We start from the raw sequence: 288,358 nt of genomic DNA on the forward strand, positions 1-288,358 counted from the left end.
AAAAGCAAGTCGTTATTAGTAGCATTTGCAAAAATGTCAGGCGTGGATGAGCGGCAGCGACAGTAGACTGGGTTCCTGCAAACACTGGTGCATCCTTCAAATCAGGCTGCATGGGTAGCCTTGGATTCCGTCAATGCCTAAAACTGGTCCTGGCAGCGAATACAGCAAAGAAATTGTCACTTCAGCCCCAGCAGGTGGCTGGAAAATTGACAGAGGAAAGAGGGAGGGAGGTCAAATCTGAGGAGCGTCACTGGGGCGGGGGGGAGGGGATACTGTGTATGATGATAAATTGGACAGAGAGGAGAAGGGGGAGGGAAACTCTGGAGAAGACCCCCAGGTCCTAGCTCGGAGGGGTGGGCAGTCAACTGTTACAGGGCACAGTATGTGGGTTTGGAAAGGGAAACTGTTTGTGTAGGCTCCAGCTTGTGGCTGGCCCAGTAGGCTGCCTGTATAGGTTTACAGCTGAACATTACCATCATGGCACTGTCTGCTCTGGAGGAACCAAAGGAGGGAACGGCCAGGGACATTTCCGCCAGCCCAGAGGTTCTGATGCTGCCCTTGAGTGTTTCTGAATTGGCAAGACTGGTCTGGTGATTTTCCACGGGCCAACTCAATCTTCCATGCTGATGGACCCAACATTTAGCATCTGTACTGGGTCCAAAATTCCTCTCATGGGCTCTGATAAGCCCTTTCAAATCAGCTGAAGACTTAGCACCAAATCCACTTTCAAGTGTGAACTAGGCCTTGAGTCGTCCAGCCCCTAAACTTGAAGTATACTGTCTGTTTTTAGTTGACTCTTCTTCAAGCACCTAACCTAGTCTTGGCTCACCCTGAAAAGAAGACATTCTTGAGCCAAGGCCCAAGGCTGTGGAATTCTGCCCTTGGCACTAAAGCGGAAGCCTTAAATGAAGCATTCAGAACAACCTTAGCTGCATTAATTCTGCCACGCTGGAGCCACCTACGATTCAAGGCCACCCAAGAACATAATGGGCGAGGTCTTTTCATGAATATTAGCTGCAAGACAAATATTCTCTTTTTAAAAATTTAATCAATTTTCTTAAACAAAAGGAAAGCCACCTTGAACATTTCCTTTAAAAATGGATGTTTCAAAGACTTTCTGAAAATATTAAGATTAGCCTATGACGTGATTGATGCCAATATTAGTGTCTGTTATACTCACATTAGTGTCTATCCTAAATGTGTGAAGCAAAGTTGAATGTTTAGTTTTCCTAAAAGAACAGAAAGTCTGTCATTTTTCCTGGAAATATTTGTTTTCTAGCTCGGTATTGGAAAAGAGAGGCCTGGCCCTATGTGGAATTGGTTGAAGTTTAATAATTTGGGTGTTTTCTGCGACCATAAGAATGAGAATTCCCTGAAGGCTCTGGGTGCAAGTGACAGAAATACAATTTAAACCAGCTTGAGAAAAAAAGGAAATTTATTGGCTCTACTGGGAAGTTTAAGGACTGGGTATCTCTGAGCTTTTCTGGATTGGAGAGTGCAAACAGTGCTTTCAAGGCTCAAGCTCTCTCGCTCCCTCTCTGAAATCTGTTTTCTTCTGTGTTAGATTTTTCTTAGGTGGTGTCTCTCCACATTTTGGCGAGGGTAGGTTCCAACTACTGCAGGCCTCCATCACTCTTAATGCTTAGTTATTGGTTCAGGCTAGTTTAGTCGCTGAGGAAATGGGGAGGAATGTTCAGATGGGGATGCCGTTTGGATGTCCAGGGGCAGAGGCAGGGGATCACAGAAGGAGATTTGACTCAAGAAGGCCAATGTGAGCCCTTTCCAGTGACTGATACCAAACTTTCTTCCCCGATCCATCGTTAAAACCATTCTCTTATTGGAATCCTCCTATACTGTTGGAGGGAATGTAAATTGGTGCAGCCACTATGCAAAACAGTATGGATGTTCCTTAAAAAACCAAAAATAGAGCTACCATATGATCCAGCAATCCCACTCCTGGACATATATCTGGAGAAAACTCTAATTTGAAAAGATACATGCACCCCAATGTTCACAGCAGCACTATTACAGTAGCCAAGACATGGAAGCAACCCAAGTGCCCATCAAAGATGATTGGTTTAAGAAGATGTGGTATATATATACAATGGAATATTACTCAGGCAAAAAAGAAGAAAAGAATTAAACAACATCGGTGGACCTAGAAAGTATCATACTAGATGAAGTCAGACAGAAAAAGGCAAATATTATATAATATGACTTATATGTGGAATCTAAAAAATAATACAAATGAATCTATATACGGAACAGAGACTCAAAGACATAGAAGGCAAACTTATGGTTACCAAAGGGGAAAGAGAGGGGGAGGGATAAATTAGGAGTATGGGATTAACAGATACACATTACTATACATAAAATAGATAAGTGACAGGGATTTACTGTATACCACAGGGAACTATATTCAATATCTTATAATAACCTATAATGGAAAATAATCTGAAAAAAATGTATATAACTGAATTATTTTGCTGTATACCTGAAACAACACAATATTGTAAATCAACTATACTTCAGTTAAAAAAAAAAACTATTCCCTGATCAACACTCTTAACCCCTTTGCCCCTCACGCTCTCTCTCGTATCCCTTTTATTATTATTTTTATTTTTATTTTTATTTTTTTGCGGTACGCGGGCCTCTCACTGTTGTGGCCTTTCCCGTTGTGGAGCACAGGCTCCGGACGCGCAGGCTCAGCGACCATGGCTTATGGGCCCAGCTGCTCCGCGGCATGTGGGATCTTCCCGGACCGGGGCACGAACCCGTGTCCCCTGCATCGGCAGGCGGACTCCCAACCACTGCACCACCAGGGGAGCCCATCTTGTATCCCTTTTAAATGAAGACGTCCTCATACTCTTGGGTCGTTGTCCATCCCTGTATTGTGAGGGGCATGGACTTGTGCTTAAGACGTAAGAAACCATGCAGAGCAAGAAAGCGGCAAATCCCGGGAGGAAACAAGCGTTCTGTTTCCAAAAGGGGCGGCTGGGATCCTAAACAAGAGAAGTCCACTGCGAGTGTAGAAGCTGACCAGTGCATTAGTACATTCTTGCCAGCACCTGCCCACGAGAATGGCAACCTGATTTGGCACATTGAATGTGAGTCCTGGATAATCATATCTTTTTCAAATGCTTTGATTCTTCAGCAAGCTTAGGTTCAGCCCATGTAAAGTGGGAAAATCAGGTGACTCTGTTTAGGGTCACCATCCCAATACCTTATCCCATTCCTATATACATTTTGATATAAACCGGGAATATGATAGTAGGTAGCTATCTTTGAACGTGATGTCAAATTTTGACGTTTTCACCTTGGAGGCAGTAACAGAAGCTGCATCCTTTGTTACCTAGTAAGAGTTTGCTTTTCTGTTTGATTTTTTTTTTGCTGGGTGCATGGACATATAAAATTAAGACCATATTTTCAAGTCTTCTTGACAGCTAAGTGCGACCATGTAGGTTTTTGTGTCTGGGATTTGAATGGAACTTGGGTGGACACCTTCTGGGTCATACCCTTAGGAAGAGGTGTGCTTGCTCTCTCTCTCCCCTTCCCATATTCTGCAGGCTGGGATGTAGACAAAGTGATGCCCCATCTTGAGGGATTCAGATGAGGGCAGAGTCTTAATGATGACCAAACAGCAGGAAGGAAGGAACCTGGGGCCCCAACTCCATGAAGCCCCATAGCAGCTGTTGGTCCTCCCAGCCGAGAGCCACCCCTTCACAGGGATAGGAGAGAGATAAATGTGAAAGAAAAATAGTATTTTATCTTGCTCAAGCCACTGTTATTTTGGGTTCCTGTCACATGTGCTAAGCCTGTATCCTAACTAAAACAGTGAACCAAAAGCTTTTATAGGAACATTTGGATCAAGCAATCCAGAAGGTGCAACAGTGAGAACTGGGCTAAAGTCTAAGAGAACTTAGATTATCTTAAATAATTACTGTCTTGACATTCAGGGGGAAAAAAACGTAGCTTTAAAAAATAGAAAGTGATAAAAATAATTAATTGAACAGCCTGAGAGCATGGCATTTATGATGCATTATGGAAATCAGAGACTTAGGAAATTTTTGAGCTGGAAGGAGTGGGAAAATTCACCTGGTCTCATCACCTGGCCCAGTCGCTTCATTTTAGAGCTGGGTTTCTCAGTCTTGGCGCCATATTGATATTTTGGGCTGGATAATTCTTGGCTGTTGGGAGGTGTCCCGTGTATTATCAGATGATTAGCAGCAACCCTGGCCTCATCCACTGGATACCAGTAGTAAATATCCATCCCCACCCCACCCCCTGAAATCATGACAATAAAAAGCCAAATGTCCCCTGTGGGGAGGGGAGTTGTCAAATTTGCTCCCAGTTTATTGAAAGCACTGTTTCAGAGATCAAGAAGTTGTGGCCCAGCCAGCTAGAGTCAGATTCCTCCTATATGCTGCAAACTTGAAGCATGCAACTTATTTATAATACTGATTTAGAACTTGGGAAAACACTAAAAGTACTTTAAAATAAATACAGATGAAATGATAGCAATAACCGATATTTATGAAAGTCAGGCTTCATAAGCATGTCTTACTTATCTTCACGAAAACTCTAGGATTCTCCCATTTTAAAGTTGAGGAAACTGAACATCTTAGAGGCCAGGTAAGCTTACACAAAGTGGTACATCTAAGAAGCAGAGGAACTAGTGTTTGGACCTGGCTTCAAACCCACACTCTTACTCAGCACTTTGCATATAAAGGGAATAATAAGTAAAGCATCTTGCCACTTTGAATCAAATTATCAAGTCCACAAAAATAAGCTAAATATATACGTCCAGATAAATTCACATTTTCCTTAATAAACTTATATATTTCCTTCATTCAATAAAAATGTGTTGAACACCAACTATATGCATAACATTGAAGGATAAAAAATGAAAAGTTTAAAAAAAAATAGTTTACATTTATTGCCAGACCCCAGCGTAGATTTTACATGTATTAAGTCTTTGAATTAATTCCTTGATTCCTTGCAATAGTGCTAGGATATTGGTTTTATGATTCCCATCAAACCATAGATGAGGAAATGGAGGCCTCAGACGCTTAAGTAAATTGCTGACCAGTACGCAGCAGAAGATTTCAAATCCAGGCCATTTGACTCTCTAATCGTTCCCAAGGGCCACCATAACAAAGAACCAAAAATAGTGTGGCTTCAAACAAAAAGAAATGGATGTCTCACTGCCTTGGAGACCGGAAGTCAAAGTGTCAGCAGAGGCATGTTCCCTCTGAAACCAGTGGCAGAGTCCCTCCTTACCTCTTTGCAGCTCCTAGTGGCTTCTGGCAATCCTTGGCATTCCTTGGCTTGCAACTGCTGTACTCCAATCTCTGCCTTCTTCATCACATGGCATTTTCCCTGTGTGCTCCTGTCTTACAAGGCTGTTTTCTTGTAGCAACACTAGTTATATTGGATTATGAGCCCACCCTATTCCTCATCTTAACTGATTACATCTGCAGTGACCCTGTTGACAAATAAGGTCATATTGCAAGGTACTGGGCATTAGGACTTCAAATACATCTCTTTGGAAGACTCACTTCAACCCATAACAACTCTTTTTTTTTTTTTTTAGAAGATGTTGGGGGTAGGAGTTAATTAATTAATTAATTTATGGCTGTGTTGGGTCTTCGTTTCTGTGCGAGGGCTTTCTCTAGTTGTGGCAAGCGGGGGCCACTCTTCATCATGGTGCGCGGGCCTCTCACTATCGCGGCCTCTCTTGTTGCGGAGCACAGGCTCCAGACGCGCAGGCTCAGTAGTTGTGGATCACGGGCCCAGTTGCTCCGCGGCATGTGGGATCCTCCCAGACCAGGGCTCAAACCTGTGTCCCCTGCATTAGCAGGCAGATTCTCAACCACTGCGCCACCAGGGACGCCCCCATAACAACTCTTAACCATCATACCATAGTGCCTTCTTGTAAGGGAGATGCAGTCCTTGTCTCTGGAAGCTCACAGGAGCACAGGAAATAAGGCATTGCATGAACAAGAGCAATCGTACAAACTAGAATGATCTGATCAGTGTCACAAGAGAGGTAAAAAACAGCCATGGGAATTCAGAGAAAGTGAACAGATTTAACTGAGGCTGTGGAAGGGGACATAATGGGTAGGCCTTCGCCAGGAGGGGTCCTGGGACAGATGAGGGAAGGTATAAGGACAGGCAGAAGTGCATACAAAAAATGCACTCAGCTGGGAAAACTCAGGGCTTGTTCCTAAAATGCGGAGCTTACCCAACATCAAGTCTACAAGCCAAGATAGAGCGGCTCATAAAATCACAAATTTTCAAAATCAGAACTGGACGAGATCAGCTAGACTAGCTTTCTCCTTTAAGAAGGTGACGATATTGCACAGCTGGGGTGACTGAAGCCGAGAGGGGTTAAGTGGCTTGCCTTTATTAGCATAGCTGGCCAGTGATGGAGAGTGGTGAACTGGGACCCAATTTTTCTATCTTCTCCTTGAAGCTTTCTGTTTTTTCTGTATTATAAAGCTAGACAAGTAGATTTGGGGAGGTATCATGAGGTGTTGAATGCCAGGCTGAGTCACTAAACTGAGTCACATGGTTTCAATGTCGTGATGTTACTTCTGGAGATTGTGGGTGCACCAGGTGCTGAATGAGAAATGGGACCAACCGGAAGAGGGAGAGGCTGGTGGAGATTCAGGATGGAGATGAAGGGCAGTGAAAAGGAGAAGGTAGAGGAAAGAGCGTCTTCAGACGTAAGAGACAGAAACTCTTGAGTGTTTGGATTTGGGGACAGGAGGCCAAGATGACTTTGAGATTTGACTTTGAGGTTTGTGCCATTAATAGAAGTGGAAAATTCAGGGGGTGATACAGGGTAATCAACCATCCTGGTTTGCCTGGGTTAGAGGGGTTCCCTAGAAGCCAGGACTTTCATTACTAAAACCAAGAAGTTCCCAGTCAAAAGTCCTGGGATGAGTTGGTCACCCTAGAGGAGAAACAGGTTTTGCTTTAATTTTACTGTTATAAAAATAAAATAGTTCATATTTTATCTAAATATACTAGTGGGACTTCCCTGGCGGTCCAGTGGATAAGACCTTGCTTTCCAATGCAGGGAGTGTGGGTTTGATCCCCGATCAGCGAGCTAAGATCCCACGTGCCTCGGGGCCAAAAACACAAAACATAAAACAGAAGCAATATTGTAACAAATTCAATAAATAGTTTAAAAATGGCCCACATCAAAAAAATTTTTTTGAAAAAAATATACTAGTAAATTAATTAATAAATTTGAATGACTACTAAAGCTAGCATTAAAGCTAGTTAACACTAGATTTAGACTTATAAAACCTAAAAGTGGGACAATTAGCTCAAGAACGTCTTTCAGCTCTAAAATTCTATGAATCTATGAGTACAGCCGAGATTACCTAACTAGTCATATTTACCATGTGGAAGAATGGTGGAAGCCCCGAGGAAAGAGTTCATTTTGGAGACCAGCATATTGGAAGGCTCCTGCCTTGTGTATTTCACAATCAGAAGTTTCTGTAAAACCAGTGTTCCCTTTGCTTGGACGTAAAAAAAAAGAAAATGCAAGGTTTTTTTTGTTTGTTTGTTTTACTTGAAATATAGTTGATTTACAATGTTATGTTTCAGGTGTGAAAAGTGATTCAGAATATATATACATATATTCTTTTTCAGATTCTTTTCCATTATAGGGTATTACAAGATATTGAATGTAGTTCCCTGTAGTCCCTACTGTAGCTCTACAGTAGGTCCTTGTTGTTTATCTATTTTATGTACAGGAGTGTGTATCTGTTAATCCCAAACTCTTAATTTATCTACCCTGCCCCCCAACACACACCTTTCCCCTTTGGTAACTTAAGTTTGTTTTCTATGTCTGTGAGTCTGTTTCTGTTTGGTAAATAAGTTCATTTGTATTATTTTTGGACAACACTTCTGTTTGTTGGGGGAAGGTCTTTGATGTCTGGGTTGTTCCCATCAATTCTGCCCTGAGGATATCACTAAAGATGATCTCAGCATTTGTCTGCTAAATGACTTGACTCACCAGCTCCCTGTTCACATAGGGACTGTGAAGGTATGTTGGAAAAACTCCTGATTTCCCAGGCTCTTCTTGAATCTTATTTTAGACAGTAAGAAGTAATTTTTCAGTGCAGTGCACGTGAAATTAAGCATACAACTGCTGTTATTAATGGGACTTACGCATCTCATTTCCCCCCTTACACGGTAACATATACACATGTGGGAGGCTGAAGCTGTGCTGTAGTTGTTCCATCAGAATTTTATAATCTGTTATCTATCTGTCCCTTGAGATAAATGCATAGTTCATTTTCTCATTGAAGGAAAACTGAGCCTTGTTCTCCGACATCTCAAAGGGCTTGCTCCAAAGCATCTCTTTCTGGTGCTAAGTATTTGAGTAGTATGTTTTATTTTTTTTTAAATATATCTCCTTTTCATTGGAACATGCTGAAAAATACATACAGCCCTTTCTTTGTGATGTTGTGAATTCAATATTGAACAAATTCTGCACATCACCTCAGCACCTGAGGAATAAATATCCTCTGTTTATTTATAAATTGCTGTGTTTTTATGACAAGAAAAGGTCTTCCATGTTGCTTTCGTTAGGTGCCTCAGGGGTGCGTGGAGATACCTGTTCTCCTAGGGTGTAACAGTTTTGGTCTTTGATGCCTAAATTTTGTCTAGAAAAAATTTTTTGACTTAAAAAAAAGTCTTAAACCAGGACTGGAAACCATTAGTGCCCAGTAAATATTTCTGGTGACCTCATCTGTTCTCACCCTATCTTGGTTGGTCTAGTTTGGGGCAGTTTACAGTTTTAGTGGAAAATCTGGATCAGTTATAGTGGACAAATGACATGGGATAAAGAAGAGAAGAGTTAAGAGATGGCAGCTCTTAAGAGCAAGAAGCCAGTGAAATTATCTGGTATGAAAGAACAGCAATGACCAGGCATGATGGTACCACCTGTGATTTAGAAAGGAGGCTTACTTCTATCCCGTTGAGCACTTTGTGGGTTTCTCTTGGCAAAATTATTGATTGTGGCTGGAAGCCTACAGGTGAAAGCTATTACTTAAACTATGAACTTCAGGAACTCTTTCAGCTTAGTCATCTGGGCAGGCTTAGCTACCAGATCTTTCTGCTGGGAGCAGATCCCCCATCCAGAAGGCCAATGCTGTTATTAACGCTGCTCACAGCAAAGTTCTTTTGTTTTGTCTTCTCCGTGTTCCAAACTGACAATAAGTATAACTGACATCAGCTTAGGAAATAGAAAAAAGATGTAGAGCCGAAACACATATTTCTTTCCAATCCAAACGGGCTCTAAAAACCCTTAAGTTATTTGGTCGTCACGATTTTTTACCCCCCAAAAGGATTTTTTTCCCCCTATCTTCTAAGTTTCCTTTTTCCCCCAATAATTTAAACTTGGAAATATGCTCGACCATGGAGTAAAAGCCACCGAGCAGGTCTCTCCAGCCCTTCAGTTAAGTCTCTTCCAGCCTTGAAAAGCTGCCTGATTTGGGGTTGGGTTTCTGTGCCACCCCATTTTGTATTTTCATTGTCACTTTTAGCAGACGTGAGGATCATGGCATAGAGCTGTACAATGGATGTCCCATGTTATGCAGGTACGCTGTATGCACAAAACCCTTATCTTCTGTGGCATAAACTGCATCAGCACCTGTGCCAGAGATGAGCGGGCAAGAACCAAGGCTAAGAGGGAGCAAATCCACCTGTCACACTGTTCCTGCAGCTCTTCCAGCATGTTGACAACATCACGGTCATTTTGAGAGCCCTTCATACAGAAAGCCCTTCATACAGAAAGTTTCTTAGAAATGCATATTTAGATGTTGGAGAGAGTAACATCTATGTTCAAAAACAAATCACGGAGCAGAATATCCTGTGTCGTCCTACCATGCAGGCGACAGCTGCGGGGAAAATAGAATATTTTAAATAAGTTAGCAAAACAGCAGTCCCCTGGGGACTCTGGCTTCGCCTTAATATGTGAAACAAAGCACCTTAAAAGGCTTAGTTTTATATACATATACATTACTTAATTCCCAAGGACACTGTTCTCCACAACGAGAATGTGTGCATGTGTGTTTTTTTCTCGGAGAACTTTCTTTATTGAAGGTTTGTGCGACGGTTCAGCGGAAATTATGCAGCATCTTTCCTCAACAGAACTGCATTAATGTGCCAATGCCCTTTATTTAATGCACTTTAAAATTCTGACGCGCCTTTTAAAAAGTATGAGTTGTGTTGGGAAAGTCTAATCACCGTTCTGCATGAACGGAAATGTGCTATTTTTTGTAAGGGGAGTGCTGGAGTCGGGTTTTTAGCATAAGGGTGTCTCTATAGTACAGATGTCCGAAGACATTGGTGCGTTTTGATGCCCAAATCAACCAGCTAGAAATGTTACTTCTGCCAAAATTAGTCAGAGGAACTTCAACTAATCATCATTTAAGCAATTTGGGACTGAAAACTCTGAAGACTGCAGGGAATATTTAGAATTAATTCTTCAGAAACTCAGCTTGGAGGGCAAACTTTCTCTGCATTCTAGAGCGTGCATTTACCCTGCAGGATTATGCTGTGTGCCTGTAATGACTTCATACAGATTTTTTAAGAAGTCTCTTGGGATCCTATCGTTTTGGTTTGCTGATCTAATCCATTTCCCTTTCTTCTCTATCACGCACTCACCCTTCTCTCTGTGGCTGCCTCTCTTTGGATCTTTTCCCATTCCAATCAGCGTGTCCTTTTGAAAAATGTTTCGTTAAGGTTGAAGTTCCAAGGACATCACTTTCCCTCTTTGAATAAAACGTGCCCTCTTGTTTGAATGCAAACTGCCCATGCCCTGACTGTAACATCAAAACAACGGGAAATACACCGGGTGCACTCAGGCAAAATTGGTGTGTGAGTCTCTTGGAAATATCTAGTAACAGGTGCAGTCAGATAAGCTGGCAAAGTATTCTGGTTTCATAATAATTACTAATAAGAAAATAAACATTAGGTATGCATTATTTAAAATATTTTTGTGATTTTTTTTCTACTAAAAAAACCCCCCAAAACCTATCCAGTAACCAATTCTATAGCGTTAAAAGCTTAATAAAAAAAAAAAAATCTGAGTCCCTCTCTCCCAGTTTAAGCAGTCTTCTTTCTACTTTAGTGAAATTTACATGAGATGTTTGTTCTTGTAAGAAGAAAATATATGCAATTTTTACCCAAATCTTTGAAAATCTGTGTTATCCATCAAGTCAGTAGGAGATTCCTCTAACTGTGGCTTTTGGTGATTATACAATCATATTTATTACATGCATTCCATATCCTCAAGGAATGTCAATTGTAATAAACCAATAGGCATGCATATGTATTTCCCTTTTTAGTAAAATGAAATGTTTGCCAGTTGTTTGGAGGTCTTTTGGTATGAATAAGCGTTCTAGACAGTCTTAGGACTGGCTCAAATGCATTTTGGTAAGAAAAGCTGCTTTGCAATTCTTGGAGATTTCAAAAGCATCAATTAGGAAACTCTGACTTTCAATGTGCCTGCATGCAGTCGGAAACATACCTACATACGTGGAAATTTGATCATTTAACGTAGTTTGCCATCTTTGTGCTATTTTGTATAGAACCTGCAGGGAAAGGAAATAGTTTCCTTTTATAACCAACAGAAGAGCATACTGTATATCAGTATCTAGTAACTTTTTTTTTAGACTTTGGATTTCTACATATGGATTTAGTGTCCAGATTTTGCTGCCTCCAAAGCCACAATGTCAGGTTTTGTAGAAAAGAGGGGATGGCTATATTATAGAGACCTTTTATAAGTTGAAACCAATAGAATTTGCGGGGGGGATGTAGAGTATAAGTATTAATATTTGAAATATAGCAGGAGAGTGGGGTGGGAAGGAAGAAGCAGGGGCAAGCACAGAAGCAGTGAGCGAGGAGGAAATCTATACACTTCAGCAAAAATGTTTAAGAGCCTCAAATTCTAAGAAATGTATTGAATTAATTGCACAGCAATGTGAAGATGTATTTGCGGGAAGGAAGTTCTAATTTGACATGCTCTGCGGGATTTCTAGGGATTAAGGTTGAGAAAACTTGAAAACAACATGGGTCTAGATATTATCAATGCACTAAAATAAGAAAATGACTACAGGTGAGAGGAAACAATCAATTCTGATCCTACTTTGAGAGAGAGAGGAGGAAGATGAAACAGTGGCTTCAATTCTTTCCGTTCATGAAAGCTCTCATCACTCCCAAATGTTCATATGTGATTTAAATTCCGAGACGCTCGGGCTGTGGTGAGCCAGCCACACTGAACAGGGGATGGGGGAACAAACTCCCTTTAGGCCAGTCACCTGTTAGGTTTGGGATAAAACAGAAATTGAAAAATTACTTTCCTCTCAAAACATGTTGGTAATTCCAAAGCATCAAAGACTAAAACTTTTGCAGAGTCCGTTTGTGTGTATGTATGTGTGTGAGTCGTTTTGTGTGTGTGTGTGTGTGTGTGTGTGTGTGTGTGTGTGTGTGTGTGTGAGACAGAGAGAGAGGGAGAGAGACCAATGAAACAGAGGACTGGGGGAGAGAAGAGAGAGAAGAAACTTGTTAACATGAATGAAATTGAAGAAAGATTCTCCTTAGGAGCATCTATATTCACATATTAAAGAACATATGTGAAACTATGGAACGTGTTTCCAGCCATGTAATTAAAAACACACACATATTGTGTATACATGTGTATGTATGTGTGTATGTGTATTTTATTTTTTGTGTTATAGTTTTTTGGAAAAAAAAAGGAAACAAGTTCTGTTTCACCAGTTATATCATCATAGGCACAACCACTGGCCCCCAAGTCTCCTGACTCCGCCAATTAGCCTTGTTTAGCTTTTCATTACCCCCATTGCTTGACCTGCCTCTATGCATAATAGGGTTAATCATAGTGAAATGAAATCTTTTGATTTTATTAATTTCTTATGCAGTATGTCTTCCAGATTTCTTACTGATGCTAGGACATCGGGGAATACTGTTCATCTGCTAAACTTTGCTGCCTCTACTGGTTGTCTCTGAGGGAATGGTAAAACCGCTGGCTCATGCGTAAACAAAGACTATTGTTTGGGAAAACACACACACACACACAGACACACACACAGACACACACACACGCACATACCCTTAGAAAAACAGTACCATTGAACTGAGAGTTAGTTCTGTACTCTTCCAGGATTGACAACAGCAGCACCATCAATGCAACATTTTCTACCCAGAATGCCATGGTCACTGAAGGAATAAGAAGCCAGGGCTGGAGTGGGAGATGGCAGTTGTGGGAGAGCCAAGGCTTCGATAAGCATACGGCTCCCACCTCATGAATTTATTTCATCTTGTTTGCTTGCTGATATCTGTTAGTTCCTAGAGGGGAGTGGGGAGAGCTTTATCCTGTGAGCGTTCCCCAGCGTGAAAGCAATTTGGTACAAATAAATTTGTCACATTTGGTTCCACATGTGGAACTGAGCATGAGACAGGGTCATGGAGTTAATTAAAAGGCATGTCCTCATATTAGAATCCCTAGATTCATGGGAATATAAGGTTATTTACACAAAATATGTTAAGTTAAAAACATTGAGTTAATTTTTCAAAATGAGTTAGAAAATTTGAAAGAAAAAATTTAGGGAGAAATTTGGAAATATATAAATTTTTATTTAAAAAGGCATTCTGTTTAGTAACAAAACGGGTTCAATAGCTACTTAAAGTTCTAAGTATATTTTATCTCCAAATCCAGACATTAGGAAAAATCAAGCAACTGTGGAGAGGTTTCAATAAATGGATAGATTAGGTTAACCTAACATAAAATATGTTTTTTGTCTTGAAGTTAGGAAAAACTGCCTTTCTCTCTGAGGTACACAAAATGATTTCTTGCCCTTTGTGAAAAGATTAACGAAGTTAAATCTTAGCTTCAGACTAGGAACCATTAGGAGATTAAAAAAAGAGAAGAAGAAACGAAGGAAGGAAAGAAGAGCATGGAAGAGAAACATACTATCTCCTGTATAAATCAGTCTAAATCTTTAACGAAGTTTCTTAATATACTTGATCGTATGACAGAAAATTTCACGCACACCCCCTTACTCAACGCCTTTCTTAGGAAAAAAGCCACAACCAAAAAAGATAATAAAGGAAATGAGTCTATAAAAATCTGAATAAATAGGAATTTTTACTTTGTTTAATGTCAATCTGCTCTAAATTTTGTTTGTTATGTGTACTCGCATACACGGCTGGCATCGGCATTTAATGAATTGTTTTGGTATTGAAATATACTCTCTTGCCTTTCAAATTCATGCAGACTCTACTTGTCCTTCAAAAAGGAAAACATCCTGTTTTGGTTAATGGGCTTTAAAAAAAAAAACAACAAAAGTAAATTGTGATAGCAATTAGGCTTCTCAGTGAGCATGCTCAGTGGGTCTCTCCTGGTTGCTAGGCAACCAGCTGAAGGTGTTTGGCAAGAGAGGGCCCCAAACGTAAAGGCATAAGCACCTTTGGCACAGGTCTCACCTGGTGTAGAAGCCCATGCTCATTTATTTAATTAATGGCTGGATATCCCTGGGTGACTTTGGTGGATTCCCTTTCCACGTTTTGGAGGAGCTGGTTGGGAGTAAGGAAGGGATACCGGCTGGGGGGGATCCAGCAGGATGGGCTCAAGAACCATAGCGAATATTTCTCGAAAAAGCCCTGTGCTTGACTTGGGTTGCACTTTTGGACTGTGTGCGTGTGACAATTTATTTTCCATCACGGGAGTCGCAGTTAGCTCTAAACCACTTGGGCTGCCTGGTACATCCCAGGCGCAATTCGAATCCCACCTCGCATCAGCGTAACGGTGTACATCAGACCTTTCGGTCTTTCAAGTAAATCCATGTTCACATCCTCGGGTCATAGAACAGAAAATTCCCAGTTAAACCACATTGTTCAATTAAAAGTTGCAGCCCATATTCGAAAGCCCATTCGCACACCCCGGGATTCTGCTGAAGAAGCACTTACAGTAGTTCAGAGACCAGTGCCGTGAAGTAAAAATGAATCAACTTTTAGAAACCACACAAAATGCTCCGTCTTTGCTGAGTACAGCGCCATCTCCATCAGCACCTCTAAGTAGCAACCCGACCAAACACCTGGTTCGGTCCACAGTGACAGCTCACTGTCTCTCCAGTGGTAACAATTTAGAGGCATGATGCTAAACAAGATATATACATGATGTCAAATATTGGCTGCACACATCTAAGCCAATCACTTCTAAATAAATTAACCATGGCAAAGCCTAATACGATCCACCTGCTTTCTTCCCTCCGTTGTTCCAGACCCTACCTGAACCCCCCTTTGATTAAATGTCAAAAGCTTGCCTTGTGCCTACAGATTTCACTGAAGGCGGATAACAGAAAGGTTCCTCCTGTGACTCCATAAAACTGAAATAAATTCCACTGGCATCTTGTAAATTTTTATTTTCTACAATGACTGCAGGCCCCATCTGCGGCCCAGCTGTTATTAGAACGGAAAGCGTTGGCCCTTCTGCATTACAAAACAGCATAGAACAGTAATTGCCAGTGGAAGAGATTAAGTGTAGACACTAAAAATGTTTACTCGCAATGAATATGCATAACGATGGGTAGGAAACAGCCCTGGAAGATTAAAAAGAGAGAAGGGTTTGTTTACAAGGCTGGGAAAAAAAAAAGAGAGTGGAATGTCATTTGGCCCCGAGCCTGAAATAGGAACGAAAAACCTTTGGGCAAGGCATTAGGGAGAAAAACAGATGGTTTGTGAACCTTTTATTAGATAGAAAAATCATTAATCAAGCCCAGGCTGGAAATGGCAGGGTTTTTGGTAGTTCATATTTTAGTTTATTTTTTCTTAAAGTGACAGTATACTTTTTTTTTTTTGTCTTTCTGGGACAGTCATCTACGGATCTTATGTCAGTAGGCGCTGCTTCTGTACAACATTCCACGTTAAAGCCAGCTTCACGTTAGGTTAGTGTGAGCCCTGAGTGGTTATATGGAGAAAATTCCTCCAAAGGGTTTCACATTTCAGCACCTGTTTTGCCTGAATAGCAATTAAAAAAAAAATTGCAGCATGGAATATCTTTTTTCATTCATGTTCCATTCCTTTGGTTTAAACTTGGGAAGAAAATAGAGAAGAGGAACCTTTTGCATGTAAGGCCTTGCTGAGTAGGTTGATTTATAGCAGTCTGAGCAAAATACGTAGTAACAATAATTACAAATTGATTCATCTCCTGAGAGGGAATTCACACCATTTCCCTGGAAAAAGCCATCAAGAGAGTAGAAGGGTCCCCTTTGAAACTGTACTTGCCATACAATTAATCTGTGCCCTTTGAGGTTGAAGAGGTTGCATTTTACTTTTTCTTTTTTTTTTAAATAATGGTAGTGGAAATCTCAGAGAAGGACATGTAGAGATTAACAAAATCATGGAATTAATGGTGCAAAGTCCATTATCTGCTACTAGCCAATCATCAAACCCTAGGAAGTACCCTATGCTGGGGCATTATTGTTTAAATGAAATGCATATAACATTCAAACGCCCTCATAAACATACATCGTGTGTGTTCATAAACACATACATATCTATGCATATACACCTATACACACATGGGTGTGTATGCGTGTTCAAGGCTTGAAATATTATTTCTATGTCATCTTCAGGAGTGGGATGCCAGGGTTGGGCAATATCCGAATAAAGGTGCCTATTGTCAGACCCAGAATTAATGTTGATATCACAGTCCTGTAGTTTTGCCATGGTCTGCCAGGTACTTGGAGCTGGTAGCTCATTTCTACTTTGGGAAGCTACTCGTAAGCTTAACTATAAAATGTACCTGCTCCTCTGTTGATACTATGTATAAAATAGATAACTAATGAGAACCTACTGTATAGCACAGGGGACTCTACTCAATGCTCCTTGGTGACCTAAATAGCAACGAAATCCAAAAAAGAGGGGATATATGTATACGTATAGCTAATTCACTTTGCTGTACAGTAGAAACTAACACAACGTTGTAAAGCAACTATACTCCAATGAAAGTTAATTTAAAAAAATGTACATGTTCCTGCTTTGTGTGTTTCCTGTTGGATGGGGGACTGGCTTCGTCTGGATTGTCACTTAGAGCTAAGCATTGTTGATGCAGGATTCCATGAATGTGCAGTGGGGCAGTTTCTTCTTAAGGAATTAGAAGGTACTTCAAAAGTATCTCACTCATGGTTTCACTCTTCTAGTGGAAAATATTTTTTCAATAACTTTATTCACCAGTGAGTATCAGCAACACATAGGGCAAGTCATTCTTTGGCAAAAAGTGACCCGAGAGAATCCATTGGTTTCCTTTCCTTATTTTTCATGAGAGGAATTGTGGAAATCAAGGCCAGAAAACAGCTGCTACATCATCTAATTTTTCCTCTGATCCTTACCGATCTTTCATATTAAGGAAAAGAGACCCGACAAAATGGTCACATGAAAAGAAGAAGAATCAGGAGGTTTTTCAGACTATAGGTCTCTGTTCTGATGTCATCACTGTCTGCCTCTGATGATCATTCTCCTGACAATCTGAGCTTCATTTCTTCCCTTTCCTTTTCCTCTAGTTTCCTTCATGGACCTATTTATCTTCGTGCAGTTTGTTTGGCACTAATGTCATTGTCAATAAAGAACGCCAGTGAGAAGCGACATCAGCGGTGACCTTCTGCACAGATTTTAAATCGTTGCCAACCTACCTCCGTGTCCTGGGCTGACTTATTACAGAAACAGAAGTTCAAAGACATGGCTGACATCCTCCTTTAAAAACACTTTTACAGAGCAGTCAACGTTTTCTGTTTTCTGACACTCTTTTTCAAAAGAGATGCTTAAAGCAAGAAAGGTTTCCTGCCACGAAAATGACATTAATATTTCGTAAATCAAGAACGAAGATAATGTTTTGGCTGCCTCAGAGACGTTTACCTTATGTCGTTTATCTAAATGCTTTTCGATTCAAACATGACACAATTTTTGGACTGGCTTTAACCGGAAAAAACAATTCCAAGAACTTTCTTACTTCAGAGCCTGAAATTCTTTAGTATATTCTTCACCAGAATTCACTGTGGAGGATACAGCCTTTCAGCTCATTGAAAAAGACTTCCCAAATAATAAATCTTTTCCAACGATCATTTGTATGCACTAAATCAAAGAATTTACTAAAGTCAAGATGAGACCTTCAAATGAAAACCATATAAACATGTTTGTTAACTTTTGAGTTAACCGCAATGTTCCCAAAAATAAAGTATTTTCTGTATTGACCTATTAAAGAACTGATCTGTTTAAAGAACAGATATTTTGTATGAAAAAGTACAAAAAAAAAAAACCTTTATAGGTCATAAATCCCTCTCAAATGAACATCTGCTGGAGGAAGTATTAAAATCGCAAAAATGATCATGCATTTCAAAGCTCCTTACCTATCTGAAAAATATGAGGAGGAATGAGGTGTTGGAGGCTGAGCCATATAGGGTAAAAATAGGATTTTCTGGTATTATACATAAACACTGTCGATTTTTTTTCATACAGAGTTGCTTAAAACAAGCATTTTATCTCTGACTCTTTATCATATTTTATCTATGGTTAATGAAAATTTTTTCCTTCTAAAACCTTAAGGGTTTTACCAATTGATTTTGACACATTTAGATTTGGGGAAGGAAAACACACTTACAGAGCAGCAATTTCAAAACATCGAGGAGAATAACAGTTGCAAAAAAAAAAAAAGCATGAAGATTCTGCCATAAACCATTCAACGGCAAACGGAAGACCACAATTAAGGCCAAGCTGCTTCTCCAGGGAACACTGAAGAACAATTTCTTTTCCGACAGTGTATACCACAGAGGAACTGCCCACATAGTTCCTAAGTCCTGGACTAATAACTTCCTGCAGGAGATGAGCCCCATCGAAGTTGTGAGGGACTGGCTGTGGCCACCAGGATGAGGGAGAGGGGCAGGATCTGGAAAAAGAATGCACAATGGCTGTCTAAGGAAGAGTAGCTAGGATCGCTAGGCTTGCATATGCTATAGCACATCATTAATAACAATATCAAAAGAAAGAAGATATCTTAGCATCTGCATTAAATTATTATGGAAATCGGCATTTTAAAATGGATTCAGGGTGAAACAATAACAAAAGAGTACCTACGTATGGGACGGGTCACGTTGGAAGGCCAGAGAATAATTCTCAAAGGTAGAGTATCTGTGATCAAGCAGATTCTTCTTTCTTTTTTTTTTTTCCTTACATGTATAGAATTTGCAGAAAGATGGTCTTCCCCACAGCACCTGAATGAAGTAAGCTGCTTTAACAAGACTGTGTTCTCTGGAAGGTATAGGAAATATTCAATACTATAAAAATATGTAAATATCCTTATAAGAAGATCTGGGTGAAAGACGGCAGTAGTCTATAACTTTCAGTTTAACAATGATTAAATATTATTAAACTACAGTTTTGAAATTAAGGATTTTTTAGTGGAAGCAAAAGATTTTGAGACAATCTGACTTTGATGTAAACGTTTTGTATTAATAAAAAAATAAAGTACACATAAGGAGCTGCTCTATCCTTTAATGGAAAAAAGGAAAAGATTAAAAAAAGTAATTTGGAGTTGCATAACATTGGAATCTTTGATTTTCAAGGTGTCTTCTAAGTCCTGTACTTTTTCTCTTTAATAGTTATTAATCCACTAATCCTTTTTCTGTAGGTTAAAAAAGTCATGATTCAGTGATTTTACTGAAGTTATAAAATTCTCAGAGTATCTGACGAAAAGGTGAACAAGGACGTGGATGTTTGTGTCTGCAAACCTGATATCCAAAGGCTGGCTGAATGTTTTCCTTGCTGAATGGAAGTTTTGGTCCCTGGTGTAGATCTAATGTGGATTTCTGTACTACAAAGGAGATATGAAAGGTCTCTTCCTCAAAAGTTAGAATGAGGAACAAATGCTTCATAATTGGTTACTAGTACCACAAGCAAAACAAAATCCTCCATGAAACACTTGAAACTTATACCTCAAGCAAGAAGAGTGCTATGAAGGTAAGTTAAACTTTTACTCTTGAAGTCAGTATGATAACGTGGGGTTTCTTTTAGTCCTTGATACAGACTTGAAATGAACATCACTTGACTGATGTAAGGAATATTTTTAATTTGGATGGTCTTGATTTTGTGATTATTTGGGAAGAAGAAGCCTCATCCAGTTGAGAACTTACCATCATAGTCTTTGTGACTTTTGGCTATCACAGTGTTGTCTGTGGGACAGGAAGAGAGCCACCCTAAATTGCCTAATATGGTCTCTGCTCTTGGTTGTTCCCCAGTTCTTGCGCATTTTAAACCTACAAGCCAGTAAGGACTGACATAGCTGCAATGAGCTCAAGAATCCTGCATTTTCACGGGCCTGTAAGCTTCAGTTTGCAAGCGTGCATGAGCAGAGTTTTGATAAACACTTAGCTCTTCATCAGTGTTTTTCAGTCCCGGTCACATATTGAAAATTATCAACATATTTACATTTTAGAAAATGTATCATACGTTGGGGCCTCCAACCAACTGAATGAAAATCTGGAGTTGAAGCCCATACTTCTGCATTTTAATAAAGCTTTAATGGTCATTCCAATGCACTGCCTGGCTTGAGAACTATTACCCTATATGTGCTCATGAACCAGAACATATACACAACCTTAAACTATGGGAAGGCTAAATGTTTTTGGTTCTGTCACTCACCAGTTGACTGTGGAACCCTCATGCAGTAAATGGTATACCATTAGTCTGAAAGAATTCATACACTTCTAGGGGTGCTCAGTTTATGCTCTGAGAATAATTTAAAGACGCAGTAATTTCAAGCTCCTGGAACAAGGGCCTAGTTGTCAGGGTACAGATGAATGTTTAACAGATATAATGGGAATATCCAAAGTGGCTTCGTAATATGCAAACAGCTTTGCCCTGTTGAATCTGTTTTCTGGTTTTGCCCCAGTCTGAAGACTTAGCAGGTGCTTTCTGCACCTCAACTTCCTCATCATCAATGGCACTTTACTCTCTGAGGAATGATCTGAGTCCTGAGAACTGCTGGGCTGCAGAATGAACAGCCATACAGCCCTTTAAAAGTACTATATGCACCTTCAGGTCCAAATGTCTTTCTTTCACATTCTGCAAGAGGCTGCATTTCCATTCCAAGAAAGACTTCTGATTTTTTTAAAAATATGTTTTCAGAGTGGAAAAAATGTGGAAAGATAAGGTCTTCTGGGGGAGTAGATCATCCCTGGGAATGACTTGGAATGAGTTTTCCTGATGAGTTATGGGAGCATGAACACATATCCTGTTTTCCTTCTCAATTCAGAGAGGTTCTCACAGAGATGCCTGTTTGCTCCAGCTCATTCATTCTGTTTGCACTCCTTTTTCTAAGACATCTGAGAAGAACCATTGGCTCAAAGGTTCCATCCCAGGTGTGATGAGGATTTCTGGAAGGACAGCTCTTGTTGAATGTTATTATTGTCCACATTTCATTTTTCCTTTCTAAGGAATTCCAAAATGAGCGAGCCACTCTGCATATCCCAGATGTTGTTGTAAACCAGAATTTTGGAACATTTGAACGAAAATTCAATCCCCTAAAGTTCAGCCGAGTCCCAGCTCTCCAACTAAACACTGACAAAAATGTATTTGTGCAACGGTTCACATGACTTCCTCAGCGCGCTGCGTCCCTGGCCGCGTGACTTAGTCCCAGATGAGCTGACATACCGTATTGTAAATTTTATAACCACCAAACTCCAGGATGCTAGAATCTAGGCCCTGGTTCGTGGGGGTTTTTTTTGTTTTTTTTTTTTGCGGTACGCGGGCCTCTCAGTGCTGTGGCCTCTCCCTTTGCGGAGCACAGGCTCCGGACGCGCAGGCTCAGCGGCCATGGCTCACGGGCCCAGCCGCTCCGCGGCATGTGGGATCTTCCCGGACCGGGGCACGAACCCGCGTCCCCCGCATCGGCAGGCGGACCCTCAACCACTGCGCCACCAGGGAAGCCCTGGTTCGTGTTTTTTGAGAGACTAAAGTTCTGGAAATATCCTTTAATGTTGATTTTTATAAGACCTTTAAGCAATGTTGTTTAAAAAAAAACACCTCCAAAAAAAAAAAAAAAACCCTAAAAAGTGCAAGTTTGTTAAAAAGCTTCCTACATAGTGTTGGCAATCATTTCAGTAAGACTAGTATTTTGAAGAACACGTCTTAGGGGATGAGTATTAGTCGTTATTATCTTGTCCAGATTTAAGCAGATCATTTTGGGAAATGTCAATATCCATGATTTAAAAGCAGTCAAGAGACAGGCCAATATATATATCATGGAAAATGCTTTCAAAGGTTTACATGCCATCTCGAATGTTCGATTTTAACGTGTACAAATCTCAATTTTCCATTCTTCCTTCTGCCCACCATTCACCTGTGTTTGTCTAATAGAAATCAGTTACTACAGCTCTGGTTACACATCTGTTTCATGCATGTGTGATTACAAGCCGTTTTAGCAACTAGTAAAACTACAGGTGTCTGGGTTTTAATGTAACCATTTTAAAAGAGCAGTGCATGGACTCTGATTATTATTTTTTATAGCTGGCAATGTTCCTACTATAGACTGCCAGCTCAAGGGTTAAATGTAACTCTTTTCTCATTCTGGTAGAATCTCTGAAATCATCCATAAACTAATTTCTTAAACTTGGAATCCGTACTGCCAAATACAGCTATTGTATCCTGTACAGACAGCCTGTACTTCTGTTTCTATATGTCTCCAGCGACAAATAATTAACTGGATTTTGAATGCTGGATGCTAAAGTCATTAAGGAGGTGCATTTATTTGGCTTGCTTACTTCTATACCATAATAAAGACCACAATTACCATCACATCACTTGGAGAAATAATGTGGACACATGGCTTCGTAACAGCTGTAGAAAGTCCATCAGTGCCCTCACAATCAGTTCCGTTCTGTGTAAATGAAAACTTTGACTTGGAAATTTCTTCATTTTTACCTCTCATCATCTGAGTGTAACTGGAAGATGCGAGAGTTCCAAGAACTATTCTAACAACTACTGAAATCCATTATTTCTGCTAAAATACTCCAAGAACACATTCATTGTCTCTTAGAAGAAAAGATGGGTGTGGAAAAATTATAAGTGGAGAAAACTTATTTTCAGATTAATCTAATTAGACTAAAATTAAGATTTAAAACTTCAAAAAAATCCTGTCCAGTGCCTCCAAACTCAGCACACATTGAAGGAGGGACAAGTCTAAATCAATTACAAATATGACTTTGCTTCACAGTAATAGAGACAGGTCGCACTGCTATATTTAAGGCTCTGGTGACATTTCTATTACAAACATAAGCATCATTTTCCAGGGATTTATTGCTCAGCCATAACAATTTTTAGACAGGATCATTTATGAAATTCTAGTGCTTGGCTCCCAAACCAGAGAGTTTTATTTACTTCTTTTAAAATAATAAACAGAGTTTAAAAGTTCTGGATGAACGAAAAAAAATTAGTAGTTATAATTGTGAAAATTTCCTTTGTTCAATAAAGTTTGGCTAATTTCTCAGTAATACACTTTCATTTGGCCTTTAACCATAACAGCATGATGATGTTTCTGTGGCACAGATAGACCTGGGATTGATGACACCCCAGACATTTTAATCCTCTGTATGCTAATTAGCTACTCAAATTACAGAGAGAAAAATTGCCTTCTATTGTATGATAGCTTTAAAACACAAAATAAATGAAGGCAAACTTTCTAGAATATGTGAGAATTTGACTCTAGCATTAGTTTGAATAATATTTTAAACATGTTAAAATACTTTAACATATTTAGGTATTTTAAAAGTCAAAATCCTTGATTAATCCTCAGTAGTGACTGTTGTCTTCTAGAAAAAGTCGTCATGTTTAAGGTACTCCAAAAATTTGTTCCCAGCTTACCTTTTCCACCTCAGCTTTCACTGCTTCTGTTTGTGAACCCTAGTCTGCTGCTAACCTTGACTTCCAGCCATTTCCAGACACATCTGACCTACCTGTACTTTTGCCTTTTCTCATAACCCATCTTTATCCAAATCATTCTCACTCTCCCAGGCCCAGTTCAAATACCACCACCTCCAAAAATATTTTACTCATCCACCATACAGAAGTAATTCTTCTCCATGAACTATGAAATTATTTGGTTTGTCTATCAACAAATGAATGGATAAAGAAGATAAAGAAGATGTGATACATACGTACATACACATACACACAATGGAATATTACTCAGCCATAAAAAAAATGAAATTTTGCCATTTGCAACATGGTTGGACCTGGAGGGTATTATGCTTAGTGAACTAAGTCAGACAGAGAAAGACACTTATATGTAGAATCTAAAACATAAAACAAATGAATATAACAAAATAGAAACAGACTCATAGAACAAACTAGTGGTTACCAGTGGGGAGAGGGTAAGGGGAGGAGGGAAGATAGGGGGAGGGGATTAAGAGGTACAAAGTACTAGTTATAAAATAAATAAGGTACAAGTATGTAAAGCACAGCACAAGGAATATAGCACAGTACAGCACAGGAAATAGGACCAATATTTTATAATAATTTAAAATGGAATAAAGCTATAAAACTTATTGAATCACTATGTTGTACACCTGAAACTAATATAATATTGTAAATTAACTATACTTCAATTAAAAATATTTGGTTTTTACAATCATTATGTATGTATATATTATCGATGTCCTATATACTAAAGAGGGGCTCAGTGAAGGTTTGCAGATCACATAAATAGCTGAATGAATAAATATCTACTTTGTTTGGACTATGCTTTCTATTAGGGTCAGGCAATAGGTAATAGAGTATGACATAGAAATATGTTAATGTAGATACATAATGTATATGTTAACACGATATTTTTAGGAAATCCTAGCCCATCCAAAAGTAAATAACACTTTGAAAAAGAGGAAAATGGAAGCAAATTGGATGTGCTGTAGTAGGCCAGACTCTTCTTATTCATGAAGGCTAAAAATACTAACCTTGCCCTTTCCATTGTGGTATATATGAAATGTCATGCTTATCTGCCCCCTGCTCTTCCTGCCCTGTATCAAGCCTGCACCATCTCTTGACAGCAAAACATTTCCTAACAGGTTTCTTTTTTTCCAACTTCATCCGTCTTTCATGGGCTGTCGGAATGAACTTCCTGATATAAAGACAAGAGGATGTCAATCCCCTGCTTAGAAATCTTTGATGACTCACAAAACAAACTTCTGACGGTCTACATATGAAGTTCAAATCCCTTAAGCTGTCATTCAGTGCTCTCAGTCATCTGCTCTCAGAGTGCCTCGCCTAATCCATTTCCTCTCACCTCCCACTTCGTGGCCTATGCTCAGTCTCCTGAAAAACCTCACCTCACCTTGAAAATGCCGATATACATCCTTCCTATGGACAGGAGCATCCTTCCTCCCATTTTGCCTATCAAACGCTTCCTATTGTTCTAGGCTTAGCTCCAGTGCGCCCATCTCTGCTAAGCCTTCTCTGATCCTTCCGGTCAGGATGGATTGCATTGCATTTGTTATTCACCTATATTTCACAGTGCCTAAACCTAAGATGAGCAGCTTGCATTTTCAGCCCTACCAGATTGCATGGATACTTCTAGAAAACAGGAACCATGTCACCGTCATGTTTGTACCTCTTCCATCAAGTCCCTTCTCACTTTGCTTTTCCAACAGTACTTGACTGCCTCATGATGAATTCAGTCACACCTTTTAGATGTATAATATACTTTAATAAGAATTGTATTCCTAGGATAAATAACTTCAGAAAATTCTGATTAACAGTCATAAGTTAATAATGGGTTTAATTGCTGAAGCATTTAATGGTTGGCGGATTTGAGTGAATTATCTCTGTGTCAGTTATTTTTCTCCGTCAAATCCATTGATGAATAAGAAAAAAAGTTTGATATTTAACCTCTAAATTACTTTTTGGAATCCAGGACACTTTGGAATTGAATGATCTCTGCATATATAAGTATTAATATAATAATAATGCCTTTAGTGTTGGTACTTTTATTTAAGTTTGGAAAGTTAGGTGGAGTATAATATTACCCGTGGAGTGAGTGATGACCTCATTCTCCATGGCAATAATCTACCTCTCAGAAAAGGTCAAACAAACTCCTTTATTTATTTTTCATTAACCTTTTTATTTTGAAACAAGCTCCTTTTGTAAAGAACAAAAGTAGGCTTGAGTTTAACTTTGCTGGTTGTCTGGACTATAAAAATGAAAGTATAAGCCAAGCCACCAAATGAAAAGAAACAGGGGGTCTCTTTCATTTGGAAAAGAAATTGTAAAACACAGCTCACACCAGGCATTTATTCATTTTTATATTTCATGCATTTTAAGAGTTGCTATTGCAACTATAATATTTTAAATACTTAATTTTGGGAGGGGTGTGTGTTTGCGTGTGTGTGTGTGTGTGTGTGTGTGTGTGTGTGTGTGCATGTGTGTCTAAGGCTAAGATTCTGAATTGTAGGATAGGTGCCTTCTTCTCAAGATGCAAGAGCCCCAGACACTTTTACATATAGAGTCTTACTCTGTATGTAAACGTTGATAATTCCTTAAGGAGATATTCTAGCACATGTCTGGTATCAGATTTCTACAAAGGGCAAGTGAACATTGTCCATTGGCTATAGATGGAACAGAGCTCTCTGATGACCTTGGAGGTGAGGGTGGCAGATTATTTTAACCTGATAATCTTGGAAATTCTGCATTATGGCATTTGTCAGTATGAAACCACGCTCAACTTACCTTACAGATAAGAATACAAAATCCAGAGAATGAAAATAACGTCTCTAGACAGGGGCCAATCTGGACTGAGTTGTAATTTTCTCAATGCCCAGTTTTTATCACCAGCTCATTCTTCTCACCATTATAAATTCGGGGGTTTTCCTCCTTGGTAAACATTGTGATCTATCCCTTTAATTTATTTTGTTCCCTTCTGAGCTTGGCAGTTAGTTGGAGGTAAGCACAGCTGCACGACTGCTGAGCCTGCTTCCAGATGCTTTCAGATGAAGACAGAAATTCTTTTATCCTGTAAGCTCCAGCTGAATCAGGAGGCCAGAGGCCAGGACTACCTGCACACATTTTCTTTAACATCTCCAGCCAGCTTTGCTGACAGAATTGTATGGTTCCACATGTCTTAATTCAAGAGAGACTTATTTAGCCAGGGATTCCTGGTGAAGTGCAGCATTTTGAAAGTTTTAAAAAACCTCTATAAATGAGTCAACTAGAATTAATTGAAAGGAAGATGTTACTTTGTTATATTCCCTATAACAGTGCTGTCCAGTAAAACTTACTGTAATGATGGAAACATGCTATACCAGGGCTGTTCAATATACTAGCCATTAAACTTCCCTGGTGGTGCAGTGGTTAAGAATCCGCCTGCCAATGCAGGGGACACGGGTTCGAGCCCTGGTCTGGGAAGATTCCACATGCCGTGGAGCAACTAAGCCCATGCATCACAACTACTGAGCCTGCGCTCTAGAGCACGCAAGCCACAAATACTGAGCCCACATGCCACAACTACTGAAGCCCACCCACCTAGAGCCCGTGCTCCACAACAAGAGAAGCCACCGCAATAAGAAGCCCGCACACTACAACGAAGAGTAGCCCCCGCTCACCGCAACTAGAGAAAGCACGTGCACAGCAACAAAGACCCAACGCAGCCAAAAATAAATAAATTTTTAAAAAATGTGGTAGCCATTAGCAACATGTGGCCACTGAGCCCTTGAAATGTGGCTTGTGTGACTGAGGAATTAAATTTTCAATTAACTTTAGTTTAATTTAAATATTCACATGTGATTAGCAGTTTCCATGTTGGATTGAGCAGCTCTACAATAATCTGTGGTTGAAATATAGGAAGAAACATTTTTTAAATGGATTATAGTTAATTATTGCCTATTTTTTCTTGTAGTCTGTAGGCGCCATACCTTTTTATTGATTAATCGATATAGTGGCGCGATTAATACAGATCCATGTGATAATACGGCTTCATTACTCATTGAAACTACAGTGCTTCAGTGAAATAATGGACCTGCTTGCAACATTTCTGTTACAGAGAGTCAAAGCATGCCTTCGAGCACTAAAGGATCTGGAAGCAGAGGACTTACATTTGGCTTTGCCATTTTCTGAGTGACCTTGGGCAAGTAAAAATATTTCATTATTTTTTTCTTTCTTATTGCCAGCTTGATTCCATTTTCTCTTCCTCCCTGTATCAGTTAGCTATTACATCATTGATGCTGCATAAAAAAACACCCCCAATTCAGTGATTTAATATGATAGTTGTTCTTATCTATGTACCTGAGTTTGGTACTGCAGGTGTTTAGTAGGTCTAGGCTAACTTCAGTTGGTGTTGGCACCAAGCTGCAAGTTAGTCCAGGTCTGCTTCATGTCTCTTTCATACTCCTGGTCCCTGTGGACCTGCTTGGGCATGTTGCTTTCATGGTGATGGTAGAAGTGCAGAACAGCAAAAGCCAGATTGAGGGAGTACACTTCAAAACTCTGTTCATTTCATGTCTGCTAATATCTCATTGGGTAAATCAAGTCACGTGACCAAGCCCAGCCTCCATGGAGCAGGATATTATACTCCACCCATGGAGGTGCAAGGAGAGAGCAAATAATTGCTAAACAATCATCTAACTGGTTGGCCACACTCTACTCTAACCCTGTTTCCCCCAAATAGTGCCATTTACTATTTGATAAGCTCAGTGTTCACTTGTAAAATGAGAACAGTAGCAATGATGCCTGCCTCACAGGATTTTTTTTAAGATTGCTTGAGAACTTAGAAAAGGAGCTGTTTAATGAATAAACTATATCAAATGACTAAAATATACTTTTAATTATTTTAATGAATCTCTCCACCATCAGAGTTACCACTTTATAAACAGCAAACTTTTAAAAACACATTGCTTTATCCTACACTGGATAGTGCAATTTAACTTAAGCATGTAATCTTCCATACTCAATCAAATAGCTTACCCACTGACGTTAAAGGAGACAAATCAATTACCTGTTAGAGTGGATATTGTTGACTCTTCAGTATCTATTCTGTACCTGCTCAGTAAGAGGCAGCAGTATGGTTAGAGGAATTGCTGTATGGTTAGAGAACTGCTTAAAGGATGAGCCAAGCTGATATAATGATAATCCCATTCTTTCTGTTAGTCCTTCATTTGGGAATGTGTGTTTAATATGGTTTTATCTAATGAGACCCAGCTAGAGGTTATTGGAGGTTTCTAAGGATGTTTCTCTACTCTTGAGAGAGTTATGGGAAATCATTCCTTTTCTCTCACTAGATGTGAATGAAGTAGCAAGGTATCTTAGCTGCTGCTGGTAGGTATTCTGCAACTCTGGCTCAAAGAAAGGCCGAGCAAAGAGAATGACAGAAAAAGTCCTGATAGGGCCCTACCCCAAACCTACCCTACCTATTAACTTTCAATTATGTGACTTATTAATTGTTCTAATCATTTAAGCCTCTTTGAGTTAGCTTGTATTTCTTCATTCTCTTTTAATTATTCATGCTATTTAAATCCCTCCTTTCTTATTCATTCATTCATTCCCTTGTTCACCTTATATGATCACATGAAGGTCAATGAAGTGCATAGTTCTCACTAGGCTTTAGGAAAGATGCAAAATGAATTTAAGAAACAAACTTCCATCAATTTTGGGTAAAATTGCTAAGGAAAATTATGCTTTAATAAACTCCTCTATTTCAAACACTTGCCAGCTACAGATAGAGTTAAAAAACAGATAATCAAAATGATATAGCTAGGTACAAAAATGAGTAAACGTATCTGTGGATCACAAATAAAACAGAAACACAAAGTGTGAGCAGGGATGAAAGTGCAGATCTGACAGATTCCAACTCTGGGAGCAGGCAGTGGCAGCTTGGAGTAGTGTGCACCAAGACGGATAGCAGACCTAGCCAAGCTTACAGCTTGAAGCCAGGAACTGAGGTGGGCCAACCACCTCCTGAAATGAGGTTGAAAAAAGGTTATTGCTGACTCACTGCCTGAAGTCGTAGTTTTATAGGACTCAGTGGGCCCAGGCAGACAAACAGACAAAGACAGTCTCAAAACAGGGAATTGAGCCAACGCTGATGACCGGTTTTGTGATATCTCTCAAATCAAGATGAAGCAGGAGAAAAATCCAATCTTGTATAACCTGGGTGTTGACTGGGTGTCAGTCTCAACAATTACAGACTGGAAGGGAGAATCCAGGAAGATAGATAAAAAGAGAAAAGGAGATGAAAACAGAGAGAGAACAGAAAAATTATGCAGAAAAAAGAAATCCCAAACGAGAAGTCTAATACTAAACAAAATAATAAAATCAACAAACAGAATAGGAATTAATTTAGTGATATAGTCAGAAAAAGACTAAAATGAGAATGTTTAGAATGTTTAAAGGGATAAATAAAAAGATTTTACTCATTAAAAAGAAAAATACTATGAAACAAAGGCAGCCAGAACTAAATCAGGGACAGAAAGATATTAAAAAAAACTGGGATCATAGAAATAAAAATATAGCTATTGAAGTAAAAGTTCAATAAATGTGATACTATCTAGAAATTGACAATTGGTGTCTTAGATGATATTACTAAGTAATGACCTTTGTCTCAGCACCAAAGCTTTAAGAGACAAATGTAGCATGTCTTTATTTCAGAGCATAGAGAAGGAAAAGATTACTATACCTTTGGTAAAAACTTTAAAAGGAGAGTAAAAGAAGGAAATATAGATTAATAATACATAATTGCATGCATCCTAAATAAAATAACAAATTATCTCTACTAATATATTTTAGAAAACGTGAACAAGTAGAGTTTACTTCAAGAATGTAAGAATAATTTAACTTTAGAAAATATACTAATGTAATTCAAATTAGCTGATGAACAGAGAAAAAATGTGGTTATTCATTCATCTGTCAATGGACACTTAGGTTGTTTCCATATTTTGCCTATTGTAAATAATACTGCAGTGAACTTGGAGGTGCAGATATCTTTTCAAGCCAGTGATCTTGTTTCCTTTGAATAGATACCCAGAAGTGGAATTGTTGGGTCATATGGTAGTTCTATTTTTAAGTTTTTGAGGAACCTCCATGTTATTTTCTGTTATGGTTTCACCAATTTACATTCCTACCAACAGTATACAAGAGTTTACTTTTCTGCATAGCCTCTGCATAACCAACCCTTGTTATTTCTTGACTTTTCGATAATAGCCATTCTAACAGGAGTGAAGTGATATCTCACTGTGCTTTGAATTGCATTTGCCTGATGATTAGTGATATTGAGCACTTTTTTCATGTACCTGTTATCCATGTGTATGTCTTCTTTGAAGAAATATCTATCTAAGTCCTCTGCCCAATTTTTTATTGAATTAAATTTTTTTCTATTGAGTTGTTTGAGTTCTTTACATATTTTTGATATTAAATCCTTTGTTGTAAACCTAACTCTAATGCAATATTTTATATCAGTTATATCTCAATTTAAAAAATGTAATTATCTTAATAGATTCAGATAAAATTGGTAAAAATCTGTGTTCACTCACAATGAAAAAACAAGAACAAAATACAAAACTCAGAGCAAGTTAGAAATAGAAGGGAAATGTTCAAACCTGAAAAACGAACTATGAAAAACTTTGAAGAAACATCATATATCTGTGAACTGTTAATGAGAAGCACTCCATTTTGGTCAGAAAAAAAGACAAGAGTGAATCCCTACTATCAGTACTCTTCAGTATTTTACTTGCAGCCTTACCAGTGCAATAAGACGAGAAAAAAATAAATAAATGTGCAAACTAGAAAGGAAGAGAGAGACCTGTTTTTATTTCTGGTAATAGTGGTTCTACATAGAAAAACCAAGAATCTCTATAGACAAATTATTAGAACTAATAGGAGAATTCAGAAAGACTGATGATCCAGAGACATCAATATGCAAAAATTGAACAGTTTCTTTTCAATGAAATAACCAATTAAAATATAATTAAAATAAGATGTTTCAAATAGTAAAATGATTCTATAAGGTATCTAGAAGTTAATTTAACAAAACATGAGCAAGATTTTTGTGGAGTACTTTAAAAACATTATTGAAAGACAAAAAAGTATGCCAGAATGAAAAAGATAAACCAAGATCCAGGATGAGAAAATTTTAAATTGTAAAGATATTAATTCCTATTTCCATGGTTAATCTATGACAACGCAATTTCAATAAAAACAATCATTATGTGACTCTAAAACTATTACTAAAACACCAAGAATCAAGAAAAATTAGTGTAATTCTGAAGAATAATAAATAGTGGAATAAGATGTTTTAGCTCAACAACTTAGGCTGGAATAATTTGTTTTCTATGAAATTGAATGCCTAATCATACCAATGCTTAAAAACAAACTACAGGGATATTAAGTATCCAAAAATTAGGCAAAAATTAATGCTTTCAGAAGAAAATATAAGAAAATATCTTTATGAGTGAAGATATCTTTCTTAAATAAGATGCAAAAAGTATCAATCATAAAGGAAAAGGCTTATGACTTTCACTGTACTAAAATTTGAAATTATTATAAACAACAACAGAAAAAAAGAAAGTTAAAAACAACAACAAAAAACAAACAACCAGGGCTTCCCTGGTGGCGCAGTGGTTGAGAGTCCACCTGCCGATGCAGGGGACACGGGTTCGTGACCTGGTCCGGGAAGATCCCACATGCCACGGAGCCGCTGGGCCCGTGAGCCATGGCTGCTGAGCCTGCGCGTCCGGAGCCTGTGCTCCGCAACGGGAGAGGCCACAACAGTGAGTGGCCTGCGTACTGCAAACAAACAAACAAAAAACAAACACTGGGAGAATATATTTATAGCTCAACAACTAACAAGGGACTACTAGCCAGGAAATACAACAAAGTCTTATAAATCATTAAAAAGAGACAATCTAATATAAAAACAGGCAAAAGATGTGAACCCAAATGGCCAATATATACATGGAAACATACTGGTCACACCAGGAATAACTGATATAAAATTTAAACCAATTGGATCAGTAAAAAAGGGTTTAGCATGTAAGTGAAGTCACATGAATTTTCAGAACATGTCCAAACCACTTTTGAGAGAAATTTGTCAATATCTAGTAAAGGTGAAGAGAAGGCCATATCTGACCCATTTCTACATTTGTGTATCACAGAAACCCTCATCCTTGTGCACAAGGAGACATGTACAAGAACGTTAATGCAACATGTCACAATCTGCCACAGGGAGGATGAGTTTTAAAATTTGGTGTATTTATGCAAAAGAAGGCTTTATAGCTCTTACAATGAATGTACCTTTAATAATTAAGTTTCAAAAATATTTTAAACAACAAAAGAAAGACGTGTAGGATCATATATACAGCATGATACCGTTTACATAAGGTTCAACATTATGCAAAAAAAAAGAATATATACTATGAACATTTGTGTGTGAAAAAAACACTAGACTTGGGATATTCAGGTTTTTCAGGTTCATATTAGTGGTTCCCTCTGGGGAAGGAAATAGGAAAGTGGAATAGAAAAACAGTATCTAGGCAGGTTTCAGTATTTTGAAGATTATTTACATTATCTCTTAAAACATCAGAAATAAGTGTTTAAAAATGTCAAGATTTGACAAAGCTAGTAGAGGGAAAGGGGATACATGGGAGTTCCTTTTGTTAATTCTCTGCATTTTTCTCTCTGATATATTTCATGGAGAAGATAAAGAGAGGATGAGAGTGAGATTTTCAAGATGGAGTGATGATTATGGATTTATGAATGATGAAGAAAACATTGTGGTTGAAACACTAGTACAGACAACTCTTCTGATGGAGTTGTTGCTTCCTTTCCTGAGTGAGCTTTTCAATATCCTCTCTCTATCCATCACCTCCAGCCACTTTCAGCTCAATATACACTTCTGGATTCAGACGAGTGGAGAAGGAGAAAACCAGTGTTTCTGGCACACGCTCATTACAGGGGGAGTGTGTGTGACCGGAATTCCTTGTCAAGATTACAGAAACAAAAGGCATTTTCAGGTGTTCTGGGGCTTTGGGAGGTCATGGAGTCTGTGATTCCCAACTGGTCCAGAGAGGTAGTTAATAGGGGCGGGCAGTTTTTTTCCCAGTATTTCCAATAGCCTAACAGAAATTGAGCAATTATCCAAGCTGACTACCAAGGCTATTAATGTTTCCTTTTTTTAAAAACTGTTGCATGACATATATCAATGACATGGTTTTACTAGCTACCTCTTACTGTTAAGGGGCTCTCATAAACTCTAACAACATTATAGGCATGTTTGAGCATCTTAGGGAAAAATAATAGGGGAGTCCAGAAGCTTAAGTAGGATAGACTGGGAAATACAGGTTTGCATCAATGTCTCTGAAAAAACAAAAAAGAGACAGATTTCATGATTTATTCAGGCCCATTCAATCAGATACGGCAGAGGCAGGGCTTAAGCCTGGATCTTTTCATGGTCAGTTCAAGCATTCTTCCCATTGATAACAATCCTCTCTCTAGTACTTCCCGTTAGGTGCAGGCTCTAACTCACTCAAAAGCTATGAGGCAGGCTGAACCAGTTCTGGAAGCAGAGTTAACGTGTTGTGGTAGCAAAAACACTGGATTTAGTCATACGTCTATTTTGAGTTCTGGAGATTCTACTAACTGGCGTGTAGCATTGCCTTTCTCTTCTGTAGAATAGAGTTGCACTAAAACTCATCTGCCCAGGCAGGGATTGTTTCTCAGCCCCATCCTCTTGTGTCCTGGTGGGGTTCGTGTCACTTGTTCTACCCATAGAATATCAGCAGAAGCTGTGTGTATCACTTCTGAACCAAGGACCTTAATGCATGAATGCTTATTTCACTTCCCCTTTCCCCATCTGCTTACAGGTGGCAGAAGCTTTGAAGACTAGAGGAAGGTGAAGTCACAGATTCAAGGAGGCTGGATCTCTGAATCACCACATGGATGACTCTCTACCCCACCTTTATGGGGCTGCAAGATAATAAAAGAAGTAAGATCTATTATATTAGGTTTCTGAAATTTTGGCATTTGTTTGTTACAGTTGCTAGCCTTCCCCTAACTAATATACAAGTTTTAGGCCTTTTAATGTGTCATTCACTCTTCTGTGCTTCAGTTTCCTTATCTGAAAAGTGGATGCTAGTCCCGAGAGTCATACAGGATTATTGTAGGTCTCCAGTGAGATATAAGAAGGAAGTGCTGGATAAACTGAAGCAAATTGAGGGCAGCCACTTAGAGCTTCACAACTTAAATATCCTCCTAGCAATTAAAGGAAGCAAATGGGAATCATTCTGCAGCTGCCACCAAAATTGAATCAACTTTAGCGTTTAACCACACCATTCTCCCTCTGTAATTCCTTAAGCTTTATGTCCGCTTCCCACTAGTGACACCTCTTCAGTCAATCAATTAGTCAATCAGTCAAACCAACGAATAATTAATCTAAAGCTATTTGGTAACTGCCATGCTCAGGGCATGCAGTTAAGCCATTCCTGAGTTTTATGCATTTAATTCCAATGATTAATATTGACCTTGATGTCTATTACCCTGTTTATGGAGAAAGGAAAGGCATACAAAAAAACAAAATAAAATTTGCCATAATCCCACTTCGGTGATAATCACATACAGATAAATATTTTTCAAGCCTTTTGTTTTCTATATGTATGTAAATTTTTAATTAAAAAAATGGGAACCATGGTCTACATACAGCTTTGTAAAATTTTTTTTCACTCAAAATATGGAAAAAATTTTCAAGTCAATAAATAAAGAACTATGTAATCATTTTTAGTAGTTATGAGGATTTTGCTGTATAGATATTTGATTATTTATTCAACCAATTGTGACAAACATTTAGGTCACTTAATATTTTTCAAGATTATAAATAACATTGCAACATTATTTTTTGTATACATATACAGATCTTTGGCATATTTGTTTGTTTATTTTCCTAGGAGAAATATCTTAACATTTGCATTTCTGTATCAAAATACAGGCACCTTTTTAAGGTTTTTCATTCAGAGTGCCCCATTACTTCAGAGACATTTTTATCCTATTTTCCAATAAGGCTATTTACATTTTTATTTTAAAATCCTTTGTATATAAAAAAATGAAATGGCTATTATTACCCTGTGCAGGGTTATTTGTTCCGGCCCTAACATCTTAAAAATGTCCCAAGGTGTCCTCATTTTCCTGTTATTATTCTTCACTTCCCTGTCAATGTCTGCTCCTCCTTCAAGAACTGAGCCCTCGTGCTGCTACCTAGCTGCTGATAGGTGTCAACAAAACCTGTGCACACAGGCCCTACCCCATACTCCATACAAACTTACTCTTTGGCTCTTTATTTATTTCTATCTTCTTCTCCATCAAAGCTGTAATGCCTGTGGTGAAGATTTATCTCATCTAATCTTTAGAGGGATATTCTTTAATTTAGGTAATTCACATGAAATGAATGTCAGATAATTGTCTTCATGGGCTACCCACCAGACTATAACCCTGGTAAAGGATCATTTCACTACAGACTCTTTTCGGTGGAAGACTTCTAACTCTTAGTTCTGGATACCAAGTGCTAGCTGTACAACAAGGTCTTCTTTTAACTATTTTGGAACTTATATTCATGCCATTGGTTGCCTTCCAAGCTACAAAAAAAAAAAAAAGGAAAAGGAAGAAAGAAAGGAAGGAAGGAAGGAGGCAGGGAGGGAGGGAGGGAAGGAAGGAAGAAAAAAATCCCAGCAGTTTCCTTTCTGAGTGGCTACTTATTCAGTTTTATAGGTTAGGACAGCCCTAATCAATAAATATTGCATTGATCACTTGAAGCAATTTTTGTGATGTAGAGGTTATGATCAAGATGATCATTAATACTGAGCTTCCATTACATATGTGACAGTTACTTCTCTTCCAACAAACAAAGAAAATACAGTCTAGCACTCATGAATTTTATAATTCAAATGAAACAACATGGATAATAAATACAGAAAATGGTATAGGAAAAAGGTTAAGTATATTCAAAACTAACATGCATAAAACATCTCGACTGCCATATTTCACTGGCTGAACTGCATATCGACTGTTTCTTGGTGTGAAAATGCACTCTAGTGCAACTTACTGAGTTATATCATGCTTGCTACCTGGAAAGTAAAAATGAATTAAAGATGTCTTAGTATTTCTTTCCATCAGTCTCTAGGTAAATATAATTAAATGAGAGTATAGGAGTGGACTGTAGTCTTATTTATATTCTGAGTATAAATATGATTCGAAGTAGACATGACTGTGGACATCTGTCAAACTGACATGACTTGGCAGAAAAATGTAAACAGCTCTGTTCTTTATTTCCCCCAGCTTTATTGACATATCAATATAATGGACATATAACATTGTGTAGGTTTAAGGTGTACAAAGAGATGATTTGATACATGTGTATATTGCAGAATGATTATCACAATAAGGTTAGTTAACACATCTATCACCTCACGTAATTTCCCTTTTTTGTGGTGAAAACATTTAAGATCTACTCTCTTAGCTATAGTAACAATGCTGTGCACTAGATCCCCAGAACTTATTAATCTTATAACTGGAAGTTTGTACCATTTGACCAATACCTCCCCATTTCTCCCCACCCACCAGCCCTTGGCAATGAGCAATCTACCCTCTGTTTCTATGAGTTCAGCTTTTTTAGATTCCACATATAGATGAGATCATACAATATTTGTCTTTCTCTGTCTGACTTAGTTGACTTAGCTTAATGCCCTCAAGTTTCATTCATGTTGTTGCAAATGGTAGGATTTGCTTCTTTTTTATGACTGAATAATATTTCGTTGTGTTTTTGTGTACGTACACGTATGACTGAATAATATTCCGTTGTGTGTATTTGTGTACGTATGTGTATGTACATACGTATGTGTGTACGTATGTATGTATGTATGTATCTATCAAGCATTTTCTTTATCCATTCATCTGTCAGTAGACACTTATGTTGTTTCTTTGTTTCTATGTCTTTACTGTTGTGAATAATGCTGGAGTGAACATGAAGGTGCAGATGTCTCTTCGAGATGGTGATTTCACTTCCATCAGATGTATACCCAGAAGTAGGATTGCTCAATCATAAGACAGTTCTATTTTTAATTTTTTTAAGAACCTCCATACTGTTCTCCACAGTGGCTGCACCAATTTACATTCCCACCAAGAGTGCACGAGGCTTCCCTTTTCTCCACACCCTCACCAACACCTGTTTTCTCTTGTCTTTTTGATAATAGGCATTCTAACAGGTGTGAGGTGATATCTCACTGGAGTTTTTTATTTGCATTTCCCTGATAATTAGTGGTGTTTAGCACCTTTTTCATGTACCTATTTACTGTGTGTCTTCTTTGGAAAAATGTCTGTTCAGGTCCTTTGCCCATTTTCTTGATTATTTGCTTTTTTCCTATTGAGTTGTATGTGTTCCTTATATATTTTGAATATTAACACCCTATCAAATGTGTGGTATGCAAATATTTTCTCCCATTCCAAAGGTTGCTTTTTCATTTGGTTGATTGTTTCTTTTGCTGTACAGAAGCTTTTTAGTTTGATGTAGTCCTACTTGTTGATATTTTCTTTTGTTCTTTGTGCTTTTGGAATCATTTCCAAAAACTCATTGCCAAGACCCACATCAACAAGTTTTTCCCTATGTTTTCTTTTAGAAGTTTTATGGTTTCAGGTCTTAAATTTACATCTTTAATTCATTTTGAGTTGTTATGAGTAGCATAAGACAGGGATCCAATTTCATTCTTTTGCATGTGAATATCCAGTTTTCCTGAAACCACTTATTGAACAGACTGTGCTTTCCCCATTGAGTGTTCTTGGCTCCCTCATCAATTATTAGTTGATCGCCCATGCATGAGTTTATTTCTGGGCTTTTGATAATGTTTCACTGGGTCTATCTGTCTGTTTTTATGCCATACCATTTTGGTTACTATTGCTTGGTAATTATAGTTTGAAATCAGGAAGTGTGATTTCTCCAGTTTTGTTCTTTTATCTCAAGATTGCTTTGGCTGTTCGGGGCCTTTTGTGGTTCTGTATGAATTTTGGCATTATTTTTATATTTTTGTAAAAAATGCCATTGACATTTTGACAGGGTTTAAATTGAATCTGTACATGGCTTTGAGTAGTATGGACATTTTAACAATATTAATTCTTCCAATCTATAAACACAGGATATCTTTCCATTTATTTGTGTCTTCCTCAATTTTTTTCAACAATGTCTTAAACATTTCTGTTCTTAATTGTCAAGGAATCCCTTAGGGTACTTAACCTGTTTGCAATATTTGTAGGTTATTTTACAGGGTATTTATTACTAAACATTATTACTAAGAAATCAACCTAATTCATAGCTTTTAGCTTTGTGAGTTCTGCTGTGTCTAGCCTGGGTGAGAGATAATTGGAAATTTGGATATTAAAATATAAAATAATTCATTTGACATTATAATAATGAAAGTAATCAGATGGGCACATTTGGCTCTCAAATATATCATAAGAGCTTTTATATCATGTAGGATATTAGCATCATTATTAATACCATTTTTAATAATGGAAAAAGCAAGTCAGAGATTGTGGTAGCAGCCATAGAATACTAATACAGATTTTAGTACCTACCTTAAAGTGGCATGCTGACGTATCAAATACCTAAAAATGAGGAAGTGGCTTTGGAATTGAGCCATGGGCAGAGGCTGGATGAATTTTGCGAAGCATGATAGAAAAAGCCTAAATTGCTTTTAACAGAGTGTTAGTAGAAATATGGATGTTAATGATGCTGCAGTTGAGGTCTCAGAAGAAAGTGAGTAGTAGAGAAAGCATATTTCCCCTTAGAGAATTTGTAAATTGTCATGAACAGACTGTTGGTAGAATTATGGATATTAAAGGCACTGTTGGTATGGGCTCAGAAGGAATAGGAACATGTTATTGGAAATTGGAGGAAAGGAAATTCTTTTTTATATAGTGGCAGAAAGCTTAGGAGAATTGTGTCCTGCAGTTATGTGGAAAGCAGAACTTGTAAATGATTAACCTAGATGTTTAGCTGAGATTTCCAAGCGAAGTGTTGAAGGTGCAGTCTGGTTTCTTCTTACTGCTGATAGTAAAATGTGAGAGGAAGGAGATAAATTGAGGGAAGACTGATAAACAAAAAGTAACCATGACTTGAGAAACATTCAGCCTACCCAGATTTGCAAAAGGTGCTAAAATTAATAGATTCACTGTCAGGAAACTGCAGTAGGAAAAAAAACTGAGATGTGATAGGAAAACCTTTTGCTAAAATCAGAAAGATCAGAAGGTCAGAGTATTCATTCACACAAAAGGCTCTTTGAAAAAATTAAATATGTGATCCCTAGATTCCCTCAGTCAGCTCAGCAGAAACCAAAATAGAGATGAGATTATCTAAGACAAACCTGTGTAAAAGCTTCTTGTCTAATTGAATGACATACACAGGAGACCCACAAAGTTCTTGATAATTTTATATCAGTAGAAACAATGTCAGCTTGAACTGAAAGGGACAGATAAAATACAAAATGAAAAAAGGTTACTGAATCCTCAAAATTCTATAGGCAGGAAATGGGTTGCTAGAACTACTCAGCTACAAAACCTGTGCTACTTTTCATAAAAACTCAAAGCTTGTACCTGGTTTTCCTACATCAGTCAGTTTAATTTTGATCACTTGGGGTGTGCCACTCCTTAGCTTCAAAATTGATCACAACTTCCAGACATGTCCTCATGCCATTTACCACACAAGGTTATTTATTTACCAAATAAACTCCTCTCTTCCCCACTCCAAAGTCACACTTAATAAATTCTTTCTTGAGATAGTAATAAAGCTCTTTAAAATTCTAACATTCTTGTCACTCTAAGGAAGTATACACCCTGAGGCCAGGAATAATACCTTACTTATTTTTTCTTTAACAGTACTTGATTGAGGTATAATTTACAAACAGTAAAATGTTAAATGCACCTCAGTAATTTTTTACTTACAGCCATCTCCTAGATCAAGATAAAGAAAATTTCTGTAAGCTCCAGAGTTTCCTTGTGGACTCATAGGCAACCATCATTTTGATTTCTATCCCATATAATCGGTCTGTTCTTAATAGGAAAATGAAATCGTACAATAGGTGCTCTTTTGTGTCTGCCTTCTTTTGCTGAGTATCAGCCGCAGTTGGGCCTCATTCAGCAGAGCTCTCTCATCTGACCTCCCGTACAGGTACTATGGCTTTCTCATTACTGTTGTGTTTTTTTCCCCCTAATTGTCAAGATCCCATTAAATTTTCCAGGCTAAAGAAACTGTAAGACAAATCCCTTAGATTACCTTGGGGTTTGTAAAAATGAAAAGTTGAAAACATGTTTGCATTAATTCTATTTTTTTTTTTACTGCCCTAGAGCTGCTTCCTCACTTTATAGTTGAAGAGAAATCTAAAGTTACAGAAAGCATATAAGATGATAATTGACATAGATGATTTATTGTCTTTTTGTCCCTTTAACATACACTGTATTTTATTTTAAATAGCATGTCATAATTAATTTCTTTATATTTTCCTAGTAAATACTAACAACTTTATCTTAAACCCATCAACAAAATTTGTTTTTGAGAGGTATCTCTATATCTCCCTCTGTATTTATAGCAAATCCATGCAATATGCAACAACTGGGTCCCTCAAAGTGCCTGGATAAATGTTTGTTTTTCTGAAATGGGAAATGACTTTTTCCCCCCAAAGGACCTTATGCTTTTTTCTTTTTTTTTTTAAGTAGCTGACTTAAAACTGGAGAGCCTATAAGGCTCAACAGAGTGTGAAAAGACTCTGTGAAGAAGAAGGGAATAAAGAACAATGTTCAAGTGGTTATTTATTATTTTTTAAAGTAGAATATTCCACAGACTTTAAAAAATTTTTATCGGAGTATAGTTTATTTACAATGTTGTGTTAGTTTCAGGTATACAGCAAAGTGAATCAGTTATACATATATCCATTCTTTTTCAGATTCTTTTCCCATATAGGTTATTACAGAGTATTGAGTAGAGTTCCCTGTGCTATACAGTAGGCCCTTATTAGTTATCTATTTTATATATCATAGTGTATATATGTTAACCCCAATCTCCTAATTTATCACTCTCCCCCATGTTTCCCCTTTGGTGTCCATAAGTTTGATTTTGAGATCTGTGAGTCTGTTTCTGTTTTGTAAATAAGTTCATTTGTATCATGTTTTACTAGATTCCACATGTAAGTGATATATGATATTTGTCTTTCTCCATCTGACTTACTTCACTTAGTATGATAATCTCTAGGTCCATCCATGTCGCTGTAAATGGCATTATTTCATTCTTTTTTTATGGGAGTAATATTCCATTGTATATATGTACCACATCTTCTTTATCCATTCCTCTGGTGATTACATTCCTAGGTTGCTTCCATATCTTGGCTCTTGTAAATAGCGCTGCAATGAACATTGGTGTGCATGTATCTTTTTGAATTACGATTTTCTCTGAATGTATGCCCAGGAGTGGGATTGTTGGATTATATAGTAGTTCTATATTTAGTTGTTTAAGGAACCTCCATACTGTTCTCCATAATGGTTGTACCAGTTTACGTTCCACGGACTTTGGATGCTCAAAAGGAGTCTGTCAGTTTTTCCTTTGTACGCCTACCAAAAACATAAGAGACATGTTAAAAAGAAGTTAGATGTAAGAAGCCAGGGATATATTACTATGTATGGACACTGAGAAAAATTAGAATAAAGGAAAGAATAATCTGTCTTACTTTTCTCCTGCAATATCTCTGTTATTATGAATTTATTTACTTCTTGACCATTTATTAGACATTGCCATGTGATAAAGAAAGATATGCTGATAGTTAGGTCCATTTTCATCGATTTGTAAGAGGAGAACAGAAGTATTAGAAAGGCCCAAAGTATTAGAAGGCAGATCACTTTATGAATTATCACATCTAATATAAACTGACTTTTTGGTAACTCTTGACCTGAGACAAGCCTTCTCCATTCCAGCTGCTGTGTCATGTGGGCAGGTGAGGGTAATGTATTTTTACAACATGATAGGTCCTGTGACTACAATTCCTTGATGTTACCATAAATAAAAGTATGTTTAAGTGAGGAAGGACAGAGAGAAGCAGAGGCCTCTGGAGAAGACAGGGTGACTGTATAGAGATCGTGAAGGAGGTGAGGGAGGGTTCTGTGAGCTTGGAGTGGTATTCCTCACGGAGGGGAGGCATCTCAGGCCAGGAATCATGAAGACAAGTCTGCAGGCATGATGAGAGTGTCTGGAGAAGTGGAGAGGACTGTCTTCTCTGTGATACAGTATGGAAGAGGGTACTTCAGTCAGGCATTGCTGCTGCTGTCCTTAAAGTCATGTTTTATTCTGGCTCTCAAGGTAATACACACTGTCACAGGAAACAGAGAGAGGTAAATTTGCTAAGAGCAGATATCAAGTGTTCTCACCACACACACACACACACACACACACACACACACACACACACACAAATGGTAACTATGTGAAGTGATGTATATTCATTATCCTGATTGTGTTAATCATGTCACAATGTAATACATATGTGAAAACATCCTCTTGTACATCTTACATATATACAATATTTATTTGTCAGTCATTCCTCAATAAAACTGGAAAGAAAAGGATATACAGATAAGTATAGACTAATATAAAACAATTCTTAGGAATATTCAAGAATGTATAGGAGAAGATCCCGTGTTCCAAAGAAATGAGTTACATAATCAATAGCCCAGCATATGCCCACTGTTCCTTTTTGCTCTGCCCTTTGGGATGGAGATCACATAAATGTGCATCTTTTCTCACTGTTGTGGCCTCTCCCGTTGCGGAGCACAGGCTCCGGACGCACAGGCTCAGCGGCCATGGCTCACGGGCCTAGCCGCTCTGCGGCATGTGGGATCTTCCCAGACCGGGGCACCGAACCCGTGTCCCCTGCATCGGCAGGCAGACTCTCAACCACTGCGCCACCAGGGAAGCCCAATGTGCATCATTTTAGTATCTTTTTCTCAGATTCTGTGTAGTCCCAATCCCATTGAGAATAATGAAGCAGCCTTCTACATTCATTACAGCAAGTGGCCATTCCAAAGAATAGGGCTTACTGAGAAGCTTCAGGACCTCTGATTTGGGGGCCAGCCTTTCAAGTCTTTACTCAAGTTGCTTTATTGTAGTCTTTCTTGAGGCATTCACCAAATTAAAAGAAAACAAAACAGAACAAACCTAGCTATTGTCTTCCAGAGGAAATCTTCTCACAGATTTTGAATATGTTCTCTTTCTATCCAAGAGCAAATGAAGAGGGGGTTAAGCAGTCTATAAGGCCTTATAAAAACTAGTTTCCCTTTTGAAAAAATGTTATATTCCTCTGATAGAGTAAGTGGAGCTGCAGTTAAGGGTTTAGTATTGTCTAGCCAGGCTGAAAAATATAAATCCATTTCACTTTCTAACATATTTTCTATGTCCCAAAGTTTTGAGTTTAGAGCAGGAGGTGGAAAATCACAGCCTGTTAAAGAATCCTTCATTACCAGAGGATTATTTTATATATATATATATGATATTATATCTATGAATTTATATATATATATATATGTATATATATATATAACTTGTTATATATTTTAACAGGGTAGGAGATATTATTTTCTTAGAAAATGAAAGTCCTTTTTTTTAAAACACTGTCTGGCTTGAATCTAAATTTTTAAATAGCTTACATTTGAACTTCTACTGATAGATTTCATTTCACTGGGACTTTTCAGTAAATACTCATTCTTTGTTTTCTGAGAACTTTTATAACTTGGTATTCCTGTAGTTTCTGTAAAGCTCTGAAATAAAGTTCTGAGATTTGGAGACTCAATTGAATCAACAGCCTAGAGCTCTGGTGATATACTCCAGGGAGCACTTTTATTTTATTGGAAGGCATGACTTTTCTACAGACAGTTTCTCTGTCTGCATATGTATCTATTCGTGTGGCATGTGGCACCTTGAATATATAGGGCTACCTCATTACCATGGGTTACCAGTGAGAACATTACATTGAGCTGAATCTTTCTTTTTTAATATTCTGTCTGTAAGTCGTATCCTGGGAGATCACAAGAGAATAGAAATGGACTAGTCTGGCACAGATTGTCTCATGTTTTTAATGGTCATTTTATATGTATATGTAACCAGTGGGACAAATAGCAAAATGTCAAAAAACACCATATGTCTCAATTGAAGAAAAAATAGGTTAGTGGGCTCAGCTTCTCCCTGTGACCTACTTCCCATAGGACGTGTCTTTGGGTTCTCTTTGTGACAATACACTGGACACGGTTCTTCCAGGATTCTGCAGTTAGGAACATAGCAGATGGTAATTAAAGACTGTGGGTGGACATTGGTCTTCTCTCTGTAATAAGAATTTTAACGTAGAAAAGGTATGCTATTTAGGTTGATTGTTCCACTTAATGAGAGAGAATTTAGCCGTTTTTTATTCTCATGAGTGTTTGTATGGAATAGAAATACTCTCATGGCCTGGGAGTAGAACCTTTCTGAATAAAGTAGAGAGGACTAAGGACCATATCATAGAAAAGCAGAAATTACTTCTTTGGCAATTTGTATGCATGTAGCTCTCCATTATTCGTGAGCTGCTTCTTTAGTTTTGAATGATCAGTGTCTTTGCTGTTCCTTCTTCTCCCTTCTGCTTCCACCATGTTGGCATTTCACTGCTCATTAATAATTGTGGGAAGAAAAAAGGGAATACATTAACTGATGATTGCATCAATCAATACATAACTTTCCACTGGTATAAAAGTCCTGGTGGCATTTTTAAAAGGCTAAACTACCAGTGGCAGGTGGGGTGGGTTTGTGGTTATTCTTGCCCATCAGCAGAGCATGTGATGGTCCTCTGGCTTTCATGTGGCAAAATTCACACCCCAAATGAATAGGAAATAGATATTATAGATCTTTGAAATTTCTGTTTTGGAGAGAGACGTGAGAAACAATTTTAGGAGAGCAAAGACAGACTTGAGAGTTTTTCGTTATGTGTTTTATGCCTAGCTCCAGTGTCAGTATTGTGTACACACAGGTGGATAATGGCTGTGTGATGGCAGAATAGAATTAGACTTAGACAAGGGTCACCTCACCAACATATTTGTTATGAACTGTTGTGTTCTATCAGAGCCCAAGAAGCCTTCTCAGACAACCACGATGTAGGTCTAGCACATGGATTAATAGAACAGTCAGTGTGCTCAGGCCAGCCTCCTGGCCTTGTCCATTTAAATGGATGACTTGGGGTGAACTGGCTAGCCTGATTTAAGATTCTCAAATTCTTTGAGCACCATGTGTTTCTGCCCTTGCATGGGATCAAGAATCTCTACAAACCTGTTATGTTGTAGGTTACAGTTTATGCTAGAAACATAAAGATGTATAAAATACCTGGACAGGCAGATTATCGATTGGAGTAAAAAAACATATAATTCTAAGAAAGCTAAATAACAAATCAAGTGCCAAGACGGTGACACAGACATCACAGGCTGGCGGAATGCCTTGAGAGGAAGAGAGAGAACTTGAGTTAGGCCTGAAAGGAGGACTAATGGGAAAGAGGAGGGAGCATTCCAGGCAAGAGCAGCAGGCACAGTAGCCCATACGTGGGAAGGGACATGTCAGTTTTGGGAAGGAAAGGGATCCCCTAGGCTGAGTAGAGTAGAGAGCTCACAGAGGTGATAGGTCAGGAGTGGTAAGAAGGCAGAAGATCTTGACTGCCTACGGTGTTGGGCTTTGCTCAATAGACAGTGAGTATCATTTTTTTTTTTGTTTTTGCAGTACGTGGGCCTCTCACTGTCGTGACCTCTCCCGCTGCAGAGCACAGGCTCCTGACGCGCATGCTCAGCAGCCATGGCCCACGGGCCCAGCCGCTCCGCGGCATGTGGGATCTTCCCGGACCGGGGCACGAACCCATGTCCGCTGCATAGGCAGGCGGACTCTCAGCCACTGCGCCACCAGGGAAACCCGACAGTGAGTATCTTGAAGAGAGTTTACAATTGATTCTAATGTTGGAATCTTTTTTTCTTTCTCTTTCAAAATAAGATATATATATATATATATATCCTTTAGGTCAAAGAATGTGGCAGTGGTTATGAGAAATGAGTCAACTGACTGTTCCCAGTACTAGAGCTTAAAACAGATCGTCCAGCATCATCAGTCAGTCTGTCATGCCCAAAGAGGTGGAGCCAGCAGGCACACCTTTGGTCTATTACTTCCAGAGCTCAAGCTTAACCACTGCCTTGTACCACAAAGCTATGCCAGCTAGAGAAGCTGGGATGGAAGGAACTATCCAGAGGGGATTAGGTTATGGGACAAATTGCATTTCATCTTCTTCATTATTACTAATAAGCATGATGTTTGTCTTGCTACCTTCCTTGTGGGCTTTATAGTCTTCAACACGCTTTCAAGTATGTTATATCTCTTGATCCCTGAAACAGCTCTGTTAAGTAGGCAAGAATTTTAAATTATAAAGTTATTTCTGGGCTCCCAATTATCTGTGCAATTAATCCTGGTTGCATATGCAGTACTCTCATTTGTGTTGTCGTAAAAATTATAATGAACAGTTTTCCCTTCCTTTTTCCCAAAATAGTTTAAAATTCAGGACAGGTTGTTGAAATTCTCTTCAAAAGAGTGGGCTTATTTTAGCATTGCTTTTTTCCCTCAGATTTAGATCCCTCATTCCACATCAAAATAAAAGCTTGGATGCCACAAAAAATCATTTAGAACAAGGCACTGTGTCTTTAACACTCCTTAATTACAGCTGGATAAGGTGATGCACTTGGAAATCCTTGGAGAGTAGGCAGGTGATCTGCTACATGTGTTTATTTATCTAAAACAATTTAGCAATTTACAACCGTATCAACTCTAGTTCGCCTGTTGTGGGGCATTTTCCAGAACTCTTTGATTTGGTTGGTCTGCATCAGATTTTCTTTTCACATCAACTTATCCTCCAAGCAGTATAACTTTTGTTGTTCTTGTTCCCGAGCCCAAAGTTGCCCACACCCCTTGAGTGGATTAAAGATAATGCTGTAAAACACACATTTAAAATTTCAGTCTGCTGCAGACTAACTTCATTGGTATGAAACTTGGACCTCTTCTTTTTAAACACTATTAAATATTCTCTTCATTTTCAAGACAAATATGAATAGAAACACAACCAAACATGTACTGTATTAAAATCATTGATTCACAATATTTAAATTTTCAGCTAGCCTCCAATTAGCAGGCTTTCCAATATTTGAACAGAAGACCATTTTAATGTAATTACAAACACATTTTAGGCATCTAAATTTTTTGCATAATTAGTTCCCTATTAAACTATTTATGTAGCCCTTTTTCCATCAGAAACAGAGAAAGCAGAACAATTTTATTCCTTACTGTTACAATAATTAACTATGCAAGTAGAACAGCATATTAATAGAGTATAATTTGTTTACATTTAAAAGAAAATTGTGTTAGATTAGCATAGCAAAAGACTATTTCCATATCCAGGCAGTAATATGCAGGCCTAATAGCAATTTACAGTGTAGTTAAAGAATATTATTAATAAAGTAATACAGTGTAATTCTGTTTGCCCCACCATATTTCACAATGTCCTTAATTACAGCTAATTCCGTGGAGACTAATTTGGGGGTTATTAAGCAGTAGACACAGGAATCTTAAATACAACCTTTGCTAATAATGAATCTAGAAGTTACCATAGAACTTGTTCTTTTAAAACATAGGTACAAGATGAGTATTTGTATTTTCTCCCCAGGGTGGAATCTATAAACATACACGTATGTAATTGATATCTAAAAACAAGCTTTTCTGGATCCAGTGTTTTGTTAACTACTCAATGAGAGGCTTACTGTAAATAAATATAGTTCAGGTAAGATGGGATAGAGATTAGCAATTAGGTAACAATTTAGATTGGTAATTCTTTTAGGTGAAAATTTTCATTTATTAATGGCTTGATTTTTTTCAACCAAAGGAATGATGGAAGTGACTATACTATGTGGTGTGCTCGTGTTTTTCCCTGAATGGAAGTTAGTAATACCTCCTGCATTTCACCCGTCACTGTGCTCAATGCTTTATATGTACATAATCTTCAGTCCCCAAGGTAACCCTGTAATGTTGGTCATGTTTAATCCATTTTCCAGATGAGGAAACTGAGTCTTATTCCAAGGGGTTCACTAGAGACCACACAATTAGGAAGCAGTCAGAGAAGAGTCTACCCAAGACGTAGTATATCCTCAAAGCTCACACTCTCCAGATGTCACGCTGTTTCCCTTTTAGGATATACACGCTTGATCTTTCACAAGTGGGTTGAAAACCAATACCCTAAGTTTTGTTGCCCTTTTGGTAGCACTTCAATATATGCCCCTAGTTTTGAACTGGATGTGTATAGATGTCAAAGTGGATAATAACAAGTCTAAAAACTGTGTAAAATTCAATACAGGCAAAAGTATGATTATGTTCAGATTTCTCCTTTAATACATCTATTTATTGATACTTGTTTCTTTTTTTAAAGAAAACATGGGTGATGCATGTGCATAAAATTGCTCTATTAACTCCAAGGGGTGGGATTCCAGTTTTGCTTTTGCCTATTACAAAAGTGTCATTGTACTCCCTACTTTGTTTCAACAGAAAGAACAGGTATCTGATAGTGCTTTGGATCGGGTTGGCGGCAGCCTCTCTGGTACTGGGTTATCTACTGAGCTCCTGGGGCTGCGGCCCCTACCAAATCCAACCTTCTAGTTCAAGCCAAAATGTGGAGGCCTTGCAAGACTCTTGGGAGCACAGATGCTTGTATTTCCCTCCCTCTCTTAGACTGATAAGATATTCCATCACTTTGATAGTGAAAGTGTTGTCCCAAATAAAGGCAGGGTCTATTCTCTGACTGCAGCTATTAAGCTGGAATCTTATCAGTCACAACGGGGGCAGGAGACCCACCAGCTCTCATCCTGAGTTAATCAAATTAGAAGGTATTTGTCATTCTCTCCCTAGCTAGCAGGAAAGTAAGTTTCACTGAAGCATTTGGGTCACACCCTTGGTATCTAAGAATGACCTCCCTGTAAGATAAATTTACAGTATTCAGTTGCTTTGGAGCATTACCTTTTGAATACGTTTCTGCGTAGAGTGAACCTGTTTAAGGCAGCTTTAATATTTTGTAAACGGCTTTTCCACTTTCAGGATCAGCATCCGCGTTGTCACATGGGAACCCTGGCAAAGTCGCCCCTCATGTCAGAGGAGAACCTGGAAAAAAACTGGATGAATGTTTTCTCAAAAGCAATCACTTTGATTTTTTTCAAGTGGGTCTTGTTTTCACTGTAAAATAGTGTCCAGTTCTGACAGGCGTTAAGCAGTAGTGGCAGCCTTATCTTGAACGGAAACAACAAGATTAATCAGCCTCCAAAATGACTGGTTTCTACAAAGGTGTTTTTCCCATTCACTTTTTTTCTGTCCTTTTTACCAATGACTTTGCAGCTGTTTCTCAGGTCCGGCCAAGTTCTTGCTTGTTTTTCTTTTTATGCAGTTGACTATCTGGGACTCACATCTTCCTGTAGCAATACTCCTGAAACAAGCTCGACGCCCTTGGTATGCTCTCAGACATTCAACCCATGAAGAAAAGCCTCCTACAATTTCCATGTGGTACAGACTTGGAGCATTTCATTCTCAAGTTCTGCTGTCTGTACTTAGGTGCAGGGTTTCAGAGGATTTGAATGTGGGAGAGATTCACAGGTTAATTGAAGAACCAGCAAATCGTATGACGGGCTCTTTCCAAGTTGATATTCTCCATCTCACACCTGGACTACACATGATTTTCATGGCCATTTGATAACGTTTGGAAAATTGCTCCCCTCCAAAGAAAAAATCAAAAAACAAAACAAACAAACCTACCAGAAGAGAAATTCAGTGGCCCTCTCTACCATTGATCCCTTTATTTCCTCTTTTGTTGATTCTATAAGAAAGAAGCTACATGAGTGCTTCGTTTTCATTTTAGAATTAAAATTCAGAATATGATGAAATTATCTCTGTGTTACATTAGTGCACATGTCTGAGGCTTTTCAGGTTACAGACGGCCCAAATTTGACAATTCTAAAAATATTCATACTGATCATTTCCGTTTTTCCCATATTTCTGACTTCCTGAAAAAGAAACCATCATTATAATGGCGGACCCAGATGAGCCTGAGAAGTTCCTGAGCTTATGGAACTCTACTACCCTGAGGGTTGTTGGGAAGTCTGTACTTTCGTTTTTATTCATTTTATTTTTTTACATTTTTCCGCCCTTCTGTCCAAAGTTGCCTAGTCAAATATAATCTTTGTGCTCACAAATAAATTCAAATGGCTTGCTACTGTTTGTCCCAATTTTCATTTGGGCCCTTCGAATCTAGCTTTCTTTTTGTAAAAGCCACATTTTACATTCATAACCATTGCATGTTTTGCTCATTTAACCCTGTTCCCACACTCCACTCCAAATGCATTATGGACTGACCCCACATGTCAGCACTATAGCATTGTACAGTAAATAGAGTGTTTTGCTTCATAAATCAAGCATAGAACTTATAAGCCAACTTCAGCATAAAAAAAGTCACTGAAATAATATGGCCCAGCTGCTGGAGATAGACGTTGTATTCATAAAGCTAGCCTTAAATTACTGACATTGAAATCCATATCTGACAAAGCTCACACTATTTTGGAGGATTCTGAGTAATCCTCATGAAATTCCAAATTTCTCTTTTGTTGTTTTGAAGGAGATTCATTTTTAAAAGGAAAGAGGGTTAGATTTTGTTCTCTCTGCAGTATCTTTGATGGTATCAGAAAGGTGTACTGAAGTGGCTGGTTCATCTCATTATGGAAGTCACTTTGCAAATCATCTATTTTTTCTTTGGGAACCTGCTCTCTAGGGCTTAGTACTCTTATTTTTATTGTGTCCATCAGCAGTAAAATGCAAAGGTGATTTGGAAAACTCAGGTTTGGATTTCTCTCCCATCTAAATCAGATCCAACACTAACATCTCATCGAGGGCACCCAAAGATAGGAGCTAGTCTTATTTCAAGCAGCAATTTGTATTTCTGTGTTGGAAAAAAAAAAAAAGAAAGTCTAAAAGCCCCACAATTGGCAGGACTTCCTGCTTTCCCTGTTCTCTGTTCATCTCTCCTTATAGATAGAAATTTTAGCATTCAAAATTTAAAAATATGCCACCTCCCCCCCCCAAAAAAACAGACATTTACAGTGCTCTCTCCAAAAACATGCTTTGAAAATCACCTATAATGGGAACACCTTGTCCATGGTGAATTTTCAGCGTATCAGCTAGTGTAGGCCATAATCTCTTTAGCCAACATGATTTACTGAAATAAATTAAAATCATTTTATTTTCCCATTAAATTTTACTATCCCCACCTCACACACACAAAAAAAATCTGTTTTTTTAAAGCACAAAACCAAATGCTTATAACAAACGTAATTACAATAGTATAAGAATTAACGAGAGATGGGAAAAGCTAATGTCTATATCTTTCGCGCAAGTGGATTAAAACCCATCACCGCTTGTTAAAAGCATTTATCTGCTACCTGTAAAATGAGTTAGACTAGTTTCTTTTTTTTGTTGTTTGTTTGTTTTTAATTTTAATGCCCTTACTACAGGTACTTTCTTTGTTCACCCAAGATAGAAAGTCCAACTTGAATTACGTTCCGGCGTAAATTGTCTTCTGGAATTCAACTACTTCTTTTTGGAAAGTAGCAGTATCTTCAGATTAACCTCAGTTAACACGAATGGACTAAAAAAAATTGTTCAAAAAATTATGTAGTTCAAAAATTGTCAGATTTGTTGAAATGAATAATGTGTTTGGATTTTTGGAAGACCTTTATAAATTTTGAACCTCCTGCAGTTCCATTTGGTGTAAAGAATTATACTATAAACAAGGGACTCCATCTGTACTTTTGAAATAACTATTCGGTTTTCCATTTCAGACAAATTGACATGACAAACTGAAAAGCAGAAGTTGGTGTTCAAAGAAGTTCAAGAGTAAACATTTAGTCAATTCATCTGCTCGGACTGAGAGAGCCTCAGTGGACAGGGGTCCAGGATTCTGAAGGTAGGTTCTCGATTGGTGGTGAAGATTCTCTGTATTCTCTTCCCAGCTGCCTCAGGTCACATGCAGAATGTGAGTCTATTCATAGGGTCCTCACTATTTCTGGGTATTGTGTACACGTCTTGCTACATTTATGAATGAGGAAATAATTTATATTAAAATTTCATATACTACCTTTAGTTTTTTTTTTTTTTTTCTGGTCCTTTTCACTGATGATCTAGACCACTGTTCGGTCTCCGTATTTGACAGAGGGGCTAAGAAATTGCATTTCTGAGAAAAGGAATAAGATACTAATGGCTGTTGGAAACTTCTTTGATAGGGCTCAGCAAGACAAGTTCTAGAAGGCTCTTTTAGTTATATTACTTTCCAGTTCAGCTTGACGGGAAGTTACAGAGCTCCAATACACAGGTTTTGTCATAGGTGCTCTGTGATCTGCTCATAGCACTATCAGCACTTTTTTTCATGTGGGGTGCTGTGCCATTGCTACAGATTTGGGAGGGTGGGGGGATTCTGCTTTGAGCAACTCTGGTTTGAGTCATCCAGTAGGATGAGCCGTTTAAGCAAGAGCTCTTATAGCCTTCTCCAGTTACGGTTTTCAGTGACGTGGTTGCTTACATTTAAATTAATTACAATTAAATAAAAGGAAAAATATAGCCTGCTGCTCTTGTTTGAAGAAGCTGAGAGGTTTCCAGAGGTTTTCTGTTTGAGGGACCCTGAGGTCTGGAGGAGTGAGACATTGAGGCAAGCATCCTGGAGGAGGTTAGGAAGATCACTAATAAGGGGCTTGCATGAGGAACTTCATCAGGCAAAGCTAGACCAGAGATACAATTTTGTGGATATTTTATTATGTACCTATTGACGAATGTCCATAGCTATGTACCTTTGGTTTGGCTGGCAGTCATCCTCATGGTTTCTGGTTGGTCTGATAATGTTTTGCTTTCATAGGTCTCCTGATACTTGACTCTCTTCTCCACTCCCCTCTCTTTTCTCCTTTTTATGATCCTTACAAAGCCATTTTTGTTTGTGTTCTAGGTTGCTTTTCATTTTTTTATTTGTCAGCTCTCTTCGTGGCCAGTCAACTCTACTAGACTTGTTGTGGCAGTCTCTAGAGATGGCTGCCACAAATCCTCCTCTCCCTATATGCACATGACACACCTCTCATTGCAAGCTAAGGTCTAGTTCCCTTCTTCTTGAATCGGGGCTGGCCTTGTGACTTACTTGGCTGATAGAATGTGGAAGAAAAGATATTGTGCTAGCTCTAAGCCCAGCCTTTAAGAGGTCTAAAAGCTTCCTCTTTCCTTTTTGGATCCCAGTCCCATGTAAAAAGTCACACTACCCTGAGACTACCATGTTTTAAGAAAGCCTAGACTTGAGGGAAGAGAGGGAGATACTCAGCCAGCCCCTAGCTGTTTCAGCTGCCATAGCTGACGCATGAGATGGGAGAGTGAAGGAGCCATCTTGGATCTTCCGGTCCCAGCAAACACCATGTGGAGGAGAACAGCTACACAGCTTACCCAGCCTAGACTACGAAATTGTGAGAAAATTTGTCGTTGCAGTTTTAAGCTGCTAAGTGTTGGGGTGTTTTGTTAGGCAGCAATAAATAATTAAAACACCTGCTTAAAACTTGTATCCATAATCCACTGTGATATTTTAGAGCTGTGTGATCCAATATGGTATCGGCCAAATATGGTTGCCTAAATTTAAATTAATTAAAATGAAAGAAAGGAAAAATGCAGTGTCTTGGTTTCACTAGCCACATATGAGCTCAGCAGCTCATATGTGTATCTAATCTGTTCATGGCACGGCTATGGGGCTATGAATGAAAAGATGACCCAGGAGTGTCCTTTCTCAAAGAGTGTTGGCTGAAGAGAGGAGAAGACCTTGTCCTGGAAGGAAAGGGACCCCAGAACTGCCCTTCAGAGGCTGTCTCTCAACTCAGTGAAGTAATGTCAAGAGGCAGATTAGTTCTCTGCTTGACCGTGCTTGACTCATTGTACCTTGTCCTTATTTCCGTGGGCGTTAGCATCATGGTTTTTTTCTGTTTTTGCCACTTTTCCCTTTATCCTGCCTCATCTGTGGCTATCAGAGAAACAGCCATCCTTCATTGTTTTCAGATGAAGGTGTATATTCAGCAGTATGCCCAGTGCATGATGTAAGAAATATCTTTGTTGAAAATAGTATGCACATAGATTTACGGAAGTGAGTAAATATGCTATATTAGAATATTTTTGCAGTATTTTGTAATCACCATGACCTCAAATCACCAGTAAAGATATCAATTAATCTGATAGAACAGTTTGAATGTAGGAATCTCTTTTCTAGGAAATCAAATTAAGCACTATCGTTATTAACAGATAAAGTTTACTGAGCGTTTACTACATGCCGGCTATTGGGCTACAAGCCTCATAGGCACTATCTTACTTAATCCTCTCTAGGAAGTAGGTGTCAATTATCATTTACAAGTTTCAAATGGGAAGATTGCTACTTAATAACATACCTAAATTCATCCAGCTAAAAGGAGACTGGGCTAGGACTGAAATGTAGGCAGTGTGGCCCCAGGGTTTCTCTCTTAGCCATCCTGTTTCCTTGGTCTATGATTGAAAACAAAAACCAAAAAACAAATCTAAAGATGTGAGAGTCTTCTTCTCTCTCCACCCACAAGAGGCAATGTTAAGACTCAGGTTCTCCAAGGGATAAGCCCAGTAACCATATCCATGACCAAAACAATGGTCATGCCTGACAGCACAGGATCCTTCCATTCTGACTAAATGCTGATGCGACACGTCTTCTGTGGGCCGAGACCCTGTTTCCCAAAGAGGCTCCATCACCTACAAGCCCTGTGACTCTCTGAGCTAATGGACCAGAGGCTGCTTTTGTTTCTCCTGTCTCCATCAGTCTGTGCAGCTCTTTATTCCTCATGTTTTCAGCTCCCTCTTTTAAAAAGCTGTGACTTGATATCTGCAGCCTCTTCATTCTCCCAGACTCTCCCTGTCTACTGCGACCCTTAAGCTCCTTTTGGCAGGAACGACCTCTCATGAGATCTGCCTTAGCACCTAGTGTTGGATAATTGGATTGAACTAAATTATCTCAAGATTGCTGTTACCTCTCATTTTATCGCTAAACAAACTCTTGAAAGTACATCTCCCTCTCCACGAAGAAAGCATTTCGGTGCTAAATAATAGTAATTAATAGATCTTCATCAAGAGGTAGAGAGCAAATCCAGAAAGTAAGAGAAAGAGAGAGTGGTCAGGAAAGTGCCAGGAAGGGAGCCAGGGGAAAGCAACCAGGTAGCGCTTTGAGGCTGGACAGAAGCTGGGGGTGTCCTGGGTGGTTGGGAGCAAGACAAGTATTACCCTAGAAATGGACACATGGGGACAGATGTTCATGCTTTTATTTAAAAACATTTATTTACCACACCTTATATGTCAATTACTGAGCTACGAGGATAAACAAGACACAACCCTCTTTGCTGAGGACTTATATCTGGTAGGGGAGAGAATGATCTAACAAATAAGTTCAATAATGCTAAAGAGTGTACAGATTACCCTGAGGATACAAAAAGAGGGGTCAGTTTGATGGAGCAGATTAAGACAGCCTTCAGCGAGGAGGTGTCACCTAGGTATGGGGCAGGAGGACATTCCAGGTAGAACATGGAAACAGGAAGCAGGCAAGGCACAGATACTCCAAAGCAAGGATGGCAGGGCTGGTTTCGGCTGCAGAACAGAGCACCACTGGGGTGTGAGTCACAAAGATTGGGCTGGAGGGATTGAAGGGCAGAGCTGTTTGTGAAGGGCCAAAAGCCAAGGCAGAGCCCTGGAGTCCCACACGGCAGTCCAGAGGCCAGGAAGCGGGGGGAGAAAAGGAGAGCTCTGTCCAGATGACCCAGACGCTCTCTAACATCAAAGCATCAAGCATCCCATCAAAGCTTGTTGCTTTTTTCCCCAGTAATTTCAATTGCAATAAACGTTTATGGAGCATTTACTGCGTGTCTGACACTATGCTTAGCTCTTCACATGTAAGAAGGGTTGTGTTTAAACCAGCTGTATGGTTGGAAGCTGAAGAGGATTCAAAGGAGACATTACTTTTTAAACTCAAGTACCTGAAAAATCTGTGACTTATTTCACTTAGCATAATGCCTTCCAAGTCCACCCATGTTGTGGCAAAAGGCAAAATTCCATTCTTTTTTATGGCTGAGTAGTATTCCTATATATATATATATATATATATATATATATATATATACACACCATGTACAAAAAAGAAGCAGACTCACAGATATAGAGAACAAACTAGTTGTTACCAGTGTTGGGGGTGCAGAGGGTGGGGTGGGCAATAGATAGATGGGGGAGTGGGAGGTGCAAACTATTGGGTGTAAGATAGGCTACAAGGATGTATTGTACAGCACGGGGAATAGAGCCAGTATTTTGTAATAACTGTAAATGGAGTGTAACCTTTAAAAATTGTATAAAAAATAAAATTTTAAAAAAGGACCTGAAAATGTATATGGGAAGATAAGAAAATGTGTAAGAAATAACCACATGATGATATAAAAAATATAGGGTTAATTGCTGGTATATATCCTGAAAGTCACAAGGAGGATGGGGGTCCTTTTCCTCTGCAAGAAGTCTTTGCAACTTAACATCTTGTTACTCTTTAAAACACAGGGCAGGGCTTCCCTGATGGCGCAGTGGTTAAGAATCCGTCTGCCAATGCAGGGGACATGGGTTTGAGCCCTGGCCCGGGAAGATCCCACACGCCGCGGAGCAACTAAGCCCATGTGCCACAACTACTGAGCCTGCGCTCTAGAGCCCGCGAGCCACAACTACTGAGCCCATGTGCTGCAACTACTGAATCTCGCATGCCTAGAGCCCATGCTCCACAACAAGAGAAGCCACCGCAATGAGAAGCCCAAACATAGCAATGAAGAGTAGCCCCCGCTCGCCACAATTTGAGAAAGCCCGCGCGCAACAACGAAGACCCAGTGCAGCCAAAAAAATCAATCAATCAATCAATTTATTTATAAAAAAAAAAACAAAACACCGGGCAGCTTGATGCTCTAGGGGGCCCAAAGTGACATGGAGATTTGCTTAATGAACACATTGCAGAGACAGGAGCTAAATACTGTTTGACTTCATGCTGTTGTGTTTACTCATCTCTCCTCTATAAACCAGAGGGTTCAAAGATGATTGAAGTCTAGAAACTGACAGGATGTAAATAGTTAATAGTCAAACCTAGTGCCCACTCTGAATCTTTCGAGGCAGCCAGTAAATTGAACGCAGTAGCAAGAAAACAGCCACTTCTGCTCACCCATGGAAACAGTCAAGCTGCCATAATTTGCACAAGGTGCAAGTAACAGATCAGCCTTTCAGAGGACCCTGCACACACTGCACATTGCTGCAGTCTCACCTCGGTCACAGAGCCTCTGCCTCACAGCTGGGCTGAAGGAGTTAGCTGGCACCCCAGAATATTAATGTCAGCATCTTTTATCACATGGGCTGGGGATTTGCAACCATTTGAAAAAACCACCAACTCTGCTCAGGATTATCTGTGATTTAGAGAAAGGGGCAAAGTTATTTAAAAAAAAAAACCACAACTGTCTGTCATCAAACGCATGGATGAGAGTCTCTGTGTAAGAAAATATAAGTCGAAATATTTGGGATGCTTTCGTATTTCTAAGCAGTCGTGACAACGGAAAAGCAAAACAGAAGAGCAAAAAACTCCAGAAGGTGCTTTGGCCAAAGAATGAAAGGAATGCTTCCCCACTTCTACCCATCCCCCCAAACCCACCTTGCTATGAATTGCATCACCTAGGCAGAGAAATAACATAAAATGCTTTTGGATTGTGTGCTGCTATTTCTTATATCTTACCAAGCTTGGTAGGACCGGATAATAGTTTAAACAGGAAGATTCAGGGAAAGGTGGAGAACTCGGGGATAGGAATAAACTGGAGGTGTTAGAAGCCCCTACTTAGTCAAGGAGGTGGAGCCATGCCAGTAGCCAGGAAAGGACTCAGGGCAGCAGAAGCCAACAAAATACAACAGAGAGAAGCCGACTTTGGCATTGAGACAAGGCCATCGGGCACAAAACATCTCAGACTTTTCAGACTAGGAACCAGCAAGAACCCAGCCTCAGGTCTGGCAGGTTCTTACTTGTCACCAAATTCCAGAGTTAAAGCCATGTCTCTCCAAGCTTGGCACATGCCATCAGGAGCTGCCTTAAAATCAACTGGATTGCTTTATCAAGCTATCAAAAGTCAGTCAAGTGTGCTCTCTGCCCTCCAGCAGTGACCATTCTAAGACAACAGGATATTCACATCAGATACTCAACGGCAGTAATAATCCATCCCAATGAAACTCATCACAGCACAAATTTTATATACTTATATTTTTTAAAAAGGGCTTCAAAATGAAATTCCAGTACAACTTGTCTCATATGAATAATGTTCTTACCAAGGTCTTAATCTAGATAAATCATTTTCTTAAATGTTTCGAATATGCAATATTTGGTGCTTATCATGATATGTCTTAATTGTATCCTGTCATAACACCTGCTAATCCTGCCCTTTGACTTTTTAGGAATCTTTATAGGCTCCTTCCTTATTCATTATCCTTGTTTTATAATCTCTTGAATACTCCCAGCTTTGTGCTCATAGGTACATAATTTTTTAAAGAAGAGGTGAATTAATGAATTCTGTAAGCTACCAGCAGTTCCATAATTGTTATCTAGCAGTGATGTAGTAAATAGCATAAAATTTGAGGTTCAATACTGGACTTTCCACTTATCAGCTGAATTACCATAGGAAGTTTACTTAAATTTCCTCTGCCTCAGTTTTCTCATCTGTACAATAGGGATAATGACAATTATCTCAAAAGTAGGTCATGAGGATCAATGGAGATAATAGACATAAATGACTTGATATCATCTCTTTCACAGAGTGAGTTTCCAATAAATGTCAGTTCTTGCCCTTGGATTTCAGGAAATAATGGTTGATAAAGATGAAATTAAGGGGCTGTTCTGGCCAAAGTTTCATATTTATGATATTTTCTGGATTAAGACAAGATTGGTAGAAAGTTAAGTGCCCAGCTTACACATAGACGTATCATTCTAGTATATATTTAATCAATTAATATATTTTGTAGTGTCCTTTTCTTGTCTGAGGAGGAAGCTTTTGTAGAAGGCGGCAGAGTGAATGGTTGGAGCATATTATTGTTTGGTTGAAAACACCTTACTCAAAACTGCAGGTACAAGCTACGTATGGCAGCTTAAATCACTAGCTTCAAACTCTGTTAATTCCAGGCCAGGGGAGTCATTCGGGGACAATGGATGCTCTGAACATCTGGATGATGAGGAGATGTCTACTCCTACTTCCAGGGACAATGACAATATTTCTAAAAGACTGCATGAGCTCTCATTTGCAAAGTCTCATCAGTTTGGGACTTGATCTGTGACACGAAAGTAAACCTTTGTCCTTTCTGCTAACATACCAAGCAGAGGAACAGCAGGCCCACATGAAAAGGTGGCATATTTACCATCGTAACAAAACACACGATTTTTCAGGAAGGGGAGTTGCATATATTTTTCATAAAACAACATACTTGCCATGCCAGCATGGGCAGGTATTCTTCAGGCTGAACCTCAATTTCCTTAATCCCCTTTCATTATTGCCTTAATCCCCTCTGGGCAGTACACGGTTAAGCCCATCCCAGTTACTGCAGGATTTTGAAATTTAAGAGCAAGAAAACAAACAAGTAGACAGGCATATAAAGAAACAGTCTATAAATCCATCTTTCTTCTTTTTATACAGCATCTCTCCCACCCAAGCATCAAAATTATTTGGAAGTCAGTCAGGGATGGACAACAAAGTTTAATGAGTCCTCTTGTGAATTTGAGACGTGCACAGTACTTTACTGTATTGAATCTCAGGGCTTTTGAGATTGGTCCATAACCAGCCAAAGAGAAATTATTGACACTAGCACCAAGGTAGTTCCTGTAAAATAGAACTTCTTAAAAACATATTGAATCTTAACAATATAATTGACAAGCCACCACTAAAGTTGTAAAACTAATGAGCCATGATGTTTGTAAGAATGTGCTTTAAAAATTGAAGAGTGCCTTATCATTTGGTCTATATTTCATGATCAAATGCCTACAACCAGAGAGACAAATGACCTCTCCATTCTCATGTCTTGCTATTCCCAGTAAAGCCCCAGTGATGTTTTCCTTGTGCAAAGATCTTAGACTGTACACTTCAATTGGCAAATGTTACACCAACCAAGGGCTTTATTATATTATGTTTCTTGCCTCTTTTGTTTCTTTTCATTTTTTTAATAGAAACCCTCTCTTCCTTTATGCGTGTATGCTTATCTTCCCAACTAGATTAGGAACTCTTCAGAAGATCACAGACAATGTCTAAACTCTTATTGACCTTCATCTGTGGCAATGGCATACTCTGCAAAAAGCACGCAGTTTATAAAATTGATTTTGTTTCCTGTCTGCACCACCTACATTGGAAACACCTACATTTCACTCCCCATTTCTGGAGCCAGATGGAATATCGTCTTGATGTGGGTCTCTACAAGAATGGGACGAAGGTATTTCTGATAATGGTGGAAGAAGCTGTCCTCTCCTGTCCCCTCCTGTCCCCACCTGGCCTCCAGTACTACCTACCCGATATGATACCATGTGACACCCCAATACCATTGAGGAAAAGTCAAAAGATGGAAAGAGCAGATACGTGATAGAGCACAAAACATCGTGATACACAAAATGAGCTACACAAACTGAAATTTAAATCACAGTCTGTTGTCCCATGAAAGTGCAAAAATTGCTAATTCTTCTTCAATATGGGAACTTCAAATAAAGAAAAACTAGTTATACCATTTTGTGGCGCATCCATCAGACTATGTTTCGTGGCCGACTCCCAGCCATTTTAACCATGCTATGCCTCTATTTGGGTAGATATTATTATAGTTAGTAAGATCTTTTGAAAGTTTGCTAGTAAAAAGGGCCTCTTCTTTCCATTTCTTGATTGGACAGGCAGTGAATAATCTGTGGAAATATTATTTCACTGATAGGTGACCATACTGTAGCAAGAAAATTTTTTTAAGTTTTTTCTCTTAGTGAGTGATTGGGTCTCACTGAATTCATCCACTGGAACCGAGTGTCAGGTGTGCTTGCTCCTTACTTTATTCTTTATTATTTAATACAGTTCATAGAATTATAGAATCGGAATAGAATTCAAGAAGTCCAGTAGAGCCTTCTGGTCTCAGGGAAGACACTCTGAAACAATGTCAAACAGAATTGTTTATTGAGTCCATATGGCCTAAAATGGCAAGAGCAGAATATACTCTAGCCCAGGGTATATCCTAGATATCTCTTCTTCCCTCCCTTATCTATGTATATTTCAACTTGGTTTAGAAGGAATTCATTTCATTCAGCATGCATTCCTCCTTACCAAGCTTTTTTGGATGTTTCAATACATTGTTGTCTTCCAGATAAAACAGTTTTATCTCTTTATAAACTATAGGACCTATTTAAATGCCTTTCTGATATCTTTCCCTTAAATATAAATGCTATGTATGTCTTGTTAGTTTATAGTTTTGTGGGATTTTTCTCCTGATCTTTCAATGACTTACTTAAAAAGATACTGATTTTAAAATATTAGCTCTATTCCTTAAAAAATTGTATTAATAAAGGTAATGCAATCACATTAAGGATGGCATGGCAAACGCAGAAAAAAAATATAATCAGCACGAGTCCCACCATAGGACAATCCCTGCTATTATTTTAGTATATTTCTTTTCAGCCTTTTTTTTCTGATGGAAAATTTTGTTTGTCCATAGTTATTATCGTATATTTTTTTTCTTGCTCTTTTTCAGTCAATATGATAACAAAAGCATTTCCCAAGTATTTAGTCTTCATAATAATCACTTTTCCAATCATTTCATCGAATGGATCTGCCTTTCATTTCAGGACATTTTGGGGTTTGTTTCTGTATTTTGATTATAAATAATGCTTCAATGAATATCTTTGTATGTATACTTAAGATTTCCTTAGAGTCAATTTCTAAAGGGGCTAAAATATATAAATATTTGAGGATTTTGCTATGCATTGCTAAATTTCTTTGTAAAAGATTTACACTAATTCAGAGTACCATCAGCAATGTTCAAAAGTGTTTATTTCCTTTGATCTTCACCTTCAATGGGAATTATGCACTTTAAAAAATATGAATTTATCAGATCAGAAAAATGCATCATTTAAAAAAACATTTATTTCTAGTGAAAAGGGATATTTTTCTTTATATTTATTCCCCTTTGTAAATTATCTATTCTCTTTATTTGTCCATTTATCTATTAACTACTCATACTAGGCTTTTGAAAATATTTGCTTCCAATTTTTTTTTTTTTTTTTTTTTTTTTTTTCGGTGCGCTGGCCTCTCACTATTGCGGCCTCTCCCGTTGCGGAGCAACAGGCTCCGGACGCGCAGGCTCAGCGGCCATGGCTCACGGGCCCAGCCGCTCCGCGGCATGTGGGATCTTCCCGGACCGCGGCACGAACCCGTGTCCCCTGCATCAGCAGGCGGAATCTCAACCACTGCGCCACCAGGGAAGCCCACTTCCAATTTTTTAAAGCCACCTAAAATGTATGTATTAGTATTTTATAGCTGAATGTGTCTGTTTTTTCCATCTCTTCTACCATTTCCCCCAATCTATTTTTAACTTAATTCAAATTACTCACTCTGATTGTCAAGCCAGCAAATTTTTCTCGTCTCTTTTTGAAGGAGCTGTACCTCTTTCGTGATTTCACTTTGCTGATTTGTTCTCATGTAGTGATTTGGGGTTTTGGCATCATTCTCCACGATCTTGGCCTGCTGCAGACTGTCTGTGGTTCTCATTCACAGGACAGCACCTGCTCGAGTCTGCCATAGCCTCCTAATTATTTTACCATGTGCTGCCAATCTCATATAACCCATCAGCCTAGTTAGTGACCCCGGGCATTAATGGAGAGTCCTCTAAGGCTGCAGTGAATAAAGAAAAACTTGTTTAGCAGGTTTTCTCTTTATTCCAGGACACATCGCACTGACCGAGGAGACGAGATTGTAATAGGAAGAGCACGACGATGGTGAGTGTGATTTTGTTTTTCTGGCCACAGACTTTTCATTCCCAAGGTAGAGAACACTCATGTCTGTTCAGTAAGCTCAAGAAAGAAATAATGAGAAACAGGTGACAGACTTGAAAGCATCATGGAATCAGTTCCCTGAGCAATTGACTGCTCTCCAAAATGATGCCCTGAGCATGTGCAAAGGAAATTTAAAAGAGTATAAATGCAGCAAACCGATCCAAGTCATGTCTGGAGTGAAAGATGTATCACGTTGGGGCATAGAATAGCCATTAGGGTGGGCAACAGAACAGGATCTGTGATTTCAAGAACTACAAACCATACCGATGTGAGAGGCTGCTAACCTCTTAAGACAGGATTATATTACTCTTGTCCCTCCTGGGGTCCCTCTCTTCAGTCTCCTAAGACACCGTCACTGTTTTCTTTTATTTGCCTTAAATATATAAGAGGCAACAGAGTTGAGGGGAGGGTATGGGCTTTGTGACCAAACAGGTCTGTCTACCTATTCATGGGCAAGTGACTTAATCTTTTTGATAATCCTCAACAAGGATTAATCCTCAATGCTAAAATGGAAACTATGGAAATCTCCCTGTCCAGGTTGTTGTGAGCTTTAAAGCTAATGTCTTAAAATGTCTGACTCTAATCTTAGCAAATGATGGGCTCCAATAAATGGTATTCTGGTTGCTATTGCTGTTTTTATTAATGCACAGGGTTAGCTCTTGAGACGTGACCTTGCTATGCGTCATAAATTACCATGTGGAGAACAGAACTTGGATTCAAGTGTGTAGAAACTGTTAGTTCATACTGCAGTGTCTGAGAGTAGAAAAATGTGTACATCGTTCCCGTATCAGTGCTGCTTTCATTGGGAAAAAATACTTTCTCTTTATTTATATTTTCATTGCATTATATTTTTGCAGGATATTCTGTGTTGTCTATATTGGAAAGGAGAAAGGAATTTGCAATATTGCTGATTAGCTGTTTGGGGGGAGGGTCAAGAAAGCACAGCCATGGCTTCATTAACTTTTGTACCCTCTTGGAAATCATGACAGTGCTCTCAATAATTATTTTCGTCACCCAAAATGTAATGCATAGTATTGCTTAGCCAAAGGAAACATCTGTTTATTTATATATCTGTAAACTAGATACTCCCAAAAGATGAAAATCTTACTTATTAAATTAGAAAGTAGATTTGGAAAAGTACTGAAATCCATGATCAAATTGACCTCCCCACTAGTTGGGCTAATTTTTAAAATAAGTAGAATTCACTAGGAAAATGATAAGAAAGAAACGATATGGATGCATTATTTCAGCCCCCATAGAAAGAGAACCTTCAGGAGTCCCTTGCCATCACCTCTAAAGATGTAAAGCACTGACAAGAAATTCTAGTCAACAATGACAGAAAACAGGTTGGCAATCATAAATTAAAATTAAGGAGTTTAAATATGATATGAAATCATTTAATCTTGATGATTTATGCTGGTTCTCAGAGGCAATTATTTACTAACGCTTATGTTTCTTGCTCTTTTGACTTTTTTAATTACAGTAAACCCCCAATTCAATTATCCACTCTAGTATATATTTCAAGCAATAGTATTGTAAATAAAAGGAGAACCAATTAATAATGTGCTTAGTCTAGCAAAGCTAAATCAGAGATAATACAAAACATGGGGCAACTTGATTAAGGTTTGAAAGCTGTGGAAAAGATCCCATCTGGTTAAGTTGGAAAATCTGAAGGTTGGAAATGATGATTCCTTTTTTCTTTTTTTTTAAGAAATAGAAGAGCTCTTTACTAAGTGACTTCTAACAGGGTCTATACGTTGTAATTTTCTAAATTTAGAGGCAGTTAAAATATATATATTTGAAAGCCACAACTTTCTTATCAATAATCCGGAATGTGGTTTTTAGGCCCAAACTACAGTTTTGTGGGTTTATCTTCCTTATCATCTCCCACTGGTGTATGCTTTTGGAATGATATAGGCTGATCCAGCTGTGTTTTGTGTTCCTTAAACATCTCACACTATTCCTCAAATGTTTGGGGTTTGACAAAACCCCAAATGCATTTGGCCAAGCACATTTTCCCTTGATTTTTAAACACATGTGGGTTTTATGGGAAATTTAATCCATGTGTTTTTGATTCCTTTACACTTAACTCATCAAAATGTTGTTGTGTAAGGTCCCTTTGATGTCCAAGAAGCTTTTGGAGCTTTTCTTTTCTTTTTTTTTTTATGGGACACTTTAATCCTTTTTTCTTAGAAACAGGAAGTTACATGATGCCAAGAAAAAACAAACTCGCACACTAGGATGGTGGTATTTGATTGAACATTTTAAAACCCTAGGGTTCAACTTGGTTCAGAATTTGATTGAAATGGTTCTCCTGGTCATTAATTTCTCATTAAATTTGTTGCTTCTTGGTGGTTTTGAAACAGTAAAACGTTATCTTTTTCTTCAGGAGAAAAATACAAAGGTAGCAGAAAATCACAGTTTTTAAATTGATGGTGACGTCTTATAAATGAGGTTGGTATTTTTAACACATACGTATATAGACCAAAAGAAGCTCTGTAAATTGAGGATCAAGTCTGTCCTTCTCTATATGCCACAAAGGGTTCTGGAGAAAGCGTATTTGACGGGAAGTTACAGTGAAAGGGAAAACCCACTCAAAACATTTTGAGAAACATGTGCATGGATTTTATTAGCATTTTGTGTTTAAATGTGTCATAGAGACATTAGGAAAATGTCATACATGCACATATAAATGAGGGGGTTACATGATGAGAAATATATCTACAGGATTGATTTTATAGTCTGGGAAGTAAGGATCATGGTAGTACTTACCTCCTACAATTTCTGTGAAGTTTAAATCAGTTAATACCTAGAGGGTGCTGTACTGGCTTCTTGCAGGAGCTCAGCAGGTGTAGCTAATTTCATTGTTTAGGGTCAGACAAGATCTGGGTTTGACCTCCAGCTCTAGCAATTACTGCGACCTTGAGCAAGCCCCTGTCTCCTCAACCTTGGTGTCCTCATCTCTCAGGAGTCCTCTGAAAATTGCTGGGAGGCGTATGTAAACATCATGTCACGTAATCATAGCACCTAGTGGTCTTCTATGCATTAACATGTGAAATGTCAACTGTTTGATAGTTGAAACAGTAACTTGGCCAAAGTCACGAAAGTGTGAGTAATAGACCAAGCAAGGATTTGAGCTCACTTCCTCTAACTAAATAGCTCATGTTCTTTCTACTGCTTTTTAAAAAGACAGTTAATGAATGTTAAAAAATAAAAACAAAGAACAAGAAAGCAATGTGGATGGTTTTGTCAAGATTGTCAGGGGCCAATACCTTAATATAAAAACTGGTCCTATACTTGATCCCTGAACAATGTGGGGTGAGGGGCACTGACCCTCTGTGACATCAAAAATCCAAGTATAACTTACAGTCAGCCGTCCGTGTCCACAGGTCCTGCATATCCACGCTTCCTCTGTATCCTCGGATTCAACCAGCCGAAGAGAGGGTCATGCAGCACTGTGGTATTTACTGTTGAAAAAAATCCATGTGTAAGTGGACCCATGCAGTTCAAACCTAGATTGTTCAAGGGTCAGCTTTACTTCTTTCTTTGAGAATTTTCCCTCTACAATGTGGAAGTCTTTCCATGAAATTAGTCATGTTAAGCAAGAAAAAGGTTGTGTTTACAAGACAATGTTCTGGGGACGTGATCTCTGCTTTCCCAGTTCTGAGGCCAGGCAAGCCTGTATGGAAAGCCCTTTAAACTTTCCTCTCTGTTCTCTTCCTTTGTTCTCTCCTTAAAGCCCACCTTTGAGTTTAGGTGGCAGAATGTAATGCTGGGGGTAGGACAGACAGATAGACCTTACTACTGGGGAGATCTCGTTCTCTCTGTCTAATAGCACAGTGATGTCGAGGGATTCTGTCTCATATGAAATCATCAACTCATTCCATTTTATCATCAACATCATCAGAATTAACCTACCAGTTAAAATGGCAGAAGTTTTATCTTACAATGCCTGAAGATTATTACAATTCATCAGTGCCGTTTCATTGATCCAGGAGACTGAAATGGTAGTGATAGTAGACAAATGCCTTATAAAATTATATATATCATTAGCTACCTGATAGGAAAACTAAACCGAGCAGGAAATACCAAAATTTCACATCTCAAGAATGATGACCAATTTAAGATCAATCGGATCAGAAACCAATAATGTAGGTTAATGAGAATTTTTTCTCTAACTACAAAATTATTATTTTGCACTCTATTTTGAGAAGCATCTTTTGGGCAAAGTGAGGGGCCTGTATTGTATTCTATTGGAAAGGAATATATGTGTATATTACTTTTTTGATCGTATTTGCTCAAATCAGCAAATAAAATGATATTCTTATTTTAATTGTAGGTTCCATGACTATAATGTGGAAAAATGGCTTAAAATAAATTATTGATGAGCAGTAATAGATGGTAGCTTTTCAGCCTAATTCTTACCCTGTTAGCATTTTTTGCTATCTACATATTTATTTAAATAACAGTAATAATAACGTGCGTTTATTGAGTCCTTTCCATGTACCAGACACTATTCTCAGTGCTTTATAGAAATTAACTCATTAAATTCACACATGTAGGTCTCATTATTATTCCCATTTTACAGATTAACAAAGCAGATTACACAGGTTAAGGAACTTGCCCAATGTTATTAAGCTAGTAAGTGGCAGAGTCTGGGTTGCAAAGTTTTACTTAAAATATAGATTATCTGAAAGCACCGCTCATTCTATGACTTTCGTGTCATAAGCATAACTTTACTCTTTCAAAAGAGCTGGCCCTCTGAAGACATATTCTGTTCTCTGATGGGTTCTCTGGGGTATTGTCTGTGTCTAATTCATCTTTGTGTCCCCAAAGGGCTAAGCAAATGCCTTGCCCATTGTTGTTACTTGCTGTAACCAAATCTTACTTTCTTTTAATATATCAAATGAAAATATGTCTCTATTTTCAGAACATCTGGCCATACAGAACATTTTGTAACTCGCCACCAAGAATGTGATGCCCACAGTTTTTAATAAATCTCTGAGTGTGTCAAAACACCTGGCCAATATAGGCCATCTAAGGGAGGGAGAGAGGAAATCTTTTGATGTCTCTGCCCAGGGAATTGTGGAGAGTGCACCCTGGAAATGAAGGAAGGAACTGAGCCCAGTGCCTGGGATTATGTGGAGCTGTACCTTCTCATGAGGCTTCCCATCCATCATACCTCCACCTAAAAGAACCAGGGATGCAGGCCCTCTCTCGAAAGTCTTACTGTGGAAAACCAGGCTTTGGACATGCTAAGTGCAAGGAAAGAGAAAGAAAACTAAGGCGACAGGGAGACTACCTGACTGTCATGCTTCATGACACAGAAAGTTATTAGAACTTACAGACATTATATAGAAGTTAATATTTTCACTATACTTTTTATTTTGGAATAATTTTAGATTGGCAGGAAAGTTGCAAAGATAGTATAGAGAGTTCCTATATGTTTTCCACCCAGCTTCCCTTAGCGCTAAAATCTTAACATAACTGTGGTGCCTTTGTCAAAACTATGATGTGAACATTAGTATGACACTGTCACCTAAACTAGAGACTTTATTTGGATTTCACTAGCCTTTTCACTAATATGCTTTTCTTTTCCCTGGTCTGATGTGGGAGACTACACTGCACTTAGTCATCTTTTCTTCTAGTGTTATCTAATCTGTGACAGCTTCTCCATCTTTCCTTGTTTTTCATTAGCAGTTAACTTTTAAGAGGAAAGAAAGTTCTTTATAAGTATCAAGCCATTGTGTGTGTGTGTGTGTGTGTGTGTGTGTGTGTGTGCACGTGTGCATGTGTGCATGCACAGAATGGTCAGGGAAGTCTCTCTGGAGGTGACACTTGAATAGAGACCTAAATTTAAAAGATGAGAAGAGTCAAGGGATGAAAAGAGCTTAGAAAGGATTCCAGGTAGAAGGAGTAGCACATACAAAGGCCCTGAGGCAGGAAGGCAGGAAGAAGTTTGATGTGTTCAAGAAGCAATGGCAAGCTAGGATAGTTGGAGTGGAGGGCCAGATCATACCTGGCTTGGAGGCCATGATTGTAAATGTGATCTCTCTCCTGGAAGATTTCCTTTGTGTCTTTCACAATGTAAAACATAATTCTCCAGAACTCAGCTCTAGGTGGAATTAAGCTATGACTACTCATATCCAGACAACCTTTCTCTGACCATAAGAATCAATCCAGGTTCATTCTTAAGAGGGCAGGCAGATACCTGACTATCATCAGAGACAGTTCAACAATATCTGCTTTTTCATGTGAGGTTCTGGCAGAACAAACTAAAAGGAGTTGCCAATATTTCTACCTACGTAGGTGCTTAATGATCTATTAGTTGTTGGCTCTTTCCTTCCCTCTGGAAACTATTACCGTAGCTTAATCTACCCTCACCACCACTGCTCCGCCAGTCAAATCTATGCAAGTTGCCAAATGTGTCAACATTGAAATGAATGATATAATTATTTTAGTGTCTGAAGGGAAGATTGTATCTCTTATGAGAGGATGGCAAAAACGTTTTGACTGTTTATTTTCTCTCCAAATTCCCTTCCTTGACGTGGTTTTTGCAATCTCTTGATTTTCTGCTATCGATGGAGCTGTATAGATCATGATCCGAACACCTCTCCAGTCACCGGACCCTTGCCTTATGGGTGCTATCCAAGAAAAAAAAGAGTGGTTTATGAACCATGCGTGTTGTTTCTTCTGCAAAAACTGTCATATATATAAAATCGGAGCGTTTCAAAAGCAATAAGTAAAACTTCAGCCACCTCTCTCAATAGAGCTCTTCAAATCTCTGTCATCCACAAAAATAAAGCGTATAAATTGAAATTGATTTTTTATAAAACCTTCATTAAAAAAAATCCAAACATTTGGTAACATCTGCTGGATGGCTCAGGAATTTTATTTTTGTTATTTCTGAATGAGTACAGCTTTTGAAGAGCTGGGACCAATTACATCTGAAAATGTACAAAATCAATCAGATGTGTGGATACACACGATAGAAAGAGACCATCATAACCTTGGTTCTCCTGTTGGTCACATTTAACCTCAAGCTTCAACTGTGGAGCATAGTAGGTACGACCACGGGCTTTGGTTACACGTAATTGTGGTTTTTAATTCTGGCTCTTCCCCTCATTAGCTCTGCAACCTTGAACAAGTTACCGAAACATTTCTAAACTTCAGTTTATAGATTTAAAAAATGGTGATAATAATATTTCTGCTATCCAGAATGATTGTGAAGATTAAATGAGATCATTTACGTTAAGGGCTTAACAATGCCTTACTCATTTAAAATGATCAATAAAAGTTAACTCTTAATATAATTATTATTGTTAATAAGCTCAACCCTTCTTATGTGCAATGCAGTATTCCAAGCACTGTAGGGACTCAAAAAATAATTCAACATGGTTTCTTTTTGGAGAACTTGGACCTATTCACATGGAAGTTTCACTATCAAATCGAAAATCTAGGAACAAAAATAAAACGAATTTAGAAAATAAAGTAAATGATTAATTGTCAAAGACGAATGCAGGCAAAAAGGAAACCTCTGAAAGTGAAGATGGGCAGGATTCAAAGAGGCCAGGCAGAGTATTCTATATTGTGTGTAGAGATTATACAATAGCGAATCGTATATCAAAGAGCGCATCAATAGAAGACAGTTACTGTGAAATGAATAGTTCTATATTTAGTAAAAGTAAGATACTGATATGAAAATAATATGGTGATGGTTAACAATAGTTAATTCGATTAATTAATGTCAATTAAACATAATGAATTCATTAAAGCCCTTCCATAAATCAGAACTTTTCTTTTCACAAGAAATTCTTGTAATGGGTTGGAATGTTTTTGTTCGACTCTGATTGCAGCTTTCACTCCGCAACTCTGATCTTGTTGAGCAGTTGTGATAAGGCCAGCTGCATCCGAAATGAGCATGTATCAGTATTCTAACACCTTTAGGTCTATCACCCCTACAAAACCCTTGTCACTTTAGTTTAATTGCAAATTCCCCGGAGAGCCTCCTCTAATGACCCATTTACATTAAAGCTTTTAAATTAGATTTCAATCTTAATTTCACTTGAAATGTTACCCTGGAGTAATCATTCCATTATAAATCATTTTATTTGATTTTATGGAATAGCTCAATTACAAGAGAAGTATTGAAATAAAGTGCAACTATACTGAGAAAAGCAGAGAGACAAAAGCAGAGTCTGACTTTGGGAAAATGTTATCAGTCAGGGCAAAACTTAGTCATTTATAAGCCATACAATGTCTTACAGTACTGAAATGGGGTATATTTTCAACCAGAGATAATTGGAGTACTGTGACTGTTTGAATGGATATTAAGGCTTTAAACTTGGGAAGGAAGCAGGAGAGAATGTCAAGCCCCTTCCAGATCAAGATGGGATGCATCTTTCCTTTCTGGAGAAATCATGGACCCCAAGAGGCCACCTTTAATACTGAGTGGCATTTCAGAAATTATCTTCTTCTTTAAATCTGGATTCCATTTATACATGTATGTGCTATCGAGTCTCCTTCAGTTGATAGCTCCTCACCCTGTGGTATGTTTTATTTAGGCTTCACTCTATAGCTGGTAGTGTTACACTGTATTGCTCACGGTGAGAACTTTCTGAGGATGTTTCTTTAATCTACTATAGGGTGGGTCAAGATGCTTTTTATTATTTAAAAATTAGCTACATTACATTATTTGGTTAACAAATTCAGGGAGGAAAAGAAGGAAAGATGGATAGGACGTTTATATTGGATAAGTAGCAGGTAAGTCTTAGAAGGGGCTGAAGATACAAATAGTCCAAAGGGAGCCCTGAAGCTTCCTCGGAGTTAAGTGACCTGCTTCCTTTGGACCCAGTTACAAGTCTAGTTATTTTGGCAGAGCAGAAACTACTAACTAAGAACTTCCACACATTTCCTCTCTATAATGTCGATATTTTACTCTCTGGAACTACAAACTTCTTTTAAAAATTCAGAAAGGATTGATTTACAGTCTTCTAAAAAAAAAAATGAGGCAATGATTAGGAACACCAACTTGTCATAGAACACAGATTCCATCATTTGTAATTCTTTTGATTTTCTTTGTAGCCTCATACCTGGTCAGTTATTATAAATGTGTTGCAAGTACTTAAAACTGTTTATTTTCTATTTGTTGGGTGTAGTTTCTCTATATTCATTCATTCATTTATTCATTCAGGAAATATTTAGTATCTGTTATGGGCCAAGCACTCCTCTAGGCAATGGGCATGGAACAGTGAGCAAGAAAACAAAACATCCATGTCGTCTATTACCTTGTTACTTCTTATCAAAATTCCTGCAGTCTTAGTCATTTTTGGTCTGGTTGAGAACTCAGTTTTCCGAGAGACAGGTGTTGAAATATCTGCTGTTGTGGCTATATCATGTTCTGCTTAGAGTTCTGTCAGTTTTTGCTGTAATTCTTTAGGCTAACGTTTTAAGTGAAGACAAACATGTGATATAGCGCATCAGCGGACTGTCACTCTTGTTTTTAGGAGTGCCCCGCTTTTGGTGCTTTTTTTGCCATGCCTATTTTGCCTAATATCAGTATTTTTAGAGCAGTTTTCTTTTGACTTTTGTTAAATATCTTGTGCAAAAAAATGTTTTCGTGTTATTTATTGCAAAAACATTTCTTTTAAACAACATACAACTATTGTTTAGTTTTGTATTTTATTCTTATAAACACAGCAATTCATTAACCTCATTTTTTTTCCTGGCAACTCCCCTACTTTACACACCCATTTTCCTTCTCTAATCTATGTTTAGTTTTCTTTAGGCCTGGCACAAATCTTGAGATTTCCCTTTTCTGCTATTTATTGTCGGATGTCATATTTATTACTTCTATATTTATTCCCTTGTTTCGTAGAACTATATCTTCCAGTAGATTCTTGTAAACAGTCATACAAGGAGTAGGCTGTTGGATACTTTATATATTTGAAAATATCTTTATTTTGACTTCAGGTTAGATTGACTGTTGGGTATAGAAATCATCTTCCCTTTGAGGTTTGATTGCTCCGTTGTCTTCTAGCTTCTAGTGTTGTTCCTGAAACTAATGCCATCTGATTCATTCTTTGTATTCTACTTTTTCATCTTTTGAAGAAGATATTAGTATTGTAAAATGTCTTGGGGCATGTCATTGTCTTTTTATTCTGTCTCTGGGACTTTATATTTTATTCCTTTTATTGATAGCTTATGTTTTTACTAGCCCATTTTTAATTTTCAAAGTCTTCATGTTCTTTTTTGAAATGTATTATTCAGATTTCTTGTGTACATTGTCTTCCTTTATTTCTTGTGTGCTTTGTCTTCCTTTCTCATATCAAATAATAATAGTTCTTTTTTTGTTTTTTCTTTTTTGCGGTACGCAGGCCTCTCACTGCTGTGGCCTCTCCCGTTGCGGAGCACAGGCTCCGGACGCGCAGGCTCAGCAGCCATGGCTCACAGGCCCAGCTGCTCCGCGGCATGTGGGATCTTCCTGGACTGGGACACGACCCCATGTCCCCTGCATTGGCAGGCGGACTCTCAACCACTGCGCCACCAGGGAAGCCCCAAATAATAATAGTTTTTGATGTTTCCTTCTGCTTCCTCCATTGCCTTTCTCCATGTTCCTCTTTCCTATTTGTTTTGAGTTCTATCTCTCATGGTGTAGGTTGTCTTCAAATTTCTGGTGATCTTTGTCTCTCACATCATATTTAAGTGGTGGGCTTCATTGTAGTGTGCGGTCGGAGGGTAGAAGAGGTTTTTGTTGGGAGATAACCAAATGGTAGTATATATGTATTTTTTCCCCTCTGAGGACGTTCAGCTTCTCAGAAGAAGAATCTTCCAGCCTCCACCTGGTAAGCAGTGCTCTGGGAGAAGTGTAGGAGGTATGGGGTAGGTGTCTTACCATTCAGTTTAGTCAATGACTCACTCCCCTTACTGGGCCTTGGGTTCTGTGTCTGAAGCCTTCCAATTTAGTTACTTTTTTTTCACCCCCAGATAAATGAATACATCCCGAATGTGGCAATGGTCATTGTTCAGCTGAGGGAGAAGGTGGGGAACTTGTTGGGTATACACAATCCCCCCATTTTTAGCCCTTGCCTCATTCCCCTTCTACCATGTTCCACCAAATCAGGTAATTCTATTTCTTGACAGCTTCTAGGTTTCTGCTTGACAAATGACCTTGCTTTATACGATATCACACTCCTGCATTTATGTTGTAATTTTCTCCTCTGTGTTGAGTCAATTATCACTGTCCTATCTTCTTACATTTGTTGACACATTTCATTCTCTGTTGAATCTTCTGTTCAATTTGTCCTTAAGGGTTTACAGCATTTTATTCCTTTATTTTGATGGAATTGGGGGAGGGAATGACACTGAATACACATGTTCATGATGCCACGTTTAACCAGAAGTCACTTGGCTTATGTTTTATCAACTTATTTTTATTGTTGCCCAGGGCTTAGCCAGAATTTCTCTCTCTCTATATTTTGATTGAAGTGTAGTTGATTTACAGTGCTTTATTAGTTTCAGGTGTACAGCACAGTGATTCAGTTATACGTGTGTGTGTATATATATGTATATATATACATTATTCTTTTCAGTTTCTTTTTTTCTTATAGGTTATTACAAAATATTGAGTATCGTTCCCTGTGCAATACAGTAGGTCCTTAGAAATTCTATATCTCTATGAGTTGAGGAGGATATGTGTGTGTGTGTGTGTGTGTGTGTGTGTGTGTGTTGGGGCAGGGGGCAGAGGAGTTTAGGGTGTGTCCTTCCATAATCAATCCAGTTTGGTATGTTTACTCCTTTATCTTTATTTCTTATTAAACCCTTCACAGTAGATATTATAATCTCTGTTTTACAGATGGGGAAACTGAGACTCAGGGTTAAAAAGTCACTGACCCAAGACAACAAAATCATGTTAAGTTGCAGAGCCAATATCTAATTCCAAAGCAAATGCATAATATAAGCTCTATATATGGTTAATGATTAATGAGTTAAGACAATAAGTGTGTCTATTAATAATAAATCAGTTTCACCCACCAATGATCTGATTCGTGAAGTGTCACTGTTTATAGTTTACTTATATTCACCTTTCAACCATTCATTATTAGGATTCCCACCCTTGGTCCTAAGATTTTCATAACAATAGATTTTGCCTTTTTGAATATTGACACCACCATACATTCTAGAGGGCAAATTTTAATGAGGAGACAGTTAAATATGATCTTATTGGTTTACTGTGGCTGAGTTCTATAATCAATCTACATAATTAACAATTAGATGTAGCTGATGGAGTAATGTGGCAGTTTGATAGAGAAGCATGGGTCAAACTAGTTCAGGGAACCACTTCTATCACATCCTTCCTCATAAAGACAATCAGTAACCTTCAGATACTCACATTTACAAATAAACTGATGTACTCTCCACTCCTCTTATCTCACCAGCCCTCCCCTCTCCTCCTCTCTCCTGTCTCCTTACCTTTTCTTTATTTTCCCCTTTTTTTCTTCTTTCTTTTCCTTTTTTTTGACTATTCCTCAAAAATTGTGCTCAGGATAGGCAAGTAGAGGCAAATAATTCAGAAACATTTGGGTCATTATAAGAACCTTACCGGGACCTCCCTGGCAGTCCAGTGGTTAAGGCTCTGTGCTTCCACTGCAGAGGGCACAGGTTCGATCCCTGGTCAGGGAACTAAGATCCTGTATGCTGCGTGGCATGACAAAAAAAAAAAAAAAAACTTTACCATGAGTACTGTGCCTGAATAGCAAATATATTTTCTGAGTAAATGAATCAGTGAATGAGTAATCACATGTTCACCTGTGGCTTCTGTGAAACACAAAGGAAGCTGTACAGTTTCTGGGGAAACTTGAACAATCTGCATGGCGACTTCTTCAGTTTCTTCACTATCTTTTCTTGAACAAGTCACAATTCTTAAAGATGATTGACCCAGGCTATAAATATATACATTAATTAAAAACAAATGAATAAAATGAATAAAAATACTATATTTTGAACTGGTCAATGCATCAGGTTCCATAAATATGTGATCTGAGAAGGTGTTATGTCTAGAGAGGATGGTGGGGCCTATGGGAAACTAACACAGGAATTAAACATTGAAATACTTAGAGTAAATGTATATAAAGTACATGGCATGTGCCTATAAGGCGTCTGCTCCCAGTTCTAGCGTGTGTGTGTGTGGTGGAGGTGTGGGTTGGGGGGTACCTCACTCCACCAAGCGATTCTCCAAGGCTAGGCGGGTGGCCTCCAATTCTGCTCAACTCTGACACCATCTACCCAGAGACAGCATCAGATCCCACAGGTTAAGGGCTCAGTCCCACAAGACTGCCCTTGACTTCAGATGCTGATCTCAAGTCCAGGCTGTTACCTGTGCTTTTACTAGACTGGCTATAAATCAGAGATTCCCATGATGTCCTCCTTGTGTTTAATTAATTTGCTAGAGCAGTTTACAGGACTCAGGAAACCAGTTTACTCTCTAGTTTACCGGTTAATTACAAAGGATACTAAAAGGTATGAATCAATAGTCAGATGAAGAGATACACGGGACAAGGTCCTGAACAAAGGAGCTTCTGTCCCTGTGGTTTGGGGCCTGGCACCACAGAAGCATTCTGGTTCCCCAACCCGGAAGCTCTGTGAACCCCCTCCTTTTGGGTTTTTATGGAGGCTTCATTACATAGATGTGATTGACTAACTCATTGGCCATTGGTGATCGATTCAACCTCCAGCCCCTTTCACCTCCCTGGAAGCTAGGGGAGGGACTGAAAGTTTCAACCCTCTATTCAGGGCTGGTCCCCCTGGCAACCAGTCCCCATCCTCAGGTGCTTTCCCAAATTCACCTCATTGACATAAACCCAGTTGTGGTGGAAAGGAGCTTGTTTGAATAAAAAATCAGCGTTTCACTTCTATGTCCTTATAGCTTCAGGAACTGAGGACCAAATATTATAACAAAAGATGTTCCCATTGTTCTTATCTCTCAGGAAATTCCAAGGGTTTTAAAAGCTCTGTGCCAGAAATGGGAGGAAGACCAAATATATATTTCTTATTATAAATCATAATATCACAGCCTAGTACGAGCAGTCCTGCTGAATGTTGGCCTATAGGAATATAAATTCCTATAGGTTGCCAGATCTACTCTTCCAAAATAAACCAGAAATTCAGATATGTTGGTGAATTCTCTCAATTTTTTAAGGTTGGAAAATGTATTAGTTGCAAATAACAGACATTCCTCTAGCTAGTTTAGGAAACAAAAGAATTTATTAAATAATATACATGCACACAGGCTACAGGAGACCAGAGAATCACTGCTGTGGTCTGAATGTCTGTGTCCCTCCAAAATTCAAATGTTGAAATCGTAACCCTTAACGTGATGTTATTAGGAGGCGGGGCCTTTGAGAGGTGATTAGGTTATGAGGGCAGAGTCCTCGTGATGAGAATATACTGCCTTTAGAAAAGAGGCCATGGAGAGCTCCCTTGCCCCTTCTACCATGTGAGGACACAGGGAGAAGTTGGTGGTCTATAGCCCAGAAGGGGGTTTTTACCAGAACCTGACCATGCTGGTACCCTGATCTTGAACTTCCAGTCTCCAGAGCTGTGAGAAATAAATTTCTGTTGTTCATAAGCCACCCAGTCTGTGATATTTTGTTACAGCAGCTAAAACAGACTAAGACCATCAGTCTCAGAGATTATGCAGCCAAGAGCCGCACCCAAAATGTGCTGCGGGGCTAATAGCCTAGTGAAGGCACTACTGCGGCTACCAACGGGCACTTACACTGAAACTCACACCATACAGGAACATCTGCTACTACTGTGGTCACCCTAGTCAGACAGGATTGCTTGCAGTGCTTATTGCTGAAGTGATGTCTCACTCTAGTGTATCTGATTGGGAGAACCCATACTCTTGCTTCAAGGCAGTCTGGGGGAAGGATTATATGTCTTCTATCCTGGAGAAATAAGGACTTACAAGGCAGAAAACAAAACAAAACAAGAGGAGTATTCAAAGGAATGGGTGGTCAAAAAGCATGACAAATTTCCACTGAAATAACCAATTCAAATTTAAAAGGATAAACACCATGCTGGCCATCAAAACATGACTTTGTGTGAATCTGCCTGTCCATCACTAGTTTGTAGCCTCTGGTCTAGAAGGATGTTTCACTCCGTGTATAAAAATAGAGCAATACTATTAATACATGGAAAAATAATTGAGACAACTAGCCTGTCCTTCAGAACCATGATAGAAAATAGGATCCCACAGCTCTGTGTTTACTCTGCCAGCAGTATCACATACAATGTCATGGCTTGTCACATATATGTTATATAGTCGTATAAAAAAACTGTCCTGGAAAGTGAATGAAATAATAACTTTCTGCCTAACTAACATTTCTAAAAGATGCTGCTTATGTGTTAGAAAAGTTTTATTTGCGCAAAAAGCAAAGATGGAATCAATAAACTCTGAGAATAGATTCAAAACATCCCTCTTATACTCAAATGGCATATCCCATCCCTTTCTTGCATCTCTCCTAGACTCTCAGCATTTGAGTTTTGAGCCATACCCTGGCTCCAAAAGAATCCTGAATGCACTTCTAGAAACCAGGTCCTCTTTAGAGACCCTCTTTTGAAGTTATTGCCCAATAAATATGTCATCTCCATAATTATAACTTCCACACTGTAAAATTAGTACCAGGAAATTAGTGTGTGGCCATCTTGTCCTTATGTATATTGTATTACTGAAATATCTTTGAGACTATGATTTAACTATTTTGGTATGGTAAGTTGGGCCTTCCATCTTGTGGTTTAATTAGTCTTATGTCTACCCAGGAGGAAATTTAGGGTTTTCTGTCTTTCAGAATTGAGGGCTTCCTCTGTGTTTCAGACATTACCCTGATGTTTAGGAAGTAAATGGGTTTTGAAAGGAGAGCATCGTGTCATCATTCAGGTGAAGTTCCTTGGCCTTAAGACAAGAAAGCTGTTACAACCTCTGAATAACTAATGGTGGATTGCTCTTGAGGGTAGCTCTGAATGTATTTTGATCTCTCTCTAGCCTTGGTCTTTTATTCTATCAAAAATTCAAAGTTCAAATGGGGAAAAAGGATAATCAATAAATAATTTTGAATTATTGTGGCCACAGCAGTTGAGATTAGCTCAGAGCAAGACATTTTTTCAGCTTTCATGGCATACCTCTCCTGATCTAATTTCTTTTACCCATTAATAAATTATTAGTTAAAAGTTTTGAAGTCTGACTCTTAATCTGGGTGTCTTCCTCTTGATGGGAGGCCAAGACCATCCTATTACGCTCACTGCCTTCCCCAGATTGGATGGCTGGTATGTACAACACAGGCTGTATACAAATAATTGTAGCTATTACTTGAGAGTTCCAAGCTCACAATGTCACTATTTTCTGGCTATGGGCTACAAGAGAAACAAATCACAAGAAGTAAGAGTATAGGAGCTATGGAACTACCACTTGGGTTGGCCAGTTTTCACAAGGTCATTGAGTTGACAGCCACAAATTTCCCAATGTCATGCCACAGTAGAAATCATTTCTATTGTGTCAGGAACACATGACTAGAGAAAGAACAGTCAGCTGATTGCTCCCCAACATCGACCTTTGCTTCATTTTAGAAGTAGAATTCTTTGGGAACCTAGCTGGCGAAGACCTATCTCAGCCTCTTTGCAGCTAGGTGCTGCAAAAGATTGAAATCATTGGATGTGAGTACAAGAGAGTTGTATAACTTGTGGGTCAAATTGCTAAAAGGAATCAACTTGTTCTCGCTTTCCTCTTGCCATGAGCAAGAAGGGGTAATAATTAGCTAGCTTTACTTATATGGTTGGGGAGATCAATCGAGAGAGCAAAGCAGCAAGATAGAAGTAGTTTAGGTTCGTGGATGACTTCATGGGGCAGAGTGCTGTACTGGTCCTGAACCACCTGTTTCTTTACTGCTCAATGACAGAGAAATGAACGTCTATCTTGTTTATACTTTTAAAGTTTTCTATCATGTTTGAATTAGTTATAGGAGCTTAGTCTATAGCCTAATTAATACAACATGGAATTTAAAGAAATTCTTTGTTTACTTTCCACAATTTCTTCAATTACTAAAAGACTGAATACTACAGTGGAGATACTGTGATATTAAAGCTAGACAGATCTGGGTTTAATCCAAGTCCTGCAGTTTCTTGCACGATCTAGAACATGTTATTCAGTGTCTTTAAGCCTCAGTTCCCTTATCTTTGAAGCAGGCATTTTAGCATCTATCTTATAGGGCTGCTGTGAGTTCAACAATGTTTTTAAAATTTCTGCCACATAGTGGATATATAATATACTGCAACTATTATGCTTGGATTGTCAAATGGAATTGCTCCTAAACTGTGGTAATGGTATAGTGGTTATATTTTATTAAAAGAGTTCCTATTATTTAAGGAGGTATACTGGAATGTTTACAGATGAAATTAAAAAAACCCTGAAGATTCATCATAATTGATTTCTTAGCCTCCATTCTATATCGCAGCCAGGTTTACCTCTTCTAGCTTTTGAATTTAGCTTCCTAAAATGTTGGCTTTTAACTTTTTAATTGGTTTGTTTATTTTCTTATTGCTGAACATTGAGGGTTCTTTATAGCTTCTAGAAAAATGTCTATTATCAGATATGAGATTTGCAAGTATTTTCTCTTGGTATGGTATGTGGCTTGTCTTTTCATTCTCTTAACAGTATCATTCAAAGAGCAGGTGTTCTTAATTTTGATGAAGTTCAATTTATCACTTTTTGCTTTTAACTTTTATAGTTTGGGCATGTGTGTCTAAGAAAGTTATACTTAAGTCACAAGGATATCTCCTATATTTTCTTCTAGCAGGTTTATATTTTCAAGTTTCATATTTATTTCTATGATCCATTTTGAGTTCAATTTTACATATCATACACATACGTATTCAATTATTATAGCACCATTTGTTGAAAAATGTATTTGCACCTTTGCAAAAATTAACTGACTGCAAATATATGGGTTTATTTATGGACTCTTTATTCTGTTCCATTGATCCACTTGTGTATAATTATGCCAATTTCACCCTTTCTTGGAAACAGTAGCTTTAAAAATAAGCTTTGTGGGCTTCCCTGGTGGCGCAGTGGTTGAGAGTCCGCCTGCCGATGCAGGGGACACGGGTTCGTGCCCCGGTCCGGGAAGATCCCACATGCCGTGGAGCAGCTGGGCCTGTGAGCCATGGCCGCTGGGCCTGCGCGTCCGGAGCCTGTGCTCCTCAACGAGAGAGGCCACGGCAGTGAGAGGCCCGCATACCGAAAAAAAAAAAAAAAGCTTTGAGGGGCTTCCCTGGTGGCACAGTGGTTAAGAATCTGCCTGCCAATGCAGGGGACACAGGTTTGAGCCCTGGTCTGGGAAGATCTCACATGGCCGCGGAGCAGCTAAGCCCGTGAGCCACAACTATTGAGCCTGTGCTCTAGAGCCTATGAGCCACAACTACTGAGCCCATGTGCCACAACTACTGAAGCCCACGCGTCCAGAGCCTGTGCTCCACAACAAGAGAAGCCACCGCAATGAGAAGCCTGCGCACTGCAACGAAGAGTAGCCCCCGCAACTAGAGAAAGCCCGCGTGCAGCAACGAAGACCCAATGCGGCCAAAAATAAATAATAAATATCTTTTTAAAAAAGCTTTGAGATGAGGTAGTGTAAGTCCTTCTACTTTGTTCTTTTTTAAAGTTGTTTTGGCTATTCTAGGTGTTTTGCATTGCCATTTGGATTATAGAATCAGTTTTTCAATTTCTTCAAAAATGCTTGCTGTCAATTTGATTGGATTGCATTAAATTTGTACATCAACTTGGGGAGAACTGAAATCATAACAATACTGAGTTTTCAGATCCATAGCAATAATATCTCTCTCCATTTATTTAGGTTTTCTTTTTTTTCTCTCAAATCGTTTGTTAGTTTTCGTGTGCAAGTCTTACCCATAATTCGTCAGATTTACCCCTAAGTATTTCAGGTTTTTTGATGCCATTGTAAATGCTATTTTTTAAATTTTCTATTTCTGTTTTTTCATTGCTTGTATATAGAAACTCAATTGATTTTATACGTGTATCTTGTCATCTGTAACCTTGTTACACTCATGTATTACTTCTAGTAGCTTTCTTATAGATTCCATAGGAATTTCTGCAGGAATGATCACATCGTCTGTGGATAGAGTTTTACTTCTTCCTTTGCAATTTGGCTTCCTCTTATTTCTTTTTCTTATCTCATTTTGCTGACTAGGCCTCCACTATAATAAGGAGTAGATGTGGTAAGAGAGGATACCTTTGTCATGCTCCTGATCTTTGGGGAAATCATTCAGTCTTTCAACATTAACTGTGTTGGTTCCTGTGGCTTTTTTGTAGATACCACTTAGGTTGAGAACATTTACTGCTATTGCTAATTTGCTGAGAGTTTTAATGAGGGATGGCTACTGGATTTTGTTAAATTCTACCAAGAAACATAAAAGAGGAATTGAAGAAAAGAAAAAGCATTTTTTTTCTTGTAGGAAAACTCAATTTAAAAAATATGCTGATTTTTATAAATTAATCTATTCAGCTCAATCTCAATCATTATATAAGCAGGAGTTATTTTAGAACAAAATATGATAAACTAAAGTTTATGTGAAAAAATGAATTGGCAAGAATAGGCAAGAAAATTTTGAGGAAAAAAAGAGTAAGTAAGGAAGACTGAGTTTACCGGTTATCAATACCATGATACAATGATCAAGTACAATGATTAAAACAGTATGGCACTGGCACAGGAATAACAGCTAAGCTCTCTTGTGGGGAAAGAAGCATATAAACTGCTAGTGGGAGCATAAATCTTTACAACTTTCATGGAGGGCAATATAGTTACATCAATCAAAATTTTAGAAGTATATACCCTGTGATCCAGAAACTCTCCTCCTAGATATTTATTCTGCAGACATACCTCCACAGGTATAAAATAATTTATAATCAAGAACATTCGCTATAGTATTTTGTAATAGGAATTGACTAGAACCCATGTGAATTTCAACGATGGGGGACAAGTTAAAAGATAAACTGAGGCATGCATATTAAAAATTCTAAGAGTTTATTTGAGCAAAAATCAATTTTCACGGGGCAGGAAGTCGTTAGGAGTGCTCTACCCACAGCAGCTCTGGGAGAGATGTTTAGAGAGAAAAGGGGAAAGTGAAGTAAGGAAATTATTGATCAGCTATACTTTAAAGCCTAGTTGGCTACTTGTGATTGGTCATCCTTAGGTTGCAATTTCATAACCTTGAGGCATGTACAGGCTAAGAGTTTTGTGTACTTCTGTAGGCCACCACTGTCACTAGAGCCACCTCAGTCTAATGGCCTCCTTGTTTAATTTAACACAGGTTAAGTAAATTTTGGTAAATCCATGCAATGGAATTCTCAGCAGCACTTAAAAGCAATGAGTCTATTCCATAGGTAATACTACAGCTAAGAAATGTCATCAAGTGAAAAAAAATAAGGCATGAGACACTGTGTATAGTATGCTATCATTTGTAGAAAACAAAAGAATATGCATGCCTGTTTTATATATGTTGAAGATTATCCCCAGGAGAGTCCAGAATAAAAGAGGAAATAGCTGTTCGCTCTGGTGAGGGGATCTGGGTGGCTGAAGGATTTCAGCCAGAGATTAATTTATCACAGAACATTTGTCTGCTTCTCTTGAATTTTGTGTCATATGTGTGCATTATCTAAGTAAAAAAAAAAGAACATGATTTAAATTAATAGGCTAAAGAGTAATGTTCACATTAGGCTAAATTATATTGCTCCTCCTGTATTGTGTATTCCAGAATATCGAAAATCATGCTTATGAACTGCCTTGATATTTTATTGATTTGTTTTTAGTGTAAATGATCATCTCGTGCTCTATCCAGGATGTGTAATTTTAACCTTCACTCTCCAAAGGGCATTCAAGCCCCTTATTCCTTCCCACGTCTCCATTAACCTCATCGAAGCTTCCTGGCAGTGGGTTATGGAAACCAGCACTTTGCCTAGTTTTCCTTAGGACAGACCTCCACTACCTGAACCCTTACATGTCATTCAACCATAATTCAGTGAAAGATTTTTAAAATATTAAACGTATATACTGCAGTGTAAGGCAAATTAAAATCTCAAAGTATTTCCATAGTCTTTCAATCTTCATCCCCAGTGTATTCCCGTGAGATACTGTACTGTCCCCATTGAGAGCTGGGATGAGCGTGGCTCTCAGAGGAAGGTGTCCCCTGAGCTGAAACACAAAACCAAGTGGAGCCCCTGCTCGCTCGCCGGGGACGACGTGAAGCCGCCTCCCTCAGAATGAGAGGGAGATTGATTTCCACGGTGGCAGTGTAAACAGAATTCTTTGCTCCCCTGAGAGGAGCCCCCAAAAGGAAGTAATTCATGGAAAAGGTAATTACCAATTAAATAGTAAACGTGCTACTTGGCCTGTAAGAAGAATTAAAACATATTTACACTTCAAAAAGAAGCAGTTAGTGATCGTTGATTCACTAAGGAAAGTGCCAGACCAGGACAGAGGAAAGTGTGTAAATAGATAAAGACAGAGAGATTTATTATTAAATTAAAGTCCTGTAATTACTGCAAATGTTAAATGTGCAGTTTTATGACATTTAAATGTTGCTTTTCACCCAAATGAAAATGAATTGTCCACCTTGGATTCGCACTTCCTAGGCAGGATGTAAATGTCAGTCCTAAATTAAAGTTAACTAGTTTCTGCTATACATTAAAAAAATGTAATTAGAATCAATAAATCATTAAAAAAAATTTGAAGTCAAAGTGTTTTAGTCCAAACATTCAGCCAGTTCTTTAGAAGGAAGGAAGTGGTCAAAGAGTCCCTCGGGTCTGGGTATAAGGGCGACCTCTGCCTCCAAGGCACTGTCTTGGAACCAAGGTGACAGATTGGTTCACAGTGACAAGTGCCTTGGAGTGACAAGTGCCGATTCCCAGGGAAAGCTCAGGCCTTTTTAACCTGCCCCCTCTTCCTTGGCCCTTCAGTGCCCCCAGGTGATTAAAGGCTTGTGTTCTGAATTAGAAGCACATTCCTGTTTAGAATGTAATATAGCTACATTTATGTGTCACCTACTGTGTACCAAGAGCTTAATATATTTCCTTATTTCAACCTCATAAGAGCCCTCCAAAGTTTTCTGATCATTATTTTGTCCAACCGAGATAAGATGGCTGACTTTCCTGAGTCAAGAAGCTTAGAAAGAGCTGGGATTCAAGCCCAGGTTCACAGGGCTTGAGCCCAGGTTCTGCCACAACACCATACTGCCACCATTAAAACCAAACCAAACAAAAAACCAAAACAAACAAAAAAGCTAAAAGATAACAATAAACCTTAAATTTTTAAAATCTACTCAATCACAACTTTAGAGAGCATCTTCGTCATTCTAGAGTGTTCCTGGCCGTATCGTCTCTAAATCTTTATCCTAGAATTACTGGAAGCTAGTAACTATTCTTAAAAAAATTTCTCTTCTGCTCAAATTGGACAAGGTTGGTTTCTATTAGTTGCCACTTAGCATACTGAAAGCATAAGTCAGGTCCTCCACTTCCTGCTTCAACTGTACCATGTCATCACTGAACAGAAATACTTATAACTCCATATGTGTTTATTGAATGCCAGGCACTGTCCTGTGCATTAGGGGATCATAAGCTTATTAACATGAGTCTTTGCAACCGTTCTCCTCCTGAAACAGGGATCAAATCCTTTGAAAACACTAGACTCATCCTTGTTCAGCAGATTTCTTTCTCTACCAGACTTCTCAGAGCCATTATATGCCAATGTGCCCTGGGAATCTTAAAAAAGAAAGACATAATATGTATCAATTTCAAAACTTATATGATGTGAAACCTTTTTTTTTTTCTTTCATTGAGGATTCTCTTGTGTGAATGTCTTATTAAACATGATAAGGAATGCTGGAATAACAGTAGAAGCTATGAAGGGAGGAATAATTTGAGAAATTTTGGGAAAGTCAGTAGAATTTTAAATAGGCATGAGGAAAGGGCAAAAGGCAGAAGGCGGGGGGGAAGGAGCTGGCTTCTGGGAAGGCAGATCAGTAAAATCGAAGTTTTTGAAAAATGTTTGCTTCAAATTACTGTCACATGTCATTATGCTATTTTTGAAGCTTTTCCTCTGTATAACTTCTGCTTATGCATTTGTATAACTTTAATTTACTTAATATTTTTGTCCATAAAAAAGAAACACTTTAGGTTGCTGTATTGAACAACGTGTCACTAAAATACTGGCTTTGATTAAAAAAACAAATTACTATCACATGCAGTATGTAGCAAAAATTCCTCAAAAAGAAATGTTACAGAGTATTCTTAAATCATAGCATATTGGTATCTCAATATGCCTCATTTTTAACACAGTATTTCCATAAAACAGAAGTACGAGGTGACTATAAGTTACAGACTCGAGTCCAGTGTGGAAATCCTCTTGCCTCCTGAGTTTATACCAAGAAGGTCTACAAGGTGCTGGTCATCATCAGAAGCAAAATAGCAAATCTTATCTTATATGTAGTCCATCCACAACTGAAATATTTCAAGAGCTATTCTGATCTGTCTACCTTAAGAAAGAGATAAAAAGCTGGAAAAGACTGAAAAGAAGGAAATTCGAATTGTCAAGAGCACAGAGCAACTTTATATGAGGCATGAATGGAAAAAAAAGTATTTAGAAGAGAAAGTAAGTTAGAAGAAGACCAAAGTTTATGTATCAATATTTATAAAGTACATGTTATATGCAGGCCTTGTGCTAAAATAAAATCTTAAAGATAGAGATTGTGGAATATCAGTTTTCAAATTAAATCCTGGAATAGGAAATTTCTCTTCTTGGATCATTTCTTGGAGCTTGAAGAAATTATCTTAAGGAAAATAAAAAGAAACTCTTATTTACCAAACCAATCTATACATTAAAAAAATTTTTTTTTTCCTAAAGGATTTGTCAAAGTGTTTCCATGGTATTAATAGGTCTCAAATTTTAAAAAGATTCCACGATCCACCCGTCATTCTTCTTCAGTGACTTTGATATGCTTACAGAGCATCCTGACTCTTTACAAGAATATACAGTGTTTTGCAAACTCCTCTGATCATGCAGTGTTGTTCTGAGGCCACATCATCTTGTTTAGATGTTGATTCAAGGAACACATTTTGGAAAATGTTCTTAGAGATGAAAAATACAGAATAAGTTTTAATAGATCATTAACCTGTGAGTCCAATGACCTAAAGGAAAACTATCTTTGATTTTCAGTTAGTTTCTAAATATTCCCAATGGATTAGAAATTAGGTAGATTTTTAGATCCTTCTATATATTACTGAAATCTAAGGGAAAAAAATACCTTTTAAAAATGTTAACAGCTCACCTGATGTCTTTACATACCCTCTATTGTGTAAGTATCTTCACAACAGTCTTTTCAGGTAGATATTATTAAACTATGATTCAGAGACGGCCATTTATTTTCCCAAGATCACACAGCTTATTAGTGGAGAAGCCAGAACCTAATTCCAGGACTTCTGATTGCACATTTTGTTTTCTTTCCATGACAATCATTCTTCATAAGACTAAAGAAGATAATTATAACCTTTAGGCTAGTTCAGAAAGTGTCCTAAAATTGTATTTATTGCAACCCCTTGATAGATACAAGAGTAACTCAAATCTTCCTGTGGTCAGTTTAGTTACCCCTTAAGTCTTGCCTCATACATAATACAGAATTTCATTTTCCTCTCTGTCCCAAGGAAAATCATAGAATTTAAACAATAATTGATTATTACTGGGGTGTTTAGTACATTGATACATTCATGGGAGGAAACAAATATCTGCCTCCTTTTATTGGGTTAAAAAAAAACCAAAATGAGTTTCATAAAGCAAATTTTTTCCTATTAACTTTTAAAAACCCATGTGCACTTTAAAGGAAATTTAATCCACATGTTTTTAAATCATTTGCACTTAATTCATCGAATCTTTGGTAAAAGCTATTTGATTTCCTAGAAGCCTAAGAACACTTGTTTATAGAATTTTAAAGCCCTTTTTTCCTTTAACTAGGAAGTCTCATCTTATAAGGTTTTTCCACTGAACTAAGCCACAAATGACTCAAACTCAAGATCTCTAATCTTGGGTTTCCCAGGTAACATCCCCCAGATGGACCTTTTTTTTTTTTTCATCTTTATTGGAGTATAATTGCTTTACAATGGTATGTTAGTTTCTGCTTTATAACAAAGTGAATCAGTTATACATATACATATATTCCCATATCTCTTCCCTCTTGCGTCTCCCTCCCTTTAAAGGTCAGTCTTTCCTTGGCTTCTACACCATCAAACACTGTCACAAAAGTTGAATTCTCTCTCTGCTGTTAGACTTGTTGTCTTCTTTGCTGTGGACCCAGACAATCTCTGTTAAAGCTAGGCTTCCTTGTCTTTGTGGAATTAATCACTAAACATCTTGTCCTTGAAATCAATTACCCGTTTCTTCAACATTCGTTCTGATTTTATTTCCAAAGTTTCCTGAAAAAAGCTACCCCTGTCGTTAGCCAACGTGATTGGTCCCTGATGCATCAGTTCCTTCTAAAACTCTCATTCTTGCTTTTGAGACTATAATAAAATAGCATAAAAGGAGGAAAGAAAAAGAAAACCATGAGATCTCGCTGCTTAACAGAAAAATGACAAGTGGATTTCTTTTTAGAGAATTTTAAGTTCGAGCCTTTCATAATAAGGATGTTCAGAAGGTCTAGGTCAAGATGCCTCAGGATATAGGAGTATTAATAATTGTATTAAAGTGGCTCTGAGTTTAGGTTGAGTTGCTGGCATAGTATGCTAATGATTAGTAAGGATCCTTTCTATACCATTTTTATAAGGCCTTTTGCCAAAATTCTGTAGATAGCTCTTCAAAATTACAATAATCATTAGTCAGTGTTAGCATTATTGATGTTATCGTTAATAAAAACTAATATTTATTTGCTGTGTGCTAGAAAATGTAGGATCTCATTTTGTACTCGTAGTTACCCTATAATGTAGATGGTATTATCATACCTGTGCATTTACTGTGGCCAGAAATTCCACCAGAATGCCCAGAGTTGGTCTCTTGCATAAAAATATTTTATCATCTTCATTAAGGAACAAAAGACTTTTGGTCAGAGACTGGCCCCTGAGCTTAGAAGTGATTTCTCCAAGACAATAAATTTAAATAATTTTAAGGAAGCTATTTCTTTAAAATTGTTAGAAGGGTCCAACTCGAGGTAGTATTGACAGATTTCTCAAGATATTTGCTGAGGATCAAGAAAATTTACAATAAGAAGGCAGAGAACAGGCTGGAATTAGAACTTTTGTTCTAAGAAAAAAAATGATGAAGTAGCTTGAATAGATAAACAATGTGTTCTCCAATTAGCTTTTGGTATACTATTGGTCATTCATTAATCCACTATTTGTAGTCAATTCAACCCCTCCGAATTCCTCCTCTTTTCCCCCAACACATTCTAGTATGTTGAGGAAAATGAGATCACCCTTGTTCAGCTGATTTGACAACTTGTTTTGAATGGGGTATACAAGCAGAGAGGAGGAACTGAATCGCAGAGACTATAGAGGGGGCTCTTTTAGAGGCTGTGGGGAAAGCAAAGTGGTAAGAGATGAGAAATTTGTTGAGAAAACCAAATTTGGTGGGAAGACCAGAGATGTCTAACCAGGAATAAGAATTTGATGTTCAGATGCAAATCAAAACTACAATGAGATATCATCTCACATCAGTCAGAATGGCCATCATCAAAAAATCTACAAACAGTAAATGCTGGAGAGGGTGTGGAGAAAAGGGAACCCTCTTGTACTGTTGGTAGGAATGTAAATTGTTAGAGCCACTAAGGAGAACAGTATGGATGTTCCTTAAAAAACTAAAAATAGAACTACCATATGACCCAGCAATCCCACTGCTGGGCATATACCCTGAGAAAACCATAATTCAAAAAGAGTCATGTACCACAATGTTCATTGCAGCTCTATTTACAATGGCCAGGACATGGAAGCAACTGAAGTGTCCATCAACAGATGAATGGATAAATAAGATGTGGCACATACATACAATGGAATATTACTCAGCCATAAAAAGGAACGAAACTGAGTAATTTGTAGTGAGGTGGATGGGCCTAGAGACTGTCATACAGAGTGAAGTAAGTCAGAAAGAGAAAAACAAATACCATATGTTAACACATATATATGGAATCTAAAAAAGAAAAAAATGGTCATGAAGAACCTAGGGACAAGATGGGAATAAAGATGCAGATGTAGAGAATGGACTTGAGGACATGGGGAGGGGGAAGGGTAAGCTGGGACAAAGTGAGAGTGGCATGGACATATATACACTACCAAATGTAAAATAGATAGCTAGTGGGAAGCAGCCGCATAGCACAGGGAGATCAGCTCGGTGCTTTGTGACCACCTAGAGGGGTGCGATAGGGAGGGTGGGAGGAAGGGAGATGCAAGAGGGAGGAGATATGGGGACATATGTATATGTATAACTGATTCAGTTTGTTATAAAGCAGAAACTAACACACCATTGTAAAGCAATTATACTCCAATAAAGATATTAAAAAAAAAAAGAATTTGATGTTCAGGTAGTGTTTGGTGTGAATCTTCTTCCCACCTCTACATGAGATGTTAACTAAAAACTTTCTGTCCAATACATTATGAAATTAGAGCCCCAAAGTGCACTTGTGAACTGAATTCTGATTCAAGTCAAGTGCAGGGTAAGACAGAGGTTGCTCAGACTGGGCCCTACACACAGGAATTATAAATTTATTTAACGTATTTATCAAGTGCTTTCTCTGTACCATGGTCTGAGCTGGATACTAGGGATATTATGTGAATAAGGTATTGTTTCTGTCCCCAAGAAATTTACAGTCATAAATAGACAAATTTAAAACAGCATTTGAAGAATTAAAAAGGAGGTAAATGTGGGGTGCTTGGGAATATCAGTGGAGGATGCTATTCCCACAATAACAGGTAGAGGCAGGAAATGTGAATTTTGACAGCAGGACAGTGAGAGGGACTCTAAGTTCCCTTATTGGGAGACTCTGAAAGCTAAGAGGTTGCTGATGGATTTGGGTGACTGTGGAAATTGATGCTTTAAAGTTTTCATCTTGGAGAACAACTAGGGATAGAAATGAGAATCGCCATCAGCCCAAAAGAAGGCCAGAGGATATGTGCTACAAACCTGCACTCTTTTCTGTTGTTTTTAGCAGCCTTTAGCAACCACAGAGTAGATTTTCAAAATGTGTCCCTCCCTTTGTTGGTTAAAAAGTGCTTTTAATAGACAGGCATTTTTCACGTGCCAAGAAAGAATATGGCAATGGATTAGGCCATGGGTTTGGGGTAGGAAAGATTGCTGTATTTTGCTTATGTTTTCTCTTGCAGGTGATTGCAGGAATTTTAGGTTAAGGTTTCCTCAGGTTTAAAGAAGAGTTCTGAAAGCCCACCCATCTCTTCCTTGGTCTATAACCCAACACAATAAAATCACATGATTCAACACTGACCAGAAACAAAATATCTGCTCTCAGGTTTCACAAGGATTGTCACTGCTCCCTGCCTTGGTCAGTTCAGGCTGCCATAGCAGATGACCATAAGACTGGGTGGCTTAAACAACAACCATTTATTTCTCACAGTTCTGGGGTCTGGGAAGTACAGATCAGGTGTCTGGTGAGGGCCCACTTCCTGGATTGTAGAGGGCTGTCTTATTGTATCCTCACATGGCAGAGAGCAGAGAGAAACAAACTGTTTTGGGACTCTTATCAGGTCACTAATCCCCTTCAGGAGAGCTCCAGCCTCATGACCTCATCTACTCCTAATTACCTTCCAAAGGCCCCACCTCCTAACATTATTACATGGGGGGCAGGGTAGGGTGTCAACAGATGAGCTTTGGGGGCAACAAACATTCAGTCTATAACACTTCCCCTGACTCTATGTTCGTAATGAACGAGGCCACCACACAAACCCGATGTGAAGAGTTCGGCAGATCCACACATTTAAACTGGAAACACAATTGCAATATCTTTTTTTCTTAACTTAAACAATTTTAAAGTCTCCTTACTTTTTTGTTAGAGGCAATCTCAGAAGGCCACTAGGCCAAAGGCCACTCATTTCTCATCTGTGAAAATGAGTCTCTTTAAAAGCCATTTAAACTGTGCAGGCATGTGGCTCACCCTGTCATCAACACAACATTGCCCCTGACTCACCAAGCCTGAAAGAGAGACAAAACATTCTGTAATTGGAGATTGCTTTGAATGAGTTTTAATTTGATTAGTAACATCCCACAAGGCTAACCTAGTATATAGAAATTATGGACAATTAAAGCTGTGATCAATTAGGTCTAAATTGTTAGTCCATTAAGAGGCACTAACAAGAACTCTGATTTTCAAAATCTTTTTCCCTAATCCTTTTGCCCTAGCACTCTTCATGATGACAGACAAAAGCTCCTCTATCCCTCCTGTATTATGCCACAAATTTAGATAAATCCATTCATTTTTATTACTTAGGAGCATGCAACCAGATATCCTAGGTATAAATAACGTATAAAAAATCTTTGTAAATGCAACGCACTTTCTTTTTATCGCCATCATAAAACCAATAAAAATAATCATCCGAGTGGCTTTAGCAGTCCAGAGTATGCAGACCATGTGTGCAGTACAAGGACCTATCATCTCTGGATAAATTAGGTACAAATGTCCTCAGATTAGTTTATAAAAGCTTCAGAACAGTGTCTTCAAAGGGCACTTGAACTTTAAAGATATGAAGTGAGAAATAGCAATGTAGAAAAATCCTGACTTCAAAACTATCCTTTATCCTTTTTCTTTTTCTTTTTTTAGCAATGAACCAAGAAAAGTTATCTGCCAGAGAAATTTTCAGTAACACATTTCAGTGGGCCTCTATTCGGGACCTTGTATATCCATCCAGGCCAAAATTTGTCTCCTTCATATTTCCCGGTGAAAGCCTCCCAGGCGTTCAAGGCCCGGGTCCTGTGCCACCTTCTCCAAGAAGCTGTCTGTGTTCATCCCAGAAAGTGAACCTCTAAGCTCTCATAGGCATTGCTTCATGGGGCCCCTTACAGTTATGTTGTGATTTTCCTCTTTGTCTTAGTTTCTCTGTCCTTCACATCGGGTACTGTTTTCTACATTCCATAGTATTTGTCATGTGATCTTGAACCCAGAAGGCACAGATAAGCTTTTGCTGAGTTTATCAATGACATTAAATTCTTATTACAAATTTACTGTCATTGCCTTGAGGAGATTACATACATTCTCTTTATTTTTTTCCCATTACTGAGAAAGATCTGCATTTGAGTTTCATTGAGATTTAACTTATGACCCTCATGCATCAGCCAAAATAAAAATCTCATTGCTCACTTAAGAGGGTTCCTATAGGTGAAGGTCCATACGACAGACTGACAGAGATGCTCTCTAAGCTGTGATTAAGAGTAGATGTTTAATGCAGCCTTGGTAGGAGTTGATATTTAGAGGAATTTCCCTACAACCTTTTGATAATTTGCAAACTCTTATTTTCAGAAGGCAAAGCCTATAAACGTGAGAATTTTATATATATTTTGTGTGTAATAGCAAGTAAAAGATTCTGGGCAATAGTTTATATGTGATTCTATATCCTACAGGAGAATGCCTATTTTTTAAAGGTGACTGTATGTGGATAAAGCAGATAGCAAAGGGATTGAAGGTGACGGAAGAGAGGAAGGTTGTCCACCTGTGGCTGTGATCACAGCCAAAATGACTGCTTTCCAGGTTCAAGACTCTCTCTCCATTTTATAGTGAATGCTCAGTAAATGTTATAAATGAATAGTCATTTGAATTGCTGCAAGGGGTCACTGACAAAAGAGACGAGGGTAATAGCTTCAGGTGAGATTAGGGTTTTAATTCCTTTGACGTTTTTGTTTATTACAACCATGCCTTGTTTTATTGCGCTTCATTTCATTGCGCTTCGCAGATTTTACATCTTTTACAAATTGAAGGTTTGTGGCAACCCTGCATTGAGCAAGTCTATCAGTGCCATTTTTCCAACAGCTCATCACTTCGTATCTCTATGTCACATTTTGGCAATTCTTGCAATATTTCAAAGCTTTTCATTGTTATTATATTTATTGTGGCGATCTTTGATCAGTGATCTTTGATGCACTACTATGACTTGCTGAAGCTTCAGATGATCATTAACATTTTTAGCAATAAAGTATTTTTTCATTAAGGTGTATACATTGGTTTTTTTTAGACATAATGCATGCCTCGTAGACTACAGTATAGTGTAAACATAACTTTTATATATATATATATATAAAATATTTTTATTTTTGGCTGCGTTGGGTCTTCGTGGCTGCGTGTGGGCTTTCTCTAGTTGCGGTGAGCAGGGGCTACTCTTCATTGCAGTGCATGGGCTTCTCATTGCAGTGGCTTCTCCTGTTGCGAGCACGGGCTCTAGGCACACTGGCTTCAGTAGTTGCAGCACACGGGCTCAGTAGTTGTGGCTCACAGGCTTAGTTGCTCCATGGCATGTGGGATCTTCCCAGACCAGGGCTCGAATGTGTGTCCCCTGCGTTGGCAGGCAGATTCTTAACCACTGCACCACCAGGGAAGTCCCAACGTAACTTTTAAATGCACTGGGAAACCAAAAAATTAGTGTGATTGATTTTACTGCAATATTCACTTTATTGTGGTTGTCTGGAAACGAACCTGCAGTATCTCTGAGGTCTGCTCGTACCTTTGTAAGATAAAGTAATATTCCCTTCTCTTGTTTGACATGTTTTATAGAAATCTAAGGGTCGACTATCACTGCAGTACAGTAGGGGACGTATACAGGAAGTGATCTTGGTGAGCCCAAGCAAGAAAGGTCAACGGGGAGGAGCAGAGGTTCAGATGGAAAGATGTCCCCGTAGAGATAAGAGTAGAAAGCTGAGGAGGGCACTAAATGAGGCCTGCATGCCATCCCTGGCTTTGCCATATTACTTTGTTGGTATTTCTTCACTTACTTTAGATTCTGTTTCCATAATTCTTGACATCTAAAGATTAAGGAAAGAAAGAGAGTTAAGATAAAGTTAGTGAGAAGAAATTATGAATGATTTGAGTTGGCAAGTGCCTTAGTAATTGGATAGAGGTCAGCAAACTTTTTTTGCAAAGGGGCAGATGGTAAATACTTCTGGCTTTTCAGGCCCTTTGAGGCCCATTATAGTTACTCAACTCTGCCATTTCAGTGGGCAAGTAGCCGTAGACGATACATGAATGTGGCTGGGTTCCAATGAAAGTTTATGGCACAGAAATTTGAATTTCTTATAATTTTTGCATGTCACAACATATTCTGCTTTTGATCTTTTATCAATGACTTAGAAATGAAAGCCACTTTTTTTTTTTTTAAAGCTCGTATAGAAACAAGTGGGAGGCTAGATTTGCCCACAGACTGTAGTTTGTCAACACCTAATCTTGTCCAACCTCCTTATTGACGAATACAGAATGGAGGCCCAGAGCGGGGGAGTGACTTGCCTGGGGTCACACAGCAAGTGTCATGGCCACTTTCTTTTCTTGACCAGATTTGCTCTTTTCATTTCATTTTGAGAAAGAACAAAAGGAAAGTATCATTCATAGAGGATAGCTCTAGATGTTGGATTGTTGAAAATACAAAATGTTAGGCTGGAGGACATAATTGTATATTCTGGGATCTGTTTGTGATTGTGGACATTCCAGAGACCAGTTGGGCATTGGTCTGATGAGGTAAATATTCATGTTTGTGGAAATACTGTTACCTGCCCCTCACTAGAAACCTCACCAAGACAGCAGTTCTGAGACCAGGCAAACCTTTTAGCAGAAAAAGAATTTTTTTAATGGTGCCAAGAAAATGCAAAATGTGACTCTGTCCCTAAGCAAACTCCTAGATTTCCCCCCGAAAGTAAGATCTTCTAAATTATCAAATGATTTTATGTAATTTCCTCTAATTTTATGTAAATCCCTTTAAATACTAACTTCTACCTGAGTGTGTATTGTTAAACGTCTTCTCTTGAACACGACTTTAGAGAACATTACTGTTATTTATCACTTTAAATGGGATATTTCTCTAATTCCTAATCTTTTTAGAGAAATTAGAGGTAAAAGACTGCCCCAAAGAGTGTGGCTAGGTGGTACTTTGGCAACCGGCATTGGATTAAAGATTCCTTCTATGTTGAAATACTTCTGGACAGAAGAGAGGCTGCTCTTCCAAGGCACCCTAAACTTACACACTTTACATGTGGTAGTGCCTTTGAATGTCACCCTCCCGGCCAAGGGCATACAGTGCTGTTACTACTGTTCTACAGATGAGGCAATTCAGGTTCAAGCAGGTCAAGCGGACCCCTAGTTAATTAGTACCAGGCTTGGGAAAGAACTCCAGGCAAGAGGACTTTGAATCCCCACACAGGGCACAAGAAGTTAACGTTGTAGCTCCCTGATGACACTGAATTTCATTAATTTGGTGTTAATATTGCTAGTGTGAAACATTCTAATGAAGTGTTTATTCAATGAGAAGAGGAGAAGGGCGGGGCCTCCATGTTTTACCCACAACACGAAAAGAATCAGAATTTTTCTACAACTTACTGACTTGTGGGGCATCGCGCACTGCTGGGATATACAGATGTCTCTGTGTAAGAAAATCCATTTCAAGGAAATCAAAACGTTGCCTTTTGGAAGTCATTATTTGCACCGCCAAAAGGATTCTTAACAAAAGATTTACATTCTGTTTCCTCTAAATAGTGAGTTCCTTAAGTGCATTTATAATATGATTTCATCTATGAAAAGATTTCATTGACACAATTTCCAAATAGATCCTTTCATTGATTGCTATGAGACAAACTACATATATATTGCAAAGGCTGAATGAAACCAAACTGACAGACCAAAGAGCGATAAGGAAGAAATTAGAGAATTTGATAGTCCTTTGAAGGGAGTACCCCCTTCATCCCAGCGCAGGGATACACCCTTCATAGCAGCTGAAGTACAGAGACCAGCCCCTGCTGGAACAAGCATTAAAATGGGAAAAACAAATCACTGATCTTTAGAAGCATCCATTGCATATTTTGGCAAAATTTGCTTTTGTGACACCTCCACCCCATTCTTTGTTCTGCTCTAGGGAACAGTCAATAGCAGGTTGCCCTTCTTTCTCAAATTATTCTAATAATTCCATGAAGACAACTTAGATTCTTAAAAAAATCATATCTCCTTCCTTTGTTTCTCATAAGACATACTTTCCGAACTCCCCTCTTTCTTACATTTGTCCTCTTCCGGACAATTCAATTCTGTCACTGTCCCTCTTACATCTCGGGAACCAGCACTGAAAAAGTTTATAATAAATGTGTTCTGCAGAGCACAGAGGATGATATGGACACGCTACCTGCATTAATGAAACCGAAGGAAAGGGTTTTTCAACCTCCACTCCTGCAAAGAGGTTGCTGACTTACACTTTTGATGGTATTGAACCAATGTTTTAATCCTTGGTTCACATCTACCAATACTGTTTTCAATGGGCGACTATTATGAAACATTTAATCTTAAAGCATTTTCTTTTACATTTGGTATTAATTCAAAAGAAAACAGGGGTCACCATCAATCAACTCCGTGAATGCTTACATGTACATTACAACAGAACTATTCATGTTTCCCGTACATGGACCCTTAATTCCTTTAAGGGAACTAGCTTGGGGGCACTTACCCACGGAAAAACCTTGCACTAAAGCAGATACCAGTGGATTCTTTCATTGTTGTTCACTGAAGTGGAAATTCTGGTGATGGGAGACTTCTGTTTACGTGAAACGGGTCTGTGCAAATGTGATTTCAAGATGGCTTTTTGGTGGAAACCTGCTGTTTCCATGCCACTGGCTTATTACTCACATTTAAAAATGTACTCCATGCTAGGCAAGACATCCGTGTGTTCAATCACTTCAAAATGATTATGGCTGTGTTTTCATTAAAATGTTTCAGTAACCATGGGGAGCTTATGAAATTCAAAACATGAAAAATGTCTGGGTGATAAACGTGTATCCCAAATTCTGATTAAGCAAGGTGACCTGGGCTTCCATGAAAAATGAATTTAAAAAAAAATTGAAGTTAAATGATTTTTAGTTCAGTCCAGTAAAATGAGGGTGTGTGTTTGCAGAGGGTGAAGGTGGCGATGGTGTGAATCAGTGGTCAGTCTGTGATTGTTTAAACAGTCCCAGTCTCATTGTTCAACTGTATCAACCACGGAGAGGAGATGTGATACCAGCCGATGCCCATGGGTCACCTATAGTCATGAGCTTTCCATGAGAACTAGAATTCTATGGCCCTACTTTCCTTACTTCGTTTGTTACCACTGCCCCTGTACCCTGATCTGCCTCTGTAATCCAATGTGAGTCCCTAACTTTTGGATCAAGGATGACATAAACACGTGGCTGTTATACAGGGCCCATGGCAGACTTCGGTAATCGTACTTGACTGGTCCTTGTTCCCATTGAGCCTGGATACAAGGTCACACCTACTCTCAACATGGGGCTCTAAGCAGCCAGTATACAGAACTGGTTCAATTCTCATTCAGTCCCATTCAGAGAACGCATCCCTCTTCACCTTTGTTCTCCTTGAGCAGAGACACCCAAGGAATCTTGACTCATGCGAGACACATCCTTTCCTGTCAGCTCCAATCCAAGGGCTGGAAGACTAGATACACTTAGAGTAATAGGTGGAATGTAAAGAAACAGTGGGCAGCCAGGGAACACAGGCAACATGAAGGAGGCTTAAATAATCCTCAATATCCTCCATTATGTCATTTGATTTTTTTCAATAACTGGGTATTTTATTAGCAAGTTTACTAAGAAAAGCAAATAGATGGAACAGAGATCCCTAATCCTATTCAGGAAGTCTTTTCTATGCTTTAATGGAGTAAAAACATTAAAGCATGGCTCATTCTTGCAGAACTGTAGGCCATCAAATGCCAACATGATGGATGTCAGTGTACCTTATTTAGCAGGAGATGATGTTGGTTAATCTTTTTTTTTTTTTTCCCCAAAGAATTTATCTTTAAAGTCAGTCATCTTTTGCAATTCTCTCTCTCTCTGTCTCTCTCCCTCTTCCTTCCCTCTCTCCTTCCTTTCTTTCTTTTACTATTTACTTACGAATTTTCTTGCACTCATGAACATTTGGGAGAAGTTAAGCCAATTCAGGGATGATATTTCATGAAAATTACACCTAGTAAGACAAAAACATATTTTGTCCCTCTTTTGGATTCCTGAATTAGAACTAAGCAAATAAACACAGGTGGGAGGTGTCACTCATGCAGCAGAAATCACTGTACTCCGACGTCTATCTCAATCCACTGTAGCTATTATTTTCTACATGGGAGAAGGCCTTGGTCACTCACCTTTGTTCTTGTGGACGGCATCATCATCCTTATGACAATAGCTAATGGGGATCAAGTGCTTACATTATTATACCAGGCACATTATATGCCTTATCTGATTTAATCTCCAGCATCCCTATGAGGTAAAAACTTTTCAAATGTCCATTTTAGTGATGGGGAGATTGAGGCTTAGCATGGTTAAAAATCTTTTCCTAGAGTCACAGTTTTCAAGTAGTAGATAAGGATTTTAAACCAGGTCTGACGGCCCCAGATTCAGAGTTTGTAATCACAGTGCTTTCGTGTCTCCACAGAAGTAGGAGGAGGATGGATTTCTCTTCCACCTCTGTTATAAATAAGCTTTTGTCTACAAATTCATTATTGCTACCTGTAAGAAATGAGATACATAATGACATGAATAAATTAGCTCAAGCATATTTGACTCCAAATTAGAAGGTGCAAAACATTGTTGATGAACCACCAGCTAACGACCCTACCTTTCCTTTCCTACTCCACATTTCCTGAGTAGTTACAGGGAAGTGACAACCTCTCTTAAATCTCTGGATGTGCAGGATGATAATTTCCAAATAAACCAAATCCTGCTACTATCAGAAGATTTGAAAATTTCTAACAATTTTTACCAGTGCCTCTAAACAATATGGACTGGGGACAGACATCAAAAGCTTCGACTTGGGTATGCTTCAGTTTTATTTCCAGAAGTTAACTTAGCAGAAATGGAGTAACTGTTCATTATTTTCTGTCATTTTTATATCATTTTTTGCCATGCATATTGTGCAGTAATTGCAGGAAATTAAATTTGAATCTTGTGACACAAGCATGTTGTGAATATCATAAAAAACACATATGTTCATAAATGGTAAAAAAAATAAAAGGAGGAAAAGAAAGGTGATAAAAATTACATTGAGAAAACTTTTACAGTCTTTCAGAACAATGGAAAAGGGAATGTCTTAGGGTTCTTTGTTCAGGCTGAATTCTAGGATGAAATGCTTTCAGGAGGCAAAGTTTTGTTTGGTGGACATATTTGTATTTTTGCTATTTTCTCCAGGTCTTTTTACATGGTGTCCTATGAGCAGCAGGACATTTGAAATCCTACACAAAGAACTGCCTTGAAAAGAATTCCCAGCCAGGTCCAGGAGATGCAGATCCTGCAGACAAAGCCATTTTTCATTTGCCACATGGAAGTAAGAATAGATAGGAAATCATCATGACTTTTTCGGCTTCTGCTTTTGTTAGGTCTCCTCTTCCTGGTGGTACCTGTTGCTACTTTCCTTGCTGCCTCTTCCTGAATAAGGTTAATTCCTATCGATCCTTTTAGTGATACTGTAGAAACATCCATGAAGCTGGATGTTTACATCCTATGGTCTGATCTGACCTAGAGTCAACCTCATCATTTGACATGATGGAAGAGCCCATGATCGGCTCCTGAGTGCTGATCTAGCTGCTGTCATCAATACCATCTCACATCCAGTTTTCATTATTTGATTTCTCTGGGTCCACAGGTGGTCCTCTGGGATTTGGAACAATCTCACTCTACGTTTTCCTATGCTAATGGCAGACAATGAATTCATCCTAACACATTTACAAAATTACAAAGCATTACCTTTTACCAAATCAATGCCACGCAGAGTTGGCAAGTTATGTAAGTGGCCAACTCTACTGACCAAAATCCTCTATCAACCATCCAGACATAGTGTATGGTCAGGCTCAATTCCAAACTCTCCATGAAGAATTCTCTGACTACTCCAGTTTATACTGGTTCCTCTCTTAGAAGTAATTATTGACCGAGATATTCATTTCAGTTTAACTGTTAAGCATCAATTACTAAAGTCTTTTATTAAAATGTCAAATCTTTGTGAGTAGAAATTAGGTCTTCATTATCCTCCAGATGCTGCAGGGTGCGTCAATGATATCTTTATCTTTAACCAAAATCAAAATGATCATATTTGCCTTCCCAAGCCACTCCTCTGCCTTCCTTACTTCTATTGCCACTGCTACCATTGTTCCTAGTACCCAGGCACAAATATTACAAGGTAAGACTTGATTTCCCTATCTCCGTCACACCTCATAGTTAATTAATTGCAAAGTTCTGTAGGTTGGCAATTTTTAACTTGTCTTTTATTTGATTTATTTGCTGGCCTCTAGAACCCCCCTTTTTTTATTGGTATATAGTTGCTTTACAATGTTGTGTTAAGTTTCTGCTGTACCACAATGTGAATTAGCCACACATATACATATAGCCCCTCTTCCTCAGATTTCCCTCCCATTTAGGTCACCACAGAGCATTGAGTAGAGCTCCCTGAGCTATACAGTCTGTTCTCATTATTTACGTATTTTATACATAGGAGTGTATGTATGTCAATCCCAATCTCCCAATCCATCCTTCCCCGCAGAACTCCTTTATCAAAGGAAATCTCATACGAAAGTCCGTTACGTAAGAAAAGCAGCTATGATAAGAAGCGGCTGAACTGCCTTGAGCCTACAACTGCAGCCCTTGAAAGAACTCCCAAGAATCTCCAAGGCTGAGCAGTATTTAAAGGCCCGCAGTTGTAGAGTTGATCTCCAAATTGTCAAAAAGCATCATGGTACAGTGAACAATACCCTGGCATAAATCAGAGGATCTGAACTGAGCCTTGATTTTATCTCTACAATAGAATACCTTTCCTACTTACATCACAGAGTTATTGTAAGGATCAAATAAGACTCTGTATGTGAAAGTACATGGTAAACCGTTAAAGACCATGAAGATTTAGGGAACCATCACCTCTTTTCTGATTTTTAGGGCCCCGTTCTCCTTCTCATTCTACCCACCACTTGGTCAACCACTGCTTCCAGATTAATCCTAAAGCACATTCCTTTCATATCATTTCTTTCTTTCTTTCTTTTGTAATTATAGCGTTGTTTATCATAGTGAAAACATTGAAACCTTTTAGAGTGGAAAATTTTAACGTACACAAAACTGAAATCAGTGAATGAACCCACATGCTCATCACCCAGCTTCAGCAACGATCAATATTTCGCCAATCTTGTTTTTGTGAAAAAATGTAAACCTACGAAATGTCTGAAAATAGGAAAACAGTTGAATAAACTGGGGTACATTGATTTAGAGTGCTCTGAAGCTTTTAAAATAGTACAGAGTTGTATTATAAAATAATTCAGAATATATGGTATTATCACAACCATGGAAGTTCAAAAACGAATATCCAGTCAGTGTAGAAAAAAAGACAGGAAGGAAGTACAGTAAGATATGAACTGGTTTCCCTTTGGTGTTTCTTATCATTTCTTGACTCAGAAATGTCTAACAATCACTACCGGTGGCTAAATTAACGTCAACTGTCTCAGCTTAGTATTGAAGCCCTTTTATAGTGAAGTCAAATTTCCCTTTCTAGTATTAGTGGCCGTCATTCTTCCATGTAAACCTGATGCTTTAGCCGAATCACTACTCACTCTTTTCTAAATGCTTCCTCTTCTTTCTTGTCTCTCAACTTGTGTTCTGAGTGCCCCCTTTGGCCCCACCCCTGAAATGCTATGTATGATTCAAGTCCCATTTTTGGTACTTCATACCTGTTGAAGCCCTTTCTTATTCCAGTCTCTGCTTCTCTCTCCTCCAGACTCCCAACAGGAAACAGGGTAAATCCTCATGGATTCCTGAAAGGCAGAGAAAAGCAGTATTTAGGTCACTGTAGAGAGGTAATAAAAATGTATGAAATTTCCTCATAAGAGTTTAATAAATTAAAGCAAACTGAAATATGTTTGTGAAAGCCATCTCTCTCACTCTCTTTTTAAAGATAGGTAGACTTTTGTTTGAGGGTAAGTTTTCTCAATTTATAATCTTCTTCTTTCTGCTGAAAGACTAAAACGTGAGGCAGAGGGTGCTGTCTTGGCAAACAAGGATGGCCACGTTGGCCTCAGGGAAGGTTTTCTTTTCTGAAAACTTAACATTTTATAAATATAAGAGTATTGGTATCTTCACACCAAAATATTTCATTTATTTAAAATCTCTGCTCATTTATCAATATATAATTTAGACCTAAAAAAGAAAAGCAGGCTAAATTGGAGAATATATTTAACGGAAAAGAAAATTTGTCACTTTAAGGTATAAAAGAGAAAGGTACTGTCTGCCATGTAGGGGTTCTTATCTGTGTTTGATGTGGTAACTAAACGAATTTGTGGAAAACTAGTGATGAGACAATAACTCAAGGAGGCTTTGAAAAAAATCTCATTCATTTAACTACTTGATAGAGATCTTAAGTAATTTCTTTAAATAAATAGACAATACTCATTTTAAATGATCAAAGCTTTTGTTCATAAATATCTGCTTAAGTTAAAAGTAGTTTTCCTTTTAAATACTGTAAATCTTTTCTTGTTGCCATACTTTACACTGTCTACTTGTCTTTTTTTAATGAATACAGAATCAACTGAGTAAATATAAACTTATTCTGTTATCATTTGCATGATTTCTCTTATCAATTAGAGGGCTTTGAATCAATAATCTTTTACTCCAGTACACCTGGAAACATGATATTCCATGGAAGCTCATCCGTGACTTTATATTTTCCTCTGTCAGTTAAACAAAGAAAATGCTCATGTGGTTACAGCACTGCCATTCACTTGGGTAACCTTGGAGACTCAGTAGTGACCGGGAATGTCCAAGCCATTATTTTGGAGATGTGTTAAGGACCAGAACTCTCAGTTACCTCATAGAAAATCAATTATAGGTGTTGCAGGGGGTGGGAAGAGGCAAATTGAAAAATAACAAGATTTCTGCTTCTGGCCAAGGTGGAACCAGGCAGGGACCAGGTTTACCTTCCTGCCTGAAACAACCAAAAACAAACAAATGAGCAAAAAACACAAAAAACCTAGCAAAATGTGTGGAACAATGGTTTTCAAGACACTGGCCAACAAGTTATGAGAGAAAGTTTAAAACAAATTAATTAAACCAGCTATAGAATTGCCCCCAGATTTACCACCCTGAGAGAATTTCTAGGTTGCAGTGCAGGCAGGGGAACCCAAGCAGAACCTAGCAGAATCCCTGAGTTAAGGAGGCAGAGCTGAGAGACTGACAAGATCAGGAGAGCTGGACTACACAGGGAGGAGCATGGCAGAGTGGAGAGCTGCACAGAGAAGGAACTCCATAGATTTACTGAGGGGCCCCTCAAATATTTAGCTGAGTGCTGATCAGATATGTATGTGAGGAAACTATTCAAGGCCGGGGTAAAACTCACCTGAAATGATTAGAGATGCAAATGCCTTACAGTCACACAGAGTTGAAAATACTACTTGTTTCCATCAGCCAAACAGAGAATTCCATGATTCACAGGGTATTAGGAGGAAAAGGATCTTGCCTCACTAGGGAGGAATAATTAGCCCCAGCATGAGTATTGCTATAATCTTGCCTAGCAAACCTTTAAAGTAAGGCTGTAAAGGGTGAAACTGTTTGCAAGTAACTTAACTATGTCACAGAACAAAACTCAAGGGTCTGTATAGAAATATAAAAACATTCAGTACCTCCAAAAGTAAAACTAATCTGGCATCTAATCAAAAATTACTAGGCATGAAAAAAGGAGGAAAACACAATCACTGATGATGAGAAAAAATTAATTAATTCCAAAAGGACATAAGAATTAGATGACAAGGACAATAAAATAGTTATTACAACTGTATTCTATATGTTTACAAAGTTAAGTAGCAAAAAATTAGATGGTCATTCAGACATACACACTAAAATGGCTGAGGTGAAAAATACAAGGATTAGACATTGCAGAAAAAAGATTCGTGAATTTGAAGACATAGTCACAGAAATTATTTAAATAAAACACAAAAAGAAAATTTTAAAAAATGAACAGAGCATCAGTGAACTACAGAACAATTTTTTTTTGAAAGCAGTTTCTTGCTCTGTCTACCCCTCCCCATCCCTAATTCTCATTCCTGAGAGGCAACCACATCCAACCCTTTTATTATATATATAAATGTATTTATTTATTTATTTTTGGCTGTGTTGGGTCTTTGTTGCTGCTTGTGGGCTTTCTCTAGTTGGCAGCAAGCAGCGGCTGCTCTTCATTGTGGTGCGTGGGCTTCTTATTGTGGTGGCTTCTCTTGTTGTGGGCTCTAGGCACGTGGGCTTCAGTAGTTGTGGCATGTGGGCTCAGTAGTTGTGGCTCACGGGCTCTAGAGCGTAGGCTCAGTAGCTGCAGTGCACGGGCTTAGTTGCTCCGTAGCATGTGGGATCTTCCCAGACCAGGGCTCAAACCCGTGTCCCCTGCATTGGCTGGCAGATTCTTAACCACTGTGCCACCAGGGAAGTCCCAAACTATGGAACAATTTTAAGTGGCCTAATATATGTATAAATAGAGTCCCCCAAATGAAGGGAGGGACGAAAATATTTGAAGAAATAACAGCTGATATTTTTCCAAATTTGATGAAGACTGTAATCGTAAAGATCTAAGAGACTCAATGAACCTCAAGCACAAGAAATGTAGAGAAAACGACATCAAGGCACATCATAATAAGATTGTTCAAAAACAGTGGTAATGAGAAAATCTTAAATGCAGACAAAGGGGGAGAAAAAAACATCACGTACTTAGGAACAAATATAAGAATGACAGCAAATTTCTCACCTAAAACAGTGCAAGTTAAAAGATAATGAAATGAAAATTTTAAAGAACTGAAAGAAAAAAATTGCCAGCATAGATTTTTATACCCAATAAGAGTGTCTTTCAAAATCCAAGACAAACTAAAGACATTTTAAACATATAAAAGGTGAAAGAATTGTTGCACTAAAAGAAATGTTAAAGAAAGTCCTTCACACAGAAGGAAAATGATACCAGATGGAAATATGGATTTAAACAAAAGAATGGAGAGGACTGGAAGTGGAATCTATGGTGAATATATGTTTTAATTAATATTTAAATTACTTTAAAGCATAACTGACTGTTTAAAGAAAAATAATAACAATTAAGTGTGGGTAGTATTAAACTAAAATATATGACAATAATGGCACAAAATTTGAGAGGGGAAGAATAGCAGGATACTGTTGTAAAGCTCTAGTTCTGTATATGAAATGGTATAATATCATTTGAATACATGAAGTTGTGTAACATCACTTGGTAAGTTAAAAATGTATCCTATAAACCCTAAAGCAACCACTAAAATAACAAAACAAAGAGTTATAGCTAATAGGCCAAAAAAGGAGATAACAATGAAATCATAAAAATACTGTTAAACCATAAGAAGTCAAAAAAAAAAAAAAGAAAAAAGGGAAAGGGGAACAAAAAACAAATGGGATAAACTGAAAACAAATGACAGGATGATAGATTTAAACTCAACCATATAAATGATTATATTAAATTTAAATGGTCAAAATACCTCAGTTAAAATGTAGAGATTGTAAAATTGGATTAAAAAAATGACCCAACTATATGCTGTTTAAAAAGAAGGCACTTTAAATGTAAGATAAGATAATAGTAAAAGGTTGGAAAATGATACACCATGCTAAGACTTGTCAAAAGAAAGCTAGACTTTACTTATAAAAAGAAAATAGGTTTTAGAATAAAGAATATTACAAGGGATAAAGATAGTTATTTCATTATAATAAAAGGGTCAGTTCCTCAAGAAGACATAACAGGAGCATATTACTCTATATGGTCCCTAGTTCTTTGTTCATGCAGGTTGCTTTTATGGAGAGGATCCTTTTTCTTATTTGCCTGCACCCTTAACAAAAGATTTCTTGGCACTGTTTCCGTGCCAGACTCAGAGACATAGGAATGACACCAGTCTGAAGCAAGCAGATGGACAAGAATGGGTTAGTCTATGGCCCTGGGGTCCCACTAGTCAAACCCTACCATGTAACCATTTCCTTCTAATGACTTGCTGCCTCCTCAGAGGTCTACTCTGGAAGCAGAGGGCTGGTCCCTGGGCTCTCAGAGATCACATACCTTAGTCTTTACCTCTGCAGGCTTCTTCATGGGAAGCCACCCAAACAGTGGTCACCCATACTTATTATTAATATACTCTTCTATCTTCTAGAAGGCTTTTCCTACCTGGGGATTTATTTTTTCTTTTTGAGAGAGAGAGAAGTGTATGTGTGTGCATGCAAATCTGTGTGTGTGTGTTGTGTATGCCGTGCAGGTATTGAGAGATAGTATAGCTGTTCTCAGATGTTTCCTCTGTGCCTCACCATCCCTCATAGCTTTCAAAACATGAAGCAAGAATGTGTATCCTTTTTTTTTTTGCTTTCTGATTTACCTTTTCTTTTTTTCTTTCTGATTTATCACCTCCTACCTTGAGATAAGGAGAACAAAAAGGCTTAATTTCTTGAATAGAGAGAAGATGATGGAGGGAAAATGTGAGACCATGAGAAGAATGACAAAATTATATTAAAACTATGATTCAGGTGAATAGACCTTTTCTATTTCTTTATCTGTTGCCCATCACAAAATTAACATTTTATAATTGTGGTTTCACTAAATATATATTTAAAAAACCATTACAAGCACATATCTTGAGAACAAAAATATGATTTCATGGAAAATCAGGCCTATATGACATCAAAAGGTAACTGGGTACAGAGATGCTGTCTTGGAAACCACCTAGCATTGTGATTAAGTAATTAGCTGCCCCCTCTTCACTAGTGTATTCTGAAAAATACATTAACACTTCAAAAGTCGGCATGATTTTAAGCCAAGTTATTCTAAAAATAATTATAGATATATTTTTAAAAGGTTTCAAATGCTCTCTTGTATTTTTCAAAAGATGTGTAGATTAATTCCACGTAAAATAAGAGGTGGAAATATACATAAAAGGTTAAATAATAGCATCAGGCAGAATATGTTAGAATGCCAAGTGAATGGTGTACACTATGTTTCTCAAACTAAAGCCTAAGAAACCTTGACATCCACAATTTCTTTGAGAAATTTTGAATTTTATTTAGTTATTCCAGTACTTGAATTTACATTTATGTTTACAAATGCATTTCTTCTGGGTGAAGGTCAACTGACAGCACAGCTCACCATATAAATGCAGGTTTCATAAAAGTCCCAATGGAGAAAACTAGTGCAAGAATTGAGTCTTGAAATATACCATAATATTGTCATGAGAACTCAAAAAGACTGAAGAAACTCTAGCAGGATTTCATCTTCACTGAGCCATAAGCATATGAGGGCGAATTTTTCCATTTCTGACTCCAGTCATCATTGGATTAGGTACCCATTTAATGCGGATTTTCATAACATCGTCATCTTAACCTTATTTCCAAGTGAACAAGTCAGCTTTGCAGAGATATCAAGCGACACTCCATTAAAGTTGATGTTTGAGGATTGCTCATTATCAGAGTTTTGGTTAAGTATGAGACTTCATTGTCCTCGATTATCGAATAAAGCCTTGACGTTACAAATGCCAGTTTAGTTGTACGTAAAAAGACATTATCTGTATTAATAATTACTAAAGTTAAAACACAAAAGCATGTTTAAATTAAAACTAAGGCTTCATTTCTCCCCCATGATTAAACCCCACGTCAAAGGTTTAGTTTCAGTGAAACAACATAATCCATCACATTTATATTCATACTGTCAAATTGAATTTTATTGACCATGTGGTTTGGGTGATATAGTTTCATTGATGCTAAAAACACAAGGATGAATGAGAGGGCTTGGTGCAGTGCTGGCACACGAAAAGCATTCAGTAAAGACTATCTGTCATTATTTTGTGGTAATTTATAGCAGGTTTTATTTTAGTACATGTCTATGGAATATTATTATTATATCTCTTTTAGGGTAGCACTGAGGTCCACAATCTTTTCTTTAAAAGGTCTGTAGACAGTGCTCAAATGTAATAAACCCTAAGTTGGAAAGTAACTGCCAGACGTTCATTAGTGACCAGGGGGCTTCCTGGAAGACATCAAAAAGCTGCCTCATTATTATGACCAAAAGTTAAAATTGTGGCACAGAAAACTAAAGTGCCTTATCTAAGCCCATTCATCAAGGCAATAGAAGAGCCTCTTAGATTTTTAGTTCCCAGCTCTAGGACTATGTGTTCTTTCTTTCTCCCTTGTCACTGAACCCCAAGAATAAATAGTACTTATTCTTTTGTCTTTACGTAATGTTTCTGGAAGCAAATAACAGTTGATTATATTTAGCAAACAGTACTTCTTACTGTATTTTGATATAATAATTCTTTTCAATTTGCTTTGGAAATTGACAATTATGATGACATTGAATAGAGGTTAGAGGACACATTGATTATCAGGGTAACCTACATATTTACATGAATGCCAGTTTTGATGAAGCATCAGACTCTTATTTGACATATACATTATGTCAGTTGTGAACTTGAAGACCATGTTTCTGTGGAAATGATGACAGAATAGCTTGCAATCTGCTTACCAAAAAAAAAAAATTGCATTTTTTAAAAAACAAGAAGTGGGGCTTCCCTGGGGGCACAGTGGTTGAGACTCTGCCTGCCGATGCAGGGGACATGGGTTCGAGCCCTGGTCTGGGAAGATCCCACATGCCACGGAGCAACTAGGCCCATGAGCCATAACTACTGAGCCTACGCGTCTGGAGCCTGTGCTCCGCAACAAGAGAGGCTGTAACAGTGAGAGGCCTGCGCACCGCGATGAAGAGTGGCCCCCGCTTGCCGCAACTAGAGAAAGCCCTCGCACAGAAACGAAGACCCAACACAGACAAAAAATAAATTAATTAATAAAAAAAACTAAAACAAAAAAAAAAAACCAAGAAGTGTATCATACCTGTTTATTTTTTTTAATTAATTAATTTATTTATCTTTGGCTGTGTTGGGTCTTCATTGCTGCGCGCGGGCTTTTTCTTTAGTTGCGTTGAGCGGGGTCTACTCTTCGTTGTGGTGCTTGGCCTTCTCATCGCGGTGGCTTCTCTTGTTGCGGAGCATGGGCTGTAGTGCACGGGCTCAGTAGTTGTGGCTCGCGGGCTCTAGAGTGCAGGCTCAATAGTTGTGGCACATGGGTTTAGTTGCTCTGCGGCATGTGGGATCTTCCCGGACCAGGGCTTGAGCCCATGTCCCCTGCATTGGCAGGCGGATTCTTAACCACTGCACCACCAGGGAAGTCCCTATCATACCTGTTTAAAAGCTACATAGACGCCACATTTTAAAGGAAATCTATATATGTGCTTAAAAAGAAATTACACATAAAATAAAAGCTGTGAAGTACAATCATAGTGACTGGAGATTTCCATTTAAAAATCATAACACAGCAAAGATTGGCTACAAAAACTGGGAAGATTTGCCTCCCAGCAATAAAGAAGTAATTTGAAACAAAATAGGCACAAAAGCAATGGTTGCTGAATCTTTCTTTTCCGAGCTATTTAGCAATATATCGGAGATGGCCTTTCATGTACAAGGTGAATTAATCGGGATTGGGACCTTTAAAAGATATAGATATGAGTGTGTGTGTGTGTGTGTGTGTGTGTGTGTGTGTGTGTTTACATACATGTGTATATGTACATATACACAAGTATATGTGTGTATATAAATAACATGCACACACATATACATATGTGTATATCTATCTCTCTGTGCATATAGATAAATAGATTAGATAGAAATGGCAAAATTGGTCTTCTTTTAGGAGCTAAAAATCTACTTGGAGAAATGAGATTGATACATAAAGCAAAGGTAAAAAATTCAAAATGAGATATAACTACAAATTGTAGCTCCGTTGCCTCTAAGCCCTCCAACTTCTGGGTCATACTTCCCTTTCCATATCCCAACACCACTGAGAGTTGTTTAGAGAAGTGGAGGGAAGAAACTTCTTTCAGGTACTCCACATTCCTGAATTCCTTATCCCTGGTCTTTATCCTTCCTTTGTCTGCTGTCTTCTCTGTACCCACCACCCGCCCTCAAAGCCCATGAGTCATTCCCAGGGTATCAAATGACACTGGTCTTCAGGTCTCTCCTACTCTCTTACTCTGTCTCTCCCACTCTCCCCTTCTTTCTGTGTGCTAATGTCCTTCTCTGCACATCCTCTCTGTAGCCAGGGAAACCCACATCTACTCCCTCTACTGAGTTGGAACTCATTTCCCTGTTATCTGTGTCTCCATCCCAGAGGAGGTTGCCATTTAGATCCTGACCCATGGCCATGATTTCGTAGATCATCCTCCCTCTGTATTCAGCTCCTGTCCCACCTCTTCTTTTGAAGGTCTCTCTTTCAGTATTCCCCAAATTTTCATTTCTCAGAACATGACTGGGGAGTGGGGGGAGGCAGAAAAATTATTATTATTTCATCCGACAGAACAATTGTCTGCATAATAAAGGCTGTCTCAACTGCTTTCATGCCAGACAAAACCCTGTGTCCCAGCTTTGTCTAACAGTTCTTTAAAGTGTTTTCCCAGAGGCGTGTATCCCAAAGTGGAATTCTGCTATTCTCCTGAAGCACAGAGTTAGCATTTATTTTCTAATAAATATTAGTATTGTATTTTTCTAATAAAGGTTAGTATTGTAATAGACTCTAGGAGCAGTACAGTATTCTGTATATTTTGTTGCTAGTGAATAAAAAATTCTGAACATAGAGTTGGAGTGAGGTGGGAACAGACTTGGATGCACAGGGAGGATTCAGATGGTGGGGAACCTTTGAAGGCCAGACAGAAATGTTTTGTTTGGGTATAAATTCTTCTTTGACTCATGGAATATTCATCATTGTATTGATTAATTTCTAGAATTTTGGAAATTTTCTAGTGTTTTTTAAATTTTGATTTCTAGCATAATTCCACTGTGGTCAGACAACATACTTTGTTCTCAGTATTATGAAATTTGTTGTTATTTGTTTTTATTACCCAGCATGTGGTAAATTTTAGTGAGTACTACATGTATACTCAAAAAGAACATATATTCTGCAGTCATTTGTTTTATCGTTCTATATATGCCTAATAGATTGAACGCATTAATCTTATGGTTTACATCTTTGATGTACTTACTCATTATCTTGTCTGCTTGTTTTGTGTTACTCAGAAAGATACGTTAAAATCTCTTGATTCGTTTATTTCTATTGTAAGCTTCATTCCAATTGCAGGGATATGAAAAAGGTGAAAAATGTATGGGACTTGGAATCAATGAAATATGGGAAAATACTACCTATCTGGACATCTGAATAGTGTGTAGACTTTAAACCCAATAGAATAATAAGAGAATTTGAGTACATTCTGCGCAGTGGCTAGAATGGGAAGATGCCAAGATGTCTAGGGTTGAGTGTAAGTTTTTTGGTGCGGGGGGAGTAGATAGGGACACCACAGAAAGGAACCTTGGGTTTCCTTTAACTACCCTTTGAGCCAAGAGCAACCCCCAACCAGCTCACTCACTGCTTCCTCCACTGAAGTTCTCACCTGCAAGCCCTTTCTAGGGCAAGGAGTCTCAACCTGGGGTTACGTGGACACTCTAATTTATGAGTTTCAGGGGGCCCCCCAATGACCTCAAAAGCAGGTACAAGAGTGTGTGTTCATACGAATATGGGCATTTATGTGGGGAGAAGCCCCATCCCCTCCCCAGATTATCCTAATTCTCTGTCACGCAAAAGCAAGTAAGGACCGCTGCTCTGGAGCCAACGGAACTTTTCACACAGAACCCACTCAACCCAGACAAGAGGACAAGGGAGGGCACAGAAAGGCACAAAGCCCAAGGGCCAGTCCCTCTTCCCTGAACCCCACCACCCCTCAATAGCCAGCCTAACTCTTCTAGATGTCTTTACATAACTGTTGAAAGAATATCAACAATCCCCCCGTCCTACACTGAAGCATTAATTTCCCACCATTTTTAAGAATGAATATTATGAGTAAAATGTCTTTGCAATTTTGCTGTCTCATTGGCCGTTTACCAAATCTCTCTCCCCTCTACTCCCCGGTTCTCTCCTGAAGACAAGGTGAGCGACAGAGGATGAAGGAGCATACATAACTCAAAAAAGAAGCTTCCCCTCTTTTCAGGGGCTTCTGACTGAGGCTGGTCCCCATGCTCTGTGATGTGTATGTTCCACACGCCAGGTGCTCTGCAGCTTCTGGACCGTGTAAGAGTCCTTTGACTCAAGAGTGTTTTTCAATCCTGCATACATTTCTGCTATGGCAACAGTCCTAAAGACATGGCGTGAGGTTTATCCTGGGCTGTGACCTCATGCTTTTCTTCACGTTGTATTTATAAACATTTCAGGATGACAGTTGACCTCAGGGTCATACACAGGAGGAAGACTGTTGTGCAAGAAGACTCAGAAACAGGAAAGACTAATTCAAGTTCAGTGGCCTTCCCCAGGTGTACATCTTCTGCATCTCAGGCATAAAAAGCTGGATTAGCTGACTGTTTTCCACAAAGAAATCGAAAAAAACCAATGTGCTGAAGACATCTACAAGGCTTAGTAGAAGTCAGGAAAAAAACCCAAAAAACTAAAAACACTTTCTTTGGTAGGGTCATGTAGAAATCCAATCTAAAATATCCCCAGTGTAAGGGTACTTTTTAACCCAACAAATGTGGAAATATTATACAGCTTTTTCAATATAGGTGAGGGGAAGTCTGCAGGGGTGATTTCAGGGAACAATTTCTTATACTTTAAAAATAGCTTCAGGGCTTCCCTGGTGGCGCGTGGTTGAGAGTCCGCCTGCCGATGCAGGGGACACGGGTTCATGCCCCGGTCCGGGAAGATCCCACGTGCCACGGAGCGGCTGGGCCCGTGAGCCATGGCTGCTGAGCCTGTGCGTCCAGAGCCTATGCTCCGCAACGGGAGAGGCCACAACAGTGAGAGGCCCGCATACCGCAAAAAAAAAAAAAAAAAAAAAAAATAGCTTCAAGGAAGAGATAGTCTCTGCCATCCCGCCAGCATTTCTAGTTATTGATGCGTAAAGATGTGATGCATGGAGCTATAGCAGTCATCATGTGATGATGAGGAGAACTAACAAACATACAGATGGCACAGCAGAAAGACAGAAAGAACCTCGATCTTTATTACACTTTAAATGACTGAATAAACCAACCCTTAAACTTTTCTCCTTCTGCAATTCTTGTCATGTGAAATTACAGGGTTTTTAAAAATATGTTTATTTGTTTGGCATAAGATTAAATTTATGCAGACTTGAAAAAAGCATTTTCCAACTTTTTTTTACTGAAGTATAGTTGACTTACAATATTATATTAGTTTCAGGTGTACAACATAGTTTATAGATTATACTCCATACAAAGTTATTATAAGATATTGACTATATTCTTTGTGTGGTATATTATATCCTTATAACTTACTTATTTTATACCTAGTAGTTTCTACCTCTTAATCCCCTTCACCTATTTTGCCTCTCCCCTACCACCTCCCCTCAGATAACTACTAGTCCTCTGTATCTGTGAGTCTGTTTCATTATATTTGTTGGTTTGTTTTATTTTTTAAATTCTACATATAAGTGAAAACATACAGTGTTTGTCTTTCTCTGTCTGACTTATTTCACTAAGCATAATACCTTCCAGGTCCATTCACTTTATCTTAAAATACAAAATTTCATTCTTTTTTTTATAGCTGAGTAATACCACATCTTCTTTATTCATTCATCTGTTGATGGACACTTAGGTTGCTTCCATATCTAGACTATTGAGAATAATGCTGCTTTGAGTATTGGGGTGCATATATCTTTTTGAATTAGCATTTTTGTTTTCTTCAGGTATATACCCAGGAGTGGTATTGCTGGATAGTATGGTAGTTCTATTTTTAGTTTTTTGAGAAACCTCCATACTGTTTTCCACAGTGGCTGCACCAATTGATATTCCCACCAACAGTGCACAAGGGTTCTCTTTTGTCCACATCCTCACCAACACTTGTTATTTCTTGTCTTTTTGATGATAGCTGTTCTGACAGGTGTGAGGTGGTACCTCATTATAGTTGTGATTTGATCAGGGCATTTCCCTGATGACTATTGACATTGATCATATTTTCACGTGCCTGTTGGCCGTCACTATGTCTTCCTTGGAAAATTATCTATTCAGGTACTCTGCCCATTTTTAAAAGGGTTGTCTGATTTTTAAGATATTGAGTTCTTTATATATTTTTGAGTATTAAACCTTTATCAGACATATCATTTGAAAATACCTTCTCCTGTTCAGTAGGTTGCCTTTTTGTTTTGTTGATGGTTTCCTTTTTTGTGCAAAGTTTTTTTATATTTGTTTGTCTTTGTTTAAGTGGGTTGAGTTGGGCTTTCTTCTAAGAGTAATTAAAACCTTCCAAAATGGTTCAGTAATATGGTGCAAGTAATTTCCAAATGGTTGTACCAATTCTTACCCTATCAGCAATACGTTGATATCTCAGTTTCACTGTAATCTTAATTGAGGTTGTGTGCAACCTCAGCAGTATCCCTATGTGTGTGTGTTTGTGTGTGTGTGCACACATGCATACTGATGGAGTATATATATTTAACTTTTACTAAATTAAATCCCCCCCACTCCAGATCTTCTTATCCCATCTCTGTGAATGCACCTCTACCCACTTAGGTGCCCGAACCTGAAACTTGGGCATCTTCCCTAACTATTCCTTTCCCTTTACCTCCTTGATTTAATCAGTTTCCAAATCATCACACTTTCATTTGATATTTTGATATTTTTTTTACCCCATCCCTAACACCTCATCTTATTCACTCATCCTTTCTTCTGAATTCCTAAAACAGTCTCCTAACAGGTCTCCCCTGCTGGTCCTCTCAACCCCGCTTCCAACCCACCTTCGACACTTCTTTCAAGCCATCTTGGATGGATGCAGGTCTTATCATGTCACTCCCTTCTTGAAATCCGTAACTGAGAATGTGATCTGGATTCTCACTTGGCATTTAAGGCACCATATACCCACCCCTTCAGTTCCTTTCCCTCCTATTCTGTTCTCCCACCATCTTTAATTACGAACAGCTGCCAAAGCACCATGTCATGTCGGATCTCCTCCTTTTGAGCAGTTTTCTCTTTCTAGAATGCCCTCACCTTTACTCCTTTTGCTAATTGCTTAAAAAGTCAACTTGGATATTACTTTCCCAGAATGCATTTTGCCCCTCCCCTTCATCTGGGCCACCTCTGCACTTATCGCCGTAACTGCCTTTTCATTTACTAGATTTTGAGCAGGAATTATGCTTTATTGCCTAACACATACTAATAATCGCACTAATTATAACAGTGTCAGCATTTACAGCATGAAAGTAGTGATTGCATAGCTGCTTCTTATATATTTAATTTAACTGATTAAGTTATTTGATTTAACTCTCATATCTACCTTATCAGGTAAGCTACTACTATGATAATTCTACTCGTTTTATATATGGGAAATGGAAGTACAGCAGGATGAGGGAATTTTCCCAAGTTCCACAGTCACTAAGAGACAGGGCAAGGATCTGCACTCAGGCAGTCTGACTCCAGAGACCATGTTTTTGTCCATGTTGATGGATGGCTTCTCGGGTTGCTTGATAAATGTCTGGTTCATGGAAGTTGGGGTGGGATGGGGAGTTTGGGAAGATGCTCCTGACACTTCCAGCCCATGTGTACCTCTTAAAAGAGGCAGGATGGTTAGGCTGGTGTAGGGTCTCCTTCCCACTTACAGCTTTCTTCTCATGAGCCCTTTGATTCCACAAGGTGGTGTGTTATCTTCCTCTACTTGCTAATCCTTTGAAAGCTCACGGTTTCCTTTCTCAGGAAATAATCTATTATCGTTAAAAGCATAATAATAATAATGGTGATGATGATGATTCTTAACATTTATTAAATGTTTTAAAAAACTTTACCATTGGTAGTAGAATAAAGACTCCATCCTTTTGTCAAGAAGTTTTAAACAAGAAATCTTAGTGCATGCATTCATGTCATATAGGTGGCTACTCCCCACTGCTTGCTTGCAAGCTGCCCTCTTTAGGATTTTAAGATTTCTCCTGCTATAACCAGGACATAAAGACTGATTTGGTCTTTCTCTGACTAGCCCCAGCCCACCACTGCTGAAAACCTCTACTTAACTCTCCTTCCCACCACCACCCTCATCCCACACCCAGGGCAGCTGTGATGCAATGGAAAGGGAAACAGTCTAGGAGCTGGAAGACCTTGGTCATCCTTTAATAGCTGTGTTACCTTCGGGAAATCATTTAAACTTACTGAGCCACAGGTTCCACATCTTCTAAGTGAGAGTGACAATTACTTCTGCCTCACAAAGTCACCTCCTCTGGAGTGTCTTCTCTGACCCCAACATCTTGGGAGAGAATTAACCTCCCCTTCATTTTAGTGCTTAGCTATCTTGTTCAGACTGTGTGTGCCACACTCCATTGTAATTGTTTGTTAATTTATCTATACCATCTACTAGATTGTTAATGTCTCAAGAACAGGGACTGGGTCATGGTTGTCTTTGGGTCCCCCCTCCCTAGAGCACCTGTTGTACTGAATTTCCACAACTACCCCCATCTTTCTCTTGAGTTTCCCATGTGTAGTTTCCTTTCATCCTGAAAGCCATCCGTGACATCTGCTTGAATCTACAATCGCTTGAGTAAAACCGATGGGGTAACACACTAGGGACCCACTGATCTTAGACGGGAGACCAACAAAACATTTCTGGTCACAATGCTCAATCTTTGTCCCATCCATTAATAATAAAAAGGCCATCCTTCATCTAATGCTAATGAATATAGAAGGACTTCTGCTGATGATCCGGCTAAAATCTCTATGACATCATTCACGATGTTTTAATTTCTAAAGCAGAACTTGGACAGGGAGGTGAACTGTGGCTTGATTTTCAGTGGAATGGCTTTGAATGGAGAATTCAATGGAGATATATTACTGAGAGATGTCCAAGCTCATAGAGTTTGTGGTGATCAGTGATTCCTTGGCTATTACTCTTTCCCATCCCCTTCCTCATCTCATGGTCTATTATGGCCCAGGTGTCCAGAGACTAGCTTGGGCTGAATATTGTTTGGAATGTCAAAACAAGCATGCATATTTTAATGATTAAATTTATCCCTTTCTATGGGGATATTACTCATCTGGATATTTTCACCTCAGAGTGTGAGGAAATGGAGCTTGGAATGTGCACTTCCTATCATCAAAGAGAAGAGGAGAGAAAGAAGACGGTCTCACTGTCAGCAAGAGGAATTACTCCTACAGATGTGCCCTTTGACTCCCATTTCCTGCTCCCAGCCAAAGCTTTGGGGATTATGTTCAGGGAGATCTCCCTCCTCCTGTGAGGCCAGAGACTTTTCTAGTTATAAGGCTGTTGTGTGTGACATGTCTAGGCAAGTACGCAGCAAAACCACAGAGAAACAAGGGATGAAAGAAATAAAGTTGGGCAAACTCAAAAACGCCTTCTGCAGAAATTCTCTCAAGCTTGAGGTAAACATCTCCACCTACCCTCCTCCCTCTTCAATGGCACAGTTTATTTTCCCCTGTATTCTCCTTGTGGCAGGTCCTTCTACTACAGAGAAGGAGAAGCAGGTTGTCTTATAAGAGTGGCTTCTCCAAGTAGCAAAACTCTCTGAGTTCAGGACTGAAAGAGAGAAAGTGCCCCTTCCTGAGGGAGATGATCTCAACGGCAAGAAAGCAATGGCCCCAGTCACTTGAGGGTGCATGTACTTTCTCATTGGGTATGTTGAGAATAACCTTTCTTCAAAGCTGTACCCTGTGATCTTTGGATCTGGGCACCAGTCCAACCTAAGTCAGAGAGTGGACAGCTTCTGTCCGGTTTTTCCAGACAGACTTACAGGAAGGTTTCTTCCAAAGATTATTATCTTCCTCTTACCTATAATGAACCACATCTGAATCAGACTTCCATCAGCCAAGTTCCAAGCACCATCTTGACACGGAGGAGGCCCGTAAGTCCTCACAAATGATTCTCAGGCTTAGTTTGTGCAGCAATCTCATCCAGATTCCAGCAAAGAGGAATTGGCAGGGCATGAATAAGGGCAGAAGGTAATTGAGGAGCTGGGGCTGGTTTTAAGGCAGGACAGAGCCCAGCTCCACGAGATGAGCTGGAAGGAATTTGCTGTCTGTGCCAGATGTCATAAAGAGCTGCAGAGCTGGTCGAGCTCTCTAGTGCTCAGGAGCAAATCAGATGAACTGCGACTGCGGCTCTGCTACAGACCGTGAGCTAGTGCGGGCTCTACCCCCGCAAGCCAGCGCCACGGGCACCGGAGCCGGCAGTGGGAGATGAGGAGAGCCGACACAGCGAATGCCTAGTGCCAGGAGGGAGAGACTAAAGGGGCTCCAGAGTGAATGCACCCTTCAACAGCTGTGTTTCCAAGCTCATCACCGTCGGGCGAGTTGGGGGTGCTAATTGTGGAGCTGGAGAGCTGTTAAAATCAGACCAGATATAAAAGGAGATACTTAGACCAGTGTCTGCAGTTGAATAGACACAAAACCATTATATTGGGAGAAGAAATAAAAAGAAAGCAAAAAAGCCATGAGAGAATGAAGGAAGCTGGTTGGTTGATCCCTCCTCTGGTACCTCAGCAACTTGTCCATACTATTTTGATAGCCTTTATCCCATAGTGATAACGTAATGAAAAGAATCTCCGTTGTTTACTGAGCTGTTACTATGTGCAAGCACTGTTACGGGAATTTGATATGCATCATTTCACTTCATCCAGACTCAAAAAGGTTAAGTGTCTTTCCCAAAGATATATAAGTGTGTGTATGTGTGTGTGTGTACATACAGTAACTATTGAATGCCCATCAGGTTTCAAATCCCATTCTCCCTAACGTCAAAGCCATTATGCCGTAAAATTATTTTATTTTAAAAGCAGATACTGAGGAGCTTCAAGATGGAGGAAGAGTAAGACGTGGAGATCACCTTCCTCCTCACAAATATATCAGAAATACATCTACATGTGGAACAGCTCCTATAGAACACCTACTGAACGCTGGCAGAAGACCTCAGACCTCCCAAAAGGCAAGAAACTCCCCACGTACCTGGGTAGGACAAAAGAAGAAAGAAAAAACAGAGACAAAACAATAGGGATGGGACCTGCACCAGTGGGAGGGAGCTGTGAAGGAGGAAAGGTTTCCACACACTAGGAGCCCCTTCGCGGGCAGAGACTGCGGCTGGTGGAGGGGGGCGAAGGAGAGCACAGCCACAGGGCTGCGGAGGACAAAGCGGAGAGATTCCGGCACAGAGCATCGGTGCCAACCGGCACTCACCAGCCCGAGAGCCTCGTCTGCTCACCCGCCGGGGTGGGCGGGGCTGGGAGCTGAGGCTCGGTCTTCCGTCGGATCGCAGGGAGAGGACTGGGGTTGGCGGCGTGAACACAGCCTGCAGGGGGTTAGTGCACCACGGCTAGCCGGGAGGGAGTCCGGGGAAAAGTCTGGACCTGCCAAAGAGGCAAGAGACTTTTTCTTCCCTCTTTGTTTCCTGGTGCGCGAGGAGAGGGGATTAAGAGTGCCGCTTAAAGGAGCTCCAGAGACGGGCGCGAGCCGCGGCTCTCAGCGCGGACCCCAGAGACGGGCATGAAACGCTAAGGCTGCTGCCGCCGCCACCAAGAAGCCTGTGTGCGAGCCCAGGTCACTCTCCACACCTCCCCTCCCAGGAGCCTGTGCAGCCCGCCACTGCCAGGGTCCCGTGACCCAGGGACAACTTCCCCGGGAGAACGCATGGCGCACCTCAGGCTGGTGCAACGTCACTCCGGCCTCTGCCGCCGCAGGCTCGCCCCGCACTCTGTGCCCCTCACTCCCCCCGGCCTGAGTGAGCCAGAGCCCCCATAGCAGCTGCTCTTTTAACCCTGTCCTGTCTGAGCGAAGAACAGACGCCCTCAGGCGAACTACACACAGAGGCGGGGCCAAATCCAAAGCTGAACCCCAGGTGCTGTGCGAACAAAGAAGAGAAAGGGAAATCTCTCCCAGCAGCCTCAGGAGCAGCGGATTAAATCTCCACAATCAACTTGATGTATCCTGCATATGCAGAATACCTGAATAGACAGCGAATCATCCCAAATTGAGGAGGTGGACTTTGGGAGCAACGATATATATATATATATATATTTCCCTTTTTCTCTTTTTGTGAGTGTGTATGTGTATGCTTCTGTGTGAGATTTTGTCTGTATAGCTTTGCTTTTACCATTTGTACTAGGGTTCTGTCTGTCCTTTTTTTTTTTTTTTTTTTAAGTATACTTTTTAGCGCTTGTTATCATTGGTGGGTTTGTTTCTGGTTTGGTTGCTCTCTTTTTTATATTACTTTTATTATTTTTTTCTTTGGAATAATTATTTTTTATTTTAATAACTTTATTTTATTTTTCTTTCTTTCATTTTTTCTCTCATTTATTCTGAGCCGTGTGGATGATAGGGTCTTGGTGCTCCAGCCAGGCATCAGCACTGTGCCTCTGAGGTGGGAGAGCCAAGTTCAGGACACTGGTCCACAAGAGACCTCCCAGCTCCATGTAATATCAAACGGTGAAAATCTCCCAGAGATCTCCATCTCAATGCCAAGACCCAGCTCCACTCAATGACCAGCAAGCTATAGTGCTGCACACCCTATGTTAAACAACTAGCAAGACAGGAACACAACCCCACCCATTAGCAGAGAGGTTGCCTAAAATCATAATAAGGCCACAGACACCCCAAAACACACCACCAGACGTGCACCTGCCCACCAGAAAGACAAGATCCAGCCTCATCCACCAGAACACAGGCACTAGTTTCCTCCACCACGAAGCATACACAACCCACTGAACCAACCTTAGCCACTGGGGGCAGACACAAAAAACAACAGGAGCTACAAACCTGCAGCCTGCAAAAAGGAGACCCCAAACACAGTAAGTTAAGCAAAATGAGAAGACAGAGAAACACACAGCAGATGAAGGAGCAAGGCAAAAACCCACCAGACCTAACAAATGAAGAGGAAATAGGCAGTCTACCTGAAAAAGAATTCAGAATAATGGTAGTAAACATGATCCAAAATCTTGGAAATAGAATGGAGAAAATACAAGAAACGTTTAACAAGGACCTAGAATAACTAAAGAGTAAACAAACAGTGATGAACAACACAATAAATGAAATGAAAAATTCTCTAGAAGGAATCAATAGCAGAATAACTGAGGTATAAGAATGGATAAGTGACCTGGAAGATAAAATAGTGTAAATAACTACTGCAGAGCAGAATAAAGAAAAAAGAATGAAAAGAATTGAGTACAGTCTCAGACACCTCTGGGACAACATTAAACGCACCAACATTCGAATTATAGGGGTCCCAGAAGAAGAAGAGAAAAAAAAAGGACTGAGAAAATATTTGAAGAGATTATAGTTGAAAATTTTCTTAATATGGGAAAGGAAATAGTTAATCAAGTCCAGGAAGCACAGAGAGTCCCATACAGGATAAATCCAAGGAGAAACACACCAAGACACATATTAATCAAACTATCAAAAATTAAATACAAAGAAAAAAATACTAAAAGCAGCAAGGGAAAAACAACAGATAACACACAAGGGAATCCCCATAAGGTTAACAGGTGATCTTTCAGCAGAAACTCTGCAAGCCAGAAGGGAGTGGCAGGACATACTTAAAGTGATGAAAGGGAAAAACCTACAACCAAGATTACTCTACCCAGCAAGGATCTCATTCAGATTTGACATTTGATTTCTCATTCAGAGAAACTAAAACCTTTACAGACAAGCAAAAGCTGAGAGAATTCAGCACCACTAAACCAGCTTTACAACAAATGCTAAAGGAATTTCTCTAGGCAGGAAACAGAGGAGAAGGAAAAGACCTACAATAACAAACCCAAAACAATTAAGAAAATGGTAATAAGAACATACATATCAAAACTTACCCTAAATGTAGATGGATTAAATGCTCCAACCAAAAGACATAGACTGGCTGAATGGATACAAAAACAAGACCCATATATATGCTGTTTACAAGAGACCCACTTCAAACCTAGGGACACATACAGACTGAAAGTGAAGGGATGGAAAAAATATTCCATGCAAATGGAAATCAAAAGAAAGCTGGAGTAGCAATTCTCATATCAGACAAAATAGACTTTAAAACAAAGACTATTACAAGAGACAAAGAAGGACACTACATAATGATCAAGGGATCAATCCAAGAAGAAGATATAACAACTGTAAATCTTTATGCACCCAACATAGGAGCACCTCAATACATAAGGCAAATACTAACAGCCATAAAAGGTGAAATCGACAGTAGCACAATCATAGTAGGGAACTTTAACACACCACTTTCACCAATGGACAGATCATCCAAAATGAAAATAAATAAGGAAACACAAGCTTTAAATGATACATTAGACAAGATGGACTTAATTGATATTTATAGACATTCCATCCAAAAACAACAGAATACACTTTCTTCTCAAGTGCTAATGGAACATTCTCCAGGATAGATCATATCTTGGGTCACAAATCAAGCCTTGGTAAATTTAAGAAAATTGAAATCGTATCAAGTATCTTTTCCGACCACAATGCTATGAGACTAGATATCAATTACAGAAAAAAATCTGTAAAAAATACAAACACATGGAGGCTAAATAATACACTACTGAATAACCAAGAGATCACTGAAGAAATCAAAGAGGAAATCAAAAAATACCTAGAAATAAACAATGAAAACACGACAACCCCAAACCTATAGGATGCAGCAAAAGCAGTTCTAAGAGGGAAGTTTATAGCAATACAGTCCTACCTTAAGAAACAAGAAACATCTCAAATAAACAACCTAACCTTACACCTAAAGCAATTAGAGAAAGAAGAACAGAAAAACCCCAAAGTTAGCAGAAGGAAAGAAATCATAAAGATCAGATCAGAAATAAGGAAACAATAGCAAAGATCAATAAAACTAAAAGCTGATTCTTTGAGAAGCTAAACAAAATGGATAAACCATTAGCCAGACTCATCAAGAAAAAAAGGGAGAAGACTCAAATCAATAGAGTTAGAAATGAAAAAGGAGAAGTAACAACTGACACTGCTGAAATACAAAGGATCATGAGAGATTACTACAAGCAGCTATATGCCAATAAAATGGACAACCTGGAAGAAATGAACAAATTCTTACAAATGCACAACCTTCCAAGACTGAATTAGGAAGAAATAGCAAATATGAACAGACCAATCACAAGCACTGAAATTGAAACTGTGATTAAAAATCTTCCAGTTGTGCTTCCCTGGTGGCGCAGTGGTTGAGAGTCTGCCTGCCGATGCAGGGGACACAGGTTCGTGCCCCGGTCTGGGAAGATCCCACATGCTGTGGAGCGGCTAGGCCCATGAGCCATAACCGATGAGCCTGCGTGTCCGGAGCCTGTGCTCCGCAATGGGAGAGGCCATAACAGTGAGAGGCCCGCGTACCGCAAAAAAAAAAAAATCTTCCAACAAACAAAAGCCCAGGACCAGATGGCTTCACAGACGAATTCTATCAAACATTTAGAGAAGAGCTAACACCTAACCTTCTCAAACTCTTCCAAAATATAGCAGAGGGAGGAACACTCCCAAACTCATTCTACGAGGCCATCATCCCCCTGATACCAAAACCAGACAAAGATGTCACAAAGAAAGAAAACTACAGGCCAGTATCACTGATGAACATAGATGCAAAAATCCTCAACAAAATACTAGCAAACAGAATCCAACAGCACATTAAAAGGATCATACACCATGATCAAGTGGGGTTTATCCTAGGATGCAAGGATTCTTCAATATATGCAAATCAATCAATGTGATACACCATATTAACAAACTGAAGGAGAAAAACCATATGATCATCTCAATAGATGCAGAGAAAGCTTTCGACAAAATTCAACTCCCAATTATGATAAAAACCCTGCAGAAAGTAGGCATAGAGGGAACTTACCTCAACATAATAAAGGCCATATACGACAAACCGACAGCCAACATTGTCCTCAATGGTGAAAAACTGAAAACATTTCCACTAAATTCAGGAACAGGACAAGGTTGCCCAGTCTCACCACTATTATTCAAGATAGTTTTGGAAGTTTTAGCCACAGCCATCAGAGAAGAAAAAGAAATAAAAGGAATCCAAATCAGAAAAGAAGTAAAGCTGTCACTGTTTTCAGATGACATGAGACTATACATAGAGAATCCTAAAGATGCTACCGGAAAACTACTAGAGCTAATCAATGAATTTGGTAAAGTAGCAGGATACAAAATTAATGCACAGAAATCTCTTGCATTCCTCTACACTTAAGATGAAAAATCTGAAAGTGAAATTAAGAAAACACTCCCACTTACCATTGCAACAAAAAGAATGAAATATCTAGGAATAAACCTACCTAAGGAGACAAAAGACCCTTATTCAGAAAATTATAAGACAGTAATGAAAGAAATTAAAGATGATAAAAACAGATGGAGAGATATAGCATGTTATTGGATTGGAAGAATAAACATTGTGAAAACGACTCTACTACCCAAAGCAATCTACAGATTCAATGCAATCCCTATCAAACTACCACTGGCATTTTTCACAGAACTAGAATAAAAAATTTCACAATTTGTATGGAAACACAAAAGACCCTGAATAGCCAAAGCAATCTTGAGAGAGAAAAACGGAGCTGGAGGAATCAGGCTCCCTGACTTCAGACTATATAATAAAGACAGTATGGTACTGGAACAAAAACAGAAATGTAGATCAATGGAACAGGATAGAAAGCCCAGAGATAAACCCACACACATATGGTCACGTTATCTTTGATAAAGGGGGCAAGAATATACAGTGGATAAAAGACAGCCTTTTCAACAAGTGGTGCTGGGTAAACTGGACAAGTACATGTAAAAGAATGAAATTAGCACACTCCCTAACACCATACACAAAAATAAACTCAAAGTGGATTAAAGACTTAAATGTAAGGCCAGACACTATCAAACTCTTAGAGGAAAACATAGGCAGAACACTCTATGACATAAATCACAGCAAGATCCTTTTTGACCCACCTCCTAGAGTAATGGAAATAAAAACAAAAATAAACAAATGGGACCTAATGAAACTTGAAAGCTTTTGCACAGCAAAGGAAACCATAAACAAGACCAAAAGACAACCCTCAGAATGGGAGAAAATATTTGCAAATGAAACAACTGACAAAGGATTAATCTCCAAAATTTACAAGCAGCTCATGCAGCTCAATAGCAAAAAAACAAACAACTCAATCCAGAAATGGGCAGAAGACCTAAATAGACATTTCTCCAAAGAAGATATACAGATTGCCAACAAGCACATGAAAAAATGCTCAACATCATTAATCATTAGAGGAATACAACTCAAAACTACAATGAGATATCATCTCACACCAGTCAGAATGGCCATCAAAAAATCTAGAAACAATAAATGCTGGAGAGGATGTGGAGAAAAGGGAACCCTCTTGCACTGTTGTTGGGAATGTAAATTGATATAGCCACTATGGAGAACAGTATGGACGTTCCTTAAAAAACTAAAAATAGAACTACCATACGACCCAGCAATCCCACTGCTTGGCATATACCCTGAGAAAACCATAATTCAAAAAGAGTCATGTACCACAATGTTCATTGGAGCTCTGTGTACAATAGCCAGGACATGGAAGCAACCTAAGTGTCCATTGACAGATGAATGGATAAAGAAGATGTGGCACATATATACAATGGAATATTACTCAGCCATGAAAAGAAACAAAATTGAGTTATTTGTAGTGAGGTGGATGGACCTAGAGTCTGTCATACAGAGTGAAATAAGTCAGAAAGAGAAAAACAAATACTGTATGTTAACACATATATATGGAATCTAAAAAGCAAACAAGCAAAAATGGTCATGAAGGACCTAGGGGCAAGGCGGGAATAAAGACACAGACCTACTAGAGAATGGACTTGAGGATAATGGGAGGGGCAAGGGTAAGCTGGGACAAAGTGAGAGAGTGGCATGGGCATATACACACTACCAAATATAAAATAGATAGCTAGTGGGAAGCAGCCACACAGCACAGGGAGATCAGCTCAGTGCTTTGTGACCACCTAGAGGCGTGGGATAGGGAGGGTGGGAGGGAGGGAGACGCAAGAGGGAAGAGGTATGGGGATATATGTATATGTATAACTGATTCACTTTGTTATAAAGCAGAAACTAACACACCATTGTAAAACAATTGTACTCCAATAAAGATGTTGAAAAAATAAAAATAAAAGCAGATCCTTTATAAGAATCTGTGAATTAATCAACTATGGCACTGATGGTAAAGAAAATAAAATTAACCAGTCACCCAGTTTGGAAATTTAAAAAAGAATTTTCCTGGGAACCAATGAAAGGGACATACAATGGCTGTATGGTCAGAGATTGAAGTTTTCCACTTTCTCTTTATATAATAGCCCTGGCAGACAGGTAATATGAAAAACATATTGCAGAAGGAATCTAGTCTTCTCTCAGATCACACGGTAGCAGCAGAGTTTGCTGAAAACAAATAATAATCTGGCAATAGGTAAATTCAGCCCCTCTCATCCTGGAGGACAGAATACACCAAGGGATCCATGAGTTTATCCTTTAAGGACTGACTTTATTTAAAGAAAAATCGAGGACAGAGGCATGGAGACAGTGATCATCCTCTTAGACAACACATGAGTTCATCAGATGCCACATCCCTCCATGTCACACTGTTCATTTGGTGGAATCATTTGAGATTGTTTTGGAAAGATAGATGAGCGTTCATACCATCTATAGAGGGGGAGACAGGCCCACTACTACCTTTTTTATTATAAAACTTCCAACAAGAAATACTGAAGCTAGGCTAGGGAAAAGAAATCAACTTTGAACACAAACAATGGGAAAAATCATTCCTGACAAGAGAAAAACGCCAGGCCCCTGCAGTCCTTTGCCCCTCTGTTTTCTTTTATTTATTTATTTATTTAATTTATTTATTTTTAACATCTTTATTGGGGTATAATTAGTGGTTGCCTAGGGCTGGAGGAGATGGGGAGTGACTGATGACGGGTCCAGGGTTTCTTTTCAAGGTGATAAATAGGTTCTGGAATTAGTGGTGTGCACTAATTTGGAATTAGTGGTGTGCACTTTGGTAGTGGTGTGCACCACTACCAAAGACAACGGTGCACTTCAGCTTTGTGACCCTAATCGGTCTGCACAACTTGTGAATATATTAAAAACCACTGAATTGTGGCTCAAAAGGGTTCTAAGGTATGTTAATAATATCTCAAAATAGTTTGGAGAAAAAAATCACATCATAGAGATTTGGATATATCATCAACACAATCATCACCATCATCATCATCACCACATCATCATCACCATCATCACCATCATCATCACCATCATCATCGTCATCACCATAATCATCACCATCATCACCATCATCATCATCACCACATCACCATCATCACCATCATCATCATCACCATCATCACCATCATCATCATCATCATCACCATCATCTCAAGTGTCACAGTGGAAACAGTGTGGTGGTGACCTATTTCCTGTACAACTATACGATTAGCATTTATTTCTTAATCACACATCACTGGTGATATATACTCAATTTTATGAACCACATAATAAATCAAATAATTAAACAATAAATAAATGATTGATTTAATTTTATTCATGAATGTGGTTACAAATTATTTGAAAGCAAGTGCCTACATCCATCCTCCATCCTTTCCACTTGTTTTATATCCCCGGTATCCAGCCCAGCACCGCTCATCCTCAGCACCTCGTATGCACTGGCTTACTGTTTGCTCAGGGTCTGGGTTACTGGTTAGTTTGTCCCAAGGCTACTATTATGGTATGATGTGTATTCCCACCACAGACCATGGAAAGACTGCCAGTCTGACTGTGGAATGAATTACAGGAATTTATACTATCTTTGGAGCCGCATCTTGTGAGTACACTTTAAATTCTGACCTCAAAGCGCTAAAGCTGAAGTTTAAATATTGTTCTGGGTTCAAAAAGCTACTTGATGGTGCCTAGGACTGTGGTTCACGAAGCTGGCTAGATTAGTTGTTGTTTGGGGGTTTAGGGTCCTTCATTGTCACCAAGGCCCAGAGCTGGGTACAACCACGTGATCTGGAGAATCACAACCGCTCTATCAGAGAAAAATCTGTCAGAAGGTCCCATCGGGAGACCGAGAAACGCCAAGTGCACATGTACAGACAGAAATGCCTAATTGGTTGTGATCCCAGAGGGTAAATGGCATAACAGCTCCCTCGGCTTCGTTTCCTGACCAAGACAGGCTTTAAAGCCCAAGAAAGACGTTAAAGGAATGGTGAGTGCTGCGCAATGACAAACTCATGGATTTAAATTGCATTTCGAGAAACTTCAGTGGTATCCTCAACTCCGTTTTCTTCTTTAGCATATTGTACTTGTTGATCTTCCTTTCCTTGTGCTTTCTATTATCAAAGTCACTTCAGCCACTCTCTCCTGTTTATTGTAATACACAGGGTCTGTTGTGCTTGGGAAATACCATGACGAGGTATCTGGTGATAGCTCTTCAACACCTTGGTGTGTCCTTAATACTGATTGTTAGTGGGGTCTTCCCTTGACCCCTTCCTACTCCTAAAATGGCCCGACGTGTCCCCAGTCCAAGAGCAGAAAGCTGTTGAGAAAGGACTAAAACCCAAGACCACAGGATATACTCACTGAGAATTCTTTTCCTCAGATTATTTTGGCATGCCTTGGAGAGACTCTTACTTAGCTCTGTGTCCAAGACTCTGGATTCTCTGTGGGTGAAAATAACCCTGGTGCAGGGGGAATGGCTGAGGTGTGCGTGATTGTGGGGTTGTGGGAAGTACTGATTCTCACAAAGCTGTGGCAGCCAGGAGATAGTCCCCAGATGTGTTCTGTGACCCCCCTGTGGTAAACTCAGTAAGAGATCGTGAAGGGATTTCTCTCTCCACTACCAAAGACAACGGTGCTCTTCAGCTTTGTGACCCTAATCGGCAATAACTAATTAGTGCTCCAACACCATGATGGAGAGAGAGGAGGCAGAGTTAGAGAACAAGGTGGTTGTCTAAAGTCCTTGACCTTGGACAAGTTGGGATGGGAATATGTCCCAAGTTTTTCCCGGCTTCCTGTTGCCCCCGCGAAAGTGTCCCTACTTCCTGTGTGGCGGCTTTGGTACAAGTCCTACTATCTCATTCAAGTCTGTAATAAAGTTCTGGGGGGGAAAAACATGGCGTTTTTATTTCTCTCTCTTTGCTCTCCAGTCAAGCCAGGAGCACTGGAGCACCAGAACAGCTCAGAAAAACATCCTTTTGCCAGGTTATTGAGAGCACATTTGGTATGCTAGCCTTCTCCTTCGTGTTTATTTTCAGGGTAGTGAAAAAATCACGGAAAAAACATCAGGGAAAATCGGTACATTTCAGTAATATTTCAATACATCTGCAAAAAGCAAACAGTTTAGAGTTTCTCCTGCCCTGTCTGAAGTTGGAAACTCTCACCACAGCGGGAAGCACAGCTATTTTGACTTGGCAAACCAAACCAAACAGCACGCACCTGCAACTGTACATCTCTGACGTGAATAACTGTGGCCAGAGGGTCAGTCTGTTCTCAGTTTTTCTTCCAGAAACCACATTCTTCAAATGGAGAGAAAACCACTGTTGGATTAAAGGAAATCCTTGCCATAGAGACTAAACACACAACTTTAATTAACTCATCATTTTCTAATTAGCATCCCCAGAGCCCTGTGCCTGGACAGCTTATGTGGCAGAATGTCCATCAAATTGTTCCAAACAGTTTTATGAAATAAAGTTTTGTTTTTATAAACATTTATTTTAGAAAGTTTGGAAAATACAGAAAACATTTTAAAAGGGGTGAATTATCCAAAACTTACCATTCCTAGAAAATCACTTAATCTTTGGTATATTTCTTTTCAGTCTTTATGTTTTAAATTTGCATTTTGTAGAGAGTTGAGACTGTTTCATCTGTAGAAGTGTCTTTCTGGCTTTTTTTCATTTAATATTTTTTTTTAACATCTTTATTGGGGTATAATTGCTTTACAATGGTGTGTTAGTTTCTCATTTAATATTTTATGTTAGGTATTTTATCATTTTAGTGCAAACTAAAATCACTGTTAATATCTGCATATTGCACTGAGTACAGGTACTGTAATTTACTTAATTGCTCCATTGTTGTTGAATTATTCCAAATTTTCCAAAATAATCTCAAAGCTTTGCTATTATAATAATGCTGTCGTGGATTCATTGTGCGTACAGCTTTGATATTTGTATTAAGAATTATTTCCTTAAGAAAGATTCCCAGAAGTAAACTCCATTGTAGGAACTCATATAGACTTCTGATGCAGAATACCAAATTGATTTCTAAACTTTTTACTCTGCGATCTGGAATGGGGTAGTACTTTAGTTAATAAATAACATTGATTTTTATCTAACGGGATAGGCAAAAATAGAATCAAATGTTGACTTACTTTGCATTCCTTGGATTTGTTTTTCTTTTTTTTACCTGTTGTAATCTAACTTTGTAAACGATCTCTTTTAGTTCTTTGCCTATTTTTATTTGAGGATCTGTTATCAATTTATATGAGCCCTTTTTATTTACATAAAAGACATCAACCTTTTGCTCAACATGTTTGCTGTAAGTAATTTTTCAACTTTATTGCTTTCTGTCCATTTTAATTAGGTCTTGAGATACAGAAATATGATTTTTAATAGTCACATTATTGATCTTTTCCTTGGTGATGTTCTCTCCTGATCATATGCTTAAAAACTTCCTTTTAGATTTTCTATGGTTTGACATTTTTCATATCTCTAATATACTTGGAATTTATTTTAATGAATGGTGGGAAATATAAATACACCAGATTTCACATAACCCATCCAGCAAATATCTAACCAAATTCCACATTAGTTTTCAAGTTAATATATCCCTTCTCCACTGGATCCTTCCATTGTCCTTATGAAGCTGGTGCTCTATCAAAGTTTTTTTTTATTCAGTTTCTACTTTGTTTCATTAGTGTGCTTGTAAATTTTTCTTTTAAATACTATGTACTTTACTTATATAATTTTATAATATATTTCAGCCTCTAGTGGGTTAAGTTCTCATCTTTGTCAAAAATTTCTTGGTTCTACAAAAGAAACTAGCATCAAACCCCGGCAAGATGGTTCTTTGGGACACTAGTCCACCATCTTCTTGGTGTACTGGCTTTCCAAATAAAGTTGCTAGTCCTTGCCCCACCTCCCCCAAATTTCTTAACTGCTATTGCTGTTTAATTCTGACTATATGCAACTTAAGAATTTCATGGGGACTAATCTCATCATCAAAGAACATGGTGGGTCACAGCACATATTCATTTTTTCATTAATATTATCACCTTGTGTTGCGTATTCTTCTTAAAAGCATAGGTACATGACTATGTTCTCATTTTAAAATAATGAGATGAAAGGGAAAAACTTTTCATGCCAGTAAATTCCTCTCTGGAAGGTTATTTGGGTCAATTTAAAATTTTTACTATGATTTAAAAGTGATGCAAAAATCTGTGAAGATATCTTTGTGCTTATTTGCAAGTATGTCTCTGGGCTAAGCTCCTAGAATGTGGGTGAAAGGGTATTCATAATTTCGATAGTTCCTGCCAAATTGTCCTTGAATAAGGCTGCACTAATTTACACTCTTATTAACAGTGAATAAGAAATTCTGTTTTCTCACACTGGATGTTATGGAAATTTAAAATATTTGCCAATCTGGTGAAAAATACAATCTCAATGTTGTTTTAATTTGTATTTTCCTAATTACTAGTGAAGTGGAACATATTTTCTGATGTATGTGACCATTTGCACTTCTTTTTCTTTGAATTATCTCTTCAAATTCATTTCTGAATTTTAAATTAGGCTTATTTATCTCTTTATACATTGCATATATTAAGCCTTCATCTGTTACATATTTTGCAGATATTTTCTCTTAATCTGTCCCTTGTCTTTTAATATTGTTTTACCATCTTTCCTTGTAAAGAAGTTATTCATTTTCATGTGGTAAAATCTGTCATAATTTTTATTTTTGTCTTCTGATTTTCCTCCAATTTTCTATTTCATCATTTTATAGATTAAAAATGTTTAAACTTTCAAGCTATGTAGAATCTGACTTTTATATGTGGTGTGAGAGAAAAATCTAAGTTTGTTTTTTCTTTCTGAGTGTCTAGTTGTCCCGGTTCCAATAAATGAATAGTCTGTCTCCTTCAGGAAGTGTCTCCATTACCATATGCTAAAAATTGTAAGAGTGTGTGTGTGTGTGTGTGCGTGTGTATAACACACACATATTCTTGGACTTTACTTTGTCCAGGATCTACTTGTCCATTCCTATGTTAATGTGCCATTGTATTAATTACTGTATTAATAATTAAAATAATTACTTATCTGTAATAAGTAAAGGGGATTTAAAGCTGTAAAATAACTTATTAATTACTGTATATAGTATTTTGATAACTTATAGGGAGTGTCTCTTTTAACTGTTATTTTTAAAAAATTTTGCAGCCAATCTTTTGTATTTTCTCTCCCAAATCAGACTGTAGAGCTCCTTTAAAGCCATTTTTAGGGAATTTTGATTGGGATTGTTGTGTACTTTTACATTTGTTTGGGGAAAATTGGTCTGTTCATTCACTCAGGTCATCTTCAAGTTCCCTCAGTAAAGTTTTACATTTATCTTCATATACCTCTTGCATAATTTTTGTTAGACTTATTTCAAGGTATTTTAAAGTTCTGTTGTGATAATGAATTATATCTTGTTTTCCCACTGCGTTTTAAAATTGCTTATTGCTTGTGTATAGACACTTACAAATGGACCTTTCATTGAATTTGCGGAGGGATTTTTAATAGTTTTACTGTTGATTCTTTCTAAATTGTTGATAGACCATCATACACTTGAATATAATGACAATTTAGTTTCTTTCATTCCTTACTCATTCTTTTCATCTTCCTATTGCATTGGCTAGTCTCCTAGTATTGTAGTAATTTGTAGCAGTAATAGCAGGCATCTAGCTTTAATGAGGATGCTTTAATGAGGATTATTGAAAAACAATATAATGATGTTTGCTTTAGATTTCTGGTAATTGTATTATTTAGCGTGTAGGTTTAGCTGCTGTAATAGAAAGACCCGAAGTAATAATGGTTCATATTAAGTCTGGATGTAAGCAGTACAGAGTGGTATCATGGCTTATCTCTGCCATCAACAGGGTCTCAGTATCATTCTAGATTGCTGCTGTGCCCTGTGAAACGCACAGCCTGTGTTTCATGCCCTCACGTGGCTATTCCAGCTACCACCATCACGTCTGTATTCCAGTTACCAGGAAGGGAGAAAAGCAGAAGTAGGGGGGAACACTGTCCTTTTTGAGGTCACAGGCCAGAAGTGGCCCTCGCGACTTAACACTCATATCCCACTGACCAAATTCTAACACCTTTGTGCAAGGCAGGCTAAGAACTGTGCTTTTCTGCTGAACAACAAATGTGATTTTTACCTCGTGCCACCATGGGAGAAGGAGAGAATAGAGATTGGGGAAACTAACAGCTGTTATCACACTGTATTTATTCATTTTAAGGAATTTTTCTTCTATTCTTAGCTCAGTGAGAGTTATTGCTGGAAAAGAGTGTTTAAAATTTATCCATTTTTTTAGCATCTACTGAGATTAACATAACTTCCCCCCTCAAACCCTGTCAATATTGAGTTATAGGAGGAGAAATTGTAATTTGAATATCCTTTGTATTTTTGGATATGACACTTATTGAGAGATTATGTCATATATTCTTATTTTAAAGACATGCTGAATTTGAGATTCATTCTTTTTTCTTTTCTTTTCTAGTGTCCTTTTTCTATCTAGGCATCTATTTAAATAGGAATTAGTATCCATTTATTATCAGTTATTTAAAATTTGGTAGAATAAAACCCTAAAACTGCTTATTTTCAAGGAAAGAATACAAGCTTTTCCATTTTTTTCCCTCTGTTTAATGGATTATTTAGCATTTCCACATCATTTTAGTTAATTAGATAATTGATACTTTATATTATCATGTAGTTAAATATACTAATATTTTCCAAAATTATCTTATTTTATTATCTTATTTAGATAATACCCTTGCTTAGATTAAATAGTCACCATACATTGAACATGTGTTTGAACATTTTATATTTAACCTTTTAATCCATCTAGTATATGTTTTGGTGCATGGGTGACCCGAATTCTAATTTTAACTTTCTTCTGAATGGCTACCTAGTTGTTCCAATAATATTTATTGATTAATCCATCAGTCTCAATTGAAATTCCTCTTTTAATTTACATGAATTTCTTGTATCTACTCATTAGCTTATTTACAGACTATCTAATCTGTTTCATTGATCTGTCTCTTCTAGGACTAAGGGTATACTATTAAACACTATTACATTTTATAGTTTTATAATTCACTTTATAATCGGACAGGGCAGGTGTTTTATTCTTTAAAAACTTCCTGGCTGGGCTTCCCTGGTGGCAAAGTGGTTGAGAGTCCGCCTGCCAATGCAGGGGGCACGGGTTCGTGCCCTGGTCTGGGAAGATCCCACGTGCCGCGGAGCGGCTGGGCCCGTGAGCCACGGCCGCTGAGCCTGCACGTCCGGAGCCTGTGCTCCGCAACGGGAGAGGCCACAACAGTGAGAGGCACGCGTACAGCAAAAAAAAAAAACAACAAAAAAACTTCCTGGCTATAATAACAGATTTATTTTCCTAGATGAATTTTAGGATAAGCTGTTCAGTTAAAACATTTCGAGGGTCTTGATTAGAACTGTATGAAATTAAACATTAATTTATAGAAATGCTGCATAAATGTTTATATATTGAATTCTCCAAGAATAATCTCCCTATTTTGGCCTATGTTATATCCCTCAATAAAGTTTTGTAATTTTCCTTATACAGGACCTGTATATTTTTTGTTAATTTTAGGAGATATATATATCTCCTAAAATTTAAATATGTATATATATATATATATATATATATATATACACACACACATATTTAAAGTAAATGGAATACTTTTTTCATTATACTTATTCCAGATATTTGGTATTTCTTGTATTAAAACTATTGATTTTTGTATATTTTGTGACCAGCTACCTTACTAAGAGATCTTATTAGTTTTTATAGTATTCATCCTGAAATGTCCAGGTATGCAGCAGCAATTTTTTTTGACATATCATATTAGTTTTTTATCCTTTTATTTCCTGAATAAACCAAGGTTTTTTGGTTTCCAGATTCTGTTATTTTAAAAAGAAAAATTTCCTCACAGGATCAAAGGGAAAGCTGAAGATAAGGCCAGGACTAGGACGAGGTGAGATCGTTTTCTCAGATGCCAAATTTAAGGCGTCAAAAATCTCAGTAATCAAGATACATTATATATATATATATATTTTTTTTTTTGTGGTACGCGGGCCTCTCACTGTTGTGGCCTCTCCCGTTGCGGAGCACAGGCTCCGGACGCGCAGGCTCAGTGGCCATGGCTCACGGGCCTAGCCCGTGATATGTAGATTAATGTGTTTCTTCAGACTAGGAATTTTTGGCCATTATTTCTTCAAATATTATTTTTGTCCCTTTTTTTCTTTCTTGTCCTTCTAGGACTCCCATTATGTGTATGTTGACTTGTGTTTAAGTTTGGCGATTCTTTCTTCTGCCAGGTCAATTCTACTCTCAAGTTCATTTAGTGAATTTTTGGCTTCAATTATTGTGCTTTTCATTTCCACAATTTCTATTTGGTTCTTTTTAACAGTTTCTATCTCATTGTTCATATTCTCTATTTGGTGAAACACCATTCTTATACTTTCCTTCTTTTCTTTAGACATGATTTCCTCTAGTTCTTTGAACATATTTATAATACCTGATTTAAGCTCTTTGTCTAATAAGTTTAACATCTGGGCTTCCTTAGGGACAGTTTCTATTGAATGTAATTTTCCCTGAGTAAGAGCCACACTTTCCTTTTTTTGTGTGTGTCTTGCAAATTTTTTGATTGGACATGCACATAGCCCTGCAAATGGGTGTGGCTTTCTAGAGTCTCAAGAATACATTGGAACTTTTCAAAGCCCAGTAAAAACATCTTCTTCCCCATATTTTCCTTTCACACTTTTTAGTCAGCCTCTTGTTTGTCCCAGCTGTTATGCTGCCTCAGGCATCGGCTTGTTGTTGACAATGCTCTGGGGATAGAGTTGTTCTCACTGAGGGAGATCAGAATTAGTTTAAATAAAGACAAGCCCTGAGAATGGGGTTTTTCCAGGGAGCTGCCAGACAGGCCAAGCAGGGACAGTTATTTGGGGATGAGCTTTGAGGAAGTTCCAAATCTGTTTTGCCCCTCTTTAGTGACTGTTAAGCTGCTGGCTTTTATATCTGTCGTAGTGTGAGGCTGGTCATTTTCAAGACTACCATGGTCTGGGGAGCTGGGGAGAAGGAGGTGGGGGCAGAGCAAGTTAAAACATGACAAAACTCAGTTTGTGCTAAGCAGAAGGTCCCTGCTCTGATCCCTAGATTCTCTGAATATGTTATTTTACATGGCAAAAAGGACCTTGCAAATGTCGTTAAGATTACGGACCTTGAGCTGGGGAAATTATCCTAGGTTATCTAGCTTGGGCCCAACCTAATCAGATGAGTCCTGAAAAGCAGAGAACTTTTCTCACCTGTGTCAGAGGGAGATGTGACTATGGAAGAATGGTCAGAGAGATGCAGTGTGGCTGGGTTTGAAGATGGAATAGGGGCCATGAGCCGAGGAATGTGGGCTGGAAAAGGCAAAGAAACAGATTCTCCCTTAGAGCCTCCAGAAAGGAATGCAGCCCCATCGACACCTGGGTTTTAGATCAGTGAGCCCTGTGTCAGACTTGTAACCTACAAAAATAAAATAGTAAATTTTTGTTGTTTTAAGCCACTAAGTTTATTGTAATGTGTTACATCAACAATAGCAAAACTAATACACTGATATTACTGAGATTCAACTGTTTTAAAAAAATTAATGCTCCTCAATGTAGCAAGCATTTGGTTAATAACTAGATTGCTAAAAACGTTGATTTTGATGCCTTTTTTTCCCAGTGTTCTCATTGCCTTTATAGTGGAGTGGATTTTCAGATGCCCTTACTCTGCATCCTGGAAGAGCTTTCCCCCGCTTCCTTTCGGCCTCTGGTATTACAAATGAAAATCAGATTTCTGTCATGCTGTGGATAATCTGCATTTTTTTTTTTTTTCTCTTGGGAAGCTTTTTAGACTTTTTCTTCATTTTTCCGAATTCACTACATTGTGACTAGGTTTGGAAGTTTTCTTTGCTTTTAATTCATTCTGCTAAACATTTGGTAGAGACTTTCCATGTAAGAACTCATGTCTTTCTTAAATTTGGGGAAAATATCTATTTTTATTTGCTTAGTAATGTTCTTTTTCATTCTTGCTATTCTATCTAGATTTATTAGATCAATGTTAAAGTTTCTGGATATATCATGCATGTCTCTTAATTATTCTTTCTCTCCTTTATTTTTTTTCTTTGGTACTATGTTTAGAGAAGTCTTTATTTCAATTTTCTCTCTAATTAATTCTCCAGCAACACACCTTATTTTATTTTGTCCATGGATTAAGTTTACATTTTAGCAATCAAGCTTTTAATTCCCATGATATCTAATAGATGATTTTTCTTATAGATGAAATACTCTTTAATGTCCTTCTGAGGAAAATACATATATTTATTTTATTAAAGTCCTGCACTGATTGTTTTATTAACTTTGTTTCCTCCATTGTAAGTTCTTCTGTGTGTTGTGTTTAGCGCATCTTTCTTTGTGTTACTTTCTGAAATGTTTGGTGATTCTTAGATGTATGAGCATACACCTCTGTAGTTTGATTTCTTGAAGACTGTTCTTTCATGTGGCTTATTTGGGAACAGGCTGGGGCTCTTTGTACTACTGACTGTTTAAAGTGGGGTCAGGATAGTCAGGAAGCCTGACTTAAGGGAGGATGGGTGTTGCAGGTCTTCCTGGGCTTTGCCAGTCATGTGGGGCACAGGCCACACTCACTGACCTTGCCGCGGGGCAGATTTCCCTCTTGTTTCTGTGTCCAAGTGGTGCTAAGTGGTGAGGTAGTAGAAGACAGTTGTGTTTCACTTATGTTTCCTGATACAGTATCATATGATATATAATGGTTTATAACTGTTATTCCTGCTATATATATTATAATTGTCATCAATATAGAGTTACCCTATTAATCCTATTCAGTGACTTTTCTGCTTTGCCTGATTTTGCCATTTCTCCCTGACTTCCTTTTTCTTAGCCTTTGCTTGAAATATCTCAACCTTCCTTTAATTTTCAAAGTTGCCAAGGTATTTTCCTTCGTAAGTGTCTTTGGCACAGACAATATCATTGAATTTTATTTTTATTACAATATGAATATTATGTCTTTCATAAGGAAATTCAAACCATTTTCAAGTGTTGACTTTATATTGACCAAAATAAGAATGGCTGTCTCATTGGAGGCAGTCAACAAATATGTGTTAAATGGATGAACAATTTCTGATATTCAGGTTTCCTTAGTTTCTCTCCTTTCAGTATAAATATTTTAAAATTTGCTCTTTTGTCAACATCTTGTTTATAATTTTACTAGTAGTGAATTGTTGAGTTTTTAGAAATATTTATTTATGTGTGTATATATATATATATATATATATATATATATATATATATGTTCCCAAGCTTTATTGAGCATCTATTTATACTGTAATCACAATTCTGAAATGTTTGATTTTCAAGTCCATAGCAGACTATGAACAGTAACTATCAGTCTGCATATGAGAAGCAGAAAGTAAAGAGAAGAGTATGCTGGAATAGTCTAGTCTATGCAGGACTAGAATCTTTAAGGGCCTTGTATTTTAGCAACAGAACTGAAGTTTATAAAACTATCTTATACGTCCAAAGTAATCTATATAGTATGTTAACTATCAAGGAATTACATATACTTCACAGAAAGATCACTTCCAAAATAAATTAAATTTCAAATAAATGGTTGAGAAATTAACTGTGTAAGAGTCAGTCATCTAAAGTATTCATTATGTGGAAATGCCTTCAATGTCCTAATTATACTATATAAGCTACCTGTTTATCATTATTAGTTCCATATGTACAGAATGTCACTTTAAACTGACTTGATTCTGTCTCTGTTATATAACTCTAAACTCCATCTTTTGAATCTATAAAAAATGGGAGGATGTTAATAGCTAATAGGGTACTAATATGGATTATGGTGAAAATTAAATGAAATAATCCATGTACAGGGCCATTACCCCTGCCACTTATAAGGTACCTGACCTTGGGAAAGTACCTTAGCCTCTCAATGCCTCAGATTTATCATCCCTAATATGGAGATTATAATGTTTTTCCCACATAGATTTAATATAAAGAGCTTAGGGCAGAGCCTGGCACATCTTAAGTTCTCAAAGTGAGCTATTATTAGTATTTGAATACAGTAAGGGCTACAACACGCACACGGGCAGCGCCCCTCAGAGAACAGTATTCTTTTCGCACACAGATCAAGGAAGCACTAAGTACGATGTGGTCCAAATGTGTAAAAGGATTTGATATGAGAATTCTAAGAGTTGTGATGTATAAAAAATGTTCTATAATATAGTATCCAAAATGTAATGTATTATCAATTACTATTAATAATAGTAGTATCAATACTATTTAGTGGGAAGTGTTTTCGATCACATCGGCACCTCCTATCCTGTTAACTTACCTGGCCCCATCAACATGCAGAAAAGGGTATGTATCCTTGCTAACACAACCTCCCTCTTCCTTCTCTACTTCTTGGATATATGTGTTATTAGCAAATCTGAGTACAATTACCGCAAGGAGTAGAAATGAGACAATATTTTGTGAATTACAAACAAACTTCTAACTCTCCATTTTGTCAGAACAACTCTAGAGCAGCACTAGAGCTGTCACAGTGATTTATGATGCCCTTCACCAAGCTGACAGCAGTGGAGAAAAAACTCCATGCGAGAAAAATTCCTTATATTTATTCTACCTAGTTTAATGCCTGATGAACCATGTTATAAGAACAGTTCTTAAAATAGCCTTGAGGAGAGCATCTCTACATTTTCCCAGCCCATACAATCCATCATGGAGAATGTAGGGTAGATGATGGTCTTGCTGCAAACTTGGCTGGTTTACAAAAGAGACATTCATTGGATGCGTGGCAATAAAAACAAGAGGCTTTCAATACTAACTGGCACTCTGCTACTTGCCTTCAGTCATTTCTTCCTTACTGTAAACCTTCATTATAGGTAACAGTATTATCATGTAAATATGATTATAAATAAGAAGGGAAGATCAATCCAAGGAAGATACAGCACGATGACCTCCAAAGGCACTTAATTTGGAGATAGAAGTGAAGAGGGAACACAGAGCCCATCCTAAGGAGGGTTGCGTATACTTCATGTCTTTCTGAAACCTTGTCTGGCCTCTCACTGCTGTGGCCTCTCCCGTTGCGGAGCACAGGCTCCGAACGCGCAGGCTCAGCGGCCATGGCTCACGGGCCCAGCCGCTCTGCGGCATGTGGGATCTTCCCGGACCGGGGCACGAACCTGTGTCCCCTGCATCGGCAGGCGGACTCTCAACCACTGCGCCACCAGGGAAGCCCTATTTTATATTTTATAAAATATATTTATTTTATATTTAAGGCTGTGTGATTTGTGTGCCTTTTCTTCTCAACTGCATAATGTCTGCAACTTCTCCCATTTCCTTTGGCCTTTCCCATCTCTTCAGATAACAAACCAAACAAAAGCATTCCCTTACCTTTCCATCTACTTTAATTGCCTCCTTGTCTGGCTGAGTTTCCCACTTCCTACAAGAGTAGGTAACACTCACTGGCACTATTTGGCACTCTCTATTCCTGTGGCTTTAAGGCCACCCCTTTCCCTTGCTTCTGTCCAATGCTATCTCCTGCCTCTGTTCAAACTCTCTGACCGTACCTTTTCAGGCTCCTCCACTGGCTCCTTTCTCTCTGTCTTCTCCTTACACATTGATATTCCTTAGGCTTGTCTATTCTTAGCATTCCCTGGGCATCTTCATTTACTCCAATGTCTGGAATATGCTATCAGGCCTCAAATGCACATTTTGAATGACACATCTTTCTGAAGTCCAGAATCATGTTTCCAATGGCTTTTTGTATATCTCAAATGCAACGTGTCAACGACAGAATTTATTTTCTCCCCAAAACATTTTCCTTTATTCATCCCCTTCATCAGGGAAACTCTTGGAATTAATCCCTTCCTCTCTCTCTTTCACGTCTGTGGCCTGGTTGATTGTACTCCTAACTATCTCTTGAATATACCCAATTATTTCCATTCGATTTCCTGTGGCCTCATTTCTGTTCTCACTACCTTTTCCCTGAATGTCTAGAACCCTGTCCCTAACGTCTCTTGCCTTCATTTTCACCCACCTCTGATGTCATCCTCACCCAGCCTGCATGTCATCAAGGTAGACTTTAAAAACAAAGTGACACTAAACTAAAGGGGAAGAATCCCTTAGTTATGTCATTCTCCTGTTAAAAATCCTTGAACGGTACCCCAGTGATTTCAAAGCAAAGTGTCAATTCTTTGGGCAAAGTCAAGGCAGTTTTCAGTCTGACCCTCATTTGCATATTCCCAATCTCATTTGCATTATTACCTGCCCCCCACCCCATGCAACCTTTGGTTCCTGTTTGTGCCCTTTCTTGCCTACATGCTTCTGTACATGTACCTGCAGTTTTCTCTTCCTGGGGTGTACCCTGCTCATCGTTCTGCCTGGCAATCTCCAGATCTTCCTTCAAAACTGCATTAGAGCATTATCCCTTCTGGGAAGATGTCCCTAACCCACAGTGATGTGAGACACTGTTCTCATAACCACTTGCACATATCTTTATTAAACCCTTATGACAATGCACTATAATTATTATTCCCATGTCTCTCTTCCTCACTCAGCTGTGGACTTCCTGAGGCCAGGATTGTCTTATTCATCTTTACATCCCACTGCCTGGCACACAGAAGGAGCTCAATAAATGCTTCTGGAATAAACAAAAGACCAAATAAAATGAAGACCCTTCCTTTTTGAAAGTATAGTGCATGAGGTAATCATCTGTCCTTTTTGTGTCCATAAAGCACAAGATACTAATGAGTAGACTGGCTGTTTGGTTCATGTTATTATAATCCCTTTGACACTTCTGCTAGAGAACACTTGCTCTGGGGCAAGTGTGAGGGTTCCGTATTTTTAGCTTCTAATGACCTCAAGTCTGTTCTGTATGCTTCCCAGTTCTGAGTGTGTGTATGTGTTAGCCATGGAGACTGGCCGTGCATACGCACTTCCAGGGAATTACCTCAGAAGGAAACATTTGAGCAGCGATCGTCTGTAGGGAATGGGAGAATTTAACATGTTGCTATTGGGAAAAATGTAGGATCCTTCATTATGGCATTTCTCTTTGAGCTGTGCTTCCCATTTGGGAGGTGTAGCTGAGCCTTGGTAAATATCTTTGGTTCTTTTGGGACTTGTTCTATAGATTATCGTTAGATCAAACGACAGGTTCTTAAACTGAAAGACAGGTGCATTGCATTAACAGACCAACCGATTTTACTATACAGCTGCGTTCCTGACTCATACAGATGACCTAACAGTGCCTATGGCTTTCTTGAACACTCACGTCCCTGCTTTGATGAGTTAAAATTCACACACACTAACTCCACATTTGGGGGACTTATCCAAAGGATGATGTCTTCGTAGATAACGAAGGACTTGATTTATTCCATTACCTCTTAGCGGCTAACATTTGCAAGGAAAGTTGGATTAAATTGGTCATTTCAGCACCTAGTTACATAGTATGGTATGGTCTCACATGCTGTAGACTTGCTTCTGGAACTATACATTTAGTTCCTTGATTAAAGAGGCCACATAGTCAGATACTTCTGTGTGTTCCATATAGTTGAGTATATAGCAGCTTCTTGACACTGTATATATAAATATATATATATTCTAAGATTTTATAATTATATATATATAATTATAAAATCTTAGAATGATGGGGTTGATGAAAACTCAGTTTCTTTATGTTTTCCTCAAAGTTTCACATAAGTATTTTACCAAATGTCTAAAATAATATCTAAAATAAAAATACCATTTTCATTAAAAAATGATTATAATTACTAAAAGTTTTTCCCCAAACGATTTAAATTATTGTTCTGACTTACTGGATGTCTCCCTTTTAAATTCAATGGTTGCATGTGTAATTCTGCATGGGGAAATGATGCCAAGAAAGCTAAAACTGAGAGGGGGAGAGGGGGTGAACTATATCCAGGGTCGTCTAATTGAAGTTGATATTTATCTGATTCAGCTTCTCTTGGGGCTACTTGGAAATAGCAGTACCAGAGGCTTTCACTACTGTCCCAGCAGATGTTAAGAATAGAGGCTTTCCATTGACTTTCAAATAAAGATTGTGTCTCTGGAGTGCAATGGCAACCAATTATAAGATGAACATTTGGTCCACGAGTTGATGGTATTAATGCCATGTATCACGCTCGACTGATTAAACACCTTCCCTCTGCCCTGAATTAACCAGTTTATTGTCCTAAGAGGCAGTGTTGTAAAAACTGCTGTCTGTATAAATCTGTGAACCCACCACCCTCGCCCTCACCCTCATTCTATGTACAATATAGAAAGAACTATTGTTAGAAGACGGTCTTTTTAAAAAATATAGCTTATTGAAATATTCACATACCATAAAATTAACCTCTTTAAAGTATATCACTCAGTGGATTTTCGTGTATTTACTATGCTGTACAACTGTCATCACCACCTAATTTCAAAACATCTTCAGCACCCCATGCTCATTGGCAGTCACTCTCCATTCTCCCCTAACACCCGTTCCTGGAAATTTATTAATGTCCTTTTGATTTCTGTGATTTGTCTAGTCTGGGTATTTCATATGAATGGAATTGAATCACTCAATATGTGGTCTTTTGTGATAGGCTTCTTTCACTTAGCGTAATGTTTCCAAGGTTCATTCATGTTGTAGCATGTAGGGATGTACAGTATTTTGTTTATCCACTCATCAATTGATGAACATTGGGGTGTTTCTAATTTGGGGCTATTATCCATAATGCTGCTCTGAACATTTATGTACAGATTTTTGTGTAGACGGGTTTTCAATTCTCTTGGGTATATACTAAGGAATAAAATTTCTGGGTCACATGGTAACTCTATGTTTAACATTTTAAGAAACTGCCAGGTTATTTTCCAAAGTAGCTGTATTATTTTACATTTCCACCAGCAGTGGATGAAGGTGCCCATTTCTCTACATCTTCGCTAAAACTTACTGTCTTTTTAGTTTTAGATATTCTAGTAGGTTTGAAGTGGTGTCTCTTGTGGTTTTGATGTACATTCCTCTAATCACATGACTAATGATGTTGAGCATCTTTTCCTGTGCTTATTGGCCATTCATATATCTTCTTTGGAGAAATGTCTATTCAAATTCTTGGCCCCTTTTTAAAATTAGATTTTCTTTTTATTGTTGAGTGGTAAGAGTTCTTTATATATTCTGGACACAAGTCCCTTAGAAATCATATGATCTGCAAATGCTTTCCCCCATTCTGTGGGCTGTTTTTTCACTTTATTGATGGCATCTTTTGAAGCACAAATTTTTAACATTTTGGCAAAGTTCAGTTTACCTATTTTTTTCTTTTGTTACCTATGCTTTTGGTGTCATGTCTAAGAAATCATTACTTAATGTAAGGTCAGAAAGGACTGCTTCTATATTCTCTTCTGAGAGTTTTATAGTTTTCACTCTTACATTTACATAGAAGATTCATTTTTAGTTAATATTTGTACAATATATAGTGTGCAGTAGGGTTGAAAGGATCTTGTTAAGCACTCTCCCCTGATGTATATCAGTTTAAAATGTGAACATGGAAATCTGTAGGTTTCCTGGAAGCCCACATTATAAAAAGCAACTTCTGTGGCCAACTTGATTGATTGATTATTTATTGAGTGGAATTCTATTCAAGATGGTGGAAGGCCAAAATTGTGCTAAAGAAAGTATATAGGATTTTTGGCAGGACTATGAACCAATTTTAAGAACTTTTATAAAATTTCAAATGTGATTTTAAATTCTCAAAGCTGGATGGAGAACTTGGAGAAAATTGTCACGGATGTTGTCCCAAACATTTTTAATTTGGTTCAACCCAATTATTTAACCTTGTGTATATTTTTTGAAGATTTATTCTATATGGGTTTGGTTAATTTACACGGAAGTCTTCAAAACTCTGTCTAAACCACATTGTGTATCAAAGAAACTCTATGAGTTTCTTCTAAATCTCTCTTAAAAACACATCAAAATAAGTTAACAACTCCAGGTTCTAAGTTGAAATCTTTCGACTTCAGTATAAGAGCCATCAACTTTGAATGTGTCTGGACACCTATTTTTCCTACTTTGAGGAGAAAATCCTTTTTTAGAGACTCTTTCTTGAAGAAACGTTTGTTATAACATATTTGCGCTTAGGACTAAAACCTTTAGTTTGTAAGTTGAAGTTTTCCTTTTCATTTACCATCAACAGAATGTAAGTTGAAAAGAATCTCAAATTTAGTTGCTATCCTGAGGTGCTGCAAAGAAGAAACCACTGAGAAAAAGAGCATTTAAATCACGGCACATCACATTTGCTGTTTGCCGCCATTTTTCTTTCATTCAAGGATTACAATTAATTCAGATTGTATTTGTAAATCACAGTGCCTGGTATATCAGTGGTTCTCAATAAATGTTGACTCTTCTTTGAACACTTGTAAAGCATGGAAACAAGGTATTGAAAAGATTTTCATTTGTAATCACTTTGGAAAACTAGGTACGGGGAGGAAAACCTGTGAATAAAGGAAAATTTGGAAATATAATTTCACTGAGCTTGTTACTTAATGGTTATGTAAGGAGCAAACATTCTCTCAGCATTAATAAGCACTTATAAACCAGTAAGAACACAAGTGAGGACTTTTTTCCTAACCAGAATAGAGGGCTAGGGATTATAGGGCAATAGGTTAGACAGTTCGTATCCCAAGCAATATTGTTGTCACCACTAATTCTAATGAGCATTTTCTAATTTATGTCTTTAAAGTATTTATTACGAGAAAGCTTCTGAATGTATTACATAAGTAGTAGTTTGTCCCAGGACTGGAAATTCAGGAAACTTGGTTTTCAGACTTAGCCTGTTCACTAAATATTTGGTTGATTGGTTATTATCTTATTATTTTTGAAAGGTCTGAGAGAGTTGAGACTTGCTAATAAAATACAGTGCAGTCTCAAAAATTATGCTGTCTTAATATCTGTAAGAATTTTGAAAATTAGCCCAACAATAAATTATGAGACAGTTATGCAAAAAAGCATGATATTCTTACTGTAAATATAGTTTATTTCAGAACCACAGAGACTGCTCATAATCATTGCTACAGGTAACTAAGCAAAGCAATTTAGCAGCAAAGAGACAAGACTCATGAACTCATGACAGATATTTTCTGGAATTGACAAATGGAAGCAAAAAACAAATAGAATGGGATTTAAGTGAGTTGAGAAATGTTTTTCTAGTTCTTACACTGATTTATTTGGAATATGAAAAGGGACTTGGCATCTCAGTTTTAAACTGGTGAGATTTCTTCTTTCAATTATGTGTTCAAAAGGTAGTCATTAACTACTCATTGTCTGAGGGACACAAAAGAAAGAGAAGATATCATCTCTAGGGTGAAGAGACACAATGTTTTGGAGCCAGAAATATACAGGAATAGTTTAAATACAATTCTCCAAAGAATACAAACTAATATAATATTTCCTAACATGAAATTGTTAGAAAATAACTGATTCCAAGTATTACTTACCTGCCTCAGATGTCTTGTGAGGTCAAACTTCCTTTAATGCCCAAATTATATTAGACGGAACTTCCAGAGTACTTCTCTAAATGATGTCCAGGATCCCTGATCCATGTGTTTCCAAGTATCCACAGGGAATGCTTTCAATGTTCTGTTTTTTTTTTTTTTTTATTGAAGTATAGTTGATTTATAGTGTTGTATTCGTTTTTGGTATACAGCAAAGTGATTCAGTTATTTGTGTGTGTGTGTGTGTGTGTGTGTGTGTGTGTGTAGTCCTTTTCATATTCTTTTGCATTATGGTTTATTACAGGATATTGAATATAGTTCCCTGTGCTCAATGTTCTGTTTATTGCTGTTTTGGTTTTTTTTTAATTAACTAATTAATTGATTTTGGCCTAGTGCATTTCCCTTTAGCACAATCCGTTGGAATACAATAATATATGCATCAATACATAACCCCAAATCTAGGTTATTCAGGGTTTCGAAACACTGTTTATGCAAGGACTTCAGCAATAGAGTAAGGCTGGTGTCCAGGCATCCTGGCATGGACAGTACCTCCACTATAACATAAAGTGGTAAAGATACGCTTCCATGTCCAACCTGTGACCTTTCTGTACCTATTGGACACTGAATGTTTGGAAAAGAAGCCATACAAGTCTCCCAAGAATAATTTTTTAAAAAGAAACTTTTCACAAAGGATTATGATTTATACAGATACACTTCTACCCACAGAACAAACAAACAAACAAAAACTATCTTTTACTGAGAGAATTCAGAATGGCACTGTTTAACCCATGGCATTCTCCTCTTCCAGCCAAGGAGCCAAATTGTAGAGCCATAGAAGAAAGATAAAACCTTTCAAGTTTATACCTGCCTTTCTGGAGTCTAGACAGAATCACTTGATGACTTTCATTGCTTTATTATGGCCTTGGACCCCAGTTAGCCAGCAAAAAATGAACTTAGAGGAAGTAGAGGGGAAAAGTGTGACGTGCAGAAACATTCTCAGGCTTCCTGGGGTCTTGCCTCACTGCTCCAGTCCATCACCATCATAATCATCAACATCATGATCATCATGATCTTCATCATCAGTGGCAACAGCAGCGGCTCTCAATGACCATTGATGGAGCACCTGCTGGGTGCTGGGCCCTGTGAAAGGCTGTACAGGCAATGACGATCAAGTGCCTGCGAATGGGCAGGGAAGAGAATGCTTTCCACCCCTCTATATTTGTCTTTGATGGTTAAAAGTTAGGCACATTGTTGCCTGTCCAATTAGAAAATCAAATACATGATCTACCTTACCATGCCTCTGAGCTCTTGCAGATCCTACAGTCTCAGAGCTGGAAGAGACCTTAGAGATGAGTGGATCCACTTTCCACATAAGGACATGAAGGTCCTGAGAAGTCATGGAGAGTAAGGACTGGACCTGGGATCTCCTGACTTCAAGTCCAGTAGACTTCCCAGTATGCCACCCTGCCTCTCTTATTGAATATTTTCCCAGGGTACTAAGAAGCATCATATATACCAGATAATAAAGCAACATTAGTACCTGTGGTCGAAGTAGTAAATAGAGAATATTTCTGAAACTTTGACGGTTGATCTAATTTTCTGAGATTCCAATTTGCTTTCATGATTTACCTTTTGGAGTCTCAAATTTTATTAGTAAAGTATAGTAAAGAAAAGTATACTTAACTAAATATTAAATGGTATCTAGTCTCATGATTGAACCCGGTAATGGTGTTAGGTACTAAAAAGGCAGCATGATCCTTCCAATAGCTTCGTGGCAGGGCCTCTTTGAATGCAGAATCTTCTAATGTAATTCATATTACATCATGGTACTATGTGTACCTCCTTCATAATTTTCTTCTCATCATAGAACATTGGATTTGAACACCTTTTTGCAGGCATTCCCAATTTTGGTATGGGTCCATAATACTTGAACAACAGACTAACTCTAAATCTTTATGATCACACATGACCAATAACCCAGTAGAAAGAGTATAGGTTTTGGGGTCCAAAAATTTGAGCTCATTTCTAAATTATTCAACCTCTTTGAACTGTGGTATCCCCAACACTAAGTGGTGATAATGATAGTTTCTTTAGATTATATCTGGAATGAGTACATGTAAAGTGTCTGAGACATATAGCCTCTCATTAAATGTCAGCTAATTTTAAAGCTACTAAAGGAACACTTTCTATGGACCAAAATTTCTGATGTATTATTTCACTTAATCCTCATAGTTCCACTGCAAGGAAACTCAGACTGAGAGAATTGGGGTCATTTGCCCAGCACCTCCCATGGGGTAAGGTCATAACAGAAGTAGAACTGAAATACGTTGGCCTGACTCTCAAATCTCAGGTAAATGTACTACTTTTTGAAACACCATAATGGCTAAGGGGATGGATGGGGTAGGAAGGAAGAGAGTGAAAGCCTGTGGACCTTCAACTTTGCAAAGAGTCAAAACCCTTTCTCTCCTGTTCCTTTGTAATTTTAAGACAGAACGCTTTGGAAATCTTTGTGTTCATCCAATGTGTGTTGGCTTTTCCATATGACTCCGTATTTCTGAGCAGACTGTAAACGATTCATTCCAAGCTCAAACCACGCACTCTGAGAGGAATTCAATTGATTAGTAGGAGACAAGAGTCGTACTCCTGCTAACACCCCCTGTCCTGCATTTCCCTGCTTACTTTCTGGCTGTCAGTATGTTCATCTTTTTGCGTAAAGCATCTAAGAGCTGACAGGTTGGCAAGATAATCAATAGAAAGGAGAGCAGATGATTATCAAGGGCACAAAGGCAAAGGTTACCACTATGTGTTTTAACTTCTGTTTAACTTTCATGGGACCTGCACGAGGAACGGTGAGTATGAAATAACTTGCTAGAAAATTCAGAACTAATTAATCTATTACCATATTCCATCAAAATACATTTAAACAAGGCACCTACTCCCTTTTGTAAAAGTCATGCATCCAATTCTAAAAAACTATCTTCCCCCTTTTGCAATGTGGAAAAAAAAAAAACTATTTTCTACTGTGCTGAAAATTAAACTGGCTATGTGTACAAAAAAAAAAGACAAGGCCCATGGCACTAAAAACTCATTAAGATTTTTTTTTTTTGGTGGCAGTGCACAAAATGCTATAAAATAATGTGAAATCCAAATATTCTTAAAATATCAAAAACTAAACGAGATGGGATAAACTCTTTCAGTACCAGGATGATGTTTCTTTCAGAAATCATCTGTAAATGTCATATTTAGAAACAGGTTTGCTAGCATATATTGATCTAGGATATATAAGATACTCTGTGGAGTGTTTGGTCATAAGAAATAAAAAGCTATGTTAGTTCTCATGTAAGACTTACAACGTTCAGAGTATTGTCTAGACAGTTAAGTATCACTAGAGAGTTTTCAAAATGACGTTTTTTTTTTCCTTCGGTGTCTCCGACTCAAATGGTGGGAGCCCTAATGACCTCAGCCACAATTATTTGGCTAGTTAAAACGTTCAGCTTGGTGAATGATTTGGGAGAGGTCATATGATTAGGAGGCAAAATTTTGGTTCCTATTACCATTCAAAGGTTTGCACTGAGGTCCCTGATCTGATTTATTAAATTCCCTCATGGAACCCCAGGCAGTTCCGTCTTCTCCTTAGGCAGTGTTAATTTTTACTACTATGAAATGATTTTTAAGTTGCTATTCTTGCTGAAATAGTTAACTGCCCCTCAGGCCATTGGTTTTTAGAGTGTTTTTGTTTCTAGACAACATACCATCTTGCTAAGGATCGGTTTGCTTTGGGGGGCCGTTGGAGATCTAAGTCTGGAATGCAGAGCAGAAAGTTCTCTTTGGAGACTAAAGCATCCATTGTTCTGCCCATGCAGAATCCATCCTTTGCCTTCTGGTCACACCCCCTCAGCCTCCTTTTTGGGGACTTCCCCTCTCTCATTGCCTACAGTCCTGATAAAACCGTCCATTAGGCTGTCCTGCCCTCCTTAGGACAAGGATGGGTGCATGACACTAGCCAGGATATTAGGAATTTAAATATGGAGAGCATGACAAGAATTAAAAAAAAAAAATGATTGGAGTTGATTCATCCCAGTGCTGGCATGCTGAAAAGACTGTCACTTACTTCCCACGACTTAGGTCCTTAGAACAACTCTTATCTTTCAAGGTCTATTTTCTCTAGATAGCTTTTGATTTTTAGGAACAATGCTAATGGTAGTTATTGGAAGGATACCTTATCCTTTCAATAAATTCCTTTCATTGAAGGTAGTCACAGTTGTTTTTTTGCTGCTAGTGAAGGACAACACCCCAAAATATGCTGCTTTGGTATATTGATTATTTTGAGCTGTGGGCACTTGAAAAACAGTAAATGCAGGGAGGCTTTCTGTGAATCCCCTTTATCTTCCTGAAGACAGATCCTTCAGAAGGAACTCTATTGTCATAATCCCCTCCCTGGGAGTATATTCAACTAAGGAAGAAGGACTCTTATCCTGGAAAGGAGATAAGAAGTAGGTACCACACCCAGACAGACTTTGTCACAAATCATCACATCTCCCATCTGTTCTTCTGAGGGCCCTTTCATCCTTTCTAAAAATCATTTACTCTCCTTTAAGAGGCCTACATCCTCCCTCCCTTTTCCTGGTTCAGATGGTATTTAAGTCTGAATTCTAAGCCACCTGTGAAAGTTACTCCTTTTTCCCTGGGTTTCTCCCACATGGTATACATGTTAATAAAATTTTGTTTATTATTTTCTCTTGTTGATCTGTCTTTGGTCACAGGGGTCTCAGCTAAAAATTCAGAAGGGTAGAGGGAAAATTATTTTTCCTCTTCCACACCAACAACAAAGAATCCTAACCAGCACAGATATTCTTTTTTTTTTTTTTTCTTTTCCAGCACAGATATTCTTAAGGAGATGTAGACAATGTGAGTCATTGGGAACCTAGGAATAAGCTCTACCCAGAAAGGGGTGTCAAGTTAAAGAAAAACACACACCATAAGAGTTATGGGTTTGAGTATTGTTTAGGGTCTTACTGAGGACTATGGCACAGGAGACAGTTCTGAGGAACTGCTCCAAAGAGGTAGGGGAAGAGCCAGTATATATATGAATTTTTGGCTAGGAAATGCATGCAGTCGAGCATAGATTTTGAGAAAAGATTACTACTAATCACAAGAAACAGATATCTCAAGTTGATTATAGTGCTGTTCTATGTATAGGAAAACGCAAGAATCTGGGATCATTGAAATTCTTCCTGAGACATGCATCTAATTTTCTAGGGACCCATTTATCCAAAACACAGAGTGCCTCATCCTGGTTTTCATCCTGAATTCTGCTCAGGGTGCACTGCTGGTGGATGACTGCAGTGGGTTTCGACCTAACCCTTGTATAGCTGGATGATGAGTGATGCTCTTTGTTTTTTTGCTGTTGTTGTTCACAAGGGCATGGGCTGCACAGTGAGGAGCCTGAAGACAGCCAAATACAACCTTCAACCTTGCACAGACTGGTCTACTTTTGATAAAAGTAAAGTGACCCTGAAAACCTAGACTTCTACTTTCTATAGAATTCAGTACCCTCTATAAATCTGTCTTCTCACAAGAAAAGCTATGAGACCATTTGCAAAGTCTCCAGGGGATAATATATGCGTATATGCTCTCTCAGAGTCCTCGAAAGCCCCAGATAAAATGAGGTTCTGTCCTTGTTCAGAATCTTCCCAACTGTGGGTGTCTAGAGGCAGGAGAGAACAGACTTAACCTTCCCCATGTTCCAGGTCTTCCCAGTGTCATCAGATTTGTGTCTGCAGTAAATCTCAGAAGTTCTCTTAGGTCTCCTGTGACCAGGGGAATGATCCAGCTAAAACCTTGCGACAGTGTGGATCAGTGGTTCCCAGACTCTTGATTTCACTCACCAGTAAAGTTTAGAAGAAATTCAGACTGACTTGGCTTGCTACTTTTTTGTTTGACCAAATAAAGATATTAAAGTAGAAAAATGACCAAGTATTATCATCCATGTCACATAAAAGAAAGGTAAATTTAAAGACCAAAGCCATCAGTGCATAAATTTATACACACACACACAAAATCAGTTATGTGAGTTTTAGGAAAAACTTAGTTTAATTGTCTTCATTTTCCTCAGGTTGTTGTGTGAAAGTCAGGCCCTGGTCCAAGGAATGGTGAAGAGTTCCAGGCTTCTGAGGAGCACCCTGATGGCAGAGGTCAGACACCTCAGGAGAGTAAAGGATAAACATAGGTCTGGTTTACTGTTTTTCAGGCTCACCTTTCTGGAGGCTGACCACAGCCATACTCCATGGTGCAAGGGCTGAGAACAGTTTTGTTCATGTCAACATGTAAACACAGTGGGCTGATTAGGGGCATAGCAGGTTTGGGTTCTTAACAGAAACCTCCATCCCCAAGGGCAACCAAGAGCATGTTACACGATGCCTGGGGCCCAGCTAGAGAGCCCCTGGGAACCTCACATGGGTTCCCTCCCTTTCCCAGCCTCCTCTGAGCTCTGGTCTCCAGTTTCTCCTTTACGCCTGAACTCCACCTCTCTGCTCAGTGTGTTCACTTAGGTGCCAGTTCCTTGGCTGCATCCCCAGAGACCATGGCCCTACCCACCGTAGACCTCTAGCCAAGTCTGCTCCACCCTTGACCTCAAGCGAAGTTCCAGGAGCCTCTTTCCAAGTACAGTATCCCCAGGCGTGCATTTTCCAGGAGGGATTTGGGACAACTAAATCAATCCCTTTTGGGCATGACAGGTTGCAAGCTCAATGTGACTACATTACCGCCACGTACCAGGCACTGATGTACTCTAGTCTAGATCAGCAAACCTTGAAATACTCCATAAGGCCTCTGAATTCTTTCCTTAAGGGGGCCAGGAGGGAGAGAGAGACTGCTAACCAAGTACTAGAGACATAAATAGGAGATCACACAGGGAGGAGAAAAGGACACACCAGCAGCCATACATGCAAGAGTAATGGTAGACACATGCTGGTTGCAAACTGCTGTAGGTCAGTCCAAAGAATCATGTGCAAATAAAAGAGAAGGGTCAATGGTAGTGGAGACTAGTGTGTATGTGTGTGTGTATGCATATATATATGTGTATGTATATATCTATATATATCTCTCTTTCTATATATATCACAGAAAACCAATCCTCTTCTCATCGTTTGTTCGGGTTCATGGGTTGCCAATGTGAAACGTGCATGTTAAAGTAATTAGAATGAAATAGTCCGTATTATCTTAAACGTGTGCAGTGATCTACATCAGCCACCTTAAGGTAAATTATTCTGCAGTCATAAATTATCCTCAGATCTTTGTGTCTGGCAACAGCAACAGTTTAGTTCTGCTCACATTACATGCTCATCACAGGTTGACCGGGGCGCTGCCTCACGTGCCTTCACTCCAAGACCCAGTGTGATGGAGCAGCCCCCCTCTGGGATATTATTGGCCTCATGGCAGAATCACATGATGGCTCTTAAAGGTCATGCTGAGAATGGACATGTGACACATTCAGTCGCATTTCACTGGTCAGATCATGTGGCCAAGCTTAATGTCAATGGGGTAGAATCCTCCCACAGGGAGGGTCAGTGAATGTTTTAGGTAATAATACAATATACCATACGAACACTCTATTTTCTCTTCCTCACTGAATATCTCCTAGAAGTACAAGTACCAACAGTCTTTAAGAATCTTGTTACTCTGGAATTACAAATAGCACATTTTCTAGAGATTAGTCCTCGCAATTCCGTAAGCTTTCGGATCTTTCCCAAGTACGATGCCAATCCTTCAGTGCCCCTGCGTTCTGCAGGGGAGCCTGCTTACAAAATGGCAGACGTGCTACCATGTCTGTCAGTGTTTACAGTGGATAATGCAAGCACAGCATTTCACCACACCCCTGGTGGCTGAGTTGCAACGTTATTTATGGCTTTCCCGTTTATGGCATGCTGCTCAGTTTCCCATGAGTTGCTAGGAAAGATTCCTGAGAGCTACTATGAGCCATTGAAACCTATGAGACTTCATTTATTATGGCATAAGATCTACATTACCTCACTTGTGTTAGACCATATGGAGGGCTCTCTGTTGAATTTGGCATAGTTACTGGGGTGAAACAGGAGTGGATTCTGTTCCTCGTTCTCTTCAATTATGCTGTATGTTGGATCAGGCAGCCAACTTCAACAGATCATCTGGGCATAGCAATCAGTCCTCAGGACAGCATCGCCGCCGTCACCTATGCCAGCGAAGAATAGTAAACGTGATGTTGAAGAGTGTCTGAGTGGCAGGGAAGAGCAAAATCTCAAGAGTGGATCAATAGGGCTCCCTGCTGACAAGAAGCTCATGCTTGGAAGTTGAGGGAGAAGCAGGGCCCCCATTTGTCACTCATTGTGGGGTGGCGTTTGGAAGGAGAGGCAAGAAGCTCAAGAGAATCTGAAAAGCGCAGCCAATTTTCAATCCCAATGAGCAACCAGCAACAACTCCTTCAATAGAGAAAAGTCCACCAGGGGGAACGCCAGAGCCCATGATCTGCCCTGCTTAAAAAAGGGAATGATGAACACTTGGACTCTGTAGGCGTTGCAAGAGGAATGTTAATCCTCGTGATGTGATGTAGCTATAAGGGGGCGGGGGCGGGGGGGAAGTGGCCAGTGTACAGATATTTCCATGTATCTTTTGTCCTTCTGGGGCTGGTTTATATGAGACAGTAGGGACTTGGTGTGTTCTCTTATATACATGATTGGAAACCCTTTGGGGGAAAGGTTTTTCCCTCTTGGACGGTAGTGGAAAGCACTAACCCTTTTAGGAACTCTCGGGCATTTTACTAACAATTACAATGAATTCACCTAAAAGAAAAGCAAGCACATTAAAATTAGTCTGAAAATTCACATGATAACCTGAAAAAATAATCCTAATAATTTTCTCTGTTTACAATTGCAAGAATTGTTCTATAATTTCCCTCTTATATTGCCATTCCATGTAAGATGTTTGGGAATCTCTGTCTCTCTCTCACATGCACACACACACACAACACAAACACAAACGCAGACCTAAGAATCGAAGTAAAACTCAGCAAAGAGTAAGAAGAGTTAGCAAGTGCTTCAAGACACTTGATGCACAAGCTCAGTCCATCCTCCTATTTCTTTTTCCACTTGGCTTCTTCTGTGTTTCTCATCTTTATCAAATTGGAACACTAATAATTGAAGAGTTCCCGTTGCAATAGATTATCACTCATAATGAGCTGCGGGTGAAACAGACCCTTCCTTTCTGAAGGACAAGCTCGAAGTTTGCTTATCGTTACGTATTTAAAATAAAATCAAAAGATTGGCTCCTGCCCCCCCAACCCCCCCCCCAAAAAAAAGTCTAATTAGTGTTCGTCTATTGGAGAGGAAGCGGAGCACGCTGCTCCACCACTGCCAAATGAAATTAAGGCCCAATTATTGATAAATGAAGAGTGGTTTGAGCTGGAGCCTGGCCTGGAGTCGCGGAAATACATCTGTCATTTGGCCTGTACAGGAGTCATTCATGTGTGACACAGCATCCTGTGCATTTATCATGCATCTGTAGATTTTTGTTTTAATTCAGTTAGCTGTCTAACTAGATTCAGTGCTAGATGCCCCGAATGGAGTCAGGATTTGGACTGACAGATGCAATTCTAGTCTGAAATGGTGTGTGACAGGACTAGCTATCCTGCATATTAATTATTATCGAAACCATTATAGGCAGGCTTTTACACTAATGGTCGATTCCCTTATCTGTTTTGTAGCTTCTATGGTTAACAATTTCCCAGTTGCTCCAGGGCAGGTAGGAGACACGCTGGATCAATGGACCATTGTTGTTAAGTGCACTTACTATTACCATGAAAATTGGAATGGAAGTGCTTGAAAGGCAAGAATGAAAATGCCCCTGTCTTACCATTGTGCAAATTATATATTCTCTAAATGAGATAAGTGGGGGGAGAAACACTTTTCATAAATCTTAACTAGGTAAAAGAGTTTATTAAATTCCATTGTCAAAAACAAATTGAAAGCAAACATTTGTTAAGTTGAGAAAAAAGGGTGGGGGGCAAGGAAAGAAATGTCTGCAGGGCTATTCCCAGACTAGCTCTGCACAAAAAGCTTTAGTTTGGTAGCATGCTAAGGTTTAATTTAAAGTTTCTGTCATTTTATCCTTTGGTTGTATAAAATACTGGAAACAACTGTCACCTTCAAAAAGAAGCCACTATTGCAAGTTTTTGTCCAAATTTCTGAGAAAATATTGTTTTAGGAAGACTTTAATGGGACCAAGTCCAAGGGCAGTCATCTTGCCTCAACTGCTACGGTTTTCCTTCATTATTTACGTGTTTTAGGTGTATCCTGGTCACTTGCCCACCCCTCCTACCCTTCTGATTTAAATTATCTAATGAACATTGTGAAGCCCTGCAGAACACATTCCGGTCACAGAGGACTGATCAAAATAAATGTTGCTGAAATGTACAGTTTTCTTGTCATTTGCTTGTCAACCTCATGTGACAGGAATTGTGTGGTTACAGACTTGGGTGAGTTCTCTTTTAGGCACAGCTCAAATTACACATTTCCATTCCTTAAAGAATTTTTAAGTTGCTGAGGACTTCGATAAAGCAAGATGTAAGATGGTACCATAATGAAATGTAATATTTTGTATTAAATAGAAAATTAATGGTAGAGTTAAAGCCATAATGATGAATTTGCATCTTTTCAAAAGATTCATATTTGTTGAAGGACATTTCATATTGGTATTTCAGGTCCAAAGAAGCTTCGACTTTCCTAAACAATTAAAAATTTGCATCTTAGAATAAGTGCTTTTTCATCTCCTGATGTTTGAAAATGAGGTGCTTAAAAAGAACCTGGATTCAGTTTAAAAGTTCAGTAGCTTGATTATGATATTGGGTTACAAGATTTTCCTTGTTAAAGAACATTTTGAATGAAAGAGCAAATTAGAAAGCAAAGATATATCTTAGTATAAATAGATCTTAAAATATTAATAGTCATAATATTCAGGAAATATAAGTAAACTTTGACTTTACAGTTTGGAAGCTATTATCAGTTTTGTGTGATTAGCTACTCCAATTTACAGTGTTTGCCTCACTGCTTTATCTCTTTCAATAGGGTTTTTTTTTTTTCAATAAGACTCCAAAAACTTAATTATGGCTTATGCAAATATCATTTGAGGGAAAAGAAGGTAATATTAAATCTTTAAAAGCATTGTTGGGTTAAATGCTGGGAAAGTCGTCGTAGGTATTAACTGGCATTCAGAGAAAAAATGGAATGGAGGTGGGGAGACCTCTTGGAGATGTCCTCATTCCTTTCTTGAAGCCATGTACGATGGTTGGGTCAATTTTCCCCAACTTTTTATCAAAGGTGAATGTTTTAGAAAGCTAAAGGAAAAAAAAAAGAGTTTTTGCTTCTGAATTATGTACAGATTGAAAGCCAAACTAAGCCATATGATGCGCAAACTGCTGAAGATGAATACGTGAAGCACGACAGCTACTTTCTTTATAGGCATGATGCAAAGCCTCTTTTCATTTCTGTATTGAATCACCTAAATTTTTCCTATATTGATTGGGATATCCATTAACGTCCAAAACCTACAGAAAAACACACAGGTGAATTGGAGTAACAACCATGTGTAAGTAAGCTGGTAAAATAAAAAGTTTTACCTAAGAAGACATGAAGTTGGAAATCAGCCACATTTTTTTTTTTTTTTCCGCAGTACGCGGGCCTCTCACTGCTGTGGCCTCTCCCGTTGTGGAGCACAGGCTCCGGACGCGCAGGCTCAGCGGCCATGGCTCACGGGCCCAGCTGCTCCACGGCATGTGGGATCTTCCCAGACCGGGGCACGAACCCGCGTCCCCTGCATCGGCAGGCGGACTCCCAACCACTGCGCCACCAGGGAAGCCCCAGCCGCATATTTTTAATGCACCCATAGCCTGCTGAGCACTGGGCTGAAAGAGTGAAGAATGCTTAATATCATGAAGCTGCCGAATGTTGGAAATAACGTTTGGGAAGCATGGGAGTGAGATGACACTGGATGGTCAGGATGCAGAACAGGACAGATTGCCCGGCTTTACCTGTTTCCCCAGCTTTCTGACTTTGGACCATTATGAGTCTTTGAGCATTCACAGGGCTGCTGCCTACAGAGATAAGGAAGTGTCAGGAGGAAAAACTTCTCCTCTACCCTCTTAGATTGAGTAAGTGGGGACCTGTGAATTAAACTACAAAAGACAGTTTCACAGGAGAACAGGCACATAATTTATATTACTATTTATGTGCATGAGAGTTCACAGAAAAGAAGTGAAACTAAAGAAGCAATTGGACCCAAGGGCTTATATACCTTCTTAACAAAAATAAAGAAAGTTTGGGCTTCTAGGGACAATAAGCTGTGGGGAAGTGGCTAGGAAATATCTGGGGGAACCGTAATGGAAGTTAAAGTCTGTTTGACTTTAAAGTAAGGTCTGTTGATGCAAACTTGTCTTGCTGTTGACTCCCCGTCTTCAATGATGAACCTTTCTTTTCTCCTTGGTTGGGGTGGAGGGGATCTTCCTCACAAGAAAATGTATTCCTTCTTTTTAGGCAGAGAAGGTAAAGGCAGAGAATTTTTCCTGGATCTGTTGATTCTCAATTGCCTTCAGCTCAAAATAATCCTATGCCAAAGTAGCATATTTTGGACCAACGTATTCTCATCCCCTTCAAAAGATATTGTGTTTTTAAAAATAATCATAAGTACCTTAAGTTAAATGGACTGTCTTTTATTCTAAGATTTTCTTTCCTCCATTTTCAGCTTTTAAAATAACCCGTCTTTCATGAAAAGATGTGTGTAATTGATGACATATAGTTTCCTCTTAAGTCTTACTTGGCAAAATAAAACCTTGATGACTCAATGTCATTCCCTCAATTTTTTTTTGTTACTTTTACTTTTTTACCTTTTTTTTTTTTTTAACTTTACTACAGCACTTTCTCCAGAGGAAATAGTAACTATAGCCACCCTTTACTGAGTCCCTGCTATGCCTTGACAATGATCAGGGATATACACGTATATTCTCGCTAACACTAACACTAATCCTCAGAGGTAGACGGTATTGTTTTAATTTAATAAATGAGGAAAGCAAGGCTGACTGAAGTTAAGTTGCTTGCCTAAAGTGACATAACCAGAGGGTGACCTTAGCATCTAGCAGTTAAACAGGACACACTTTCGAGTGAAAGAAGGTAATAGTCACAGTTATGCCAGGACATCAGGTATCAATGAGGTCTTTCCAGGACAACCCAGCACAGTCACCCTTCGAAGATACTCCATAGGCCAGGATTTCAATCAGTTGGCATCTGAAGCCCAGGCATGCTTTTGTCACTGTATTAGGCTGCTTCTGAAAGTTTTACAAAAATAGGGATATCAATTTTGGGGCAACTGAATTCACCAAACTGTATGACACCAGGGTAGAAAAAAATAATCATTTATTCAGCACTCTATTAAGGATTATTTGTATCACAGGATATCTATTTGCAGTGGTGATTTGACAGATAGTTTGAGGATGAGAAGGCGATTCTCAGAGAAGACACCAGCCTGTAGAGAATTATGTTAGTGCCTGATCTTAAGACAGGAATCCATTTTCCACATGTAGAAGTTAAATTAATGTAGTGGTTCGTGGGACTCTGATTTCATCTAACAGTGCTCACGGGACAGAGAGATAGGAATAGGCCCCTTGGTTGTCATTACTGCAGCCCAGCAAGGCAACCCCAGAAGTGGTTCTGGGACCCACTGAGCCTCTACCCCTGGAAGGAAACTAGAAGCCTGGCAACTATTTACCTTGAAATGAGAGGCTGATCGTATACAGTAGTTAATGCCCTGTGCTTAGCTTTCCCTCTGTCATCGAGGAACATGCAGGCAAAACCTGCCCGTCTTGAATAGATCAAGATGATTGTGGGAAAGCAGCTCAACTACGCTAAGTCCAAATGACGCCCCATCCCTCTCCCTCCCGCTCACGTTGGAATGAATGAACGCAGTTCAGCTTCGAGGTCGATTCCTGGTGCTCTCACCTGCACTGTGACCTGTAACTTTTTAATTTTTTAGAGAAAGCCTCTCCCCTTGCCAGAAAGGGCTTTCTGTCTGTGAAAGAAAATGTAAAAGAGCACCAGGTGAAGAATGACTTTTTCACCCGGCCTTGAAACCATCACAAAGAGACAAATTTTGCTGCTTTTTGCTTCGTGTGTGAATTTTTTTTTCCCACACAGCTCTATTCATTGCCTGAAACAATGGGGCCAGTGTTGGCCAGCAAAGAATGGTGCTATTCATGCACCCCCGTACCCTGCACAGTGCCTACACTTGTTAGTCTTGGCCGCCCTGTGCTGCTGGCGGCCTCAAGAAAGTCGGGTCTATGTTGTTGCACGGAGCAGGGCAGATCAGAGCACAAATGCTGGCAGCCAGATTCCCAGATAACCTCAGCTCCTCTAGAACACTCTTGTTGACATAGGCCTGTGCTTTAAGGGGTGTCTGGAATTCCAAGAACTTGCGCCAGGTGTGTGGGCAGGTGCGCGTGCTCTCAGTGTAACCATCGCCGTTGTCCTGGGGCAATCAAATGTGGCTTCATTTGGGGTTAAATAACTGCAGTAGGAATCAGACACCTGATTTGAATTCTGGCTCCAGAGCTGACCGGTGGTAGGAACTTGGACGAGTCTCAAACTCGGTGAATCTCCACGCCTTCATCTGTAGAAAGGGGATATCAGTGCCACCTACCTCATGGGGTACCGTGAAATTCAGTGATGTAATATCATGCTCTGATTAGCATGGAATGAAGGTTAGCTACTAGGATCATTAACCAAAGGCTGACACAGTGATTATTGTTACGAATGACAGCCTGGTTTAGGGCAAGCTTCCTCTGGATGGAAAGTTAACTGCTGTGAAGTGGTAAGCGGCAACACAGTAATGCAGGGTGGATAGAAGGAGGGAGAGAGAAAACAAGCTTCAGAACTCTGTTCAGGGTACCGGAGTGGTAGAATGTTTTGCACAGGGAAGAAAATGGGCTGTGGCCGAGGCCACTCCATTTCTCTCAAGGACAGAGCAGAAGACTCATTGGCTTTCACGGGGCGTGATCCTGGAAGAAGGGGTCTGTTAATGTATGCTAGAGATGGTCTCGCCATCCTTGCCCTACCTCTCCAACCTAGACTGAGTGCAGCACAAAACCTGCACCCTATCCTTAATGTTCTTCTGAAGTGAGATGAAGTCTTAGAGGTCTTGTTTGGCTTTGTTGGGGGAGCCGAGGGCCAAATGCAGGCAACCTGTGGAAAACCTAGAGATGGGTAGATTCTGCTTAACTGTCTCCAGATTCACCCCAGTGCAGAGTCCAGCAGACCGGAATCAAAACGTGTTATTAAGATTGGTGTAGCAAAAGGACTTGCCATTACAAATCAAGTAAAGTCTAAGGTGGATGGAGGGTTGGAAACAGACAGTCTTTCAAGTTCCTTCCGACCCAAGATGTTGTGAGTTTTGACGTTTTCCTCTGAATAGCATCCTTTAACTAACTTGTGTCTTCTCTGAAGTTGCCACCATGAAAGCCAGGCACGTTTGGCACTGATTTGCTTGGCACGGCTTCTAGAGCCGTACACTTATTGTAGCGTCAGCACTTGAGATTCTGCTAATGTACTATGTGAAGCATAAAGAGCACTAATCACAAGGGCACTTTTCTATGTGATGCACATCATAGAGAAAAGATAATGTATCCTTGGTGATGTGGGGCATCTTAACCAGGAGTTGTGTGAACAGCAGACTTCGCTTGGTATAATCCCATAATTAGAGGACATTATTGTGGTTCATAAATGGCATTAATTAAAATTTTAATTAAAGTTTCAAAAGATAATTTAATAAAAGTAGGATTGATTAGAAAATTATCAATGAATTTACAGATTCATTTAAGACATTTATCTCTGTCACTGTTAAATGTCATTGAAATCTGTTAAAAGCTATAGTAGGTATGTCCGTGGTAACATTTAAATAGTCACCCAATTGTTTTGAAAGGCCAGTCATTTGGAAGATGTGTCTTGATATCTTTTATTGAGCAGTGAACTTTACCAGTCAACCCTGTTGAACATCATCCTGAAACAAATTGACAATAAAATGAGAACTGTGCAGTGTTCATTCTGAAACCAAAATGTTTGTTTGGCCAAATACATTTTTCTTGAAAACATAAATAAGGATTTCAGAACAAATGTGTGACTGAGGCAAATTTACCAATGGCCTACTTGAGTGTCAGTCAGAGAGCTGACATAGAGCAATTCCAAATTCTAGCAGAGGATGGACAACAGATCTAAAATCTGTAAAAATAATAAACAAACAAACAAGTAAATAAAAGTGCTGGGCCAGAAAGCAGGAGATCTAGTACTTAGAAAGCATGGGTAACAATATTTAACTTAGGCCCATTTTAACCGCACCAGCAAAACATACGATTTCCATTTCAACAATGTAAATGGTGTCAAAGAGGACCTGGACGTAATGCATTCATTCACTTATTCACAACTTCATTCAGTCAATCTACAAATACAAAGCTAGAGTGATGCAGTCAGCAAATCCACTGGACTCTGCGCTTAAAGTTAATCCAGAATCCAATCACTTCTCACCACTCCTGCAGTTGTTGTTCTACTCAAGCCACCATCCTTTATTTGCCTAAACAATTGCATCAGTTTCCTAATTGGGTCTCCCTGTTTCCACTCCTGTTACTCATGATTCATCAGCGGTAGTCTTCTGAAATGTAAGCCAGATCACGCAAAACCTTCCGGGGCATCGAACCTCACTCATAAGAGAACTCCAAGTCCTTCCTGTGCTGTCCTTCCTGGCTTCTCCTCGTCCCTGTTGCCCACCCCTCCCCCTCACTGACTTCTTCCCAAACACAGTGCCTGCATCACTGAAGGGGGCTTTGCTCCCCTAACCCCTGCCCAGATACCCCCCTGCTTTGCTCCCTCATCTCGCTCAGGTCTCTGGTCAAGTTGCCAGAGCTCATCTCATTCCATCACTCTCCATCTCCTCACCAGGCTTTATTTTTCCCCATAGTGTTTATCATCACTTGTGTGTGTTATTCACAAAAACATTTTTATGTTTGTTCCTTTTCGGTCTCCCTTCCTCCTTGGAAAGACAGGAGACAAATGATTCTGGTAAAGCATGGTGAGAGTTATGACAGGAGAAGTAGACGGAGTAGTGGGAATAGAAACAAGAACTGACCTGTTTTCTTACTGTCTAGGTGGAGGCTTGAAGAATGAATACAAGTAAGCCAGACAAAGAGTTCTGGGAAGGGCCAACGATGTGTGTATTCTAGTTAGTTCCTTAGTTAATTTCATCCTAGATCATGTCTTCCTGTCCTTGTCATTTTAATTCTTGGGAATGTGACATCTGCTTCTGGCAACAGTTGGATTAGATAACGTGAAGAAATTCTTGCTAAAAAAAGACCCCATCTACCCCACTACGAAGAGATGCAAGAGGGAGGAGATATGGGGATATATGCATACATGTAGCTGATTCACTTTGTTATACAGCAGAAACCAACACAACATTGTAAAGCAACTACCCCAATAAAGATGTTAAAGAAAAAGTAAAATAAAATACAAAAAGAAATGGGAAAAAAAATACCCCAGAAAGGTGGACAAAAAATTGATAAACATGTTTCTAAATACACAGCTGAGGTTTTAGAGAAGTAAGGAGAGTGAGAGAAACTTCAGCCCAAACAAGAAGTACTAAAGACCTGAGCATGACATCACTGTTATCCTGGGGTGGGATGGGTTGCAGGGGAGCCGAAGATGCATGCCCAACCCACAGTTATGAAACACAGGAGGAAATAATCCACAATGGGTGATAGCACACATGCCAAATAAAAGGATTAGAACCCAAAGAACTTCAAGTAATAGACTGTTAGAGGGAGATTCTAAAATATGTTTAAAGTGATTAAGGAAAGAAATAAATCAGAATAGCATAAAACAGTATGAATAAAGAATGGGAAGCTTTGAAAAGAAATTGAATTTCTAAAATGGAAACATATACATATTGATGTGAAAAGCACAGCAGATAGTTTAACCAAGGGATCTTAACAGTTCAGTAAAGATGTTCCCAAACTGTAGCTTGGAGAGATTAGGACAAGAAAAATATTTTTAAAAGGAGAGAAAGAGTGCTCTAAGGAGAGTGCCAGAAAGAGAGGATAAAATGGGGCAGAGGAAGCATGTGAAGAGATGAGGCTTAGAATCTTGCAGATTTGATGAAAGATATGAAACCTTTAGGAGGCCCAAGTGGGATTAGGCAATAGCTGGACACAGCTTATAAAAATGCCAAAGACCAGCGGAAAATCTTAAGAGTAACAAGAGAGAAAAGACAAATCACCTCTAACAGAACAATCACACTGACTGTAACCTTCTCATTAACAGGAGAATGAGGAAGACAGTGGCTTCAAAGCACCGACGGGAGTCACTGCAAACCTGTCGATTTTGTACCCAGCTACGCTATCACTCATGAATAAGAGTGAAACAGATTATCAGGTAAAAACTGAGTGCTTGACACTATCAGACCCATGCTGGATGCACAGAATAAAGATGTGACTCAGGAAATAGGGATCTAAACTCCAAAGGAAGGAGATGCAAGATGGTGAGCAAAGAAACTGGTAAATAAGTGAGTTTATATAAGCAAGAAATGATTATGTAAAACAGCAATGGTAATAAAGATGAATAATTTGGTAGGATCTGAAAATAAGGTAGAACTGAATATCGGACAAAGTAGCATGTACAGTGGGAAGGGGAAGGGGATGATCAGAGCTAAAGTACAATATTCTAAGGCTCATGCCATAGGAGAGCAGAATAGAAACATCGATTAACCTTAGACCCTATTAGGTCAGGACTCATGTTAAAAATTTAAGAATAATAACTAAAATAATAGAAACATCTATCTTCCAAACCAGTAGAGGAAAATATGAGAATAAAGGAAACTCCATCACTCCAAAAGAAGTTAGAAAAGGAGTAAAAAAGGATCCTAGAAAAAGTATGGTAAGAAAGCAGAAAATAAAATGGAAAAAGTTGAAATGCATGTGCAATTACAGGAAATCTAAAGTCATGAAAATAATCCCAGCAGTGACAGCAAAAATATACTTCATCTGGGGCTTCCCTGGTGGCGCAGTGGTTGAGAGTCCACCTGCCGATGCAGGGGACACAGGTTCGTGCCCCGGTCCGGGAAGATCCCACATGCCGCGGAGCGGCTAGGCCGTGAGCCATGGCCGCTGAGCCTGCGCGTCCGGAGCCTGTGCTCCACAACGGGAGAGGCCACAACAGTGAGAGGCCCGCATGCTGAAAAAAAAACTTCATCTGGAAATTAGGTGGACGGCTAGATTTGACAGTCATCTAATGTGTAGATTAGAAGGTCCCTGATAGCTGTAACATCTCTCTATATATAATATACATAGAGATATTATATAGATATAACATATACATATATAGGTATAGCTAGTATATTTCATGACTATATATTATATATTCGTATCTATACCTGTATCTATCTAATCTATTTCAATTAAGCAATCACTAGATTCCACCATTTTCCAATGTGGAAAATCAGTGTGGCCTAAGGATCTGGGTCTCCAGAAAGGCACGTTAGCCCAGTATTAATCTGATTCAGCAATGGGAAGAGTGTGCTCAGTGCAGAAATCCAGGGTTCGAGACAATGACCAGGAGCACAGCATTTTAGGGCTGCACGTTTCAGGAGCCCTAAGGGTAGAGAGATGAGGCAGGATCAAAGCGGTAAAGTTAATAAATAAACCATCAGGCAAATAAATAAATAAGTGCCTATAGAAGAGGCAGGAGTTTCAACTTCAGAAGAGCCCTGGGTAAGAAAAAGCCTAAATAGTGCCCTGTATCTCTCCAATCTGAAGATGTCTTGGAAACCCTTTGACATCTGTTCCCCCAGGTTTGTTTTTCTTCTCCATCACACCTCACACGGAACACAGAGAGTGATGTCCTGTCACTTTGATGCCTCTCTCTACTCAAATGGCAGAAACGAACCAGGTGAGTTGTCATAACTTAGATGAGGCTGGGATAAAAATACACCTTGGAGAGCTTGCTTCCTGATGACAGACTGAGAATAGCTCTTTTTGATTTGAGTGATTTGGAGCTTAAATTCAGTGCCAACCCGTATGAGTGTCTTAGGATGTTGGGTTGGAAAAGGGATTACACCGGAGTATGAGGTCTTTTGTCTGCCTTCTTTTAGGATTACCTTTGACTCATGGATGGAAGATCCTATCCAGTATCTTAATTTGAAATTGTAAGTGAAAGCAAACAGTTGGATTTTTAAATTCAGTATTCATTTCTGGGTTTACCTTTAAAAGCAGCTCGACTGTTGCAGAGTTACGCATCTTCACTAATGACATCGTCTGAGAATGCAGCTATTGCATGCATTCAATTTAAATCATTTAGTTTTAAGAGAAGAAAAAAACCCTTCCTTGCAATTTAACAATTTAAAAATCCTTCATCCTAAACCCCAAATCTTGGTCTTCATTTGGAGCAAATGGTATGAATTAGTTTGTAAGGTGTGTCTCCCAAGTTGCTCAAAGAGGAGTGGCAGCCAGCGATGGAGGCACGCCATGGCGCCAACCAACACAACCTCGACGCTGCCTCTCACCGGGGCTGCAGAGGGAACCACACGGAAGTGAGCATCTGCTGTGCTCTGGGTCCCTGTGACTGTCAGCAAATGGAGGGGATGCCTTTTCTTCACCTTTTACGGTATCTTTTGGTGGTAATGACCTTGAGCTCCTCACAATTCATGGCTGTTCATGGCTGGCATCTGTTCTGACTGGGTGATACCCTTGCTTGATATTATAAATGCTTTGAAAGTCGTCCCCTGGTTTTCAGGGTATCAACACAGTACTATCGTTTGCTTGTTTTTGATTTTTAGCAAAGCAGCTATTTCAGTTTTATTTATGGCCTCCCCTCACCCATAACCAAGGAGTGAGTTCATGAGATTGATTTTAAAATAGATTTGAGTGACTTAAAATCATTTCTTCCTGCAATATGAAACTCTTTACTTTATAATTATTATTTTTTTTACTGGAATCTAATGCATTGTTCTGACCTCATTCTTACCTTAGAATACATGATTTTCCTAGAGACCTTCAGTCTCCCCTGAGGATAATCTTACTCAACATTTCACTCTATATGTACAATCACGTCTGAATCCCAGTTTAGGTTCAAGTGAATACTTCAGTACACTAATGAAAAATATTTATGTGTGCCCACTGTATTCTGGGCACTTGTCCTTTCATGTAATCCTCACACAACCTGTTTTATAGGAGAACATCACACAATGCTCAGATTCAAATTCAGGTCCAAGGGACCCAGAAGCCCAAACACTGTCTACTTTGTAGACACTTTCTCCTTCTTCTTGGATAAGGCTCTCAAAGGATCGGGAAACAGGAGGATATTAAGATCATATCTTTCATGCTTGCTGAAAATATGCTGTATGTTGGATATTAACACTTCAACTCCTGGAACTCTTCTAGAAGCTTGGGAGCCTATGTGATGCTCGGAAGCATTGGAATACCAAAAAGGGACGAGATGGGTTTCAGAGTTGAGACACTAAGGGTGGCTTCTTTGGGCTTGCTTCAGGATGTAAGTTTTAAGGGAGAGAAGCAGTTGAATCCATCTTGCCCAACACTCATGCTTTTCCGTATTCCTTCTGCTTTAATCTTGTCCATCTTTAATCTGTTCTTACATAGCTCCTAGGGTTACTCTTTTTAAGAACAAACCTAATCGCGTTATTTTTCTGCTTAATTTTTTTTAAAATAACACCTTATTGGACTAACATAAAACAAACCATTTCAAAGTGAACAGTTCAGTGACATTCAGCACACTCACATTGTTGTGTGACCATCACCTCCTTCCAGCTCCAAAGCATTTTCATTATCCTAAAAGGAAACCCCTCACACATTAAACAGCCACTCCACTCAGCTAAAGATCACTAATCTGCTCTCTCTCACTGTAGATTTACCTATTCTGGATTTTTTATACACATGGAGTCATGCAATGTGGGACTCTTAGTGTCTGGCTTCTTTCACTTAGCATCATGTTTCCACGGTTTGTCCATATCATAGTATATATCAGCACTCCATTCCTTATATGACTGAATAATATTCCATTGTGTGAATATATCACAATTTGTTTAGCCATTCATCTCTTTTCTAATAACTAAACCTCTTTATATTTTCTAAATATTTGACCTTAACTTTTATTGTTGTGATGCTGGTGGTGATAGTTCCTGGTTGTTTGGTTTTAGCCATTCATTTCTTGATGGACATTTGGGTTGCTTCTTCCTTTTGGCTGTTCTGTGCCTTCTGTGTTTACACACTCTACTCTTTCCCATTCTAATTTGGAGTTACCTCAGTGACACAAATCCTGGAGGATTCGGGGAGGTGATGAATGCTATCTGTGAACAGACCGCAAGCTCTTACAGAACTTTTAGTGCTTATCAATGAGTTCCCAGGCGGATATCTTTCTATAAAAGCCAAGCTACAGACTGAAGGTTCAGGAATAGCTTCTGTGTGCCCTTTGTTCTTATCTAGTTCTCTGCTACCTCACAACAGCCCTAAGAGGTGAAGTGGATGTTACCACTCCATAGAACTTTCCTCCAGGCAGTGAGGCCAGACATGAGGATGGTCAGTTAAACCTGGTCTTACTGGGGACATGCTGCACTCTCATATGTATGACACACACACACACACACACACACACACACACACACATACATAATGTAAACTTATTATTCTGGAAATTTTCAAATATGCATAAAAATAGAAAGGCTGCTTTAATGGTTCAACAATTAACATCTGCTGTTCTTATTTTATCTTTTCCCTTCCCATTCCTTTTTTTTTTTTAACATTTTTATTGGAGTATAATTGCTTTACAATGGTGTGTTAGTTTCTGCTTTATAACAAAGTGAATCAGCTATACGTATACATATATCCCCATATCTCTTCCCTCTTGCGTCTCCCTTCCACCCTCCCTATCCCACCCCTCTAGGTGGTCACAAAGCACCGAGCTGATCTCCCCGTGCTATGTGGCTGCTTCCCACTAGCTATCTGTTTTACATTTGGTAGTGTGTATATGTCCATGCCACTCTCTCACTTCGTTCCAGCTTACACTTCCCCTCCTGTATCCTCAAATCCATTCTCTAGTAGGTCTGCGTCTTTATTCCCGTCTTGCCCCTAGGTTCTTCATGACCATTTTTTTTTTTTTTTAGATTCCATATATATGTGCTAGCATATGGTATTTGTTTTTCTCTTTCTGACTTACTTCACTCTGTATCCCATTCCTTTTTTAAATTGTTTATTTGTTTTTAATTTGTTGTTTATTTATTTGTTGCTGCAGTATTTTAAAGCTAATTCTAGACATATCACTTCACTTATTTCAGTAGGCGTATCTAACTTTTCTCTTTTAACACAACCACAATATTATCAGATGCCCCCCAAAAAAACCCCCCACAATTCCTCCATATCATCAATTTGTGTTCAGTTTTTCCTGATTGTCTCAAATATGCCCTTTTTTATAGTTGTTTTGCTCAATTCAGAATTCAAACAAGATTTGGTGGAGATTACATATGGTTAATATGCTCTTACATCTCTTTTGATGTGTAATTATTTCCCTCCTTTGTTTGGCGTGCTTATTATAGAAATTGAGAATTGAGTCTTTTGTCTTGAAGAATTGCTGGATTTGACTGATTATATCCTTTTGGTGTCATATAATATGTTCCCCCATCCCCTATAAATCAATAGTTAGAGATAGATTCTTGATTAAATTGAGTCATTTGGAGGTGGGGGAGGAGTAGGGTAAGAATAATGTATTTATCCCATTTTGCTTAATATTAAGATTGATTGATGGTTCAGTGTTGTGATAGGCTGAAAAAGAGTCCCCTAAAAGATATCTCTGTCTCAATCCCTGGAACCTATGAATGTTATCGTATGTGGCACCAAAAAAGGGGGGGGCAATTCTCTGTAGATGTGACTCAGTTAAGGATCTTTAGATAAGGATCCTGGATTTTCTTGCTGAGATACAAATGCAGTCACATGTGCCTTTGTAAGAGGGAAGCAGAGATGAGCTTTCATACACAGAAGAGGAGGAAGCAGTGTGACTAAGGAGGCAGAGGTTAGAGTGATGCGACCACAAACCAAGGGATACTGGGAACCACCAGAAAACAAAAGAGGCAAGGAACAGATTCTCCCTCTAAAGCCTCCAGAGGGAGTGCAGCCCTGTCACACCTTGTTTCCAGCCAATGAAACTGACTTTGGACTTCTGGCCTCCATAGCGATGAGAGAATAAGTTACTGTTGTTTTAAGGCCCTGAGTCTGTGATAATTTATCACAGCAGCCACAGGAAACTAATACACCTGTCATCTGCCTAATCCATCCATTGTAAAGCTCCCCCTCAACTTTCCAATAATAATTTCAGCGGCCATTGATTACTGTTGCCTAGATCCCTATTTCATTATGGAGTGGAAAATGGTGATTTTCTAATTCTGTCATTGTTTTCTCCATTTAGTCCACATGATTTTTTTATACAGAGAAGAACTGTTTTCCTCATCTATTTGTCTAGCCCAAGTTCTCTTTCAAGTAGGGAAAGACAGAAGAGATGCTCGAGATTTTTGCTTAATTTATACGTTTTCAGAAAAATGAGTTGGTACCCTAGCAACCTCCATGGTCATCAACGATTTTTTTGTTGTTCATTTATTTATTTTTGTGGTACGCGGGCCTCTCACTGCCGTGGCCTCTCCCGTTGCGGAGCACAGGCTGCAGACATGCAGGCTCAGCAGCCATGGCTCACGGGCCCAGCCGCTCTGCGGCATGTGGGATCTTCCCAGACCGGGGCACGAACCCGTGTCCCCTGCATCGGCAGGTGGACTCTCAACCACTGCGCCACCAGGAAAGCCCTGTTGTTTATTTTTGAAGTATCATTATGAACTCATAAGTTTTCATATATCTGATAAGTTTCAACTCATTGTAGTCATTATGATTTATGATCCTCAAATTGTCCCATCTTTAAGTCCTTGGAGCTCCTACAAGCTTGATCTGCTTTTTAAAAGCCAAATAACCAGAAACTGAGTAAAGATAGGGTACTCCGGTAGTGAAACACTGACCTCCATCCTGGTCTCCTGCGTATGAGTCACACAGACACTCAAAAAAATTGTTGTCAAAGCACTGGCAAAAATAAAGAACTATGAAGGTGCTGACTAAATCTAATAACATCTTCCCATTCCTTGACACAGTAACTCTCAACATTTACTCACAGCAGAATCACCTGGGCAGCTTTTAAAAAACACTCCGCCTGGTCTTCACACAATCCCCCCCCAACGCCCCCGCCGTGAGGATTCCCTTCCCTGGGGTGGGGCATTGGTATGCCTTAAAAACTCCCCAGGTGATTCTAATGTATAATCAGGAATTAGAACCACTGTCTAATGGATCCCCCATACTTCTGAGATGGGGTTTTTAAAAAACAAGCCCTGGTCTTCTGTCTTCTGCAAGCATCTCTGACATTGACTACATGTGGAGCTAGGTTGAAAGGCTGCCCATCAGCAATATGTTTTCATGCCTCCTAATCCAAGGAAGATTCTGTCACCACATTACTAGACCTGAATTAAGAAGCAAAATCCCATCCTATCCTAACCCTAAGGCCTCTGTTTGGTATTTTCAAGTCCACACTCAGTCTTTCCTTCTTGGTTTCACCTTCCTTCTCCAAGGACTTTACCACCTTATGATATTTGCGTCCAGTGAAATCTCCTTCAATACATTGTATGCGGGGGTTGTGTCTTACTCACCTTTGTAGTCTTACTTTCCCACCCACGGAGCAGAGATTTACGTTCAGTAAAGTTTGATTTGATGCAAGATAATTACCAGGATAATTCTATTTTTTCTTCTGCACATCCCCCCACCTCCTGAAAAAGAAAAATCTTGTTGGATTCTATTGGATAAACAAAGGATTCTTGAAATTTCCGTGCCCTTTGTCTACATAAGGTATAGATAATTACTCATTGTGCTTCCATTTGTGCAGTAAAGGACTCTGGGTAAAAGATTCCAAATTTTACAAAGACACATAAAACTTAATATGCATCTCAACTTTGAAAAGTTTCTCTTTTTGAATATATCTAGTGATAGTAAAGGTAAACAGGTGTTTGAAAACATACTGTCATGAAATACCAACCTGGCAGAAAACCTGTAGCGTTTATAATGAGAACACAATTCAGTTGCATTTGTAATTAGCACTTTTGAAATGTGCTCATTATTATTGTTATTATTAGCCACAGAACTCTGCAACTTTGGCTCACACCCATTGGAATTTTAGGGTGTGGACCTAGCCCAAAGCAGTCAGTATAGACAGAACCCAATAAAAGAAATATGTTGCAGATTTTATGGAAGTAATTTTAAGTTAAATATCCAACCATCAATTACGTAGAAATTATTCACTGTCTGTGTCAAAGACAATGTTCACATTTGAAGATGCAGATCGTTATGGAAAATATCCTAAGGATTTGAGAGAAATGAACGCACTCATTAAAAGTGAATAAATAATAAATAGAAAAATGAACACATTCATAAATGGAATGCATTTGGGAAGTAATCCCGAAAAAAGGAATAGTCATGGTTGAAGAGACCATTTCCCAATGGAGCAGAAAGATTTCCAGAATTCAAAGACCTGTCTTCCTTGAGCTTCCAGAGAAAGCTACTCCAAACACTTTCTAGAGCATAAAAGTATTCTCTGACTGACTCATTCCTGATGATTCAAGTAAGAAAAGTGACTGGACACCTAACAAGCTTGCAGTTCACTCCATTAAGAAACATTTATTGAGCAACAACAATGTACTGTACCAGGTACTATTGGAGAGATGTGGAAGGTCTGGTAAATTGGATACATATAAATAGGAGGGGATCTTGGGGCCAATCATCAATAAGTCAAAGCAGTAATCATGGGCCCAGTACTAATTACTGAGGGAGATGCTGAAAAAACGCAATCAGATAAGGACCAGGCTAATCAGGAAGAAAAGATTTCTGGAGAAGATTCATTTTGGTTCAGATTCTAAATGATGCCTCGGCCTGATTGGTGGGAAGGTTAGGAGATGCCCTTTCAATAAGAGAACTGACATGCGTTAAGGTGTGGACTTAGTGTCATGTGAGCACTGTGGAGGGATGGCCACCATATTGATTTGCAAAGAACGATAGAACTTAGCCTGGTACATAGCCTGGTGCTATGCTTGGTGCATGTGTTTATAGGTGCTCAATAAGAATAAATACTCAAAAAAGCATTTAAAGGTGCTCAATAAATATTTGAGAAATCAATGACTTTGACTTTCTTGTTTTCCCTGGAAGGTATATAAATAACACACTAGGGGACTCTGACTCAACACTTAACAATGATTTAGTCTAACTCTAGACAGGACGTGACCATTTGGTTGCAGTCAGTCCAACTCTGCTCATTTGTATTACCTGCACAACTCTGTAAGCATTTGATTTGATTGTATGATCCTTGGTTTGGGAAGCATGGACAGAATGTGTATTAGGTTTACCTGTATGATCACAATCGTAGATGTTGAGACCACAATGATATTTTCAAAGAAGACAAAATAAACACGTATGAAGTCTGCCGTGCCTTTCAGGTAATCTCTTGCCTCAATCTCAGGCAGGGATGGGCCCCTGGTTGCCATATTTCTGCAGAGTTTTCCTGCCCCTCACCCCAACCCACAATATTTTTTTTTCAGTAAAGAGTTATTGAACTCCTTCTATTTGCCAAATGCATTCCTAGAAAAAGAACAAGACCATGGACATCTCAAGGATCTCAGTTGTAAGAGATGAGGCAGTGAAGCAAAGAGATAGTTCCAGAACAGTGGGATTTTTTTCTGTGAAAGGCTGGCTAGAGCAGCCCGCTCCCCAGAGATTCTGATTTCACAGGTCTGGTGAGGGGAAGGCCACTGATAGCTAAGCCCCGCCCCAGGCGTTGCTAATGTGCAGTCCGGGCGGAGAATCACTGCGGTTCTCAAATAGTGGTCTTTGGGTCAGCGGCATCAGTGTATCCTGGTAACTCAGAAATGCACTTTCTCAGACCTCCTGAATCAGAATCGCTGGTGGAGTAGGGGAAAGGGCAGTGGTATGTTTCAAGAAGCCTTACAGGTGACTCTGATGTACACTCAGATTGAGAACTAGTGAGCTCGGGAAATACAGATTGGTTCTGTGTCCAGATGTTGAGGAGGTCTCCCAGGCCCCCTCTCTGACTTACTTTCCTCCACCAAACCTCTATCTTATTCTTTGCAACTCCATTAGTCTCTTCTCAACTTACTCTATTAACCAATTTCATGTTTTTCTTCTTATTTTTTTCCATACCCTCTATGTTCAGGGCACTGATGAGGCCAACTTAATTCGATCCCAGTTCAACAAGTATTCATGTGTGACCTCAATTTCATCATAGGAATTATACAGGATATTTTTTTAAAGTATATGGAATAGTTCCTGGAGCCTTTGAGGAGTCAGGAGTCATTATAACAGACAATATGCTGCTCGTATAGGTACTGGGTGCCTCAGGAGATCAAGGGAGTATTGGGATTTATATGGGAAGAGCAATCTTGGAAGGCTTCATGGAACAAGGCAAACTTGATCTGAGCCTTGACATATGAATAGAGTTTGGACCATTGGGAAGACAGAATGGATATTACGAGCAAAGAAGCTCTTTATGAGTACCAATGAGGACATGATCCTAACCAGAGAGGCAGACGCAGAGCTGAGGGGCACATCAACCTTCTCCATTAAGCATTCCGCAATGTCTGGTATCTCACTGACATCCCAAAATACAAGTCAAAAAGGCAGGTTTTCATTTTCCTTATTGCAAATCTAAACTCAGGCAAATTGGTCCTGGATGGTTAGCTGAGCTGGCTTCTTTAGCTTGTAAGAGGAAGCCTGTTACAGCAGAAATAGGAGAGGTTGGAAATCAAGCTGAGCTGGCTTAGAACCATCTCCTAGACGTGAGACTTAACCTCTCTGAGCTTTAGTTTCCTTTTCTACACAGTAGAGAAAATGCATTTTACCTAGGCTGTTTCAAACGATTAAATAATCTCACAAATGTAAGATAGCAAACACTGCACTAGGATAGTCCCAGGTGGATGCGTGTATGTTATGTCCCTCTTGCCCTCCTGTGACCTAAATGGAATCGATCATTGGATTGGATAGGAAGGGAAGCAGTAGTGGTTAAGAGTGAAAGCTGACAGGGTGGATCCCAGCCCTACCACTAAAACATTGTGTCACCTTGACCACATAACGGAACTTCACAAAACGTCAAATCCCTCTGTGTCATAACCTGGAATAATGATATTACATACTTCATGGGACGATTGGGAAGATTTGACAAATACAATGGCTAGCACCGTGCCTGGAACATAGGAAGCCCTCAATGACGGTTAGCAATTATCGAGGAGGGAAAAGCTATCTGCTCGTGAAATAGGGCACCAGTTCAGTCTGATGGTCCCCAAGGGGTTGCGTGCCTCTCTAGGAAGAAATGATGCACATCAGAGAGCAGGTCACCTTTCTCCCCTCTGCTTTCTTAGCCAGTTCCAAAGCCCCCCACCTTCATACCACCTATTAGTAGCTTTGTAGTCTTTTTTTTTTCAGAAGAGCAATCAATGATTGAATCAATTTGAGATACGTTGCTCAAGGTACACAGTGGCCGCCCTGGGAATATCTTTTTCAGTAAAATTAGTATTTGCAAAGGGTCCAGACCTGCCTGCAATAATATTCAGATACATGAAAAATGAGAAGTCAAATGTTCTCACCTGCAGCGTGCTCGCTCTCTCCATCCGCACCCAAACCCCTCCTACAGCTCCAATCCCTGTTACCAACAGATCCGAATGGAAAAATCCAATCCAGGATAACATTTTACAGCTGGTTTACAAATCCCTTAAAAGTGCCAGATTTAGCTCTGCCATTGTTCCTTGTACACCATAAAAATAAGTGCACTGAGAAGCCTTTGAGGTCTTCGCTCTGTTGAAGAACTTCGTTTCCGTATTTTTTTTTTTTTTTGATTCTCATTTTACCTCTTATTACTTCTCATGAAGCTGCTGTTCTGGGGACAACTGCACGCCTGCCCACTGGAAACCCCTGCTATTGATCACGTACTTACGTGGTTGGGAGCATTTTATGTAAGAGGAACAAATGATATAGTTGTTTCTATCCATTAAACTATACTGTTATCAAGGGATCGAACAACTGCCCTGAACATGGCCATTCTTTTCGGAGACTCTGTAATGTTCAAATATAATTGCCTAGTAATCCTGTATTTACTATGAGGTGGCAAGGTATAGCTAGCGTCATGTTTGCACCTTATAAAACGTAAGGCTATGGAGCAAGTTTAATTCTCTGTTGTCTTCCTCCTCCTCCTGGCCTTTCCCTTTTCCTGATGACGCTGCACCCCCAGGCATTTGGATATGTGGCTTCTAGAGACTTCCCAAGTGCTGTCACTTTTTTTTTTTCCATGTGAACGCATCCTTGGAGATCAGTCACTTAGTATGATGTGGGGCTTCCCAGGCTTCGGCCATGTGCGAAGGAGAGCTGGGGGTCTCTGAGGCACACAGGACTTTGCATGATTACTAGAGCTCTGAGAGCCCGGGAGACGTGCCTTGTGAGCAAACACCCCAGCCTGGAGGATGCTTAATTATAGTCAAGGGAGGCTATTCCTTCCTTGGTAGCAGCTGCCACTGCCCACGTGCGTACACACACTTGTACACCCACGTGCACACACGCAAGCACACACACACACCGCCTTTACTTGAATTCTTTCTGGAAGTTCCTCCCACCCCCGCCGCCTAGAGGACCCCTAACCATGGTAACTGTGAAGCCTAGCCTTTCCATCTCCAGCTCCCAAACAAGCCTATTTCGGCCTCGCTTCCACTTTCTAAGTCATTGGTGGAGAAAGCCCTGAAACTTTTAAAGACCAAATATAACCAAATGATCCTAATAAAATAACGGGGAGCTTGCTAAACATGAGGCCAGGAACTGTTTCAGTCTTCTACTGAAGTATAAGAGAGGCTGAGAGTCTTAAATGTTTTTCTGTTTCTCTTTGAAGGTGCCAGGAATTTGCACACGAGATTTTAAATGTGCTTTTATTACTGACTCACAGGAGGAGATTTCTAGACTGTTCCTGCTCGTTCCGATGGTGGCAACTTAAAATCCAAATGCTTGATTCTTTCCTTCTATAGAACTTGACTTTTCCAGTCTGTGAAGGAGGAAAGAAAGAGAATAATTTCTTGTTCTGTTCCTATAGACAAGGTTTACAAGAGGACCCCAGAGGATTTAGTTTGGTGACAGGAGAAAGGCTTGGACCCCATCGCCTTTTAGAGCTTCCTAAGGGTGCTGTCTTGTGCCTGCTTTTCCTTATCCGAGGTGCAGTGCGTTCTCGCTTTCCATCCCCTCGGAGACTGTCTGCTTCTGCCCGTCCACACAGTCACTATCCAAGTCTCTGTTCTCTTTCTTGCTGCTCTCCCTCCAAGTTATTAGAAAGCAGCCTTGGGATTTGTCTCCTCTGTCTTTCACGAGCTGGCTTGGAGGAGGAATACAGGGTCATGGATCAGAACACAGACCCTGGAATCAGCTGCTTAGGTTTGAAACCGGGTTCTTCTCTTTACAGTGTTTTACTGCAGGCAAATCACTTATCTTCTCTTAGTTTTCCCACGTGAAAATTGAGCATGCTGATAGGAGCTACCTCTGAGGGCTGGTGTGTGAATTCGCTGAATTAACACGGGTGAAAGACTCAGGGCAGCACTTGCTCCTACTGTTTCCTGAAATCCTTTTTTAGACCAACTTGGGCTCCATTGTTATTGTATTTTGGTGACTCTGCCTCTATTCCCAAGCCTTGACTTCATTACACCAGAACAGTCAACTGGTTGATTGAACCATAGTGATGACAAGCATAAACGCAGTGGAACCTTCCCCTTAGGATGAGGGGAAGTGGAGTCAAGCTAAGCAGTTACTTGCTTGAATTTTTTCTCATGATTCATTCTCTCATATGAATGCGGGTTGGTTTTTCTAAGTTGCCTTTCCTCACTCCTCTGTTTTCATTTTCTCTCTTTCATACAGTCTCACCCCATGAGGAGTTTTACTACAATCTCCCAATAGAGTAGGACAGACCCCAGAACACAGGCTTTCTCTCACCCCCATTTTGGCTTTCAAGAGGGTCTCCGCACATTTTCCAGAATCATTCTCCCACCCCGGCAGAGACCCCTATGGGACCAAGAAGAAAGGATCCGAGGAGAGGAGGGAGGACAGAAAATTCTGCTTCCAGATCCCTCCCCAGCGTTCCTCCTCCCCCTCCCCCACTCCCAGTTCTGTTTTATTGTTTCCAGTGAGGACTGTGGACCTGCTAAGACCCCCGCGGGTGGGATGCTGCATTTAAAACCTTTAAGCCCTTCAAGATGAAGGCTCTTTTTCTGGTCAGCTTCATTTTCCCCATTCTCTTTATGGAAAAAAAAAAAAAAAAAAAAGGCAAGCCATATTCTGGTGGAGTGAAAGCAAAAGAGAGAGAGGCTAGGTGTGGGGTTGTGAGGGGCAACGCCATTGTTTCCTCAGAGGGTTTCGTATCAGGACTGGTAAATTCACAAATTCAACTCTGCGTTATGACACAGATCAGCTGTTATTTTTCCAGTCTCAGAGGAAACCTGGAGGAATCTCATTCCTTCAATTGTATTAAATTATCTGCCAGTGTTGTCCTTTCCTTTCATTGAAGCATTTGGCCTGGGCTGCAGGAACAGCAAAAATCTCTTTAAAAGCGTTGTTTCTTTGAATGTTTGGTTTACCTTTTGGTTCCACAACAAAATAACTTAATAAATGAAGGGCGAGCAGAATTGTTACTATAGCAATCCCCATAGTAACGTCAAGATGCCAGGCACACTCATCCTTCCAGCCCTCTGGAGGCATTCTCCTAGCTCGACCCACGTTTCAGGTATAGCTTCCCAGGCTTCAGCTCTGACGGCTTGAGATTTTAGGATATTCAATTAAGTGCATTTTATTTCCATCCTAAAGAGTGAATAGACTCACAAAATGCCAAGCATTCTTATCCACTTATATCCCCTGCAGAAAAGTCAGAAGTGAATTTTCTCTGAGCTTGACAGTATGTAGGGACTGCTTGCATCTCAGTTGCTTTTCCAATTTTAGGTCTGTCCTTAAAAACAACAACAATAATCCCAGTCAAGGCATGAATTGTTCTTTGTTGATTTCAATAGTCTTACATAACTTACACGGGGGGCAGGACTAGGAGATGAAACATCTTCAGAATGCAGCATGTGGGAACACACATGTTTTTAATCTCCTATTTTCCAGAAGATAGCCAGAAGTGATCCCCAAGAGGTCACTTGGAGAAGCCTTTTGCCACCTGGTAGGGTTATAAATTGATTCTCTGGTTAAGGTTGCTGTTATTAGGTTGAATGAATGACTGAGAGGTTATAGGAAAATTAAATGGGAGACAGAAATGGATTTTGAACATCATGTCATAACTTTATATAATAGGTATTCATGCATACATGTAAATATGTATGTCGCAGTTTGTTCATATTTAGCATACATTTATAAACCAGTTGATGAATATCAAATAGTGGATCTGTGTATCCTGTTTCTTAGCTCGTTGTATCTTGAATATTAATAGTGACACCCTAAAGGCAGAAACTACAACTGGAAAGCAGTTGTGTTAAATTCAGAACCAGTGGGGCTGTATTGTGATGCAGCTTAGAGAAGTCAGGTCAAACTACTTTGACAGATAAACACAAGAAGCAGGAGAATAAAAAGCAAGCCACAAACAGTCAATTCATAAAAAGAGAAATAAGATTATTAAGAAACACATGAACAGTGTCCATACTCCCTGCTAAGCAAAGAAGTACAAATAAAAATTAGCATACCAGGATGTGGAGCTGGGCTTCGACTTTTGCCCTGGAATCAGCCAGCACCAGGCCCCCAGCAAAAAACCACAGGTGTTAACAAGTGAAAGAGCAATCAGACCCCAGCCTCACGTCACACTTTTATAAGCAGAGGACAGGAAGCAGGCAGGAGGGAACAGGAAGCAAAGTTGGAAGTGGTCAGGGGCAGTGTTACTCATCAGAGGTTACTTCCTCTCTCCCATGGGCAAGGGAGGGGGTTGGCCTGCCTCCCATGATTCTACTCAACCTAGATAGAGAATCACCCGTTGAGACTGTAGGTGTTAACAGATAGGCAGACTTGGATTTACTTCCCTGCCTGGAACTCTGCTTGGGGAGCAGACAGGCTTTCTGATCTGCTCCCGTGCCTACCAGACAGTCACAATGAGGTGAGAGAAGCAGCCTGTACCCGCCCCCCCGCCAGCTGGTATCCCCAAGGATGCACAAGTTTCTAGTGGGTGACATGGGCACCAGAGACTCTAGCTAGTATTGATTTGCTCAAGAAGCTTGCCTAATGCGTGAGGCCATCCAGTGGTGGGAACTGAGAAGAGATAGAGAGATACAGCCGGATCTCCCATGGAAAGAAGTGTGCAGAGGGGATCCTACAAGGTCTTCCAGAGAATCTAACAAATTCAGAGAGACTTTGCATCCACTTCTTGGAAGAGCCAGCCACCCCTGGATGTCTACCACATAGAGATATCGATGTGTAGTTAGTCTAAGTCAGAAAAATAGTCACGTGCCCAAGAAAGAATATTGTCATTGCATCCCTATGAATAAGAAGATGCCGGTCCTTTTTCCTCACACGCCTCTCCTCTAAAAAAATGGCTTCAGAGATGAACCTATGCTGAATTGAGATTGCCCAACAAACCAGTCACATAACAATGTGATATTGTTTGTCTGGTGAGCTACCATGACTTTAAAATACCTAGGTTGCTGAGGGCACAGTGAAGGAAGACAAATTTGCTGATGTGAGTGTACATTGGTTTATCTTTTCTGAAGGGCATTTTGTCAATTATGCATTTAAAAAGCCTTAAAACCAGGCAGGCTATTTGACCTACTGATTCTACTCCTAGGAGTTTACACTAAAGACATAATCAGAAATGTGCACAAATAAATACAAACAAAAAAATGTTTATTGTGACATTATTTACAAAAATAAAAAGGAGAAAACTTGAATTTCAAGTTGAAAATGGCTAACTAAATGTTGGCATATCCATAAAATAAAATACCTGCAACCATTAAAATTGTGCCTTTAGGACCATTTAATGATACTGCACAGACCTCATAATATAAAGTTTAGTAGAAAACAAATAGCACAACATCTGCCATTACATAAGACATAGGAGGGAAGAGCAAAAATATCTCTACTGGCAGAAGACATGAGTATATAACTGAAAAGTCCAAGACACTCAATGGAAAAGCACCACAAGTAATAAGAGAATTCAGTGAAGTAGCAGATAGGGAAGAAATCAGTGTAAACAGCCTTCATACATACAAACTAAAAGTAGTTAGAAGATATGTGATAGATATGTTTAAGACAGTAATAATGATAAACTTAGGTACATTAAAAAACCAAAAGTTGTGCAAAAACTGTACAAAGAAAACTAAAAACACCCCTCAAGGATGCAAAAGGAGATTTGAAGAAGTGGAAAGACGTATCAGTTTCTTGGATAGACAGAAGTCAGTTCTCTCTTAGTTAATTTATAAATTTTATTGAAAATTAATTTAACTTAAACAATTAATATAATTTTTAAAATACCATTTGGGAGGAAAGATAAGCTGGAGTAGTCAGGAAATCCTTGTAAAAGAAGAGCAATGAAAATAAGGACTGGCGTGACCATATACTAAAATACATTCTAACGCCTCTATAATTAAAGAACTCTATAGGCACATGAGTAGATAGATCAATGACTAGAAAAATCCAGAAATAGACCTAATTGCATATGGAAATTTAATATACAATAAAGATGGCATTTCAAATTGGTGGCAAAAGATGGACTTATAAATAAGTGGTGTTGGGATAAGTGGATAGCCATATGGAAAAAGATAAAATTGGATCCATTTCTCACATTGTACACCAGGATAAATTCCAAAGGCTCAGAGATCTAAATGTGAAATGAATGAAGCTATACATATTCGAAGAGAAGGGTATTTTCCTCCAATAACTAGGATGAAGAAAAGTGTCTCAACTATTTAACCAAGTCCAGAAACATCAAGTAAAAATCTAGCTAAATTTTATGGTATTAAGAAAAAACTTTTTCAAGTTAAAAACATCCTCTAAGCAATGTAAAAATAATGACAAATGGGAAAAAATTTGTAACTTTTATCACAAAGGGTTAACATGTCAAATATATAAAGAGCGTCTAAAAGTAGAGAAGAAAAAGCCTGTAACTTGGTAGGTAAATGGACTAGGGAAATGAACAGACTGTTCCCTATAAAAAGAAAGGCAAATGACTCTTAACCATATGAAAATAGAGTGCAGCCTTGCTCCTAATAAGAGAAATTCAAGTTATAATATCCTGAGATACCGTTTCTCACATATCAGGTGGGCAACAATCCAAACGTTGCACACACTCCTCCAGAAGTGGTTAGGACCAAGACCACTGGGAATAGAGGCCCAGAGGATGGGTCTGGCTGGGGCACTTGTGGTCCTTCTGGACAGTAATGGGGCTCCTGCTGCTGAGGCTGCTTCTTCCTCTGGTTTCTTCTGGGGTGAAGTCACTGGCTGTTCAGGGTGAAGACTGGGGCAGACTGGGCTGGGGAGTGAAAGAGCACAGGTATAGGAAACAGGGCACAGATACACGATGCCCTATAGTTAGAAATATAAACACTGGCTGTGCTTATATTAAAATAACATATTAAAATAAACCTAATTCAACAAGTATTGATGGGGTGCCTTCCCTGGGCCAAGCACTGTTCTAGACACCAGGGATTCATCAGTGAACAAAACAGTCAAAAATCCTCATCCTTCAGATGCTTACCTTCTAGGCTTCTCTACCACTTTTTAGTCATCATTTTGCAGCCGAGGCTTGGATACATGCTAGAACTCAACCCTAATCACCCACAATGCTTACTGGAGAATTGCAGTCACCTCTTTGACAACATGATTTCGTAACTGTGACAAAATACCATATTTGAGTTAAAATGCTCCAGGACTTAAAGATGGCCCAGTAGCAAATGGCTGACTGTTTGGTTCCTCCCTTGTAAGTCAATCATCACTAATCGTTTGCCACGTTCATTTTGTAAACTTGTCTGTTTTCATTTATACAGGTGCAAAAAATAACATTCTCATAGGCATGAGATTGTGTGCATTTTTTTTTTGTTTGCTTGTTTTTTGTGGTTTTTTTTTTTAACATTGCCTGCGTTTGAAAAGGGTCAAGCTGATTATTTTACAGGCTGTTTACATGAACTCCCATACTGGGATGTAGCACGCCAAGTCTCACTCAAGTTCAGATGCCCACAAAGCCTCCTGGAAACTCAGAGTGGTGTTTATAACAGGAAACGGTGACCCCAAGTCCACAGAGCCGCACTATAAACGTCCTCAGAGCTGTCCTCTGGGTCCTTATTAGGGGCCTTTTTGTAAAGGAGATTGCCTTATAACTGTCTTCTTTACTTCCAGAAATAACTCCTTTCTGGATGAGGCTCAAGACATGTCCTGAGTAAGAACCTGTGTTGGAGTCTGTGCTGTAGCACATGGTGTGGTTGCAGTGTACGCAGATCTGGTAGAAATTGCAGGCCGTGTTGCCTGTTCTTATTTTGATGCTTAGTACAATGCTTTGCACGTAACAAGTTGAGTCAAAGAACATATAAATACAGTCAATTCTTATTGCTCAGGCAGTTATCTTCTATAAAGTCACAACAAACACCGAATTCATGAATCCTGAACCATTGCTCCTAGAGGAAGTAGAGGGTTAGGTTCCTGTGAGTCTCTGCTCACAACATTTTGGTCAGCTGATCAATATGTAGCGATGTTTTCTGTGTGTTTCTGCTTAAAGACACCTTATTTAATATGTATTGTTGATTCATGACATTGAACTTGTGGCCAATAGCATCATAACTCATGCCTGAACAAAGCTTATCTAACATGTATACTTTCTACATAAGGCACATCACAGCCTTCTTGCTCTTAGGAACACTAGACAGCACTTCAGCTCTATACTTGGGGACCATTTTAAACACCAAAATCATCAACAAAAAGCACAAAAATGAAAAACGTGGCACTAAACAGGCTGTGAGAAGGTCACTCGTTTTATAGTACGAGAACTAAAACAAGAAGACCGAGGGTCACCTTGTTCTATCTCAGCTGCAAACGTACATCTCAGAAGACTCAAATTTTTCACCGCTCTGTGTTTGTCCATGAGTGACTATGCAAGCACCGTGACTATTGATTCTGAGGTTAAAAATAAATATTAGCAAGTAGGCGAATTTGCAAATTTGGAATCCATGAATAATGAGGATAGGTTGTATGTAAATGTATGTGACTTTTAACTTACAGCACTTAAGGGCAAGCAAAGAAGAGCAAGTATAAAGTTTCCAGCCATTATAAAATTAAATCTGCTCTGAGCACCCACATATCTGACTAGTGGGAAATTCCATTTGCTTAGTAAAAAAAAACATGTTGATCTGTGTGTGTGCTGTGAGAAAAATCAAGGGAAGTTCCTCTCTTAGCATCTGGTAGTCCCCTTATTGCTTTTGTCCTTTAGTCACTTGTTACTGGTGCCAAGTGCTGGTATTCTAGCATCACTCAAGCCTCTACTCCAGGAGGGTGCAGAGGGGACCTTCTCAGCAGTCAACAAAATTGACTATGGTTATATAAACCCACTGGGAGGGTCACTGATGCCTTCCAGGCCAGCCTGGTACCAGGTGTGCAGTCTCTCTCTCAGCATCCCACAGTAATTCCTCACTGGAGCATATCCTCCAGGGGACCCAATGCTGGAAAATCCAGTGGTCCTTGGTCCCTCCATCTCAGGCATCCCCTGCATTTCCTATGGACCCAGTTGTTCCTACCTCTTTATCTCAAAATTCTATCTTCCTTTAACCAACTTTATGCTACTCAGAGGCCTAAAGAGGGTGGAATGAGGGGGATGAGGTAGTGAGAAGGAAGTTTTCACTTCCCCTACAGGAATGGGAGTAAGAGCAACTCAGATATTTGGAGCTATTGAAACAACACTGGCTTCTTTTTTTTTTTTAATACATTTATTTATTTTTGGCTGCGTTGGGTCTTCGTTGCTGTGCACGGGCTTTCCCTTTGGGGCGAGCGGGGGGTACTCTTCATTGCAGCGTGCGGGCTTCTCATTGCGGTGGCTTCTCTTGTTGTTGAGCACAGGCTCTACGCACGTGGGCTTCAGTAGTTGTGGCACGCGGGCTCAGTATTTGTGGTGCACGGGCTTAGTTACTCTGTGGCATGTGGGATCTTCCTGGACCAGGGCTTGAACCCGTGTCCCTTGCATTGGCAGGCGGATTCTTAACCACTGTGCCACCAACACTGGCTTCTTATACTCAAAATGAGAATAGGGAAAGGAAATGCTTATACTAATTACTTTTTGTTCTTCATAAATCATTGTATTACAAGTAATGTAATGTTAGGAATGGCTTATTTTAACTTAGTATAGTATTTCTATATTTGAACTTTTAGATGGGAGCCCAAATTATCATAGTTCTTTTGTGAAAGGGGAAAAGGTCTACAGAACAGATTAGAAGCAGATTAGGGGCAGAGACTATAGTTTGTATTTCTTTGGTGTTATTTATAACATTAGGATGGTAATAAGCAGAGCTAATATGTGATAGATGCATTTAGCAAGGCCCAAATCCTCTGTATTGTAGATATGAGCCGTCGGACAGGGCGGTCTTCAAAGCACCTTCCCAGTGTAAATTTCTATGGTGCGTTCCAGAAAAGTGACACATTCATGGCATTTTGAAAATCACTTCACATAAAATAGAGAACTGGATATTTAGACGAGTCATGAATAATTTCATAAGCCATCTTTCCTCATTTATATCTTCTGTGAGTTTAAATTTCATTATGTATCTGTTCTTTTAATATGGGACTCATCACAAACTGTTAAAATGTTAGGCTATTCAAAGAATGTTTCTGAATCTTAGAGGAACTTGATAATAACAATTACTCTGATTATTGAATCACCCATATGGTCTAATTTTATGGCTCTAAATATTTCTAAACTATGAGCCCCAGCATCTTCATCTGAGAGATGGGATTAATATCTACTTCAGAGAGTAGTTGTGATGAGAATTTGGATATTATACGTGAAATTGCATGATGACTTATAAAGTGAGATGTAACTATGAAGAATGACTATGAATTCTCCCTCCTTTAATTCTTATCCTAATTCAAGTCACTGACCAAGGCCCATATAAAGTTCAACCTTCTCTCTGAAGCTTTTTACAACCACTCCAGCCGACAGCTGTCTCTTTGTCCTCTGCATTCTAACCACGTGTGCTGCGTACTACCCATCCTGGTTCTCAAATATTTGGTTGCTGTTTCTTTAATGTGCTTTGTGCATACGTTCATTCTTAAAATTAAAATCTGGAAGAAGGAGACTCCGGCTTGGTGCTTATTGAATGGATGGATGATGAGAGCGATGGATAAATGCGTCACCTTTGCTCTTTTCGGCCAGGTGATTTAGGATGACTAGAAGAAACCCAGATGTCAGTGCCTGAGAGCTCCCTTTTCTTCACTATCCAAGTCAAATGGCTCAAGGCTCCATCCAGTGTCAGTGGAAGGCCTCCACACTCTCCCTGATAACCTCTGAGGATTCCCAGGGAGAGGCTTATGTTCTCCTGGGTCCGTCTCTGTGTAGCCTGCCTCCAAACTAACTCTCTCAGCTCCAGTGGCCAACATCCTCCTTCTTCACTGCTTTGGTCCAGGCTGAGCCCTGCACCACTTCTTCCATTCTGTCCCAATACCTCTAACACACCTCTAGGCAGATCTTTACAGTGACAGAGCTTTACCGAAGCTTTCAAGGTAGGAAAGGGTGGTGTCAGCACAGAATAGGAAACAATTGACAATTGAATGTTAATCACCGCTATTCTTGAAAGTCCATCAGCCGTCATTTCACCTTGACTTTCACACTGGCTGTCTTTTCTTCTCAGGCTCCTTGCCAACTTCTTGCCAAGTTGCTCAGCCCTCTCTAACCAACAATGAAGCATCAGTGACCAGTTCCCAAATGCCAGTTAATTTTTAATGTAGTGCAGTTTAACTCCCTTTTTTTCATCCTATCTTTTAAGACAGTGGGAGCATCGTTTATATAAAAAGGGGCCCATCAGGCTATCTTCCCCCAAAAAGGGCTGTCTCCTCGGAGATGAATAATTCCACTTCTCTGCCAGGCAAAAATAATGGAAAGTCGGTGTTATATTTTAAATAGTAAATATTCCCTGAATTTGTCATTTTAAAAGATCTTTCACTTGAGATTTCCAGAATGGTGCGAGATACACTCATTCCCTCAGTAGCCTTCTGTCTGGTAGTCAAATATCCCGAGGACCATTTCTTCCATCCATCTCCAGAAGCCATCAATTAACTTCTCGTCTTCTCAGCATGCTGAGTCTTCATGGACAGTAGTGATGTCGTGAGGTTTGGTCTGTCTTAAACATATTCAGTAAGTTATGAAATGCGTGCCAGACACTGGAGTGCGGATTATTTTTTCTGCACTCTAAAACATCGATTATAAGCAAATCAATTTCACATCCTAAACATTGATTATAAGAAAAGCTTGTCTTATCACCACCCTTTGAGCTCACCAGCCAGCCTCCATCTGGTTAAAAAAATATATTATTTAGCTGGAAGGCTTTAGGGCAAGAAACTCAATAATGTATATGCTGAGCCTACCAAGTTTTCAATCTTAAACTGCACATTTCTTTCCATTTTCTGCTTCCTTCATGGCCCAGTTCCTGCTTTGTCTTTCAAGTAAGGTTTCGTCTTGTAACTAATCCCATGACACTCTTCCCTGATACTGAATATCCTATCTGCCTATGTCGAGTTACGCCATCCTACACCAGCTTATACAGTGCCTCCCACGTGGGCTGTTCTGGCTCCACAAAAAAACTGTATGATTATTTATTGGCAGAAGCGCGTCTTAGGCTTATTACAAATTCATCTTGGTGCGTAGCTTAGTGCTAGGCACATAGAAGGTACTCAATAAATTCTGTTTAACATCTAAGCAAAATAATTGCCGAAAGAAGTTTTATCACTTGAGAATGAAATGTAGAAACGTGAAAGAAGAATGAAATGTAGTCCTCTCTACTATGCCAAGCAGAGAACTTGTGAACTTAGTCATTAGTGAATGAATATTGAGCCCCATTGGTATACAGTTGTCTGTTAAGAGTTGGGGAAGATACAGATGTAAGAGAAAGTATGGTGTTGTTCTCATGAAGGCTGACATGGCTATTTTCCTCTTGCTCCATTGGAAAGACATCCAGTTTGTTGTACATTTATAAGATATGAGCCATGAAACACCCATACATTTAAACTCAGGTAACATTACGATAAACAATGGAGAAAAAAAGGAAGTAGCATCCGTTAAAACATTTAGCAATTACTAATCCTTTCAAGGCTAAAAACAGCTTGTCTTCACAAAGTCATTTGAATCGAGTCCAATTGTTAGACAAAAACATTTTAGAGTGCAGACATTTTGGGGAGACAATTGACCATGCCTTTTAGAAATGCGTACTTTTAAAGCAAAGACAGTCGTGTGTTGAACTTTCTGTGGAGGTTGGCTCTCCAGTAGCGTATGTGATGATTTCATTACTATCCCGCCACAAATTCTTTTAAGAGATGGAAATGAGAAGTTTTGTGTTTCTTTTCTGAAATTTTCATCACCTCTGTTAGAGACAAAAATATAGTTTCCCCTTACAAATGATTCTTTTTAAATGTACAATTCAAGCAAGCCATGAGCATTCTACCAGATTGTCAATACTAATGGTCATGAGAATTGCAGGCAAGATGGGGACACAGCACATGCTGTCTTTTTGGAAACATTTGCAAGGGTGGTCTGGAACCCACGAGGTGAGAGAGAATTTAAGAAGTAATCTTATATGGCAAGAAAGCCAGCTTGGAAACTTCCTGGAAACATAAGCAAAATCAAAGGCCATTGCTGTAAAATTTCCAAAGCACTCCACTCAAGTAGAAATATTGCAGTCCGAAAGAAAATCCCTGATAGAAGGGTAACATGAAATATCAAGTCTTATCCAAGTTTTTGACAATAAGTCATAGCTATGTTAGGTGTTACTGGGGCTATACACTTTAACTGTGTCATTAATCCTTCGCTCTATGAAACATTGGCAGATAATTTATATATTTCATATGTAGGTGCAAGCCATCATATCAGCTTATCTAAGTGTCTTCTATTGTTTTCCCATCAACTGAGGTCTAGATGACACAGACGTTGCCAAGGCTTTCTGGGCACCGGCAGAAAAACATTTTTTTCTATGTAGCTGTTTTCTCCCAGGAAACACCTCGACCTCACTTAGGTATTAGGCAGTCAGAGCTAATCCAACTGTACTAAGAAGGGAACAGTAACAAAAGTGTCTTATTTGATAACTTCTGCCCTCATTTGATTTCTTTTGAACACTTTATTAAACATAAAATGCATTATCACCTTTTCATGTATCTTCCATGTCCAGAAGGTTCGTCTGAAAGATTGATTTAGTTGTAGATACTGAGGGAGTGTCACTCTGTAGCTGACCCTTAGGGGTCTTCTGGTGTCCTAACCCAGGGGTTTTAAATAGAGATGTGTTTTCCAACGCAGACTTTCCAAATGCGATTTCCTATCAGTGTGCGTGGAGAAACAATGCTGACAATATTTCTACTCATCTTTTAAATCCCCGAAAGGTGATTATATAGCATATGGCTGTTAAGTTTAACTAAAGTGGGGCGGGGGGGTGGAGAGGGCGAGTGGGGTAGGAGCCCTGGCCATGAACATTCCAGAAACTGGAGCAGCGCCAGCTGAAGGAGTCAGGAGGCCAGTGGCCGGATGTGCACAGATCCCTGGAGGGGAAAAAAGAAGCCAGAGCGGCTTAAATGGTCAAAGAATCCAATGTAAAGTGAGCTGCAAGGGTCAGATCTGGATTGAAGCCCAAATTCTGAGTCTCCGCATCCGTCCGGGGATAAACTTGGCTCCTAATCAGGGCTGACAATTAGGCCGTACAGTTAATATTTTTACAGCTGTTTTATTAATAACACATACAGTGCATCCAGCCAGAATTTGTTGGAGACACCTCAGGAAAACGAATGATGTAAATAACAGATGGATGTAGAATATTCCTACAAACAGGCATAAAGATATTCCCTTCTTGTTTAAAAAGAATTTAAATAGACAGATTGTAGATAAACAGGCAGACAGAAAGGGGGAGAGAGAGAGGATTTATGATATTTGAGGTAGTGGCTGCATGCATTCACATGGTAGATGGACACAGACACAGAAGCTTTCTATAGGGGAGGAGAGACTCAAAGCCTTGGCTTCCAGAAAAAATAAATTCCATGGTGCAAAGGGTTGAGCACAGCAGCGTGGGGGCCATTAGAAGCAGGTGTGCTATGTGGTTCCTCTAACACCTCCTCTGATACATGTCGCAGGTTTAGAGACGACTCGTGTCACTCGCCCAGCCGTGCCAGAGCCCAGCCTTGACGCACAGGGTGGCCTGGGGCGGTCCTTTCCTCTTTCTACATATGTCAATCTCCTATCCAAAGACCCCATGCGCACTTGCCCATTTTGCATCCGAACCAGGAGCCGTGATATTTCACTCTGAAAAGAGAAATAAAAAATTCAGGATCTTTGTGTCTTTTGTTTTCACTCCTATTTTTTTTTTTTTTTTTTTTTTTTGGTACTGCTTTTTCATGTGTCTGCTGCACTGTGCTCCTTCCATACTTTGCAACCAGATGGCTCAGGAGCGAAGAACAAAGGCCACTAAAAAGTGGGCGGGGAGAAAACGAGAAAGAAGCCGAGAACTGAAAGTCAAGGCGAAACCAGAGATCGAAGCAAAACCCAGAATCTTTAATCACTGGTGACTTTTGGTTGAATTGTGAACCTAGAACAGTTATTCTTCTTGGTGATACTTTATGTGTGGTGTGTGTGTGTGTGGTGTGTGTGTGTGTGTGTCTGTCCATACACAGAAACATCCCCAGTCGTTTATTTCACTGATAGGGATCAATGTCAGAATCCTGTTTCCTTCGATCCATCTCTATGTTTCCTGACACATATCAAAAGGGGTGTGAGGCACCTTTACCCAGAGAGCGTAAAGCACAGATGTGGGCATGGAAGATGCATCCCAGCACCTAGGGAGAGTTGTGGTGAGTTTGAAGGACTCAGGAGTTGTAAGACCTGCCATTTCACAGCTGGCCGACCTTGGGCAAGTCACCTCCCTTCTCTCACTCTTTGTTTCTTCCTCTGGAAATACCTACCTCAAAGGGATGTTGTGAGTGTTAAATGGCTAACATGGGTGAAACTAGAAAGCACCAGATGAAAAGACTGTGTTTTTCCTGGAGTACTGCAACTTCTCCCAAAATGAAAGGTGGCCTAGAGTTGTCTTCAGTGCTTTTCTATGACCCTCTATGCTCTTGAGTTTTATACTGCACTTAGATCCCTACCTAAGCCTGCCCCTCCAGATTGTGCCCTGTACTATCAAGCTTTTCCTTGACCCCCAGTTGAACTTACTGTTTGTGTACCATTGGAATTTTGTTAGGTTTTAGGATGACCTAATTGTGACTTGGGCTCTTAATTACTTTGTGTGTGAGCCATAGAAAGGTTTCATTTTTAATCAGGAACTTCTGTAGATATAATGCCTTAAAGCAAAAGGAATGACTATCTAATGCTAAAATTTCATGCAGGTTGAGGGGGCTTAATGACTTTAGAAGGGAAACAGTTGTTATTCTTCTGGTCAGGGATACACACAAAGGCCTCTTCTGTATCCTGGTAAGGCCAGGCCAGCATCCATGCATTTGTGGGAGTATCGACTAGGAGGAAAGGAAGACTTCTTGTGTGATTTATAAGTACTTCTGCTAAAAGTCCCTTTACACCCTTTACATATCCCTTTACACACTCCAGGTGGGCTAAGCTTTTCTTCTCTCTGCAATATGTAGTCACACTCCTCTTTCTAGACTTAGACAGGGTGAGGACACTTGTGAAAAGGCAAGACTTGATATTTTCATTTCATACGAAATCACATCCATGGCTTTTGCCTTCTCTGATATCATGGGGACTCTGCAAGACAGTGAGGGGAATTGGGGTTCCAGATGAGTAAAATGAAATGCAAAGAAAGTGACTGACTCCCTTGTCTTCCAAGGCCAAGCAGGCATTGGGGTGTGCATCGCACCTTCCCTAGTCAAGAAGAAGGGGTGTGGTCGGTTTCATCATCTAGACAGAGACCTGCGTCTATCTGTATCATGGGCTGAGCTGCTAACTGATGCTCAGAATCTCACACATTTGGCAGCAAATTGTAGAAAAATTAAGAAGGACTTGCAAGTCAGCCTACGAATTTCAAATCTTGACTTTCCTGCCAACTATATGTTCTGAACCTCTCCAACATTGCTTAATTTCCTAAGTCCTTATAAAATGGCATCATGATTACCTAACACATAGGGTTGTTGGGAGTGTTCAAGGAAATGATGCATGGAAAGCAATTAACATGGTGTCTGGAAGCCTAGAGAGTGTTAAAGGATGCTGCATTTCATATTCTCATTATGGGCTTAATGAGCACGCCCCTTTCCATATTCTAGAATCATAGAACACTAGAGTGGATGGAAACTTAAAGGAGTGGTTTTCAAACATTTTGACCAAAATCTCTAAGAAGAAATGCATTTTATTGTATCACTCAGGACAAAAAAAATGAATATTACTTGCCATGGAATTATTTGAACATTTTTCAAAAATTGCTAAAAACTGGGGTTTGTTTGTGATAGCTTCTGATGTTTGTCTCTTTATATTGTTTCATTTTTAAAATTTAATAAGCCTATTGTAGAGGAGCAAAGCAATTTCAATATGCATACATACTGAAACAGAAATTGCATGAAATAAGACATACTGTTACTGCCTTGCCATGCACTCTGATACTTTCTTCTTGGTTTTTTAAAAATTTATCTATTTTATTTACTTATTTTTGGCTGTGTTGGGTCTTCATTGCTGCGCATCGGCTTTCTCTAGTTGCGGCGAGCGGGGGCTACTCTTTGTTACGGTGTGCGGGCTTCTCGTTGTGGTGGCTTCTCTTGTTGTGGAGCACAGGTTCTAGGCACGCAGGCTTCAGTAGTTGTGGCGTGTGGGTTCAGTAGTTGTGACTCGTGGACTCTAGAGCGCAGGCTCAGTAGTTGTGACGCACGGGCTTAGTTGCTCTGCAGCATGTGGGATCTTCCTGGACCAGGGTTCAAACCCGTGTCCCCTGCATTGGCAGGCAGATTCTTAACCGCTGTGCCACCAGGGAAGTCACTTTCTTTTTGGTTTGATTCTGGTTTTTTCTTTTTTAAACGTTGGTCGTGATCCAAAAAATTGTTTTCAAAACCCACTAATGAGTCATTACTAATGGTTCGAAAACACCGATACAGAGAAAGCACTTCTTTTTGCAGATAATGAAATAAGGCTTAATATGACTTGTTCAATATCACTCATATGACAAGGGCAGAACTGAGCCCTCAGTCCAGGGCTCTGAGCTCCCAATCCCAAGAGGCTTACAATCACTGAAAGGTACTAAGCTGCAGAGCCTTGCCCTTTGCTGTTTAATGTCTTGAATATCTAGAGCAGGGGTTCTCCGTGATCCGTTACCACTCAGAACAGCCAAACAGACATATGCGGGTCATTCCGAACATTCTTGAAAATTTCCTGAATCTTAACAAAGGTCTGTTTTCTGCACTGCATTGGCAACACAGTTGGAAAGTTACTTGAATGTTTTTCAAAAGTTGTTTATAGATTTGAAAACTGTTTGGGGTTTGTGATTGCTTCTGTTGTTTGCCTCTTTGTATCATCTCGTTTTTCAAAATTTAATAAACACTTTGCAGAGGAGCAAGATAATTGGTCACACACTTGTGGGTTCCCAGATTTGTTTTACATGTGTATGCAATACAGTGTAACTCAAAACATGTTCAAGCCCAGTGCATCAAATCATCTCTGATGCTGTGGTCGAGACCAAAGCAGAACTCAAGCGAGCACCCATGGCCCCAGACCACATCACTCACCGGGCCTTTTGACCACAGCACTTGGGAGCCAGATTCTGGCCCCGGTGACGTATGTGGTGTCGTCGCGGCCATGGCCATGGCCGGCAGGGGCTGTGACAGGCTCACACAGAGGGCCGAAGCCTCAGCCTGGGCCCGTTAGTGTTGAAGGCTTTGCCCAGCTCTGCCACAGAAGGAGGCAGCAGCCCCTGCAGGATGCCAGCGGTGCCAGCGGCATGTCTGCCCAGTTCCTTTCACCTGGACAAGCTCCTGCCCCACAGTGGGCTGCTAAGCAAGGTTTGTCTTGGGCCCACTTGTAAAACAGGTAAAGGCTATATTATCTCCTTTCTTTCTTTATCCGGCACCTCCAGGACCTTCCTTTTTTCCCCCTACGAACCATACAAGCCCATTTTTCACTGGAAGGGTGCTAAAGGCCTTGTGGGTTTTCTTTTTGTACCAGATCCTTGGGTGGTCTTTCTCTATAGAGATCATTGAGCTCTTTTTACCTGGGATCATTCTGTTCCTCATTGTTGAAATTCATAAGACAGTTCAAAATCACCTTCCACTCCCATTCCATCCCACTTCATCACAACAGTTTGCACCTAATAAGGCCTGGTTAACTTGCAGGTGTTTGCTTTGCTTTAACCTCCCCATGAAGAAGGAATAGGTTGAGAAGATTTGGTGAAAATGCCAACAGACCTTTAAATTGCAACAACCTGGCTCTTCGAGAAAAAAAATAAGTAGCCAAACTATACAATCAATGTCAGCAACCCATCCGGGTCGTTCAAGCCCCAGTTTGGATGCCTCTGAAATCTGCACCAATCACATATTTACTTATTAAATCATTCATCTATCTATACATTTATTTATCCAACATTTCATTTAATGATGACGTTTAGGTCTTCACTACAGTGAAGTACACTTCACAGTAGATTAAGATCCAGGATTATACTGATGAAGTGGATTGCAACACGGAAGCTCCAGTCCACGTGGGGACGTGTATGTGCCTTTGCCACAGAGTGAAGGTCCAGAAATCCTAGGCTCACAGTGTCTTATTAGTTATTCGTAGTGAATCACAGCAGCAGATATTTTCTCCGTTTCATTTTATAACGGAAGGTCTGGTACCAGTGGCTGTAAGCCCAATGTTGCTGTTCCCCTACAACGTCTCCAAAACAGTTTTAAAATGAAGAAAGCAGTATTTTTTTTTTTTTTTTTTTTTTTTTTGCTGTACGCGGGCCGCTCACTGTTGTGGCCTGTCCCGTTGCGGAGCACAGGCTCCGGACGCACAGGCTCAGCGGCCATGGCTCACGGGCCCAGCTGCTCCGCGGCACGTGGCATCTTCCCGGACCGGAGTACAAACACGCGTCCCCTGCATCGGCAGGCGGACTCTCAACCACTGCGCCACCAGGGAAGCCCGAAAGCAGTAATTTTTATAACACAATACCTAGAATGTTCCATTTCAGCCCCGATTAGACATTCAGACCTGAGACTTTTAGCCATGGAAGTACAGCCATATCGGTTTATTTGCTCAAAATTGCTACCTATTGATTATCTTAACTCATAGCCATAGCTGTGTAAATATAGACACCATGTGAACGGTCTGGCCAACACATGTCCCTTACATATATATGACTGTAAACTCCTTTCTCACTCCTTACCCACTGTGTGGTGATTAAGTTATAGTCTCTTGCTCCAGACCTAAGCTTCTGTAATCTGTTCTGTGATACCGGGATAACACTCTGCAAAGTAAGTTTTCCCTTTGTTTCCAGTTAGGTTCAGGCAATAGGAGATAGTAGAGGAAGGAATCCAGGAGTAGAGGAGAAGGGACTTCTTCTTTGGACTAGATATTGTCTGAACTGAATTGTCCCAGTAATGGCACCTGACGCCACCTCCTTTCAGCTTTCTCAGGACCAGCCCCATCACCACGTTCCCAGGGAACTTCCGCGTCTAGGCACAGACGCCACCCTACCTAAAGGTCTGTGCCCTTCCTCCTTGTAGCCCTTCCTCTGAACTGCCGGCTTTCTGGCAGTGTTGCCTTTTTGTTCTTTAACCCTCTAAATTCCCTTATTAGATTTTCCAGTTGAAATACTTAATGTGATTTCTGTTTTCCTCGTGGACGCTGACTGTACAGTATTTGTACCAGGAGGCCCTCCAGGATGGGGTTATGGGATTGGTCTGGTTCTATGCCTGGGCTTGAGTGCAGTGCTGGCACCTGCTAATGGGAATGAAATGTTAGTATTTCATGCCAGGCAGCAGCCTCTCAATTTCTTGTGGCTTATTGTGATAAAGTCCCTATTAAGTCAGTGTCTTAGGGGACCAAATGCCTGCTGAACTTGGCCTTCATGGGAGCAAAGTGAGGGATAGTGATGACAGTTGATGACGAGTTCAAGGACAGCGGGGTGAATGAACTGAGTGAATTGAGGGGCTTATAAGAGGGCAATGACAAGTTCAGGGCTTTAAGCTCTCAGCTCAAATTACAGTGAGAAAACTCAAGAACTTTTTCTATGGTAGCCCCCAAAGATTCTCTTCTTATAGCCACAGGGCTGAACTCATTGAAGACCAGACTCAGAATTTAGTTGTGTCGATTACAAAATTACACAGACTCACCAAACATCTTATGTGAAAGTCAGGGCATTGGGGAAAAAGGGGACACTTGGGAGATGACCTCTGGGTCAATTGAGCCAAAGCTGAGAATCTTGAACCCCCAAAATCTTAAATCTTGAATCCTCTGAGCCTCCCTTCCTAGTGGAAGCAGCTCATCCTCCTGGGTTTGAGAAAATCAGCTTCCCTTTGCTCAAAGGCTCTAGAATAACCTTGCTTGGGGCAGCTGCCTAGCAACAGATTGTCTATTCTCCTGAAGACTTGCCCCAATTACTGCTTACTGTCTTCAGACCTATAACTAGATTCATATCTCAGCAAGTTCCAGAGGGACAAATGCAAAGTCTGATCTGGGAGGAGATAGCTTATACTAAAAAAAAAAAAAAAAAAAGTAAGATGTTATTCGCTTATAATGACAGAAAGCTAGCATATGTGTGAGAATGATTTCCAAGGGTGTTAGACCAAAGATGACGAATATAACGTTGGATTGAGCTGAATTTGTTGATATGAATACACTTAACAGAGACTTTAGATTTGTCATAATTGCCCACTTTCTTCTTACTTCTCGCCCACCCTCAAGCCTCTTCAACTACCACCTCCATCTCGTCCTGTTCCTCGACTCACTGGAGAAAATTCATTTCTCTTGGTCCACCTCGTCCATTTTACCATTTCTTTTTTATCCGTTTCTCTTTCTCCTCCTTCCATTGCCTCTCCTTCTTTTCTCAAGACAAAAAGATTGTAAGAATAGTGCTAGTGATAGGCATATATCAAGGGAAAGGAAATTCATAAATTTTGAAGGGAAATTAGACAAAAATAAGAGTCCAGCTGATCAAGTGCCGGTATTCGTGTACCTGAAACACCCCCTTCAGATTCTGCATTCTAGTTAGGATCTCAGGTCTTTCACAAACAGGGCAACTGAGGCCTAGAAACGTTAAATCATCTTCCTGGTGCTATTTCTATTGCCCTCTGTGGTATTCCTCTTCTATTATTTATCATTAAAAATTATAATATTTTATTTCCATTAAAGATTTTCTTTTTATTTATGTATTTATTTGCTTATCTTTAATGACCTAGAACAGATGCACAGTTTTATAGCAGAGTTTTAGGGGGAAATGTATTCGAAGTGGCAAATAACCAACTTCAAAGAGAATTTGAGATAGAATCCATTTTTAAGTTGGGCATCGCTTGGGTAATCCTTCAAGTAACAATTGAGGAAGGGAATCGGTAATTAGATTAAATGGTTAAGATCACAGATTTGGGAGCCAGAATGCCTGCGTTCAGATCTAGTTCTGCCATTTCCCAGCTGTGAAACTTTGGGCAAAATATCGTCTCTCTGAACCTTGGTTTCTTCATTTGTAAAATAATACCTATTACATGCTGGTGTTATAAGAATGAAGTAAACTAATAGATGTTAAATGGTAGGACGGGACTTGGCACATAGTAAGCTGTATATCTGTAAGTTTTATTATTAACATCATTTGAGGGCATTATTTTTATCCTGACTTTATAAATAGGGAGCTTAAACTTAGTATCAACTGACATGCTCCAGCAGCATGGCTGGTAAATGAAAAAACTGAGATTTGAAACGACAGCCATTCAATTCCGAACTCCATGTCCTGTCTGTGAGGCCTTGTGGCTTTCCTTTTAATAATCAAACATACAGAAGTAGATGTACCACCTAAGAGGACCCACAGATTAAATAACTTCCAGTGTATAAGAGTTTCATTCACGTAAGTGGCGTTTTTTTAAACTTGGAAGGTATGTTTAAATTGCTAAATAGTATAAATGAGATTAATCAGTTTTGGACAAAAAATAATTGTTTTATTAACGATATGGAGGAGAAAGAAGAGAAAGCGGGAAAGATTGCCCTTTATCTTATGATAATCCTCAAAAATGGGTCACAAGACGTTCTCAAGGAATCACATGATTTCTAACTTCTAGACTCAGAAATAGTCCCTTGTTGATGCTCTAGTCACTACCGCATCTCATGTTTTGGGGAAAGAGAAAAAAACCCCATCCTTCCTCCCAATTTATGACTTATTATACAAAAAAGAAGCCCTTAAATGTTATGAATTTTTAATTTTTTTTCATTTAGTTGATTCTCTTGCTGAGAAAAGTGACTGCCAAAGAACTGTGCCTAGTATGAGCAATAAACATCAACCGTATCTGCTGCATTAATAATTTAAACATAAATAGTCAAACAGAATGATCTGGCAGGTCCCACAGGTGAATCATGCAGAGTTTTAAAGATGCTGGTATGTTTAAACCAGGCAGCTTTTAAATGAAAATTTTACCCCAAGTGTGGTCAGAAATGTGTTAGAGAGCCCATGGATTCAACATCCATTCCACTACCACACTGATCTTACTGTTTTCACCAGGATACATCCCTACCCAAGACCTCACTACGTTAGGACTTCCCTGATGGTGCAGTGGTTAAGAATCCGCCTGCCAATGCTGGGGACAGGGGCTTGATCCCTGGTCTGGGAAGATCCCACATGCCACGGAGCAACTAAGCCCATGAGCCACAACTACTGAAACCCTTGCTCTGCAACAAGAGAAGCCACCCCAAGGAGAAGCCTGTGCACCTCAAGGAAGAGTTGGCCCTGCTCACTGCAACTAGAGAAAGCCTGTGTGCAGCAATGAAGATCCAACACAGCCAAAAATAGTAAACTTTTTCTAAAAATTGAAAAAAAAAAGAGACCTCACTAGACTATGTTTTATCCATGGGATTAAGGTCAAGGCCATCTCTAAAGTGGTTGTTTACCATTTACCCTGAACTGGTGTCCAGCATGGACTTCTGATTGGCTGGGCATCCATTCTGACTGGTTAGTCTCTGTACCTTTTATTTTTTTTTAAAGCTATTTAAAATACCATTGTATTTGTAGTTTTCTATCTCTGCAGTAAAAAGTTATCATAAGTTTAGTGGCTTGAAACAACACAGTTCATGATCTTACAGTTCTATAGGTTAGAAATCCAACACATGTCTCCTTGGGCTAAAATCAAGGTCTTGACAGAGCTATACCACGTTTCAGAGGCTGTAGGGAATAATCCACTTCCTTGCCTATCTCATTTTCTAGAAGTTGCCAACTTTCCTTGGCTTGTGACCCCATTTCTTCATCTTCAAAGCCAGCAACCATGGATTGAGTCCTTCTCACATCGTATCACTCCTAACTTCCTCTTCTGCCTCCCTCTTCTACTTACAAGTACCATTGTGAATATAATGGGTCCACCCAGATAATCCAGAAATACCCACCTATTTTAAGGTCAGCTGGAATTCCATCCACAGCCTTCATTGATTCTGGAGATTGGGACATGGACATCATTGGGGACCATTTATCTGCCTGCCACAACTATTCATGCAGTTATCCCTGCATACTCTCTACTGTTCACCCAGATATGCCCTTTGCTGCAATCAGGCTAAGCTCCCCATTGACTCTCAAGGTCAGTGCATTTTCCCATCTCTGTGCCCTTCCCTACTTGCTTCTTCCTCTCAGCTAAGCCCTTTCCCTTTCTCTCAGAGTCTGCCTATCCTTCCAGGACCAGCTTAAGTTTCGCCTCCCACACAGAGCTTTTCCCATTTTGGAGTGCTCACCTTATATTTTTCCCCCCCTCCACCCCTTTCCTGAACTTCCATTAGAATTGTGTTACGTGGACATATACAAAATTGCCAATAGTTTTCTTACTTACAAAAAGAGAAATTGTTTAAAATTTATCCTAATACTCACTTACCCACAATTTGTCATTTAGTTGTTCCTGAATTATTTTATTTGTATTTGTTTTCTCTTCCCATTTGGATTGTAATCTCTTTGAAACCAGAACTATGTCTCATACTTCTTTGGAATCATTCCCTGACAACTCTCACTTGCTCAAAAGATAATGGTTCATTTGATATTGATGTAACTGGACAGTGCTGTACCTGTTATGGTTGTTTCTTTGAAAGCAACAGAATTACAATCTGGCCAATTTAAGGAAAGAAATTAAGTTATTAGAAGGATAGTGAATTCAAAAAGCACACAATGTAAAGAGCAGTCAAGCATCAGGAAGTAGAGGGTGAAAATAACTTTTAAAATGCATATAATATTGACTGTGAGTCAGCCCCCAGAAGTTTGGTTCTGTGGCAAAATCCCAGAAGAAAGATTATCCTGGCTTAGGCCATGTCCTTACTTTATGAATGGGGAATGGAGCTAACAAAGACACTTGGATTGACAACTCCTAGGACAACATAAAATGTGAGGAGAGCAGTTTCTCAAAAGAAAGGATGCTCATACCAAAGAAAGGATGTAGAGATACTGGGTAGACAAAATGACCAATGCACATGAAACTTCTTTGTTAATTGGCAATGTCAATAAAAAAAGTAGAGACAGAAAAAAGTATAAAACAAAACACAGGCAAAAAAAAAAAAAAAAAAAAAAACCACGGGCAAGGATGACTGTTAATAACTTATTAAAACCTTTACCTCTCTTGGGCTTCCCTGGTGGCACAGTGGTTGGGAGTCCGCCTGCCAATGCAGGGGACATGGGTTCGTGCCCCGGTCCGGGAAGATCCCATGTGCCACGGAGCAGCTGGGCCCGTGAGCCATGGCCAAAACCTTTACCTCTCCTCTCTAAGTAAGCAACTACTTACCCTGAATTGTAAATAAGAAAAAAAAAAAGAATCTTATTTTTATAGAAGCAACATCAACAGCTAATATTTACTGAGCGTATATTATAAGCCAGACGTTGTACTAAAATAGTACATGCATTTTCTCATTGAATCCTTATGACAACCTCCTGAGTTGAGTACAGTTGTTGTTCTCATTTGATGACCAAGGAAGTGATGCACAGAGAAGTATGCAAGCTGCCCATGCCTTGTATCTGCGAACTGTAAAGGAGAAGTAGTGATGAGGCGAGGCAAAAGAGATGGAAGGGGAGAGGTACACCGATGTCATTTGGACATCAGTGACATTTGAGAAAACCAGGGTTAAGGAAGACAGCTTTAATTCGGTCATTCATTTAACTAGGCACTGTGCTGGAGGCCAGTAAGTGACAGAGGGAAGGGCATCTATTGTGTAGTAGATCTAGACTGACACTTGGGCAACTGATTCCAGTGCAGTGTGAGAAGCCCTGCACTAGGGCTCCCTCTACTGAGCAGAAAGAACTCAAAGAGACCCGTGACCCAGGGCATAAGAGGAAAAGGGAGGTTGAGCGAGTTTCCCCAAGAGGAGGTAGGTCTTGAAGACATAGAAAATAGTCATGGTCAAGAACGCAATCCTAAGAAAAGACATCAAGATGAGAAGGAACCCAGTGTATCTAGAGAGCTGCAAGCAATGAGGTATGATTGAAGCATATGAGTCATGATGGGAATTTGGGGATGAGAATAACATAAGATTAGATGGAAAACATAGGTCAAAGCCACTTTTTAAAGGATTTTGAATGCCATACTAAGTCATCTGCTTCTTAAACTACAAGCAGTGGAGAGATTCTGAATATGTTTAAAGCCTGTATATTAATGACAAGATCAGGGAGCACTATGAATGTTAGACTGGAGTTGGGGATGACCTCCAGCTTTCTGATTCATGTCACTGGGAAACTCTGGTACCATTTATCCCAGGACTGGATTCTACGAGGAGGGATGGGTTTGAAAATAAATAAAATGAGTTTGGTTTGGGGAGCTCCTCATGTCAATATCCAACAAAAAGTAGAAAAGGTAGAGTAGAGCCCAGGATGCATCAGTACATGGGGAATAAGAACTTACAACGATTGAGAAGGTTAGAGATGGAATAGTGGATGAGATTACCCAAAGAGAACATGCAAAATGAGAAGCGAGGTAAGAACATAAACTCTGGAGGCACTAACACTGAAAGATAGGAAGAGGACAATAAGCCAGGCAAGGAGGATCAGAAGGAATTAAAGGGTTAAGAGAAATGTTAAAAAAAAAAAAGTAATAAATCAAGAGACAAGGAAGTGTCAAGAACGCAAGTTACTGCATACCCTTCAACTAAAGAGGAGAACTCAATCTTTTCCACAGGATTTGGCTACTAGGAAATTACTGGTGATCCTATTGGTTAGTTGGTGTTGCACGGTAGGGCCAAAGTCAGGGAGTTGAGTGTAAAGGGCAGTTGAAGAATTAGGGGCCATGAGAGTATTTTATGAAAATGAAGGAGAGAGATAGGTGGTGGTGGATTCATGGTAGGAAGAGTGCTTTTAGAGACAAAGAAAGAAATGCAGATGAAGAGTTGGAATGACGATGAAGTGGGGGAATTGGCATCCCAGTAGGAAGGGACAGATGGAGGCCCTGGTGAATTTTTGGTCCAGAAGAGGTGGTATGCTCTTTCCTTGAGACAGAGATACTCTAGTTCCCCCAAGATTCTTTTCCTCTTTTCTTTTCCTTAACTTCTCTGACCTTCTGAAAGTCAGTCCTAGTATGGCGATCATAACTGAGATCCTGTATGCAAAGCACCTGGCCCTGTGCTGGTTATATAACACAAGGTCAAATAATGTTCTTTCCCTCCGCTCCTCCTCTTTGGGCTGGACCACTCCCTTCCCATTTTCCCTTTGCTTATGAAGGAGATGAAATGCCCCAGGGCCAAACTGCCAAGATTGACAGATCAAGTAGCCGTGACACATTAATTGTGAGAAGGGCTGTAAGAAACAGTTGGCTATAGCTCCTAGATTCCATCTTACGACAATGGACTTCCTATTGGAAGCATCCTCCCTGTGGGCTTCACAGAGTTGGCCTGTGAAGATATTCCCATCCTTTCTTCCACCCTCCTACTGTTTCAGGTCAGAAGTGTACAGAGCATGGGTGGGTCACGTAGCCCAGCCAGAAAGAGCTAATGTGAGTAGCAGGCCATCCTCTGATGAAATAAACAAGGAACATAATTCTGATTGTGTCTGTTCTATTTGCCTTGGATTCCTTGGTCCAATTAAATTTAGGAAACCCTACGTGTAACACAGTACTTACAATACATATTGGCAATAAAGAAAATAATTGTTAAAAAACACACATTTTTACAATTTGAACATGGATTCTGTTTTTAAAGCCACATTTTTTTTTAGCCAGATGTTTAGAGCCACATTGGGTAGAACAGGTATAGAGCAAGATTTGATCATGTGAATGGTCATCAGTCAAAAAATTCCTTAAAATTAATTTGGGGATTCATTTCCCATCATAGTTCAAGTACGTACTATCTCAAGCAATCCAAAATCGAGAAAATTTGTAAAGGGGCTTGTATTTGGTGGATTTGAATGAATAAGATTTCTATAGCTTTGCAAAGATATATTTTTAAGCCTATTTTTGGGAGAGAGTCTTAGTTGGGTGTTCCATTTGGTTTGCTCTCCAATATTCATAATTGCCATCTTTTTCTGTTGTGCTTTACCCTTAGTGTATTCCATAGTATGTTTTCATAATTAACATGCAAATAGATGTATGGTTTTTAATTAATTTCAACCGGGCACAGTGAAAAACTTGAAAACCTCAGCGTGGAGGCATCTTTCTTGGTAGAAGTTCAATGGAATCCCCAAATGGCTTTGTTTTTGCAATCCATAATTTGCAGATTATTAATACAATAAATCCTTGTTGTCTGCGAGAGTTGGCATCATACCCACAAACTCCTGTGCAGAAAGCCCACAAAGTAAAAATCCAAATGGAAAGAAAGAAAACCATGTGGTTTCTGTGTATGCTCATTACCTGCTTCTGAAGCCCTAATATCTCGGCCTTTTATGGATCTTATAACAGGCTCTGCAGGAAACAGCTGCAGTCATTAGCCATAGGACAGACTAAACACACAATCTGCGTGGAAGGAGGCCTGGATGCTTTTGGACCCCCGATTTTAGGCACAGGAAAGAGCACCACCAGTAGCACATTTTGTACGTGTATTTAAAATCAAACAGAGTGTAGTGTGTTTTATAACTTAAGGGATTTGAGAAAACAAAGAGTCCGCCCCCCAGTGCTGCCTCTTTGGTACCAGGTTTGAATTGGTTAACGGGCTTGCCCAAGATCCCATGTTTAGTAGGAGACGCAGCTAAGATTCAAAACCAGTTCTGGCTTCTGTGTCTATGTTCTTTTGATTCCCCTACAGTGGCTCTTTCAAGGACCCTGGGAGAGGGACGCAGCACAACTAGGTAGCATCTACCCAACACACTTGGTGCCACTGAGCTTCTTCAGATCTAAACATAGAGCTGTAACCCCTGTGACTCCCAGTCCAGAATTCCTCTCATCACACCCTTCTAAGGAAAACACGAAAATGAAGACACCCCTTCCCCAATCCCAAATTCAAATTCCACACAGCCGTGTCCTCATTGTGAAATCACCCAACTCGTCATAAATTCAGCTGGACTCGTTAGAGTTAAAGCACTGGCAAAACTGAGCACTTGGTGACAGAAGTCAGAGTTGTTTCGGGAGCTAAGGGTTCACCTTTCTGAGACCTCTTTGGTGCCAACCCAGAACCAATATCTCAGTGTCGCTGGAGGGAAGGATGGTGCCCTGCATTTCAGAGAAGATTTTAAACCGCGATCCTAACTGCTCATCATTGTTAAAAATCTCCAGGCAGTTTTCATAAGAGCAGGGGGGTGGTTGCCTGAGGTTTTGGCTGACAGTCAACCGAACTAATTACATTCTGTCTACTGTGTCCTCCTGCAGTTTCAATTGGATGTGCTATTTTTTTTTAACTTCCTGTCCTAATCTGGATGTAGGGTTGCTCTGTGTTCTTAGGCAGATTCTGCTGTTCTTCCTGGTAAGAGAGGCTTTTCAGATTTGTTTTTTTCTTACAGAAACTTTTTGAGACTTTAAATAAAAGACGTCTTCTAAATGATCCTAAGATCCCGGTACCAAATAAATTTTCAGGGTAATGTCTGCTGGTAATGGGCTATTTATATTGTTATTTTCTCTCACCAAGTATTGACATGAGCAGACATGCTTAACCCCAAGGTGATAATGTCCTCCTTAGAGACAGTCAGCGTCATGGCAATGCCCTTAGCTTTCCCTGTCTCCTCTTCTTCCCAATTACAATCTCTCCTGTGGCTCTTCCTACCGGTGAATTTCAGGGACAACTCACACATTTTGTGGCACAGTTGTAATGAGAAAACCTTAAGCTAGTTTTATCTATCTGTCTATCTCTCTGCCCATTTATGTCTCTGTGTATCCATATTGCAGTAAGTCAAATAAAGAAGAAAGGGAAGAAATTGTTAAAATCCTGAGCTTTTCTGGCAGAGCTCCTCTGTGAACTCCAGCATATAGCTATCAGTGGAATAAGAAAGCATTGTTTGGTGGGAGTTCAAAAACCCGGGAGACATGACTTTTATTCCTTCTCTCCCACCCACACTGGCTTCCAGCTCCATGACCTTCCATAAGGGCTCTCGCCTCTCTGGAGCACACACCCTCCAGCACTAAAGAGCTGAAGAGGCGCCAGTGGTGGGTCTTCAAGGACTCCTAGGACATGTAAGTTTATATACTTTCCTCCATGGATAGAAAATATGAGTTTGCATGTAAAGCACTGATAACAAACTTTAATGATGGGCGTTTCTGTATTGATAAAAACAATTGCCAAAAATTCTCAGATATTTCAGCCAGGCAGATGAAAAAACACTGGCTAACATTTTGAGAGGCTTACTCTATGCCAGGCACAGACCTAGGCCCTTGATCTGTATCAGCTCATTTGATCCTAACTCGTTAGTCCCACTTTTGAGATGAAGAAACAGAGACACAAAAGGATAATTTTCCCAAGCTAGGATGAGGGAGAGCCAGGCTTCACAACCAGGCAGTCTGATCTGGAGTCCACACTCTGCCCAGCTCTGTACTGCCGCCTCCTCGGGGACAGGCACTGGAGCAACTTCAGTTCACCTCAAACATTGATTAATGTCCATAGGAGTAAAAAATGCGGTCCCTTCCCCCCCTCATCCTCAAATAAGGACTTAGAAGAGAGACAAGTAAGATTGTCTTCTGTGAGTAAACTGTAATCTACACATGAAGAATCAAAGCAAAGATATTCAAAGTCATTTAAAAAGATAGACGACGTCCTAACCTGCTCTTTTGGTTCTGCGTGGATGTGATTTTTAAAAATCGTTTTCTTACTTCTCGGCATAGGCTTGGTCAAGACTTGGGTCTCCCTTGTTTCACAGCTCACTCTCGTGGTCTCTGTTTCCCGGAAGGGATGCCAGAAGAGAATAAACTATACAAAGGATAACTTATCTTTAAAAAATGGGTCATTCAAAAGGAGTTTGGCTGGCCATGAGATACTGAGTGTGTGTCCTTGAGTCAGATGTCACCAGTGCCTATGGGAGCCCAAGCCAGAAAGGAGGGGCCTCTGGGCAAAACTCTACTTGATTGCTGTGGTGGTATGTGTGTCCCTGTGAGGAGAATGGATGTCTTGGGTATCTTGACTTGAGTAGACTGTCTTCAGACCATAGAGCCACATCCCTCTGTGCTTACTCCAAGCCCATTAAACTTCCTCCTGTTGACTACCTGGCCTGTCACGGCAGTGCCTACAGGAGGAGAAGATGCAGCCCCACCAGCGTGAGTACAACTTACACCTACATTTCCCATTGCCAGCCAGTTATTGGCATTCTGATTAGACATAGTCTCAGGAACTGTGCTCATGTGAGTCTGTCCTTGGAACCATCCCTCATCCCTGGGATTGCAAAGCTCGGTTCCTGAGCCTGAAAGCAAAGGATCACCCCCGATGCCATGGCAAGTCCATGAAGTAATTGCTCCCTCTTGGGGCCTCTGAAAAGCGCCTCTGTTCTCTCCTTATGATGTGCCTCTGTATCTGGGACCCTGCACATGTCTTCCTTTCAACTTCCCCATCTGTGGTATGAGGTTTTCTATGATCCCAGTAGAAAGTCTCAACAGATTTGTCTCTCAACCTCAGTTTGAAGCCTTCAAGACAGTAAGCTGCAGTTTTCAGTTAGGGATGGACATGGCAATACATATGTATTCTCACGGGTACATATTGGTGTTTATACTCACATGTGTGCCTCCATTTGAAAGACAAAAAGAAGCATAAAATATGAAATAGCAAAACGGGAAGTGTGAAATTTGTCTTTATCAGAATATGTTAAATGTCAGGATAAAAATCCTCTCAAGGGAACAAACAGTCTCCTAGAGCATTCCTGGCTGACAGGCCGTGTGTGAGAGGCGCACAGCAAAATCCCTCGTGCCTCTTCTCCGGCTGAACATCGCTAGTGTTTTAAAATTCAGACATCGTGACACCAGTGACAAAGAGATCTTGAGAAAGGCATCCTCAGTGCATCTGAGATATTTCCAGTTCATTGTAAAGAAGGAAATGAATAGACGGCAATTAAAACCAAACTTTATATAACTCAGCTACTGTGTGAAGTATGTACGGAATTGCGATCCGAGAAAAGACAAAAACCCCAGCTTGAGTCGCGTTACATATTGTATGAGAAGGATGTGTTTTGAAGTAATTGACATTTCAAGAGTTAGCAGAAATAATTAGTCTTGATGTCACCTCTATTTAAGTCAATGTGCGTGCAAATCAGAAATTAAAATGTTAACCAACTATCTTGATTGCCTGTTTTGAGTTAGGCAGTAAGTATTTAAGTGACGTCTTCATATCCAGCACTGTGCTCGTCGGGGGGTGGGATACAAAGATGGTCCCTGCCTGCAGATTCTTACAGTCTAGTAAAATAGACCTATATCCAAGAAACAGCTAGGAAATGCAACCTTCACATCCAGTCTGAGTTTACATCAGTGATTCTCAATCAGGGGCAATTTTGCCCCCCCAAGGGACATTTGGCAATGTCTGGAGACATTTTGTGGTTGTTTCAGCTGAGGGAGATGCTACTGGCATCTAGGGGGTAGAGGCCAGGCATGCTGCTAAACATCCTCCAGGTCATGGAACAGCTGCCCACAACAAAGAATTATCCTGCCCCAAAGGACAGTAGGGTAGAGGCCACATATGCACGCCACGCTATCGTGGCATTGTTTTAGACTAGAGAAATTCAGTAAAGTTCCCAGAAAGGGAGACCTGAGATGGTGCTTCAAACCTGGGAGGACTGAAGCTGTCAGAGTACTTGTCGTAGGTGCCAGGAAACCCTCTCATTTCAGCACTGGGATTCTCAGCTGCTACCTGAGCTCATTGCACTCAAGCTCCTTTTTGCACTGTGTGGTATCAGCACATGTCAAGGGTTAACTAGTATTTAACTAAGCATGTATTATGTACCAGGACCTTACAAATACTTTACAGGTTTTAAAGCATTCAGTCCTTGTAACCATCTTGTAAAATAGGTCCTATTGTCATCCCCATTTTAAAGATGAGAAAACTGAGGCACAGGAGGCTGAGGAATTTTTTCCTTGTTACATAACTGGTAGATGGCAGAGCTGGATTTAAACCTAGGTGGTTTCACTTCAATCACTAGGCAGTACTGCCTCGCTGTCGGATGACTTCTACACGGCAGGAGTGATCAGGTTTTTGGCAGGTTTCTTTCACAGTAAAGTGTGTGCTCACAGAAACCATCCATAGAGGTACCCCCGCAGGCTGCAAATGCACCTGGAAAATCCCGAGAGTAGACTTAATCTCCCCCAGGGTATCTCCCCTGTAATTCCAAGGGAAACTGGTGTGCGTGTGTGTGTTTGTGGCAGGGGTGGGGTGGGTGGGGCATTCTTTCCCCTTTATTCTTGAGTAAAATCCTTGATAGGAAGAAATGGACTATTAAGTTTAGAATCATAGAGCTTGAAGTACAATTGACAGAATGAGTTTCAGATTATTAAAATAAGTTATGTGCCACCTTACAATGGAATTGTATTTAAATAGTTACATTCAGGTGTACTGATAGGGAAGGATTTCCATGTTATCTTGTTCATTAAAAGCAACAAACATTATATGCCAGTGCATATAACATAATCCTGTTTTTTTTAGAGTAAAATGATGCTATCATATGTAGAAATAAGTCCAAAGAATCCATACCAGTGTGTTACCCATGATGGTAGAATTTTAAACTTAGGATGTGGAATTAAAAGAAGTTAAAAAAATAAAAAGTAAAAAACTTCTCTCCCAGACTCCCATCATCCAGGGGCAGAGGTCCTGTCCTTGGAGATCCCACTCAAGCCCAGTCCATGGCAGAACCGGGGATGCAGAAAAGTGTGTCTCCAGGGAGCTCAGCTTTCTTTTTTATACCTGCTTTTACTACTGAAGATGCTTTCTCTACTCAACGTCAACTCCTTCACATCAAATTGCATCAAAAAGGAAGAGAGAGTACATCAACTCCATCCCCCTTCCACCTTCTCAAAGGAAAATCACCTTTTTTTACCTTTTGGTGTATTTAAATTAATGACTACCCACCTTCCAGGAATATTTTCAGGTTTAAACTTTCTCTCTCATTGTAGCATGGGGGAATTTCAAACACTGCTAGTAGATAAAAGAGATACTTCAAAAGAACATCCAGCCTCCTATAAGTAAAATCTTTGCTATATTATCCCTTATACTCAGATAGATTCAATAAAAAAGAAACAACATTTATTTTCTTTGAACGCCTAACATCAAACAGTACTCATGGTACTATAGGGAATATAGAGGTATAATACTCTAGTTTCTGCTGTCAAGCAATTTTAAAAATTAGTTGGAGCACAAAGCAAATACATAAATAAGGTACTTTAAGTGCTACAATGAAGGTGAGGCATACTAGGGGAGGTCAGAGGAAGGAGAATTTACACCTGCTTCACAGAGTTCGTGTTGGCTTCATGAAGAAGGAGACATTTGAAATGGACTTTGAGGGAGGGTATAACTGTAACAGGTGAGGATGAGCAGATGAGACCAAATGAACAGGGGGAGCAGCATGAATAAAGCCCCTGAATCAGGATAGCACGGGGCATATTCAGGGAACAATCCAGAGAGCAAGATGGCTGGGGCACAGGAGATTGTATGCGAGAAGTAGGAGATGACTTGGAGAAGGGCCAGAAGTATGTCTCTTCTTAACCAGGGACACTAAGAAATACCTCCCTAAAATGTTACTGGGCACACATACAGTACATTTGCTTCAAACAACAGAGAAGAGTATATTACCTGAAAAACCTCCCTCTATAAAGGAAGGAAGGGAGAGAAGGAGGGAGGGAGGGAGGAAAGAAGGAAGGAAGGAAGAAAGAAAGAAGGGAGAGAGGGAGGAAAGAAGAGAGACAAGGGGAAGAGTGGGGTGGGGGTGTGGAAATCCCTAGCTGCTGAAATACAGATGGAATTGAAAACTTGAGTGTTTGAGGAGAGTGACTGGTAGAGGTGTTGAACTTAGTAACCTTGAAGTTTTACACAAGCTAAGGAATTAACATAAAATGAAGACACAGACTGTTACTTCTGGGGTGCCAAATGGAAGTAAATTCAAAACCTCTCCAGAAAGACACACAATCTAACCGGGCCACGAATAAACCCCTGCTAAAGAAAAGCTCACTATCCAAAATTATAAAAATAAACAATTCTATATGAGGGTGAGTCAAAAGGCTTAAGAAACAGTGGGACTAGACCCCTAAGAACATCAGGTAACAAAAATTTTATGGAGGGTATAAAATAAATATGTTTAAATGATTGAAGATAAAAAAAAAAGAGAAAAAACCCATAGCTCCCCCCTCCCCCCTCCAAAAAAAAAGATATGGGGGGAAAAAAAGGAAATGTTGCTAGAGAACCAAGTGGAAGTTCTGGAAATGAAAGTTTTAATCATTGAAATTAAAAACCAAATGAATCAAACAGCAAATTAGATACTGCTAAAGAGAGAATTAATGAGCTGAAGATAGAGGAGAGACAGTTTTCTGGAATATAATAACAGAGATAAAAAAATATGCTAGAGAAACTATAAGACTTGGAGGAAGCATACATCTATGATGAGTTCTGGGAAAAGAGACTAGAGTAATTGGCAGAATAGCAATATTTTAAGAGAAAATGGCTGAGAATTCTCTTGTGTAAGTGGTAGATACAAATCATAAGATTCAAGATGCACAAGGATGTCATGTCTTCGCTGCCTCTCTCCTGACTCTGGTACGGACCAGAATGAAGCATGAGGGTGTATTCTGCAAATCTGACCACAGTGTAAGGAAAAGACCCATATAGGAAAGGATGCCTTCTGCAGCTGAACTGGCTTCAGCCCTACAGGATCCCCACTTTGTAAGCCAGATCCAGCCCCTTCTCTCCTCCACCCTCCTGCATGTGGGCTGTTGTCTGTGTTCTTTGCCACCAGACCTGGCCTTTAGAGGTGTGTTGCATTCTGACCAAAGTACCAAACAAGCCCAATCTTTAATATCAACTGTGACCACATGAGAGTTTCACAAATGGAAAAAAAATTAACACACTTATGTTTCTCCCATTTTGCCAAATCACACAATGGAAGAAACATTTTTTAGTTCAAATCAAGTCAAGGACACCTTCAAATTGACTTGTCAGGGACAGTTCCTGGGTACCCCATCTTAAATTCTCTTACACTCTTTGCCGCTTCTAACGTAGATCCTAAATATCCTTGTATGACAAATTATGGAAAGAACCCTGTTTTGAAGGTGAGGAGGCCTGAGTTCAGACTTCAGCTCTGTCGGTGTCTAGCTGCCTGAGTCTAGGAAATCTCCTGACCTAATAATAACCGTGACCCGTGTTGAATGCTGGCCGTGAACTGGACCCCATGCTAGGTGTCTTGTGCACACACTCTCACTTAATCATTACAGCATCACTTTTATGTCCTTTATGGTTGTTATTGCCATTTATGGTTGAGGCCATTGAGGTCACCTGCCCACAGTCACATGATTAGAAGGAGGAAGAGGTCCTTGTGACTGCAAAACCCAGAATCTTAACAGCCACAGCCCCCAGCTTCGCTGGTCTTTTGTATTCTCCTATCTCAAATGAGGCCTCTTCACTGCTCTAAAATTCTATGATGTGGTTGTGTGCCCATGTCTGAGATTGTGTGCGAATTTGAAGTTCCACTGAAGACAATAAGAAATTTGCATCTATCTCCAGGAAAAAGAAGCCAAAGGTATGCCCTATTTTCCTTGGAGATAATGTCTGATCACTTATAACCAAACATGGCTTTCAAAATTTTAAAATAACTATTGTAATTTGTAGATGTTCTGATCTTATTTTGACAAATGATCAAAATATTGGTATCTGTAAGGAAAAGTCAATCAGCTTGGATAATAACACACATCAATTCAATCACTTTGAAATCCTGCATTAGAAAATTAAAATTTTAGCCCATAAAGAGCTTTCAACTCAGAGATTTTGGGCCTTCCTGGAAGGAAAGGACTTTGAAAACATGTACACGGCAATTTACAATCTGAATCCTCTATAAAGCAAGGTTGTTTAATCAAAAAGCACCCTCACTGCCTTCTTCCTGTCTTGTATTTTCTTACTTCTTTCTCTCTCTTGTCCTTGATACCTGTGTAAATCCTACCTATTCGACGGTTGTGATGTGAGGCCCAATTTTTATCCTCTTTCTCATGAGTCCTTCCCTCAATTGACCAACCCAGTCTGTAGGTAAGTGAACTCCTTCTTCCAAAGTCTTTGGAGCCTTTGCAGTGGTTTCCTCTCACCGAGCACTTATCTTTCTTTCACTGCCTGTTTTGTTAATTAAGAGTCATGTAAAGGTAGGGGCCAAGTCTTAGTTTCTGTCACTGTTTTAAACCTACTCTCTCTGCACGTAGCATGTATCAGATATAAATCTAAATGATATCTACATGTATATGTCTATGATCAGTATAGATGTATGACCCACATGGATACATATGCATTATCTTAGTATCCATTTGGGTGCAAGAAACAGAAATCCACTGAACCTAATTTAAGACCAGAGGGATTTGTTCTACCAATGCAAGGATATCACATAGAACCTCAGTGCAGGAAGTACAGCCAGTCTTCAGAAGACTGAACTGGGACCTGGAAAACATCAGGAGCAAAAGCAACTACTTTCTCATTCTCTTTTTTTTCTCTCTGGGGCCACATGATCTACCATCTGCTCTCTTCTCTTGCTTTTCTCAGCAGACGGCCTCTCTCTGCACCAAGTTTTCATGGGCCAGGGAGCACCATGACCTCTAATCTCTTGTCTCTTAGTTTAAATTCTTAAGAGACAGAATGTGAATGGCCTAGGTCATGGGTCAGGTGTCCAGCTCTGGTCCCATCAACTGTGGCCAAAGAGGAGTAAAATCCCATGACAGAACGAGGAGGGGCCCAGCCCTTCAGCTGGGACAGGCAGTTGTCATAGGAGCGCTCTAATAAAAGGAATTTATATACACATGTTGTTTTCTTTGATTATATACTGTGTGTGTGTGTGTGTGTGTGTGTGTGTGTGTGTGTGTATGTGTGTGTGTAATGAGCAAGTGAGTAATCTGAAGGGTTGCTTATTGCTTTTATGAGAAAGAAAAACGAGAAATGAGTGTTTTTCTAATCGAAAAAAATAAAAGCAAGGAAAAGTTGCTGGAGGCTTGTAAGGACAGAGAGATGAAAATAGATAGGATATAAAATTCAATAGAAAAGCACTCCTTTTTGAAGATGTTATTTAAGAAAGAATATTCTGACATCTATCTGCAAGGTGGGTAGAATCTGGAAACAACAGTGGGCAGGAAGCCCATTTGGAGTTTGGATTTTATACTATTCTGTTCATAATATAGAACCAGACCCTAAAGGTTTAAAGAGTGTGGGCTAAGTGTCCCTCGCCCAGCTGACAGCATTCTGTTGGAGAAATTTAAAGATTAAAAGCAGAAGCCGTTAGTCTACTGTGTAATATTTACTGATTTGAGCGGCTCTACTATACAGACATCTTACACATAAATTTAACTATTATTATTGTGTTGCCCTTTTCCAAGAAATGGTAAAGTAGATTTGCAGGAGCACTTAACACATGTAAATCCTCCACCTCTTTAAACCAAAGCTTGTTGTATTAAAGAGCGACATAAATTTTACAAGGATTCTGTCCTTTGGAGATCATAGCCCTATTTTTTTCTTGCAACACAATTGAAGTGATGCCTCTTTGTAAGCCGGTTCCGTGAACTCTGATGCAAGATATCTCGTAAAAGCCACTGCTTTCGCCAAGTGCTTACTTGTACTGAGGATATGGCTATGTGCAGGGGTTCCAGACTCGGGAACTGTAAGAGCTCTATCAGCAAATAGCTATTTCATTGGCTACCGCAACCTTCTTTGGACTTTATTTACTCTTTTACTGTGCTTTACCCATGTTTGTTAAGACTGGCTTTAAAAAAATGACTGAAAGCATGACTTCCTTCAAATAGCTACTAGTCCATAAGACAGCTTAGTGCTTGCAAGAGGATGTTCAAATTGATAGTGGTGGAATCTCAAATGCTATATTTTTCCACTGATAAGGGACAACCCAGGCAGAGATAGCCTGATTTTTATCTGTCTTCTGACCATATGTTTCCTCCAACTCAGTTCCAGAAGAAGCAAAGGTTCTATTTCATTTTGAAGGTGGTCCATGCCAAATGAATGTTAAATTTTTGATCAGCTTGAATTATTAAAGGTGTAATTCATCCAAGAGGTTAATGGACTATTATTTTGATTATATATATATATATATACACACACACACACACACACACATACATACATGACCAAATCATATAAGGTCCCCATAAATTCTACTGGAAAAGGAACAAGTAAGATTTAATAGTCTTATCTAATCAAGCTTTATGAGAAAAGTTGGTTTTGGTTTGGCAAAGTCAGGTTTGGAATTCAGCTATTTCTAGCCTCAGTGATTTAACACGTGCTATGTGATATCTGTGTGTCTCCTAGGAGGCTATATAATATGAGATCAGGAGCTTTGAAATATGCTCCCTAAATATTTCATAACAGAATTTTTGTTGAGTGCACAGTATTCCATCATACAGCTCTGCTGTAATTTGTCATTATGATTTATTTAGCTAATCCCTGCTTGTTAGAAAATTTATATTTCTAATCTTTCACCATTATAAATATTTCTGTAGTGAACATCCTTGTAGATAAATAATACCCTTTAAATGTGTCTCCCTGGCTCAGGTCTCGCTCTGCTTGAATCAATCTGATCTCCCCCTGACTTAGGCAGTTTATTCATCTGGAAACAACACTTTGTTAAAAACAGGATAGTCAAGTATTCTGGCTGTACTCAGAGCCTCCACAATCTAGCTTTTATCTTCTTTTTCTTTGTGATCCCCCAGTGATCTCCCATGGCTCTGCTACTTGAAGTTTGGCTACAACTACCGGGGGATCTCCACACTAGCATCTCTTAGTGAGAGCAAACTCAGGGAAGAGAGTCCACCAAAGTCCTTCCTGGTGAATTTTGGAACGAGAACCAAGGAATTGTTGTTTCTCCAGATGACTTGAGGTAGTAACATGTAAACCTGGGAAGCTTACGCTGCCGTGTGAACCCTGGAATAGGAGAAGGTTTGCAGAGGGACAAGAGTAAGCAGAGGTAGAGACAGACGGACAGATAGACTGACAGGCATTCTGAGATGAGAAGAAAGGGAAAGAGAAATCAAAGCATCCTTTCCTTGGAGGATTATTAGCACAGAACAACGGAGGGGAGGTGGGAAGGGGAGATGTAAGCCTTGCAGAGTGATTGAACTAGTTAATTAGTTCTGCTCATCTCATTGCTGCCCAGACATGTCAAGCTCACAGAGTTGGATTGAGGACTGGACCACACAAGTAACTATATGGTACACCACTGTATAAATGTATTAAAATATTCTTAGGGATATTTTACCAACACTAGAATATCCCCAGCAGTATTCCAACAACACTATAAATGTAGTGCGACGGAACCAATTTTATTTCTAAAAGTCTTCTCAGGGAGCCTCCTACATGTGGAGGGAAGGCATTCTTTGACAAGCTGCTTGGAGTAGCAGAAGACACACCCTTCCCCCATGAGACATGCTTGAGGCTCAACAGATGGTCCTAAAATAACCTTGAAACAAGATCAGATCATCTTAGAATCAGGGTTCTCATTGTGTTGAGTGAGGTATATGTGTTTGGAGCCAAAGCTGAATTAATTTGAGAACGAAGATCTTTGATGCTACCATGCACCTCCTTATTCTCTGCCCTTCCCTTCGTGTAACTTCTGACGTTTTTTCTTTTCTGAATAAATTTAGAGAACAGCAGTTTGAAGGAGTGCCAAATTAAAAGCCTGCCCAGAGCACCCTATGCTAGCCTAAAGAAGGCATCCACGCGTCTGGTCCTACATGGCCATGACCTTCTCCTTACCTTTTCTTAGGCTATTCCCCTCCTTCTCTACATGATGCTTTCTTCTTCAAGAACTAGCTAAAATTCTATTTAGTTTAGCCAACAGTGGTTTCATCTAAGCCACCATTTACACTGACCTTGAATCCACTGCAGAAGGGTTAGTGAGAGTTAGAAGCTCAACAGATCTGTACACTAGATATGTCGCCTGCAAATGCTAGTTGACACAAGGGCATGCATGCTAGTAACTGTCAGCAGAAAGCAGGTCTGTCTCCTATGTAGGGACACGCGAGAAGCCCCATGCCCATAGGACACCTTAGTTTTTTCTGGAAGGCCCTGACCAGAAAGTTTAAACATCGTCATAATTAGGTGCTACTCTTCTTATTTCAATCGACTTCTGACTGCCCCTTGAGTTTTGACAAAAATCTGTTCTACATTTTAGCAAATGCGGACAAGGAAAAAAGAAATATAATCACAAAACTCGGTCTCTAACAGGCAGCAGGTGGAGGCCAGTTGAATAGCAGGCATCCCTCCTAACTCGAGGCAGTGACAGCCCTGCCAATTCCTCCACATTTTCATGAAGGAAGTGAAAAGAAGAAAATGTATTTGGCAGTTTTAATCAGATAATTACTTTTTAAAAAAAGGTACATTGAATATAATTTCCAGGTTCTTTCCATCTGTTTAAACTTAAGTAGAAGCGCGTCAGTCCTGAACTGACCATGCTACATGATGAATACGCTCTTGAAATGAATGCTTTCAGATGGTTTCTTTTTATGAAACTTGCACAAAGATGTGTCCTGTGGTGGTGGAGTCAGCCTTGGAAGACATCTGGCCACAACATGTGCCTCATTAAGTTACACCTGTAAGTGTGGGGTCATTTTTTATACCAGTAATATTAATAATAAAGGGTTCATTGAATAGGATTATTAATGGTGCCAGGTGGAGGATGTGGTATTCCTTACAGCCTGGTAGGGGATTGGTTAATGTCTTCTCCCGCCAGCGTTTCTGGTTTCATGTTTATAGACAGAACGCTCCAGATGATGGCTGGCAACGTAGCCATTGAGAAAATGAATTCCCCCTCTTTCCCATCAGCAAGAAAATTTACAACAGTTGGTGGAGAATTTGAATGAATCCATTTTCTAATTCTGAACTCATAATCTCGCTGAAGAGCAAGTAGGGTATTTACCAATTAATTCAAGAAATTAAAAAGTCAGTCTCAAAGCTTTACTTTCTCTCACTTGATTCAGATTGAAACTTTTCAGTTCTAGCCATCTCCTATCACTTCTTATTTCAACAGACGTTCATCTCTGCAGTTTCCCTTTGTGGTCACAAACTGGAAATTGGGGGAAAAGAAAAAAAAAAACTAAGAAGACATCTAAAACCTTTCCTTCCTTCTGTGGAATGTTTGCTTTTGCTGTTTTACAATGCAAGGCTTGTAACAGAAGGAAATAGATGCTTGAGGTAGTGTCCTTTTTAATGTGCATTATTACAGGTGTTAGCAAGTCTGGTAAATTCAGAGTATTGTTTGATTTGGCAACCAGATCTCAAGACTTAGAACACCAACCCATGTTTTAGCTTCATATTACATGCAACTAGAATAAGATTTTAAATTTAACAAGGCAATTGTTGAATGTTAATTGAATTGCATTTGAGTAATAAAACTCAACTGATTACTAAGAGCCTACTTATAAAAGGCATAATAGAAAATTATTTTGCATATCTTTAGACATTCATAAAAATACATATACATCAATTTGTCCACAAACAATAAACAAATAAAAATAGTTTAAAAAGTCTATTTGTGTCACACTTTCGAATTTAAAAGTGATTTTTCACATACATTATATTAACAGCTCCATGAAGTAAGTGGTGGTGTTATCATCATTTTGCAGAGAAGAAAACTGAAGTTCGGAGACTGATATTCTCAAGATACACAGCTAGCCTGTTCAAAACCGAAACCCACCCCCACTGAATCTAAACTTTTATGTTTTTTTCCACGCCACCATCTGTTTCCCTTTTCTCAGCCAATTAACTCCCCTTAAGAAAATCCTAAAATCCAGGAACAACTTCCACTGCTACCTCGTTTTAGTAGAAAGATATTTGCATAATCCGGAGGAATCTCATTGAGTTGATGAGTGGAGAAAGACAGACAGAAAGAATATATACTGTATGATTCCATTTCTGTGAAGTTCAAGTCCATCAAAAGTAACCTAAGGTGATGGAGGTCAGAGCAGTGGTTACCTCTTGGGGGAGGGTATTGACTGAGAGCATGAGGAAGTGCTCTGGGGTGTGGAAATATTCCATATCTCAATCTGAGTGGTGATGACACAGGTATATGCACTTAAAAGTTTAGCTGAACACGATTTGTGAAATTTACTGTAACTACCTCACACTTCAATTAAAAATTAATTTAAAAAAAAGGTTATTGCATTGCCCAGCAAATATTTACTAAATGTCCCTGAAATGTCTTCTTATTTTCCCTTTTGGGTAAAAACTCATATCCCTTTCCAGATCCTCCAGGCTTTTTCACGCCCCTACTATCTATTTAGTGCTCAGCTATTTCTTCTATCATTTATCACAATATTTTATAATTGTCTGAATCCATGGCTTTCTCTATCTCAAAGGGCAGATACCATTTGTTCCTTGCATGTGCATTCCCAGAATCTAGCATGGTACCTGGCATGAGATACTTATTTGACAATAAGTATCCTGTCTAAAGAAAAAAACAGTGGGTAAATGAATGAATGAGCCAAATGGCTTTTCACTTTACTGTTTTATAACTTAGGCTTAGAACATGGGTTATATTAGGATATCTTGTAAGACCAGGAAACCATCCCCTAGTTGGGGTTTTCCAAGAAGTCCTAGATTGCCTCTTCCAAAAATCTGCTCTAATTAAACCACCATCACCACCAAGAAGAACCCGGACATACAACACAAGTGTCAGTGAGTCCACTCACTTCCGCTGTGGGATCCGATTGTCTCCTTTCTAAGCTTTGCTGTTGCCGTGCTCCGCCTGCTTATGCCATAGTGGAGCCCTCAACTCAAATCCTGTCTCTGCATTTCTGCCTAGGTCCTGGCCCTTTGATCAATCCTCCCCCAGATTCCTTTGGTGTGGAAATTTTACTCACACCCTGTCCAAAATGAAACAAAATCAAACCCTGGCATCTGTCATTCCAGCTTCATTTTCATCAGTCTCACCTGTCAGCCTTTCTTGTTCATCTAAGTTTCAAGCTCAGGATGAGCAAAGGTCACCATTTCACCACTTCTGAATAATGGCCTCCCCTTTGGAAGGTTTGCAGTTCCTGTTCTGGTTTTTGTGTGTTTTTTAGTTTTGTGACTCTCCTTATAGCCAGATACATCCTTCTTTCCTTCTTTCTCCTTTCTCCATCTGTCTCACTCTTTCTCTTCTAGACTGGGTCAAAAGAACTCCCAATGAGCCTGAGTTATTCCAGGGGAGTCCTTGGGTGGGTCATGCTCTGATAACAGAATAGTCAGACTGTGATTTTTATCCTCTAGACCTAAGCCTACTTCATTGACTTGTTTCCTGTTGTCATCTCTACAACCTGCTCTCCATTTGGAGTGAGAATTCTCTAGAAGATTATGTTTCTTTCGAGGGTCTGGCGTGGAGGCTCTTTTGCTGTTTTGGAGCAGCTAAGCAACCTTAAACAAGTGCTGGCATTTACCTGTTTAACAAACGTATAAGTCATTAGCCAAGGCCATGTCACCTATGAAACCATGATTTGGTTTTATTTTGATTCTTCTTTATGAAGTTGCTTGGATTGTATAGATATTCCGCATTTACAGGGGTTCGTGCTCTTTGTTCGTGGAGCGAGAATATCAGGCAGTCTCATGCAGGGTACAGGAAAATGCCCTGGAGTGTTGTAGAAGTGATGGAATTTCAGGACTGAGGATCTGCTTTTCTTCCCCCCCCCCCCCCCGTTCATGCTCTTTATCTAGTTACCTGCAATGGGGATAAAGAAGGAGGGGGAGGGCTTCCCTGGTGGCGCAGTGGTTGAGAGTCCGCCTGCCAATGCAGGGGACACGGGTTCGTGCCCCGGTCCGGGAGGATCCCACGTGCCGCGGAGTGGCTGGGCCCATGAGCCATGGCCGCTGAGCCTGCGCGTCCGGAGCCTGTGCTCCGCAACGGGAGAGGCCACAACAGTGAGAGGCCCGCGTACCGCAAAAAAAAAAAAAAAAAAAAGGAGGGGGGAAAAAACAAGTAGGAGGTGAATTAGGCTTGAGAAAGGAGAATACACTCCAAATGTAAATGTCACAGTTTTGTATGGTGCTAGTTCCTGAGTCTTTGTTAGACTAGAAAGCATATTGGAGTTGCTCCCTTCCCGCTTTAAGCAAAACCTTCAATGTCTGTCCCGTACACTTGGGCTATGTCATCTTTTGATGACTGAAGGCACATGGTTAGTGCCATGGTCAAATGCAGGATTTGGAGTCCGAGGAGACCACATTCAACTTCTGACAACTTCCTACTGGGAACATTGGGTCTTCTCTCTAAATCTCAGTTTCCTCCTCAGTGAAACTGGGATAATAATACATGCCTTCACAAACTACTTTACATATATATATATATATATATATATATATATATATATATATATTTTTTTTTTTTTTTTTTTGCGGTACGCGGGCCTCTCACTGTTGTGGCCTCTCCCGTTGCGGAGCACAGGCTCCGGACGCGCAGGCTCAGCGGCCATGGCTCACGGGCCCAGCCACTCCATGGCATGTGGGATCTTCCCCGACCGGGGCACGAACCCATGTCCCCTGCATTGGCAGGCGGACTCTCAACCACTGCGCCACCAGGGAAGCCCCTACTTTACATATTAATTGAGATGTTATATAAGAAAAAAATTCCTATAAGTGGAAAAACATTGCACGTATGTTCAGATATTTACTGTGATTCTCCTACCTCATGATGGCTACTTACAGTGCACTGAGGATTTTCCCTTGACTGGTCAGTCCCCTGTGAGAATGATTCCAAACCAGGACATGACTCTATCTAGTAAATGTGTTTGTATGGGTGTGTTGGTTGTGGGGATGTGGCGAATGTAGGCAGTGGAATTGGATGGGGTTCTTCTGCTATCTTCTCTGCTCTGGGACCGAGGAGTTGTCTTGCCAATCGTTAGGCATAGATTCATTTTCCAGACACTTGAGACAATTGAAACATTTAGAAACTCTGTGTGATTTTTTAAAAATTAATGGCAGGGAATTCTTAAAATATTACGGTAATGGATTAACAGGTCTCAATAAATGAGACCTGGTTGATTAAATTTCCCATACAATATGCGTTTGATGATCAAGAGAGTTAGGCACTGAGTACATCGCCTTTCGGGCATTATTAAATCTAAAATGTGTGAAACATCGTTTGAGAGAGGAGCCCAAAGCATCCTCCCTGCTCAGCGCTCGTCTGTTCCTGGCTTGAAATGAGATGCGGCTGGATCCTTAGGGTGGCTGCAAACTGTCTTTCGGCACACCTCCTACCCTAAAGATGGCGACGCAGGAACCTCCAAAATGCCAAACCAGGAAACCGAGCCCAGCTAGAAGCTATCCCGTTGTCAAAGCGACACTTCCTTGCTTCATGTGAAAGCCTCCAGGAGCCCGGCCAGTGGCAGGTCTTAAGAGAAGGTACAACACCCTCCTACCAACATTTGCTCCTCCATTCCTTTTGGCTCCACTGGAAGCAGAAAGGAGGTTATTGGACTTGCAGGTGGTTAGTGCACAAGACAAGCAGGGCGCGTATGAGAGGTTAAGATGGCGCAAGGAGAGGAGAGTAGGGTCCAGTAGACACCTGAGGGTCAGCATTGGTGGAGACTCCACCATCTGAGGGGACCTTTGGGGCCTGACTTACTTCCTTCCCTTTGGAAAGCACAGGGCGAAGAGGAAGAAGGAAGAGAAGGGAGAAAAGCAAGTTGTGGCTGGAATAAAAGAATGTTGGGGACTAATTCAAAGATGACTTATAGGAACAGAGAATACTTCCTTCTTTTTGCTCCATGTTCTGAAAGTCAGGGGGCGGAAGAAGCGGGAAGGAACATTTATCATGTGCCAATTCTGCACCAGACATTCTGCTCACACTTTTAACGTTCCCTCGTTTAAACTTCATGGGAATTGCAGTAGGCTTTTTAATCCCCCTCATTCCATATAAAGAAGCCCAAGTCTGTAGTGATGATATTACCTTAGGTCATGCGTGTGAGGCAGCCAGGTTGGACCAGGTGTGCTTGCCTGCAAAGCTGTCTGCCGCGTTGCCTCCCAGTGTCTATGACTTTGTGGCATTTCTACAGGTCTAGAAATAGGGCTAATGACAAGCTCTGACACGTCCTTCCTTAGGATTTTCTTGGACTAAACAATGGCAGGGCTTCCCTGGTGGCGCAGTGGTTGAGAATCCGCCTGCTAATGCAGGGGACACAGGTTCGAGCCCTGGTCTGGGAAGATCCCACATGCCGCGGAGCAACTGGGCCCATGAGCCACAACTACTGAGCCTGTGTGTCTGGAGCCTGTGCTCCACAACAAGAGAGGCCACGATAGTGAGAGGCCCACACACCGTGATGAAGAGTGGCCCCCACTTGCCGCAACTAGAGAAAGCCCTCGTACAGAAACGAGGACCCAACACAGCAAAAATAAATTAATTAATTAATAAACTCCTACCCCCAGCATCTTCAAAAAAAGAAAAAAAAGAAAAAGAAAACCACAGCTTTAAAAAAAAAGGCAAACAAAACATTCATAAATGCAAATTACTTACATTGATAAACCAAATGTATTTTTGTGAAAATGAATTAAAATTCTAAATGACAATCATTTTTTTAAACCATGGCTGGAAATTGACAACTGAGGCTTCAGTAACCTAATACATGGATAATATAAATTAAAGCTCCCAAGGCAGGCTGACTTCTAACAGCTTTGTGATAGTCCCAAGATTTACAAATCAAATGACCAGGTTCCAGAGACCTCTTCAGGGTCAAACTAGACTTTCCCCAGAGCTTAACACATAACACATGTCTTGAGATAGGATCTGGTTTGGGTTGGGGGCTGCATACTGTGTGTGTACAGAAATGATCATGACCCTGGGTTTACCTTGGAAGTGGCTATTGGGTTACGCTACCTCGACATAGTTGTAAGAAATTCAACTATCTTCCTTGACAAGTCTCAACTTCACCTGATACCATCTCCAAGTGTAAACTGGACCTCCCAAGGGGAGCAGATATCCAAAAAATGAGAAGGGGGGATTCAGTGGGTATTTGGGGAAGAGAAGCAGGGAATGGCTGCTGAGTTGACCAACAGTGAAAATCTTTGAAGGATGTTCCACAACCCCATGGAACAAGAATTCTGCCCACTTAACTCCCCCCTAATGGGTGTGCAAAGCTTTACAAACCACAAGCACGTTGTGTGAGGGAATCCCATAGGAGGCCGTGGGGGATGAATGCTGCAAAACAGGGACCTGAAGTTCTCTTGCCCGAGATTGTTCACCCTTGAGAGACAGGACAGATCCCTGCAAAGTTGCAGAAAATAGAATCAGCCTTTGCAGAGGTGTGGGGATGATTAAGTGAGACGCTACCGGTAAAGGTACTTGTCTTTAACACTCAGTGTCTATTATAGTGGTGATGGTGATGATGACGGTGACGAGGAAGAGGAGGGGGACGGGTATGGTAGCTTGCAAAGCATTCCCAAGTAGTGTGTTATTTCACTGCATTTGGGTTGCATCCAATGAGGTAGGTGGCAGGAGTCCACACCAGAACCCCAGATGACTCCTAGCCATCATTTTTCCACTACTCTCTGCTGCCTCCCGAGGAGCTTTTAGGGAGGTGGGGGAAGGAGGGGAAGTGGGATGAGAAATCGGAGCACAAATAATAATTCTACTGAGGCTGCACTGTGGTTCCATTCACCACACTTCTCAAATGGGGTGAAAAGGCCTCTTTGTTGGAGCAAACAGGACCCAGAGATTCACCACCAACCCCCTCCTTCCCCCTACAGGGAAAATGTAGACGAGTCTCTTAGAGATTTATGTCTTTTCTAGGCCTGCAAGCCAAAGCTGGTACTCCACCCCCCTACTAATTTTCAGGAGCAAAATAATACTTTTGTCCCTTAAAAAGAGAAATAAACAACAAACAGGAATTTTAAAAATCCTCAATTTCTGCTTTTAAGTTAGTTCTGAAATGCATTAATCTCTTTCACTTGATATGGCTCACTTTCATTCTTCCATTTTAATATCTTAGGGAAAAAAAAACCCCAAATAACCAATAACAGTTTACAGCTTTGACGCAGAGCACTAAAGTTGCTTTTCTATGAATATAGATTATTACATTTTTTTACAAAGCAAGTAAACAGATGCATAAAAATGCATTATTTCAGGAGCACAAGAAAACCTGCAATAAGTATGGTGGTTTTAATTTGTTTTTATGATTACTTGTAATTAATTAGCATCAAAAGTAAATTATCAACATCCAAAATTGTATCATTGGATGTGAGCAGGGTACTCCTTGAATGATTGATTGGTTCATCTTTATACCAAGGTAGGAAGAAGGATCTTTTATTTTACTTTTTTAAAAAATTTGAACTATGGCTAAATGGAAGTGCCCAAAACCAGTGGCAACGCAGAGGAAGAAATTTAAAAGCGACTGATAGGAAGGCTCAGTTTGTTGCATGATAAATGGTGTCAAGGGGTAAAAACGATGTATATTAGCCGTCGCATCATTCTATCAGGTTAGACCAAGGATAAAAGTTTCCTTTAAAAAATAAAAATAAAAATGGATCAGCTCTGCTGATCTCATACTTCCTTCAAACCATCACGCTTCAACGATAAAAAGGGAGACATTTTGACAGGTGTTGGTATTTTTTAAACCATCTCCTGCTCTTTGTCACTATCTTTTTTTCCCCCCTTAAGATTAATGATGGAATTGTTTGCTATGGCTTTGATCAGTTTAAAACTAACCAATAAGTTCAAGGGAGCTATCCCCTTGACCTCGTCCCACTTCCTCTGACATTTACTCCACAGCTCACCCTGCTGTGAAGCGTCCTTTGCTGAGGGAGTGCCAAGAAGAAAGAAAAAATGAGTATTTAGTAAGCAGACTGGCTTTTATCTGCAAGGAATATGTGCAGGATTTAGAAGACTCACCCACCTCTATTTTATTAATGAGAATGTACTTGAACTGAGAACTCAATCTCTGCAATACAAATAGAATTCAACAACAGAAGGGAAGGGAGGGGAATAAATAAGATTCAAAAGCCACATTCTCCTTTCTTGCTTAGCATCTCTTCTAAGAGTTAGGTGCTCTCACAATGGGATTACGGAGCTTCCGACAAAGTTAAATAAAATAAATAGATTCACTTCTAACAAGTTTCATTCCACAGCAGGCCCTCCAAAGACACACAATTTTTAATTTTGGGTAAGCTATCTGACATGAAACTATATGTCTGTATGTTTTTAAATAATCCATCGGGAGGAATAGAAAGTGTTACATGTCGATGGGGAGTTGGGGATAGATTTGCACTTATGTTTACTTCAATACTGATGAAAGAATATAAGGTAAATTGCCTCCCAATCAAGGCATAGTCAGGGAAGGATTGACCTCAGCCACACTCCTGATTATTCTGTCCTCTTCCTCCAGGGAATCTACTACAGGTAACCATCGTGCTACCAGTGAACTTGGCTGGTTACTAAGGAACCATGTCAGAGTTAACAGTCTCCAAAGAGAAAATGTCAAATCAAACCAAGGATGTCTGCATTGCAGTTACCGTACTAGAAAAATCTCTACTAAATCACACTAAAGTAATACATAACGGTCAAAGCTCAGGCTACACCAACTGCATCCTTGTTTAAATGTTTAAATTAAGGGTTTGTCACAGGTCTTGAATTGCGGTCATTGCTCCCATCCACCACTGCTGGAGACAAGGGTCAGGGAATACTGGGGAACCCATAAAATTTCTAGCCAGGGTATTCCCACACTGAGCTTTACCAACGGTGGGCACACATTCCCAGTCCCCTGGCTTGGTGCCTGCCAGATTTGTCTTTGGAAGGTCACACCACCTTTCCCCAAACACAGTGCTCAGGGGCACATATGGAGAAGACGTTGGTTATTTTTTTCACTGAAAAGAAGAAAATGAGAAGACTCTTCAAGGCAGAACCAAGGAGAAAAAGCAGTTCCTTGGTTTCTCGAGGAAGTGGACCCAAGTACCAGGCAGCACTCACTGAAGTCCTCAACATAGGAAAAGCCCATGTTTTGTTTCTTATCATCATTTGTACTGTGAAATTTGGATTCCTGGTTAGAGCATACCTTGGCATTCCATTATAGAGTTGTTCCCCTATAGATCCAACGGGGCCATTAAGCTCATTGGCCACTGGATGACCATTCCTTTTTAGTTTTTTTGGTCTTTTTTTATTCCTTTTTGTGTGAATATGTGTCTAGGAGAGGGAGGGTGATGGAGGAAGTGAACCACTCAAGTCTTGACTTCCTAGGTCCACCTGAATTTCAGATCCCAAAGATGGGTCAAATTTCCTCACTACACTATGGTGTCTAGTTACTAGGTCTACTTCAAGGTCTTTATGATACTTCAGTAGTGGGTACATTTGGGTGAGGACTAAGACAAATTATTTCAAAAGTTGTTTTATAGTGAGGAGTTAGAATAAGTTTCTAGAAAGCTTGCAGGGACTACCCTGGAAAAGACGATGAAAAAGACAATATTTGTATTTATCACCCACGCTGCTCTACTAGGCTCTTCTCCCGAGATGCTCTGGGCCCTAATGAAGCCCCATCTGAGTGAGGTACAGATTCCAAGCATTTTCCTCTCTGAGCAGATCCCTCAGGTCCGTAAATTTTAAAATATCCTTCCTCTGTAAAATGGCTCTGTCCTGGTGCTAGACTCTCTGAATTCTGCACCCAGATTTCCAGGCTACCTAGTGTTTTTATTAGGTGAAGTTAAGGCAATAACAGGTAATTTTGTATTGTTGTATTTCCCTTCTGAGTAGCAGATGTACATTCTAGCATGTCTTTCTAAATATATTTTGATTAAAAAGAGTGATCCTCAAGGGTTTTGATTCCAAAGTAAGGGAGATACTTGGGGGCAGATGAAGTCTTTTGGTTCCTTCTAAACCACCCTGGGACAAGGCAATGCCTACATGCTTTGAGTCTACAAAGTCTTGCCCTAAAGGTTTATGTTCTATTAATACAAGACGCATGATTTTCCGGATAATTGCTTTTATCTACCATTGATATTTACCACAGGGGCACAGTCTCAAGAATTGCCCAGGGCAACTGTCTTGTGTAAAACCAACATTGCTTTAAATCTACACATTTAAAAGCAGAAAAGCACACTAGTCATATTTTACCCATTTCCGATCTATGAAGTTCCCTGGGGGCGCTTTTTACCATAAAGATCTTTGCAAGATGATTATACAAACTTCCTCCTCTTATCTTAGAAGAAACGATTGGTACCCAAGACTTTCTTCCAAATTCCTTTTCATCAGCATTTTACAATCCTTTTTAAAAGCTCCCTTTTATGAAATTCCTTTCAAAGTTACACTTTTCCCTGCTAAACTTATGATATAATGAACCTCAAAATGAACATATGATAACTTTATTCCCCCTACTCTTCAAGATTCATGCTTCAGTCAGCAATTTCTTGTACCTTTATGCTTTCTCCTCTCTTTACCCTTTTCCTTCCTTTGATGGCTTTTTCTGAAACACACCATTGAAAACCTTTCCTGTTTCTCTAAACAGTGTTCTTTCCTTGATAATAAACTATAGAGATTTCCCCGGCGGTCCAGTGGTTAAGATGTCACCTTCCAATTCAGGGGGTGTGGGTTTGATCCCTGGTGGGGGAACTAAGATCCCACATGCCGTGCAGTGCAGCCAAAATTTTTTTTAAAGTTAAAAGAAATAAAGCTGTAGATGGTAGGGGTTCCTCAACTTACTTGTCAGTTCCATTCTGCCCGTCAGTTCCATTCTTTAAGGAATTCTAGAGAGAGAGCAGGAATGGTGATAGAGCTTAGGGTTTCATGGGAAAAATCCAACAGAGAACATTTTTTTTTTTTTTTTTTTGCGGTACGCGGGCCTCTCACTGTTGTGGCCTCTCCCGTTGCGGAGCACAGGCTCCGGATGCGCAGGCTCAGCGGCCATGGCTCACGGGCCCAGCCGCTCCGTGGCATGTGGGATCTTCCCGGACTGGGGCATGAACCCGTGTCCCCTGCATCGGCAGGCGGACTCTCAACCACTGTGCCACCAGGGAAGCCCAGAGAACATTTTAAAAAGAGTAAATGGTCTATATATTAAAATATGTGGCACTGAAAATAAATATTTTGAGGCTTAGAAAGATTAATACCTTTCAAGACTAGACACACAGAAGTTCAAAGAACATTTATGGTTCTTCCAATCCTAATGCTTATGGACTTATGGTTTTGATTGATTAAAGTCATAGATGCTCTCCTTGACAAAATCATAACATGATATCTATCAAACAATCTTACAAGGTAACGTCAAAGGATATAAATGGATTCCAAAAGATTTTAGCTCCAAATTGCAACCTGAGGTGATGGTAGGAGAACCAAGAGTTACAAATGTGGTTTCCTGGAAGCAGTATCGGCCAACTGCGGAAGGCAAGCTGATTGGTCTGCTTTGCATGAAAGGTCATCAACATTGCACATGGTTCAGCATGGCATCTGCTGAAGAATAAGAACCTTCTTCACATTAGCCTCAAGAAATATCTGAGGCATTAAAACAGATTAATCATTTACTCATGGTACAGTTATTTTAGTTATTTCTGATTTAGATCAAGACCTTATTGATATGTTTCCATGCTTTTACTGTGTGTGCCTCATCTTGTTTTCCTCTGTTATATAGAGTAGATTTTTATTTTGTTTTATTCATTTCACTATTAATGACTGCTCTGTATCATCTAGGCTTAATGGCAATATTCACCCAGTTGTCCATGGTAGGAAACCTGAACTCATTCTGGTTTAACATTAATTTACTATATCTTATAATATTTTTCATCAAACTTCCTATTTGCTCTTCATTTAGCAACAATGAATATGAGTATCCACTGGGTACTACATACCATCTATAAATTTTGTCAGTTGATACCCTCCTGATCTGATTGTTCTGTCTTCAGCGCTTACAGTGTGATACCATCAAAGTCCCTCTCCTGCCGACCCAGCCACATCAAATTCCAAGTTCACCAGTTGTAGAAGCCAATTCACTTTACAGTCAGCAGATTCTTTATCAATTCTCACCTTCATGAGAAAATTGATGAGTCATAATTGTCTAGACCTGTCCTATGCAAGTGATGTTGGGTAATTGGCAGCAATAGAATGATTCAATTTCAAAGATAAATAATTGCATTTTGTTTCAATTCTCAGGACTCTATGGAACATAAGACTCCGTACAAAAGCCTTTCCTTGGTTGAGTAAAGATAACTAAAGACAAGTAGTCTAATTTGACAATCTTCCTTATGAGCTTTAACGCTATTTGTTCACAAGAGGTCTGTGTTTTGGGAGACTAATTTCCTCTCATTTAGCATTTTAAGGAGTCGCGTTTTTTGTTGTGATGGTGGTCACGTTGTTCACTGACTGGACAATGTAACTTGTAAGGGTGAGCTGGTCATGGTGATTTTAGCTAATATCAGTAGAACGGTGATTAGTCACCTGAATCACAGACTCTGGGTTTATTTCTCCCAATCCTAATCTGACTCCTTCAAAGGAGCATTTCCATGGTTGGTGCAAATACAGAGGGCACAGATTTTGTGTTTAAGATGTGTGTACATCCAAATTAAGATTCAGCCCCAGCTCCCTGAATTAGACTCACATATAAAAGCAGTTACACAAAACCTGTATTTCAGGGTTATGCAGGGACAGGTGCATACTTGGAATTCAAGGGTAGGTTTTATTATCATTATTATGATTTCTCCTTCTGTATAATTCCACCGATAAGAAGCCCGAGAGCTCATCAGAAGGCTAATCTGGACTTGGAGGCTCTGGAACCCAGGAATCGTAAGACTCAGCAGTGTCAGGGTGATGGAGGGTTTTGCTTGCTGATGCACATTCATCATCAGACCTAAAACAGAGTTTAATTTTCATGAGCTTCTTTTCTAAGGCTGGCTATTGGTTTCCATTATGTGATAATCACAGTTCAATACTGCTCAATTATAGCCCATCTGATTCATTCTTTCACATATAGGTTTCCTACTCTGTGCAACACACTGTGTTTTAACTAACGAGAAACGTCTAGGATCACCTCAAATGAAACTTTTTCTATAGGTGTTACTGTTTATTCTTATTATTATCTCTTCTCTATTGACCACTCCCAAGGATGAAGATGTGAAGATGTGAAGATTACAAGTAATAATGCTCCCACTAACTTTGCATTCTTTTGGTCTGTTTAAAAAACTGGGATGGAGGATTGCACCAGTGGAAAGAGCTCTCTGGACGTGTAATGGCCTTCACAGTTCAAAACGCCCAAGTCCGGCTACCTTCTGGGAGAAGCCTTTAGATAGAAAATAGATTGAAATGTACCTTATCTAGGCAATCTGTAGGACTCACGTTCCCTTTTCCCTCAGTGGATAAAGCTGAGAAAAGTCATCAAGTAATACTTTTTATGAGATATACATTTCACTGAAAGGGTCTGGGCCTAGGTATTGAGTCATCCCATATTTGCAGAGTTGAGCATCGCTCCTGTTCAAACCATGCCCCAGAGTGAGCAATTTTTCTGGACTTATAGCACCGCAGTGTTATAAAGCAGTAGAGACATAGCATAAGTCACAGAAAGGGGAAGAAAATTTAACCCAGAATTTTAAAAATCCTTCCCTAAGTGGTATACCCCAAACTTACACAATGATTTATTTCTAATTAACTTGCTAAGAAAGAGACATTCTCTCTCTTTTGGCAAAATTTTGACCCAACAATCAGCTGGATATCCTGTCTAGACTTGACTCCAGCTTCTCCTCAAAAAGTCTGTCTAGAGCCTCCCAATCTAACATTTTGCCTGGTGAATGGAAAGACTTTAAACATAACTGCAGTTCTGTTGACTGTTGGTAGTGAAATGGAGTTAATCAAGAAAATGGTGGGGATCCATTAAAACTTTCTGCTATAGATTCATTCGTTGATTCGTTGAAAATAAAATTTTGGAGCAGTGATAAGTAAATGAAAGGTGCTAGAAATATACAAATGACCCAGGCCTCATAATCCTGAAGTTTTATGCCTTACAGAACGTTAGCTAAACTCAAGCAAAGATTTCACATTATGAAGTTTTATGCCTTACAGAACGTTAGCTAAACTCAAAGGAAAGAGATATCTCCTGGAGGAGCTAGGGATGGCTTTGTATGGACCGCTTCCCATTGTGAGCCTAGGCTGAGGAGTTGCCCCAGGAATCTGGGATGTGGGACCTTAGGGATGTGAAGTTTTTGCCGTGCACACAGCACTCCTGCTGCACTCCACTCGCTTAGCCGTGTGCGCTGGCAGGAAGTGCTGCCCGCTGGAAGGAAAGGACACGGAACCATGCAACCATAAGGTTTTCACATTGGCTCGTCCCTCTGGGCAACTCTCTCTGGTGCACACAAAGGTAAGCTGATGCCCTCCTGGAGCTGTAGTATGTGTTACAAAGAAGAGAGATCCAAAAGTCTACCTTCTCAGGGAGAAGAAAAATCAAAAGCCAGCTAACTCTTTATGTGAATTTTTCATCTAAAAGTCAGAGAGAATCCAGGTACCTGAACCTGAAACCAGATAGAGCATAAAGGCTTGAAATTGTGGGTAGAAGGCAGAAGGTATAAATTCCCTGAACTGATCGTTGAGCTGCAATGGATACAGGTGACCTAGTTAGTGGGTGGCATGCGGGGTGTCACAGAGCCAGCCTGATGGGGACAGGTGATACTTGCAGGGATACTTCTGCAAAGACTCCAGGGGATGGGAGGCCATGGAGTGATGAGATGACAACAAGACTTCTGGAACAGCTGGGAGGTAGAGATAGAAAATGAGGGTCAGGGGCTCAGGAGCAAAGATGCAAGGGAGAGGAAGGCCAGCTCTTGAAACAATGCCCACAGTGTTGCTTAGTGTCTCTCCGATAATTACCAGGATAACGATTTCCTCTTAGATGGACATACTGCTGTGCTTATGTACTTCCTTAACTTAAATAATTGAATCTGTGCAACAAATCAGTTTCTCTTTTTGTTTTGGTTGTTGCAAAGCTCTAGGCTCTGTTGTAGACAGACCACAACTTGGTTCACCACATTTTATTACTAGGATCTTGTGTTACTGCCATTGACTTAATATAATTCCAAATCATCCATTGTCCTGTGTGTTAAAGCACCATAAATCCCTTTAAAAAAGTAGTCAAGATATGAGTGGTACATAGAAATAACATGCAGTAGAGTCTTCTATGTAACAACCAAATGGTAAATGTTTCTTGAACACCTCTGAGAGTTGACTTTTTTTTTTTAAATACTTTGCTTTGTAAACAAGTTGGCCTATTTTATTAATTTATTTATTTTTGCTGTGTTGGGTTTTCATTTCTGTGCAAGGGCTTTCTCTAGTTGTGGCAAGCGGGGGCCACTCTTCATCGCGATGCGCAGGCCTCTCAATGTCGTGGCCTCTCTTGTTGCGGAGCACAGGCTCCAGATGCGAAGGCTCAGCAGTTGTGGCTCACAGGCTTAGTTGCTCCACTGCATGTGGGATCTTCCTAGACCAGGGCTCGAACCCGTGTCCCCTGCATTAGCAGGCAGATTCTCAACCACTTTGCCACCAGGGAAGCCTGAGAGTTGACTTTTTTATTCGGAGAGTCAAAACACAAGATTTACCAACAAGGACCTCTGTATAGCACAAGGAACTAAACTATACTTTATATATATATATATATATATATATATATATATATATATATATATATATATATATATATATAAAACGGAATCACTGTGCTGTATACCTGAAACATATACGATATTGTAAATCAACTATACTTCAATTAAATAAAAGCACAAAATTTAGTTTCAACACTCTATTGTTAGCTTGTAATCTATCTGAGAACATAAGTCCTGTGCAGATTAATAACATGATAAGTAATAGTACAAGGCATTCTATGCAGGGTTAACAGTTGATATTTTCCCCACTACAGGGGTACGTGCAATTAAAATAGTTTAGTACTTCTTCTTTGGGTGGTATATAATTAGTGCTCTAAGCTTCCTAAATTCTCCACCTGCTACTCAGATCCCTTCAAACCAACCTTCCCTTAGGACACCCACTCCCTTGCCTGACCGTCCAGCAACTGAGGAGTTAACACTGGGCACAGCAGTGATCTCTGCTCCCTCTGGGATCAGGGCAGCTCTTTGCTCTGATGGGATGGTGCCCATGCCCTGACTTTTATTAACTATTTGAATATCACCCTTGAGTTTGTATTGGGTGCTAAATCACCTGTTTTAGCATTATTATTGCTATAAATAATCATGGCTACTGTTAGTTATTCACGTACTGTGTTCCAATTTAACATTTATAATTACCCATTGAGGGAGTCGTTATTAGTCCTGTTTTACAAATGAGGCAACAGGCTCAGGGAGTACAAATAACTCAAGCCAGGGAAAGCACCGGGGAAGCAGGGGCGCCAATTTTCCAACCTGGGTCAGATTCCACGTTTGGAAAAGCTTTGTCATCCTGTGTGGGATGGTCAGAGAAGTAGCGTGGAGGGAGGAGGGGGCTTAGAGGGTTTGGCTCAGCAATGGAGGGGGAGGGAAGGGATATGTCAGGTGAGTGGGTGAACCTTGCTTACACACTCTTCCCATGTTGTTCTGGATCCTTTCATTTTCAGACACTCCCTAACCTAATCATAAATAAGAACTCTGTAAGTTGCATCTACTTTTTAAAAATTTTTTATGTCACTAATACACTTCATAGAAGTTCAACCACCGCAGAGTAAATTGGGGCTTCTTGACGCCACAAGGCACCATCTGGTTTATAAAATAACAGTGTATGTATGCCCTCTGGATTATTTTCCCCTAGGAAGTTCCTCCTTATCTGCTGCCAGGCTGCTAACTTATGGATAATTTTCATACTTTCTATTCTAATTGTTTTGTGCTGTGGTTTTTCGGTTTAGTTTATTTAGTTTATGAAGGAAAAGAAAAACCTCTTCAAAAATATACACAGGTTTATTCTGTCATACAGAGTGAACTATGAAAGAGAAAAGCAAATATGTTATATTAACGCATATATGTGGAATCTAGAAAAATGGTACAGATGAACCAGTTTGCAAGGCAGAAATAGAGACACAGATGTAGAGAACAAACGTATGGACACCAAGGGGGGAAAGCGGGGGAATGGGGGGGTGGGATGAATTGGGAGATTGGGATTGACATGTATACATTAATATGTATAAAATGGATGACTAATAAGAACCTGCTGGATAGCACAGGGAGCTCCACTTCGCTGTACAGTAGAAACTAACACAACATCGTAAAACAACTATACCCCAATTGAAAAATATATATATATACACAGGTTTAGTCTAGCAATAAAAATAAAAAACTTTCTCAGACTTCAAGGGCAGGAACAAGTCAATACTTCACAGCTAAGGGAAGATGTGAGCAATTCTGAGAACGATTTAACGTGGATTAATCGAACACCCATTGTGGAGGTGAAGAGAAGATTTGAAACAGAAGGAAGAATCAAAGAGAAAAGAGAGGCTCTTTTTGGTGATTGTTCCCTATTCTTGTTTTTAGTTCTCTGCTCTCCTGAAAGAAGTGATGAGCGTGCAGTTTGAGCTTTAGGTGTAATGTCAAGGCTGGGAAGACTTTGAGGATGAGTAGGAGAGGTGGGGTCATAGATGCTACAATTTCAAAATAAGAATTCATCAACGGAAAATAACCTTTAAAAACGGTATAAAAATTTTAAAAGTGAAAAAAAAATTCATCAATTAAAGCAGAGATTAAAAAGGTCTTCACCAGTGGTACCCAACTCTGTGGTTTCATAAAGGTCTCTGGAAATTCTGAATAAACTCTCCCACCACAACACCCAGAGCTCACCCCAGCACTCAGTCACTGGTCAGTCTGATGCCTTATGAAAATGTTATTGTGCTCTATTCACTCACCACCTTTGGTGGCCACAGTTGGTTTTCTTTCTCACTCCGATACGAAAAATCCCAAAGCTCTTGCATCCTCCGTCTGTCATTGCCACCCACCAGGCCTTATGTCAGTCCAGAGTCCCAAACATCATTAAAGGGGAGGAAACGTATAATCCGGTCCAGATTGGCTGTGGCTCCCTGGCCTGAGCTGGTTCAGGCAGCTTTTGGCTTAGACACCCTGTCTTCCAAACACAATCTGTTTTCAAGATTCCTGGGCAACTTCAGGTCCAGGAGAGAGTTTTGTCTTAGCTTAACCAAACTCAGTCTCCTCTGTGTTCCCCCTCTGCTGAGACAGTAGGACCCATTTACCCAGACTCAGTTTTTGGCCCATGTGACTTAGCTGTGTTCTTGGCTTCAGAAGAATCTCTTGGCCTTTCCTGGCTTGGTGGTGTTTTCTTTCTTTTGTAACTTTGCTCTGCCAGTGGGTTAAGCATGACTCCATTTCTACAACATTCTAGAGGAGTTTGGAAATGGAAAACTACAGAAGATGCTGATTGGCCACATTTAAAGGAGACAGGGCTTTTAATAGGACAGAGTCAGAAGCTCCAGTATACGGACCAAAACCTTACCTTTTCAGACCCCAGAGCACCAGATTCTACTAGTGTGGATCCTGCAACTTGCATAGTGCCAGAAAGTGCTAAAAAAAAAAAAATGCAGAATGGTTTTTGAAGCGCTCTGAACATATATATATATTTTTATCTAAATGAGTATAGTGTTGCCCCATTTTGTGTATGTGTGTGTTTTCATCCTATGTGAAGTAACTGACACCTTATTCTCTAGTTCTAAAAAGTAGAATTTTAAAAAGTAGAACACAGTTTTCTTTCTCAGTGTCTTTGGATACACTTTTAATGTCTCCTTGGATCATCCTAAGAACATCCTTTTCTGGCTCTTCTGCAACACAAGGATGCCCTCAGAGGCACGAGGATGCCCTCAGAGGATGTTAGAGCCCCATTTGCCCCCCACTCTAAAATGACCCCAAGATGCTGTTCTTTCCTAATGCTCCTGTGGCGTCTCTCACCAGCAGCTCTGGCAGGTCTCATGGTAAGGGCAGCTCCATCTTTAACCTTAGAAAACTTGTTTTCCTTATAAGTTCTTTCCTCTGCCCCCAAACCCTGTCATTTTCAGGATGATGGCTCTGTTCAGAAAGACTGAGGTTTTCAGGAATCAGACCTTCAAACAAGCAGGGATTTCTAGTATTATCTCTCTGGATTCCAAAAACAATGTTAGAATAGTGTTCTAAAGTAATAGAGTAAATAAGTGATGACAATTTGATTCAAACCCCAGTAAGCTGGACCTCAACTTCCCTGGTCTTAACCACTTACACAGAAGCCGAGATCAAACACAGGAGTTTTATTTTTGAAATATATATTTAAAATAAAATCTATTTAAAAATTTAAAATATATTTTTTACATTTATGTTACTTTTTAAAAATATTTTTGGAAAAAATGTTAATGATTAATCTTAGGAGAAAGAAACCGGCAGCTTTTTATCAGAGTCTCAGTAATGACTTAATCAATCAGAAACCACTGGTCTAAGTGGACTTATCAGAACTCTAGTCCAGGGAAAGCAAATTAGATTCAGTTCCCCTATGTGGCCCCTCTGATCTGTGGAGTGACGTGGTTTGGAGTGCTGTGTTGAGACAGATTCTGAGGTATTACTGGATCAGCAGAAAAAAACATGCATAGAAATATCTGCTGTGACCTCATTTGGATAATGATTTGAACAGCCTATTTTAAAAAATCATGAGACATCAGGGAAATCTGCATGCTGAACCTTTAATGATATTAGGGAATTATTAACGCTTTAGATGTGATCATGGTGGTGTGATTACGTTTTGTGATTGTTTCTTTCAAATATACATTCTAAAATATTTACAGATGAAATACTACTACGTCGGTGATTTGTTTCAAAATGAGGGAGGGGATGGGATATCGTGCTGGCTAGGGAGTAGGTGGAGGAATAGAGAAAACCAGATTGACCTTGAGTTGATCGTTGTCGAGGAATCATTAAAATATTCCATCTTGCATAAATTTTTCCATAATACAAAATGTCCTTTTTTAAAAAGGCAAATCCAAAATGTTTTTAAAGGAAAGTAAAAGAGATACCTACCATGGATATGGTGAGTGGGGTAAATTGGAAGTTTGGTGGATGGGGAGGTAAGGTCTCTGTATATGAAGAGTGAGCTCTGTGCTAATCTCATCAGAGTATTCTATAAATGAGGAAACAGATTCAAAGAGGAAAGTGTCTTGCTCAAAATCACATTGCTAGAGAATAGAAGAATTAGTTAATGTCCAGGACCCTAAACCTAACAGCCTCTCTACTACAACCACCCCACACCATGGGTATGATGGCTTAATGTCAGAGCATAAAACATATTAAAATATCTTTCCTGCCCCTCTGGGTCCAAAGTGTCCTGAAGAATTGTGCAAACTATTCAATGTCAACTAATCAGAAAGGGCTTTTTAGAGAGATTTAGTTTAATTGTATTTTAATTGTAGTTTTATAAATTGTAACTTCTAGAATGACTATAGGTTCATGTGCAATTGTAAAAAACAATACAGAGAGATCCTACGTACTTTTACTCAGTTTCAGTGGTAACACCTTACAGAACTAGAGTAGAATGCCACAGCCAGGAAATTAGCATTGATACAACCCACCAATCTTATTTGGATTTCCCTGGTTCTACATGCACTGGTGAGTGTGTGTATTTAGTTCTATGCCATTTTATTGCATGTGTAGATTCCTGTAGTCAACACCTTAGTCAAGATACACAAGAGTTCCATCACCACAAAGACCCTTACAAAGGGGTGTTTTAATACATCACTATCACTGGGCGTGAAATTCAAAACCAAAGAAATTATTGCCAACCCATAAACACTTTATTTTCTACTTGGCTAGGGACTTGAGTAACCAAGAGAATGAGGCTAACCAAATGTGCAATATGAGTAAAAGAAGATGGAAGAAAATTGGTCCAGGTACATAAATGGATCCCATTCAAAAAAGTCAAGAATATTTTTGAGACTATTTTATAAAGCTGTATGTAATAAAAACTCCAATTTTCACACATCCAAATAACCAGATTTGTCATTTTTTCTCCTTTAGCAAATGACTGAACTTCTCTCAGATGGAGTTTTTCATCTGTAAAATGTGCATAATTATACCTATTTATGGGGCCACTTGTGAAGATGAAATAATATATAAGAAAGCACTTTAAAAATGGTAAAGTACTACTACTATCAAAAGTATTGTGATGATTTTCATGAAGATAACACAAATGATAAATAATTAGGCTGACATCAAACATTTATTTTTTAAAAGGATCTTCCAGGATATACCATATGCTCAATACTAGTTTATCCAGTGTACCATACATCTTAATCCTATAGGTCTATTAAAAGGTCACTGATACTCTGTATGATAATTCAGGGAGGCTGAAAAATTCTGAAGCATCAGTATCTCACCCGAGGAGAGCCCACTGAGAGTATTCAAACTTTCGGAGACAGAAAGGATTTTAATCTAATTGATAAATATATTGGCACGCAAAAATGTCAAAGGACTTTTGGATCTGTATTGACATTTTATTCAGTTCTAAATCTTTGACATAGTCTCTTGGACATACAGTAATTGTGAGTTTTCACTTTAATATTTGATTAACCAGGACACTGGATTCCTTAAGAAATTGGTACCCTGGAGAGGTAGCAGCATGGCAAAGTGTGGATGGATTGAGACCATGAACCAAAAGCTATGAGCCCAGAACAGGCCCTGCTACTAAAGGTAATACTTCACCTCTTCAAGTCTTATGAGGAACTAAAGGGGTTAACCCAGCAAATTTCTTTGAGGTTTACAGTTCTATGTTTCCATTAAGTGTTTAAGCTCTTCTCTGCTGATACTACCTGTCTTCATCAGCTCCCAGGAAAGTGGAAACACTAAATCAAGCACACTCCTTGGTCATGCAGGTCCACTTTTTTTGTTGTTGTTGTTGTTTTTTGCGGTACGCGGGCCTCTCACTGCTGTGGCCTCTCCCGTTGCGGAGCACAGGCTCCGGACGCGCAGGCTCAGCAGCCATGGCTCACGGGCCCAGCCGCTCCGCGGCATGTGGGATCTTCCCAGACTGGGGCACGAACCCGTGTCCCCTGCATCGGCAGGTGGACTCTCAACCACTGCGCCACCAGGGAAGCCCCATGCAGGTCCACTTTTAAGGCAATTTATTAGTTATGCAAATTATTTTTATTTCTACCAGGTAATGGAGTTTCAGTTTTTAAAACAACTATTATGGAATCTTCTCTTTTCAAATACTGCCCCTGACCCCTGCCACCTCCCCAAACAGAAACCACCCTGGAAGGAGCAGATCTTAGTGAAATTTTAGAGGCAGTGGCCTTGCCTGATAGGCTCTATTTAAACACCACTTCTAGTTAAATGCCAAATCCTCTGTTCAATGCACTGCTTCATTAGTTATTAATGAGGCAACATATTTGTTCAAAATTTATGATTGTTGATTTGCTCCCATCACTGTATGAAATATTAACGTAGCATTTGTACTTGCAACCATTTGCAGACATTAGATTGTGTATTTGCATATTCATGAACACTCATAAATGTTTAAGGAGACAGCACAGAAAGCATGGGAGCTGTCAGCCAGCCAGTAAAAAGGCATATTTACAGCGTTAATAAGTATTTGAGTTTATAGGCCAAAACGATGAGTAACAAATTAAGTGAATTTCTGGTTTGCCTATTGCAGAGAACCAGGGATTTTGCCTTTTTTTTTAAAGCTTTGTAAACTTAAAATTCATTTCATAGATGCTGAATAAATGCTTATTGTTTAGTCACCAAATGTATGGCTTTGCTGCAAAGAAATTCCTAAGTGTGTTAGACTTTTAGAAATTTCATTTTCATCCTTGCTGATTCATAGTTCCTCTGCCTTGGGCTTCCCTTATATCAATGTAATGTGGAAAAGCAAATGTGTCATATAGTGAGCCATAATTATTTCCTATTTTAGTTCTATTGAGGAACCTGGGCAAATATATGGTCCCGTGTTACAGCACTAGCCAATGTACTTGACTTAGTCTATCAGCCTATAAAAACTTGGGCCTAGAGGTTAAAGGGTGCATGGAGCATTAATGGACAATGAGAGAGAGAGGCATAAAGCATCTAACTAACAAACACCTGACTTACAAATAATCTATATATACAAATGGTCTCTAACATCCCATCAAACCCACTCTATTACAGGGAACTTTACCCCTTGCATGGTGAAAAACCAAGGAACTTTTGGAAGTGTTATGGGTCAATAATGGGGAAAGTGTTAAATTGGAACCCTACCTCATGCCATACATAAAAAATCAATTCCAGATACATTAACATAACTGGAGATTGAAGGAACAGCTGTAAAGTTTATGTTACATAAAACCAATACAGAAAAATGTCTTCATGACCTCAGGGCAGGGAAGAAAGAATCAACCCACCTTATGGACAGTATTGCCACCTGGGCCACATCACTGTTAAATGTCTCAAATATCATCTCTGGGTAAATGGATGTGTAAGGTAGCTCACCATATCCTCGTACCAGCAAAAGAAGGGGGTCATGGTGGGTCATAGCTGGCCTCTGTGTAATGGCCTAATTGTTCTACTGGTCACTGCTTGCCCTGCGGGCATCTGCTACTGAAATCTGCAACTGGTGATTTGGGGTCTTTTCCTTCTTGGCTCAGCAAGGACATGATGCCTACTCGGGTCACCCAGTCCCAGCTCAACTTTTGCTCATACTATTTAACTCTGACATCTGAAAGTGATTTCCATTTGATGTTTAGCCTGGGTAACCTCCTCAGCAGGCCAAGGCAACAGGGCCAGTTTACCATCATTGCAGTGATTCCCAGTAATCTTACCTTCCAGAAGTACCACCACCTTCCTTCTGTGTTTCTCCGTAGAGCAAGTTGGAACTTCTAGGTATTTTGGAAAGCATAGGAAACTAAGTAGGATAGGAGACCTGGTTCAACTTGTCCCCCTCTTAATCATGACATAACAGCAATTTTATTCTGATTCATAGATTGGTGTAGAGAGGGTAGGAGATTACTGTATGAAACGGTGTTCTTTCAGGATATCACATAACAAACAGGGGGAAACTCCTTGTACTTTCAGAATTTTTGTGATTTCCACTGAGGTGGGAAGTTAACGTAGAAGGTGAGTCTGGTGTGTTTGTCTCTGATCTCTTCTTTGCATCTCTTTGTCTCCCTTCCCTTCCCCACAATCACCTTGGGCTAACAGAGATATTTTTCCTCCCCACTCTGTGCAGCAATAACTTCCCCTACATCATGTTGTCTCTTTCCAGAAACAAATTTACTCTGCTCCTTTCCCTGGGGCCATGATGGCAGAAAGGCTACAGAGAAAAGCACATTGACTTTCTGAGAAGGGAATAAAATCTAACCTTCCATACACACAGCCTTTGATGGGTCAGAGACAACACGCACACACACACACACACACACAGACCACACTCACAAACACATATTTTAACTTCCACTGATCAGAAGCAATTCATTTATTAATTCAACATGTATTTGTTGTGACTCCCATATAGGTACAGGGATGTAGAAAACAGAGAAAGCTCTTCTTTAAATGAATTATATTTTCAATTTCCAGGAAATAAATAAGGAATAAACAAAACAATCAAACAAATAAATAATCTATCAGGTTATTATAAAATGCTAAGGGAAAAATAAAGTAGGGTAAGAGTACAGAGACTGATGGATTGATGGAAAGGATGCTTTATTGGCTATGATGACCAAGGAAGTCCTCTCTTAAAAGATGACTTTCAAGCCGGGACCAGAATAAACAGAAGGAATAAGCCATGTGGACATCTGGTGAAAGATCACTGGAGGCAGAGGAAATAGCAGGTCAAAGGCCCTGAGGCCAGAGCATGCTGGGCACAGTTCAGCATTACTAAGGAGGCCACTGTAGTGAGAGAGGAAGAGGAGAGGTGGATGAGGTCCGGGAGATGGTGGCAGGAAAAATCATAAGCTTAGAACACAAATTCAGATTTTATTCTTCATGGTTAGAGAAGCTATTGCAAAATTTCTAGCAGAAGAGTGATACGATTTCACTCTGGCTGCTACGTTGGGAATGGACTCTACAGGGCAAGCGTGAAAGCTGGGAGACCAACTCAAAGGCTCCTGCAATAATCCAGGTGAAAGTGACTCAGACCAAAGAACTGACTACAGACGTGAGGAGAAATTGTTGCATTCTGCAGATATTTTGAGGATAAAGCCAGGGGGATTTGGATATAGAGTGTGAAACAAACAAACAAAAAAGAATCAAAATGATTCCAAGGTCTGGGACCTGAGGAACATGAATAATGTTGAGATGAGGAAGACAATGAGAGAAGTAGTTTGGAGCTGGGGATCAGAGTTCAGTTTTGGACACGTTTGGGATACGTATCTTAACCAGAGAGAGATGTTAAATAGGCGACTGGATATGTGAGTCTGAAGTTAATAGCGTAAGTCAAGGATGGAGCTAAAATATGAGAGTCATTGGCATAGAGGAGAGATATGAAGCCATTGTACCGGATGAGATCACCTAGGGTGGAATTTTAGACAGAAGAGAAAATAGAGGTGAGCATTAATCCCTATAACACTCTAATATTTAGAGGTCATGGGTCTGAGAATAATCTAGAAAAAGAAGGCAAATCAGTCATTGGGGCAAGAGGAAAATGAGAAGAACATTGAAATAAAGAAAGTGTTTCAAGGAGCAAGGGTAGCTGGTGGGTGGAAGTGGGATGAGGGAGAATTGCCCATTGGCCTTTGCATGTGGGCGCCATCAGTTCTTGCTGAGGTCAGTGTCTGTAGGGTCTTAGTATGATGGTTCAACAGAGAAAGGAGGGGGGAGAAAAGCTTTGAAAGAAAGTGAATTTTGACATAGACATCTTTCAACCTTGACCCTATGGCCTAGTAAGATTGGTCCCTTCGAAGGACAGAAAAAAATGGAGAAACCACCTCTCCTTCACTCTGAAAAGAACCTGCCCTGAGCAGTCCAGCACAGGGAATGCAAGTTTCTAAAACTCCTACAGCAGCAAGCAGTGAGCTCCGTCCGCACGGCTGAACCCAGATATGCTTCAGGAGTAGAACACATCTTTGTTAAATCAGTGCCTCCGTTACATCCTGTTCCCAGCTCCATCCTCCAGCCCCTCCAGCCCCTCCAGCCCCTCCACTGATGCTCCAGAAGCACCGTCCAACTTGAACTGGGTAGCCTGCCTGTGTGTGGGGGGATGAGGAGGGGAGGCTGTAGCCAGTTCAGGCGGGTTGGTGGAGAGCGAAGGCTGGGGGGGCTTGTTAAGTGGCATCCTTATAAAGCTTCTATTTATCTAACCCCACGTTCCAAGGAGCTCCGTGGACCTTAAAGACATTAGCTCATGCCTTCTCCTCACTATGAAGTAGGGAGTCAGGTTCCTTGGGCTCTGTTCTACGTATGAATAAAATAATGTGCGACACCGAAGACTGTGGCCATCTCAGAGCCATGGATTGTTCAGCATGACTGGAGCAGCCTGGTGGCTGAGGGGCTCACCAGGATGAAAGAGCCACATTAGAGTGTGATTTGCGTGAGGGAGGCAGGACAAGAGCGGTTAACCGTGCAATCTAAGGATAAATATGTGACACTGACCTGAGCTCTGCGTACGGGGTCAGGATTAGGTTGTGTGAGGGCTTAGCCCCTCGCTTTACGTTGTGACTCCACCCAGGACACTTGATTTAACTGTGATAGAACCACCTGAGGATTCAATGACATAACACGTGTAAAGGACTTCGAATAGACCTAGCACAGAGTAAGCACTCATTGATGACATGTGAAAAAATAGGTTTATATAATACTACTAATAACAATTATTATTTAAGGAGAATAAAAGAATACATAGTATATATACACTTACCTTTCTAGCTCATTCTATCGAGAGAGAGAATATTCTACCAGTCTTCTTCTACTTACAGAGATGGTTGTTTGAAGAAGGAGGGGCCTTATCTAGGAACTTGGTGTCACCAAACAGAGAATTGTCATGTAAGTCAGAGTAATTCTAGCTACTTTAAAAAGTTAAACCCCAAATTTCAGTGACTTAATACACTAAATGATTTCTTGATCACGTAATAGCACCGAGCAGGTGAACAGGCTGGCGAGCAGTCCTCCTCCACATGATTGTTCAAGGACCTAGACTGATGCCAAATGCAACATGTGGCTTTCAAGGTCACCCTGGAGATCATCTCCATTTCCAGAAGGGGAAAATGACATGCAGGAGCATGCAGGGTGTATGTGCTACGAGGAGAGGCTTAGCATGGACCAAGTCTAAAAATGAAACACAACACTTTCACTTCAGGGACTTCCCTGGTGGCGCAGTGGTTAAGAATCTGCCTGCCGATGCAGGGGACATGGGCTCAATCCCTGATCCAGGAAGATCCCACATGCCGCGGAGCAACTAAGCCTGTGCGCCACAACTACTGAGCCTGTGCTCTAGAGCCCACGAGCCACAACTACTGAAGCCCGTGTGCCACAGCTACTGAACCTACACTCTAGAGCCCAAGAGCCACAACTACTGAAGCCTGCACATCTAGAGCCTGTGCTCCGCAACAAGAGAAGCCACTGCAATGAGAAGCCCACACACCACAACAAAGAGCAGCCCCTGCTTGCCGCAACTAGAGAAAGCCAGCAATGAGGACCCAACACAGCCAAAAAATGAAAAATTTAAAAAAGATAGAGTTAAAAAAAAAACATTTTCACTTCATTTCATTGGGTAGAATTCAGCTGGAATACATATCTCAACCGGAGGGAGATGTTAGGTAGGCGGTTGGATATATTAGGATCTAGAGTTCAGAGAACAGGTCCAGACTAAAGCTGCAAGCATGAGAGTGAAGCCCTGACACTGGGAGGTGGGATCCTGGAAAATACAAACACTGGAGGGACAACCACTTCCCCCTGTCAAGACTGTGCCACGGAAGCTCTCAGTGAGCAGCCTGGTCTCCTTCAGCTCCACTTCCAAGACTGCTCATTCTGCCTGTACCTGAGCGTGCAGATCAGAGGAAGATGACTTTTCTGATAAGAAAATGCTTGGATATAAAAGACTGAGCCTGATATCAGTTGAAGTTTGAATCAAAGGTAGCTTGCCGAACAAAGTAATAGGGAAGCAGCTCCTTCCACTGGCTAACTAGGAAGGGGGGAAGATGGGGTGCATGGGAGCAGGAAGGAGATGGGGAGAAGGGATGATAACTCAAGGACAGGGCAGATACAGCCACCTTCTGGAAACAGTGGCCACTGAGAGCTTTCATGTGAGGAGATAGCCCAGGAACTGTAGGATATTAACTCTTCATGATTTCCTGCTCTGGCTTATACAGTGGTCCTTCTCTGTTTTCCCGGGGTAGAGCTAGGCTTTGAGAGACCTCACAATTATACAATTTGGGAGCCCCTCATTTAAAAAAAGAACAAAAAAATACAAAATTTAGTTACAAAGTGAATATTTATCTAGAACAAGATAATGGATCACAACACATTCTGCATTTTTTTTTTTTTTTTTTTTTTTTTTTTGCGGTATGCGGGCCTCTCACTGCTGTGGCCTCTCCCGTTGCGGAGCACAGGCTCCGGACACGCAGGCCCAGCGGCCATGGCTCACGGGCCCAGCCGCTCCGCGGCATGTGGGATCCTCCCGGACCGGGGCACGAACCCGTGTCCCCTGCATCGGCAGGCGGACTCTCAACCACTGCGCCACCAGGGAAGCCCCATTCTGCATTTTAAAAGCAGCAAATACCACAGACATCATGAAATCCAGACAAATAACACAATATTTTTATTAATTAGCAGCCTGAATCACTTTTATCATTCTTTTTTTTTGACATCTTTTGGCTACATCTGCTTTGATTGCCACTTCTTATAACAAGGGCTTTATAATACAATTTTTCATAGAATTAAAAGATAATTCAATCATTCTTCTAGGAGAGTTGATTAAAATACATTTTTATTGTTGATAATTTTAAAAGGTTTCTTTCAGATTCACAACTTGTTATGGTCAATGTCATGTAAATTTTGAGGATTTTTGTGAAATTTAGGAAAACTTCTACCAAGTTTGTTATATGCACAGTTACAGATGTACTTACCCTCTGAGGACTGCTACGTGCTTTTGCTCTGCAAACACAACAATTATAGTCTATTCTGCACAATTCCCACCAAGAAAGAAAAAATTATGGTGCATTTCTAACTGTATACGCTGAAGAAATGGAATATACTCCTGACAGATTACTTATCAGTCTTTAGGGAAAACTGAACCCTCCCCTTCCAATAATAAACATAGATCTTTGGGAGACTGTATGCAGACTAGCTTCTGGCCTCATTCTCTTTGCTATTTCTCCTTTATCACCCACATCCTTGCAGTGTCACGTGCTGTAGGATAAATGCGTTTCACTATACAACCTCTGACTCCGTCCCCCACCCATTGAGCAGTTGGAGGACTTTGGGTACCAGTCCCCTACTGGAACCTCCAGCAACATCACTGAACTAAACTCCAAAGTCCCTGTGAACCACAGACACGAAATTCCTCTAAACCAAACTAAACTCCCCACCTTAGTTGAATCCACAAATGCTCACAGGTACTTCAATAACTTTGAAGGGAAGTGTGATTAAGGGGAAAGGATTATCGGTCTTAATCAATTGTTACTAAGATAGCTTGTATTTTAATATATTAAATAATTCAAAATTATTAATTTTATTTAATTAAAAATATGACTATGTGAGCACATTGCCAGTGCCTTAAAAGAGGCCAATGTAAGTAAGGGTCCCTTTGCTTCCTTAGCTTCATGGTAAATCCCCTCTGGTTCTCCCCACCCCCTCAAGCAACTGGTGTTCAGCACACAGCTTTATGTTAGCGCTTCGTCATTGTGTTCATTTCCTAGGGCTGCTATAACAAATTACCTTAACCTGGGTGGCTTGAAATGACAGACGTTTATCTTCTCATAGTTCTGGAGGCTAGAAGGCTTTAACCAGGGTGCCAGCCGGGCCACGCTCCATCGGATACCCTAGGGGAGAACCCTTTCTCGCCTCTTCCAGCTTCTGACGCCTCCTAGCAATCACTGGCGGTCCTTGTCTTGTTGGCGCATCACACCAAACTCTCCCTCTGTCTTCACCTCTCCTTCTTCTCTGTCCTTTTCTGTCTCTTATAAGGGCACTCTCATTGGATATAAGGCCCACCCTAAGCCAGGATGATTTGACCCTCACCTTAATTGCATCTGCAAAGACCCATTTTCTGTCAATGTACATTAGGATATTAGTTACATTAATGTAAGCCAATATATTAGCTTATACTGATAAATACGTGATCTCTATCTATATTGTTATAGATATCTTTGAAGATAAAAAGGAAGGAAAAATGTCCAATGAAGAAATAATGGCTGATTTAACTTTTGAGAACTCAGTAATTCCTAATAGTGATTTCATAAAGGTTAACAATTACAGTTTATGAAGAAAACACTTAGCTGATGCTCTGATTGTAAGAGGGTCTTTCATGGTGGCTGATGGGGACTTCGCAGGTCAGTCCAACACCAACATCACCCTTCCTTGGAACAAACGACTACGAGGCTGGATGCTGCCGCTGGAGTGGGTCAGTTATTCTGAGATCGAAGTTCAGGGCTTCAATGTCTCAAATCCTTCTCTTAGTGTATCAGCAAAATATGTCAGTGTCTGAGGAATGTCCCCTCCCATGGACTCTTCAGTGTCACAGCCCTCTGCCTGGTTGTCACCCCTCAGTAAAGTGCTATCCCTAGTGATCACAGGTTTGCAGGATCAGCCTGGGCAGAACCAGGCTTGGAAGCTTGTCCTCAGTACATTTGGCCTCTCTACTGTGACCTCATTACAGTTTTTCTAGAGCCTTCCTTTCTTTCTTTTTTTTCTGAGCTGCCGTGTCCTTGAGATTTTCCACTTGGGATGAAAGATCTCATCGATGCTTTACTGTTAATTTAGTTTGATGCCTCCTTTCCCAGGACTGTTTACATGCTTTCTCTGTTTCTAGGAGGAAAGAAGATAAAAAAGGAAAGGAGGTAAAAAAGGAAAATTCCAAATACCTTGTTACCTGTGTACGGGAGATATTTTGCAACCAGGATGTCCCATCATCCTTGGAATCACCTTTCATAGGAAAACAGCCCAGCCCCTTCCATGAAAGAACCCAGCCCTTCTCAACCTGAAATGCTAATGACATTGGCATTTAGCAGACACAGTATAGTGTAGACATTCATATCTCAGACCAGGATTTGTCATTCCTGACACCAGATGGTATTCAAGACATGGGATTTTCCCCCTTGCTCCTTTGGTACTGTTACCTCTTGCAAACAAAAGCTTTTCACATGGTGAGTAATTTGTAAAGCATAAACTGGACTCATAAATAAATATTTATTTTTATGTAAACCTTGGCAAACTGAGGCAGCTGCTTTACAGAGGTGGTTAAAATTTAAAAGGCAGCATTGTGAAAAGGAGATAATAAAAGGTTGTTATTTACAATGGCCCTATTTACAATAAAATGCTAAATTTATTTTAATAAATAATAATTTTATATTTATGGACAGTCATTTATAGACAAGCAATAAAAACTTCCATTTCTGCTTACTGGATTTTTCAGTACAGCATATAAATCAAATTCTTCACTCAACCCTGCATTCATACTTTGAGCTTGCTGTGTTTTATCTGAGTAGTCAAGTCTGTTGTTTCTTAAATCTGTTTTCGTTATAATAAATGACTGTATTGATTTGGTTTGAGCTCAGCTCCAAATATAGCAGAATAACACTAATGGTCCACGAAAGAGAGGGAAATGAGAGAGCATTTTATCAGCATGTTTCAGAGTTGCAGGTAAAAACCATGGTGGTTAGCAATTTCTTTGTACAGTAACCACTTACAATGACTTTAAATAGGAGGCTGTTAATAGCAGAGTCCAAGTCACCATGTTTTCTTCTGACTTTGGGTGACTTTTTTCTTTTCTAGCAAGTTTTTTTTTTTTTACTTGATTATGTTTAATAACCTTAACTGATGACAAAGGGAAAGTTTTTCTGTGGGGGAAAATTGTGTGGTTGGAAGTTTTCCAAATTTCTGCCTTATTCTATCATAGAAAAGGGCCTATGCTAGTTTTAACCCCAAAGACAATATTGTCAAAATAGGTTTAATGGTTTAAAAAAAAAATTCACTAAGTTGGACCAGTGAGAAAAGTCAACCTATGTTGAGATATTACACCCGTCGTTTTATTTATTCAGTCAAGAATTATTTATTGAGCACATACATACTAAGGGCTAGGCTCTGCATTAGGTACTACAGTTAGAGCAAGTTGTCAGGAAGTTGGCCGATCCCTAGGAAAGAGCCGAGGGCAAATGCATGTCCAAAGGCATCCACTGCAATAATGAATGGATGATGTCCAAGAAGATTTGTGTCTGTCGACATAAAGAATGGGTGGGAAAAGTCAAGACACTAAGAAACAAATTCTTTCTCATGCAAAGAGGGTACAAGCAGTGGAACTTTGATGCACTTGATCAGGACTCTTGCTTTAACAACTTCTGATTATCATCACCCAGTTGGAACTTAAAGGTAGCTCTGACAACTGAGTGAGAATCTTGTGGACACTTAGGGATGAACTTGGGACGCCTGACTCCTGCCTTGTGCTCCCTTCACCATCGAAATGTCATAATCTATAAAATGTTACAACCAAATATGACATGTTACAACTAAATGATGAATTCATTAGCTCAATTTATCTGTTCTCATGGCTGAACAATGACTCTAAACTTTAGATCTATTCTTATCTCCAATACTATAAATTCCAATACTAGAAATACATGCTTGATACGGGGACAAAGACAGGGTTTTCTTCTGATATTGCACTACGAATCCAAAGGGTATTAGACTGCGACCCCAAGTGACTCACATCTCGCAGTAGTCATGCCTGTGTGATCCCCTCCCACACTGACTCTTGGCTTAGCCAACGGGATAGTAGCAAACACAATGTCTATAAAAGATGAATATCATACTGAGTGAAGTAAGCCAGACAGAAAAAGATGAATATCTTATGGTATTGCTTTTAGGTGGAATCGAAAAAAAATGATACAAACGAACTTATGTACAAACCAGAAATAGACCCACAGACATAGAAAACAAACTTATGGTTACCAAAGAGGAAAGGTGAGGGGGAGGGATAAATTAGGAATTTGGGATTAACATATACACACTATTATATATAAAATAGATAACCAATAAGGACCTACTGTATAGCACAGGGAACTATACTCAATATTTTATAATAACTTATAAGGGAAAGGAATCTGAAAAAGAATATATATATGTATGTGTGTGTGTATATATATATATATATATATATATCTGAATCACTTTGCTGTACACCTGAAAGTAATACAACATTATAAATCAACAGGTCTATGAAATCAAAGAAAAAAAGAGAGAGAGAGATGAATAAGTGCTTGCTCATTAGGGCTCTTGGAATGCTCACTATTGGAATCCAGCTGCCATGTAAAGAAGTCTGACGTAGTCATGTGGAAAGAGAGAGAGAGAGAGAGAGAGAGAGAAATTCCAGTCTTCAAGCCACCCTCACCAACATCCCAGACACATGAGTGGAGCTATCTGGGTTATCCCAACCCCAGATACCATCTGACTGCAACCATGTGAGAGATCCTGTGTGAGACCAGCAGAAGAACCACTAAGCTGAGCCCCAGCCATCCACAGAGTCCTAAGGAAGATTGTTATTTGAAGCTACCATGTTTTGGGGTAGTCTGTTACACAGTAAGAGATACCTGAAACATCAAGGGACTTTGAATAAATGCAAAAAAAGAAGAAGAAAAGAAGAGAAATAAGAGGAGGAAAAAACAAAATTTACTTCTATACATCTGAAAGTTTACACCAAATAAACAAGTTGACAAGACTTGCTAAGAGCTTTTCAGATCTTAATCATTTCCTCAGTTTATATATAACTTTTAAAACTAATTATATTGTCACTGTCTAGTATATACCTTCACAAGAAGCAAATTCCAAAATCAGCCTCCCAGTGGAAAATTCACCCATGCAGATGACCAATTGTGAAAATCTGTGTGCAACTTTGTGAAAGAGCATCAAATTTAGAACCAATGACAAGGCCTTCGGAAGTAACGATTCCACCTCAAGGCCCACATTAGCTGAAAATCGCTCTGGTAGAGTTATAAGCTGACATCTGCAAAGAATTTACAGCAACCACTGTTACCTAACACCTCCTCTCCAATTAAGAATACTGACCTTGGGCTTCCCTGGTGTCACAGTGGTTAAGAATCCGCCTGCCAATGCAGGGGACACGGGTTCGGGCCCTGGTCCGGGAAGATCCCATATGCCGCACAGCAACTAAGCCCGTGCGCCACAACTACTGAGCCTGTGCTCTAGAGCCCGCAAGCCACAACTACTGAAGCCTGCGTGCCTAGAGCCCGTGGTCCGCAACAAGAGAAGCCACCGCAATGAGAAGCACACGCACCGCAACGAAGAGTAGCCCCCGCTCGCCGCAACTAGAGAAAGCCTGTGTGCAGCAACAAAGACCCAACGCAGCCAAAAATAAATAAATTAAAAAAAAAGAATACTGACCTTTTCAAAGTTTTAAGGCATGGTAGTTTTAAATTTGTTTCTCTTCCGTTATTTTAAAATCAATCTTTACATTGTCCTTGGACATTCAACCCTAAATCACATAGTACAGTCTCAATTTAATCACACTGAAATGAATCCACTAGTCAAGGAATGTTTGTCAGAAATGGCTTACAAAGAAAGGCCTGGGGGTAACATGCTGAAGGCAGAAAAAGCAAGTATCGAACAGTTGTGGTCCTCTTTGTCTGGCAGTAATTCCTCCGCAGTTTTCTCTTCGTAACAGAGAACTGAGAACGCTTCATCTTTGTATTTCTCAGGGGATTCTTGGAGTTTGAAGAGGCCAAGTTTTCCTACCTGCAGCTGAAGATTAAGGATTTAGAGACTTCTGGAGAGGCTGCTTCTCCCGGGTTACTGAAAGAGAGGACAAGAACTACTGACTGCTCTGAATGGGAAAAAACAGGCACAGTTTGGGGTCATCCTGCTTTGTGGACGGCAGCTGCCCACCATGACATGGTGGCATATTAATGGTTAGTAAACCTCTGGTGCTTGGGAAGAATTTGAAAGGAAAGGAGTGTGAATTGGGAATTCTTAGGTCTAGCTGGGGCAAGATATTTAGAAAAATACTAATTCATTAGAAGAACTGCTTTCGAATAAAATCTAAGTTAACCAAGCTCTTCAGGGAATGTCCGTTTTGAAAATTTAACTTTCTCATTAACTATTAGTTTTATAAGTTGTATTAGTTTCCTATTGCTGCTAACAAATTACCACAAACTTAGTGGCTTGATTAAAACAGCAAAATTTATTATCTTACAGCCCCGAAGTCAGAGTCAGAAATGAGTCTTACAGGCTAACATCAAACAGGTAGGACTGGTTTCTTCTGGAGACTCCAAGAGAGAATCTGTCCTGTGCTTCTTCAAGTTTCCAGAGGCTCTCAGTAGACCTTGGTTTGTGGCCACATCACTCCCACTCTGCATCTATCATTATATCACTTCTGTCACCTGACTCTGGAGCCCGAGCCCTGATCACCCATACTTCAAATTGCAGTGGCTAACACCCTGCCGTGGCCCATGCCCAGCTCTCCCACAGTGAGTGAGGATGGTCCCCCGGAGGGAGAAGAGGAGACGGGGTTCATGTTCAGATAGATAGAGTACTCATTTCCCCTGCTTGGTGTACCTTGACAGACCTGTATTCAGAAAACTCGTCACTTCCTTATCGAATCCAAATATCGATTTATTGGGCATCTTTTGTACCGCATGCTTTAACCTCAAGAGCTTCCTAAGGCCTCTTTCGAGAATGGGAGAGGGTGTGAATGCCTGTTAAAGAATCCTGTCTTACCCTCCTGAGTTTCATATGGATTCTGAGTGGCTTTGTTCAGGCCAGGCTGAGGGCAGTGACACTAGTCTTTCAGTGTCTACTGGCAGCGACAGTAGAGAGGGACATTCACTTTGAACTTCGTCATCCCAGCTCAGAGACAGAGCTGCCCAGAAGACTATGCTGGAGGGTGCTGGGCAAAGCAGCAGGTGTTTAAGAAGGCAAAGAGGCAAAAGCACGTTGTTAGGAAAAATTGTCCCCAGGCCACGAATTGGCCTTTTATCACTGTCACTATGGCTTATAAACCCCTGTAACGTGTGGCTTTCAGGGAGGGGGAGCTAAGTTCAGGGCCCGGTGCCCTGCCAACAGCTTTATAACGCATAGAATAAAACAGACGAAATGCTTCTCCAGTCACATGGCCTTCCCTCCCCACCCAACCCCCTTCCCTGGGGGAAAATCATACACACAGACAGCAGGATGATGCACCTTTATTATTTCTCGAGTTCTTTCTCTGCAGATGACCTATAGAAGTGATTTAATGTAGATCTGCTGGAGTTCCTGCACTTTCCATGGGCTCCTCCAGCCGAAGCTGGTTGATTTCTTTGGGGTGTTATCACTCTGACCTGCTCCATGAAGTAGCAAACAAAGTCCAGCTGGATATATCAAGCTCAGCTGGACTCTGCTTTCACACAACCTGCCTGATGAGGAGAATCGCTGTGCCCTTGTCACAGGGCTCCTGGTACCGTCGGCAGAGATTGGGCTGCCATTGATTTCTGCATAATACGGATTTACACTGCCTTTCCACAGCGGCGTGGCTCTCCCACCGCACAATAACCTAGCGAGGATTGTTTTGTTTTCTTTCCAGGCTTCTTCTGCTGCTTCAGACTTATACCGAGGCTGAGTCCTAAAAACATGTCATTCCTGGAGGTAATGTGTGGCTTATTACCCAGCGCTTTATGCTGCATTAATTGCAGCTTGGTTTAGACATTTCCCATTGGGTGACTTAGTTGCGATCGTACAGACATGTCATGTTCTAAATCAATAACGTGGAAGCAGAAAGAGAGCCAAACAATTGTACGTGCCTCCTTCTTCTCAGGGGGAAGGACCAGGGCAATTGTTACCGGAACACGATGCTATTTGTTTATCAGGAAGTGGTGTTTATCTGGCTCCTTTCTTAGTAGTTATTCACCCTGGACCTGCCTTCAGGAGCCTCACCCTTCATGTCTATGTCTCTTTCCCTGTTAAAAAAAAAAAATCACCAAGTTTGAAAGTGAGTGAACAAGGTACAGAGGTTTTATTAAATATTCTAAGACGTGCTCCATAATATGCAAATCACAGGGACAAGATACGGATTTGGTGACCAAATCGTACTTTATTCAGTGACTCATTATTTTAATTTATGGTGATGTTCTAGCAATCATTAAGGAAGAACAATTTAGAGCCATGTCTTCACGTTCATTTCAGCATTATGCATATAGTGATTATAGTACGTATAGTGAAAACTGGAAACTAGCATAAACATCCAACAGCGGGATGTAATAAATAAATGAGAGCTCCGTCATCCTGCGCAGTTATATTCAGCAACTGAGTAACACGACATTGTAGATCAACTATACTCCAATAAAAATTTTAAAAAATATTCAGTCACTAAAAATTACATAGACCTATATTTTATTAGGTGTTTATAATATTCTTTAGTGAAAGAAAGTTACACAACAAATTTAGAGTATAATATATTCTTTTTCTTAAAAAAAAGAACAATACACTTTAAATGTGAATATATGTGCATATTTTCTGGGAAGATATAAGGATATCACAGAAAGCATTTGAGAGATCTATTTTCCAATGTATTATTAGATGTTAACTCTGAGTTGAAACTGTGAATTTCAGTATGTTGAACTACAGGAAATTGCTGAGCGCCTACCATTTTGCCTTACAACAACATCGTTTTCATATAGTTCATGCGAATTCCTTTCACTGTGGTTTTATGCATTTTCTGCTTTGTAGGTACTGATCATTTCTAAGCTTATAATAAGGAAAGTCTCACTTCTCTGAAATTATATTACGATGGCACCTATCATCTTGTATTGCAAGCATGCATTTGCTTTCTTCTCTCTCTCTGCCCAGCCCTGCAACTCATCTAACCATTAAACTAAGGAATCTAAGCATCTTTTACTTCTGTATCCTCAACGCTTATCACAGTGCCTGACCCTAGTAGACATCAATGAAATTTTGTTTAATGAATGAAAAACGCCTTATGACTGAGAAGCTAAGAAGTTGCCTTGAATCAGTGGGAGAGTGTCAAGGCATGCACGCCTGTGCATGATGATGACATTGAGAAGACATTCATTTGGAATTGTTTATCCAAAGTGTGGATAGCATTGTCCCGATGGAGTTGTATTCACTGCCCATCTTCCCCTGATGAAGAAAAGACTAGACATAGAATTTCATTGTTATTATTAGTTTTGTTTAGTTTTTGCATTTGAAGATATGATATAACTAGCAGTTTATTGATTATATAATACGATTAAATAAGTCTTTGTTCTAAATGGAGAGGTATTAAAATAGATCAAACCCTCACAGTCTGCAACAAATTCAGGTATTCTGAATAATAGAGCTCATTTTAGTCATTAAAAAAAAAAATCTCCTAACAATGTTTAAGCCATAGTGTTAATAAAATCATCAAAACAATAGACAGATGAATCTTGTTTCCTCTTCCTTTCCCTCATCCATATTTGCCAGGGGTTGGGGGGTGAAGGGGTCTACATTAAAGAAAAGTAAGTATCAGATAGAGAAAGATAGATAAGCAGAAACAGAGAAGGGGAGGCAGGGGAGCAAAAAGAAAGAAAGAAAGGAAGAATGGGAAGAAAAGGTAGGAAGGAAGGAAGAAGGAAGGGAGGGAAGGAGGGAGAGAGGGAGAGAGGGGGAAGAAAGAAGAAAGGAGGGAGGAAGGGAATCGAAGCAAAAATACAATGTCAGGTGATTCTATGCAATTGGATAATCAAACCCCACTCATCAGTGTTTCCCTGCACTGATACATTGCACATTATCTACAGAAGACTGTCTAAGTATCTACCTACCTCCTAAACATTTTCCAGAAGAAGCAGTTGACATGCTGGATTTAGAAAGCTGAAAGTGATTGATTGGAAATGGATAGCATGAATAAGATGGAAATTAGCCAGTGGAGAGCAATTCTAGGAAGCAAACTAGGTAAACCAAAAGAGAGTACTGAGCAGGGACCAGTGGGAAAATGAGGCAGTCATGTGGGAGAATAAATAGCCAACCTTGAAGTCCACAGTGAGGATTGTTAGCTTGAGGGAGTGTTTTGAGGGATAAAATAATGGCATGAAAGATTACTTCTTTACAGGTATGGAGAATTGACTATACGTTGGGAAATTATCCACAAATTCAGGAGAAAGTTGGATATGATGGCAGGATTCCAGCCAGAGTAGTGGGGGCAAAGGGGAAAGGACTAGATTACTTCAAACAGAGAAAAATAGATATTTACCTGCTTAAACTGAATCTTAAAGAAAATTTACATTTCAAAAAAATATGGAAACATAACCGAACTGCTTCAAAACCTGGAGCACGTGGAACACGTAGTTCAACCAATTTTCTTTTTTAGGTTTCAAGTTAGTTTGGTGTTTCACAGGAAGACACTGGGCATCTTTCAGGAAGTGTTGGTAGAGTGATGCCACATTTGCATCATCCTCTCTCTGGAACCCACTGAAATGGAGACCTGTCTAAAGACGGAGTAACCCCTGGATGGAATTTCTCTTTGCCAAATGTCAGTTCTCCCTCAGAGCCTCACCTGGGTTCACCAACAAGAGTCATTTTGGTTCTGAGTTCTGTCCTTTCGTGTTGGGTTCTAACTGAGAGCTGCAGGATACGTGGGGCTTGATATAAACCTTTGTGTCTTCCCACATTTTGAGTGAACAAGTCCAAAAATAAATAGGAAGCAACATAAAAACCTGAGGTGAAAGAATAACTGGGAAATTTAATAAAGAAGAAATGGCATGTCCAATTTGAGAATGAAATTGCTTTACTGGAACAAAATTCAATAAGATTTGAAACCCAGTGCCTTCAATGCTACCACGGTACCCAGCTTCCTGAGAGATGAAGAAATCCACCTTCTGTTCCAAGCTGGAGTTTAAAAAGAGTGCTATTCATTAAATAGCAAAGCAAAACAAACCAAAACAAAACCCAGCTACTTTTTATAAGACTCCAAATCATTTGATATTTAAAAAAAAAACTTTAAAAAGAGTATTTCTTCAACACTTTTTTCTATGTTAAATTTTATTAAATTTGTTTTTCACACCACACACCTGAATGCTGTTCTTTGAGCAAAAATTCCAACCATTCTTTTTAGATTCTCTGGTTTGCAGCTAAATCAATATTTTCTTGAAATGAAAATATAATTTGAATTCTCCAGACATCAAAAGTATTTTGAGGAAAAATACCTGTTGTAATTGCAACCCATGAGTTTGATGCCAAAATCAATGGTAGCAACTTTTCACCAGGGATGATTCCATTTAGCATGGAGTTGCCCCCGTCTTCCTTCTTTCCGTGAATAGATTAGGCTCATTCAATCCAAGTTCAGGGCCAGCTGCTATGCAAGGAGCAGTAATACTTTACATTAGGCCTTTGTAGTTTCCTGAACTCTTCACGCCCATACTCTCATTTATTTATTAAAATAAATTCTATGAATGCCTTGAAGGTGAGAAACATGTCTGACTCTCTTTACTGTCACCACAGCAAAGCACATAGGAAACATTCAATAAGTGTTTGTGGACTCGATGGAATAAATATTACTAGCCTCACTTTATAGGTGAGGATACTTATATCTAGAGAAAATAAGGAATGTATCCAAGAATCATGTAGATCTTCTGATTCCAAATCTTAGTCTTTTTTTCTGGAACATGTTGCTCCAAGATTTGCCATCCTAACGATTTTGCTGGCTAAGATGAGATGCTAAGATTCACACTCGATTCTATAGAAATGAGTAATATGGTAAACTCTAATCAGTCTTTTTGAAGAATGTGAACCAATATTCATGAAAAATGTAAGAATAGGTGGTGTCCACAGGTCCAGCCCACACACCACTGATTTGTGGGTTTGTGTGATTTAAGAGTTCAGTTGAATTGATTAATGAGATGAGATAGTTCCATAGTTTCTGAGAAATACTTTCCTTTGAGAGATTATGGCTGTAATAGCATTGGGCTCCTGACTCATCCTGAAGCTTGGACCTCTAGAGTACCACTTCCTAGCTTCACTGGAGTCATAGTCCCATATTGTTTGGATTTCATGAAGCTCCAACTCTGCTGCTAAATATGCTGCAGAGTCATTTTGGAGATTGTTTCAAAACATTCTGCAATATCTGTAAACTCTTCCCAACTTGGTTAACAAAAAGAAAAAATATTAGACTCTAGGGTAGGGTTTCTTTTTCTTTTTTTGGAATGCCTTCTTATTTATTTATTTATTTTTTAAGCATCTTTATTGGAGTATAATTGCTTTACAATGTTGTGTTAGTTTCTGCTGTACAACAAAGTGAATCAGCTGTATGTATACATATATCTGCATATCCCCTCCCTCTTGCATCTCCCTCCCACCCTCCCTATCCCACCCCTCTAGGTGGTCATAAAGCACCGAGCTGATCTCCCTGTGCTATGTGGCTGCTTCCCACTAGCTATGTATTTTATACTTGGTAGTGTCTATACGTCCATGCCACTCTCTCACTTCGTCCCAGCTTACCCTTCCCCCTCCCCGTGTCCTCAAGTCCATTCTCTATGTCTGTGTCTTTATTCCTGTCTAGGGTAGGGTTTCTTAAAGAGTGACACCTGGACCAACATTATTACCTGGGAACTTGTTCAAAACACAATTTCTGTGGCCACACCCAGACCTACTGAATCAGAGACTGGGAAGTGGAACTCAGAAATCTGTGTTTTATCTATCAAGCCCTCCGGGTGATACTAATGTCCATTCAAGTTTGAGAGCCACTGTTCTACAGTGTAGACTACAACTTTTTTGGATCCTAAGCTAGAAAAAAATTAATAAAAATATTAATTAAATTTATAAAGATCTCCCTTAGTTCAAGAAGAAAACCCACACGGAGAAAGAATGAGAGAAAGAGTGAGGTAATTTTGTTCTCAGAGGGAATTATCAAGTGTCCCCAAGAGGCTGAATTCCGGGGCTTATATTTGTAGCTAAATATTCCTTTGGGGTCCTAATAAAATGTCTCTTTAAAGAGTCCCTTTGAGATTCATCATCTTGTACTTAGTGCAGTACTGATATTATCTTAACATAGCTGTGTTACTGATGTCAGGTGAATTTTGTTTTACAAAAATTGTCCCTGTTAAAATGTAAAACAACCATTTTTAAACCTCTAGCACTTGATTTTGAGTCATCTTTTGGCAAAAATGACTCTTTTGGAAATGGCTGTAATTTGTTGGAGCTTTTGCTACCAGATTAATTTCTAATGGGCAAATTATAAATGTAAACAAATGAGAATAAACCACTTTCCTGTTCAGGAGAAGTTCCTTACATTCAAACAGTAACTTTATAATGTCAAAATAACCAGTAGGTATTAATCAGTATCTGGGCTATGTAAATATTTGCTTGTTTCCATAGTGATTGGCAAGCCCAGATACAGAAAAAAAATCCACACATGTTATCACTTCCTAATAATATGATCATGAAAACAAGACTCAGTCCAGACTGAGAGGAGAATAAACACCATTAATTAAAAGAGTTATAAAATAGAGGAGGAGGTGACAAATGAAGTATTGAGTGCAAAAATGCACAAAGAAGGTAAAATATACCTTGTTTTTAAATTCTGCAAGAAACTTGAGCAACCCTTAATTATCTTCCAAAATGCTATTTGGAATTTTCCAAAAATAAAACATCTGACAACTGCTCAAAGCACACCGCACCCCAACCCACAAAACATACACTTTTAAAGTGGATATACAGGCATGGCTGTGAAGTGTGTTTGAAAAAAAAAGTGAGACTGTTGGCATTTCACTTGAAATCAACTGAGAAGTTCTTTACTAAAGAAGTGAGAAGCCTAAAGCTGGTTTCCCAAGCTTCAGGGGAGTACGGCATATTACCGAGGAGGAGCATTTGGTCAAAGAGTAAATTAGTAGTGTGGTTCACACATTGCACGAGACATCTACACAGGAACCACAGTTGTCTTAAATAATCAGTCCCGTTAACGGGCCTTTGGTTATGAAATTTCTTCACAAAGCAGTCACCAGCGCAAAGGCTGTTTTTAGAAACACTGTGTTCTCCTGATCTCTGTTAGGATAATACAGCATCTTTTTTTTCCCCCTGAATGATTTCTAAAAATAAAAACAAAACAAAAAAGCACAAACACACCCTCAAGTAGCAGGAGAAGAAATGAACATACCACAGAAGGTTATTTCAGTAGGTGCTTAGTTAAATAGACACTCAGGGGGAAATGCAGACACAAGATCCTAAGTGGAGAAAAGTCCAAAAATGAAGGCTATTCTGAATGATCCTTTTCTGAGCACATGATCAGACCAAATTTAAATCATCATAATAAAGAGAGAAACGGAAGGAATTACACAATTATTGGATGCTATCTCATGATATATATATATATATATATTTATATTCAAATTAATTAAAAATTTAAATATCATTAAAACAAATTATATAAATTATAAAAGAAAATTTTCATTTTGAGGGGTAGTGAAGAATTCCCCAAAAAAGCACAATACCTGGATCACCAACAGATTTGACTCTGTAAAGCAATATAAAATTTTTAAACTGAAGTATAACTGATTTACAATGTTGTGTTCACAATATAAATTTTTGACAGAAAACTTGATAAACAAAGTTAAGATTAGCAGCAAGCTAGACGAAAGCATATGCAAATACTATAGTAGACAAATACTTTACATCCTTAATATGTAAGAAATTCCTGTAAATCAATAAAGAAAAAGTAAGCAACAGGAGAAAAAGCAGACAAAAGAATGTACAGGAAAGAGATAAAAGCAATACACATATGAAAATATGATGGTTTCACTAGTATTTAGTGACATTTTCATTAGAAGAAGAATAATACCACTTTCACCCATCAGAGTGACAAAAATTTTAAAGATTAAAAATATTCAGTGGTGTCAGATATGGGCTCACTCATACATTGTTGATACAAATGGATAGTATTTTAAAAGAAATTTTTATATCATCTTCCATAGTTTGAAATGTTTTTGATCCAGGAATTCAATATCTAGGAATCTATACTTCAGAAATATAACATACTTGTCCAAAGATTCATGTACAAAGATGTACACTGTGGAATTTTGTAATGATGGAAAATTGAAAAAAATCTAAATGCCCCTCAGGAATGGAATAGCTAAAGAAATGGTGGCTTATGTAGAATGTAGACTATACAGAACCACTTTTAAAGGCACCAAGATATATTAACTGTGAAGTAAAGCAAACTATTACAGGAATTACTCCTGAAGAGGAGAGTGAGATAAAGGAACAGAGGGAACAAGGGAAGGGAGACTTTTGATTTTTCCTTTGTTTAATTTGCAGTCATTTTTTAAAGAATTAAACTATGACAGAATAACATAAAATTTCCCATTTTAACCATTTTAAAGTGTACAGTCCAGTGGCACTAAATACATTCACATTGTTGTGCAACCATCACCACCATCGTCTATATAACTTTTTTCATCTTCCCAAACCAAAACTCTGCGCCCATTAAACACTAACTTCCCATTCCCTCTCACCCCAGCCCCTGGAAACCACCATTCTACCTTCTGTGTCTATGAATTTGACTACTCTTGGTACCTTGACAAAGTTCTGGACATGCTACCCCCAAATAGGGCACCTTGGCATATTGACTATTTCAAGCTGAAGGAATGTGGGTTGCAGAAGGATTTCCTGCCCGTCTTCTGAAGCATGTTACAAGACCCTCATGTGAGAGATGCCCTCCCCATACCCAGAGGAAAGGTACTTCATTATCTCCAAAGACAGAGGAAAACCAAGAGGAATCGGAACCAACAGGCTTTTCTGTTTCCCACTTTACTACACTTAGCTCGTACTTATCACAATGTCCTATCACATTTTTCCATGGTTCTCCACTCTTCATTAAACTTAGCATAAAGACACTCAGGTTTAACCACTTCTTTGTGTCCTCATTTCCTTGTGAAGGCTCCTGTGTCACACAAAAATAGATTCGTACGCTTTTCTCTTGCCAGTCTGTCTTTTGTTATAGGGTTCCCGGCTGAGAGCTTCGAAGGATAGAAGAAAAAGATCATTTTCCTCTCCTACAACCTTATATAAGTGGAATTATAAAACAGTTGTCCTGTTGTAACTGACATTTTATTTAGCATAAGATCTTCAAGGTTCATCCATGTTTAGCATGTGTCAAAATTTCCTTTCTTTTTAAGGCTGACTAATATTCCGTTGTATGTATTCTGCAATCATTTTAAACAATAAACATGAATTGCTTCTATAATATATAACAACGAAAGTACAAATAAAACTTAAAACTGTGCCTCCAAACGTACACATATGCAAATCCTTGTGTAAAAATGGGTTTTGGTAACAAAAATAACACATTTCAAGGAAATTAAATGTTGATTGAATATGTATTTCTACAGTCTGAAAACATTTACTTGCTTGTTTTCATTTACCTGAGTTTGGTGATAACTGTAGAACCTGGTGGAACTTGAGGATTAAGAAATAAAGAAAAGAAAGGAGAGAGAAACAGAGGCAGGGAAGGAGGGAGGGAGGGAGAGAGAGGGAGAGAAAGAGAAAGAAAAACAGAAATACAGAAAGGCAGAAAGAAAGAGGTGGGAGGGAGGGGGGAGAGAGGAAGGAAGGAAGGAAGGAAGGAAGGAAGAAAGAAAGAAAGAAAAAGAATATCTTTTTATTGAATATTTAGTATGTGCCAGGCATTGTTCTAAGTATGATAAAAATGTACCTTGTATTTTTAAACTCATTTAATTCTCCCAGTAACCATTTGTGGTAGATCTTATTATTCTTCCCTGTTTACCAAGGTTCTATAACTTTCCCCAGGTGATACGGTTGTAACACTTAAACATCTGCCCTGCACACACTCTTAGTTTCCAATACCCCTGAGTATTCTGCTTAGGAAGATACCACATCTGTTTACCAAGAGGCTTGGGAAGTGGGGTTTCCAGAAGGTTTTTATTAATTTTATGCTTCCTGTCAATTCAATTGCAGATCCTAATCCATGAAATGACCATCAGGGGAGATACCCAGAGAAAGAACTCTGACAAACCAGCCTGGAGGGAAAAACGGTGTAGAAGTGAATGTGGTCCAAAATCTCGATGATCATGAGGTGGTGAGATTTGTTTCTTCTCTACTTTTAAAATGTTTGTGAATTGACAACTGAAGGGACATGGAAGTTAAAAACTGCCTTTGCTTCCCAAAGATACACATTCCACAAACATCAAGAGAGATTGAATTAACCAAGTAATTGACTCACTTGACTCAAATTAATTTTCATGTCTTGTGATTATAGATGTGGACCATATGGCCGGCCCCACATCTATAGTTTTAATAAATACATTTAACAACACAATGAGGTTGCTCATGATCTGATCCTTTCTCTGCAAAAAGTTGAACACCACAGAATATTTGGCAAACCCTAAGGAGATGAAAAAAAAAAAGCTGGATAAACAGACTGAGAAATACTGATAAAAGAGAAACTTCCCTTATGACTCATTCTATGCCATGGATTTTTTTCCTTTTTTTTTGTAATCGTATGACGCTACAGTTTATTCATTTTCATTGCTGCACATTGGGGATGTATAGGGAATGTTCACAAACCTTCTTGTAACTGTATCCTGATGCCCATAAGTACATATTTCTGTTCAGTGTATGTACCTAACAGTATAGTTAGAGGATCACAGTGTTGTATGTGTGTTTTCACTTTTATTTCATGATGTCCACTGCTTTCCAAAGAGGTTGTACAAATTTACATTCCTACCAGCCAAATATGTGTTTCTGTTGCCCCATATCTTTCTCGATACTTGCTATTGTCGCAATTTAGAATTTTCCTCATCTAACGTAGCCAGAGCTTTCCCATGAACACCCTCGTGGAGCTTATCATCAAGCAGGAAAGATGGCAGACTAACACATAAATATATATGATCACAAGGTGTGAAAAATTATGAGAAAGAAAATTACAGTGTGTTATGAGGAAAAATGAGAGGAGTGACTTGATGTAGACTGAGGGAGCTGGGAATGTTCACTAAAAACATGACATTTACTTCCAGACTCACAGGATAAGTAGGTGAAGGATAAGTGACACTTACATCCAGACTTAAAGGATAAGTAGATAAGCTGGGTGAGAGTGGGGAGAAGAAGGGAAGGGCATTTGGGGGAAAGGGGACAGCTTTGGAAAAGGCCCTGAAGTCTGAAAGAGCTTGGAGACTTAGAGAACTGGGGAAGGGCTTTGCCCAGTAGAAAGTGGCCAGGAAAGTGGTTCAAGACAGCCAAGAGCCATGGTTTGCAGACCATGTGAAGAACCGAACTGTGTCCTCTGTGCAACAGGAGGTCAGCACAGTGATTTGAGTGAAACTTGAGATCTAACTTGCAATTTTAAGAGAATCATTATGGCTGCGGTCTGGAGCAGAGATGAGAATGGAACAAGCATAAAAGAAGCAAAAGGGCTTCCCTGGTGGCGCAGTGGTTGAGAGTCCGCCTGTCGATGCAGGGGACGCGGGTTCGTGCCCCAGTCTGGGAAGATCCCACGTGCCACGGAGCGGCTGGGCCCGGGAGCCATGGCCGCTGAGCCTGCGGGTCCGGAGCCTGTGCTCCGTAACGGGAGAGGCCACAACAGTGAGAGGCCCGCGGACCGAAAGAAAAAAAAAAAAAAAAAGAAGCAAAAGACCTTTTTCAGGGATCCTGTGAGAGAGACAGTAACTTGGACTAAGGTGCTAGCAGTGAAAGGTGAAGGTCAAGGCAGATCTGAGTGATATTTTTGAGGTGATAAATACTCCGATGACAAATCTCTACTTCTTTATCCAGATGGTTGAAGTGGCATTCTGTAATTTACTACCGGAAGAATCTGGACTACTCATCATTTCATGCCCTTTCAGTCATCCGCACCTTGAGCTGTGCTTCTCCTACCCCTAAGAAGGCCAGTACCCCTTGCTAGGTGGAAGATTTCTCTAATCACACTGTATATGCACCTCTGTTTATTGCATGATATCTTTAGTCTGTCTACCCAGCCCCTTGCACAACGCCTGGCACATAACTTTACTCAATAAATGTTTGAATGAAGCAAGGATGCAAGGAGATAGGAAGAGAGGGAAAAGGAAAGAAGTAAGGGAAGAAGGTAGAAGAAAATTGGCTTTTCCTGGCCACTCCAGCTGTGGTTGGCACAGAGCTGTTAGCAGAAAGAAATGTGATGTCTTGTCAATCTGGTTGGCTTCATCGGCAGAGACCGATGTAAAAGGGGGCAGATCAGGGGCTGCCTTCCCTTGAGGCTCCTCTCTCCTGTTGGAAGCCCAGTTGCTTCTCAGATGTGGAAATGGGGGACGTGTGTCTTTGCAAATCAGCAAGGTCCCCTCACTCCCACTGCACAATGTCACTCCTTCCCTGGTCTGCCGAGAAGTCATTTGCTCCAAATGAAGCAGACTGATCTGGTGTCCTTGCTCCTTTTCAAGTCTACCCTCAGCTTCAGAGGGCTTAGCAAGGTGCTGATGTGTCCCCAGGGCCACTCATCAGAGACACTGGGTGGGCGTGAGGTTCTCAATGATGAGTGTCATTTACCAAGCCAGCCCCGCCCTGGGGGAACCTAGAGCCTAGCAGCAGGTGGAATGTATACCCTCTTCCTCCAGGGACTGCTTCCGCGAGTTTAGGAAAAAGATAGGTTGGAATCTGCGCTCTAACTCACTGGGCTGCATCAACATGAATGGACCCTTCAAATACAACCACAACTGGGCTCAGACATAAGCGAGCCAGGCCACTTCTATTATGCTTAGACCACAAGCGTTCAGTTACGTGGCATCACAGAGATCAATCGTTTGGACCACTGACTGGATTTTTCTCCTTTTCGATTGATGTTTTATAGTCATTGGGTGTTTTCTCTCCAAAAGTCAGAGGAAAAGAGGGTAGATGGCTGCTCCTGGAAGGATCTGGAGTGAAGGGCCTCTGCATCCCACTTGGTGAAAATTGTGAAACAATATAATACCTGTGTATCCTCTCTGCTTTGTCCTCCTTCATAATTAAAGGTGATATACCCCCAGAGAACAAAGACCCACATTAAATGGATTACAGGAGAGCTCATGCTTTAAGCCAGTGCTAACCCTTAGGTCCAGCTTTCAAGGTTACACTGCTCCATTTCTCCTGATCTGGAGAACAGAACCAGACATGGTGAGCTAATCTTGCCCAAGTCCAGAACCAGAACACAGCTGAGAGTTTTCAATTTTGTTCTCTTTTAGGGAAAAAAAAAATGAGTTCTTTGACCCGAGGAAGCATTTGTGTAAATAATTTTTCCTTCCTTCAAAGGAAAAATTACACAAATGCTTCCTCGAGTCAAAGAATTCATTTTTTTTCCCTAAAAGAGAACAAAATTAGGAGAGGGATGGTCAGGAAGAGAACGTAACCATATAGTTTGGGTGCTTTGTGGAAAGCTGGAAAAGAAAAAGAGCCACAATTCTCTCTCTCTCGGAACTCACCCTCTAAATCAAAAAATATTGATACAGGGCTTCCCTGGTGGCGCAGTGGTTGAGAGTCCGCCTGCCGATGCAGGGGACACGGGTTCGTGCCCCGATCCGGGAAGATCCCACGTGCCGCGGAGCGGCTGGGGCCGTGAGCCATGGCCGCTGAGCCTGCGCGTCCGGAGCCTGTGCTCCGCAACGGGAGAGGCCACAACAGTGAGAGGCCCGCGTACCGCAAAACAAAAACAAACAAACAAAAAAAATTGATACAGGTTTATGACAAAAAGATACACAGACAACTGCACTAACGTTTAAAAAAAACCTAATTAAACAAGAGAATAAAAGTACTGATAGAAACGTTTCCTTGCACTTGTACAATTTACTGTTGCTACAAACTTATTTTTCTCACTTTTCTTGTATGTCAGAGGCATGTGGCTGAAAAGTGCAGGAATGACAGATCAAAGGATGGCTGGAGAGCGCAGTGGCCCAGACCAGGGAAGGGCCGATGCAGGTCCTTCCTGAAGAGAGGCTGCAGAGTCCATTGTAGAATGGGCTCTGAAGAACCAAGTTCTAATCCTAGCTCTCCACTAATTTTCTAAAACTTGGGTTTCAGTGCCTTTAATCTGAGAAATGGGAGTGATAATCACCCACTCTGGTTATTTCACACAGATGTTTAGAGGATAAAAAAGAGGCAATAGGTGAGAACATAGTTTATTTTTTTATTGAAGTATAGTTGATTTACAATGTTGCATTAGTTTCTGGTGTTCAGCAAAGTAATTCAGTTATATATATATATATTTTTTTTCTTTTTCATATTATTTTCCATGGTTTATTACAGGACATTTAATATAGTTCCCTGTGCTATACAGTAGGACCTTGTGGTTTATCCATTTTACATATAATAGGTTGCATCTGCTAGTCCCAAATCCATCCCTCCCTCACTCCCTTTCCCCCTTGGCAACCACAAGTCTGTTCTCTATGTCTGTGAGTCTGTTTGTGTTTCGTAGATAAGGAGAACATACTTTAAAAAACCCTGTAAAGACCCCTGTAGGAGATTTAACCTTAGAGCCTGCAAGGATGATTCTTTAGGCACTAGTTCTTTTATCCAGACAAAAAGTTGAGAATCTAGCCCTGTTTTATATTCACAGTAAATCTAAACTCATCCGGAAAGGAAAGAATCTAACTGTGTTTAACAACAACAAAAAAAAGTACAAAGCAGTAAACATTGCTGCAGCCTTGCTCAGCAAAGAAGCCATTTATTCAAAGTAAATGACTCATTGAAGAGGAAGAAGGAAAGAGCCGGGAGGAGAGAGAAGGTTCGCTGGCGGTGAATTAACCCTTGGGGCTCTCTCCCCACCTTTCAGCCTAACAGATATTCTAATAGGAAGATGATGTCACCAAGAAGAATGTAAATGGGAGGGATGGTCCTGGGACTGGAAGAGCTTGAGAAATCCAAAGGGAGGTATTACCCCAGGGCTTATGAGGGATGGGGAGGAATCCCTTTTCTTGGTGAAAAAGGAAGCAGAAAGCTGGTTCTCTAGGGAAAAGTTAGACGTTAGGATGAGAGAACACAGTGACAATAACAGAGTTTTCGAGTCCGGGGACTGCTGTTTACATCCTCCTTCAGCTTCACATTGGCTGTGTAATTAACTCTAGTTCAACTTCTTTTGTCTCTGGGAACTTTGGGGGCGATGACGTCTTGTCTGTCACAGGGCTGCGAAGAGGATACATGAGAGATTGCCTGTAATGTTTCTGGCACTCAAAAAAATTCTGTAACATAAACCATATAGTCTGGATGTTTTTTGGAAAGCTGCAGAAGAAAAATAGCCATAATTCTCTCTCTCTCTCTCTCTCTCTCTCTCTCTCTCTCTCTTTCTCTCTCTCTGTCTCTCTCTCTCTCTCTGTCTCTCTCTCTGTCTCTCTCTCTCGGAAGTTTTTTTCAGGAAAGGACCACAGGATCAGAAATTGTTAAACATCCATGAATTTTTCACTGATAACCATTGGTGAAATATAGCCTCTTATTTAAAATGTGCATATTTCAAAAGGCGTTGAATCAATTTTATATACAGGTATGATTATACTTAAAGTATACTTGTTAGGCAAGAGTCACTCTGGGGAACAAATCCATTAAAATAATAGTATTTGGCAAACTGAATTATTCTCCATCATCAAAAGCCCTGTAGAATATAGTTTGACTTTTCTAGTCATTGAAATAAACTTTACACCAAAATGTATAGGGCTGCCAGCAAAGCATTTGAAAAGTTTGGACTCGACATGGAAACACTGAAATCTGAAATTCACTTGCACAGATGAAGCACCTGTGAAGAATGGAAAAAAAAAAAAAAAAGATGGGGCTTGGAGAGAATGTTACAATGATTTAAATCAAAAGAGAAGGCTCAGGGGTCCTACTCCCAACTTATCATCCACTGTGACAGTTTGGGCTTTGATCTTTGTACATCTTGCTTCTGACTCCAGGTTTGAATCTCTGAGGGAAGCACCTGGCTTTGATTTTAGCTGCTTCATTAAAAAGACTGTGGTCCAAATGTTGGCCCGAGTTTGCCCACAGAGCCAGAAATACCAAGATGGCTCTGGGATCCTTGCAATATCTCCCTGGTGAGCCTTGATAGACTGAACCATGTCAATAGGAGGGTTTCCTGAAACTTCATTTGACAATATTGGGTAGGCACTTCCTATATGCCATGGACAGCTCTAAGCCTTGAAGTGGGTTCTGCAAAGGCAGCCGGAAATGCTTAAAACAAGATTCATGTATATGACCATTCGTGAATGTCTTTGAAATAAATCTACTTTAAACAAATAGTTACACACAAGTGGACACACACTCACACGCAAACGTAATTGGTGATTTCATCGATTCTAAGGTCAGTGATGAGAAATGAATGTAAAGTGTAAAATTCGGTTGCTACTATCCAATCCAATGGAATTCTGACTCCCTACACTTTCTTAAATCAGTGAGGTTTATGTGTTTTCCCCTATAACTTCAAGTTCAGTATGTTTTTCCATATCAGTAAGAAATTGCACTCTTATGAGCCACAGAGAGCTTGAAAAGTTCCGTATTTTAGAGCCCTTGATTCTGAACAATGTCCTTGATCTGATGAAGCAACGCAGTAAATCGCTTCAATAAGATGCTTGACCAAATCGTCAGGCCACATTTAATTAAATAAAAACTCATTTTATAAGTCTCTAATCCTTCACAGATAGAGAATAGATTCCAAATACAAATAAGGCAGGTCGAGTCACCCTCTCCAAGGTATCTTGCTATCTGGCCCACCTGGGAGCTCACCACTTCCATCACTCAGAACTGGACTTGTGGGCAACCGACAGTGTTCAGAAAGGCCCCGTGCTTGCGATTTAGTACTCTGCAGTTGTTTCTTCGAAATTCTTAATTTTATCTTAGAATATGTGCTTTGTAGGTGAAGTCCCAGAAGATGAGATGGGGGAGGAGGAGAAGCAACGCGGGGCCTTGCGCATGCGCATCCCACCTTTTTTGCAGCCCTCCCCCTCTACATGGGCCCCACCTCCTGGGGGTACCTGGCCCCAATCGGCCTCACTGTCCCCACCCCCTGCCAGGTAAGACCATTGCTGCCTTCCACCCACTTCTGTACACACACACACCCCCGGGGGCCTAGGAAGGTCAAGGTTGGGCAAGATAGGGTCGTAGCACATTCTATGGGCAACTCGGCAGGGATGCTTGTCTCCATCCAGGTACTTGGTGCTCCCCTGTGCTTGGAGATGGTCATCTGCTGTGGGCTGGGGCAGTGAATCTATGGGAAAGGGAGATCCCTAGCTTATCTTCCCACCCTGGCTGGGGCCCAGTTTATAAATCCAGTCCCTGGCTGGAGCAGGGAACCAGCAGTTGTCAGGCCGGAGTGGACTCAGTTTCCCTGAGTTGCAAGGGATCCTCCAGGTGCCTGGAGAGTCTGTGCTCACCCCAAGAGTACCCGCAGGAAGGAGCATTCTTTCAGGTCTCTGTTGTGCCTTGAGAGAGACTCCTCCTTCCAACAATCCTGAATCTGGATGACTTTTGTCTTTTCTGGCCGATTTGAGGCACCGTCCAGAGACAAGCCACGAAAAACTATTGTGTAAGTTCAGTGATCCCACGTGGGAAATAAATGTTTTGATACTTGCATTTTAAACGGACATTGTACAATATAAAGATGAACAAGAAAATCCTCGTTAATAATACAGACTTAATTTTTCTTTACTTAGAACAACATTAAATAGCGAATTAAAAAACACCTTGACAAGTTGAGAGAGAGAACAGAGGAAAGGAAAAAAACGTATATTTTAATACCTTTAATGGCAAATTGTTTCTACTTTTTGAACTAAAAGTCTTGCATTTTTATTTTGCACTGTGTCCTGCAAATTATGTAGCTGCCCCTGCTACCACAGTCCCAGCGAAAGCTGTGGAAGATGAGTTAGAAAATGATTAGTTTAAAACCCATGCTTCTCAGTTGGGTGCTGAATTTTTGTCAGGACACAGGTCTCTCCCTGGTAATCTTTCCATTTCATTCCATTCCGAGATGATGACCTACATTTTTTATAGATCCCAAGGCCAGATCTTGTTTCCTTCTGTTTTCTCACCTTATATGAACTATTTTGCCTGTGGAGTTTTCTCTTTCTAGGGCTTCTGTGTCGTTGGAACATAACAATTCATGGAAAATCATGACATGGTTTTCTCTCAAAAAAATATACTCCTCAACTCTTTTTATTTTTTAAAATTTTAATAAATAACACTTACAAAGCTATCACCCTAAAACTCTAGCCTGACTGATTAAAGAAATAGACCCCATTAATAAGAAATAAAGTTCGAAATAATTCAAATTCTTTACTTGTGTTTTTCCTATTCAACGACGATGACAACGCCTGTTGATATTCTTGAAATTCCATGCCTTCCTCCCAGCCACTTCCCTCTGGCACTAAGTTCACCCAATTAGGAAGGGATAGCGTCAGGATCTAAACCCAAGTATTGACTCAAAAGTCGTGCCCTTTGCCATTACACTTACATCAATGGTTCTTAAATTTTAGGAAGCCTAATCCAGAATCACGTGGATGTCTTATAAAAATGGATTGTTGGGTCCCACTCCAGAGTTTCAGATCCATTATGTCTGAGATTCTGCATTTCTTACAGGTTTCCAGGTGATGCTGATGCTACTGGTCCAGGTCCACACACTCTGAGAGCCTCTGACTATGTAGTAGTTTAAAGTCTGATGTTAAGTGAATCGCAGAAAGAAACTTCATCTTCCCAATGCTCTTTCTTGCCCAAAGGAAGGATTCTTATCCGTGTGATCGTCTTTGCATGAAAGAAAGATACCTGCCAGCAAATAGTTTTCTTTAAATCTTCAAGCATGTTTCAGAGCTGCTTTTAAATCTCACCTGATGCTGCCTTTCATGGGTGATGGGGAGCAAAAGCTGGCCCTTGTCCCACAGGCAGTGACTTTGGGACAATTGCTCCTTTCTCGGGCAGCCAGATTTGCTCAGTGCTGCCTAGACTAGGTCTTATAAAGATATCCGTTGCCTATTAACGTCATGGCATCTATGTGGAAGTGTAGAAACCAACCTGTGCGCTTATCATCCAACAAGTCCAGTGAAAAATATCACGTACTCTCACAAGTAAAGATGACAATTCACTTTGAAACTCTTTGAGACCACAGAAGATTGTTGAACAGTAGCAGTCAGCTTGGAGTTTCCAGTTACACAGAACAATGAGAATTACCAACTGCTTTTCTGGAAGCTTTCTCACTTTGGTCTGGTTAGTGCAGTAAATTCTCTTTTTTATGTGTTCACTATACAAATAATTTTAAAAATTTATGGGCAGTTTGTAAAAGAAGGGGTAAGTGACTCAATCTCATCACTCCAACAAAACTGATACTGACGTTGTGGTTTATTTCCTTCTGGTCTTACTTCTATTCATATTATTTAATGTGGCCGTAATTTGTAATTATGTTGTCATAAATCTCCTGTCACTTTACATTATAAAGTATAATAATCCATGTAATTACTTAGATTTTAAATACAGAAGAGTCTTTAAACATCCTCAGCATTTCCTCCAGACACTGTTAGGATATAATCAACAGTCGTACTTAAGACAGGCTCAACCTTTCACTTAGATTCCAGGGATTTTTCTGTTTGTTCATTTTTGCTCTGTAGTATTTATTCAGATGGTTCAATGCTTAACCCAAGAGGAAAGGGCCTTCTCAAGCCCTACTTAAATATCTCCAAGTTCACAGAGCATAACTAGAGACCTGTCCTTTGGTTGGAAGGCAGCTTACTCCTTGGGTTTCACATTTCACTCCTTCACTTCTGTTACAGTCTCCATAGTACTGGGCAGCAAAGCAATTGATCACTACTATCTTCATAATGAATGCTTCCTTCTTTTATTTGGGGAAAGACGCACCCTTTTCCACCAGAATTCCTTTACATTCCTATTCACCTACCTAAACCCTACCAATCCTACAGGCCACAGTGATGTGATCTGCATATAAACCCGTTCAAACAAGATTGGGACCTCTCACAGCATGCTAACCTGTCCTGTGCTCCTGACCTTACTATAGGCTCTATTGTCCCCGCGGAGCCTGGACAGCCCCTGGGCTCAGTGCCTTCGTCCTCTAGTCTCTGCATTGTGCTGCAGAAACTGTGCAGTAAACCCCAAAACAGAGATCAGGACTGAAATGAGACATGATCAAGGCATGCAGTATCCTGCAATAATCGCTGTCCGTTTTCTGAGGTTTTCTATTAGAAAATTAATTTATCAGGTTTTTAAAAATCAAATATTGAGTAGAAAAGAAATAAATTTTCGTGATCGAGATAATCAAGGGTAACTTTAACAAAGAATAATCACAGGAGAGAGCCTTTAAATCTATTCTTTTAGAAAAAGAACCTTTGTAAATAAAACTCGGGTACAAACACACAAACACACACTCACACATTTATCGAGGTACCGCTCCAGGTAAAGAGAACTGTGTAGGAGCTAGAGTGAACAGTAATGCTTCATGAAGAAACTGAGAAACTTGTTAGTAGTATGGAAGTTCTCCCTCAACTCTGACTCTGATCTCTCTCTCACTCTATACACACATCCCCTATACACACACAAATATACACAATCTACACATAAATATACACCACACATACATACGTTTTTTAGTCTGGCAAAAAACAGGAAGTCTTTAGTACATGTATATCATCATTTAATGGGAAAACATCAAGTTTTCAGTACTCTAAGAATCTGTGGAGAATATTTGAGTCAGATGAACTTTCTTTTTTTTTTTGTGGTATGCAGGCATCTCACAACTGTGGCCTCTCCCGTTGCGGAGCACAGCCTCCGGACACGCAGGCCCAGCGGCCACGGCCCACAGGCCCAGCCGCTCCGCGGCATGTGGGACCCTCCCGGACCGGGACACGGACCGTGTCCCCCTGCATCGGCAGGCGGACTCTCAACCACTGCGCCACCAGGGAAGCCTCTCTCCTTTTTTATTTTTAGTACAGTTTTTAGCGCTTGTTATCATTGGTGGATTTGTTTTTTGGTTTGGTTGCTCCCTTCTTTCATTCTTTTTCATTTTATTACTTTTTAATTTTTAATAATTTTTTATTTTAATAACTTTTCTCTTTCTTTCTTTCTTTCTCCCTCCCTTCCTTCCTTCCTTCCTTCCTTCCTTTCTTTCTTGCTTGCTTGCATGTTTGCTTTTTTATCCCTTTTCTTCTGACCTGTGTCCCTGGCAGGGGCTTGGTGCTCCAGCTGGGTGTCAGGCCTGTGCCTTGGAGGTGGGAGAGCGGAGTTCAGGACATTAGTCCACCAAAGGCCTCCCAGCTCCATGTAATATCAAACAGCGAAAGCTCTCCCAGAGATCTCCATCTCAACACTAAGACCCAGCTCCACTCAACAAACAGCACGTGACAGTGCTGCATACCCTATGCCAAACAACGAGCAAGACAGGAGCACAACCCCACCCATTAGCAGAGAGGCTGCCTAAAATCATGATAAGATCACAGACATCCCAAAACACACCACCAGACATGGACCTGCCCACCAGAAAGACAAGATCCAGCCTCAACCACCAGAACACAGGCACCAGTCCCCTCCACCGGGAAGCCTACACAACTCACTGAACCAACCTTAGCCACTGGGGACAGACACCAAAAACAACAGGAACTGCGAACCTGCAGCCTGCAAAAAGGAGACCCCAAACACAGTAAGTTAAACAAAGACAGAGAAACACACAGCAGATGAAGGAGCAAGGCAAAAACCCACCAGACCTAACAAATGAAGAGGAAATAGGCAGTCTACCTGAAAAAGAATTCGGAGTAATGATAGTAAAGATGATCCAAAATCTTGGAAACAGAATGGAGAAAATACAAGAAAAATTTAACAAGGACCTAGAAGAACTAAAGAACAAACAAACAATGATGAACAACACAATAAATGAAATGAAAAATTCTCTAGAAGGAATCAATAGCAGAATAACTGAGGCAGAAGAACAGATAAGTGACCTGGAAGATAAAATAGTGGAAATAACTACCGCAGAGCAGAATAAAGAAAAAAGAATGAAAAGAATTGAGGACAGTCTCAGAGACTTCTGGGACAATATTGAACGCACCAACATTCAAATTATAGGAGTCCCAGAAGAAGAAGAGGAAAAGAAAGGGACTGAGAAAATATTTGAAGAGATTATAGTTGAAAACTTCCCTAATATGGGAAAGAAAATAATCAATCAAGTCCTGGAACCACAGAGTCCCATACAGGATAAGTCCAAGGAGAAACAGACCAAGGCACATATTAATCAAACTACCAAAAATTAAACACAAAGAAAAAATACTAAAAGCAACAAGGGAAAAACAACAAATAACACACAAGGGAATCCCCATAAGGTTAACAGCTGATCTTTCAGCAGAAACTCTGCAAGCCAGAAGGGAGTGGCAGTACATATTTACAGTGATGAAAGGGAAAAACCTACAACCAAGATTACTCTATCCAGCAAGGATCTCATTCAGATTCAATGGAGAAACGAAAACCTTTACACACAAGCAACAGCTAAGAGAAATCAGTACCACCAAACCAGCTTTACAACAAATGCTAAAGGAACTTTTCTAGGCAGGAAACACAAGAGAAGGAAAAGACCTACAGTAACAAACCCAAAACAATTAAGAAAATGGTAATAGGAACATACATACAGATAACTACCTTAAATGTAAATCGATTAAATGCTCCAACCAAAAGACACAGACTGGCTGAATGGATACAAAAACAAGACCCGTATGTATGCTGTCTACAAGAGACCCACTTCAGACCTAGAGACACATACAGACTGAAAGGGAGGGGATGGAAAAAGATATTCCATGCAAATGGAAATCAAAAAAAAGCTGGAGTAGCAATTCTCATATCAGACAAAAGAGACTTTAAAATAAAGACTATTACAAGAGACAAGGCCACTACATAATGATCAAGGGATCCATCCAAGAAGAAGATATATTAGTTGTAAATTTTTATGCACCCAACATAGGAGCACCTCAATACATAAGGCAAATGCTAACAGCCATAAAAGGGGAAATTGACAGTAACACAAACATAGTAGGGAACTTTAACACCCCACTTTCACCAATGGACAGATCATCCAAAATGAAAATAAATAAGGAAACACAAGCTTTAAATGATACATTAGACAAGATGGACTTAATTGATACTTATAGGACATTCCATCCAAAAACAACAGAATACACTTTCTTTTCAAGCGTTCATGGAACATTCTCCAGGATAGATCATATTTTGGTCACAAATCAACCCTCGGTAAATTTAAGAAAATTGAAATCATATCGAGTATCTTTTCCAACCACAATGCTATGAGACTAGACATCAATTACAGGAAAAAATCTGTAAAAAATACAAACACATGTAGGCTAAACAATATGCTAGCAAATAACCAAGAGATCACTGAAGAGATCAAAGAGGAAATCAAAAAATACCTAGAAACAAATGACAATGAAATCACCAGGACCCAAAACCTATGGAATGCAGCAAAAGCAGTTCTAAGAGGGAAGTTTATAGTAATACAATCCTACCTCAAGAAACAAGAGATATCTCAAATAAACAACCTAACCTTACACTTAAAGCAATTAGAGAAAGAAGAACAAAATAATCCCAAAGAAGGCAGAAGGAGAGAAATCATAAAGATCAGATCAGAAATAAAAAGAAATGAAGGAAACAATAGCAAAGATCAATAAAGCTAATAGCTAGTTCTTTGAGAAGATAAACAAAATTGGTAAACCATTAGCCAGACTCATCAAGAAAAAAAGGGAGAAGACTGAAATCAACAGAATTAGAAATGAAAAAGGAAGAGTAACAACTGACACTGCAGAAATACAAAGGATCATGAGGGATTACTACAAGCAACTATATGCCAATAAAATGGACAACCTGGAAGAAATGGACAAATTCTTAGAAAAGCCAAACCATCCAAGATTGAACCAGGAAGAAACAGAAAATATAAACAGACCAATCACAGGCACTGACATTGAGACTGTGATTAAAAATCTTCCAATAAACAAAAGCCCAGGACCAGATGGCCTCACAGGCGAATTATATCAAACATTTAGAGAAGAGCTAACACCTCTCCTTCTCAAAGTCTTCCAAAATATAGCAGAGGGAGGAACACTCCCAAACTCATTCTAGGAGGCCATCATCCCCCTGCTACCAAAACCAGACAAAGATGTCACAAAGAAAGAAAACTACAGGCCAATATGACTGATGAACAGAGGTGCAAAAGTCCTCAATAAAATACTAGCAAACAGAATCCAACTGCACATTAAAAGTATCATGCACCATGATAAAGTGGGGTTTATCCCAGGAATGCAAGGATTATTCAATATACAGAAATCAATCATTGTGATAAAACATATTAACAAATTGAAGGAGAAAAACCATATGATCATCTCAATAGATGAAAAAGAAGCTTTTGACAAAATTCAACACCTACTTATGATAAAAACCCTCCAGAAAGTAGGCATAGAGGGAACTTACCTCAACATAATAAAGGCCATATATGACAAAATCCACAGCCAATATCGTTCTCAATGGTGAAAAACTGAAACCATTTCCTCTAAGATCAGGAACAAGACAAGGTTGTCCACTCTCACCACTATTATTCAACATAATTTTGGAAGTTTTAGCCACAGCAATCAGAGAAGATAAAGAAATAAAGGAATCCAAATCAGAAAAGAAGAAGTAAAACTGTCACTCTTTTGCAGATGACACGATACTATATATTGAGAATCCTAAAGATGCTACTAGAAAACTACTGGAGCTAATCAATAAATTTGGTAAAGTAGCAGGATACAAAATTAATGCACAGAAATCTCTTGCATTCCTATACACTAATGATAAAAAGTTTGAAAGAGAAATTAAGGAAACACTCCCATTTACCATTGCAACTAAAAGAATAAAATACCTAGGAATAAACCTACATAAGGAGACAAAAGACCTGCATGCAAAGAACTATAGGACACTGATGAGGGCTTCCCTGGTGGCACAGTGGTTGAGAGTCCACCTGCTAATGCAGGGGACACAGGTTCATGCCCCGGTCCGGGAAGATCCCACATGCCGCGGAGCGGCTGGGCCCGTGAGCCATGGCCGCTGAGCCTGCGCGTCTGAAGCCTGTGCTCCACAATGGGAGAAGCCACAACAGTGAGACGCCTGTGTACCGCAAAAAAAAAAAAAAAAAAAAAAAAAAAAAGACACTGATGAAAGAAATTAAAGATGATACAAACAGATGGAGAGGTATACCATGTTCTTGGATTGGAAGAATCGACACTTTGAAAATGACTATACTACCCAAAGCAATCTACAGATTCAATGCAATCCCTATCAAACTACCAAGGGCAATTTTCACAGAACTAGAACAAAAAATTTCACAATTTGCATGGAAACACAAATGACTCCGAAGAGCCAAAGCAATCTTGAGAAAGAAAAATGGAGCTGGAGGAATCAGGCTCCCAGGATTAAGACTATACTACAAAGCTACAGTAATCAAGACAGTTGGTACTGGCACAAAAACAGAAATATAGATCGATGGAACAGGATAGAAAACCCAGAGATAAACCCACGGACATATGGTCACCTATCTTTGATAAAGGAGGCAAGGATATACAATAGAGAAAAGACAGCCTCTTCAATAAGTGGTGCTGGAAAAACTGGACAGCTACATGTAGAAGAATGAAATTAGAACACTCCCTAACACCATACACAAAAATAAACTCAAAATGGATTAAAGACCTAAATGTAAGGCCAGACACTATAAAACTCTTAGAGAAAAACATGGGCAGGACACTCTATGACATAAATCACCACAAGATCCTTTTTGATCCACCTCCTAGAGAAATGGAAATAAAAACAAAAATAAACAAATGGGACCTTTTGAAACTTAAAAGCTTTTGTACAGCAAAGGAAACCATAAACAAGAGGAAAAGACAACCCTCAGAATGGGAGAAAATATTTGCAAATGAAGCAACTGACAAAACATTAATCTCAAAATTACAAGCAGCTCATGCAGCTCAATATCAAAAAAACAAACAATCCAATCCAAAAATGGGCAGAAGACCTAAATAGACATTTCTCCAAAGAAGATATACAGACTGCCAACAAACACATGAAAGGATGCTCAATATCAGTTATCATTAAAGAAATGCCAATCAAAACTACAATGAGGTATCACTTTACACTGGTCAGAATGGCCATCTTCAAAAAATCTACAAACAATAAATGCTGGAGAGGGTGTGGAGAAAAGGGAACCCTCTTGCACTGTTGGTGGGAATGTAAATTGATACAGCCACTACGGAGAGCAGTACGGAGGTTCCTTAAAAAACTAAAAATAGAACTACCATACAACCCAGCAATCCCACTACTGGGCATATACCCTGAGAAAACCATAATTCAAAAAGAGTCATGTACCACAATGCTCATTGCAGCTCTATTTACAATAGTCAGGACATGGAAGCAATCTAAGTGTCCATTGACGTATGGATGGATAAAGAAGATGTGGCACATATATACAATGGAATATTACTCAGCCATAAAAAGAAACGAAATTGAGTTATTTATAGTGAGGTGGATGGACCTAGAGTCTGTCATACAGAGTGAAGTAAGTCAGAAAGAGAAAAACAAACACCATATGCTAACACACATATATGGAATCTAAAAAAAAAAAAAAAAAAAGGTTCTGAAGAACCTAGGGCCAGGACAGGAATAAAGATGCAGACATCGAGAATGTACTTGAGGACAAGGGGAGGGGGAGGGTTAAGCTGGGACGAAGTGAGATAGTGACATGGACTTATATACACTACCAGATGTAAAATAGCTAGTGGGAAGCAGCTGCATAACACAGGGACATCAGCTTGGTCCTTTGTGACCACCTAGCAGGGTGGGATAGGGAGGGTGGGATGGAGACACAAGAGAGAGGGGATATGGGGATATATGTATATGTATAGCTGATTCACTTTGTTATAAAGCAGAAACTAACACACCATTGTAAAGTGGTTATACTCCAATAAAGATGTTTAAAAGGAAAAATAGACATATCCTGTTAGCTTTGTCTTCTACCAGTTTGGGGAGGGTGGAAAATCAGCCTTATATAAAACAAAGAAAGACAAATTCCTCCTTCAGATATTCACCCATAAGTCCCTCTAATTTCATGTCAACATGCACACATTTTTCTGAGCAAAGAATTTGGCCAAAACCAACCAAATGCTAATTTAACGTTCCTGTCAGATTTAACAAATTATGTGTAACTCAGTGCATATGCTCATCAAGTTTTTAGAGATGAAGAGCATATTTACCCTAGTCAATATTCATTTCTTTGCAAAAAGCTCTTTTTTCTTTTTTCTTATGTATTGGTGCTTTGACACAAGCTCAAGCGAATCTGCCTATTTATTCTAAGAGGACCGTCTTCTTCAGGCCATCGGAAACTAGCAAAGATCTGCCATCTCCTTAGGATGTTTCCTTAATCATACCTGAACTTAGAGCAGCAATCCCGATTGGTTAGCTCTGCATTACAATCTATAACACCCAGAAAATACATATGGGTTGCATGAATTTGAAATCTCATCTGACATCTGAGTAATGTTAATCTTGTTTATATGACAACCTCATTATGGTACATAATTGCTAAGCAATCTCCTAGCAAATACTGGGTTAAAAACGCCTGGAAGATGCTTGTTCTCCTCATTATTAATTAGCATGTGTCCACTTCGCCAGATCCAGTGCCCAAACTTCATTAGTTATGTTCAGCCAAATGCATGAATAGCTTTGCAGTAATTATTTTCCAACATCATCTAATACCTCTCTGCACATCAATTAAAAATCCTCTTAACAAGGAACTGCATTTTGTTTGAGATCAAATGCCTGGTCCAAAGCTATATCAATCATGTAGAGCTAATTAGTGGCTCTGCTTTATATCATTTGTTTTACTTTATTATTTCATTGTACACTTCCTAATGAAACCAATTGAACAATTTTAAAATCTTTGTTCAATTAATTGAAGGCTTAAAGGCCAGCTACCTAGTCAGACTTTCTTCCCTTTGAAAAGAAATACATGTAAGCGTTGGGGGGGGACCCCAAGATGTGTTATAATACCTATTTACTTTCTGAAGTGCCCACTCTATAGATACAAGTTTTAAAAGGTTTATCACCAGTTTTATACTGCTTGCAAATAATTCGTTGCTCGCCATATCTTTACAGCTTTTCTCTACGTGGCCAACCATTTCTGAAGGATGCGTTGAAACAACAAGAGGTGTAGGGCATTTCATCTTGAAGACTGCGCATAGAGGCTCTCTAAAGTACTGTGTATTTCTGTCAGCATTTTATAAACTGGTTGACCAGCTTTCTTCCTTAGTGCAAAAAAAAAAAAAAAAATGCTGAGCTGTGAAGACTGTTGAGTAGCAACTCCTTTGGGGTCTGGATAGAGCAGTGGACTCCAATACAAATATGAATGGATTAAATGCATACTAACTACCCAAAGTGGGAAACTATAATGAGAGGAAGGACAAATTCCAGCTCTTTAGAATTTCTGCTTGTTCATCAGAACCAGGACTCAGCGCCGGCCGGGCAGGCAACAAGGCTGCCTCGTTTGCCCCAAGTGTACGGAATCCCAGACTGCGCCCTCTGTCACACCCACCCTCCCTTTTAGAATTCATTGTGATTTATGAAAACATCCCCAATTCACCAAATCTGTGAAGTGGTTTCCCCAGTCACAAAGCGTATCACAATTAATGCAAATTCAGGGGAGTTAATGTTGGTAAAAGTAGAACTAATTTTCTCCAGTGCTAGCTCCTCTAAAGGGCCCCTTCCTCACAAACGTAAATCAATTTTAACTAAACAAAACTGACAAATCAGCAGATGTCAGGGCCTTCAACAAATGGGCTGTGGTTCTCTCTTTGGTCTGTGCCAGACGGGGAAAAATTAAGACCAAATTTTCAGAACAGTTAGGCTGGATTAAAAAATGCTACAGAATTGCACCAGTCTATAAACTTACAGCATGTATTTACACATTTATTATTTTTAAAATAAACTGATGGGAGGAATTCTATCCCAGGATAATAAGGATGAGAGTCTTTTTAAAGCTTTTACAAGGTTTGAGAATCTTCTGGAATCACTGGGGGGTGGCGATTAAAAGACTTGGGAATCCCCTAATTTACTTGTTCCTCTGTTCTTTATAATGGTTAAGTTACTAACTTTTATTTGTCAGTAATAATTGAATTTTACACCGAAGTGAATTATCGTAACGCATGAACTGCTTGGCCGCAGTTTTAAATAGCCTTCTTTGCAAATTATCTCTCATGATTTATATTCATCCTATCGGGAAGGCAGAGAAAAATTGTATGAGGATGGATGATTTGGACTTAATGTGAATGGATAAAAGTATGAGATAGCTTCTCGCGGTTCTGCCAATGAATTGAACACTTCCTCCTGTCTCCAGTATTCATTTCAAAATCTGGGTAAGCAAGTTAGAGAGAAAGCGAGCGAGCGAGCGAGAGAGAGAGAGAGAGAGAGAGAGAGAACTTAAGGTCACATTACTTTCATTACTCAGAAAACCTTGGACTTCGAGGTTGTAAGCACCTCTATAAAATACAATTTTGCAACTTACCCAGGGACTCATTTAGTTGTATGTTTCCCTTTTCCTGCCGATATGTTTCCTCCAAGAAGCCTTCCTGAACACTTGTCCTGTGAACTTTCTGCCTAATTTCTGCCCATCTCTTAATGCTTTTCTCATGTTCTGGCAACTCCCAATATCTCCCCTGATCATTCTAGCTCAGAGTTTCCCAAACTTCTGTGATAACAGAAATCATCTCGGAAAGAACCTTTCCCCAGGCCTCTTCTCTAGAGATTCTGAATTAATCAATCTGGATTGGGGCCCAGGAATCTGTATGTTTAACAAGCAACCTAGGCAATTTATAACATCAAGGAAGTTCTAAAAGCATACTGGGAGAGGGCATGGGCCATGTTCTCTGAATGCCTAAGCAATTATAGCATTTACCACACATTTCTGTCCACAATTTTTACTGCTGTATAATATTCTATAATTATTTCCTTTATGTCTTCTCTGGGGAGTTATAAATATCTTGAATGTGGAGAATACTTTATTTTGAATACTTCTACTCCATCTGATCCTCCTAGAAAACCAAGAATACCTTGTAGGTTCTTAATAAGAAGTAATTGGATATACTGTAATTTAAATGAAAGTGTTGTCAACACTTCGAAATACTGCAAGAGACACAGCAGGGAAGACAAGTGGCCAGGAAGAGCTAGAGGAAAAGGAAGTGTTTTCTGCCTTCTGAAGGTAAGAAATTTTGTCATACTGTCCTCAAAAGACCAGTGACATTCACCCACTTTTTCTGATGAAGTAATATTTGCGGAAATATTAGAAAACATGGAAAACACAAAACTTCTTTTTTTAAAAAAGGGGGAGGTGGGAGAAATGGGTGAAGGTGGTCAAAATGTATAAACTTCCAGCTATAAAATAAACAAGTCGTGGGATGAAATGTTTAAAAAAAACAAGTTACCATGGCAACCACCAAGAAATGATTATTGTTAATATTTTGGTATTTATTTTTCTAATTGCAAATTGTCATTTGCTTAGTAGGAAAGTCCCATGTGGAGTTGGTGAATTTGACCTTTGCCTGTGATGGGTACAGTCAGGGGAGCTTATCTCATTTGTGTCTTTGGAGCTTACGATGTTGGGTCCCATAAGCCTGGTACTAAAGACAAGCCCTGGAAAACAAACAAACAAACAAACAAACAAAAACCCCAGCAAAGTAGATCGTCACTAAAACCAGAATGAATAAGAGAATATTCAAATCCAAAATAATTA

The 288,358-nt window shown here is 39.6% G+C and overlaps 3 long non-coding RNA genes across 3 annotated transcripts in view; all 3 read left to right on the forward strand.

Moving 5' to 3' along the window:
- The first annotated feature begins 34,928 nt into the window (after window positions 1-34,928).
- LOC141276210 (uncharacterized) lies at window positions 34,929-199,525 on the forward strand. Its single transcript, XR_012325422.1, has 8 exons — window positions 34,929-35,050; window positions 46,874-47,065; window positions 53,053-53,177; window positions 64,242-64,295; window positions 167,911-168,021; window positions 169,436-169,533; window positions 169,736-169,789; window positions 199,491-199,525. It is a non-coding gene; the product is annotated as an uncharacterized lncRNA (long non-coding RNA).
- Window positions 199,526-256,416: 56,891 nt separating this feature from the next.
- On the forward strand, window positions 256,417-267,655 carry LOC141276213 (uncharacterized). The gene is made up of 3 exons (XR_012325425.1): window positions 256,417-256,535; window positions 256,822-258,246; window positions 267,541-267,655. It is a non-coding gene; the product is annotated as an uncharacterized lncRNA (long non-coding RNA).
- Window positions 267,656-284,456: 16,801 nt separating this feature from the next.
- Window positions 284,457-288,358, forward strand: part of LOC141276211 (uncharacterized) — a 17,038-nt gene continuing 13,136 nt past the window's right edge. Inside the window, exon 1 of the long non-coding RNA XR_012325423.1 lies at window positions 284,457-287,827. This is a non-coding gene — a long non-coding RNA (uncharacterized lncRNA). The remainder of the gene's footprint in view (window positions 287,828-288,358) is intronic.

The sequence above is a fragment of the Tursiops truncatus genome, chromosome 13 (assembly GCF_011762595.2).
Source record: "Tursiops truncatus isolate mTurTru1 chromosome 13, mTurTru1.mat.Y, whole genome shotgun sequence".
Lineage (NCBI taxonomy): Eukaryota > Metazoa > Chordata > Mammalia > Artiodactyla > Delphinidae > Tursiops > Tursiops truncatus.